This window comes from Patagioenas fasciata, unplaced genomic scaffold, assembly GCF_037038585.1.
Source record: "Patagioenas fasciata isolate bPatFas1 unplaced genomic scaffold, bPatFas1.hap1 Unplaced_13, whole genome shotgun sequence".
NCBI classification, from domain to species: domain Eukaryota; kingdom Metazoa; phylum Chordata; class Aves; order Columbiformes; family Columbidae; genus Patagioenas; species Patagioenas fasciata.
In genome coordinates, this window is record NW_027288544.1 from 3,842 (window position 1) to 292,199 (window position 288,358).

The window sequence follows — 288,358 nt, forward strand, 5'->3', positions numbered from 1 at the left end:
CTAAACCTAACTCCAAATCTAAACCTAAAATCTAAACCTAACCCCAAATCTAAACCTAACCCCAAATCTAAACCTAAAATCTAAACCTAACCCCAAATCTAAACCTAAAATCTAAACCTAACCCCAAATCTAAACCTAAAATCTAAACCTAACCCCAAATCTAAACCTAACCCCAAATCTAAACCTAAAATCTAAACCTACCCCAAATCTAAACCTAAAATCTAAACCTAACCCCAAGTCTAAACCTAACCCCAAATCTAAACCTAAAATCTAAACCTAACCCCAAATCCAAACCTAAAATCTAAACCTAACCCAAATCTAAACCTAACCCCAAATCTAACCTAAAATCTAAACCTAACCCAAATCTAAACCTAAAATCTAAACCTAACCCCAAATCTAAACCTAACCCCAAATCTAAACCTAAAATCTAAACCTAACCCCAAATCTAAACCTAACCCCAAATCTAAACCTAAAATCTAAACCTAACCCCAAATCTAAACCTAAAATCTAAACCTAACCCCAAATCTAAACCTAACCCCAAATCTAAACCTAAAATCTAAACCTAACCCCAAATCTAAACCTTACCCCAAATATAAACCTAAAATCTAAACCTAACCCCAAATATAAACCTAAATCTAAACCTAACCCCAAATCTAAACCTAAAATCTAAACCTAACCCCAAATCTAAACCTAACCCCAAATCTAAACCTTAAATCTAAACCTAACCCAAATCTAAACCTAACCCCAAATCTAAACCTAAAATCTAAACCTAACCCCAAATCTAAACCTAAAATCTAAACCTAACCCCAAATCTAAACCTAAAATCTAAACCTAACCCCAAATCTAAACCTAACCTCAAATCTAAACCTAAAATCTAAACCTAACCCCAAATCTAAACCTAAAATCTAAACCTAACCCCAAATCTAAACCTAACCCCAAATCTAAACCTAAAATCTAAACCTAACCCCAAATCTAAACCTAAAATCTAAACCTAACCCCAAATCTAAACCTAACCCCAAATCTAAACCTAAAATCTAAACCTAACCCCAAATCTAAACATAAAATCTAAACCTAACCCCAAATCTAAACCTAACCCCAAATCTAAACCTAACCCCAAATCTAAACCTAAAATCTCAACCTAACCCCAAATCTAACCTAAACTAATCTAAACCTAACCCCAAATCTAAACCTAAAATCTAAACCTAACCCCAAATCTAAACCTAACCCCAAATCAAAACCTAATATCTAAACCTAACACCAAATCAAACCTAACCCCAAATCTAAACCTAAAATCTAAACCTAACCCCAAATCTAAACCTAAAATCTAAACCTAACCCCAAATCTAAACCTAACCCCAAATCTAAACCTAAAATCTAAACCTAACCCCAAATCTAAACCTAAAATCTAAACCTAACCCCAAATCTAAACCTAACTCCAAATCTAAACCTAAAATCTAAACCTAACCCCAAATCTAAACCTAACCCCAAATCTAAACCTAAAATCTAAACCTAACCCCAAATCTAAACCTAACCCCAAATCTAAACCTAAAATCTAAACCTAACCCCAAATCTAAACCTAACCCCAAATCTAAACCTAAAATCTAAACCTAACCCCAAATCTAAACCTAAAATCTAAACCTAACCCCAAGTCTAAACCTAACCCCAAATCTAAACCTAAAATCTAAACCTAACCCCAAATCCAAACCTAAAATCTAAACCTAACCCCAAATCTAAACCTAACCCCAAATCTAAACCTAAAATCTAAACCTAACCCCAAATTTAAACCTAACCCCAAATCTAAACCTAAAATCTAAACCTAACACCAAATCTAAACCTAAAATCTAAACCTAAACCCAAATCTAAACCTAACCCCTAATCTAAACCTAAAATCTAAACCTAACCCCAAATCTAAACCTAAAATCTAAACCTAACCCCAAATCTAAACCTAAAATCTAAACCTAACCCCAAATCTAAACCTAAAATCTAAACCTAACCCCAAATCTAAACCTAAAATCTAAACCTAACCCCAAATCTAAACCTAACCCCAAATCTAAACCTAAAATCTAAACCTAACCCCAAATCTAAACCTAACCCCAAATATAAACCTAAAATCTAAACCTAACCCCAAATCTAAACCTAAAATCTAAACCTAACCCCAAGTCTAAACCTAACCCCAAATCTAAACCTAAAATCTAAACCTAACCCCAAATCCAAACCTAAAATCTAAACCTAACCCCAAATCTAAACCTAACCCCAAATCTAAACCTAAAATCTAAACCTAACCCCAAATCTAAACCTAACCCCAAATCTAAACCTAAAATCTAAACCTAACCCCAAATCTAAACCTAAAATCTAAACCTAACCCCAAATCTAAACCTAAAATCTAAACCTAACCCCAAATCTAAACCTAACCCCAAATCTAAACCTAAAATCTAAACCTAACCCCAAATCTAAACCTAAAATCTAAACCTAACCCCAAATCTAAACCTAACCCCAAATCTAAACCTAAAATCTAAACCTCACCCCAAATCTAAACCCCAAATCTAAACCTAACCCCAAATCTAAACCCCAAATCTTAACCTAAAATCTAAACCTAACCCCAAATCTAAACCTAAAATCTAAACCTAAACCAAAACTAAACCTAACTCCAAATCTAAACCTAAAATCTAAACCTAACCCCAAATCTAAACCTAACCCCAAATCTAAACCTAAAATCTAAACCTAACCCCAAATCTAAACCTAAAATCTAAACCTAACCCCAAATCTAAACCTAAAATCTAAACCTAACCCCAAATCTAAACCTAACCCCAAATCTAAACCTAAAATCTAAACCTACCCCAAATCTAAACCTAAAATCTAAACCTAACCCCAAGTCTAAACCTAACCCCAAATCTAAACCTAAAATCTAAACCTAACCCCAAATCCAAACCTAAAATCTAAACCTAACCCCAAATCTAAACCTAACCCCAAATCTAAACCTAAAATCTAAACCTAACCCCAAATCTAAACCTAAAATCTAAACCTAACCCCAAATCTAAACCTAACCCCAAATCTAAACCTAAAATCTAAACCTAACCCCAAATCTAAACCTAACCCCAAATCTAAACCTAAAATCTAAACCTAACCCCAAATCTAAACCTAAAATCTAAACCTAACCCCAAATCTAAACCTAACCCCAAATCTAAACCTAAAATCTAAACCTAACCCCAAATCTAAACCTTACCCCAAATATAAACCTAAAATCTAAACCTAACCCCAAATATAAACCTAAAATCTAAACCTAACCCCAAATCTAAACCTAAAATCTAAACCTAACCCCAAATCTAAACCTAACCCCAAATCTAAACCTTAAATCTAAACCTAACCCCAAATCAAAACCTAACCCCAAATCTAAACCTAAAATCTAAACCTAACCCCAAATCTAAACCTAAAATCTAAACCTAACCCCAAATCTAAACCTAAAATCTAAACCTAACCCCAAATCTAAACCTAACCTCAAATCTAAACCTAAAATCTAAACCTAACCCCAAATCTAAACCTAAAATCTAAACCTAACCCCAAATCTAACCTAACCCCAAATCTAAACCTAAATCTAAACCTAACCCCAAATCTAAACCTAAAATCTAAACCTAACCCCAAATCTAACCTAACCCCAAATCTAAACCTAAAATCTAAACCTAACCCCAAATCTAAACATAAAATCTAAACCTAACCCCAAATCTAAACCTAACCCCAAATCTAAACCTAACCCCAAATCTAAACCTAAAATCTCAACCTAACCCCAAATCTAAACCTAAAATCTAAACCTAACCCCAAATCTAAACCTAAAATCTAAACCTAACCCCAAATCTAAACCTAACCCCAAATCAAAACCTAATATCTAAACCTAACACCAAATACAAACCTAACCCCAAATCTAAACCTAAAATCTAAACCTAACCCCAAATCTAAACCTAAAATCTAAACCTAACCCCAAATCTAAACCTAACCCCAAATCTAAACCTAAAATCTAAACCTAACCCCAAATCTAAACCTAAAATCTAAACCTAACCCCAAATCTAAACCTAACTCCAAATCTAAACCTAAAATCTAAACCTAACCCCAAATCTAAACCTAACCCCAAATCTAAACCTAAAATCTAAACCTAACCCCAAATCTAAACCTAACCCCAAATCTAAACCTAAAATCTAAACCTAACCCCAAATCTAAACCTAAAATCTAAACCTAACCCCAAATCTAAACCTAAAATCTAAACCTAACCCAAATCTAAACCTAAAATCTAAACCTAACCCCAAATCTAAACCTAACCCCAAATCTAAACCTAAAATCTAAACCTAACCCCAAATCTAAACCTAACCCCAAATCTAAATCTAAAATCTAAACCTAACCCCAAATCTAAACCTAACCCCAAATCTAAACCTAACCCCAAATCTAAACCTAAAATCTAAACCTAACCCCAAATCTAAACCTAAAATCTAAACCTAACCCCAAATCTAAACCTAAAATCTAAACCTAACCCCAAATCTAAACCTAAAATCTAAACCTAACCCCAAATCTAAACCTAACCCAAATCTAAACCTAAAATCTAAACCTAACCCCAAATCTAAACCTAACCCCAAATATAAACCTAAAATCTAAACCTAACCCCAAATCTAAACCTAAAATCTAAACCTAACCCCAAGTCTAAACCTAACCCCAAATCTAAACCTAAAATCTAAACCTAACCCCAAATCCAAACCTAAAATCTAAACCTAACCCCAAATCTAAACCTAACCCCAAATCTAAACCTAAAATCTAAACCTAACCCCAAATCTAAACCTAACCCCAAATCTAAACCTAAAATCTAAACCTAACCCCAAATCTAAACCTAAAATCTAAACCTAACCCCAAATCTAAACCTAACCCCAAATCTAAACCTAAAATCTAAACCTAACCCAAATCTAAACCTAAAATCTAAACCTAACCCCAAATCTAAACCTAACCCCAAATCTAAACCTAAAATCTAAACCTCACCCCAAATCTAAACCTAAAATCTAAACCTAACCCCAAATCTAAACCTAAAATCTAAACCTAACCCCAAATCTAAACCTAACCCCAAATCTAAACCTAAAATCTAAACCTACCCCAAATCTAAACCTAAAATCTAAACCTAACCCCAAGTCTAAACCTAACCCCAAATCTAAACCTAAAATCTAAACCTAACCCCAAATCCAAACCTAAAATCTAAACCTAACCCCAAATCTAAACCTAACCCCAAATCTAAACCTAAAATCTAAACCTAACCCAAATCTAAACCTAAAATCTAAACCTAACCCCAAATCTAAACCTAACCCCAAATCTAAACCTAAAATCTAAACCTAACCCCAAATCTAAACCTAACCCCAAATCTAAACCTAAAATCTAAACCTAACCCCAAATCTAAACCTAAAATCTAAACCTAACCCCAAATCTAAACCTAACCCCAAATCTAAACCTAAAATCTAAACCTAACCCCAAATCTAAACCTTACCCCAAATATAAACCTAAAATCTAAACCTAACCCCAAATATAAACCTAAAATCTAAACCTAACCCCAAATCTAAACCTAAAATCTAAACCTAACCCCAAATCTAAAACTAACCCAAATCTAAACCTTAAATCTAAACCTAACCCCAAATCAAAACCTAACCCCAAATCTAAACCTAAAATCTAAACCTAACCCCAAATCTAAACCTAAAATCTAAACCTAACCCAAATCTAAACCTAAAATCTAAACCTAACCCCAAATCTAAACCTAACCTCAAATCTAAACCTAAAATCTAAACCTAACCCCAAATCTAAACCTAAAATCTAAACCTAACCCCAAATCTAAACCTAACCCCAAATCTAAACCTAAAATCTAAACCTAACCCCAAATCTAAACCTAAAATCTAAACCTAACCCCAAATCTAAACCTAACCCCAAATCTAAACCTAAAATCTAAACCTAACCCCAAATCTAAACATAAAATCTAAACCTAACCCCAAATCTAAACCTAACCCCAAATCTAAACCTAACCCCAAATCTAAACCTAAAATCTCAACCTAACCCCAAATCTAAACCTAAAATCTAAACCTAACCCCAAATCTAAACCTAAAATCTAAACCTAACCCCAAATCTAAACCTAACCCCAAATCAAAACCTAATATCTAAACCTAACACCAAATCAAACCTAACCCCAAATCTAAACCTAAAATCTAAACCTAACCCCAAATCTAAACCTAAAATCTAAACCTAACCCAAATCTAAACCTAACCCAAATCTAAACCTAAAATCTAAACCTAACCCCAAATCTAAACCTAAAATCTAAACCTAACCCCAAATCTAAACCTAACTCCAAATCTAAACCTAAAATCTAAACCTAACCCCAAATCTAAACCTAACCCCAAATCTAAACCTAAAATCTAAACCTAACCCCAAATCTAAACCTAACCCCAAATCTAAACCTAAAATCTAAACCTAACCCCAAATCTAAACCTAAAATCTAAACCTAACCCCAAATCTAAACCTAAAATCTAAACCTAACCCCAAATCTAAACCTAAAATCTAAACCTAACCCCAAATCTAAACCTAACCCCAAATCTAAACCTAAAATCTAAACCTAACCCCAAATCTAAACCTAACCCCAAATCTAAATCTAAAATCTAAACCTAACCCCAAATCTAAACCTAACCCCAAATCTAAACCTAACCCCAAATCTAAACCTAAAATCTAAACCTAACCCCAAATCTAAACCTAAAATCTAAACCTAAACCCCAAATCTAAACCTAAAATCTAAACCTAACCCAAATCTAAACCTAAAATCTAAACCTAACCCCAAATCTAAACCTAACCCCAAATCTAAACCTAAAATCTAAACCTAACCCCAAATCTAAACCTAACCCCAAATATAAACCTAAAATCTAAACCTAACCCCAAATCTAAACCTAAAATCTAAACCTAACCCCAAGTCTAAACCTAACCCCAAATCTAAACCTAAAATCTAAACCTAACCCCAAATCCAAACCTAAAATCTAAACCTAACCCCAAATCTAAACCTAACCCCAAATCTAAACCTAAAATCTAAACCTAACCCCAAATCTAAACCTAACCCCAAATCTAAACCTAAAATCTAAACCTAACCCCAAATCTAAACCTAAAATCTAAACCTAACCCCAAATCTAAACCTAAAATCTAAACCTAACCCCAAATCTAAACCTAACCCCAAATCTAAACCTAAAATCTAAACCTAACCCCAAATCTAAACCTAAAATCTAAACCTAACCCCAAATCTAAACCTAACCCCAAATCTAAACCTAAAATCTAAACCTCACCCCAAATCTAAACCCCAAATCTAAACCTAACCCCAAATCTAAACCCCAAATCTTAACCTAAAATCTAAACCTAACCCCAAATCTAAACCTAAAATCTAAACCTAAACCAAAACTAAACCTAACTCCAAATCTAAACCTAAAATCTAAACCTAACCCCAATCTAACCTAACCCCAAATCTAAACCTAAAATCTAAACCTAACCCCAAATCTAAACCTAAAATCTAAACCTAACCCCAAATCTAAACCTAAAATCTAAACCTAACCCCAAATCTAAACCTAACCCCAAATCTAAACCTAAAATCTAAACCTACCCCAAATCTAAACCTAAAATCTAAACCTAACCCCAAGTCTAAACCTAACCCCAAATCTAAACCTAAAATCTAAACCTAACCCCAAATCCAAACCTAAAATCTAAACCTAACCCCAAATCTAAACCTAACCCCAAATCTAAACCTAAAATCTAAACCTAACCCCAAATCTAAACCTAAAATCTAAACCTAACCCCAAATCTAAACCTAACCCCAAATCTAAACCTAAAATCTAAACCTAACCCCAAATCTAAACCTAACCCCAAATCTAAACCTAAAATCTAAACCTAACCCCAAATCTAAACCTAAAATCTAAACCTAACCCCAAATCTAAACCTAACCCCAAATCTAAACCTAAAATCTAAACCTAACCCCAAATCTAAACCTTACCCCAAATATAAACCTAAAATCTAAACCTAACCCCAAATATAAACCTAAAATCTAAACCTAACCCAAATCTAAACCTAAAATCTAAACCTAACCCCAAATCTAAACCTAACCCCAAATCTAAACCTTAAATCTAAACCTAACCCCAAATCTAAACCTAACCCCAAATCTAAACCTAAAATCTAAACCTAACCCCAAATCTAAACCTAAAATCTAAACCTAACCCCAAATCTAAACCTAAAATCTAAACCTAACCCCAAATCTAAACCTAACCTCAAATCTAAACCTAAAATCTAAACCTAACCCCAAATCTAAACCTAAAATCTAAACCTAACCCCAAATCTAACCTAACCCCAAATCTAAACCTAAAATCTAAACCTAACCCCAAATCTAAACCTAAAATCTAAACCTAACCCCAAATCTAAACCTACCCCAAATCTAAACCTAAAATCTAAACCTAACCCCAAATCTAAACATAAAATCTAAACCTAACCCCAAATCTAAACCTAACCCCAAATCTAAACCTAACCCCAAATCTAAACCTAAAATCTCAACCTAACCCCAAATCTAAACCTAAAATCTAAACCTAACCCCAAATCTAAACCTAAAATCTAAACCTAACCCCAAATCTAAACCTAACCCCAAATCAAAACCTAATATCTAAACCTAACACCAAATCAAACCTAACCCCAAATCTAAACCTAAAATCTAAACCTAACCCCAAATCTAAACCTAAAATCTAAACCTAACCCCAAATCTAAACCTAACCCCAAATCTAAACCTAAAATCTAAACCTAACCCCAAATCTAAACCTAATCCTAACCCCAAATCTAAACCTAACTCCAAATCTAAACCTAAAATCTAAACCTAACCCCAAATCTAAACCTAACCCCAAATCTAAACCTAAAATCTAAACCTAACCCCAAATCTAAACCTAACCCCAAATCTAAACCTAAAATCTAAACCTAACCCCAAATCTAAACCTAACCCCAAATCTAAACCTAAAATCTAAACCTAACCCCAAATCTAAACCTAAAATCTAAACCTAACCCCAAGTCTAAACCTAACCCCAAATCTAAACCTAAAATCTAAACCTAACCCCAAATCCAAACCTAAAATCTAAACCTAACCCCAAATCTAAACCTAACCCCAAATCTAAACCTAAAATCTAAACCTAACCCCAAATTTAAACCTAACCCCAAATCTAAACCTAAAATCTAAACCTAACACCAAATCTAAACCTAAAATCTAAACCTAAACCCAAATCTAAACCTAACCCCTAATCTAAACCTAAAATCTAAACCTAACCCCAAATCTAAACCTAAAATCTAAACCTAACCCCAAATCTAAACCTAAAATCTAAACCTAACCCCAAATCTAAACCTAAAATCTAAACCTAACCCCAAATCTAAACCTAAAATCTAAACCTAACCCCAAATCTAAACCTAACCCCAAATCTAAACCTAAAATCTAAACCTAACCCCAAATCTAAACCTAACCCCAAATATAAACCTAAAATCTAAACCTAACCCCAAATCTAAACCTAAAATCTAAACCTAACCCCAAGTCTAAACCTAACCCCAAATCTAAACCTAAAATCTAAACCTAACCCCAAATCCAAACCTAAAATCTAAACCTAACCCCAAATCTAAACCTAAAATCTAAACCTAACCCAAATCTAAACCTAACCCCAAATCTAAACCTAAAATCTAAACCTAACCCCAAATCTAAACCTAAAATCTAAACCTAACCCCAAATCTAAACCTAAAATCTAAACCTAACCCCAAATCTAAACCTAACCCCAAATCTAAACCTAAAATCTAAACCTAACCCCAAATCTAAACCTAAAATCTAAACCTAACCCCAAATCTAAACCTAACCCCAAATCTAAACCTAAAATCTAAACCTCACCCCAAATCTAAACCCCAAATCTAAACCTAACCCCAAATCTAAACCTAAAATCTTAACCTAAAATCTAAACCTAACCCCAAATCTAAACCTAAAATCTAAACCTAAACCAAAACTAAACCTAACTCCAAATCTAAACCTAAAATCTAAACCTAACCCCAAATCTAAACCTAACCCCAAATCTAAACCTAAAATCTAAACCTAACCCCAAATCTAAACCTAAAATCTAAACCTAACCCCAAATCTAAACCTAAAATCTAAACCTAACCCCAAATCTAAACCTAACCCCAAATCTAAACCTAAAATCTAAACCTACCCCAAATCTAAACCTAAAATCTAAACCTAACCCCAAGTCTAAACCTAACCCCAAATCTAAACCTAAAATCTAAACCTAACCCCAAATCCAAACCTAAAATCTAAACCTAACCCCAAATCTAAACCTAACCCCAAATCTAAACCTAAAATCTAAACCTAACCCCAAATCTAAACCTAAAATCTAAACCTAACCCCAAATCTAAACCTAACCCCAAATCTAAACCTAAAATCTAAACCTAACCCCAAATCTAAACCTAACCCCAAATCTAAACCTAAAATCTAAACCTAACCCCAAATCTAAACCTAAAATCTAAACCTAACCCCAAATCTAAACCTAACCCCAAATCTAAACCTAAAATCTAAACCTAACCCCAAATCTAAACCTTACCCCAAATATAAACCTAAAATCTAAACCTAACCCCAAATCTAAACCTAAAATCTAAACCTAACCCCAAATCTAAACCTAAAATCTAAACCTAACCCCAAATCTAAACCTAACCCCAAATCTAAACCTAAATCTAAACCTAACCCCAAATCAAAACCTAACCCCAAATCTAAACCTAAAATCTAAACCTAACCCCAAATCTAAACCTAAAATCTAAACCTAACCCCAAATCTAAACCTAAAATCTAAACCTAACCCCAAATCTAAACCTAACCTCAAATCTAAACCTAAAATCTAAACCTAACCCCAAATCTAAACCTAAAATCTAAACCTAACCCCAAATCTAAACCTAACCCCAAATCTAAACCTAAAATCTAAACCTAACCCCAAATCTAAACCTAAAATCTAAACCTAACCCCAAATCTAAACCTAACCCCAAATCTAAACCTAAAATCTAAACCTAACCCCAAATCTAAACATAAAATCTAAACCTAACCCCAAATCTAAACCTAACCCCAAATCTAAACCTAACCCCAAATCTAAACATAAAATCTCAACCTAACCCCAAATCTAAACCTAAAATCTAAACCTAACCCCAAATCTAAACCTAAAATCTAAACCTAACCCCAAATCTAAACCTAACCCCAAATCAAAACCTAATATCTAAACCTAACACCAAATCAAACCTAACCCCAAATCTAAACCTAAAATCTAAACCTAACCCCAAATCTAAACCTAAAATCTAAACCTAACCCCAAATCTAAACCTAACCCCAAATCTAAACCTAAAATCTAAACCTAACCCCAAATCTAAACCTAAAATCTAAACCTAACCCCAAATCTAAACCTAACTCCAAATCTAAACCTAAAATCTAAACCTAACCCCAAATCTAAACCTAACCCCAAATCTAAACCTAAAATCTAAACCTAACCCCAAATCTAAACCTAACCCCAAATCTAAACCTAAAATCTAAACCTAACCCCAAATCTAAACCTAACCCCAAATCTAAACCTAAAATCTAAACCTAACCCCAAATCTAAACCTAAAATCTAAACCTAACCCCAAGTCTAAACCTAACCCCAAATCTAAACCTAAAATCTAAACCTAACCCCAAATCCAAACCTAAAATCTAAACCTAACCCCAAATCTAAACCTAACCCCAAATCTAAACCTAAAATCTAAACCTAACCCCAAATTTAAACCTAACCCCAAATCTAAACCTAAAATCTAAACCTAACACCAAATCTAAACCTAAAATCTAAACCTAACCCCAAATCTAAACCGAAAATCTAAACCTAACCCCAAATCTAAACCTAACCCCAAATCTAAACCTAAAATCTAAACCTAACCCCAAATCTAAACCTAAAATCTAAACCTAACCCCAAATCTAAACCTAACCCCAAATCTAAACCTAACCCCAAATCTAAACCTAAAATCTAAACCTAACCCCAAATCTAAACCTAAAATCTAAACCTAACCCCAAATCTAAACCTAACCCTCTAAACCTAACCCCAAATCTAAACCTAAAATCTAAACCTAACCCCAAATCTAAACCCCAAATCTAAACCTATCCCCAAATCTAAACCCCAAATCTAACATAAAATCTAAACCTAACCCCAAATCTAAACCTAAAATCTAAACCTAACCCCAAATCTAAACCTAAAATCTAAACCTAACCCCAAATCTAAACCTAACCCAAATCTAAACCTAAAATCTAACCTACCCCAAATCTAACCTAAAATCTAAACCTAACCCCAAGTCTAAACCTAACCCCAAATCTAAACCTAAAATCTAAACCTAACCCCAAATCCAAACCTAAAATCTAAACCTAAACGCAAATCTAAACCTAAAATCTAAACCTAACCCCAAATCTAAACCTAACCCCAAATCTAAACCTAAAATCTAAACCTAACCCCAAATCTAAACCTAAAATCTAAACCTAACCCCAAATCTAAACCTAAAATCTAAACCTAACCCCAAATCTAAACCTAAAATCTAAACCTAACCCCAAATCTAAACCTAACCCCAAATCTAAACCTAAAATCTAAACCTAACCCCAAATCTAAACCTAACCCCAAATCTAAACCTAAAATCTAAACCTAACCCCAAATCTAAACCTAACCCCAAATCTAAACCTAAAATCTAAACCTAACCCCAAATCTAAACCTTACCCCAAATATAAACCTAAAATCTAAACCTAACCCCAAATCTAAACCTAAAATCTAAACCTAACCCGAAATCTAAACCTAAAATCTAAACCTAACCCCAAATCTAAACCTAACCCCAAATCTAAACCTTAAATCTAAACCTAACCCAAAATCTAAACCTAAAATCTAAACCTAACCCCAAATCAAAACCTAACCCCAAATCTAAACCTAAAATCTAAACCTAACCCCAAATCTAAACCTAACCTCAAATCTAAACCTAAAATCTAAACCTAACCCCAAATCTAAACCTAAAATCTAAACCTACCCCAAATCTAAACCTAAAATCTAAACCTAACCCCAAATCTAAACCTAAAATCTAAACCTAACCCCAAATCTAAACCTAACCCCAAATCTAAACCTAAAATCTAAACCTAACCCCAAATCTAAACCTAAAATCTAAACCTAACCCCAAATCTAAACCTAACCCCAAATCTAAACCTAAAATCTAAACCTAACCCCAAATCTAAACCCCAAATCTAAACCTAACCCCAATCTAACCCCAAATCTTAACCTAAAATCTAAACCTAACCCAAATCTAAACCTAAAATCTAAACCTAACCCCAAATCTAAACCCCAAATCTAAACCTAACCCCAAATCTAAACCCCAAATCTTAACCTAAAATCTAAACCTAACCCCAAATCTAAACCTAAAATCTAAACCTAACCCCAAATCTAAACCTAACCCCAAATCTAAACCTAAAATCTAAACCTAACCCCAAATCTAAACCTAAAATCTAAACCTAACCCCAAATCTAAACCTAAAATCTAAACCTAACCCCAAGTCTAAACCTAACCCCAAATCTAAACCTAAAATCTAAACCTAACCCCAAATCCAAACCTAAATCTAAACCTAACCCCAAATCTAAACCTAACCCCAAATCTAAACCTAAAATCTAAACCTAACCCCAAATCTAAACCTAAAATCTAAACCTAACCCCAATCTAAACCTAACCCCTAATCTAAACCTAAAATCTAAACCTAACCCCAAATCTAAACCTAACCCCAAATCTAAACCTAAAATCTAAACCTAACCCCAAATCTAAACCCCAAATCTAAACCTATCCCCAAATCTAAACCCCAAATCTTAACATAAAATCTAAACCTAACCCCAAATCTAAACCTAAAATCTAAACCTAACCCCAAATCTAAACCTAAAATCTAAACCTAACCCCAAATCTAAACCTAACCCCAAATCTAAACCTAAAATCTAACCTACCCCAAATCTAAACCTAAAATCTAAACCTAACCCCAAGTCTAAACCTAACCCCAAATCTAAACCTAAAATCTAAACCTAACCCCAAATCCAAACCTAAAATCTAAACCTAAACGCAAATCTAAACCTAAAATCTAAACCTAACCCCAAATCTAAACCTAACCCAAATCTAAACCTAAAATCTAAACCTAACCCCAAATCTAAACCTAAAATCTAAACCTAACCCCAAATCTAAACCTAAAATCTAAACCTAACCCCAAATCTAAACCTAAAATCTAAACCTAACCCCAAATCTAAACCTAAAATCTAAACCTAACCCCAAATCTAAACCTAAAATCTAAACCTAACCCCAAATCTAAACCTAAAATCTAAACCTAACCCCAAATCTAAACCTAACCCCAAATCTAAACCTAAAATCTAAACCTAACCCCAAATCTAAACCTAAAATCTAAACCTAACCCCAAATCTAAACCTAACCCCAAATCTAAACCTAAAATCTAAACCTAACCCCAAATCTAAACCTTACCCCAAATATAAACCTAAAATCTAAACCTAACCCAAATCTAAACCTAAAATCTAAACCTAACCCGAAATCTAAACCTAAAATCTAAACCTAACCCCAAATCTAAACCTAACCCCAAATCTAAACCTTAAATCTAACCTAACCCAAAATCTAAACCTAAAATCTAAACCTAACCCCAAATCAAAACCTAACCCCAAATCTAAACCTAAAATCTAAACCTAACCCCAAATCTAAACCTAACCTCAAATCTAAACCTAAAATCTAAACCTAACCCCAAATCTAAACCTAAAATCTAAACCTAACCCCAAATCTAAACCTAAATCTAAACCTAACCCCAAATCTAAACCTAACCCCAAATCTAAACCTAAAATCTAAACCTAACCCCAAATCTAAACCTAAAATCTAAACCTAACCCCAAATCTAAACCTAACCCCAAATCTAAACCTAAAATCTAACCTAACCCCAAATCTAAACCCCAAATCTAAACCTAACCCCAAATCTAAACCCCAAATCTTAACCTAAAATCTAAACCTAACCCCAAATCTAAACCTAAAATCTAAACCTAACCCCAAATCTAAACCCCAAATCTAAACCTAACCCCAAATCTAAACCCCAAATCTTAACCTAAAATCTAAACCTAACCCCAAATCTAAACCTAAAATCTAACCTAACCCCAAATCTAAACCTAACCCCAAATCTAAACCTAAAATCTAAACCTAACCCCAAATCTAAACCTAAAATCTAAACCTAACCCCAAATCTAAACCTAAAATCTAAACCTAACCCCAAGTCTAAACCTAACCCCAAATCTAAACCTAAAATCTAAACCTAACCCCAAATCCAAACCTAAAATCTAAACCTAACCCCAAATCTAAACCTAACCCCAAATCTAAACCTAAAATCTAAACCTAACCCCAAATCTAAACCTAAAATCTAAACCTAACCCCAAATCTAAACCTAACCCCTAATCTAAACCTAAAATCTAAACCTAACCCCAAATCTAAACCTAAAATCTAAACCTAACCCCAAATCTAAACCCCAAATCTAAACCTAACCCCAAATCTAAACCCCAAATCTTAACCTAAAATCTAAACCTAACCCCAAATCTAAACCTAAAATCTAAACCTAACCCCAAATCTAAACCTAAAATCTAAACCTAACCCCAAATCTAAATCTAACCCCATATCTAAACCTAAAATCTAAACCTAACCCCAAATCTAAACCTAAAATCTAAACCTAACCCCAAATCTAAACCTAACCCCAAATCTAAACCCCAAATCTAAACCTAAAATCTAAACCTAACCCCAAATGTAAACCCAAGCCCAAATCTTAACCTAAAATCTAAACCTAACCCCAAATCTAAACCTAAAATCTAAACCTAACCCCAAATCTAAACCTAAAATCTAAACCTAACCCCAAATCTAAACCTAACCCCAAATCTAGACCTAAAATCTAAACCTAACACCAAATAAAACCTAACCCCAAATCTAAACCTAAAATCTAAACCTAACCCCAAATCTAAACCTAAAATCTAAACCTAACCCCAAATCTAAACCTAACCCCATATCTAAACCTAAAATCTAAACCTAACCCCAAATCTAAACCTAAAATCTAAACCTAACCCCAAATCCAAACCTAAAATCTAAACCTAACCCCAAATCTAAACCTAACCCCAAATCTAAACCTAAAATCTAAACCTAACCCCAAATCTAAACCTAAAATCTAAGCCTAACCCCAAATCTAAACCTAACCCCAAATCTAAACCTAAAATCTAAACCTAACCCCAAATCTAAACCTAAAATCTAAACCTAACCCCAAATCTAAACCTAACCCCTAATCTAAACCTAAAATCTAAACCTAACCCCAAATCTAAACCTAAAATCTAAACCTAACCCCAAATCTAAACCTAACCCCAAATCTAAACCTAAAATCTAAACCTAACCCCAAATCTAAACCTAAAATCTAAACCTAACCCCAAATCTAAACCTAACCTCAAATCTAAACCTAAAATCTAAACCTAACCCCAAATCTAAACCTAACCCCTAATCTAAACCTAAAATCTAAACCTAACCCCAAATCTAAACCTAAAATCTAAACCTAACCCCAAATCTAAACCTAACCCCAAATCTAAACCTAAAATCTAAACCTAACCCCAAATCTAAACCTAACCCCAAATCTAAACCTAAAATCTAAACCTAACCCCAAATCTAAACCTTACCCCAAATATAAACCTAAAATCTAAACCTTACCCCAAATATAAACCTAAAATCTAAACCTAACCCCAAATCTAAACCTAAAATCTAAACCTAACCCCAAATCTAAACCTAACCCCAAATCTAAACCTTAAATCTAAACCTAACCCAAAATCTAAACCTAAAATCTAAACCTAACCCCAAATCAAAACCTAACCCCAAATCTAAACCTAAAATCTAAACCTAACCCCAAATCTAAACCTAAAATCTAAACCTAACCCCAAATCTAAACCTAACCTCAAATCTAAACCTAAAATCTAAACCTAACCCCAAATCTAAACCTAACCCCAAATCTAAACCTAACCCCAAATCTAAACCTAAAATCTAAATCTAACCCCATATCTAAACCTAAAATCTAAACCTAACCCCAAATCTAAACCTAACCCCAAATCTAAACTTAAAATCTAAACCTAACCCCAAATCTAAACCTAAAATCTAAACCTAACCCCAAATCTAAACCCCAAATCTAAACGTAACCCCAAATCTAAACCCCAAATCTTAACCTAAAATCTAAACCTAACCCCAAATCTAAACCTAAAATCTAAACCTAACCCCAAATCTAAACCTTAAATCTAAACCTAACCCCAAATCTAAACCTAAAATCTAAACCTAACCCCAAATCTAAACCTAAAATCTAAACCTAACCCCAAGTCTAAACCTAACCCCAAATCTAAACCTAAAATCTAAACCTAACCCCAAATCCAAACCTAAAATCTAAACCTAACCCCAAATCTAAACCTAACCCCAAATCTAAACCTAAAATCTAAACCTAACCCCAAATCTAAACCTAAAATCTAAACCTAACCCCAAATCTAAACCTAACCCCTAATCTAAACCTAAAATCTAAACCTAACCCCAAATCTAAACCTAAAATCTAAACCTAACCCCAAATCTAAACCTAAAATCTAAACGTAAGCCCAAATCTAAACCTAACCCCATATCTAAACCTAAAATCTAAACCTAACCCCAAATCTAAACCTAAAATCTAAACCTAACCCCAAATCTAAACCTAACCCCAAATCTAAACCTAAAATCTAAACCTAACCCCAAATCTAAACCCCAAATCTAAACCTAAAATCTAAACCTAACCCCAAATCTAAACCTAACCCCAAATCTAAACCTAAAATCTAAACCTAACCCCAAATCTAAACCTAAAATCTAAACCTAACCCCAAATCTAAACCTAACCCCAAATCTAGACCTAAAATCTAAACCTAACCCCAAATCAAACCTAACCCCAAATCTAAACCTAACCCCAAATCTAAACCTAAAATCTAGACCTAACCCCAAATCTAAACCTAACCCCAAATCTAGACCTAAAATCTAAACCTAACCCCAAATCAAACCTAACCCCAAATCTAAACCTAAAATCTAAACCTAACCCCAAATCTAAACCTAAAATCTAAACCTAACCCCAAATCTAAACCTAACCCCAAATCTAAACCTAAAATCTAAACCTAACCCCAAATCTAAACCTAAAATCTAAACCTAACCCCAAATCTAAACCTAACTCCAAATCTAAACCTAAAATCTAAACCTAACCCCAAATCTAAACCTAACCCCAAATCTAAACCTAACCCCAAATCTAAACCTAACCCCAAATCTAAACCTAAAATCTAAACCTAACCCCAAATCCAAACCTAAAATCTAAACCTAACCCCAAATCTAAACCTAACCCCAAATCTAAACCTAAAATCTAAACCTAACCCCAAATTTAAACCTAACCCCAAATCTAAACCTAAAATCTAAACCTAACACCAAATCTAAACCTAAAATCTAAACCTAAACCCAAATCTAAACCTAACCCCTAATCTAAACCTAAAATCTAAACCTAACCCCAAATCTAAACCTAAAATCTAAACCTAACCCCAAATCTAAACCTAACCCCAAATCTAAACCTAAAATCTAAACCTAACCCCAAATCTAAACCTAACCCCAAATCTAAACCTAAAATCTAAACCTAACCCCAAATCTAAACCTTACCCCAAATATAAACCTAAAATCTAAACCTAACCCCAAATGTAAACCTAAAATCTAAACCTAACCCCAAATCTAAACCTAAAATCTAAACCTAACCCCAAATCTAAACCTAACCCCAAATCTAAACCTAAAATCTAAACCTAACCCCAAATCTAAACCTAAAATCTAAACCTAACCGCAAATCAAAACCTAACCCCAAATCTAAACCTAAAATCTAAACCTAACCCCAAATCTAAACCTATAATCTAAACCTAACCCCAAATCTAAACCTAACCCCAAATCTAAACCTAAAATCTAAACCTAACCCCAAATCTAAACCTAACCCCAAATCTTAACCTAAAATCTAAACCTAACCCCAAATCTAAACCTAAAATCTAAACCTAACCCCAAATCTAAACCTAACCCCAAATCTAAACCTAAAATCTAAACCTAACCCCAAATCTAAACCTAAAATCTAAACCTAACCCGAAATCTAAACCTAACCCCAAATCTAAACCTAACCCCAAATCTAAACCTAAAATCTAAACCTAACCCCAAATCTAAACCTAAAATCTAAACCTAACCCCAAATCTAAACCTAACCCCAAATCTAAACCTAAAATCTAAACCTAACCCCAAATCTAAACCCCAAATCTAAACCTATCCCCAAATCTAAACCCCAAATCTTAACATAAAATCTAAACCTAACCCCAAATCTAAACCTAAAATCTAAACCTAACCCCAAATCTAAACCTAAAATCTAAACCTAACCCCAAATCTAAACCTAACCCCAAATCTAAACCTAAAATCTAACCTACCCCAAATCTAAACCTAAAATCTAAACCTAACCCCAAGTCTAAACCTAACCCCAAATCTAAACCTAAAATCTAAACCTAACCCCAAATCCAAACCTAAAATCTAAACCTAACCCCAAATCTAAACCTAACCCCAAATCTAAACCTAAAATCTAAACCTAACCCCAAATCTAAACCTAAAATCTAAACCTAACCCCAAATCTAAACCTAACCCCTAATCTAAACCTAAAATCTAAACCTAACCCCAAATCTAAACCTAAAATCTAAACCTAACCCCAAATCTAAACCTAAAATCTAAACGTAAGCCCAAATCTAAACCTAACCCCATATCTAAACCTAAAATCTAAACCTAACCCCAAATCTAAACCTAAAATCTAAACCTAACCCCAAATCTAAACCTAACCCCAAATCTAAACCTAAAATCTAAACCTAACCCCAAATCTAAACCCCAAATCTAAACCTAAAATCTAAACCTAACCCCAAATCTAAACCTAACCCCAAATCTAAACCTAAAATCTAAACCTAACCCCAAATCTAAACCTAAAATCTAAACCTAACCCCAAATCTAAACCTAACCCCAAATCTAGACCTAAAATCTAAACCTAACCCCAAATCAAACCTAACCCCAAATCTAAACCTAACCCCAAATCTAAACCTAAAATCTAGACCTAACCCCAAATCTAAACCTAACCCCAAATCTAGACCTAAAATCTAAACCTAACCCCAAATCAAACCTAACCCCAAATCTAAACCTAAAATCTAAACCTAACCCCAAATCTAAACCTAAAATCTAAACCTAACCCCAAATCTAAACCTAACCCCAAATCTAAACCTAAAATCTAAACCTAACCCCAAATCTAAACCTAAAATCTAAACCTAACCCCAAATCTAAACCTAACTCCAAATCTAAACCTAAAATCTAAACCTAACCCCAAATCTAAACCTAACCCCAAATCTAAACCTAACCCCAAATCTAAACCTAACCCCAAATCTAAACCTAAAATCTAAACCTAACCCCAAATCCAAACCTAAAATCTAAACCTAACCCCAAATCTAAACCTAACCCCAAATCTAAACCTAAAATCTAAACCTAACCCCAAATTTAAACCTAACCCCAAATCTAAACCTAAAATCTAAACCTAACACCAAATCTAAACCTAAAATCTAAACCTAAACCCAAATCTAAACCTAACCCCTAATCTAAACCTAAAATCTAAACCTAACCCCAAATCTAAACCTAAAATCTAAACCTAACCCCAAATCTAAACCTAACCCCAAATCTAAACCTAAAATCTAAACCTAACCCCAAATCTAAACCTAACCCCAAATCTAAACCTAAAATCTAAACCTAACCCCAAATCTAAACCTTACCCCAAATATAAACCTAAAATCTAAACCTAACCCCAAATGTAAACCTAAAATCTAAACCTAACCCCAAATCTAAACCTAAAATCTAAACCTAACCCCAAATCTAAACCTAACCCCAAATCTAAACCTAAAATCTAAACCTAACCCCAAATCTAAACCTAAAATCTAAACCTAACCGCAAATCAAAACCTAACCCCAAATCTAAACCTAAAATCTAAACCTAACCCCAAATCTAAACCTAAAATCTAAACCTAACCCCAAATCTAAACCTAACCCCAAATCTAAACCTAAAATCTAAACCTAACCCCAAATCTAAACCTAACCCCAAATCTTAACCTAAAATCTAAACCTAACCCCAAATCTAAACCTAAAATCTAAACCTAACCCCAAATCTAAACCTAACCCCAAATCTAAACCTAAAATCTAAACCTAACCCCAAATCTAAACCTAAAATCTAAACCTAACCCCAAATCTAAACCTAACCCCAAATCTAAACCTAACCCCAAATCTAAACCTAAAATCTAAACCTAACCCCAAATCTAAACCTAAAATCTAAACCTAACCCCAAATCTAAACCTAACCCCAAATCTAAACCTAAAATCTAAACCTAACCCCAAATCTAAACCCCAAATCTAAACCTATCCCCAAATCTAAACCCCAAATCTTAACATAAAATCTAAACCTAACCCCAAATCTAAACCTAAAATCTAAACCTAACCCCAAATCTAAACCTAAAATCTAAACCTAACCCCAAATCTAAACCTAACCCCAAATCTAAACCTAAAATCTAACCTACCCCAAATCTAAACCTAAAATCTAAACCTAACCCCAAGTCTAAACCTAACCCCAAATCTAAACCTAAAATCTAAACCTAACCCCAAATCCAAACCTAAAATCTAAACCTAAACGCAAATCTAAACCTAAAATCTAAACCTAACCCCAAATCTAAACCTAACCCCAAATCTAAACCTAAAATCTAAACCTAACCCCAAATCTAAACCTAAAATCTAAACCTAACCCCAAATCTAAACCTAAAATCTAAACCTAACCCCAAATCTAAACCTAACCCCTAATCTAAACCAAAAATCTAAACCTAACCCCAAATCTAAACCTAAAATCTAAACCTAACCCCAAATCTAAACCTAACCCCAAATCTAAACCTAAAATCTAAACCTAACCCCAAATCTAAACCTAACCCCAAATCTAAACCTAAAATCTAAACCTAACCCCAAATCTAAACCTTACCCCAAATATAAACCTAAAATCTAAACCTAACCCCAAATCTAAACCTAAAATCTAAACCTAACCCGAAATCTAAACCTAAAATCTAAACCTAACCCCAAATCTAAACCTAACCCCAAATCTAAACCTTAAATCTAAACCTAACCCAAAATCTAAACCTAAAATCTAAACCTAACCCCAAATCAAAACCTAACCCCAAATCTAAACCTAAAATCTAAACCTAACCCCAAATCTAAACCTAACCTCAAATCTAAACCTAAAATCTAAACCTAACCCCAAATCTAAACCTAAAATCTAAACCTAACCCCAAATCTAAACCTAAAATCTAAACCTAACCCCAAATCTAAACCTAACCCCAAATCTAAACCTAAAATCTAAACCTAACCCCAAATCTAAACCTAAAATCTAAACCTAACCCCAAATCTAAACCTAACCCCAAATCTAAACCTAAAATCTAAACCTAACCCCAAATCTAAACCCAAAATCTAAACCTAACCCCAAATCTAAACCCCAAATCTTAACCTAAAATCTAAACCTAACCCCAAATCTAAACCTAAAATCTAAACCTAACCCCAAATCTAAACCCCAAATCTAAACCTAACCCCAAATCTAAACCCCAAATCTTAACCTAAAATCTAAACCTAACCCCAAATCTAAACCTAAAATCTAAACCTAACCCCAAATCTAAACCTAAAATCTAAACCTAACCCCAAATCTAAACCTAAAATCTAAACCTAACCCCAAGTCTAAACCTAACCCCAAATCTAAACCTAAAATCTAAACCTAACCCCAAATCCAAACCTAAAATCTAAACCTAACCCCAAATCTAAACCTAACCCCAAATCTAAACCTAAAATCTAAACCTAACCCCAAATCTAAACCTAAAATCTAAACCTAACCCCAAATCTAAACCTAACCCCTAATCTAAACCTAAAATCTAAACCTAACCCCAAATCTAAACCTAACCCCAAATCTAAACCTAAAATCTAAACCTAACCCCAAATCTAAACCCCAAATCTAAACCTAACCCCAAATCTAAACCCCAAATCTTAACCTAAAATCTAAACCTAACCCCAAATCTAAACCTAAAATCTAAACCTAACCCCAAATCTAAACCTAAAATCTAAACCTAACCCCAAATCTAAATCTAACCCCATATCTAAACCTAAAATCTAAACCTAACCCCAAATCTAAACCTAAAATCTAAACCTAACCCCAAATCTAAACCTAACCCCAAATCTAAACCCCAAATCTAAACCTAAAATCTAAACCTAACCCCAAATGTAAACCCAAGCCCAAATCTTAACCTAAAATCTAAACCTAACCCCAAATCTAAACCTAAAATCTAAACCTAACCCCAAATCTAAACCTAAAATCTAAACCTAACCCCAAATCTAAACCTAACCCCAAATCTAGACCTAAAATCTAAACCTAACACCAAATCAAACCTAACCCCAAATCTAAACCTAAAATCTAAACCTAACCCCAAATCTAAACCTAAAATCTAAACCTAACCCCAAATCTAAACCTAACCCCATATCTAAACCTAAAATCTAAACCTAACCCCAAATCTAAACCTAAAATCTAAACCTAACCCCAAATCCAAACCTAAAATCTAAACCTAACCCCAAATCTAAACCTAACCCCAAATCTAAACCTAAAATCTAAACCTAACCCCAAATCTAAACCTAAAATCTAAGCCTAACCCCAAATCTAAACCTAACCCCAAATCTAAACCTAAAATCTAAACCTAACCCCAAATCTAAACCTAAAATCTAAACCTAACCCCAAATCTAAACCTAACCCCTAATCTAAACCTAAAATCTAAACCTAACCCCAAATCTAAACCTAAAATCTAAACCTAACCCCAAATCTAAACCTATCCGCTAATCTAAACCTAAAATCTAAACCTAACCCCAAATCTAAACCTAAAATCTAAACCTAACCCCAAATCTAAACCTAACCTCAAATCTAAACCTAAAATCTAAACCTAACCCCAAATCTAAACCTAACCCCTAATCTAAACCTAAAATCTAAACCTAACCCCAAATCTAAACCTAAAATCTAAACCTAACCCCAAATCTAAACCTAACCCCAAATCTAAACCTAAAATCTAAACCTAACCCCAAATCTAAACCTAACCCCAAATCTAAACCTAAAATCTAAACCTAACCCCAAATCTAAACCTTACCCCAAATATAAACCTAAAATCTAAACCTTACCCCAAATATAAACCTAAAATCTAAACCTAACCCCAAATCTAAACCTAAAATCTAAACCTAACCCCAAATCTAAACCTAACCCCAAATCTAAACCTTAAATCTAAACCTAACCCAAAATCTAAACCTAAAATCTAAACCTAACCCCAAATCAAAACCTAACCCCAAATCTAAACCTAAAATCTAAACCTAACCCCAAATCTAAACCTAAAATCTAAACCTAACCCCAAATCTAAACCTAAAATCTAAACCTAACCCCAAATCTAAACCTAACCTCAAATCTAAACCTAAAATCTAAACCTAACCCCAAATCTAAACCTAACCCCAAATCTAAACCTAACCCCAAATCTAAACCTAAAATCTAAATCTAACCCCAAATCTAAACCTAAAATCTAAACCTAACCCCAAATCTAAACCTAACACCAAATCTAAACTTAAAATCTAAACCTAACCCCAAATCTAAACCTAAAATCTAAACCTAACCCCAAATCTAAACCCCAAATCTAAACGTAACCCCAAATCTAAACCCCAAATCTTAACCTAAAATCTAAACCTAACCCCAAATCTAAACCTAAAATCTAAACCTAACCCCAAATCTAAACCTTAAATCTAAACCTAACCCCAAATCTAAACCTAAAATCTAAACCTAACCCCAAATCTAAACCTAAAATCTAAACCTAACCCCAAGTCTAAACCTAACCCCAAATCTAAACCTAAAATCTAAACCTAACCCCAAATCCAAACCTAAAATCTAAACCTAACCCCAAATCTAAACCTAACCCCAAATCTAAACCTAAAATCTAAACCTAACCCCAAATCTAAACCTAAAATCTAAACCTAACCCCAAATCTAAACCTAACCCCTAATCTAAACCTAAAATCTAAACCTAACCCCAAATCTAAACCTAAAATCTAAACCTAACCCCAAATCTAAACCTAAAATCTAAACGTAAGCCCAAATCTAAACCTAACCCCATATCTAAACCTAAAATCTAAACCTAACCCCAAATCTAAACCTAAAATCTAAACCTAACCCCAAATCTAAACCTAACCCCAAATCTAAACCTAAAATCTAAACCTAACCCCAAATCTAAACCCCAAATCTAAACCTAAAATCTAAACCTAACCCCAAATCTAAACCTAACCCCAAATCTAAACCTAAAATCTAAACCTAACCCCAAATCTAAACCTAAAATCTAAACCTAACCCCAAATCTAAACCTAACCCCAAATCTAGACCTAAAATCTAAACCTAACCCCAAATCAAACCTAACCCCAAATCTAAACCTAACCCCAAATCTAAACCTAAAATCTAGACCTAACCCCAAATCTAAACCTAACCCCAAATCTAGACCTAAAATCTAAACCTAACCCCAAATCAAACCTAACCCCAAATCTAAACCTAAAATCTAAACCTAACCCCAAATCTAAACCTAAAATCTAAACCTAACCCCAAATCTAAACCTAACCCCAAATCTAAACCTAAAATCTAAACCTAACCCCAAATCTAAACCTAAAATCTAAACCTAACCCCAAATCTAAACCTAACTCCAAATCTAAACCTAAAATCTAAACCTAACCCCAAATCTAAACCTAACCCCAAATCTAAACCTAACCCCAAATCTAAACCTAACCCCAAATCTAAACCTAAAATCTAAACCTAACCCCAAATCCAAACCTAAAATCTAAACCTAACCCCAAATCTAAACCTAACCCCAAATCTAAACCTAAAATCTAAACCTAACCCCAAATTTAAACCTAACCCCAAATCTAAACCTAAAATCTAAACCTAACACCAAATCTAAACCTAAAATCTAAACCTAAACCCAAATCTAAACCTAACCCCTAATCTAAACCTAAAATCTAAACCTAACCCCAAATCTAAACCTAAAATCTAAACCTAACCCCAAATCTAAACCTAACCCCAAATCTAAACCTAAAATCTAAACCTAACCCCAAATCTAAACCTAACCCCAAATCTAAACCTAAAATCTAAACCTAACCCCAAATCTAAACCTTACCCCAAATATAAACCTAAAATCTAAACCTAACCCCAAATGTAAACCTAAAATCTAAACCTAACCCCAAATCTAAACCTAAAATCTAAACCTAACCCCAAATCTAAACCTAACCCCAAATCTAAACCTAAAATCTAAACCTAACCCCAAATCTAAACCTAAAATCTAAACCTAACACCAAATCAAAACCTAACCCCAAATCTAAACCTAAAATCTAAACCTAACCCGAAATCTAAACCTAAAATCTAAACCTAACCCCAAATCTAAACCTAACCCCAAATCTAAACCTAAAATCTAAACCTAACCCCAAATCTAAACCTAACCCCAAATCTTAACCTAAAATCTAAACCTAACCCCAAATCTAAACCTAAAATCTAAACCTAACCCCAAATCTAAACCTAACCCCAAATCTAAACCTAAAATCTAAACCTAACCCCAAATCTAAACCTAAAATCTAAACCTAACCCCAAATCTAAACCTAACCCCAAATCTAAACCTAACCCCAAATCTAAACCTAAAATCTAAACCTAACCCCAAATCTAAACCTAAAATCTAAACCTAACCCCAAATCTAAACCTAACCCCAAATCTAAACCTAAAATCTAAACCTAACCCCAAATCTAAACCCCAAATCTAAACCTATCCCCAAATCTAAACCCCAAATCTTAACATAAAATCTAAACCTAACCCCAAATCTAAACCTAAAATCTAAACCTAACCCCAAATCTAAACCTAAAATCTAAACCTAACCCCAAATCTAAACCTAACCCCAAATCTAAACCTAAAATCTAACCTACCCCAAATCTAAACCTAAAATCTAAACCTAACCCCAAGTCTAAACCTAACCCCAAATCTAAACCTAAAATCTAAACCTAACCCCAAATCCAAACCTAAAATCTAAACCTAAACGCAAATCTAAACCTAAAATCTAAACCTAACCCCAAATCTAAACCTAACCCCAAATCTAAACCTAAAATCTAAACCTAACCCCAAATCTAAACCTAAAATCTAAACCTAACCCCAAATCTAAACCTAAAATCTAAACCTAACCCCAAATCTAAACCTAACCCCTAATCTAAACCAAAAATCTAAACCTAACCCCAAATCTAAACCTAAAATCTAAACCTAACCCCAAATCTAAACCTAACCCCAAATCTAAACCTAAAATCTAAACCTAACCCCAAATCTAAACCTAACCCCAAATCTAAACCTAAAATCTAAACCTAACCCCAAATCTAAACCTTACCCCAAATATAAACCTAAAATCTAAACCTAACCCCAAATCTAAACCTAAAATCTAAACCTAACCCGAAATCTAAACCTAAAATCTAAACCTAACCCCAAATCTAAACCTAACCCCAAATCTAAACCTTAAATCTAAACCTAACCCAAAATCTAAACCTAAAATCTAAACCTAACCCCAAATCAAAACCTAACCCCAAATCTAAACCTAAAATCTAAACCTAACCCCAAATCTAAACCTAACCTCAAATCTAAACCTAAAATCTAAACCTAACCCCAAATCTAAACCTAAAATCTAAACCTAACCCCAAATCTAAACCTAAAATCTAAACCTAACCCCAAATCTAAACCTAAAATCTAAACCTAACCCCAAATCTAAACCTAACCCCAAATCTAAACCTAAAATCTAAACCTAACCCCAAATCTAAACCTAAAATCTAAACCTAACCCCAAATCTAAACCTAACCCCAAATCTAAACCTAAAATCTAAACCTAACCCCAAATCTAAACCCCAAATCTAAACCTAACCCCAAATCTAAACCCCAAATCTTAACCTAAAATCTAAACCTAACCCCAAATCTAAACCTAAAATCTAAACCTAACCCCAAATCTAAACCCCAAATCTAAACCTAACCCCAAATCTAAACCCCAAATCTTAACCTAAAATCTAAACCTAACCCCAAATCTAAACCTAAAATCTAAACCTAACCCCAAATCTAAACCTAACCCCAAATCTAAACCTAAAATCTAAACCTAACCCCAAATCTAAACCTAAAATCTAAACCTAACCCCAAATCTAAACCTAAAATCTAAACCTAACCCCAAGTCTAAACCTAACCCCAAATCTAAACCTAAAATCTAAACCTAACCCCAAATCCAAACCTAAAATCTAAACCTAACCCCAAATCTAAACCTAACCCCAAATCTAAACCTAAAATCTAAACCTAACCCCAAATCTAAACCTAAAATCTAAACCTAACCCCAAATCTAAACCTAACCCCTAATCTAAACCTAAAATCTAAACCTAACCCCAAATCTAAACCTAACCCCAAATCTAAACCTAAAATCTAAACCTAACCCCAAATCTAAACCCCAAATCTAAACCTAACCCCAAATCTAAACCCCAAATCTTAACCTAAAATCTAAACCTAACCCCAAATCTAAACCTAAAATCTAAACCTAACCCCAAATCTAAACCTAAAATCTAAACCTAACCCCAAATCTAAATCTAACCCCATATCTAAACCTAAAATCTAAACCTAACCCCAAATCTAAACCTAAAATCTAAACCTAACCCCAAATCTAAACCTAACCCCAAATCTAAACCCCAAATCTAAACCTAAAATCTAAACCTAACCCCAAATGTAAACCCAAGCCCAAATCTTAACCTAAAATCTAAACCTAACCCCAAATCTAAACCTAAAATCTAAACCTAACCCCAAATCTAAACCTAAAATCTAAACCTAACCCCAAATCTAAACCTAACCCCAAATCTAGACCTAAAATCTAAACCTAACACCAAATCAAACCTAACCCCAAATCTAAACCTAAAATCTAAACCTAACCCCAAATCTAAACCTAAAATCTAAACCTAACCCCAAATCTAAACCTAACCCCATATCTAAACCTAAAATCTAAACCTAACCCCAAATCTAAACCTAAAATCTAAACCTAACCCCAAATCCAAACCTAAAATCTAAACCTAACCCCAAATCTAAACCTAACCCCAAATCTAAACCTAAAATCTAAACCTAACCCCAAATCTAAACCTAAAATCTAAGCCTAACCCCAAATCTAAACCTAACCCCAAATCTAAACCTAAAATCTAAACCTAACCCCAAATCTAAACCTAAAATCTAAACCTAACCCCAAATCTAAACCTAACCCCTAATCTAAACCTAAAATCTAAACCTAACCCCAAATCTAAACCTAAAATCTAAACCTAACCCCAAATCTAAACCTAACCCCAAATCTAAACCTAAAATCTAAACCTAACCCCAAATCTAAACCTAAAATCTAAACCTAACCCCAAATCTAAACCTAACCTCAAATCTAAACCTAAAATCTAAACCTAACCCCAAATCTAAACCTAACCCCTAATCTAAACCTAAAATCTAAACCTAACCCCAAATCTAAACCTAAAATCTAAACCTAACCCCAAATCTAAACCTAACCCCAAATCTAAACCTAAAATCTAAACCTAACCCCAAATCTAAACCTAACCCCAAATCTAAACCTAAAATCTAAACCTAACCCCAAATCTAAACCTTACCCCAAATATAAACCTAAAATCTAAACCTTACCCCAAATATAAACCTAAAATCTAAACCTAACCCCAAATCTAAACCTAAAATCTAAACCTAACCCCAAATCTAAACCTAACCCCAAATCTAAACCTTAAATCTAAACCTAACCCAAAATCTAAACCTAAAATCTAAACCTAACCCCAAATCAAAACCTAACCCCAAATCTAAACCTAAAATCTAAACCTAACCCCAAATCTAAACCTAAAATCTAAACCTAACCCCAAATCTAAACCTAAAATCTAAACCTAACCCCAAATCTAAACCTAACCTCAAATCTAAACCTAAAATCTAAACCTAACCCCAAATCTAAACCTAACCCCAAATCTAAACCTAACCCCAAATCTAAACCTAAAATCTAAATCTAACCCCAAATCTAAACCTAAAATCTAAACCTAACCCCAAATCTAAACCTAACCCCAAATCTAAACTTAAAATCTAAACCTAACCCCAAATCTAAACCTAAAATCTAAACCTAACCCCAAATCTAAACCCCAAATCTAAACGTAACCCCAAATCTAAACCCCAAATCTTAACCTAAAATCTAAACCTAACCCCAAATCTAAACCTAAAATCTAAACCTAACCCCAAATCTAAACCTTAAATCTAAACCTAACCCCAAATCTAAACCTAAAATCTAAACCTAACCCCAAATCTAAACCTAAAATCTAAACCTAACCCCAAGTCTAAACCTAACCCCAAATCTAAACCTAAAATCTAAACCTAACCCCAAATCCAAACCTAAAATCTAAACCTAACCCCAAATCTAAACCTAACCCCAAATCTAAACCTAAAATCTAAACCTAACCCCAAATCTAAACCTAAAATCTAAACCTAACCCCAAATCTAAACCCCCTACTACCCCCCCCCCCCCCCCCCCCCCCCCCCCCCCCCCCCCCCCCCCTCCCCCCCCCCCCCCCCCCCCCTCCCCCCCCCCCCCCCCCCCCCCCCCCCCCCCCCCCCCCCCCCCCCCCCCCCCCCCCCCCCCCCCCCCCCCCCCCCCCCCCCCCCCCTAAAATCTAAACCTAACCCCAAATCTAAACCTAAAATCTAAACCTAACCCCAAATCTAAACCTAAAATCTAAACGTAAGCCCAAATCTAAACCTAACCCCATATCTAAACCTAAAATCTAAACCTAACCCCAAATCTAAACCTAAAATCTAAACCTAACCCCAAATCTAAACCTAACCCCAAATCTAAACCTAAAATCTAAACCTAACCCCAAATCTAAACCCCAAATCTAAACCTAAAATCTAAACCTAACCCCAAATCTAAACCTAACCCCAAATCTAAACCTAAAATCTAAACCTAACCCCAAATCTAAACCTAAAATCTAAACCTAACCCCAAATCTAAACCTAACCCCAAATCTAGACCTAAAATCTAAACCTAACCCCAAATCAAACCTAACCCCAAATCTAAACCTAACCCCAAATCTAAACCTAAAATCTAGACCTAACCCCAAATCTAAACCTAACCCCAAATCTAGACCTAAAATCTAAACCTAACCCCAAATCAAACCTAACCCCAAATCTAAACCTAAAATCTAAACCTAACCCCAAATCTAAACCTAAAATCTAAACCTAACCCCAAATCTAAACCTAACCCCAAATCTAAACCTAAAATCTAAACCTAACCCCAAATCTAAACCTAAAATCTAAACCTAACCCCAAATCTAAACCTAACTCCAAATCTAAACCTAAAATCTAAACCTAACCCCAAATCTAAACCTAACCCCAAATCTAAACCTAACCCCAAATCTAAACCTAACCCCAAATCTAAACCTAAAATCTAAACCTAACCCCAAATCTAAACCTAACCCCAAATCTAAACCTAACCCCAAATCTAAACCTAACCCCAAATCTAAACCTAAAATCTAAACCTAACCCCAAATCTAAACCTAACCCCAAATCTAAACCTAACCCCAAATCTAAACCTAAAATCTAAACCTAACCCCAAATCTAAACCTAACCCCAAATCTAAACCTAAAATCTAAACCTAACCCCAAATCTAAACCCCAAATCTAAACCTAACCCCAAATCTAAACCCCAAATCTTAACCTAAAATCTAAACCTAACCCCAAATCTAAACCTAAAATCTAAACCTAACCCCAAATCTAAACCTAACCCCAAATCTAAACCTAAAATCTAAACCTAACCCCAAATCTAAACCTAAAATCTAAACCTAACCCCAAATCTAAACCTAAAATCTAAACCTAACCCCAAGTCTAAACCTAACCCCAAATCTAAACCTAAAATCTAAACCTAACCCCAAATCCAAACCTAAAATCTAAACCTAACCCCAAATCTAAACCTAACCCCAAATCTAAACCTAAAATCTAAACCTAACCCCAAATCTAAACCTAAAATCTAAACCTAACCCCAAATCTAAACCTAACCCCTAATCTAAACCTAAAATCTAAACCTAACCCCAAATCTAAACCTAACCCCAAATCTAAACCTAAAATCTAAACCTAACCCCAAATCTAAACCCCAAATCTAAACCTAACCCCAAATCTAAACCCCAAATCTTAACCTAAAATCTAAACCTAACCCCAAATCTAAACCTAAAATCTAAACCTAACCCCAAATCGAAACCTAAAATCTAAACCTAACCCCAAATCTAAATCTAACCCCATATCTAAACCTAAAATCTAAACCTAACCCCAAATCTAAACCTAAAATGTAAACCTAACCCCAAATCTAAACCTAACCCCAAATCTAAACCCCAAATCTAAACCTAAAATCTAAACCTAACCCCAAATGTAAACCCAAGCCCAAATCTTAACCTAAAATCTAAACCTAACCCCAAATCCAAACCTAAAATCTAAACCTAACACCAAATCTAAACCTAACCCCAAATCTAAACCTAAAATCTAAACCTAACCCCAAATCTAAACCTAAAATCTAAGCCTAACCCCAAATCTAAACCTAACCCCAAATCTAAACCTAAAATCTAAACCTAACCCCAAATCTAAACCTAAAATCTAAACCTAACCCCAAATCTAAACCTAACCCCTAATCTAAACCTAAAATCTAAACCTAACCCCAAATCTAAACCTAAAATCTAAACCTAACCCCAAATCTAAACCTAACCCCAAATCTAAACCTAAAATCTAAACCTAACCCCAAATCTAAACCTAAAATCTAAACCTAACCCCAAATCTAAACCTAACCTCAAATCTAAACCTAAAATCTAAACCTAACCCCAAATCTAAACCTAACCCCTAATCTAAACCTAAAATCTAAACCTAACCCCAAATCTAAACCTAAAATCTAAACCTAACCCCAAATCTAAACCTAACCCCAAATCTAAACCTAAAATCTAAACCTAACCCCAAATCTAAACCTAACCCCAAATCTAAACCTAAAATCTAAACCTAACCCCAAATCTAAACCTTACCCCAAATATAAACCTAAAATCTAAACCTTACCCCAAATATAAACCTAAAATCTAAACCTAACCCCAAATCTAAACCTAAAATCTAAACCTAACCCCAAATCTAAACCTAACCCCAAATCTAAACCTTAAATCTAAACCTAACCCAAAATCTAAACCTAAAATCTAAACCTAACCCCAAATCAAAACCTAACCCCAAATCTAAACCTAAAATCAAAACCTAACCCCAAATCTAAACCTAAAATCTAAACCTAACCCCAAATCTAAACCTAAAATCTAAACCTAACCCCAAATCTAAACCTAACCCCAAATCTAAACCTAAAATCTAAACCTAACCCCAAATCTAAACCTAAAATCTAAACCTAACCCCAAATCTAAACCTAACCCCAAAACTAAACCTAACCCCAAATCTAAACCTAAAATCTAAACCTAACCCCAAATCTAAACCTAAAATCTAAACCTAACCCCAAATCTAAACCTAACCCCAAATCTAAACTTAAAATCTAAACCTAACCCCAAATCTAAACCTAAAATCTAAACCTAACCCCAAATCTAAACCTAAAATCTAAACCTAACCCCAAATCTAAACCCCAAATCTAAACGTAACACCAAATCTAAACCCCAAATCTTAACCTAAAATCTAAACCTAACCCCAAATCTAAACCTCAAATCTATACCTAACCCCAAATCTAAACCTAACCCCAAATCTAAACCTTAAATCTAAACCTAACCCCAAATCTAAACCTAAAATCTAAACCTAACCCCAAATCTAAACCTAAAATCTAAACCTAACCCCAAGTCTAAACCTAACCCCAAATCTAAACCTAAAATCTAAACCTAACCCCAAATCCAAACCTAAAATCTAAACCTAACCCCAAATCTAAACCTAACCCCAAATCTAAACCTAAAATCTAAACCTAACCCCAAATCTAAACCTAAAATCTAAACCTAACCCCAAATCTAAACCTAACCCCTAATCTAAACCTAAAATCTAAACCTAAGCCCAAATCTAAACCTAAAATCTAAACCTAACCCCAAATCTAAACCTAAAATCTAAACGTAAGCCCAAATCTAAACCTAACCCCATATCTAAACCTAAAATCTAAACCTAACCCCAAATCTAAACCTAAAATCTAAACCTAACCCCAGATCTAAACCTAACCCCAAATCTAAACCTAAAATCTAAACCTAACCCCAAATCTAAACCCCAAATCTAAACCTAAAATCTAAACCTAACCCCAAATCTAAACCTAACCCCAAATCTAAACCTAAAATCTAAACCTAACCCCAAATCTAAACCTAAAATCTAAACCTAACCCCAAATCTAAACCTAACCCCAAATCTAGACCTAAAATCTAAACCTAACCCCAAATCAAACCTAACCCCAAATCTAAACCTAAAATCTAAACCTAACCCCAAATCTAAACCTAAAATCTAAACCTAACCCCAAATCTAAACCTAACCCCAAATCTAAACCTAAAATCTAAACCTAACCCCAAATCTAAACCTAAAATCTAAACCTAACCCCAAATCTAAACCTAACTCCAAATCTAAACCTAAAATCTAAACCTAACCCCAAATCTAAACCTAACCCCAAATCTAAACCTAAAATCTAAACCTAACCCCAAATCTAAACCTAAAATCTAAACCTAACCTCAAATCTAAACCTAAAATCTAAACCTAACCCCAAATCTAAACCCAACCACAAATCTAAACCTAAAATCTAAACCTAACCCCAAATCTAAACCTAAAATCTAAACCTAACCCCAAGTCTAAACCTAACCCCAAATCTAAACCTAAAATTTAAACCTAACCCCAAATCCAAACCTAAAATCTAAACCTAACCCCAAATCTAAACCTAAAATCTAAACCTAACCCCAAATCTAAACCTAACCCCTAATCTAAACCTAAAATCTAAACCTAACCCCAAATCTAAACCTGAAATCTAAACCTAACCCCAAATCTAAACCTAACCCCAAATCTAAACCTAAAATCTAAACCTAACCCCAAATCTAAACCTAAAATCTAAACCTAACCCCAAATCTAAACCTTACCCCAAATATAAACCTAAAATCTAAACCTAACCCCAAATCTAAACCTAAAATCTAAACCTAACCCCAAATCTAAGCCTATCCGCTAATCTAAACATAAATCTAATCCTAACCCCAAATCTAAACCTAAAATCAAAACCTAACCCCAAATCTAAACCTAACCCCTAATCTAAACCTAAAATCTAAACCTAACCCCAAATCTAAACCTAAAATCTAAACCTAACCCCAAATCTAAACCTAACCCCAAATCTAAACCTAAAATCTAAACCTAACCCCAAATCTAAACCTAACCCCAAATCTAAACCTAAAATCTAAACCTAACCCCAAATCTAAACCTTACCCCAAATATAAACCTAAAATCTAAACCTAACCCCAAATATAAACCTAAAATCCAAACCTAACCCCAAATCTAAACCTAAAATCTAAACCTAAGCCCAAATCTAAACCTAACCCCAAATCTAAACCTTAAATCTAAACCTAACCCAAAATCTAAACCTAAAATCTAAACCTAACCCCAAATCAAAACCTAACCCCAAATCTAAACCTAAAATCTAAACCTAACCCCAAATCTAAACCTAAAATCTAAACCTAACCCCAAATCTAAACCTAAAATCTAAACCTAACCCCAAATCTAAACCTAACCTCAAATCTAAACCTAAAATCTAAACCTAACCCCAAATCTAAACCTAAAATCTAAACCTAACCCCAAATCTAAACCTAACCCCAAATCTAAACCTAAAATCTAAACCTAACCCCAAATCTAAAGCTAAAATCTAAACCTAACCCCAAATCTAAACCTAACCCCAAATCTAAACCTAAAATCTAAACCTAACCCCAAATCTAAACCTAAAATCTAAACCTAAACCCAAATCTAAACCTAACCCCAAATCTAAACCTAAAATCTAAACCTAACCCCAAATCTAAACCCCAAATCTAAACCTAACCCCAAATCTAAACCCCAAATCTTAACCTAAAATCTAAACCTAACCCCAAATCTAAACCTAACTCCAAATCTAAAACTAAAATCTAAACCTAACCCCAAATCTAAACCTAACCCCAAATCTAAACCTAAAATCTAAACCTAACCCCAAATCTAAACCTAAAATCTAAACCTATCCCAAATCTAAACCTAAAATCTAAACCTAACCCCAAGTCTAAACCTAACCCCAAATCTAAACCTAAAATCTAAACCTACCCCAAATCTAAACCTAAAATCTAAACCTAACCCCAAGTCTAAACCTAACCCCAAATCTAAACCTAAAATCTAAACCTAACCCCAAATCCAAACCTAAAATCTAAACCTAACCCCAAATCTAAACCTAACCCCAAATCTAAACCTAACCCCAAATCTAAACCTAAAATCTAAACCTAACCCCAAATCTAAACCTAACCCCAAATCTAAACCTAAAATCTAAACCTAACCCCAAATCTAAACCTAACCCCAAATCTAAACCTAAAATCTAAACCTAACCCCAAATCTAAACCTAAAATCTAAACCTAACCCCAAGTCTAAACCTAACCCCAAATCTAAACCTAAAATCTAAACCTAACCCCAAATCCAAACCTAAAATCTAAACCTAACCCCAAATCTAAACCTAACCCCAAATCTAAACCTAAAATCTAAACCTAACCCCAAATTTAAACCTAACCCCAAATCTAAACCTAAAATCTAAACCTAACCCCAAATCTAAACCTAAAATCTAAACCTAAACCCAAATCTAAACCTAACCCCTAATCTAAACCTAAAATCTAAACCTAACCCCAAATCTAAACCTAAAATCTAAACCTAACCCCAAATCTAAACCTAAAATCTAAACCTAACCCCAAATCTAAACCTAACCCCAAATCTAAACCTAAAATCTAAACCTAACCCCAAATCTAAACCTTACCCCAAATATAAACCTAAAATCTAAACCTAACCCCAAATGTAAACCTAAAATCTAAACCTAACCCCAAATCTAAACCTAAAATCTAAACCTAACCCCAAATCTAAACCTAACCCCAAATCTAAACCTAGAATCTAAACCTAACCCAAAATCTAAACCTAAAATCTAAACCTAACCGCAAATCAAAATCTAACCCCAAATCTAAACCTAAAATCTAAACCTAACCCCAAATCTAAACCTAAAATCTAAACCTAACCCCAAATCTAAACCTAAAATCTAAACCTAACCCCAAATCTAAACCTAACCTCAAATCTAAACCTAAAATCTAAACCTAACCTTAAATCTAAACCTAAAATCTAAACCTAACCCCAAATCTAAACCTAACCCCAAATCTAAACCTAAAATCTAAACCGAACCCCAAATCTAAACCTAAAATCTAAACCTAACCCCAAATCTAAACCTAACCCCAAATCTAAACCTAAAATCTAAACCTAACCCCAAATCTAAACCTAAAATCTAAACCTAACCCCAAATCTAAACCTAACCCCAAATCTAAACCTAAAATCTAAACCTAACCCCAAATCTAAACCCCAAATCTAAACCTAACCCCAAATCTAAACCCCAAATCTTAACCTAAAATCTAAACCTAACCCCAAATCTAAACCTAAAATATAAACCTAACCCCAAATCTAAACCCCAAATCTAAACCTAACCCCAAATCTAAACCTAACCCCAAATCTAAACCTAAAATCTAAACCTACCCCAAATCTAAACCTAATATCTAAACCTAACCCCAAGTCTAAACCTAACCCCAAATCTAAACCTAAAATCTAAACCTAACCCCAAATCCAAACCTAAAATCTAAACCTAACCCCAAATCTAAACCTAACCCCAAATCTAAACCTAAAATCTAAACCTAACCCCAAATCTAAACCTAAAATCTAAACCTAACCCCAAATCTAAACCTAAAATCTAAACCTAACCCCAAATCTAAACCTAACCCCAAATCTAAACCTAAAATCTAAACCTAACCCCAAATCTAAAGCTAAAATCTAAACCTAACCCCAAATCTAAACCTAACCCCAAATCTAAACCTAAAATCTAAACCTAACCCCAAATCTAAACCTAAAATCTAAACCTAAACCCAAATCTAAACCTAACCCCAAATCTAAACCTAAAATCTAAACCTAACCCCAAATCTAAACCCCAAATCTAAACCTAACCCCAAATCTAAACCCCAAATCTTAACCTAAAATCTAAACCTAACCCCAAATCTAAACCTAACTCCAAATCTAAAACTAAAATCTAAACCTAACCCCAAATCTAAACCTAACCCCAAATCTAAACCTAACCCCAAATCTAAACCTAAAATCTAAACCTAACCCCAAATCTAAACCTAAAATCTAAACCTATCCCAAATCTAAACCTAAAATCTAAACCTAACCCCAAGTCTAAACCTAACCCCAAATCTAAACCTAAAATCTAAACCTACCCCAAATCTAAACCTAAAATCTAAACCTAACCCCAAGTCTAAACCTAACCCCAAATCTAAACCTAAAATCTAAACCTAACCCCAAATCCAAACCTAAAATCTAAACCTAACCCCAAATCTAAACCTAACCCCAAATCTAAACCTAACCCCAAATCTAAACCTAAAATCTAAACCTAACCCCAAATCTAAACCTAACCCCAAATCTAAACCTAAAATCTAAACCTAACCCCAAATCTAAACCTAACCCCAAATCTAAACCTAAAATCTAAACCTAACCCCAAATCTAAACCTAAAATCTAAACCTAACCCCAAGTCTAAACCTAACCCCAAATCTAAACCTAAAATCTAAACCTAACCCCAAATCCAAACCTAAAATCTAAACCTAACCCCAAATCTAAACCTAACCCCAAATCTAAACCTAAAATCTAAACCTAACCCCAAATTTAAACCTAACCCCAAATCTAAACCTAAAATCTAAACCTAACCCCAAATCTAAACCTAAAATCTAAACCTAACCCCAAATCTAAACCTAACCCCTAATCTAAACCTAAAATCTAAACCTAACCCCAAATCTAAACCTAAAATCTAAACCTAACCCCAAATCTAAACCTAAAATCTAAACCTAACCCCAAATCTAAACCTAACCCCAAATCTAAACCTAAAATCTAAACCTAACCCCAAATCTAAACCTTACCCCAAATATAAACCTAAAATCTAAACCTAACCCCAAATGTAAACCTAAAATCTAAACCTAACCCCAAATCTAAACCTAAAATCTAAACCTAACCCCAAATCTAAACCTAACCCCAAATCTAAACCTAGAATCTAAACCTAACCCAAAATCTAAACCTAAAATCTAAACCTAACCGCAAATCAAAATCTAACCCCAAATCTAAACCTAAAATCTAAACCTAACCCCAAATCTAAACCTAAAATCTAAACCTAACCCCAAATCTAAACCTAAAATCTAAACCTAACCCCAAATCTAAACCTAACCTCAAATCTAAACCTAAAATCTAAACCTAACCTTAAATCTAAACCTAAAATCTAAACCTAACCCCAAATCTAAACCTAACCCCAAATCTAAACCTAAAATCTAAACCGAACCCCAAATCTAAACCTAAAATCTAAACCTAACCCCAAATCTAAACCTAACCCCAAATCTAAACCTAAAATCTAAACCTAACCCCAAATCTAAACCTAAAATCTAAACCTAACCCCAAATCTAAACCTAACCCCAAATCTAAACCTAAAATCTAAACCTAACCCCAAATCTAAACCCCAAATCTAAACCTAACCCCAAATCTAAACCCCAAATCTTAACCTAAAATCTAAACCTAACCCCAAATCTAAACCTAAAATATAAACCTAACCCCAAATCTAAACCCCAAATCTAAACCTAACCCCAAATCTAAACCTAACCCCAAATCTAAACCTAAAATCTAAACCTACCCCAAATCTAAACCTAATATCTAAACCTAACCCCAAGTCTAAACCTAACCCCAAATCTAAACCTAAAATCTAAACCTAACCCCAAATCCAAACCTAAAATCTAAACCTAACCCCAAATCTAAACCTAACCCCAAATCTAAACCTAAAATCTAAACCTAACCCCAAATCTAAACCTAAAATCTAAACCTAACCCCAAATCTAAACCTAACCCCAAATCTAAACCTAAAATCTAAACCTAACCCCAAATCTAAACCTAAAATCTAAACCTAACCCCAAATCTAAACCTAACCCCTAATCTAAACCAAAAATCTAAACATAACCCCAAATCTAAACCTAAAATCTAAACCTAACCCCAAATCTAAACCTAACCCCAAATCTAAACCTAAAATCTAAACCTAACCCCAAATCCAAACCTAAAATCTAAACCTAACCCCAAATCTAAACCTAACCCCAAATCTAAACCTAAAATCTAAACCTAACCCCAAATCTAAACCTAAAATCTAAACCTAACCCCAAATCTAAACCTAACCCCTAATCTAAACCTAAAATCTAAACCTAACCCCAAATCTAAACCTAAAATCTAAACCTAACCCCAAATCTAAACCTAAAATCTAAACGTAAGCCCAAATCTAAACCTAACCCCATATCTAAACCTAAAATCTAAATCTAACCCCAAATCTAAACCTAAAATCTAAACCTAACCTCAAATCTAAACCTAACCCCAAATCTAAACCTAAAATCTAAACCTAACCCCAAATCTAAACCCCAAATCTAAACCTAAAATCTAAACCTAACCCCAAATCTAAACCTAAAATCTAAACCTAACCCCAAATCTAAACCTAACCCCAAATCTAGACCTAAAATCTAAACCTAACCCCAAATCAAACCTAACCCCAAATCTAAACCTAAAATCTAAACCTAACCCCAAATCTAAACCTAAAATCTAAACCTAACCCCAAATCTAAACCTAACCCCAAATCTAAACCTAAAATCTAAACCTAACCCCAAATCTAAACCTAAAATCTAAACCTAACCCCAAATCTAAACCTAACTCCAAACCTAAACCTAAAATCTAAACCTAACCCCAAATCTAAACCTAACCCCAAATCTAAACCTAAAATCTAAACCTAACCCCAAATCTAAACCTAACCCCAAATCTAAACCTAAAATCTAAACCTAACCCCAAATCTAAACCTTACCCCATATTCTAAACCTAAAATCTAAACCTAACCCCAAATCTAAACCTAACCCCAAATCTAAACCTAAAATCTAAACCTAACCCCAAATCTAAACCTTACCCCAAATATAAACCTAAAATCTAAACCTAACCCCAAATCTAAACCTAAAATCTAAACCTAACCCCAAATCTAAACCTGAAATCTAAACCTAACCCCAAATCTAAACCTAACCCCAAATCTAAACCTAAAATCTAAACTTAACCCCAAATCTAAACCTAACCCCAAATCTAAACCTAAAATCTAAACCTAACCCCAAATCTAAACCTAACCCCAAATCTAAACCTAAAATCTAAACCTAACCCCAAATCTAAACCTAAAATCTAAACCTAACCCCAAATCTAAACCTAACCCCTAATCTAAACCTAAAATCTAAACCTAACCCCAAATCTAAACCTAAAATCTAAACCTAACCCCAAATCTAAACCTAACCCCAAATCTAAACCTAAAATCTAAACCTAACCCCAAATCTAAACCTAACCCCAAATCTAAACCTAAAATCTAAACCTAACCCCAAATCTAAACCTTACCCCAAATATAAACCTAAAATCTAAACCTAACCCCAAATATAAACCTAGAATCTAAACCTAAACCCAAATCTAAACCTAAAATCTAAACCTAACCCCAAATCTAAACCTAACCCCAAATCTAAACCTAAAATCTAAACCTAATCCCAAATATAAACCTAAAATCTAAACCTAACCCCAAATCTAAACCTAACCCCAAATCTAAACCTAAAATCTAAACCTAACCCCAAATATAAACCTAAAATCTAAACCTAACCCCAAATCTAAACCTAACCCCAAATCTAAACCTAAAATCTAAACCTAACCCCAAATCTAAACCCCAAATCTAAACCTAACCCCAAATCTAAACCCCAAATCTTAACCTAAAATCTAAACCTAACCCCAAATCTAAACCTAAAATCTAAACCTAACCCCAAATCTAAACCCCAAATCTAAACCTAACCCCAAATCTAAACCTAACCCCAAATCTAAACCTAAAATCTAAACCTACCCCAAATCTAAACCTAAAATCTAAACCTAACCCCAAGTCTAAACCTAACCCCAAATCTAAACCTAAAATCTAAACCTAACCCCAAATCCAAACCTAAAATCTAAACCTAACCCCAAATCTAAACCTAACCCCAAATCTAAACCTAAAATATAAACCTAACCCCAAATCTAGACCTAAAATCTAAACCTAACCCCAAATCTAAACCTAACCCCAAATCTAAACCTAAAATCTAAACCTAACCCCAAATCTAAACCTAAAATCTAAACCTAACCCCAAATCTAAACCTAACCCCAAATCTAAACCTAAAATCTAAACCTAACCCCAAATCTAAACCTTACCCCAAATATAAACCTAAAATCTAAACCTAACCCCAAATCTAAACCTAAAATCTAAACCTAACCCCAAATCTAAACCTGAAATCTAAACCTAACCCCAAATCTAAACCTAACCCCAAATCTAAACCTAAAATCTAAACCTAACCCCAAATCTAAACCTAACCCCAAATCTAAACCTAAAATCTAAACCTAACCCCAAATCTAAACCTTACCCCAAATATAAACCTAAAATCTAAACCTAACCCCAAATCTAAACCTAAAATCTAAACCTAACCCCAAATCTAAACCTATCCGCTAATCTAAACCTAAAATCTAAACCTAACCCCAAATCTAAACCTAAAATCTAAACCTAACCCCAAATCTAAACCTAACCCCAAATCTAAACCTAAAATCTAAACCTAACCCCAAATCTAAACCTAAAATCTAAACCTAACCCCAAATCTAAACCTAACCCCTAATCTAAACCTAAAATCTAAACCTAACCCCAAATCTAAACCTAAAATCTAAACCTAACCCCAAATCTAAACCTAACCCCAAATCTAAACCTAAAATCTAAACCTAACCCCAAATCTAAACCTAACCCCAAATCTAAACCTAAAATCTAAACCTAACCCCAAATCTAAACCTTACCCCAAATATAAACCTAAAATCTAAACCTAACCCCAAATATAAACCTAGAATCTAAACCTAACCCCAAATCTAAACCTTACCCCAAATATAAACCTAAAATCTAAACCTAACCCCAAATCTAAACCTAAAATCTAAACCTAACCCCAAATCTAAACCTGAAATCTAAACCTAACCCCAAAGCTAAACCTAACCCCAAATCTAAACCTAAAATCTAAACTTAACCCCAAATCTAAACCTAACCCCAAATCTAAACCTAAAATCTAAACCTAACCCCAAATCTAAACCTAACCCCAAATCTAAACCTAAAATCTAAACCTAACCCCAAATCTAAACCTAAAATCTAAACCTAACCCCAAATCTAAACCTATCCGCTAATCTAAACCTAAAATCTAAACCTAACCCCAAATCTAAACCTAAAATCTAAACCTAACCCCAAATCTAAACCTAACCCCAAATCTAAACCTAAAATCTAAACCTAACCCCAAATCTAAACCTAAAATCTAAACCTAACCCCAAATCTAAACCTAACCCCTAATCTAAACCTAAAATCTAAACCTAACCCCAAATCTAAACCTAAAATCTAAACCTAACCCCAAATCTAAACCTAACCCCAAATCTAAACCTAAAATCTAAACCTAACCCCAAATCTAAACCTAACCCCAAATCTAAACCTAAAATCTAAACCTAACCCCAAATCTAAACCTTACCCCAAATATAAACCTAAAATCTAAACCTAACCCCAAATATAAACCTAGAATCTAAACCTAACCCCAAATCTAAACCTAAAATCTAAACCTAACCCCAAATCTAAACCTAACCCCAAATCTAAACCTAAAATCTAAACCTAACCCCAAATCTAAACCTAAAATCTAAACCTAACCCCAAATCTAAACCTAACCCCAAATCTAAACCTAAAATCTAAACCTAACCCCAAATCTAAACCTAAAATCTAAACCTAAACCCAAATCTAAACCTAACCCCAAATCTAAACCTAAAATCTAAACCTAACCCCAAATCTAAACCTAAAATCTAAACCTAACCCCAAATCTAAACCTAACCCCAAATCTAAACCTAAAATCTAAACCTAACCCCAAATCTAAACCTAAAATCTAAACCTAACCCCAAATCTAAACCTAACCCCTAATCTAAACCTAAAATCTAAACCTAACCCCAAATCTAAACCTAAAATCTAAACCTAACCCCAAATCTAAACCTAACCCCAAATCTAAACCTAAAATCTAAACCTAACCCCAAATCTAAACCTAACCCCAAATCTAAACCTAAAATCTAAACCTAACCCCAAATCTAAACCTTACCCCAAATATAAACCTAAAATCTAAACCTAACCCCAAATATAAACCTAGAATCTAAACCTAACCCCAAATCTAAACCTAAAATCTAAACCTAACCCCAAATCTAAACCTAACCCCAAATCTAAACCTAAAATCTAAACCTAACCCCAAATCTAAACCTAAAATCTAAACCTAACCCCAAATCTAAACCTAACCCCAAATCTAAACCTAAAATCTAAACCTAACCCCAAATCTAAACCTAAAATCTAAACCTAAACCCAAATCTAAACCTAACCCCAAATCTAAACCTAAAATCTAAACCTAACCCCAAATCTAAACCCCAAATCTAAACCTAACCCCAAATCTAAACCCCAAATCTTAACCTAAAATCTAAACCTAACCCCAAATCTAAACCTAAAATCTAAACCTAACCCCAAATCTAAACCTAACCCCAAATCTAAACCTAAAATCTAAACCTACCCCAAATCTAAACCTAACCCCAAATCTAAACCTAACCCCAAGTCTAAACCTAACCCCAAATCTAAACCTAAAATCTAAACCTAACCCCAAATCCAAACCTAAAATCTAAACCTAACCCCAAATCTAAACCTAACCCCAAATCTAAACCTAAAATATAAACCTAACCCCAAATCTAAACCTAAAATCTAAACCTAACCCCAAATCTAAACCTAACCCCAAATCTAAACCTAAAATCTAAACCTAACCCCAAATCTAAACCTAAAATCTAAACCTAACCCCAAATCTAAACCTAACCCCTAATCTAAACCAAAAATCTAAACCTAACCCCAAATCTAAACCTAAAATCTAAACCTAACCCCAAATCTAAACCTAACCCCAAATCTAAACCTAAAATCTAAACCTAACCCCAAATCCAAACCTAAAATCTAAACCTAACCCCAAATCTAAACCTAACCCCAAATCTAAACCTAAAATCTAAACCTAACCCCAAATCTAAACCTAAAATCTAAACCTAACCCCAAATCTAAACCTAACCCCTAATCTAAACCTAAAATCTAAACCTAACCCCAAATCTAAACCTAAAATCTAAACCTAACCCCAAATCTAAACCTAAAATCTAAACGGAAGCCCAAATCTAAACCTAACCCCATATCTAAACCTAAAATCTAAACCTAACCCCAAATCTAAACCTAAAATCTAAACCTAACCCCAAATCTAAACCTAACCCCAAATCTAAACCTAAAATCTAAACCTAACCCCAAATCTAAACCCCAAATCTAAACCTAAAATCTAAACCTAACCCCAAATCTAAACCTAACCCCAAATCTAAACCTAAAATCTAAACCTAACCCCAAATCTAAACCTAAAATCTAAACCTAACCCCAAATCTAAACCTAACCCCAAATCTAGACCTAAAATCTAAACCTAACCCCAAATCAAACCTAACCCCAAATCTAAACCTAAAATCTAAACCTAACCCCAAATCTAAACCTAAAATCTAAACCTAACCCCAAATCTAAACCTAACCCCAAATCTAAACCTAAAATCTAAACCTAACCCCAAATCTAAACCTAAAATCTAAACCTAACCCCAAATCTAAACCTAACTCCAAATCTAAACCTAAAATCTAAACCTAACCCCAAATCTAAACCTAACCCCAAATCTAAACCTAAAATCTAAACCTAACCCCAAATCTAAACCTAAAATCTAAACCTAACCCCAAATCTAAACCTAAAATCTAAACCTAACCCCAAATCTAAACCTAACCCCAAATCTAAACCTAAAATCTAAACCTAACCGCAAATCAAAATCTAACCCCAAATCTAAACCTAAAATCTAAACCTAACCCCAAATCTAAACCTAAAATCTAAACCTAACCCCAAATCTAAACCTAAAATCTAAACCTAACCCCAAATCTAAACCTAACCTCAAATCTAAACCTAAAATCTAAACCTAACCTTAAATCTAAACCTAAAATCTAAACCTAACCCCAAATCTAAACCTAACCCCAAATCTAAACCTAAAATCTAAACCGAACCCCAAATCTAAACCTAAAATCTAAACCTAACCCCAAATCTAAACCTAACCCCAAATCTAAACCTAAAATCTAAACCTAACCCCAAATCTAAACCTAAAATCTAAACCTAACCCCAAATCTAAACCTAACCCCAAATCTAAACCTAAAATCTAAACCTAACCCCAAATCTAAACCTAAAATCTAAACCTAACCCCAAATCTAAACCTAACCCCAAATCTAAACCTAAAATCTAAACCTAACCCCAAATCTAAACCTAACCCCAAATCTAAACCTAAAATCTAAACCTAACCCCAAATCTAAACCTTACCCCAAATATAAACCTAAAATCTAAACCTAACCCCAAATATAAACCTAGAATCTAAACCTAACCCCAAATCTAAACCTAAAATCTAAACCTAACCCCAAATCTAAACCTAACCCCAAATCTAAACCTTAAATCTAAACCTAACCCAAAATCTAAACCTAAAATCTAAACCTAACCCCAAATCAAAACCTAACCCCAAATCTAAACCTAAAATCTAAACCTAACCCCAAATCTAAACCTAAAATCTAAACCTAACCCCAAATCTAAACCTAAAATCTAAACCTATCCCAAATCTAAACCTAACCCCAAATCTAAACCTAAAATCTAAACCTAACCCCAAATCTAAAGCTAAAATCTAAACCTAACCCCAAATCTAAACCTAACCCCAAATCAAACCTAAAATCTAAACTTAACCCCAAATCTAAACCTAACCCCAAATCTAAACCTAAAATCTAAACCTAACCCCAAATCTAAACCTTACCCCAAATCTAAACCTAAAATCTAAACCTAACCCCAAATCTAAACCTAAAATCTAAACCTAACCCCAAATCTAAACCTATCCGCTAATCTAAACCTAAAATCTAAACCTAACCCCAAATCTAAACCTAAAATCTAAACCTAACCCCAAATCTAAACCTAACCCCAAATCTAAACCTAAAATCTAAACCTAACCCCAAATCTAAACCTAAAATCTAAACCTAACCCCAAATCTAAACCTAACCCCTAATCTAAACCTAAAATCTAAACCTAACCCCAAATCTAAACCTAAAATCTAAACCTAACCCCAAATCTAAACCTAACCCCAAATCTAAACCTAAAATCTAAACCTAACCCCAAATCTAAACCTAACCCCAAATCTAAACCTAAAATCTAAACCTAACCCCAAATCTAAACCTTACCCCAAATATAAACCTAAAATCTAAACCTAACCCCAAATATAAACCTAGAATCTAAACCTAACCCCAAATCTAAACCTAAAATCTAAACCTAACCCCAAATCTAAACCTAACCCCAAATCTAAACCTAAAATCTAAACCTAACCCCAAATCTAAACCTAAAATCTAAACCTAACCCCAAATCTAAACCTAACCCCAAATCTAAACCTAAAATCTAAACCTAACCCCAAATCTAAACCTAAAATCTAAACCTAACCCCAAATCTAAACCTAACCCCATATCTAAACCTAAAATCTAAACCTAACCCCAAATCTAAACCCCAAATCTAAACCTAACCCCAAATCTAAACCCCAAATCTTAACCTAAAATCTAAACCTAACCCCAAATCTAAACCTAAAATCTAAACCTAACCCCAAATCTAAACCTAAAATCTAAACCTAACCCCAAATCTAAACCTAACCCCAAATCTAAACCTAAAATCTAAACCTACCCCAAATCTAAACCTAAAATCTAAACCTAACCCCAAGTCTAAACCTAACCCCAAATCTAAACCTAAAATCTAAACCTAACCCCAAATCCAAACCTAAAATCTAAACCTAACCCCAAATCTAAACCTAACCCCAAATCTAAACCTAAAATCTAAACCTAACCCCAAATCTAAACCTAAAATCTAAACCTAACCCCAAATCTAAACCTAACCCCAAATCTAAACCTAAAATCTAAACCTAACCCCAAATCTAAACCTAAAATCTAAACCTAACCCCAAATCTAAACCTAACCCCTAATCTAAACCAAAAATCTAAACCTAACCCCAAATCTAAACCTAAAATCTAAACCTAACCCCAAATCTAAACCTAACCCCAAATCTAAACCTAAAATCTAAACCTAACCCCAAATCCAAACCTAAAATCTAAACCTAACCCCAAATCTAAACCTAACCCCAAATCTAAACCTAAAATCTAAACCTAACCCCAAATCTAAACCTAAAATCTAAACCTAACCCCAAATCTAAACCTAACCCCTAATCTAAACCTAAAATCTAAACCTAACCCCAAATCTAAACCTAAAATCTAAACCTAACCCCAAATCTAAACCTAAAATCTAAACGTAAGCCCAAATCTAAACCTAACCCCATATCTAAACCTAAAATCTAAACCTAACCCCAAATCTAAACCTAAAATCTAAACCTAACCCCAAATCTAAACCTAACCCCAAATCTAAACCTAAAATCTAAACCTAACCCCAAATCTAAACCCCAAATCTAAACCTAAAATCTAAACCTAACCCCAAATCTAAACCTAACCCCAAATCTAAACCTAAAATCTAAACCTAACCCCAAATCTAAACCTAAAATCTAAACCTAACCCCAAACCTAAACCTAACCCCAAATCTAGACCTAAAATCTAAACCTAACCCCAAATCAAACCTAACCCCAAATCTAAACCTAAAATCTAAACCTAACCCCAAATCTAAACCTAAAATCTAAACCTAACCCCAAATCTAAACCTAACCCAAAATCTAAACCTAAAATCTAAACCTAACCCCAAATCTAAACCTAAAATCTAAACCTAACCCCAAATCTAAACCTAACTCCAAATCTAAACCTAAAATCTAAACCTAACCCCAAATCTAAACCTAACCCCAAATCTAAACCTAAAATCTAAACCTAACCCCAAATCTAAACCTAACCCCAAATCTAAACCTAAAATCTAAACCTAACCCCAAATCTAAACCTTACCCCAAATATAAACCTAAAATCTAAACCTAACCCCAAATCTAAACCTAAAATCTAAACCTAACCCCAAATCTAAACCTGAAATCTAAACCTAACCCCAAATCTAAACCTAACCCCAAATCTAAACCTAAAATCTAAACCTAACCCCAAATCTAAACCTAACCCCAAATCTAAACCTTAAATCTAAACCTAACCCAAAATCTAAACCTAAAATCTAAACCTAACCCCAAATCAAAACCTAACCCCAAATCTAAACCTAAAATCTAAACCTAACCCCAAATCTAAACCTAAAATCTAAACCTAACCCCAAATCTAAACCTAAAATCTAAACCTAACCCCAAATCTAAACCTAACCTCAAATCTAAACCTAAAATCTAAACCTAACCCCAAATCTAAACCTAAAATCTAAACCTAACCCCAAATCTAAACCTAACCCCAAATCTAAACCTAAAATCTAAACCTAACCCCAAATCTAAACCTAACCCCAAATCTAAACCTAAAATCTAAACCTAACCCCAAATCTAAACCTAACCCCAAATCTAAACCTAAAATCTAAACCTAACCCCAAATCTAAACCTAAAATCTAAACCTAACCCCAAATCTAAACCTAACCCCAAATCTAAACCTAAAATCTAAACCTAACCCCAAATCCAAACCTAAAATCTAAACCTAACCCCAAATCTAAACCTAACCCCAAATCTAAAACTAAAATCTAAACCTAACCCCAAATTTAAACCTAACCCCAAATCTAAACCTAAAATCTAAACCTAACCCCAAATCTAAACCTAAAATCTAAACCTAAACCCAAATCTAAACCTAACCCCTAATCTAAACCTAAAATCTAAACCTAACCCCAAATCTAAACCTAAAATCTAAACCTAACCCCAAATCTAAACCTAACCACAAATCTAAACCTAAAATCTAAACCTAACCCCAAATCTAAACCTAACCCCAAATCTAAACCTAAAATCTAAACCTAACCCCAAATCTAAACCTTACCCCAAATATAAACCTAAAATCTAAACCTAACCCCAAATGTAAACCTAAAATCTAAACCTAACCACAAATCTAAACCTAAAATCTAAACCTAACCCCAAATCTAAACCTAACCCCAAATCTAAACCTAAAATCTAAACCTAACCCAAAATCTAAACCTAAAATCTAAACCTAACCGCAAATCAAAACCTAACCCCAAATCTAAACCTAAAATCTAAACCTAACCCCAAATCTAAACCTAAAATCTAAACCTAACCCCAAATCTAAACCTAAAATCTAAACCTAACCCCAAATCTAAACCTAACCTCAAATCTAAACCTAAAATCTAAACCTAACCCCAAATCTAAACCTAAAATCTAAACCTAACCCCAAATCTAAACCTAACCCCAAATCTAAACCTAAAATCTAAACCTAACCCCAAATCTAAACCTAAAATCTAAACCTAACCCCAAATCTAAAACTAACCCCAAATCTAAACCTAAAATCTAAACCTAACCCCAAATCTAAACCTAAAATCTAAACCTAACCCCAAATCTAAACCTAACCCCAAATCTAAACCTAAAATCTAAACCTAACCCCAAATCTAAACCCAAATCTAAACCTAACCCCAAATCTAAAAACCAAATCTTAACCTAAAATCTAAACCTAACCCCAAATCTAAACCTAAAATCTAAACCTAACCCCAAATCTAAACCTAAAATCTAAACCTAACCCCAAATCTAAACCTAACCCCAAATCTAAACCTAAAATCTAAACCTACCCCAAATCTAAACCTAAAATCTAAACCTAACCCCAAGTCTAAACCTAACCCCAAATCTAAACCTAAAATCTAAACCTAACCCCAAATCCAAACCTAAAATCTAAACCTAACCCCAAATCTAAACCTAACCCCAAATCTAAACCTAAAATCTAAACCTAACCCCAAATCTAAACCTAAAATCTAAACCTAACCCCAAATCTAAACCTAACCCCTAATCTAAACCTAAAATCTAAACCTAACCCCAAATCTAAACCTAAAATCTAAACCTAACCCCAAATCTAAACCTGAAATCTAAACCTAACCCCAAATCTAAACCTAACCCCAAATCTAAACCTAAAATCTAAACCTAAGCCCAAATCTAAACCTAACCCCAAATCTAAACCTTAAATCTAAACCTAACCCAAAATCTAAACCTAAAATCTAAACCTAACCCCAAATCAAAACCTAACCCCAAATCTAAACCTAAAATCTAAACCTAACCCCAAATCTAAACCTAAAATCTAAACCTAACCCCAAATCTAAACCTAAAATCTAAACCTAACCCCAAATCTAAACCTAACCTCAAATCTAAACCTAAAATCTAAACCTAACCCCAAATCTAAACCTAAAATCTAAACCTAACCCCAAATCTAAACCTAACCCCAAATCTAAACCTAAAATCTAAACCTAACCCCAAATCTAAACCTAACCCCAAATCTAAACCTAAAATCTAAACCTAACCCCAAATCTAAACCTAACCCCAAATCTAAACCTAAAATCTAAACCTAACCCCAAATCTAAACCTAAAATCTAAACCTAACCCCAAATCTAAACCTAACCCCAAATCTAAACCTAAAATCTAAACCTAACCCCAAATCCAAACCTAAAATCTAAACCTAACCCCAAATCTAAACCTAACCCCAAATCTAAAACTAAAATCTAAACCTAACCCCAAATTTAAACCTAACCCCAAATCTAAACCTAAAATCTAAACCTAACCCCAAATCTAAACCTAAAATCTAAACCTAAACCCAAATCTAAACCTAACCCCTAATCTAAACCTAAAATCTAAACCTAACCCCAAATCTAAACCTAAAATCTAAACCTAACCCCAAATCTAAACCTAACCACAAATCTAAACCTAAAATCTAAACCTAACCCCAAATCTAAACCTAACCCCAAATCTAAACCTAAAATCTAAACCTAACCCCAAATCTAAACCTTACCCCAAATATAAACCTAAAATCTAAACCTAACCCCAAATGTAAACCTAAAATCTAAACCTAACCACAAATCTAAACCTAAAATCTAAACCTAACCCCAAATCTAAACCTAACCCCAAATCTAAACCTAAAATCTAAACCTAACCCAAAATCTAAACCTAAAATCTAAACCTAACCGCAAATCAAAACCTAACCCCAAATCTAAACCTAAAATCTAAACCTAACCCCAAATCTAAACCTAAAATCTAAACCTAACCCCAAATCTAAACCTAAAATCTAAACCTAACCCCAAATCTAAACCTAACCTCAAATCTAAACCTAAAATCTAAACCTAACCCCAAATCTAAACCTAAAATCTAAACCTAACCCCAAATCTAAACCTAACCCCAAATCTAAACCTAAAATCTAAACCTAACCCCAAATCTAAACCTAAAATCTAAACCTAACCCCAAATCTAAAACTAACCCCAAATCTAAACCTAAAATCTAAACCTAACCCCAAATCTAAACCTAAAATCTAAACCTAACCCCAAATCTAAACCTAACCCCAAATCTAAACCTAAAATCTAAACCTAACCCCAAATCTAAACCCAAATCTAAACCTAACCCCAAATCTAAAAACCAAATCTTAACCTAAAATCTAAACCTAACCCCAAATCTAAACCTAAAATCTAAACCTAACCCCAAATCTAAACCTAAAATCTAAACCTAACCCCAAATCTAAACCTAACCCCAAATCTAAACCTAAAATCTAAACCTACCCCAAATCTAAACCTAAAATCTAAACCTAACCCCAAGTCTAAACCTAACCCCAAATCTAAACCTAAAATCTAAACCTAACCCCAAATCCAAACCTAAAATCTAAACCTAACCCCAAATCAAAACCTAACCCCAAATCTAAACCTAAAATCTAAACCTAACCCCAAATCTAAACCTAAAATCTAAACCTAACCCCAAATCTAAACCTAACCCCTAATCTAAACCTAAAATCTAAACCTAACCCCAAATCTAAACCTAAAATCTAAACCTAACCCCAAATCTAAACCTAACCCCAAATCTAAACCTAAAATCTAAACCTAACCCCAAATCTAAACCTAACCCCAAATCTAAACCTAAAATCTAAACCTAACCCCAAATCTAAACCTTACCCCAAATATAAACCTAAAATCTAAACCTAACCCCAAATATAAACCTAGAATCTAAACCTAACCCCAAATCTAAACCTAAAATCTAAACCTAACCCCAAATCTAAACCTAACCCCAAATCTAAACCTAAAATCTAAACCTAACCCCAAATCTAAACCTAACCCCAAATCTAAACCTAAAATCTAAACCTAACCCCAAATCTAAACCTAAAATCTAAACCTAACCCCAAATCTAAACCTAACCCCAAATCTAAACCTAAAATCTAAACCTAACCCCAAATCTAAACCCCAAATCTAAACCTAACCCCAAATCTAAACCACAAATCTTAACCTAAAATCTAAACCTAACCCCAAATCTAAACCTAAAATCTAAACCTAACCCAAAATCTAAACCTAAAATCTAAACCTAACCCCAAATCTAAACCTAACCCCAAATCTAAACCTAAAATCTAAACCTACCCCAAATCTAAACCTAAAATCTAAACCTAACCCCAAGTCTAAACCTAACCCCAAATCTAAACCTAAAATCTAAACCTAACCCCAAATCCAAACCTAAAATCTAAACCTAACCCCAAATCTAAACCTAACCCCAAATCTAAACCTAAAATCTAAACCTAACCCCAAATCTAAACCTAAAATCTAAACCTAACCCCAAATCTAAACCTAACCCCAAATCTAAACCTAAAATCTAAACCTAACCCCAAATCTAAACCTAAAATCTAAACCTAACCCCAAATCTAAACCTAACCCCTAATCTAAACCAAAAATCTAAACCTAACCCCAAATCTAAACCTAAAATCTAAACCTAACCCCAAATCTAAACCTAACCCCAAATCTAAACCTAAAATCTAAACCTAACCCCAAATCCAAACCTAAAATCTAAACCTAACCCCAAATCTAAACCTAACCCCAAATCTAAACCTAAAATCTAAACCTAACCCCAAATCTAAACCTAAAATCTAAACCTAACCCCAAACCTAAACCTAACCCCTAATCTAAACCTAAAATCTAAACCTAACCCCAAATCTAAACCTAAAATCTAAACCTAACCCCAAATCTAAACCTAAAATCTAAACCTAACCCCAAATCTAAACCTAAAATCTAAACCTAACTCCAAATCTAAACCTAAAATCTAAACCTAACACCAAATCTAAACCTAAAATCTAAACCTAACCCCAAATCTAAACCTAACCCCAAATCTAAACCTAAAATCTAAACCTAACCCCAAATCTAAACCTAACCCCAAATCTAAACCTAAAATCTAAACCTAACCCCAAATCTAAACCTTACCCCAAATATAAACCTAAAATCTAAACCTAACCCCAAATATAAACCTAGAATCTAAACCTAACCCCAAATCTAAACCTAAAATCTAAACCTAACCCCAAATCTAAACCTAACCCCAAATCTAAACCTAAAATCTAAACCTAACCCCAAATCTAAACCTAAAATCTAAACCTAACCCCAAATCTAAACCTAACCCCAAATCTAAACCTAAAATCTAAACCTAACCCCAAATCTAAACCTAAAATCTAAACCTAACCCCAAATCTAAACCTAACCCCAAATCTAAACCTAAAATCTAAACCTAACCCCAAATCTAAACCCCAAATCTAAACCTAACCCCAAATCTAAACCACAAATCTTAACCTAAAATCTAAACCTAACCCCAAATCTAAACCTAAAATCTAAACCTAACCCCAAATCTAAACCTAAAATCTAAACCTAACCCCAAATCTAAACCTAACCCCAAATCTAAACCTAAAATCTAAACCTACCCCAAATCTAAACCTAAAATCTAAACCTAACCCCAAGTCTAAACCTAACCCCAAATCTAAACCTAAAATCTAAACCTAACCCCAAATCCAAACCTAAAATCTAAACCTAACCCCAAATCTAAACCTAACCCCAAATCTAAACCTAAAATCTAAACCTAACCCCAAATCTAAACCTAAAATCTAAACCTAACCCCAAATCTAAACCTAACCCCAAATCTAAACCTAAAATCTAAACCTAACCCCAAATCTAAACCTAAAATCTAAACCTAACCCCAAATCTAAACCTAACCCCTAATCTAAACCAAAAATCTAAACCTAACCCCAAATCTAAACCTAAAATCTAAACCTAACCCCAAATCTAAACCTAACCCCAAATCTAAACCTAAAATCTAAACCTAACCCCAAATCCAAACCTAAAATCTAAACCTAACCCCAAATCTAAACCTAACCCCAAATCTAAACCTAAAATCTAAACCTAACCCCAAATCTAAACCTAAAATCTAAACCTAACCCCAAACCTAAACCTAACCCCTAATCTAAACCTAAAATCTAAACCTAACCCCAAATCTAAACCTAAAATCTAAACCTAACCCCAAATCTAAACCTAAAATCTAAACGTAAGCCCAAATCTAAACCTAACCCCATATCTAAACCTAAAATCTAAACCTAACCCCAAATCTAAACCTAAAATCTAAACCTAACCCCAAATCTAAACCTAACCCCAAATCTAAACCTAAAATCTAAACCTAACCCCAAATCTAAACCCCAAATCTAAACCTAAAATCTAAACCTAACCCCAAATCTAAACCTAACCCCAAATCTAAACCTAAAATCTAAACCTAACCCCAAATCTAAACCTAAAATCTAAACCTAACCCCAAATCTAGACCTAAAATCTAAACCTAACCCCAAATCAAACCTAACCCCAAATCTAAACATAAAATCTAAACCTAACCCCAAATCTAAACCTAAAATCTAAACCTAACCCCAAATCTAAACCTAACCCAAAATCTAAACCTAAAATCTAAACCTAACCCCAAATCTAAACCTAAAATCTAAACCTAACCCCAAATCTAAACCTAACTCCAAATCTAAACCTAACCCCAAATCTAAACCTAACCCCAAATCTAAACCTAAAATCTAAACCTAACCCCAAATCTAAACCTAAAATCTAAACCTAAACCCAAATCTAAACCTAAAATCTAAACCTAACCCCAAATCTAAACCTAAAATCTAAACCTAACCCCAAATCTAAACCTGAAATCTAAACCTAACCCCAAATCTAAACCTAACCCCAAATCTAAACCTAAAATCTAAACCTAACCCCAAATCTAAACCTAAAATCTAAACCTAACCCCAAATCTAAACCTGAAATCTAAACCTAACCCCAAATCTAAACCTTACCCCAAATATAAACCTAAAATCTAAACCTAACCCCAAATCTAAACCTAAAATCTAAACCTAACCCCAAATCTAAACCTGAAATCTAAACCTAACCCCAAATCTAAACCTAACCCCAAATCTAAACCTAAAATCTAAACCTAACCCCAAATCTAAACCTAACCCCAAATCTAAACCTAAAATCTAAACCTAACCCCAAATCTAAACCTTACCCCAAATATAAACCTAAAATCTAAACCTAACCCCAAATCTAAACCTAAAATCTAAACCTAACCCCAAATCTAAACCTATCCGCTAATCTAAACCTAAAATCTAAACCTAACCCCAAATCTAAACCTAAAATCTAAACCTAACCCCAAATCTAAACCTAACCCCAAATCTAAACCTAAAATCTAAACCTAACCCCAAATCTAAACCTAAAATCTAAACCTAACCCCAAATCTAAACCTAACCCCTAATCTAAACCTAAAATCTAAACCTAACCCCAAATCTAAACCTAAAATCTAAACCTAACCCCAAATATAAACCTAGAATCTAAACCTAACCCCAAATCTAAACCTAAAATCTAAACCTAACCCCAAATCTAAACCTAACCCCAAATCTAAACCTTAAATCTAAACCTAACCCAAAATCTAAACCTAAAATCTAAACCTAACCCCAAATCAAAACCTAACCCCAAATCTAAACCTAAAATCTAAACCTAACCCCAAATCTAAACCTAAAATCTAAACCTAACCCCAAATCTAAACCTAAAATCTAAACCTAACCCCAAATCTAAACCTAACCTCAAATCTAAACCTAAAATCTAAACCTAACCCCAAATCTAAACCTAAAATCTAAACCTAACCCCAAATCTAAACCTAACCCCAAATCTAAACCTAAAATCTAAACCTAACCCCAAATCTAAACCTAAAATCTAAACCTAACCCCAAATCTAAACCTAACCCCAAATCTAAACCTAAAATCTAAACCTAACCCCAAATCTAAAGCTAAAATCTAAACCTAACCCCAAATCTAAACCTAACCCCAAATCTAAACCTAAAATCTAAAACTAACCCCAAATCTAAACCCCAAATCTAAACCTAACCCCAAATCTAAACCCCAAATCTAAACCTAAAATCTAAACCTAACCCCAAATCTAAACCTAAAATCTAAACCTAACCCCAAATCTAAACCTAAAATCTAAACCTAACCCCAAATCTAAACCTAACTCCAAATCTAAAACTAAAATCTAAACCTAACCCCAAATCTAAACCTAACCCCAAATCTAAACCTAAAATCTAAACCTATCCCAAATCTAAACCTAAAATCTAAACCTAACCCCAAGTCTAAACCTAACCCCAAATCTAAACCTAAAATCTAAACCTACCCCAAATCTAAACCTAAAATCTAAACCTAACCCCAAGTCTAAACCTAACCCCAAATCTAAACCTAAAATCTAAACCTAACCCCAAATCCAAACCTAAAATCTAAACCTAACCCCAAATCTAAACCTAACCCCAAATCTAAACCTAACCCCAAATCTAAACCTAAAATCTAAACCTAACCCCAAATCTAAACCTAACCCCAAATCTAAACCTAAAATCTAAACCTAACCCCAAATCTAAACCTAACCCCAAATCTAAACCTAAAATCTAAACCTAACCCCAAATCTAAACCTAACCCCAAATCTAAACCTAAAATCTAAACCTAACCCCAAATCCAAACCTAAAATCTAAACCTAACCCCAAATCTAAACCTAACCCCAAATCTAAACCTAAAATCTAAACCTAACCCCAAATTTAAACCTAACCCCAAATCTAAACCTAAAATCTAAACCTAACCCCAAATCTAAACCTAAAATCTAAACCTAAACCCAAATCTAAACCTAACCCCTAATCTAAACCTAAAATCTAAACCTAACCCCAAATCTAAACCTAAAATCTAAACCTAACCCCAAATCTAAACCTAACCCCAAATCTAAACCTAAAATCTAAAACTAACCCCAAATCTAAACCTAACCCCAAATCTAAACCTAAAATCTAAACCTAACCCCAAATCTAAACCTTACCCCAAATATAAACCTAAAATCTAAACCTAACCCCAAATGTAAACCTAAAATCTAAACCTAACCACAAATCTAAACCTAAAATCTAAACCTAACCCCAAATCTAAACCTAACCCCAAATCTAAACCTAAAATCTAAACCTAACCCCAAATCTAAACCTAAAATCTAAACCTAACCGCAAATCAAAACCTAACCCCAAATCTAAACCTAAAATCTAAACCTAACCCCAAATCTAAACCTAAAATCTAAACCTAACCCCAAATCTAAACCTAAAATCTAAACCTAACCCCAAATCTAAACCTAACCTCAAATCTAAACCTAAAATCTAAACCTAACCCCAAATCTAAACCTAAAATCTAAACCTAACCCCAAATCTAAACCTAACCCCAAATCTAAACCTAAAATCTAAACCTAACCCCAAATCTAAACCTAAAATCTAAACCTAACCCCAAATCTAAAACTAACCCCAAATCTAAACCTAAAATCTAAACCTAACCCCAAATCTAAACCTAAAATCTAAACCTAACCCCAAATCTAAACCTAACCCCAAATCTAAACCTAAAATCTAAACCTAACCCCAAATCTAAACCCAAATCTAAACCTAACCCCAAATCTAAACCCCAAATCTTAACCTAAAATCTAAACCTAACCCCAAATCTAAACCTAAAATCTAAACCTAACCCCAAATCTAAACCTAACCCCAAATCTAAACCTAAAATCTAAACCTACCCCAAATCTAAACCTAAAATCTAAACCTAACCCCAAGTCTAAACCTAACCCCAAATCTAAACCTAAAATCTAAACCTAACCCCAAATCCAAACCTAAAATCTAAACCTAACCCCAAATCTAAACCTAACCCCAAATCTAAACCTAAAATCTAAACCTAACCCCAAATCTAAACCTAAAATCTAAACCTAACCCCAAATCTAAACCTAAAATCTAAACCTAACCCCAAATCTAAACCTAAAATCTAAACCTAACCCCAAATCTAAACCCCAAATCTAAACCTAAAATCTAAACCTAACCCCAAATCTAAACCTAACCCCAAATCTAAACCTAAAATCTAAACCTAACCCCAAATCTAAACCTAAAATCTAAACCTAACCCCAAATCTAAACCTAACCCCAAATCTAGACCTAAAATCTAAACCTAACCCCAAATCAAACCTAACCCCAAATCTAAACCTAAAATCTAAACCTAACCCCAAATCTAAACCTAAAATCTAAACCTAACCCCAAATCTAAACCTAACCCCAAATCTAAACCTAAAATCTAAACCTAACCCCAAATCTAAACCTAAAATCTAAACCTAACCCCAAATCTAAACCTAACTCCAAATCTAAACCTAAAATCTAAACCTAACCCCAAATCTAAACCTAACCCCAAATCTAAACCTAAAATCTAAACCTAACCCCAAATCTAAACCTAAAATCTAAACCTAACCCCAAATCTAAACCTAAAATCTAAACCTAACCCCAAATCTAAACCTAACCCCAAATCTAAACCTAAAATCTAAACCTAACCCCAAATCTAAACCATACCCCAAATATAAACCTAAAATCTAAACCTAACCCCAAATCTAAACCTAAAATCTAAACCTAACCCCAAATCTAAACCTGAAATCCAAACCTAACCCCAAATCTAAACCTAACCCCAAATATAAACCTAAAATCTAAACCTAACCCCAAATCTAAACCTAACCCCAAATCTAAACCTAAAATCTAAACCTAACCCCAAATCTAAACCTTACCCCAAATATAAACCTAAAATCTAAACCTAACCCCAAATCTAAACCTAAAATCTAAACCTAACCCCAAATCTAAACCTATCCGCTAATCTAAACTTAAAATCTAAACCTAACCCCAAATCTAAACCTAAAATCTAAACCTAACCCCAAATCTAAACCTAACCCCAAATCTAAACCTAAAATCTAAACCTAACCCCAAATCTAAACCTAAAATCTAAACCTAACCCCAAATCTAAACCTAACCCCAAATCTAAACCTAAAATCTAAACCTAACCCCAAATCTAAACCTAAAATCTAAACCTAACCCCAAATCTAAACCTAACCCCAAATCTAAACCTAAAATCTAAACCTAACCCCAAATCTAAACCTAACCCCAAATCTAAACCTAAAATCTAAACCTAACCCCAAATCTAAACCTTACCCCAAATATAAACCTAAAATCTAAACCTAACCCCAAATATAAACCTAGAATCTAAACCTAACCCCAAATCTAAACCTAAAATCTAAACCTAACCCCAAATCTAAACCTAACCCCAAATCTAAACCTTAAATCTAAACCTAACCCAAAATCTAAACCTAAAATCTAAACCTAACCCCAAATCAAAACCTAACCCCAAATCTAAACCTAAAATCTAAACCTAACCCCAAATCTAAACCTAACCTCAAATCTAAACCTAAAATCTAAACCTAACCCCAAATCTAAACCTAAAATCTAAACCTAACCCCAAATCTAAACCTAAAATCTAAACCTAACCCCAAATCTAAACCTAACCCCAAATCTAAACCTAAAATCTAAACCTAACCCCAAATCTAAAGCTAAAATCTAAACCTAACCCCAAATCTAAACCTAACCCCAAATCTAAACCTAAAATCTAAACCTAACCCCAAATCTAAAGCTAAAATCTAAACCTAACCCCAAATCTAAACCTAACCCCAAATCTAAACCTAAAATCTAAAACTAACCCCAAATCTAAACCCCAAATCTAAACCTAACCCCAAATCTAAACCCCAAATCTAAACCTAAAATCTAAACCTAACCCCAAATCTAAACCTAACTCCAAATCTAAAACTAAAATCTAAACCTAACCCCAAATCTAAACCTAACCCCAAATCTAAACCTAAAATCTAAACCTAACCCCAAATCTAAACCTAAAATCTAAACCTATCCCAAATCTAAACCTAAAATCTAAACCTAACCCCAAGTCTAAACCTAACCCCAAATCTAAACCTAAAATCTAAACCTACCCCAAATCTAAACCTAAAATCTAAACCTAAACCCAAGTCTAAACCTAAACCCAAATCTAAACCTAAAATCTAAACCTAACCCCAAATCCAAACCTAAAATCTAAACCTAACCCCAAATCTAAACCTAACCCCAAATCTAAACCTAACCCCAAATCTAAACCTAAAATCTAAACCTAACCCCAAATCTAAACCTAACCCCAAATCTAAACCTAAAATCTAAACCTAACCCCAAATCTAAACCTAACCCCAAATCTAAACCTAAAATCTAAACCTAACCCCAAATCTAAACCTAAAATCTAAACCTAACCCCAAGTCTAAACCTAACCCCAAATCTAAACCTAAAATCTAAACCTAACCCCAAATCCAAACCTAAAATCTAAACCTAACCCCAAATCTAAACCTAACCCCAAATCTAAACCTAAAATCTAAACCTAACCCCAAATTTAAACCTAACCCCAAATCTAAACCTAAAATCTAAACCTAACCCCAAATCTAAACGTAAAATCTAAACCTAAACCCAAATCTAAACCTAACCCCTAATCTAAACCTAAAATCTAAACCTAACCCCAAATCTAAACCTAAAATCTAAACCTAACCCCAAATCTAAACCTAACCCCAAATCTAAACCTAAAATCTAAACCTAACCCCAAATCTAAACCTAACCCCAAATCTAAAACTAAAATCTAAACCTAACCCCAAATCTAAACCTTACCCCAAATATAAACCTAAAATCTAAACCTAACCCGAAATGTAAACCTAAAATCTAAACCTAACCCCAAATCTAAACCTAAAATCTAAACCTAACCCCAAATCTAAACCTAACCCCAAATCTAAACCTAAAATCTAAACCTAACCCAAAATCTAAACCTAAAATCTAAACCTAACCGCAAATCAAAACCTAACCCCAAATCTAAACCTAAAATCTAAACCTAACCCCAAATCTAAACCTAAAATCTAAACCTAACCCCAAATCTAAACCTAAAATCTAAACCTAACCCCAAATCTAAACCTAACCTCAAATCTAAACCTAAAATCTAAACCTAACCCCAAATCTAAACCTAAAATCTAAACCTAACCCCAAATCTAAACCTAACCCCAAATCTAAACCTAAAATCTAAACCTAACCCCAAATCTAAACCTAAAATCTAAACCTAACCCCAAATCTAAACCTAACCCCAAATCTAAACCTAAAATCTAAACCTAACCCCAAATCTAAACCTAAAATCTAAACCTAACCCCAAATCTAAACCTAACCCCAAATCTAAACCTAAAATCTAAACCTAACCCCAAATCTAAACCCAAATCTAAACCTAACCCCAAATCTAAACCCCAAATCTTAACCTAAAATCTAAACCTAACCCCAAATCTAAACCTAAAATCTAAACCTAACCCCAAATCTAAACCTAAAATCTAAACCTAACCCCAAATCTAAACCTAACCCCAAATCTAAACCTAAAATCTAAACCTACCCCAAATCTAAACCTAAAATCTAAACCTAACCCCAAGTCTAAACCTAACCCCAAATCTAAACCTAAAATCTAAACCTAACCCCAAATCCAAACCTAAAATATAAACCTAACCCCAAATCTAAACCTAACCCCAAATCTAAACCTAAAATCTAAACCTAACCCCAAATCTAAACCTAAAATCTAAACCTAACCCCAAATCTAAACCTAACCCCAAATCTAAACCTAAAATCTAAACCTAACCCCAAATCTAAACCTAAAATCTAAACCTAACCCCAAATCTAAACCTAACCCCTAATCTAAACCAAAAATCTAAACCTAACCCCAAATCTAAACCTAAAATCTAAACCTAACCCCAAATCTAAACCTAACCCCAAATCTAAACCTAAAATCTAAACCTAACCCCAAATCTAAACCTAACCCCAAATCTAAACCTAAAATCTAAACCTAACCCCAAATCTAAACCTTACCCCAAATATAAACCTAAAATCTAAACCTAACCCCAAATCTAAACCATACCCCAAATATAAACCTAAAATCTAAACCTAACCCCAAATCTAAACCTAAAATCTAAACCTAACCCCAAATCTAAACCTGAAATCCAAACCTAACCCCAAATCTAAACCTAACCCCAAATATAAACCTAAAATCTAAACCTAACCCCAAATCTAAACCTAACCCCAAATCTAAACCTAAAATCTAAACCTAACCCCAAATCTAAACCTTACCCCAAATATAAACCTAAAATCTAAACCTAACCCCAAATCTAAACCTAAAATCTAAACCTAACCCCAAATCTAAACCTATCCGCTAATCTAAACTTAAAATCTAAACCTAACCCCAAATCTAAACCTAAAATCTAAACCTAACCCCAAATCTAAACCTAACCCCAAATCTAAACCTAAAATCTAAACCTAACCCCAAATCTAAACCTAAAATCTAAACCTAACCCCAAATCTAAACCTAACCCCAAATCTAAACCTAAAATCTAAACCTAACCCCAAATCTAAACCTAAAATCTAAACCTAACCCCAAATCTAAACCTAACCCCAAATCTAAACCTAAAATCTAAACCTAACCCCAAATCTAAACCTAACCCCAAATCTAAACCTAAAATCTAAACCTAACCCCAAATCTAAACCTTACCCCAAATATAAACCTAAAATCTAAACCTAACCCCAAATATAAACCTAGAATCTAAACCTAACCCCAAATCTAAACCTAAAATCTAAACCTAACCCCAAATCTAAACCTAACCCCAAATCTAAACCTTAAATCTAAACCTAACCCAAAATCTAAACCTAAAATCTAAACCTAACCCCAAATCAAAACCTAACCCCAAATCTAAACCTAAAATCTAAACCTAACCCCAAATCTAAACCTAACCTCAAATCTAAACCTAAAATCTAAACCTAACCCCAAATCTAAACCTAAAATCTAAACCTAACCCCAAATCTAAACCTAACCCCAAATCTAAACCTAAAATCTAAACCTAACCCCAAATCTAAAGCTAAAATCTAAACCTAACCCCAAATCTAAACCTAACCCCAAATCTAAACCTAAAATCTAAACCTAACCCCAAATCTAAAGCTAAAATCTAAACCTAACCCCAAATCTAAACCTAACCCCAAATCTAAACCTAAAATCTAAAACTAACCCCAAATCTAAACCCCAAATCTAAACCTAACCCCAAATCTAAACCCCAAATCTAAACCTAAAATCTAAACCTAACCCCAAATCTAAACCTAACTCCAAATCTAAAACTAAAATCTAAACCTAACCCCAAATCTAAACCTAACCCCAAATCTAAACCTAAAATCTAAACCTAACCCCAAATCTAAACCTAAAATCTAAACCTATCCCAAATCTAAACCTAAAATCTAAACCTAACCCCAAGTCTAAACCTAACCCCAAATCTAAACCTAAAATCTAAACCTACCCCAAATCTAAACCTAAAATCTAAACCTAAACCCAAGTCTAAACCTAAACCCAAATCTAAACCTAAAATCTAAACCTAACCCCAAATCCAAACCTAAAATCTAAACCTAACCCCAAATCTAAACCTAACCCCAAATCTAAACCTAACCCCAAATCTAAACCTAAAATCTAAACCTAACCCCAAATCTAAACCTAAAATCTAAACCTAACCCCAAATCTAAACCTAACCCCAAATCTAAACCTAAAATCTAAACCTAACCCCAAATCTAAACCTAAAATCTAAACCTAACCCCAAGTCTAAACCTAACCCCAAATCTAAACCTAAAATCTAAACCTAACCCCAAATCCAAACCTAAAATCTAAACCTAACCCCAAATCTAAACCTAACCCCAAATCTAAACCTAAAATCTAAACCTAACCCCAAATTTAAACCTAACCCCAAATCTAAACCTAAAATCTAAACCTAACCCCAAATCTAAACGTAAAATCTAAACCTAAACCCAAATCTAAACCTAACCCCTAATCTAAACCTAAAATCTAAACCTAACCCCAAATCTAAACCTAAAATCTAAACCTAACCCCAAATCTAAACCTAACCCCAAATCTAAACCTAAAATCTAAACCTAACCCCAAATCTAAACCTAACCCCAAATCTAAAACTAAAATCTAAACCTAACCCCAAATCTAAACCTTACCCCAAATATAAACCTAAAATCTAAACCTAACCCGAAATGTAAACCTAAAATCTAAACCTAACCCCAAATCTAAACCTAAAATCTAAACCTAACCCCAAATCTAAACCTAACCCCAAATCTAAACCTAAAATCTAAACCTAACCCAAAATCTAAACCTAAAATCTAAACCTAACCGCAAATCAAAACCTAACCCCAAATCTAAACCTAAAATCTAAACCTAACCCCAAATCTAAACCTAAAATCTAAACCTAACCCCAAATCTAAACCTAAAATCTAAACCTAACCCCAAATCTAAACCTAACCTCAAATCTAAACCTAAAATCTAAACCTAACCCCAAATCTAAACCTAAAATCTAAACCTAACCCCAAATCTAAACCTAACCCCAAATCTAAACCTAAAATCTAAACCTAACCCCAAATCTAAACCTAAAATCTAAACCTAACCCCAAATCTAAACCTAACCCCAAATCTAAACCTAAAATCTAAACCTAACCCCAAATCTAAACCTAAAATCTAAACCTAACCCCAAATCTAAACCTAACCCCAAATCTAAACCTAAAATCTAAACCTAACCCCAAATCTAAACCCAAATCTAAACCTAACCCCAAATCTAAACCCCAAATCTTAACCTAAAATCTAAACCTAACCCCAAATCTAAACCTAAAATCTAAACCTAACCCCAAATCTAAACCTAAAATCTAAACCTAACCCCAAATCTAAACCTAACCCCAAATCTAAACCTAAAATCTAAACCTACCCCAAATCTAAACCTAAAATCTAAACCTAACCCCAAGTCTAAACCTAACCCCAAATCTAAACCTAAAATCTAAACCTAACCCCAAATCCAAACCTAAAATATAAACCTAACCCCAAATCTAAACCTAACCCCAAATCTAAACCTAAAATCTAAACCTAACCCCAAATCTAAACCTAAAATCTAAACCTAACCCCAAATCTAAACCTAACCCCAAATCTAAACCTAAAATCTAAACCTAACCCCAAATCTAAACCTAAAATCTAAACCTAACCCCAAATCTAAACCTAACCCCTAATCTAAACCAAAAATCTAAACCTAACCCCAAATCTAAACCTAAAATCTAAACCTAACCCCAAATCTAAACCTAACCCCAAATCTAAACCTAAAATCTAAACCTAACCCCAAATCTAAACCTAACCCCAAATCTAAACCTAAAATCTAAACCTAACCCCAAATCTAAACCTTACCCCAAATATAAACCTAAAATCTAAACCTAACCCCAAATCTAAACCTAAAATCTAAACCTAACCCGAAATCTAAACCTAAAATCTAAACCTAACCCCAAATCTAAACCTAACCCCAAATCTAAACCTAAAATCTAAACCTAACCCAAAATCTAAACCTAAAATCTAAACCTAACTCCAAATCAAAACCTAACCCCAAATCTAAACCTAAAATCTAAACCTAACCCCAAATCTAAACCTAAAATCTAAACCTAACCCCAAATCTAAACCTAACCTCAAATCTAAACCTAAAATCTAAACCTAACCCCAAATCTAAACCTAAAATCTAAACCTAACCCCAAATCTAAACCTAACCCCAAATCTAAACCTAAAATCTAAACCTAACCCCAAATCTAAACCTAAAATCTAAACCTAACCCCAAATCTAAACCTAACCCCAAATCTAAACCTAAAATCTAAACCTAACCCCAAATCTAAACCCCAAATCTAAACCTAACCCCAAATCTAAACCCCAAATCTTAACCTAAAATCTAAACCTAACCCCAAATCTAAACCTAAAATCTAAACCTAACCCCAAATCTAAACCTAACCCCAAATCTAAACCTGAAATCTAAACCTAACCCCAAATCTAAACCTAAAATCTAAACCTAACCCCAAATCTAAACCTAAAATCTAAACCTAACCCCAAGTCTAAACCTAACCCCAAATCTAAACCTAAAATCTAAACCTAACCCCAAATCCAAACCTAAAATCTAAACCTAACCCCAAATCTAAACCTAACCCCAAATCTAAACCTAAAATCTAAACCTAACCCCAAATCTAAACCTAAAATCTAAACCTAACCCCAAATCTAAACCTAACCCCTAATCTAAACCTAAAATCTAAACCTAACCCCAAATCTAAACCTAACCCCAAATCTAAACCTAAAATCTAAACCTAACCCCAAATCTAAACCTAAAATCTAAACCTAACCCCAAATCTAAACCCCAAATCTAAACCTAACCCCAAATCTAAACCCCAAATCTTAACCTAAAATCTAAACCTAACCCCAAATCTTAACCTAAAATCTAAACCTAACCCCAAATCTAAACCTAAAATCTAAACCGAACCCCAAATCTAAATCTAACCCCATATCTAAACCTAAAATCTAAACCTAACCCCAAATCTAAACCTAAAATCTAAACCTAACCCCAAATCTAAACCTAACCCCAAATCTAAACCCCAAATCTAAACCTAAAATCTAAACCTAACCCCAAATGTAAACCCAAGCCCAAATCTTAACCTAAAATCTAAACCTAACCCCAAATCTAAACCTAAAATCTAAACCTAACCCCAAATCTAAACCTAAAATCTAAACCTAACCCCAAATCTAAACCTAACCCCAAATCTAGACCTAAAATCTAAACCTAACACCAAATCAAACCTAACCCCAAATCTAAACCTAAAATCTAAACCTAACCCCAAATCTAAACCTAAAATCTAAACCTAACCCCAAATCTAAACCTAACCTCAAATCTAAACCTAAAATCTAAACCTAACCCCAAATCCAAACCTAAAATCTAAACCTAACCCCAAATCTAAACCTAACCCCAAATCTAAACCTAAAATCTAAACCTAACCCCAAATCTAAACCTAAAATCTAAACCTAACCCCAAATCTAAACCTAACCCCAAATCTAAACCTAAAATCTAAACCTAACCCCAAATCTAAACCTAAAATCTAAACCTAACCCCAAATCTAAACCTAAAATCTAAACCTAACCCCAAATCTAAACCTAACCCCAAATCTGAACCTAAAATCTAAACCTAACCCCAAATCTAAACCTAAAATCTAAACCTAATCCCAAGTCTAAACCTAACCCCAAATCTAAACCTAAAATCTAAACCTAACCCCAAATCCAAACCTAAAATCTAAACCTAACCCCAAATCTAAACCTAACCCCAAATCTAAACCTAAAATCTAAACCTAACCCCAAATCTAAACCTAAAATCTAAACCTAAGCCCAAATCTAAACCTAAAATCTAAACCTAACCCCAAATCTAAACCTAACCCCTAATCTAAACCTAAAATCTAAACCTAACCCCAAATCTAAACCTAAAATCTAAACCTAACCCCAAATCTAAACCTAACCCCAAATCTAAACCTAAAATCTAAACCTAACCCCAAATCTAAACCTAACCCCAAATCTAAACCTAAAATCTAAACCTAACCCCAAATCTAAACCTAAAATCTAAACCTAACCCCAAATCTAAACCTAACCTCAAATCTAAACCTAAAATCTAAACCTAACCCCAAATCTAAACCTAAAATCTAAACCTAACCCCAAATCTAAACCTAACCCCAAATCTAAACCTAACCCCAAATCTAAACCTAAAATCTAAACCTAACCCCAAATCTAAACCTAAAATCTAAACCTAACCCCAAATCTAAACCTAAAATCTAAACCTAACCCCAAATCTAAACCCCAAATCTAAACGTAACCCCAAATCTAAACCTAAAATCTTAACCTAAAATCTAAACCTAACCCCAAATCTAAACCTAACCCCAAATCTAAACCTGAAATCTAAACCTAACCCAAAATCTAAACCTAAAATCTAAACCTAACCCCAAATGTAAACCTAACCCCAAATCTTAACCTAAAATCTAAACCTAACCCCAAATCTAAACCTAAAATCTAAACCTAACCCCAAATCTAAACCTAAAATCTAAACCTAACCCCAAATCTAAACCTAACCCCAAATCTAAACCTGAAATCTAAACCTAACCCCAAATCTAAACCTAAAATCTAAACCTAACCCCAAATGTAAACCTAACCCCAAATCTTAACCTAAAATCTAAACCTAACCCCAAATCTAAACCTAAAATCTAAACCTAACCCCAAATCTAAACCTAAAATCTAAACCTAACCCCAAATCTAAACCTAACCCCAAATCTAAACCTAAAATCTAAACCTAACCCCAAATCTAAACCTAACCCCTAATCTAAACCTAAAATCTAAACCTAACCCCAAATCTAAACCTAAAATCTAAACCTAACCCCAAATCTAAACCTAAAATCTAAACCTAACCCCAAATCTAAACCTAAAATCTAAACCTAACCCCAAATCTAAACCTAACCCCAAATCTAAACCTAAAATCTAAACCTAACCCCAAATCTAAACCTAAAATCTAAACCTAACCCCAAATCTAAACCTAACCCCTAATCTAAACCAAAAATCTAAACCTAACCCCAAATCTAAACCTAAAATCTAAACCTAACCCCAAATCTAAACCTAACCCCAAATCTAAACCTAAAATCTAAACCTAACTCCAAATCTAAACCTAACCCCAAATCTAAACCTAAAATCTAAACCTAACCCCAAATCTAAACCTTACCCCAAATATAAACCTAAAATCTAAACCTAACCCCAAATCTAAACCTAAAATCTAAACCTAACCCGAAATCTAAGCCTAAAATCTAAACCTAACCCCAAATCTAAACCTAACCCCAAATCTAAACCTTAAATCTAAACCTAACCCAAAATCTAAACCTAAAATCTAAACCTAACCCCAAATCAAAACCTAACCCCAAATCTAAACCTAAAATCTAAACCTAACCCCAAATCTAAACCTAAAATCTAAACCTAACCCCAAATCTAAACCTAAAATCTGAACCTAACCCCAAATCTAAACCTAACCTCAAATCTAAACCTAAAATCTAAACCTAACCCCAAATCTAAACCTAAAATCTAAACCTAACCCCAAATCTAAACCTAACCCCAAATCTAAACCTAAAATCTAAACCTAACCCCAAATCTAAACCTAAAATCTAAACCTAACCCCAAATCTAAACCTAACCCCAAATCTAAACCTAAAATCTAAACCTAACCCCAAATCTAAACCCCAAATCTAAACCTAACCCCAAATCTAAACCCCAAATCTTAACCTAAAATCTAAACCTAACCCCAAATCTAAACCTAAAATCTAAACCTAACCCCAAATCTAAACCTAACCCCAAATCTAAACCTGAAATCTAAACCTAACCCCAAATCTAAACCTAAAATCTAAACCTAACCCCAAATCTAAACCTAAAATCTAAACCTAACCCCAAGTCTAAACCTAACCCCAAATCTAAACCTAAAATCTAAACCTAACCCCAAATCCAAACCTAAAATCTAAACCTAACCCCAAATCTAAACCTAACCCCAAATCTAAACCTAAAATCTAAACCTAACCCCAAATCTAAACCTAAAATCTAAACCTAACCCCAAATCTAAACCTAACCCCTAATCTAAACCTAAAATCTAAACCTAACCCCAAATCTAAACCTAACCCCAAATCTAAACCTAAAATCTAAACCTAACCCCAAATCTAAACCTAAAATCTAAACCTAACCCCAAATCTAAACCCCAAATCTAAACCTAACCCCAAATCTAAACCCCAAATCTTAACCTAAAATCTAAACCTAACCCCAAATCTAAACCTAAAATCTAAACCTAACCCCAAATCTAAACCTAAAATCTAAACCGAACCCCAAATCTAAATCTAACCCCATATCTAAACCTAAAATCTAAACCTAACCCCAAATCTAAACCTAAAATCTAAACCTAACCCCAAATCTAAACCTAACCCCAAATCTAAACCCCAAATCTAAACCTAAAATCTAAACCTAACCCCAAATGTAAACCCAAGCCCAAATCTTAACCTAAAATCTAAACCTAACCCCAAATCTAAACCTAAAATCTAAACCTAACCCCAAATCTAAACCTAAAATCTAAACCTAACCCCAAATCTAAACCTAACCCCAAATCTAGACCTAAAATCTAAACCTAACACCAAATCAAACCTAACCCCAAATCTAAACCTAAAATCTAAACCTAACCCCAAATCTAAACCTAAAATCTAAACCTAACCCCAAATCTAAACCTAACCTCAAATCTAAACCTAAAATCTAAACCTAACCCCAAATCCAAACCTAAAATCTAAACCTAACCCCAAATCTAAACCTAACCCCAAATCTAAACCTAAAATCTAAACCTAACCCCAAATCTAAACCTAAAATCTAAACCTAACCCCAAATCTAAACCTAACCCCAAATCTAAACCTAAAATCTAAACCTAACCCCAAATCTAAACCTAAAATCTAAACCTAACCCCAAATCTAAACCTAACCCCTAATCTAAACCTAAAATCTAAACCTAACCCCAAATCTAAACCTAAAATCTAAACCTAACCCCAAATCTAAACCTAACCCCAAATCTAAACCTAAAATCTAAACCTAACCCCAAATCTAAACCTAAAATCTAAACCTAACCCCAAATCTAAACCTAACCTCAAATCTAAACCTAAAATCTAAACCTAACCCCAAATCCAAACCTAAAATCTAAACCTAACCCCAAATCTAAACCTAAAATCTAAACCTAACCCCAAATCTAAACCTAACTCCAAATCTAAACCTAAAATCTAAACCTAACCCCAAATCTAAACCTAACCCCAAATCTAAACCTAACCCCAAATCTAAACCTAAAATCTAAACCTAACCCCAAATCTAAAACTAAAATCTAAACCTAACTCCAAATCTAAACCTAAAATCTAAACCTAACCCCAAATCTAAACCTAACCCCAAATCTAAACCTAAAATCTAAACCTACCCCAAATCTAAACCTAAAATCTAAACCTAATCCCAAGTCTAAACCTAACCCCAAATCTAAACCTAAAATCTAAACCTAACCCCAAATCCAAACCTAAAATCTAAACCTAACCCCAAATCTAAACCTAACCCCAAATCTAAACCTAAAATCTAAACCTAACCCCAAATCTAAACCTAAAATCTAAACCTAAGCCCAAATCTAAACCTAAAATCTAAACCTAACCCCAAATCTAAACCTAACCCCTAATCTAAACCTAAAATCTAAACCTAACCCCAAATCTAAACCTAAAATCTAAACCTAACCCCAAATCTAAACCTAACCCCAAATCTAAACCTAAAATCTAAACCTAACCCCAAATCTAAACCTAAAATCTAAACCTAACCCCAAATCTAAACCTTACCCCAAATATAAACCTAAAATCTAAACCTTACCCCAAATATAAACCTAAAATCTAAACCTAACCCCAAATCTAAACCTAAAATCTAAACCTAACCCCAAATCTAAACCTAACCCCAAATCTAAACCTTAAATCTAAACCTAACCCAAAATCTAAACCTAAAATCTAAACCTAACCCCAAATCAAAACCTAACCCCAAATCTAAACCTAAAATCTAAACCTAAACCCAAATCTAAACCAAAAATCTAAACCTAACCCCAAATCTAAACCTAAAATCTAAACCTAACCCCAAATCTAAACCTAACCTCAAATCTAAACCTAAAATCTAAACCTAACCCCAAATCTAAACCTAAAATCTAAACCTAACCCCAAATCTAAACCTAACCCCAAATCTAAACCTAAAATCTAAACCTAACCCCAAATCTAAACCAAAAATCTAAACCTAACCCCAAATCTAAACCTAACCCCAAATCTAAACCTAAAATCTAAACCTAACCCCAAATCTAAACCTAAAATCTAAACCTAACCCCAAATCTAAACCCCAAATCTAAACGTAAACCCAAATCTAAACCCCAAATCTTAACCTAAAATCTAAACCTAACCCCAAATCTAAACCTAAAATCTAAACCTAACCCCAAATCTAAACCAAACCCCAAATCTAAACCTAAAATATAAACCTAACCCCAAATCTAAACCTAACCCCAAATCTAAACCTGAAATCTAAACCTAACCCCAAATCTAAACCTAAAATCTAAACCTAACCCCAAATCTAAACCTAAAATCTAAACCTAAACCCAAGTCTAAACCTAACCCCAAATCTAAACCTAAAATCTAAACCTAACCCCAAATCCAAACCTAAAATCTAAACCTAACCCCAAATCTAAACCTAACCCCAAATCTAAACCTAAAATCTAAACCTAACCCCAAATCTAAACCTAAAATCTAAACCTAACCCCAAATCTAAACCTAACCCCTAATCTAAACCTAAAATCTAAACCTAACCCCAAATCTAAACCTAAAATCTAAACCTAACCCCAAATCTAAACCTAACCCCAAATCTAAACCTAAAATCTAAACCTAACCCCAAATCCAAACCTAACCCCAAATCTGAACCTAAAATCTAAACCTAACCCCAAATCTAAACCCCAAATCTAAACCTAAAATCTAAACCTAACCCCAAATCTAAACCTAACCCCAAATCTAAACCTAAAATCTAAACCTAACCCCAAATCTAAACCTAAAATCTAAACCTAACCCCAAATCTAAACTTAACCCCAAATCTAGACCTAAAATCTAAACCTAACCCCAAATCAAACCTAACCCCAAATCTAAACCTAACATCTAAACCTAACCCCAAATCTAAACCTAAAATCTAAACCTAACCCCAAATCTAAACCTAACCCCAAATCTAAACCTAAAATCTAAACCTAACCCCAAATCTAAACCTAAAATCTAAACCTAACCCCAAATCTAAACCTAACTCCAAATCTAAACCTAAAATCTAAACCTAACCCCAAATCTAAACCTAAAATCTAAACCTAACCCCAAATCTAAACCTAAAATCTAAACCTAACCCCAAATCTAAACCTAAAATCTAAACCTAACCCCAAATCTAAACCTAACCCCAAATCTAAACCTAAAATCTAAACCTAACCCCAAATCTAAACCTAAAATCTAAACCTAACCCCAAGTCTAAACCTAACCCCAAATCTAAACCCCAAATCTTAACCTAAAATCTAAACCTAACCCCAAATCTAAATCTAAAATCTAAACCTAACCCCAAATCTAAACCTAACCCCTAATCTAAACCTAAAATCTAAACCTAACCCCAAATCTAAACCTGAAATCTAAACCTAACCCCAAATCTAAACCTAACCCCAAATCTAAACCTAAAATCTAAACCTAACCCCAAATCTAAACCTAACCCCAAATCTAAACCTAAAATCTAAACCTAACCCCAAATCTAAACCTTACCCCAAATATAATCCTAAAATCTAAACCTAACCCCAAATCTAAACCTAAAATCTAAACCTAACCCCAAATCTAAACCTATCCGCTAATCTAAAACTAAAATCTAAACCTAACCCCAAATCTAAACCTAAAATCTAAACCTAACCCCAAATCTAAACCTAACCCCAAATCTAAACCTAAAATCTAAACCTAACCCCAAATCTAAACCTAAAATCTAAACCTAAACCCAAATCTAAACCTAACCCCTAATCTAAACCTAAAATCTAAACCTAACCCCAAATCTAAACCTAAAATCTAAACCTAACCCCAAATCTAAACCTAACCCCAAATCTAAACCTAAAATCTAAACCTAACCCCAAATCTAAACCTAACCCCAAATCTAAACCTAAAATCTAAACCTAACCCCAAATCTAAACCTTACCCCAAATATAAACCTAAAATCTAAACCTAACCCCAAATATAAACCTAAAATCTAAACCTAACCCCAAATCTAAACCTAAAATCTAAACCTAACCCCAAATCTAAACCTAACCCCAAATCTAAACCTAAAATCTAAACCTAACCCCAAATCTAAACCTAAAATCTAAACCTAACCCCAAATCTAAACCTAAAATCTAAACCTAACCCCAAATCTAAACCTAACCTCAAATCTAAACCTAAAATCTAAACCTAACCCCAAATCTAAACCTAAAATCTAAACCTAACCCCAAATCTAAACCTAACCCCAAATCTAAACCTAAAATCTAAACCTAACCCCAAATCTAAAGCTAAAATCTAAACCTAACCCCAAATCTAAACCTAACCCCAAATCTAAACCTAAAATCTAAACCTAACCCCAAATCTAAACCTAAAATCTAAACCTAACCCCAAATCTAAACCTAAAATCTAAAACTAACCCCAAATCTAAACCCCAAATCTAAACCTAACCCCAAATCTAAACCCCAAATCTAAACCTAAAATCTAAACCTAACCCCAAATCTAAACCTAAAATCTAAACCTAACCCCAAATCTAAACCTAACTCCAAATCTAAAACTAAAATCTAAACCTAACCCCAAATCTAAACCTAACCCCAAATCTAAACCTAAACCCAAATCTAAACCTAAAATCTAAACCTAACCCCAAATCTAAACCTAAAATCTAAACCTATCCCAAATCTAAACCTAAAATCTAAACCTAACCCCAAGTCTAAACCTAACCCCAAATCTAAACCTAAAATCTAAACCTACCCCAAATCTAAACCTAAAATCTAAACCTAACCCCAAGTCTAAACCTAAGCCCAAATCTAAACCTAAAATCTAAACCTAACCCCAAATCCAAACCTAAAATCTAAACCTAACCCCAAATCTAAACCTAACCCCAAATCTAAACCTAAAATCTAAACCTAACCCCAAATCTAAACCTAAAATCTAAACCTAACCCCAAATCTAAACCCCAAATCTAAACCTAAAATCTAAACCTAACCCCAAATCTAAACCTAAAATCTAAACCTAACCCCAAATCTAAACCTAACCTCAAATCTAAACCTAAAATCTAAACCTAACCCCAAATCTAAACCTAAAATCTAAACCTAACCCCAAATCTAAACCTTAAATCTAAACCTAACCCCAAATCTAAACCTAAAATCTAAACCTAACCCCAAATCTAAACCTAACCTCAAATCTAAACCTAAAATCTAAACCTAACCCCAAATCTAAACCTAAAATCTAAACCTAACCCCAAATCTAAACCTAACCCCAAATCTAAACCTAAAATCTAAACCTAACCCCAAATCTAAACCTAAAATCTAAACCTAACCCCAAATCTAAACCTAACCCCAAATCTAAACCTAAAATCTAAACCTAACCCCAAATCTAAACCCCAAATCTAAACCTAACCCCAAATATAAACCCCAAATCTTAACCTAAAATCTAAACCTAACCCCAAATTTAAACCTAAAATCTAAACATAACCCCAAATCTAAACCTAACCCCAAATCTAAACCTAAAATCTAAACCTAACCCCAAATCTAAACCTAACCCCAAATCTAAACCTAAAATCTAAACCTAACCACAAATCTAAACCTAAAATCTAAACCTAACCCCAAATCTAAACCTAAAATCTAAACCTAACCCCAAGTCTAAACCTAACCCCAAATCTAAACCTAAAATCTAAACCTAACCCCAAATCCAAACCTAAAATCTAAACCTAACCACAAATCTAAACCTAACCCCAAATCTAAACCTAAAATCTAAACCTAACCACAAATCTAAACCTAAAATCTAAACCTAACCCCAAATCTAAACCTAACCCCTAATCTAAACCTAAAATCTAAACCTAACCCCAAATCTAAACCTAAAATCTAAACCTAACCCCAAATCTAAACCTAAAATCTAAACCTAACCCCAAATCTAAACCTAACCCCATATCTAAACCTAAAATCTAAACCTAACCCCAAATCTAAACCTAAAATCTAAAACTAACCCCAAATCTAAACCTAACCCCAAATCTAAACCTAAAGTCTAAACCTAACCCCAAATCTAAACCTTACCCCAAATATAAACCTAAAATCTAAACCTAACCCCAAATCTAAACCTAAAATCTAAACCTAACCCCAAATCTAAACCTAAAATCTAAACCTAACCCCAAATCTAAAACTAAAATCTAAACCTAACTCCAAGTCTAAACCTAACCCCAAATCTAAACCTAAAATCTAAACCTAACCCCAAATCCAAACCTAAAATCTAAACCTAACCCCAAATCTAAACCTAACCCCAAATCTAAAACTAAAATCTAAACCTAACCCCAAATCTAAACCTAAAATCTAAACCTAACCCCAAATCTAAACCTAACCCCAAATCTAAACCTAAAATCTAAACCTAACCCCAAATCTAAACCTAAAATCTAAACCTAACTCCAAATCTAAACCTAAAATCTAAACCTAACCCCAAATCTAAACCTAAAATCTAAACCTAACCCCAAATCTAAACCTAACCCCAAATCTAAACCTAAAATCTAAACCTAACCCCAAATATAAACCGAACCCCAAATCTAAACCTAAAATCTAAACCTAACCCCAAATCCAAACCTAAAATCTAAACCTAACCCCAAATCTATACCTAACCCCAAATCTAAAACTAAAATCTAAACCTAACCCCAAATCTAAACCTAAAACCTAAACCTAACCCCAAATCTAAACCTAAAATCTAAACCTAACCCCAAATCTAAACCTAAAATCTAAACCTAACTCCAAATCTAAACCTAAAATCTAAACCTAACCCCAAATCTAAACCTAAAATCTAAACCTAACCCCAAATCTAAACCTAACCCCAAATCTAAACCTAAAATCTAAACCTAACCCCAAATATAAACCGAACCCCAAATCTAAACCTAAAATCTAAACCTAACCCCAAATCTAAACCTTACCCCAAATATAAACCTAAAATCTAAACCTAACCCCAAATCTAAACCTAAAATCTAAACCTAACCCCAAATATAAACCTAAAATCTAAACCTAACCCCAAATCTAAACCTAAAATCTAAACCTAACCCCAAATCTAAACCTAACCCCAAATCTAAACCTTAAATCTAAACCAAACCCAAAATCTAAACCTGAAATCTAAACCTAACCCCAAATCTAAACCTAAAATCTAAACCTAACCCCAACTCTAAACCTAAAATCTAAACCTAACCCCAAATCTAAACCTAACCCCAAATCTAAACCTAAAATCTAAACCTAACCCCAAATCTAAACCCCAAATCTAAACCTAACCCCAAATCTAAACCCCAAATCTTAACCTAAAATCTAAACCTAACCCCAAATCTAAACCTAAAATCTAAACCTAACCCCAAATCTGAACCTAAAATCTAAACCTAACCCGAAATCTGAACCTAAAATCTAAACCTAACCCCAAATCTAAACCTAAAATCTAAACCTAACCCCAAATCTAAACCTAAAATGTAAACCTAACCCCAAATCTAAACCTAAAATCTAAACCTAACCCCAAATCTAAACCTAACCCCAAATCTAAACCTAACCCCAAATCTAAACCTAAAATCTAAACCTAACCCCAAATCTAAACCTAAAATCTAAACCTAACCCAAATCTAAACCTAACCCCAAATCTAAACCTAAAATCTAAACCTAACCCCAAATCAAAACCTAAAATCTAAACCTAACCCCAAATCTAAACCTAAAATCTAAACCTAACCCCAAATCTAAACCTAAAATCTAAACCTAACCCCAAATCTAAACCGAACCCCAAATCTAGACCTAAAATCTAAACCTAACACCAAATCAAACCTAACCCCAAATCTAAACCTAAAATCTAAACCTAACCCCAAATCTAAACCTAAAATCTAAACCTAACCCCAAATCTAAACCTAACCCCAAATCTAAACCTAAAATCTAAACCTAACCCCAAATCTAAACCTAAAATCTAAACCTAACCCCAAATCTAAACCTAACCCCAAATCTAAACATAAAATCGAAACCTAACCCCAAATCTAAACCTAACCCCAAATCTAAACCTAACCCCAAATCTAAACCTAAAATCTAAACCTAACCCCAAATCTAAACCTAAAATCTAAACCTAACCCCAAATCTAAACCAAAAATCTAAACCTAACCCCAAATCTAAACCTAAAATCTAAACCTAACCCCAAATCTTAACCTAAAATCTAAACCTAACCCCAAATCTAAACCTAAAATCTAAACCTAACCCCAAATCTAAACCTAACCCCAAATCTAAACCTAAAATCTAAACCTAACCCCAAATCTAAACCTAAAATATAAACCTAACCCCAAATCTAAACCCCAAATCTAAACCTAAAATCTAAACCTAACCCCAAATCTAAACCTAAAATCTAAACCTAACCCCAAATCTGAACCTAAAATCTAAACCTAACCCGAAATCTGAACCTAAAATCTAAACCTAACCCCAAATCTAAACCTAAAATCTAAACCTAACCCCAAATCTAAACCCCAAATCTAAACCTAACCCCAAATCTAAACCTAAAATCTAAACCTAACCCCAAATCTAAACCTAAAATCTAAACCTAACCCCAAATCTGAACCTAAAATCTAAACCTAACCCGAAATCTGAACTTAAAATCTAAACCTAACCCCAAATCTAAACCTAAAATCTAAACCTAACCCCAAATCTAAACCTAACCCCAAATCTAAACCTAAAATCTAAACCTAACCCCAAATCTAAACCTAAAATCTAAACCTAACCCCAAATCTAAACCTAACCCCAAATCTAAACCTAAAATCTAAACCTAACCCCAAATCTAAACCTAACCCCAAATCTAAACCTAAAATCTAAACCTAACCCCAAATCTAAACCTAAAATCTAAACCTAACCCCAAATCTAAACCTAACCCCAAATCTAAACCTAAAATCTAAACCTAACCGCAAATCTAAACCCCAAATCTAAACCTAACCCCAAATCTAAACCCCAAATCTTAACCTAAAATCTAAACCTAACCCCAAATCTAAACCTAAAATCTAAACCTAACCCCAAATCTGAACCTAAAATCTAAACCTAACCCGAAATCTGAACCTAAAATCTAAACCTAACCCCAAATCTAAACCTAAAATCTAAACCTAACCCCAAATCTAAACCTAAAATTTAAACCTAACCCCAAATCTAAACCGAACCCCAAATCTAGACCTAAAATCTAAACCTAACACCAAATCAAACCTAACCCCAAATCTAAACCTAAAATCTAAACCTAACCCCAAATCTAAACCTAAAATCTAAACCTAACCCCAAATCTAAACCTAAAATCTAAACCTAACCCCAAATCTAAACCTAAAATCTAAACCTAACCCCAAATGTAAACCTAACCCCAAATCTTAACCTAAAATCTAAACCTAACCCCAAATCTAAACCTAAAATCTAAACCTAACCCCAAATCTAAACCTAACCCCAAATCTAAACCTAAAATCTAAACCTAACCCCAAATCTAAACCTAACCCCAAATCTAAACCCCAAATCTAAACCTAAAATCTAAACCTAACCCCAAATCTAAACCTAAAATCTAAACCTAACCCCAAATCTGAACCTAAAATCTAAACTAACCCGAAATCTGAACCTAAAATCTAAACCTAACCCCAAATCTAAACCTAAAATCTAAACATAACCCCAAATCTAAACCCCAAATCTAAACCTAACCCCAAATCTAAACCCCAAATCTAAACCTAAAATCTAAACCTAACCCCAAATCTAAACCTAAAATCTAAACCTAACCCCAAATCTGAAGCTAAAATCTAAACCTAACCAGAAATCTGAACCTAAAATCTAAACCTAACCCCAAATCTAAACCTAAAATCTAAACCTAACCCCAAATCTAAACCTAACCCCAAATCTAAACCTAAAATCTAAACCTAACCCCAAATCTAAACCTAACCCCAAATCTAAACCTAAAATCTAAACCTAACCCCAAATCTAAACCTAAAATCTAAACCTAACCCCAAATCTAAACCTAACCCCAAATCTAAACCTAAAATCTAAACCTAACCCCAAATCTAAACCTAAAATCTAAACCTAACCCCAAATCTTAACCTAAAATCTAAACCTAACCCCAAATCTAAACCTAAAATCTAAACCTAACCCCAAATCTAAACCTAAAATCTAAACCTAACCCCAAATCTAAACCCCAAATCTAAACCTAACCCCAAATCTAAACCCCAAATCTAAACCTAAAATCTAAACCTAACCCCAAATCTAAACCTAAAATCTAAACCTAACCCCAAATCTGAACCTAAAATCTAAACCTAACCCCAAATCTGAACCTAAAATCTAAACCTAACCCCAAATCTAAACCTAAAATCTAAACCTAACCCCAAATCTAAACCCCAAATCTAAACCTAACCCCAAATCTAAACCCCAAATCTAAACCTAAAATCTAAACCTAACCCCAAATCTAAACCTAAAATCTAAACCTAACCCCAAATCTGAACCTAAAATCTAAACCTAACCCGAAATCTGAACCTAAAATCTAAACCTAACCCCAAATCTAAACCTAAAATCTAAACCTAACCCCAAATCTAAACCTAAAATCTAAACCTAACCCCAAATCTAAACCTAAAATCTAAACCTAACCCCAAATCTAAACCTAAAATCTAAACCTAACCCCAAATCTAAACCTAACCCCAAATCTAAACCTAAAATCTAAACCTAACCCCAAATCTAAACCTAACCCCAAATCTAAACCTAAAATCTAAACCTAACCCCAAATCTAAACCTAAAATCTAAACCTAACCCCAAATCTAAACCTAACCCCAAATCTAAACCTAAAATCTAAACCTAACCGCAAATCTAAACCCCAAATCTAAACCTAACCCCAAATCTAAACCCCAAATCTTAACCTAAAATCTAAACCTAACCCCAAATCTAAACCTAAAATCTAAACCTAACCCCAAATCTGAACCTAAAATCTAAACCTAACCCGAAATCTGAACCTAAAATCTAAACCTAACCCCAAATCTAAACCTAAAATCTAAACCTAACCCCAAATCTAAACCTAAAATTTAAACCTAACCCCAAATCTAAACCGAACCCCAAATCTAGACCTAAAATCTAAACCTAACACCAAATCAAACCTAACCCCAAATCTAAACCTAAAATCTAAACCTAACCCCAAATCTAAACCTAAAATCTAAACCTAACCCCAAATCTAAACCTAAAATCTAAATCTAACCCCAAATCTAAACCTAAAATCTAAACCTAACCCCAAATGTAAACCTAACCCCAAATCTTAACCTAAAATCTAAACCTAACCCCAAATCTAAACCTAAAATCTAAACCTAACCCCAAATCTAAACCTAACCCCAAATCTAAACCTAAAATCTAAACCTAACCCCAAATCTAAACCCCAAATCTAAACCTAACCCCAAATCTAAACCCCAAATCTAAACCTAAAATCTAAACCTAACCCCAAATCTAAACCTAAAATCTAAACCTAACCCCAAATCTGAACCTAAAATCTAAACTAACCCGAAATCTGAACCTAAAATCTAAACCTAACCCCAAATCTAAACCTAAAATCTAAACATAACCCCAAATCTAAACCCCAAATCTAAACCTAACCCCAAATCTAAACCCCAAATCTAAACCTAAAATCTAAACCTAACCCCAAATCTAAACCTAAAATCTAAACCTAACCCCAAATCTGAACCTAAAATATAAACCTAACCCGAAATCTGAACCTAAAATCTAAACCTAACCCCAAATCTAAACCTAAAATCTAAACCTAACCCCAAATCTAAACCTAACCCCAAATCTAAACCTAAAATCTAAACCTAACCCCAAATCTAAACCTAACCCCAAATCTAAACCTAAAATCTAAACCTAACCCCAAATCTAAACCTAAAATCTAAACCTAACCCCAAGTCTAAACCTAACCCCAAATCTAAACCTAAAATCTAAACCTAACCCCAAATCTAAACCTAAAATCTAAACCTAACCCCAAATCTAAACCTAACCCCAAATCTAAACCTAAAATCTAAACCTAACCGCAAATCTAAACCCCAAATCTAAACCTAACCCCAAATCTAAACCCCAAATCTTAACCTAAAATCTAAACCTAACCCCAAATCTAAACCTAAAATCTAAACCTAACCCCAAATCTGAACCTAAAATCTAAACCTAACCCGAAATCTGAACCTAAAATCTAAACCTAACCCCAAATCTAAACCTAACCCCAAATCTAAACCTAAAATCTAAACCTAACCCCAAATCTAAACCTAAAATCTAAACCTAACCCCAAATCTAAACCTAACTCCAAATCTAAACCTAAAATCTAAACCTAACCCCAAATCTAAACCTAACCCCAAATCTAAACCTAACCCCAAATCTAAACCTAAAATCTAAACCTAACCCCAAATCTAAACCTAAAATCTAAACCTAACCCCAAATCTAAACGTAAAATCTAAACCTAAAATCTAAACCTAACCCCAAATCTAAACCTAACCCCAAATCTAAACCTAAAATCTAAACCTAACCCCAAATCTAAACCTAAAATCTAAACCTAACCCCAAATCTAAACCTAACCCCAAATCTAAACCTAAAATCTAAACCTAACCCCAAATCTAAACCTAACCCCAAATCTAAACCTAAAATCTAAACCTAACCCCAAATCTAAACCTAAAATCTAAACCTAACCCCAAATCTAAACCTAACCCCAAATCTAAACCTAAAATCTAAACCTAACCGCAAATCTAAACCCCAAATCTAAACCTAACCCCAAATCTAAACCCCAAATCTTAACCTAAAATCTAAACCTAACCCCAAATCTAAACCTAAAATCTAAACCTAACCCCAAATCTGAACCTAAAATCTAAACCTAACCCGAAATCTGAACCTAAAATCTAAACCTAACCCCAAATCTAAACCTAAAATCTAAACCTAACCCCAAATCTAAACCTAAAATCTAAACCTAACCCCAAATCTAAACCGAACCCCAAATCTAGACCTAAAATCTAAACCTAACACCAAATCAAACCTAACCCCAAATCTAAACCTAAAATCTAAACCTAACCCCAAATCTAAACCTAAAATCTAAACCTAACCCCAAATCTAAACCTAAAATCTAAACCTAACCCCAAATGTAAACCTAACCCCAAATCTTAACCTAAAATCTAAACCTAACCCCAAATCTAAACCTAAAATCTAAACCTAACCCCAAATCTAAACCTAACCCCAAATCTAAACCTAAAATCTAAACCTAACCCCAAATCTAAACCCCAAATCTAAACCTAACCCCAAATCTAAACCCCAAATCTAAACCTAAAATCTAAACCTAACCCCAAATCTAAACCTAAAATCTAAACCTAACCCCAAATCTGAACCTAAAATCTAAACTAAACCGAAATCTGAACCTAAAATCTAAAACTAACCCCAAATCTAAACCTAAAATCTAAACCTAACCCCAAATCTAAACCCCAAATCTAAACCTAACCCCAAATCTAAACCCCAAATCTAAACCTAAAATCTAAACCTAACCCCAAATCTAAACCTAAAATCTAAACCTAACCCCAAATCTGAACCTAAAATCTAAACCTAACCCGAAATCTGAACCTAAAATCTAAACCTAACCCCAAATCTAAACCTAAAATCTAAACCTAACCCCAAATCTAAACCTAACCCCAAATCTAAACCTAAAATCTAAACCTAACCCCAAATCTAAACCTAACCCCAAATCTAAACCTAAAATCTAAACCTAACCCCAAATCTAAACCTAAAATCTAAACCTAACCCCAAATCTAAACCTAACCCCAAATCTAAACCTAAAATCTAAACCTAACCCCAAATCTAAACCTAAAATCTAAACCTAACCCCAAATCTAAACCTAACCCCAAATCTAAACCTAAAATCTAAACCTAACCGCAAATCTAAACCCCAAATCTAAACCTAACCCCAAATCTAAACCCCAAATCTTAACCTAAAATCTAAACCTAACCCCAAATCTAAACCTAAAATCTAAACCTAACCCCAAATCTGAACCTAAAATCTAAACCTAACCCGAAATCAGAACCTAAAATCTAAACCTAACCCCAAATCTAAACCTAACCCCAAATCTAAACCTAAAATCTAAACCTAACCCCAAATCTAAACCTAAAATCTAAACGTAACCCCAAATGTAAACCTAACCCCAAATCTTAACCTAAAATCTAAACCTAACCCCAAATCTAAACCTAAAATCTAAACCTAACCCCAAATCTAAACCTAACCCCAAATCTAAACCTAAAATCTAAACCTAACCCCAAATCTAAACCCCAAATCTAAACCTAACCCCAAATCTAAACCCCAAATCTAAACCTAAAATCTAAACCTAACCCCAAATCTAAACCTAAAATCTAAACCTAACCCCAAATCTGAACCTAAAATCTAAACCTAACCCGAAATCTGAACCTAAAATCTAAACCTAACCCCAAATCTAAACCTAAAATCTAAACCTAACCCCAAATCTAAACCTAACCCCAAATCTAAACCTAAAATCTAAACCTAACCCCAAATCTAAACCTAACCCCAAATCTAAACCTAAAATCTAAACCTAACCCCAAATCTAAACCTAAAATCTAAACCTAACCCCAAATCTAAACCTAACCCCAAATCTAAACCTAAAATCTAAACCTAACCCCAAATCTAAACCTAACCCCAAATCTAAACCTAAAATCTAAACCTAACCCCAAATCTAAACCCCAAATCTAAACCTAACCCCAAATCTAAACCCCACATCTAAACCTAAAATCTAAACCTAACCCCAAATCTAAACCTAAAATCTAAACCTAACCCCAAATCTGAACCTAAAATCTAAACCTAACCCGAAATCTGAACCTAAAATCTAAACCTAACCCCAAATCTAAACCTAAAATCTAAACCTAACCCCAAATCTAAACCTAACCCCAAATCTAAACCTAAAATCTAAACCTAACCCCAAATCTAAACCTAACCCCAAATCTAAACCTAAAATCTAAACCTAACCCCAAATCTAAACCTAAAATCTAAACCTAACCCCAAATCTAAACCTAACCCCAAATCTAAACCTAAAATCTAAACCTAACCCCAAATCTAAACCTAAAATCTAAACCTAACCCCAAATCTAAACCTAACCCCAAATCTAAACCTAAAATCTAAACCTAACCGCAAATCTAAACCCCAAATCTAAACCTAACCCCAAATCTAAACCCCAAATCTTAACCTAAAATCTAAACCTAACCCCAAATCTAAACCTAAAATCTAAACCTAACCCCAAATCTGAACCTAAAATCTAAACCTAACCCGAAATCTGAACCTAAAATCTAAACCTAACCCCAAATCTAAACCTAACCCCAAATCTAAACCTAAAATCTAAACCTAACCCCAAATCTAAACCTAAAATCTAAACCTAACCCCAAATCTAAACCTAACTCCAAATCTAAACCTAAAATCTAAACCTAACCCCAAATCTAAACCTAACCCCAAATCTAAACCTAACCCCAAATCTAAACCTAAAATCTAAACCTAACCCCAAATCTAAACCTAAAATCTAAACCTAACCCCAAATCTAAACGTAAAATCTAAACCTAAAATCTAAACCTAACCCCAAATCTAAACCTAACCCCAAATCTAAACCTAAAATCTAAACCTAACCCCAAATCTAAAACTAAAATCTAAACCTAACTCCAAGTCTAAACCTAACCCCAAATCCAAACCTAAAATCTAAACCTAACCCCAAATCTAAACCTAACCCCAAATCTAAAACTAAAATCTAAACCTAACCCCAAATCTAAACCTAAAATCTAAACCTATCCCCAAATCTAAACCTAACCCCAAATCTAAACCTAAAATCTAAACCTAACCCCAAATCTAAACCTAAAATCTAAACCTAACTCCAAATCTAAACCTAAAATCTAAACCTAACCCCAAATCTAAACCTAAAATCTAAACCTAACCCCAAATCTAAACCTAACCCCAAATCTAAACCTAAAATCTAAACCTAACCCCAAATCTAAACCTAAAATCTAAACCTAACCCCAAATCTAAACCTAAAATCTAAACCTAACCCCAAATCTAAACCCCAAATCTAAACCTAAAATCTAAACCTAACCCCAAATCAAAACCTAAAATCTAAACCTAACCCCAAATCTAAACCTAAAATCTAAACCTAACCCCAAATCTAAACCTAAAATCTAAACCTAACCCCAAATCTAAACCGAACCCCAAATCTAGACCTAAAATCTAAACCTAACACCAAATCAAACCTAACCCCAAATCTAAACCTAAAATCTAAACCTAACCCCAAATCTAAACCTAAAATCTAAACCTAACCCCAAATCTAAACCTAACCCCAAATCTAAACCTAAAATCTAAACCTAACCCCAAATCTAAACCTAACCCCAAATCTAAACCTAACCCCAATTCTAAACCTAAAATCTAAACCTAACCCCATATCTAAACCTAAAATCTAAACCTAACCGCAAATCTAAACCAAAAATCTAAACCTAACCCCAAATCTAAACCTAAAATCTAAACCTAACCCCAAATCTAAACCTAAAATCTAAACCTAACCCCAAATCTAAACCTAAAATCTAAACCTAACCCCAAATCTAAACCTAACCCCAAATCTTAACCTAAAATCTAAACCTAACCCCAAATCTAAACCTAACCCCAAATCTTAACCTAAAATCTAAACCTAACCCCAAATCTAAACCTAAAATCTAAACCTAACCCCAAATCTAAACCTAACCCCAAATCTAAACCTAAAATCTAAACCTAACCCCAAATCTAAACCCCAAATCTAAACCTAACCCCAAATCTAAACCCCAAATCTAAACCTAAAATCTAAACCTAACCCCAAATCTAAACCTAAAATCTAAACCTAACCCCAAATCTAAACCTAACCCCAAATCTAAACCCCAAATCTAAACCTAAAATCTAAACCTAACCCCAAATCTAAACCTAAAATCTAAACCTAACCCCAAATCTGAACCTAAAATCTAAACCTAACCCGAAATCTGAACCTAAAATCTAAACCTAACCCCAAATCTAAACCTAAAATCTAAACCTAACCCCAAATCTAAACCTAACCCCAAATCTAAACCTAAAATCTAAACCTAACCCCAAATCTAAACCTAAAATCTAAACCTAACCCCAAATCTAAACCTAACCCCAAATCTAAACCTAAAATCTAAACCTAACCCCAAATATAAACCTAACCCCAAATCTAAACCTAAAATCTAAACCTAACCCCAAATCTAAACCTAAAATCTAAACCTAACCCCAAATCTAAACCTAACCCCAAATCTAAACCTAAAATCTAAACCTAACCGCAAATCTAAACCCCAAATCTAAACCTAACCCCAAATCTAAACCCCAAATCTTAACCTAAAATCTAAACCTAACCCCAAATCTAAACCTAAAATCTAAACCTAACCCCGAATCTGAACCTAAAATCTAAACCTAACCCGAAATCTGAACCTAAAATCTAAACCTAACCCCAAATCTAAACCTAAAATCTAAACCTAACCCCAAATCTAAACCTAAAATCTAAACCTAACCCCAAATCTAAACCGAACCCCAAATCTAGACCTAAAATCTAAACCTAACACCAAATCAAACCTAACCCCAAATCTAAACCAAAAATCTAAACCTAACCCCAAATCTAAACCTAAAATCTAAACCTAATCCCAAATCTAAACCTAAAATCTAAACCTAACCCCAAATCTAAACCTAAAATCTAAACCTAACCCCAAATGTAAACCTAACCCCAAATCTTAACCTAAAATCTAAACCTAACCCCAAATCTAAACCTAAAATCTAAACCTAACCCCAAATCTAAACCTAACCCCAAATCTAAACCTAAAATCTAAACCTAACCCCAAATCTAAACCCCAAATCTAAACCTAACCCCAAATCTAAACCCCAAATCTAAACCTAAAATCTAAACCTAACCCCAAATCTAAACCTAAAATCTAAACCTAACCCCAAATCTGAACCTAAAATCTAAACCTAACCCGAAATCTGAACCTATAATCTAAACCTAACCCCAAATCTAAACCTAAAATCTAAACCTAACCCCAAATCTAAACCTAACCCCAAATCTAAACCTAAAATCTAAACCTAACCCCAAATCTAAACCTAAAATCTAAACCTAACCCCAAATCTAAACCTAACCCCAAATCTAAACCTAAAATCTAAACCTAACCCCAAATCTAAACCTAAAATCTAAACCTAACCCCAAATCTAAACCTAACCCCAAATCTAAACCTAAAATCTAAACCTAACCCCAAATCTAAACCTTAAATCTAAACCTAACCCCAAATCTAAACCTAACCCCAAATCTAAACCTAAAATCTAAACCTAACCCCAAATCTAAACCCCAAATCTAAACCTAACCCCAAATCTAAACCACAAATCTTAACCCCAAGTCTAAACCTAACCCCAAATCTAAACCTAAAATCTAAACCTAACCCCAAATCTGAACCTAAAATCTAAACCTAACCCGAAATCTGAACCTAAAATCTAAACCTAACCCCAAATCTAAACCTAACCCCAAATCTAAACCTAAAATCTAAACCTAACCCCAAATCTAAACCTAAAATCTAAACCTAACCCCAAATCTAAACCTAACTCCAAATCTAAACCTAAAATCTAAACCTAAAATCTAAACCTAACCCCAAATCTAAACCTAACCCCAAATCTAAACCTAAAATCTAAACCTAACCCCAAATCTAAAACTAAAATCTAAACCTAACTCCAAGTCTAAACCTAACCCCAAATCTAAACCTAAAATCTAAACCTAACCCCAAATCCAAACCTAAAATCTAAACCTAACCCCAAATCTAAACCTAACCCCAAATCTAAAACTAAAATCTAAACCTAACCCCAAATCTAAACCTAAAATCTAAACCTAACCCCAAATCTAAACCTAACCCCAAATCTAAACCTAAAATCTAAACCTAACCCCAAATCTAAACCTAAAATCTAAACCTAACTCCAAATCTAAACCTAACCTCAAATCTAAACCTAACCCCAAATCTAAAACTAAAATCTAAACCTAACCCCAAATCTAAACCTAAAATCTAAACCTAACCCCAAATCTAAACCTAACCCCAAATCTAAACCTTAAATCTAAACTTAACCCCAAATCTAAACCTAACCCCAAATCTAAACCTAAAATCTAAACCTAACCCCAAATCTAAACCCCAAATCTAAACCTAACCCCAAATCTAAACCCCAAATCTTAACCTAAAATCTAAACCTAACCCCAAATCTAAACCTAAAATCTAAACCTAACCCCAAATCTGAACCTAAAATCTAAACCTAACCCGAAATCTGAACCTAAAATCTAAACCTAACCCCAAATCTAAACCTAACCCCAAATCTAAACCTAAAATCTAAACCTAACCCCAAATCTAAACCTAAAATCTAAACCTAACCCCAAATCTAAACCTAACTCCAAATCTAAACCTAAAATCTAAACCTAACCCCAAATCTAAACCTAACCCCAAATCTAAACCTAACCCCAAATCTAAACCTAAAATCTAAACCTAACCCAAATCTAAACCTAAAATCTAAACCTAACCCCAAATCTAAACCTAAAATCTAAACCTAAAATCTAAACCTAACCCCAAATCTAAACCTAACCCCAAATCTAAACCTAAAATCTAAACCTAACCCCAAATCTAAAACTAAAATCTAAACCTAACTCCAAGTCTAAACCTAACCCCAAATCTAAACCTAAAATCTAAACCTAACCCCAAATCCAAACCTAAAATCTAAACCTAACCCCAAATCTAAACCTAACCCCAAATCTAAACCTAAAATCTAAACCTAACCCCAAATCTAAACCTAAAATCTAAACCTAACCCCAAATCTAAACCTAACCCCAAATCTAAACCTAAAATCTAAACCTAACCCCAAATCTAAACCTAAAATCTAAACCTAACTCCAAATCTAAACCTAAAATCTAAACCTAACCCCAAATCTAAACCTAAAATCTAAACCTAACCCCAAATCTAAACCTAACCCCAAATCTAAACCTAAAATCTAAACCTAACCCCAAATCTAAACCTAACCCCAAATCTAAACCTAAAATCTAAACCTAACCCCAAATCTAAACCTTACCCCAAATATAAACCTAAAATCTAAACCTAACCCCAAATCTAAACCTAAAATCTAAACCTAACCCCAAATATAAACCTAAAATCTAAACCTAACCCCAAATCTAAACCTAAAATCTAAACCTAACCCCAAATCTAAACCTAACCCCGAATCTAAACCTTAAATCTAAACCAAACCCAAAATCTAAACCTAAAATCTAAACCTAACCCCAAATCAAAACCTAACCCCAAATCTAAACCTAAAATCTAAACCTAACCCCAAATCTAAACCTAAAATCTAAACCTAACCCCAAATCTAAACCTAACCCCAAATCTAAACCTAAAATCTAAACCTAACCCCAAATCTAAACCCCAAATCTAAACCTAACCCCAAATCTAAACCCCAAATCTTAACCTAAAATCTAAACCTAACCCCAAATCTAAACCTAAAATCTAAACCTAACCCCAAATCTAAACCTAACCCCAAATCTAAACCTAAAATCTAAACCTAACCCCAAATCTAAACCCCAAATCTAAACCTAACCCCAAATCTAAACCCCAAATCTAAACCTAAAATCTAAACCTAACCCCAAATCTAAACCTAAAATCTAAACCTAACCCCAAATCTGAACCTAAAATCTAAACCTAACCCGAAATCTGAACCTAAAATCTAAACCTAACCCCAAATCTAAACCTAAAATCTAAACCTAACCCCAAATCTAAACCTAACCCCAAATCTAAACCTAAAATCTAAACCTAACCCCAAATCTAAACCTAAAATCTAAACCTAACCCCAAATCTAAACCTAACCCCAAATCTAAACCTAAAATCTAAACCTAACCCCAAATCTAAACCCCAAATCTAAACCTAACCCCAAATCTAAACCCCAAATCTAAACCTAAAATCTAAACCTAACCCCAAATCTAAACCTAAAATCTAAACCTAACCCCAAATCTGAACCTAAAATCTAAACCTAACCCGAAATCTGAACCTAAAATCTAAACCTAACCCCAAATCTAAACCTAAAATCTAAACCTAACCCCAAATCTAAACCTAACCCCAAATCTAAACCTAAAATCTAAACCTAACCCCAAATCAAAACCTAAAATCTAAACCTAACCCCAAATCTAAACCTAAAATCTAAACCTAACCCCAAATCTAAACCTAAAATCTAAACCTAACCCCAAATCTAAACCGAACCCCAAATCTAGACCTAAAATCTAAACCTAACACCAAATCAAACCTAACCCCAAATCTAAACCTAAAATCTAAACCTAACCCCAAATCTAAACCTAAAATCTAAACCTAACCCCAAATCTAAACCTAACCCCAAATCTAAACCTAAAATCTAAACCTAACCCCAAATCTAAACCTAACCCCAAATCTAAACCTAACCCCAATTCTAAACCTAAAATCTAAACCTAACCCCAAATCTAAACCAAAAATCTAAACCTAACCCCAAATCTAAACCAAAAATCTAAACCTAACCCCAAATCTAAACCTAAAATCTAAACCTAACCCCAAATCTAAACCTAAAATCTAAACCTAACCCCAAATCTAAACCTAAAATCTAAACCTAACCCCAAATCTAAACCTAACCCCAAATCTTAACCTAAAATCTAAACCTAACCCCAAATCTAAACCTAACCCCAAATCTTAACCTAAAATCTAAACCTAACCCCAAATCTAAACCTAAAATCTAAACCTAACCCCAAATCTAAACCTAACCCCAAATCTAAACCTAAAATCTAAACCTAACCCCAAATCTAAACCTAAAATCTAAACGTAACCCCAAATGTAAACCTAACCCCAAATCTTAACCTAAAATCTAAACCTAACCCCAAATCTAAACCTAAAATCTAAACCTAACCCCAAATCTAAACCTAACCCCAAATCTAAACCTAAAATCTAAACCTAACCCCAAATCTAAACCCCAAATCTAAACCTAACCCCAAATCTAAACCCCAAATCTAAACCTAAAATCTAAACCTAACCCCAAATCTAAACCTAAAATCTAAACCTAACCCCAAATCTGAACCTAAAATCTAAACCTAACCCGAAATCTGAACCTAAAATCTAAACCTAACCCCAAATCTAAACCTAAAATCTAAACCTAACCCCAAATCTAAACCTAACCCCAAATCTAAACCTAAAATCTAAACCTAACCCCAAATCTAAACCTAACCCCAAATCTAAACCTAAAATCTAAACCTAACCCCAAATCTAAACCTAAAATCTAAACCTAACCCCAAATCTAAACCTAACCCCAAATCTAAACCTAAAATCTAAACCTAACCCCAAATCTAAACCTAAAATCTAAACCTAACCCCAAATCTAAACCTAACCCCAAATCTAAACCTAAAATCTAAACCTAACCGCAAATCTAAACCCCAAATCTAAACCTAACCCCAAATCTAAACCCCAAATCTTAACCTAAAATCTAAACCTAACCCCAAATCTAAACCTAAAATCTAAACCTAACCCCAAATCTGAACCTAAAATCTAAACCTAACCCGAAATCTGAACCTAAAATCTAAACCTAACCCCAAATCTAAACCTAACCCCAAATCTAAACCTAAAATCTAAACCTAACCCCAAATCTAAACCTAAAATCTAAACCTAACCCCAAATCTAAACCTAACTCCAAATCTAAACCTAAAATCTAAACCTAACCCCAAATCTAAACCTAACCCCAAATCTAAACCTAACCCCAAATCTAAACCTAAAATCTAAACCTAACCCCAAATCTAAACCTAAAATCTAAACCTAACCCCAAATCTAAACGTAAAATCTAAACCTAAAATCTAAACCTAACCCCAAATCTAAACCTAACCCCAAATCTAAACCTAAAATCTAAACCTAACCCCAAATCTAAAACTAAAATCTAAACCTAACTCCAAGTCTAAACCTAACCCCAAATCCAAACCTAAAATCTAAACCTAACCCCAAATCTAAACCTAACCCCAAATCTAAAACTAAAATCTAAACCTAACCCCAAATCTAAACCTAAAATCTAAACCTATCCCCAAATCTAAACCTAACCCCAAATCTAAACCTAAAATCTAAACCTAACCCCAAATCTAAACCTAAAATCTAAACCTAACTCCAAATCTAAACCTAAAATCTAAACCTAACCCCAAATCTAAACCTAAAATCTAAACCTAACCCCAAATCTAAACCTAACCCCAAATCTAAACCTAAAATCTAAACCTAACCCCAAATCTAAACCTAAAATCTAAACCTAACCCCAAATCTAAACCTAAAATCTAAACCTAACCCCAAATCTAAACCCCAAATCTAAACCTAAAATCTAAACCTAACCCCAAATCTAAACCTAAAATCTAAACCTAACCCCAAATCTAAACCTAAAATCTAAACCTAACCCCAAATCTAAACCTAACCCCAAATCTAAACCTAAAATCTAAACCTAACCCCAAATCAAAACCTAAAATCTAAACCTAACCCCAAATCTAAACCTAAAATCTAAACCTAACCCCAAATCTAAACCTAAAATCTAAACCTAACCCCAAATCTAAACCGAACCCCAAATCTAGACCTAAAATCTAAACCTAACACCAAATCAAACCTAACCCCAAATCTAAACCTAAAATCTAAACCTAACCCCAAATCTAAACCTAAAATCTAAACCTAACCCCAAATCTAAACCTAACCCCAAATCTAAACCTAAAATCTAAACCTAACCCCAAATCTAAACCTAACCCCAAATCTAAACCTAACCCCAATTCTAAACCTAAAATCTAAACCTAACCCCAAATCTAAACCTAAAATCTAAACCTAACCCCAAATCTAAACCAAAAATCTAAACCTAACCCCAAATCTAAACCTAAAATCTAAACCTAACCCCAAATCTAAACCTAAAATCTAAACCTAACCCGAAATCTGAACCTAAAATCTAAACCTAACCCCAAATCTAAACCTAACCCCAAATCTTAACCTAAAATCTAAACCTAACCCCAAATCTAAACCTAACCCCAAATCTTAACCTAAAATCTAAACCTAACCCCAAATCTAAACCTAAAATCTAAACCTAACCCCAAATCTAAACCCCAAATCTAAACCTAACCCCAAATCTAAACCCCAAATCTAAACCTAAAATCTAAACCTAACCCCAAATCTAAACCTAAAATCTAAACCTAACCCCAAATCTAAACCTAACCCCAAATCTAAACCCCAAATCTAAACCTAAAATCTAAACCTAACCCCAAATCTAAACCTAAAATCTAAACCTAACCCCAAATCTGAACCTAAAATCTAAACCTAACCCGAAATCTGAACCTAAAATCTAAACCTAACCCCAAATCTAAACCTAAAATCTAAACCTAACCCCAAATCTAAACCTAACCCCAAATCTAAACCTAAAATCTAAACCTAACCCCAAATCTAAACCTAAAATCTAAACCTAACCCCAAATCTAAACCTAACCCCAAATCTAAACCTAAAATCTAAACCTAACCCCAAATATAAACCTAACCCCAAATCTAAACCTAAAATCTAAACCTAACCCCAAATCTAAACCTAAAATCTAAACCTAACCCCAAATCTAAACCTAACCCCAAATCTAAACCTAAAATCTAAACCTAACCGCAAATCTAAACCCCAAATCTAAACCTAACCCCAAATCTAAACCCCAAATCTTAACCTAAAATCTAAACCTAACCCCAAATCTAAACCTAAAATCTAAACCTAACCCCGAATCTGAACCTAAAATCTAAACCTAACCCGAAATCTGAACCTAAAATCTAAACCTAACCCCAAATCTAAACCTAAAATCTAAACCTAACCCCAAATCTAAACCTAAAATCTAAACCTAACCCCAAATCTAAACCGAACCCCAAATCTAGACCTAAAATCTAAACCTAACACCAAATCAAACCTAACCCCAAATCTAAACCAAAAATCTAAACCTAACCCCAAATCTAAACCTAAAATCTAAACCTAACCCCAAATCTAAACCTAAAATCTAAACCTAACCCCAAATCTAAACCTAAAATCTAAACCTAACCCCAAATGTAAACCTAACCCCAAATCTTAACCTAAAATCTAAACCTAACCCCAAATCTAAACCTAAAATCTAAACCTAACCCCAAATCTAAACCTAACCCCAAATCTAAACCTAAAATCTAAACCTAACCCCAAATCTAAACCCCAAATCTAAACCTAACCCCAAATCTAAACCCCAAATCTAAACCTAAAATCTAAACCTAACCCCAAATCTAAACCTAAAATCTAAACCTAACCCCAAATCTGAACCTAAAATCTAAACCTAACCCGAAATCTGAACCTAAAATCTAAACCTAACCCCAAATCTAAACCTAAAATCTAAACCTAACCCCAAATCTAAACCTAACCCCAAATCTAAACCTAAAATCTAAACCTAACCCCAAATCTAAACCTAAAATCTAAACCTAACCCCAAATCTAAACCTAACCCCAAATCTAAACCTAAAATCTAAACCTAACCCCAAATCTAAACCTAAAATCTAAACCTAACCCCAAATCTAAACCTAACCCCAAATCTAAACCTAAAATCTAAACCTAACCCCAAATCTAAACCCCAAATCTAAACCTAACCCCAAATCTAAACCACAAATCTTAACCCCAAATCTAAACCTAACCCCAAATCTAAACCTAAAATCTAAACCTAACCCCAAATCTAAACCTAACCCCAAATCTAAACCTAAAATCTAAACCTAACCCCAAATCTAAACCTTAAATCTAAACCTAACCCCAAATCTAAACCTAACCCCAAATCTAAACCTAAAATCTAAACCTAACCCCAAATCTAAACCCCAAATCTAAACCTAACCCCAAATCTAAACCACAAATCTTAACCCCAAATCTAAACCTAACCCCAAATCTAAACCTAAAATCTAAACCTAACCCCAAATCTGAACCTAAAATCTAAACCTAACCCGAAATCTGAACCTAAAATCTAAACCTAACCCCAAATCTAAACCTAACCCCAAATCTAAACCTAAAATCTAAACCTAACCCCAAATCTAAACCTAAAATCTAAACCTAACCCCAAATCTAAACCTAACTCCAAATCTAAACCTAAAATCTAAACCTAACCCCAAATCTAAACCTAACCCCAAATCTAAACCTAACCCCAAATCTAAACCTAAAATCTAAACCTAACCCAAATCTAAACCTAAAATCTAAACCTAACCCCAAATCTAAACCTAAAATCTAAACCTAAAATCTAAACCTAACCCCAAATCTAAACCTAACCCCAAATCTAAACCTAAAATCTAAACCTAACCCCAAATCTAAAACTAAAATCTAAACCTAACTCCAAGTCTAAACCTAACCCCAAATCTAAACCTAAAATCTAAACCTAACCCCAAATCCAAACCTAAAATCTAAACCTAACCCCAAATCTAAACCTAACCCCAAATCTAAAACTAAAATCTAAACCTAACCCCAAATCTAAACCTAAAATCTAAACCTAACCCCAAATCTAAACCTAACCCCAAATCTAAACCTAAAATCTAAACCTAACCCCAAATCTAAACCTAAAATCTAAACCTAACTCCAAATCTAAACCTAACCTCAAATCTAAACCTAACCCCAAATCTAAAACTAAAATCTAAACCTAACCCCAAATCTAAACCTAAAATCTAAACCTAACCCCAAATCTAAACCTAACCCCAAATCTAAACCTTAAATCTAAACTTAACCCCAAATCTAAACCTAACCCCAAATCTAAACCTAAAATCTAAACCTAACCCCAAATCTAAACCCCAAATCTAAACCTAACCCCCAATCTAAACCCCAAATCTAAACCTAAAATCTAAACCTAACCCCAAATCTAAACCTAAAATCTAAACCTAACCCCAAATCTGAACCTAAAATCTAAACCTAACCCGAAATCTGAACCTAAAATCTAAACCTAACCCCAAATCTAAACCTAACCCCAAATCTAAACCTAAAATCTAAACCTAACCCCAAATCTAAACCTAAAATCTAAACCTAACCCCAAATCTAAACCTAACTCCAAATCTAAACCTAAAATCTAAACCTAACCCCAAATCTAAACCTAACCCCAAATCTAAACCTAAAATCTAAACCTAACCCAAATCTAAACCTAAAATCTAAACCTAACCCCAAATCTAAACCTAAAATCTAAACCTAAAATCTAAACCTAACCCCAAATCTAAACCTAACCCCAAATCTAAACCTAAAATCTAAACCTAACCCCAAATCTAAAACTAAAATCTAAACCTAACTCCAAGTCTAAACCTAACCCCAAATCTAAACCTAAAATCTAAACCTAACCCCAAATCCAAACCTAAAATCTAAACCTAACCCCAAATCTAAACCTAACCCCAAATCTAAAACTAAAATCTAAACCTAACCCCAAATCTAAACCTAAAATCTAAACCTAACCCCAAATCTAAACCTAACCCCAAATCTAAACCTAAAATCTAAACCTAACCCCAAATCTAAACCTAAAATCTAAACCTAACTCCAAATCTAAACCTAAAATCTAAACCTAACCCCAAATCTAAACCTAAAATCTAAACCTAACCCCAAATCTAAACCTAACCCCAAATCTAAACCTAAAATCTAAACCTAACCCCAAATATAAACCTAACCCCAAATCTAAACCTAAAATCTAAACCTAACCCCAAATCTAAACCTTACCCCAAATATAAACCTAAAATCTAAACCTAACCCCAAATCTAAACCTAAAATCTAAACCTAACCCCAAATATAAACCTAAAATCTAAACCTAACCCCAAATCTAAACCTAAAATCTAAACCTAACCCCAAATCTAAACCTAACCCCAAATCTAATCCTAACCCCGAATCTAAACCTTAAATCTAAACCAAACCCAAAATCTAAACCTAAAATCTAAACCTAACCCCAAATCAAAACCTAACCCCAAATCTAAACCTAAAATCTAAACCTAACCCCAAATCTAAACCTAAAATCTAAACCTAACCCCAAATCTAAACCTAACCCCAAATCTAAACCTAAAATCTAAACCTAACCCCAAATCTAAACCCCAAATCTAAACCTAACCCCAAATCTAAACCCCAAATCTTAACCTAAAATCTAAACCTAACCCCAAATCTAAACCTAAAATCTAAACCTAACCCCAAATCTAAACCTAACCCCAAATCTAAACCTAAAATCTAAACCTAACCCCAAATCTAAACCCCAAATCTAAACCTAACCCCAAATCTAAACCCCAAATCTAAACCTAAAATCTAAACCTAACCCCAAATCTAAACCTAAAATCTAAACCTAACCCCAAATCTGAACCTAAAATCTAAACCTAACCCGAAATCTGAACCTAAAATCTAAACCTAACCCCAAATCTAAACCTAAAATCTAAACCTAACCCCAAATCTAAACCTAACCCCAAATCTAAACCTAACCCCAAATCTAAACCTAAAATCTAAACCTAACCCCAAATCTAAACCTAAAATCTAAACCTAACCCCAAATCTAAACCTAACCCCAAATCTAAACCTAAAATCTAAACCTAACCCCAAATCTAAACCTAAAATCTAAACCTAACCCCAAATCTAAACCTAACCCCAAATCTAAACCTAAAATCTAAACCTAACCCCAAATCTAAACCTTAAATCTAAACCTAACCCCAAATCTAAACCTAACCCCAAATCTAAACCTAAAATCTAAACCTAACCGCAAATCTAAACCCCAAATCTAAACCTAACCCCAAATCTAAACCTAAAATCTTAACCTAAAATCTAAACCTAACCCCAAATCTAAACCTAAAATCTAAACCTAACCCCAAATCTGAACCTAAAATCTAAACCTAACCCGAAATCTGAACCTAAAATCTAAACCTAACCCCAAATCTAAACCTAACCCCAAATCTAAACCTAAAATCTAAACCTAACCCCAAATCTAAACCTAAAATCTAAACCTAACCCCAAATCTAAACCTAACTCCAAATCTAAACCTAAAATCTAAACCTAACCCCAAATCTAAACCTAACCCCAAATCTAAACCTAACCCCAAATCTAAACCTAAAATCTAAACCTAACCCAAATCTAAACCTAAAATCTAAACCTAACCCCAAATCTAAACCTAAAATCTAAACCTAAAATCTAAACCTAACCCCAAATCTAAACCTAACCCCAAATCTAAACCTAAAATCTAAACCTAACCCCAAATCTAAAACTAAAATCTAAACCTAGCTCCAAGTCTAAACCTAACCCCAAATCTAAACCTAAAATCTAAACCTAACCCCAAATCCAAACCTAAAATCTAAACCTAACCCCAAATCTAAACCTAACCCCAAATCTAAACCTAAAATCTAAACCTAACCCCAAATCTAAACCTAAAATCTAAACCTAACTCCAAATCTAAACCTAAAATCTAAACCTAACCCCAAATCTAAACCTAAAATCTAAACCTAACCCCAAATCTAAACCTAAAATCTAAACCTAACTCCAAATCTAAACCTAAAATCTAAACCTAACCCCAAATCTAAACCTAAAATCTAAACCTAACCCCAAATCTAAACCTAACCCCAAATCTAAACCTAAAATCTAAACCTAACCCCAAATCTAAACCTAAAATCTAAACCTAACCCCAAATCTAAACCTAAAATCTAAACCTAACCCCAAATCTAAACCCCAAATCTAAACCTAAAATCTAAACCTAACCCCAAATCTAAACCTAAAATCTAAACCTAACCCCAAATCTAAACCTAAAATCTAAACCTAACCCCAAATCAAAACCTAAAATCTAAACCTAACCCCAAATCTAAACCTAAAATCTAAACCTAACCCCAAATCTAAACCTAAAATCTAAACCTAACCCCAAATCTAAACCGAACCCCAAATCTAGACCTAAAATCTAAACCTAACACCAAATCAAACCTAACCCCAAATCTAAACCTAAAATCTAAACCTAACCCCAAATCTAAACCTAAAATCTAAACCTAACCCCAAATCTAAACCTAACCCCAAATCTAAACCTAAAATCTAAACCTAACCCCAAATCTAAACCTAACCCCAAATCTAAACCTAACCCCAATTCTAAACCTAAAATCTAAACCTAACCCCAAATCTAAACCTAAAATCTAAACCTAACCCCAAATCTAAACCAAAAATCTAAACCTAACCCCAAATCTAAACCTAAAATCTAAACCTAACCCCAAATCTAAACCTAAAATCTAAACCTAACCCCAAATCTAAACCTAAAATCTAAACCTAACCCCAAATCTAAACCTAACCCCAAAACTTAACCTAAAATCTAAACCTAACCCCAAATCTAAACCTAACCCCAAATCTTAACCTAAAATCTAAACCTAACCCCAAATCTAAACCTAAAATCTAAACCTAACCCCAAATCTAAACCTAACCCCAAATCTAAACCTAAAATCTAAACCTAACCCCAAATCTAAACCCCAAATCTAAACCTAACCCCAAATCTAAACCCCAAATCTAAACCTAAAATCTAAACCTAACCCCAAATCTAAACCTAAAATCTAAACCTAACCCCAAATCTAAACCTAACCCCAAATCTAAACCCCAAATCTAAACCTAAAATCTAAACCTAACCCCAAATCTAAACCTAAAATCTAAACCTAACCCCAAATCTGAACCTAAAATCTAAACCTAACCCGAAATCTGAACCTAAAATCTAAACCTAACCCCAAATCTAAACCTAAAATCTAAACCTAACCCCAAATCTAAACCTAACCCCAAATCTAAACCTAAAATCTAAACCTAACCCCAAATCTAAACCTAAAATCTAAACCTAACCCCAAATCTAAACCTAACCCCAAATCTAAACCTAAAATCTAAACCTAACCCCAAATATAAACCTAACCCCAAATCTAAACCTAAAATCTAAACCTAACCCCAAATCTAAACCTAAAATCTAAACCTAACCCCAAATCTAAACCTAACCCCAAATCTAAACCTAAAATCTAAACCTAACCGCAAATCTAAACCCCAAATCTAAACCTAACCCCAAATCTAAACCCCAAATCTTAACCTAAAATCTAAACCTAACCCCAAATCTAAACCTAAAATCTAAACCTAACCCCGAATCTGAACCTAAAATCTAAACCTAACCCGAAATCTGAACCTAAAATCTAAACCTAACCCCAAATCTAAACCTAAAATCTAAACCTAACCCCAAATCTAAACCTAAAATCTAAACCTAACCCCAAATCTAAACCGAACCCCAAATCTAGACCTAAAATCTAAACCTAACCCCAAATCTAAACCTAACCCCAAATCTAAACCAAAAATCTATACCTAACCCCAAATCTAAACCTAAAATCTAAACCTAACCCCAAATCTAAACCTAAAATCTAAACCTAACCCCAAATCTAAACCTAAAATCTAAACCTAACCCCAAATGTAAACCTAACCCCAAATCTTAACCTAAAATCTAAACCTAACCCCAAATCTAAACCTAAAATCTAAACCTAACCCCAAATCTAAACCTAACCCCAAATCTAAACCTAAAATCTAAACCTAACCCCAAATCTAAACCCCAAATCTAAACCTAACCCCAAATCTAAACCCCAAATCTAAACCTAAAATCTAAACCTAACCCCAAATCTAAACCTAAAATCTAAACCTAACCCCAAATCTGAACCTAAAATCTAAACCTAACCCGAAATCTGAACCTAAAATCTAAACCTAACCCCAAATCTAAACCTAAAATCTAAACCTAACCCCAAATCTAAACCTAACCCCAAATCTAAACCTAAAATCTAAACCTAACCCCAAATCTAAACCTAAAATCTAAACCTAACCCCAAATCTAAACCTAACCCCAAATCTAAACCTAAAATCTAAACCTAACCCCAAATCTAAACCTAAAATCTAAACCTAACCCCAAATCTAAACCTAACCCCAAATCTAAACCTAAAATCTAAACCTAACCCCAAATCTAAACCCCAAATCTAAACCTAACCCCAAATCTAAACCACAAATCTTAACCTAAAATCTAAACCTAACCCCAAATCTAAACCTAAAATCTAAACCTAACCCCAAATCTGAACCTAAAATCTAAACCTAACCCGAAATCTGAACCTAAAATCTAAACCTAACCCCAAATCTAAACCTAACCCCAAATCTAAACCTAAAATCTAAACCTAACCCCAAATCTAAACCTAAAATCTAAACCTAACCCCAAATCTAAACCTAACTCCAAATCTAAACCTAAAATCTAAACCTAACCCCAAATCTAAACCTAACCCCAAATCTAAACCTAACCCCAAATCTAAACCTAAAATCTAAACCTAACCCAAATCTAAACCTAAAATCTAAACCTAACCCCAAATCTAAACCTAAAATCTAAACCTAAAATCTAAACCTAACCCCAAATCTAAACCTAACCCCAAATCTAAACCTAAAATCTAAACCTAACCCCAAATCTAAAACTAAAATCTAAACCTAACTCCAAGTCTAAACCTAACCCCAAATCTAAACCTAAAATTTAAACCTAACCCCAAATCCAAACCTAAAATCTAAACCTAACCCCAAATCTAAACCTAACCCCAAATCTAAAACTAAAATCTAAACCTAACCCCAAATCTAAACCTAAAATCTAAACCTAACCCCAAATCTAAACCTAACCCCAAATCTAAACCTAAAATCTAAACCTAACCCCAAATCTAAACCTAAAATCTAAACCTAACTCCAAATCTAAACCTAACCTCAAATCTAAACCTAACCCCAAATCTAAAACTAAAATCTAAACCTAACCCCAAATCTAAACCTAAAATCTAAACCTAACCCCAAATCTAAACCTAACCCCAAATCTAAACCTTAAATCTAAACCTAACCCCAAATCTAAACCTAACCCCAAATCTAAACCTAAAATCTAAACCTAACCGCAAATCTAAACCCCAAATCTAAACCTAACCCCAAATCTAAACCCCAAATCTTAACCTAAAATCTAAACCTAACCCCAAATCTAAACCTAAAATCTAAACCTAACCCCAAATCTGAACCTAAAATCTAAACCTAACCCGAAATCTGAACCTAAAATCTAAACCTAACCCCAAATCTAAACCTAACCCCAAATCTAAACCTAAAATCTAAACCTAACCCCAAATCTAAACCTAAAATCTAAACCTAACCCCAAATCTAAACCTAACTCCAAATCTAAACCTAAAATCTAAACCTAACCCCAAATCTAAACCTAACCCCAAATCTAAACCTAACCCCAAATCTAAACCTAAAATCTAAACCTAACCCAAATCTAAACCTAAAATCTAAACCTAACCCCAAATCTAAACCTAAAATCTAAACCTAAAATCTAAACCTAACCCCAAATCTAAACCTAACCCCAAATCTAAACCTAAAATCTAAACCTAACCCCAAATCTAAAACTAAAATCTAAACCTAACTCCAAGTCTAAACCTAACCCCAAATCTAAACCTAAAATCTAAACCTAACCCCAAATCCAAACCTAAAATCTAAACCTAACCCCAAATCTAAACCTAACCCCAAATCTAAAACTAAAATCTAAACCTAACCCCAAATCTAAACCTAAAATCTAAACCTAACCCCAAATCTAAACCTAACCCCAAATCTAAACCTAAAATCTAAACCTAACCCCAAATCTAAACCTAAAATCTAAACCTAACTCCAAATCTAAACCTAAAATCTAAACCTAACCCCAAATCTAAACCTAAAATCTAAACCTAACCCCAAATCTAAACCTAACCCCAAATCTAAACCTAAAATCTAAACCTAACCCCAAATCTAAACCTAAACCCAAATCTAAACCTAAAATCTAAACCTAACCCCAAATCTAAACCTTACCCCAAATATAAACCTAAAATCTAAACCTAACCCCAAATCTAAACCTAAAATCTAAACCTAACCCCAAATATAAACCTAAAATCTAAACCTAACCCCAAATCTAAACCTAAAATCTAAACCTAACCCCAAATCTAAACCTAACCCCGAATCTAAACCTTAAATCTAAACCAAACCCAAAATCTAAACCTAAAATCTAAACCTAACCCCAAATCAAAACCTAACCCCAAATCTAAACCTAAAATCTAAACCTAACCCCAAATCTAAACCTAAAATCTAAACCTAACCCCAAATCTAAACCTAACCCCAAATCTAAACCTAAAATCTAAACCTAACCCCAAGTCTAAACCCCAAATCTAAACCTAACCCCAAATCTAAACCCCAAATCTTAACCTAAAATCTAAACCTAACCCCAAATCTAAACCTAAAATCTAAACCTAACCCCAAATCTAAACCTAACCCCAAATCTAAACCTAAAATCTAAACCTAACCCCAAATCTAAACCCCAAATCTAAACCTAACCCCAAATCTAAACCCCAAATCTAAACCTAAAATCTAAACCTAACCCCAAATCTAAACCTAAAATCTAAACCTAACCCCAAATCTGAACCTAAAATCTAAACCTAACCCGAAATCTGAACCTAAAATCTAAACCTAACCCCAAATCTAAACCTAAAATCTAAACCTAACCCCAAATCTAAACCTAACCCCAAATCTAAACCTAAAATCTAAACCTAACCCCAAATCTAAACCTAAAATCTAAACCTAACCCCAAATCTAAACCTAACCCCAAATCTAAACCTAAAATCTAAACCTAACCCCAAATCTAAACCTAAAATCTAAACCTAACCCCAAATCTAAACCTAACCCCAAATCTAAACATAAAATCTAAACCTAACCCCAAATCTAAACCTTAAATCTAAACCTAACCCCAAATCTAAACCTAACCCCAAATCTAAACCTAAAATCTAAACCTAACCGCAAATCTAAACCCCAAATCTAAACCTAACCCCAAATCTAAACCTAAAATCTTAACCTAAAATCTAAACCTAACCCCAAATCTAAACCTAAAATCTAAACCTAACCCCAAATCTGAACCTAAAATCTAAACCTAACCCGAAATCTGAACCTAAAATCTAAACCTAACCCCAAATCTAAACCTAACCCCAAATCTAAACCTAAAATCTAAACCTAACCCCAAATCTAAACCTAAAATCTAAACCTAACCCCAAATCTAAACCTAACTCCAAATCTAAACCTAAAATCTAAACCTAACCCCAAATCTAAACCTAACCCCAAATCTAAACCTAACCCCAAATCTAAACCTAAAATCTAAACCTAACCCAAATCTAAACCTAAAATCTAAACCTAACCCCAAATCTAAACCTAAAATCTAAACCTAAAATCTAAACCTAACCCCAAATCTAAACCTAACCCCAAATCTAAACCTAAAATCTAAACCTAACCCCAAATCTAAAACTAAAATCTAAACCTAACTCCAAGTCTAAACCTAACCCCAAATCTAAACCTAAAATCTAAACCTAACCCCAAATCCAAACCTAAAATCTAAACCTAACCCCAAATCTAAACCTAACCCCAAATCTAAAACTAAAATCTAAACCTAACCCCAAATCTAAACCTAAAATCTAAACCTAACCCCAAATCTAAACCTAACCCCAAATCTAAACCTAAAATCTAAACATAACCCCAAATCTAAACCTAAAATCTAAACCTAACTCCAAATCTAAACCTAAAATCTAAACCTAACCCCAAATCTAAACCTAAAATCTAAACCTAACCCCAAATCTAAACCTAACCCCAAATCTAAACCTAAAATCTAAACCTAACCCCAAATCTAAACCTAACCCCAAATCTAAACCTAACCCCAATTCTAAACCTAAAATCTAAACCTAACCCCAAATCTAAACCTAAAATTTAAACCTAACCCAAATCTAAACCTAACCCCAAATCTAAACCTAAAATCTAAACCTAACCCCAAATCTAAACCTAACCCCAAATCTAAACCTAACCCCAATTCTAAACCTAAAATCTAAACCTAACCCCAAATCTAAACCTAAAATCTAAACCTAACCCCAAATCTAAACCAAAAATCTAAACCTAACCCCAAATCTAAACCTAAAATCTAAACCTAACCCCAAATCTAAACCTAAAATCTAAACCTAACCCCAAATCTAAACCTAAAATCTAAACCTAACCCCAAATCTAAACCTAACCCCAAAACTTAACCTAAAATCTAAACCTAACCCCAAATCTAAACCTAACCCCAAATCTTAACCTAAAATCTAAACCTAACCCCAAATCTAAACCTAAAATCTAAACCTAACCCCAAATCTAAACCTAACCCCAAATCTAAACCTAAAATCTAAACCTAACCCCAAATCTAAACCCCAAATCTAAACCTAACCCCAAATCTAAACCCCAAATCTAAACCTAAAATCTAAACCTAACCCCAAATCTAAACCTAAAATCTAAACCTAACCCCAAATCTAAACCTAACCCCAAATCTAAACCCCAAATCTAAACCTAAAATCTAAACCTAACCCCAAATCTAAACCTAAAATCTAAACCTAACCCCAAATCTGAACCTAAAATCTAAACCTAACCCGAAATCTGAACCTAAAATCTAAACCTAACCCCAAATCTAAACCTAAAATCTAAACCTAACCCCAAATCTAAACCTAACCCCAAATCTAAACCTAAAATCTAAACCTAACCCCAAATCTAAACCTAAAATCTAAACCTAACCCCAAATCTAAACCTAACCCCAAATCTAAACCTAAAATCTAAACCTAACCCCAAATATAAACCTAACCCCAAATCTAAACCTAAAATCTAAACCTAACCCCAAATCTAAACCTAAAATCTAAACCTAACCCCAAATCTAAACCTAACCCCAAATCTAAACCTAAAATCTAAACCTAACCGCAAATCTAAACCCCAAATCTAAACCTAACCCCAAATCTAAACCCCAAATCTTAACCTAAAATCTAAACCTAACCCCAAATCTAAACCTAAAATCTAAACCTAACCCCGAATCTGAACCTAAAATCTAAACCTAACCCGAAATCTGAACCTAAAATCTAAACCTAACCCCAAATCTAAACCTAAAATCTAAACCTAACCCCAAATCTAAACCTAAAATCTAAACCTAACCCCAAATCTAAACCGAACCCCAAATCTAGACCTAAAATCTAAACCTAACACCAAATCAAACCTAACCCCAAATCTAAACCAAAAATCTATACCTAACCCCAAATCTAAACCTAAAATCTAAACCTAACCCCAAATCTAAACCTAAAATCTAAACCTAACCCCAAATCTAAACCTAAAATCTAAACCTAACCCCAAATGTAAACCTAACCCCAAATCTTAACCTAAAATCTAAACCTAACCCCAAATCTAAACCTAAAATCTAAACCTAACCCCAAATCTAAACCTAACCCCAAATCTAAACCTAAAATCTAAACCTAACCCCAAATCTAAACCCCAAATCTAAACCTAACCCCAAATCTAAACCCCAAATCTAAACCTAAAATCTAAACCTAACCCCAAATCTAAACCTAAAATCTAAACCTAACCCCAAATCTGAACCTAAAATCTAAACCTAACCCGAAATCTGAACCTAAAATCTAAACCTAACCCCAAATCTAAACCTAAAATCTAAACCTAACCCCAAATCTAAACCTAACCCCAAATCTAAACCTAAAATCTAAACCTAACCCCAAATCTAAACCTAAAATCTAAACCTAACCCCAAATCTAAACCTAACCCCAAATCTAAACCTAAAATCTAAACCTAACCCCAAATCTAAACCTAAAATCTAAACCTAACCCCAAATCTAAACCTAACCCCAAATCTAAACCTAAAATCTAAACCTAACCCCAAATCTAAACCCCAAATCTAAACCTAACCCCAAATCTAAACCACAAATCTTAACCTAAAATCTAAACCTAACCCCAAATCTAAACCTAAAATCTAAACCTAACCCCAAATCTGAACCTAAAATCTAAACCTAACCCGAAATCTGAACCTAAAATCTAAACCTAACCCCAAATCTAAACCTAACCCCAAATCTAAACCTAAAATCTAAACCTAACCCCAAATCTAAACCTAAAATCTAAACCTAACCCCAAATCTAAACCTAACTCCAAATCTAAACCTAAAATCTAAACCTAACCCCAAATCTAAACCTAACCCCAAATCTAAACCTAACCCCAAATCTAAACCTAAAATCTAAACCTAACCCAAATCTAAACCTAAAATCTAAACCTAACCCCAAATCTAAACCTAAAATCTAAACCTAAAATCTAAACCTAACCCCAAATCTAAACCTAACCCCAAATCTAAACCTAAAATCTAAACCTAACCCCAAATCTAAAACTAAAATCTAAACCTAACTCCAAGTCTAAACCTAACCCCAAATCTAAACCTAAAATCTAAACCTAACCCCAAATCCAAACCTAAAATCTAAACCTAACCCCAAATCTAAACCTAACCCCAAATCTAAAACTAAAATCTAAACCTAACCCCAAATCTAAACCTAAAATCTAAACCTAACCCCAAATCTAAACCTAACCCCAAATCTAAACCTAAAATCTAAACCTAACCCCAAATCTAAACCTAAAATCTAAACCTAACTCCAAATCTAAACCTAACCTCAAATCTAAACCTAACCCCAAATCTAAACCTAAAATCTAAACCTAACCCCAAATCTAAACCTAAAATCTAAACCTAACCCCAAATCTAAACCTAACCCCAAATCTAAACCTTAAATCTAAACCTAACCCCAAATCTAAACCTAACCCCAAATCTAAACCTAAAATCTAAACCTAACCGCAAATCTAAACCCCAAATCTAAACCTAACCCCAAATCTAAACCCCAAATCTTAACCTAAAATCTAAACCTAACCCCAAATCTAAACCTAAAATCTAAACCTAACCCCAAATCTGAACCTAAAATCTAAACCTAACCCGAAATCTGAACCTAAAATCTAAACCTAACCCCAAATCTAAACCTAACCCCAAATCTAAACCTAAAATCTAAACCTAACCCCAAATCTAAACCTAAAATCTAAACCTAACCCCAAATCTAAACCTAACTCCAAATCTAAACCTAAAATCTAAACCTAACCCCAAATCTAAACCTAACCCCAAATCTAAACCTAACCCCAAATCTAAACCTAAAATCTAAACCTAACCCAAATCTAAACCTAAAATCTAAACCTAACCCCAAATCTAAACCTAAAATCTAAACCTAACCCCAAATCTAAACCTAACCCCAAATCTAAACCTAAAATCTAAACCTAACCCCAAATCTAAAACTAAAATCTAAACCTAACTCCAAGTCTAAACCTAACCCCAAATCTAAACCTAAAATCTAAACCTAACCCCAAATCCAAACCTAAAATCTAAACCTAACCCCAAATCTAAACCTAACCCCAAATCTAAAACTAAAATCTAAACCTAACCCCAAATCTAAACCTAAAATCTAAACCTAACCCCAAATCTAAACCTAACCCCAAATCTAAACCTAAAATCTAAACCTAACCCCAAATCTAAACCTAAAATCTAAACCTAACTCCAAATCTAAACCTAAAATCTAAACCTAACCCCAAATCTAAACCTAAAATCTAAACCTAACCCCAAATCTAAACCTAACCCCAAATCTAAACCTAAAATCTAAACCTAACCCCAAATCTAAACCTAAACCCAAATCTAAACCTAAAATCTAAACCTAACCCCAAATCTAAACCTTACCCCAAATATAAACCTAAAATCTAAACCTAACCCCAAATCTAAACCTAAAATCTAAACCTAACCCCAAATATAAACCTAAAATCTAAACCTAACCCCAAATCTAAACCTAAAATCTAAACCTAACCCCAAATCTAAACCTAACCCCGAATCTAAACCTTAAATCTAAACCAAACCCAAAATCTAAACCTAAAATCTAAACCTAACCCCAAATCAAAACCTAACCCCAAATCTAAACCTAAAATCTAAACCTAACCCCAAATCTAAACCTAAAATCTAAACCTAACCCCAAATCTAAACCTAACCCCAAATCTAAACCTAAAATCTAAACCTAACCCCAAGTCTAAACCCCAAATCTAAACCTAACCCCAAATCTAAACCCCAAATCTTAACCTAAAATCTAAACCTAACCCCAAATCTAAACCTAAAATCTAAACCTAACCCCAAATCTAAACCTAACCCCAAATCTAAACCTAAAATCTAAACCTAACCCCAAATCTAAACCACAAATCTAAACCTAACCCCAAATCTAAACCCCAAATCTAAACCTAAAATCTAAACCTAACCCCAAATCTAAACCTAAAATCTAAACCTAACCCCAAATCTGAACCTAAAATCTAAACCTAACCCGAAATCTGAACCTAAAATCTAAACCTAACCCCAAATCTAAACCTAAAATCTAAACCTAACCCCAAATCTAAACCTAACCCCAAATCTAAACCTAAAATCTAAACCTAACCCCAAATCTAAACCTAAAATCTAAACCTAACCCCAAATCTAAACCTAACCCCAAATCTAAACCTAAAATCTAAACCTAACCCCAAATCTAAACCTAAAATCTAAACCTAACCCCAAATCTAAACCTAACCCCAAATCTAAACCTAAAATCTAAACCTAACCCCAAATCTAAACCTTAAATCTAAACCTAACCCCAAATCTAAACCTAACCCCAAATCTAAACCTAAAATCTAAACCTAACCGCAAATCTAAACCCCAAATCTAAACCTAACCCCAAATCTAAACCTAAAATCTTAACCTAAAATCTAAACCTAACCCCAAATCTAAACCTAAAATCTAAACCTAACCCCAAATCTGAACCTAAAATCTAAACCTAACCCGAAATCTGAACCTAAAATCTAAACCTAACCCCAAATCTAAACCTAACCCCAAATCTAAACCTAAAATCTAAACCTAACCCCAAATCTAAACCTAAAATCTAAACCTAATCCCAAATCTAAACCTAACTCCAAATCTAAACCTAAAATCTAAACCTAACCCCAAATCTAAACCTAACCCCAAATCTAAACCTAACCCCAAATCTAAACCTAAAATCTAAACCTAACCCAAATCTAAACCTAAAATCTAAACCTAACCCCAAATCTAAACCTAAAATCTAAACCTAAAATCTAAACCTAACCCCAAATCTAAACCTAACCCCAAATCTAAACCTAAAATCTAAACCTAACCCCAAATCTAAAACTAAAATCTAAACCTAACTCCAAGTCTAAACCTAACCCCAAATCTAAACCTAAAATCTAAACCTAACCCCAAATCCAAACCTAAAATCTAAACCTAACCCCAAATCTAAACCTAACCCCAAATCTAAAACTAAAATCTAAACCTAACCCCAAATCTAAACCTAAAATCTAAACCTAACCCCAAATCTAAACCTAACCCCAAATCTAAACCTAAAATCTAAACATAACCCCAAATCTAAACCTAAAATCTAAACCTAACTCCAAATCTAAACCTAAAATCTAAACCTAACCCCAAATCTAAACCTAAAATCTAAACCTAACCCCAAATCTAAACCTAACCCCAAATCTAAACCTAAAATCTAAACCTAACCCCAAATCTAAACCTAACCCCAAATCTAAACCTAACCCCAATTCTAAACCTAAAATCTAAACCTAACCCCAAATCTAAACCTAAAATCTAAACCTAACCCCAAATCTAAACCAAAAATCTAAACCTAACCCCAAATCTAAACCTAAAATCTAAACCTAACCCCAAATCTAAACCTAAAATCTAAACCTAACCCCAAATCTAAACCTAAAATCTAAACCTAACCCCAAATCTAAACCTAACCCCAAATCTTAACCTAAAATCTAAACCTAACCCCAAATCTAAACCTAACCCCAAATCTTAACCTAAAATCTAAACCTAACCCCAAATCTAAACCTAAAATCTAAACCTAACCCCAAATCTAAACCTAACCCCAAATCTAAACCTAAAATCTAAACCTAACCCCAAATCTAAACCCCAAATCTAAACCTAACCCCAAATCTAAACCCCAAATCTAAACCTAAAATCTAAACCTAACCCCAAATCTAAACCTAAAATCTAAACCTAACCCCAAATCTAAACCTAACCCCAAATCTAAACCCCAAATCTAAACCTAAAATCTAAACCTAACCCCAAATCTAAACCTAAAATCTAAACCTAACCCCAAATCTGAACCTAAAATCTAAACCTAACCCGAAATCTGAACCTAAAATCTAAACCTAACCCCAAATCTAAACCTAAAATCTAAACCTAACCCCAAATCTAAACCTAACCCCAAATCTAAACCTAAAATCTAAACCTAACCCCAAATCTAAACCTAAAATCTAAACCTAACCCCAAATCTAAACCTAACCCCAAATCTAAACCTAAAATCTAAACCTAACCCCAAATATAAACCTAACCCCAAATCTAAACCTAAAATCTAAACCTAACCCCAAATCTAAACCTAAAATCTAAACCTAACCCCAAATCTAAACCTAACCCCAAATCTAAACCTAAAATCTAAACCTAACCGCAAATCTAAACCCCAAATCTAAACCTAACCCCAAATCTAAACCCCAAATCTTAACCTAAAATCTAAACCTAACCCCAAATCTAAACCTAAAATCTAAACCTAACCCCGAATCTGAACCTAAAATCTAAACCTAACCCGAAATCTGAACCTAAAATCTAAACCTAACCCCAAATCTAAACCTAAAATCTAAACCTAACCCCAAATCTAAACCTAAAATCTAAACCTAACCCCAAATCTAAACCGAACCCCAAATCTAGACCTAAAATCTAAACCTAACACCAAATCAAACCTAACCCCAAATCTAAACCAAAAATCTATACCTAACCCCAAATCTAAACCTAAAATCTAAACCTAACCCCAAATCTAAACCTAAAATCTAAACCTAACCCCAAATCTAAACCTAAAATCTAAACCTAACCCCAAATGTAAACCTAACCCCAAATCTTAACCTAAAATCTAAACCTAACCCCAAATCTAAACCTAAAATCTAAACCTAACCCCAAATCTAAACCTAACCCCAAATCTAAACCTAAAATCTAAACCTAACCCCAAATCTAAACCTCAAATCTAAACCTAACCCCAAATCTAAACCCCAAATCTAAACCTAAAATCTAAACCTAACCCCAAATCTAAACCTAAAATCTAAACCTAACCCCAAATCTGAACCTAAAATCTAAACCTAACCCGAAATCTGAACCTAAAATCTAAACCTAACCCCAAATCTAAACCTAAAATCTAAACCTAACCCCAAATCTAAACCTAACCCCAAATCTAAACCTAAAATCTAAACCTAACCCCAAATCTAAACCTAAAATCTAAACCTAACCCCAAATCTAAACCTAACCCCAAATCTAAACCTAAAATCTAAACCTAACCCCAAATCTAAACCTAAAATCTAAACCTAACCCCAAATCTAAACCTAACCCCAAATCTAAACCTAAAATCTAAACCTAACCCCAAATCTAAACCTAACCCCAAATCTAAACCTAACCCCAAATCTAAACCTAAAATCTAAACCTAACCCAAATCTAAACCTAAAATCTAAACCTAACCCCAAATCTAAACCTAAAATCTAAACCTAAAATCTAAACCTAACCCCAAATCTAAACCTAACCCCAAATCTAAACCTAAAATCTAAACCTAACCCCAAATCTAAAACTAAAATCTAAACCTAACTCCAAGTCTAAACCTAACCCCAAATCTAAACCTAAAATCTAAACCTAACCCCAAATCCAAACCTAAAATCTAAACCTAACCCCAAATCTAAACCTAACCCCAAATCTAAAACTAAAATCTAAACCTAACCCCAAATCTAAACCTAAAATCTAAACCTAACCCCAAATCTAAACCTAACCCCAAATCTAAACCTAAAATCTAAACCTAACCCCAAATCTAAACCTAAAATCTAAACCTAACTCCAAATCTAAACCTAAAATCTAAACCTAACCCCAAATCTAAACCTAAAATCTAAACCTAACCCCAAATCTAAACCTAACCCCAAATCTAAACCTAAAATCTAAACCTAACCCCAAATCTAAACCTAACCCCAAATCTAAACCTAACCCCAATTCTAAACCTAAAATCTAAACCTAACCCCAAATCTAAACCTAAAATCTAAACCTAACCCCAAATCTAAACCAAAAATCTAAACCTAACCCCAAATCTAAACCTAAAATCTAAACCTAACCCCAAATCTAAACCTAAAATCTAAACCTAACCCCAAATCTAAACCTAAAATCTAAACCTAACCCCAAATCTAAACCTAACCCCAAATCTTAACCTAAAATCTAAACCTAACCCCAAATCTAAACCTAACCCCAAATCTTAACCTAAAATCTAAACCTAACCCCAAATCTAAACCTAAAATCTAAACCTAACCCCAAATCTAAACCTAACCCCAAATCTAAACCTAAAATCTAAACCTAACCCCAAATCTAAACCCCAAATCTAAACCTAACCCCAAATCTAAACCCCAAATCTAAACCTAAAATCTAAACCTAACCCCAAATCTAAACCTAAAATCTAAACCTAACCCCAAATCTAAACCTAACCCCAAATCTAAACCCCAAATCTAAACCTAAAATCTAAACCTAACCCCAAATCTAAACCTAAAATCTAAACCTAACCCCAAATCTGAACCTAAAATCTAAACCTAACCCGAAATCTGAACCTAAAATCTAAACCTAACCCCAAATCTAAACCTAAAATCTAAACCTAACCCCAAATCTAAACCTAACCCCAAATCTAAACCTAAAATCTAAACCTAACCCCAAATCTAAACCTAAAATCTAAACCTAACCCCAAATCTAAACCTAACCCCAAATCTAAACCTAAAATCTAAACCTAACCCCAAATATAAACCTAACCCCAAATCTAAACCTAAAATCTAAACCTAACCCCAAATCTAAACCTAAAATCTAAACCTAACCCCAAATCTAAACCTAACCCCAAATCTAAACCTAAAATCTAAACCTAACCGCAAATCTAAACCCCAAATCTAAACCTAACCCCAAATCTAAACCCCAAATCTTAACCTAAAATCTAAACCTAACCCCAAATCTAAACCTAAAATCTAAACCTAACCCCGAATCTGAACCTAAAATCTAAACCTAACCCGAAATCTGAACCTAAAATCTAAACCTAACCCCAAATCTAAACCTAAAATCTAAACCTAACCCCAAATCTAAACCTAAAATCTAAACCTAACCCCAAATCTAAACCGAACCCCAAATCTAGACCTAAAATCTAAACCTAACACCAAATCAAACCTAACCCCAAATCTAAACCAAAAATCTATACCTAACCCCAAATCTAAACCTAAAATCTAAACCTAACCCCAAATCTAAACCTAAAATCTAAACCTAACCCCAAATCTAAACCTAAAATCTAAACCTAACCCCAAATGTAAACCTAACCCCAAATCTTAACCTAAAATCTAAACCTAACCCCAAATCTAAACCTAAAATCTAAACCTAACCCCAAATCTAAACCTAACCCCAAATCTAAACCTAAAATCTAAACCTAACCCCAAATCTAAACCTCAAATCTAAACCTAACCCCAAATCTAAACCCCAAATCTAAACCTAAAATCTAAACCTAACCCCAAATCTAAACCTAAAATCTAAACCTAACCCCAAATCTGAACCTAAAATCTAAACCTAACCCGAAATCTGAACCTAAAATCTAAACCTAACCCCAAATCTAAACCTAAAATCTAAACCTAACCCCAAATCTAAACCTAACCCCAAATCTAAACCTAAAATCTAAACCTAACCCCAAATCTAAACCTAAAATCTAAACCTAACCCCAAATCTAAACCTAACCCCAAATCTAAACCTAAAATCTAAACCTAACCCCAAATCTAAACCTAAAATCTAAACCTAACCCCAAATCTAAACCTAACCCCAAATCTAAACCTAAAATCTAAACCTCACCCCAAATCTAAACCCCAAATCTAAACCTAACCCCAAATCTAAACCACAAATCTTAACCTAAAATCTAAACCTAACCCCAAATCTAAACCTAAAATCTAAACCTAACCCCAAATCTGAACCTAAAATCTAAACCTAACCCGAAATCTGAACCTAAAATCTAAACCTAACCCCAAATCTAAACCTAACCCCAAATCTAAACCTAAAATCTAAACCTAACCCCAAATCTAAACCTAAAATCTAAACCTAACCCCAAATCTAAACCTAACTCCAAATCTAAACCTAAAATCTAAACCTAACCCCAAATCTAAACCTAACCCCAAATCTAAACCTAACCCCAAATCTAAACCTAAAATCTAAACCTAACCCAAATCTAAACCTAAAATCTAAACCTAACCCCAAATCTAAACCTAAAATCTAAACCTAAAATCTAAACCTAACCCCAAATCTAAACCTAACCCCAAATCTAAACCTAAAATCTAAACCTAACCCCAAATCTAAAACTAAAATCTAAACCTAACTCCAAGTCTAAACCTAACCCCAAATCTAAACCTAAAATCTAAACCTAACCCCAAATCCAAACCTAAAATCTAAACCTAACCCCAAATCTAAACCTAACCCCAAATCTAAAACTAAAATCTAAACCTAACCCCAAATCTAAACCTAAAATCTAAACCTAACCCCAAATCTAAACCTAACCCCAAATCTAAACCTAAAATCTAAACCTAACCCCAAATCTAAACCTAAAATCTAAACCTAACTCCAAATCTAAACCTAACCTCAAATCTAAACCTAACCCCAAATCTAAAACTAAAATCTAAACCTAACCCCAAATCTAAACCTAAAATCTAAACCTAACCCCAAATCTAAACCTAACCCCAAATCTAAACCTTAAATCTAAACCTAACCCCAAATCTAAACCTAACCCCAAATCTAAACCTAAAATCTAAACCTAACCGCAAATCTAAACCCCAAATCTAAACCTAACCCCAAATCTATACCCCAAATCTTAACCTAAAATCTAAACCTAACCCCAAATCTAAACCTAAAATCTAAACCTAACCCCAAATCTGAACCTAAAATCTAAACCTAACCCGAAATCTGAACCTAAAATCTAAACCTAACCCCAAATCTAAACCTAACCCCAAATCTAAACCTAAAATCTAAACCTAACCCCAAATCTAAACCTAAAATCTAAACCTAACCCCAAATCTAAACCCAGCTCCAAATCTAAACCTAAAATCTAAACCTAACCCCAAATCTAAACCTAACCCCAAATCTAAACCTAACCCCAAATCTAAACCTAAAATCTAAACCTAACCCAAATCTAAACCTAAAATCTAAACCTAACCCCAAATCTAAACCTAAAATCTAAACCTAAAATCTAAACCTAACCCCAAATCTAAACCTAACCCCAAATCTAAACCTAAAATCTAAACCTAACCCCAAATCTAAAACTAAAATCTAAACCTAACTCCAAGTCTAAACCTAACCCCAAATCTAAACCTAAAATCTAAACCTAACCCCAAATCCAAACCTAAAATCTAAACCTAACCCCAAATCTAAACCTAACCCCAAATCTAAAACTAAAATCTAAACCTAACCCCAAATCTAAACCTAAAATCTAAACCTAACCCCAAATCTAAACCTAACCCCAAATCTAAACCTAAAATCTAAACCTAACCCCAAATCTAAACCTAAAATCTAAACCTAACTCCAAATCTAAACCTAAAATCTAAACCTAACCCCAAATCTAAACCTAAAATCTAAACCTAACCCCAAATCTAAACCTAACCCCAAATCTAAACCTAAAATCTAAACCTAACCCCAAATCTAAACCTAAACCCAAATCTAAACCTAAAATCTAAACCTAACCCCAAATCTAAACCTAACCCCAAATATAAACCTAAAATCTAAACCTAACCCCAAATCTAAACCTAAAATCTAAACCTAACCCCAAATCTAAACCTAACCCCGAATCTAAACCTTAAATCTAAACCAAACCCAAAATCTAAACCTAAAATCTAAACCTAACCCCAAATCAAAACCTAACCCCAAATCTAAACCTAAAATCTAAACCTAACCCCAAATCTAAACCTAAAATCTAAACCTAACCCCAAATCTAAACCTAACCCCAAATCTAAACCTAAAATCTAAACCTAACCCCAAGTCTAAACCCCAAATCTAAACCTAACCCCAAATATAAACCCCAAATCTTAACCTAAAATCTAAACCTAACCCCAAATCTAAACCTAAAATCTAAACCTAACCCCAAATCTAAACCTAACCCCAAATCTAAACCTAAAATCTAAACCTAACCCCAAATCTAAACCCCAAATCTAAACCTAACCCCAAATCTAAACCCCAAATCTAAACCTAAAATCTAAACCTAACCCCAAATCTAAACCTAAAATCTAAACCTAACCCCAAATCTGAACCTAAAATCTAAACCTAACCCGAAATCTGAACCTAAAATCTAAACCTAACCCCAAATCTAAACCTAAAATCTAAACCTAACCCCAAATCTAAACCTAACCCCAAATCTAAACCTAAAATCTAAACCTAACCCCAAATCTAAACCTAAAATCTAAACCTAACCCCAAATCTAAACCTAACCCCAAATCTAAACCTAAAATCTAAACCTAACCCCAAATCTAAACCTAAAATCTAAACCTAACCCCAAATCTAAACCTAACCCCAAATCTAAACCTAAAATCTAAACCTAACCCCAAATCTAAACCTTAAATCTAAACCTAACCCCAAATCTAAACCTAACCCCAAATCTAAACCTAAAATCTAAACCTAACCGCAAATCTAAACCCCAAATCTAAACCTAACCCCAAATCTAAACCTAAAATCTTAACCTAAAATCTAAACCTAACCCCAAATCTAAACCTAAAATCTAAACCTAACCCCAAATCTGAACCTAAAATCTAAACCTAACCCGAAATCTGAACCTAAAATCTAAACCTAACCCCAAATCTAAACCTAACCCCAAATCTAAACCTAAAATCTAAACCTAACCCCAAATCTAAACCTAAAATCTAAACCTAACCCCAAATCTAAACCTAACTCCAAATCTAAACCTAAAATCTAAACCTAACCCCAAATCTAAACCTAACCCCAAATCTAAACCTAACCCCAAATCTAAACCTAAAATCTAAACCTAACCCAAATCTAAACCTAAAATCTAAACCTAACCCCAAATCTAAACCTAAAATCTAAACCTAAAATCTAAACCTAACCCCAAATCTAAACCTAACCCCAAATCTAAACCTAAAATCTAAACCTAACCCCAAATCTAAAACTAAAATCTAAACCTAACTCCAAGTCTAAACCTAACCCCAAATCTAAACCTAAAATCTAAACCTAACCCCAAATCCAAACCTAAAATCTAAACCTAACCCCAAATCTAAACCTAACCCCAAATCTAAAACTAAAATCTAAACCTAACCCCAAATCTAAACCTAAAATCTAAACCTAACCCCAAATCTAAACCTAACCCCAAATCTAAACCTAAAATCTAAACATAACCCCAAATCTAAACCTAAAATCTAAACCTAACTCCAAATCTAAACCTAAAATCTAAACCTAACCCCAAATCTAAACCTAAAATCTAAACCTAACCCCAAATCTAAACCTAACCCCAAATCTAAACCTTACCCCAAATATAAACCTAAAATCTAAACCTAACCCCAAATCTAAACCTAAAATCTAAACCTAACCCCAAATATAAACCTAAAATCTAAACCTAACCCCAAATCTAAACCTAAAATCTAAACCTAACCCCAAATCTAAACCTAACCCCGAATCTAAACCTTAAATCTAAACCAAACCCAAAATCTAAACCTAAAATCTAAACCTAACCCCAAATCAAAACCTAACCCCAAATCTAAACCTAAAATCTAAACCTAACCCCAAATCTAAACCTAAAATCTAAACCTAACCCCAAATCTAAACCTAACCCCAAATCTAAACCTAAAATCTAAACCTAACCCCAAATCTAAACCCCAAATCTAAACCTAACCCCAAATCTAAACCCCAAATCTTAACCTAAAATCTAAACCTAACCCCAAATCTAAACCTAAAATCTAAACCTAACCCCAAATCTGAACCTAAAATCTAAACCTAACCCGAAATCTGAACCTAAAATCTAAACCTAACCCCGAATCTAAACCTAAAATCTAAACCTAACCCCAAATCTAAACCTAAAATCTAAACCTAACCCCAAATCTAAGCCTAAAATCTAAACCTAACCCCAAATCTAAACCCCAAATCTAAACCTAAAATCTAAAAGTAACCCCAAATCTAAACCTAAAATCTAAACCTAACCCCAAATCTAAACCTAAAATCTAAACCTAACCCCAAATCTAAACCTAAAATCTAAACCTAACCCCAAATCTAAACCTAACCCCAAATCTAAACCTAAAATCTAAACCTAACCCCAAATCTAAACCTAAAATCTAAACCTAACCCCAAATCTAAACCTAACCCCAAATCTAAACCTAAAATCTAAACCTAACCCCAAATCTAAACCTAACCCCAAATCTAAACCTAACCCCAAATCTAAACCTAAAATCTAAACCTAACCCCAAATCTAAACCTAAAATCTAAACCTAACCCCAAATCTAAACCAAAAATCTAAACCTAACCCCAAATCTAAACCTAAAATCTAAACCTAACCCCAAATCTAAACCTAAAATCTAAACCTAACCCCAAATCTAAACCTAAAATCTAAACCTAACCCCAAATCTAAACCTAACCCCAAATCTTAACCTAAAATCTAAACCTAACCCCAAATCTAAACCTAAAATCTAAACCTAACCCCAAATCTAAACCTAACCCCAAATCTAAACCTAAAATCTAAACCTAACCCCAAATCTAAACCCCAAATCTAAACCTAACCCCAAATCTAAACCCCAAATCTAAACCTAAAATCTAAACCTAACCCCAAATCTAAACCTAAAATCTAAACCTAACCCCAAATCTGAACCTAAAATCTAAACCTATCCCGAAATCTGAACCTAAAATCTAAACCTAACCCCAAATCTAAACCTAAAATCTAAACCTAACCCCAAATCTAAACCCCAAATCTAAACCTAACCCCAAATCTAAACCCCAAATCTAAACCTAAAATCTAAACCTAACCCCAAATCTAAACCTAAAATCTAAACCTAACCCCAAATCTGAACCTAAAATCTAAACCTAACCCCAAATCTAAACCCCAAATATAAACCTAACCCCAAATCTAAACCTAAAATCTAAACCTAACCCCAAATCTAAACCTAACCCCAAATCTAAACCTAAAATCTAAACCTAACCCCAAATCTAAACCTAAAATCTAAACCTAACCCCAAATCTAAACCTAACCCCAAATCTAAACCTAAAATCTAAACCTAACCCCAAATCTAAACCTAACCCCAAATCTAAACCTAAAATCTAAACCTAACCCCAAATCTAAACCTAAAATCTAAACCTAACCCCAAATCTAAACCTAACCCCAAATCTAAACCTAAAATCTAAACCTAACCGCAAATCTAAACCCCAAATCTAAAACTAACCCCAAATCTAAAGCCCAAATCTTAACCTAAAATCTAAACCTAACCCCAAATCTAAACCTAAAATCTAAACCTAACCCCAAATCTGAACCTAAAATCTAAACCTAACCCGAAATCTGAACCTAAAATCTAAACCTAACCCCAAATCTAAACCTAACCCCAAATCTAAAACTAAAATCTAAACCTAACTCCAAGTCTAAACCTAACCCCAAATCTAAACCTAAAATCTAAACCTAACCCCAAATCTAAACCTAAAATCTAAACCTAACCCCAAATCTAAACCTAACCCCAAATCGAAACCTAAAATCTAAACCTAACTCCAAATCTAAACCTAAAATCTAAACCTAACACCAAATCTAAACCTAAAATCTAAACCTAACCCCAAATCTAAACCTAACCCCAAATCTAAACCCCAAATCTAAACCTAACCCCAAATCTAAACCTAACCCCAAATCTAAACCTAAAATCTAAACCTAACCCCAAATCTAAACCAAAAATCTAAACCTAACCCCAAATCTAAACCTAAAATCTAAACCTAACCCCAAATCTAAACCTAACCCCAAATCTAAACCTAAAATCTAAACCTAACCCCAAATCTAAACCTAAAATCTAAACCTAACCCCAAATCTAAACCTAACCCCAAATCTAAACCTAAAATCTAAACCTAACCCCAAATCTAAACCTAACCCCAAATCTAAACCTAACCCCAAATCTAAACCTAAAATCTAAACCTAACCCCAAATCTAAACCTAAAATCTAAACCTAACCCCAAATCTAAACCAAAAATCTAAACCTAACCCCAAATCTAAACCTAAAATCTAAACCAAACCCCAAATCTAAACCTAAAATCTAAACCTAACCCCAAATCTAAACCTAAAATCTAAACCTGACCCCAAATCTAAACCTAACCCCAAATCTAAACCTAAAATCTAAACCTAACCCCAAATCTAAACCTAAAATCTAAACCTAACCCCAAATCTAAACCTAACCCCAAATCTAAACCTAAAATCTAAACCTAACCCCAAATCTAAACCCCAAATCTAAACCTAACCCCAAATCTAAACCCCAAATCTAAACCTAAAATCTAAACCTAACCCCAAATCTAAACCTAAAATCTAAACCTAACCCCAAATCTGAACCTAAAATCTAAACCTAACCCGAAATCTGAACCTAAAATCTAAACCTAACCCCAAATCTAAACCTAAAATCTAAACCTAACCCCAAATCTAAACCCCAAATCTAAACCTAACCCCAAATCTAAACCCCAAATCTAAACCTAAAATCTAAACCTAACCCCAAATCTAAACCTAAAATCTAAACCTAACCCCAAATCTGAACCTAAAATCTAAACCTAACCCCAAATCTAAACCCCAAATATAAACCTAACCCCAAATCTAAACCTAAAATCTAAACCTAACCCCAAATCTAAACCTAACCCCAAATCTAAACCTAAAATCTAAACCTAACCCCAAATCTAAACCTAAAATCTAAACCTAACCCCAAATCTAAACCTAACCCCAAATCTAAACCTAAAATCTAAACCTAACCCCAAATCTAAACCTAAAATCTAAACCTAACCCCAAATCTAAACCTAACCCCAAATCTAAACCTAAAATCTAAACCTAACCCCAAATCTAAACCTAAAATCTAAACCTAACCCCAAATCTAAACCTAACCCCAAATCTAAACCTAAAATCTAAACCTAACCGCAAATCTAAACCCCAAATCTAAAACTAACCCCAAATCTAAACCCCAAATCTTAACCTAAAATCTAAACCTAACCCCAAATCTGAACCTAAAATCTAAACCTAACCCGAAATCTGAACCTAAAATCTAAACCTAACCCCAAATCTAAACCTAACCCCAAATCTAAACCTAAAATCTAAACCTAACCCCAAATCTAAACCTAAAATCTAAACCTAACCCCAAATCTAAACCTAACTCCAAATCTAAACCTAACCCCAAATCTAAACCTAACCCCAAATCTAAACCTAAAATCTAAACCTAACCCCAAATCTAAACCTAAAATCTAAACCTAACCCCAAATCTAAACCTAAAATCTAAACCTAACCCCAAATCTAAACCTAACCCCAAATCTAAACCTAAAATCTAAACCTAACCCCAAATCTAAAACTAAAATCTAAACCTAACTCCAAGTCTAAACCTAACCCCAAATCTAAACCTAAAATCTAAACCTAACCCCAAATCCAAACCTAAAATCTAAACCTAACCCCAAATCTAAACCTAACCCCAAATCTAAAACTAAAATCTAAACCTAACCCCAAATCTAAACCTAAAATCTAAACCTAACCCCAAATCTAAACCTAACCCCAAATCTAAACCTAAAATCTAAACCTAACCCCAAATCTAAACCTAAAATCTAAACCTAACTCCAAATCTAAACCTAAAATCTAAACCTAACCCCAAATCTAAACCTAACCCCAAATCTAAACCTAAAATCTAAACCTAACCCCAAATCTAAACCTAAAATCTAAACCTAACCCCAAATCTAAACCTAACCCCAAATCTAAACCTAAAATCTAAACCTAACCCCAAATCTAAACCTTACCCCAAATATAAACCTAAAATCTAAACCTAACCCCAAATCTAAACCTAAAATCTAAACCTAACCCCAAATATAAACCTAAAATCTAAACCTAACCCCAAATCTAAACCTAAAATCTAAACCTAACCCCAAATCTAAACCTAACCCCAAATCTAAACCTTAAATCTAAACCTAACCCCAAATCTAAACCTAAAATCTAAACCTAACCCCAAATCAAAACCTAACCCCAAATCTAAACCTAAAATCTAAACCTAACCCCAAATCTAAACCTAAAATCTAAACCTAACCCCAAATCTAAACCTAAAATCTAAACCTAACCCCAAATCTAAACCTAACCCCAAATCTAAACCTAAAATCTAAACCTAACCCCAAATCTAAACCCCAAATCTAAACCTAACCCCAAATCTAAACCCCAAATCTTAACCTAAAATCTAAACCTAACCCCAAATCTAAACCTAAAATCTAAACCTAACCCCAAATCTGAACCTAAAATCTAAACCTAACCCGAAATCTGAACCTAAAATCTAAACCTAACCCCAAATCTAAACCTAAAATCTAAACCTAACCCCAAATCTAAACCTAAAATCTAAACCTAACCCCAAATCTAAACCTAAAATCTAAACCTAACCCCAAATCTAAACCCCAAATCTAAACCTAAAATCTAAAAGTAACCCCAAATCTAAACCTAAAATCTAAACCTAACCCCAAATCTAAACCTAACCCCAAATCTAAACCTAAAATCTAAACCTAACCCCAAATCTAAACCTAACCCCAAATCTAAACCTAACCCCAAATCTAAACCTAAAATCTAAACCTAACCCCAAATCTAAACCTAAAATCTAAACCTAACCCCAAATCTAAACCAAAAATCTAAACCTAACCCCAAATCTAAACCTAAAATCTAAACCTAACCCCAAATCTAAACCTAAAATCTAAACCTAACCCCAAATCTAAACCTAAAATCTAAACCTAACCCCAAATCTAAACCTAACCCCAAATCTTAACCTAAAATCTAAACCTAACCCCAAATCTAAACCTAAAATCTAAACCTAACCCCAAATCTAAACCTAACCCCAAATCTAAACCTAAAATCTAAACCTAACCCCAAATCTAAACCCCAAATCTAAACCTAACCCCAAATCTAAACCCCAAATCTAAACCTAAAATCTAAACCTAACCCCAAATCTAAACCTAAAATCTAAACCTAACCCCAAATCTGAACCTAAAATCTAAACCTATCCCGAAATCTGAACCTAAAATCTAAACCTAACCCCAAATCTAAACCTAAAATCTAAACCTAACCCCAAATCTAAACCCCAAATCTAAACCTAACCCCAAATCTAAACCCCAAATCTAAACCTAAAATCTAAACCTAACCCCAAATCTAAACCTAAAATCTAAACCTAACCCCAAATCTGAACCTAAAATCTAAACCTAACCCCAAATCTAAACCCCAAATATAAACCTAACCCCAAATCTAAACCTAAAATCTAAACCTAACCCCAAATCTAAACCTAACCCCAAATCTAAACCTAAAATCTAAACCTAACCCCAAATCTAAACCTAAAATCTAAACCTAACCCCAAATCTAAACCTAACCCCAAATCTAAACCTAAAATCTAAACCTAACCCCAAATCTAAACCTAACCCCAAATCTAAACCTAAAATCTAAACCTAACCCCAAATCTAAACCTAAAATCTAAACCTAACCCCAAATCTAAACCTAACCCCAAATCTAAACCTAAAATCTAAACCTAACCGCAAATCTAAACCCCAAATCTAAAACTAACCCCAAATCTAAAGCCCAAATCTTAACCTAAAATCTAAACCTAACCCCAAATCTAAACCTAAAATCTAAACCTAACCCCAAATCTGAACCTAAAATCTAAACCTAACCCGAAATCTGAACCTAAAATCTAAACCTAACCCCAAATCTAAACCTAACCCCAAATCTAAAACTAAAATCTAAACCTAACTCCAAGTCTAAACCTAACCCCAAATCTAAACCTAAAATCTAAACCTAACCCCAAATCTAAACCTAAAATCTAAACCTAACCCCAAATCTAAACCTAACCCCAAATCTAAACCTAAAATCTAAACCTAACTCCAAATCTAAACCTAAAATCTAAACCTAACACCAAATCTAAACCTAAAATCTAAACCTAACCCCAAATCTAAACCTAACCCCAAATCTAAACCTAAAATCTAAACCTAACCCCAAATCTAAACCTAACCCCAAATCTAAACCTAAAATCTAAACCTAACCCCAAATCTAAACCAAAAATCTAAACCTAACCCCAAATCTAAACCTAAAATCTAAACCTAACCCCAAATCTAAACCTAACCCCAAATCTAAACCTAAAATCTAAACCTAACCCCAAATCTAAACCTAAAATCTAAACCTAACCCCAAATCTAAACCTAACCCCAAATCTAAACCTAAAATCTAAACCTAACCCCAAATCTAAACCTAACCCCAAATCTAAACCTAACCCCAAATCTAAACCTAAAATCTAAACCTAACCCCAAATCTAAACCTAAAATCTAAACCTAACCCCAAATCTAAACCAAAAATCTAAACCTAACCCCAAATCTAAACCTAAAATCTAAACCTAACCCCAAATCTAAACCTAAAATCTAAACCTAACCCCAAATCTAAACCTAAAATCTAAACCTGACCCCAAATCTAAACCTAACCCCAAATCTAAACCTAAAATCTAAACCTAACCCCAAATCTAAACCTAAAATCTAAACCTAACCCCAAATCTAAACCTAACCCCAAATCTAAACCTAAAATCTAAACCTAACCCCAAATCTAAACCCCAAATCTAAACCTAACCCCAAATCTAAACCCCAAATCTAAACCTAAAATCTAAACCTAACCCCAAATCTAAACCTAAAATCTAAACCTAACCCCAAATCTGAACCTAAAATCTAAACCTAACCCGAAATCTGAACCTAAAATCTAAACCTAACCCCAAATCTAAACCTAAAATCTAAACCTAACCCCAAATCTAAACCCCAAATCTAAACCTAACCCCAAATCTAAACCCCAAATCTAAACCTAAAATCTAAACCTAACCCCAAATCTAAACCTAAAATCTAAACCTAACCCCAAATCTGAACCTAAAATCTAAACCTAACCCCAAATCTAAACCCCAAATATAAACCTAACCCCAAATCTAAACCTAAAATCTAAACCTAACCCCAAATCTAAACCTAACCCCAAATCTAAACCTAAAATCTAAACCTAACCCCAAATCTAAACCTAAAATCTAAACCTAACCCCAAATCTAAACCTAACCCCAAATCTAAACCTAAAATCTAAACCTAACCCCAAATCTAAACCTAAAATCTAAACCTAACCCCAAATCTAAACCTAACCCCAAATCTAAACCTAAAATCTAAACCTAACCCCAAATCTAAACCTAAAATCTAAACCTAACCCCAAATCTAAACCTAACCCCAAATCTAAACCTAAAATCTAAACCTAACCGCAAATCTAAACCCCAAATCTAAAACTAACCCCAAATCTAAACCCCAAATCTTAACCTAAAATCTAAACCTAACCCCAAATCTGAACCTAAAATCTAAACCTAACCCGAAATCTGAACCTAAAATCTAAACCTAACCCCAAATCTAAACCTAACCCCAAATCTAAACCTAAAATCTAAACCTAACCCCAAATCTAAACCTAAAATCTAAACCTAACCCCAAATCTAAACCTAACTCCAAATCTAAACCTAACCCCAAATCTAAACCTAACCCCAAATCTAAACCTAAAATCTAAACCTAACCCCAAATCTAAACCTAAAATCTAAACCTAACCCCAAATCTAAACCTAAAATCTAAACCTAACCCCAAATCTAAACCTAACCCCAAATCTAAAGCTAAAATCTAAACCTAACCCCAAATCTAAAACTAAAATCTAAACCTAACTCCAAGTCTAAACCTAACCCCAAATCTAAACCTAAAATCTAAACCTAACCCCAAATCCAAACCTAAAATCTAAACCTAACCCCAAATCTAAACCTAACCCCAAATCTAAAACTAAAATCTAAACCTAACCCCAAATCTAAACCTAAAATCTAAACCTAACCCCAAATCTAAACCTAACCCCAAATCTAAACCTAAAATCTAAACCTAACCCCAAATCTAAACCTAAAATCTAAACCTAACTCCAAATCTAAACCTAAAATCTAAACCTAACCCCAAATCTAAACCTAACCCCAAATCTAAACCTAAAATCTAAACCTAACCCCAAATCTAAACCTAAAATCTAAACCTAACCCCAAATCTAAACCTAACCCCAAATCTAAACCTAAAATCTAAACCTAACCCCAAATCTAAACCTTACCCCAAATATAAACCTAAAATCTAAACCTAACCCCAAATCTAAACCTAAAATCTAAACCTAACCCCAAATATAAACCTAAAATCTAAACCTAACCCCAAATCTAAACCTAAAATCTAAACCTAACCCCAAATCTAAACCTAACCCCAAATCTAAACCTTAAATCTAAACCTAACCCCAAATCTAAACCTAAAATCTAAACCTAACCCCAAATCAAAACCTAACCCCAAATCTAAACCTAAAATCTAAACCTAACCCCAAATCTAAACCTAAAATCTAAACCTAACCCCAAATCTAAACCTAAAATCTAAACCTAACCCCAAATCTAAACCTAACCCCAAATCTAAACCTAAAATCTAAACCTAACCCCAAATCTAAACCCCAAATCTAAACCTAACCCCAAATCTAAACCCCAAATCTTAACCTAAAATCTAAACCTAACCCCAAATCTAAACCTAAAATCTAAACCTAACCCCAAATCTGAACCTAAAATCTAAACCTAACCCGAAATCTGAACCTAAAATCTAAACCTAACCCCAAATCTAAACCTAAAATCTAAACCTAACCCCAAATCTAAACCTAAAATCTAAACCTAACCCCAAATCTAAACCTAAAATCTAAACCTAACCCCAAATCTAAACCCCAAATCTAAACCTAAAATCTAAAAGTAACCCCAAATCTAAACCTAAAATCTAAACCTAACCCCAAATCTAAACCTAAAATCTAAACCTAACCCCAAATCTAAACCTAACCCCAAATCTAAACCTAAAATCTAAACCTAACCCCAAATCTAAACCTAAAATCTAAACCTAACCCCAAATCTAAACCTAAAATCTAAACCTAACCCCAAATCTAAACCTAACCCCAAATCTTAACCTAAAATCTAAACCTAACCCCAAATCTAAACCTAAAATCTAAACCTAACCCCAAATCTAAACCTAACCCCAAATCTAAACCTAAAATCTAAACCTAACCCCAAATCTAAACCCCAAATCTAAACCTAACCCCAAATCTAAACCCCAAATCTAAACCTAAAATCTAAACCTAACCCCAAATCTAAACCTAAAATCTAAACCTAACCCCAAATCTGAACCTAAAATCTAAACCTAACCCGAAATCTGAACCTAAAATCTAAACCTAACCCCAAATCTAAACCTAAAATCTAAACCTAACCCCAAATCTAAACCCCAAATCTAAACCTAACCCCAAATCTAAACCCCAAATCTAAACCTAAAATCTAAACCTAACCCCAAATCTAAACCTAAAATCTAAACCTAACCCCAAATCTGAACCTAAAATCTAAACCTAACCCCAAATCTAAACCCCAAATATAAACCTAACCCCAAATCTAAACCTAAAATCTAAACCTAACCCCAAATCAAAACCTAACCCCAAATCTAAACCTAAAATCTAAACCTAACCCCAAATCTAAACCTAAAATCTAAACCTAACCCCAAATCTAAACCTAACCCCAAATCTAAACCTAAAATCTAAACCTAACCCCAAATCTAAACCTAAAATCTAAACCTAACCCCAAATCTAAACCTAACCCCAAATCTAAACCTAAAATCTAAACCTAACCCCAAATCTAAACCTAAAATCTAAACCTAACCCCAAATCTAAACCTAACCCCAAAATTAAACCTAAAATCTAAACCTAACCGCAAATCTAAACCCCAAATCTAAAACTAACCCCAAATCTAAACCCCAAATCTTAACCTAAAATCTAAACCTAACCCCAAATCTAAACCTAAAATCTAAACCTAACCCCAAATCTGAACCTAAAATCTAAACCTAACCCGAAATCTGAACCTAAAATCTAAACCTAACCCCAAATCTAAACCTAACCCCAAATCTAAACCTAAAATCTAAACCTAACCCCAAATCTAAACCTAAAATCTAAACCTAACCCCAAATCTAAACCTAACTCCAAATCTAAACCTAACCCCAAATCTAAACCTAACCCCAAATCTAAACCTAAAATCTAAACCTAACCCCAAATCTAAACCTAAAATCTAAACCTAACCCCAAATCTAAACCTAAAATCTAAACCTAAAATCTAAACCTAACCCCAAATCTAAACCTAACCCCAAATCTAAACCTAAAATCTAAACCTAACCCCAAATCTAAAACTAAAATCTAAACCTAACTCCAAGTCTAAACCTAACCCCAAATCTAAACCTAAAATCTAAACCTAACCCCAAATCTAAACCTAAAATCTAAACCTAACCCCAAATCTAAACCTAACCCCAAATCTAAACCTAAAATCTAAACCTAACTCCAAATCTAAACCTAAAACCTAAACCTAACACCAAATCTAAACCTAAAATCTAAACCTAACCCCAAATCTAAACCTAACCCCAAATCTAAACCTAAAATCTAAACCTAACCCCAAATCTAAACCTAACCCCAAATCTAAACCTAAAATCTAAACCTAACCCCAAATCTAAACCAAAAATCTAAACCTAACCCCAAATCTAAACCCCAAATCTAAACCTAAAATCTAAACCTAACCCCAAATCTAAACCTAAAATCTAAACCTAACCCCAAATCTAAACCTAAAATCTAAACCTAACCCCAAATCTAAACCTAACCCCAAATCTAAACCTAAAATCTAAACCTAACCCCAAATCTAAACCTAACCCCAAATCTAAACCTAAAATCTAAACCTAACCCCAAATCTAAACCTAAAATCTAAACCTAACCCCAAATCTAAACCTAAAATCTAAACCTAACCCCAAATCTAAACCTAAAATCTAAACCTAACCCCAAATCTAAACCTAACCCCAAATCTTAACCTAAAATCTAAACCTAACCCCAAATCTAAACCTAAAATCTAAACCTAACCCCAAATCTAAACCTAACCCCAAATCTAAACCTAAAATCTAAACCTAACCCCAAATCTAAACCCCAAATCTAAACCTAACCCCAAATCTAAACCCCAAATCTAAACCTAAAATCTAAACCTAACCCCAAATCTAAACCTAAAATTTAAACCTAACCCCAAATCTGAACCTAAAATCTAAACCTAACCCGAAATCTGAACCTAAAATCTAAACCTAACCCCAAATCTAAACCTAAAATCTAAACCTAACCCCAAATCTAAACCTAACCCCAAATCTAAACCTAAAATCTAAACCTAACCCCAAATCTAAACCTAAAATCTAAACCTAACCCCAAATCTAAACCTAACTCCAAATCTAAACCTAACCCCAAATCTAAACCTAACCCCAAATCTAAACCTAAAATCTAAACCTAACCCCAAATCTAAACCTAAAATCTAAACCTAACCCCAAATCTAAACCTAAAATCTAAACCTAACCCCAAATCTAAACCTAACCCCAAATCTAAACCTAAAATCTAAACCTAACCCCAAATCTAAAACTAAAATCTAAACCTAACTCCAAGTCTAAACCTAACCCCAAATCTAAACCTAAAATCTAAACCTAACCCCAAATCCAAACCTAAAATCTAAACCTAACCCCAAATCTAAACCTAACCCCAAATCTAAAACTAAAATCTAAACCTAACCCCAAATCTAAACCTAAAATCTAAACCTAACCCCAAATCTAAACCTAACCCCAAATCTAAACCTAAAATCTAAACCTAACCCCAAATCTAAACCTAAAATCTAAACCTAACTCCAAATCTAAACCTAAAATCTAAACCTAACCCCAAATCTAAACCTAACCCCAAATCTAAACCTAAAATCTAAACCTAACCCCAAATCTAAACCTAAAATCTAAACCTAACCCCAAATCTAAACCTAACCCCAAATCTAAACCTAAAATCTAAACCTAACCCCAAATCTAAACCTTACCCCAAATATAAACCTAAAATCTAAACCTAACCCCAAATCTAAACCTAAAATCTAAACCTAACCCCAAATATAAACCTAAAATCTAAACCTAACCCCAAATCTAAACCTAAAATCTAAACCTAACCCCAAATCTAAACCTAACCCCAAATCTAAACCTTAAATCTAAACCTAACCCCAAATCTAAACCTAAAATCTAAACCTAACCCCAAATCAAAACCTAACCCCAAATCTAAACCTAAAATCTAAACCTAACCCCAAATCTAAACCTAAAATCTAAACCTAACCCCAAATCTAAACCTAAAATCTAAACCTAACCCCAAATCTAAACCTAACCCCAAATCTAAACCTAAAATCTAAACCTAACCCCAAATCTAAACCCCAAATCTAAACCTAACCCCAAATCTAAACCCCAAATCTTAACCTAAAATCTAAACCTAACCCCAAATCTAAACCTAAAATCTAAACCTAACCCCAAATCTGAACCTAAAATCTAAACCTAACCCGAAATCTGAACCTAAAATCTAAACCTAACCCCAAATCTAAACCTAAAATCTAAACCTAACCCCAAATCTAAACCTAAAATCTAAACCTAACCCCAAATCTAAACCTAAAATCTAAACCTAACCCCAAATCTAAACCCCAAATCTAAACCTAAAATCTAAAAGTAACCCCAAATCTAAACCTAAAATCTAAACCTAACCCCAAATCTAAACCTAAAATCTAAACCTAACCCCAAATCTAAACCTAACCCCAAATCTAAACCTAAAATCTAAACCTAACCCCAAATCTAAACCTAAAATCTAAACCTAACCCCAAATCTAAACCTAAAATCTAAACCTAACCCCAAATCTAAACCTAACCCCAAATCTTAATTTAAAATCTAAACCTAACCCCAAATCTAAACCTAAAATCTAAACCTAACCCCAAATCTAAACCTAACCCCAAATCTAAACCTAAAATCTAAACCTAACCCCAAATCTAAACCCCAAATCTAAACCTAACCCCAAATCTAAACCCCAAATCTAAACCTAAAATCTAAACCTAACCCCAAATCTAAACCTAAAATCTAAACCTAACCCCAAATCTAAACCTAACCCCAAATCTGAACCTAAAATCTAAACCTAACCCGAAATCTGAACCTAAAATCTAAACCTAACCCCAAATCTAAACCTAAAATCTAAACCTAACCCCAAATCTAAACCCCAAATCTAAACCTAACCCCAAATCTAAACCCCAAATCTAAACCTAAAATCTAAACCTAACCCCAAATCTAAACCTAAAATCTAAACCTAACCCCAAATCTGAACCTAAAATCTAAACCTAACCCCAAATCTAAACCCCAAATATAAACCTAACCCCAAATCTAAACCTAAAATCTAAACCTAACCCCAAATCAAAACCTAACCCCAAATCTAAACCTAAAATCTAAACCTAACCCCAAATCTAAACCTAAAATCTAAACCTAACCCCAAATCTAAACCTAACCCCAAATCTAAACCTAAAATCTAAACCTAACCCCAAATCTAAACCTAAAATCTAAACCTAACCCCAAATCTAAACCTAACCCCAAATCTAAACCTAAAATCTAAACCTAACCCCAAATCTAAACCTAAAATCTAAACCTAACCCCAAATCTAAACCTAACCCCAAAATTAAACCTAAAATCTAAACCTAACCGCAAATCTAAACCCCAAATCTAAAACTAACCCCAAATCTAAACCCCAAATCTTAACCTAAAATCTAAACCTAACCCCAAATCTAAACCTAAAATCTAAACCTAACCCCAAATCTGAACCTAAAATCTAAACCTAACCCGAAATCTGAACCTAAAATCTAAACCTAACCCCAAATCTAAACCTAACCCCAAATCTAAACCTAAAATCTAAACCTAACCCCAAATCTAAACCTAAAATCTAAACCTAACCCCAAATCTAAACCTAACTCCAAATCTAAACCTAACCCCAAATCTAAACCTAACCCCAAATCTAAACCTAAAATCTAAACCTAACCCCAAATCTAAACCTAAAATCTAAACCTAACCCCAAATCTAAACCTAAAATCTAAACCTAAAATCTAAACCTAACCCCAAATCTAAACCTAACCCCAAATCTAAACCTAAAATCTAAACCTAACCCCAAATCTAAAACTAAAATCTAAACCTAACTCCAAGTCTAAACCTAACCCCAAATCTAAACCTAAAATCTAAACCTAACCCCAAATCTAAACCTAAAATCTAAACCTAACCCCAAATCTAAACCTAACCCCAAATCTAAACCTAAAATCTAAACCTAACTCCAAATCTAAACCTAAAATCTAAACCTAACACCAAATCTAAACCTAAAATCTAAACCTAACCCCAAATCTAAACCTAACCCCAAATCTAAACCTAAAATCTAAACCTAACCCCAAATCTAAACCTAACCCCAAATCTAAACCTAAAATCTAAACCTAACCCCAAATCTAAACCAAAAATCTAAACCTAACCCCAATTCTAAACCCCAAATCTAAACCTAAAATCTAAACCTAACCCCAAATCTAAACCTAAAATCTAAACCTAACCCCAAATCTAAACCTAAAATCTAAACCTAACCCCAAATCTAAACCTAACCCCAAATCTAAACCTAAAATCTAAACCTAACCCCAAATCTAAACCTAACCCCAAATCTAAACCTAAAATCTAAACCTAACCCCAAATCTAAACCTAAAATCTAAACCTAACCCCAAATCTAAACCTAAAATCTAAACCTAACCCCAAATCTAAACCTAAAATCTAAACCTAACCCCAAATCTAAACCTAAAATCTAAACCTAACCCCAAATCTAAACCTAACCCCAAATCTTAACCTAAAATCTAAACCTAACCCCAAATCTAAACCTAAAATCTAAACCTAACCCCAAATCTAAACCTAACCCCAAATCTAAACCTAAAATCTAAACCTAACCCCAAATCTAAACCCCAAATCTAAACCTAACCCCAAATCTAAACCCCAAATCTAAACCTAAAATCTAAACCTAACCCCAAATCTAAACCTAAAATTTAAACCTAACCCCAAATCTGAACCTAAAATCTAAACCTAACCCCAAATCTGAACCTAAAATCTAAACCTAACCCCAAATCTAAACCTAAAATCTAAACCTAACCCCAAATCTAAACCCCAAATCTAAACCTAACCCCAAATCTAAACCCCAAATCTAAACCTAAAATCTAAACCTAACCCCAAATCTAAACCAAAAATCTAAACCTAACCCCAAATCTGAACCTAAAATCTAAACCTAACCCCAAATCTAAACCCCAAATATAAACCTAACCCCAAATCTAAACCTAAAATCTAAACCTAACCCCAAATCTAAACCTAACCCCAAATCTAAACCTAAAATCTAAACCTAACCCCAAATCTAAACCTAAAATCTAAACCTAACCCCAAATCTAAACCTAACCCCAAATCTAAACCTAAAATCTAAACCTAACCCCAAATCTAAACCTAAAATCTAAACCTAACCCCAAATCTAAACCTAACCCCAAATCTAAACCTAAAATCTAAACCTAACCCCAAATCTAAACCTAAAATCTAAACCTAACCGCAAATCTAAACCCCAAATCTAAAACTAACCCCAAATCTAAACCCCAAATCTTAACCTAAAATCTAAACCTAACCCCAAATCTAAACCTAAAATCTAAACCTAACCCCAAATCTGAACCTAAAATCTAAACCTAACCCGAAATCTGAACCTAAAATCTAAACCTAACCCCAAATCTAAACCTAACCCCAAATCTAAACCTAAAATCTAAACCTAACCCCAAATCTAAACCTAAAATCTAAACCTAACCCCAAATCTAAACCTAACTCCAAATCTAAACCTAACCCCAAATCTAAACCTAACCCCAAATCTAAACCTAAAATCTAAACCTAACCCCAAATCTAAACCTAAAATCTAAACCTAACCCCAAATCTAAACCTAAAATCTAAACCTAAAATCTAAACCTAACCCCAAATCTAAAAATAACCCCAAATCTAAACCTAAAATCTAAACCTAACCCCAAATCTAAAACTAAAATCTAAACCTAACTCCAAATCTAAACCTAAAATCTAAACCTAACCCCAAATCTAAACCTAACCCCAAATCTAAACCTAAAATCTAAACCTAACCCCAAATCTAAACCTAAAATCTAAACCTAACCCCAAATCTAAACCTAACCCCAAATCTAAACCTAAAATCTAAACCTAACCCCAAATCTAAACCTTACCCCAAATATAAACCTAAAATCTAAACCTAACCCCAAATCTAAACCTAAAATCTAAACCTAACCCCAAATATAAACCTAAAATCTAAACCTAACCCCAAATCTAAACCTAAAATCTAAACCTAACCCCAAATCTAAACCTTAAATCTAAACCTAACCCCAAATCTAAACCTAAAATCTAAACCTAACCCCAAATCAAAACCTAACCCCAAATCTAAACCTAAAATCTAAACCTAACCCCAAATCTAAACCTAAAATCTAAACCTAACCCCAAATCTAAACCTAAAATCTAAACCTAACCCCAAATCTAAACCTAACCCCAAATCTAAACCTAAAATCTAAACCTAACCCCAAATCTAAACCCCAAATCTAAACCTAACCCCAAATCTAAACCCCAAATCTTAACCTAAAATCTAAACCTAACCCCAAATCTAAACCTAAAATCTAAACCTAACCCCAAATCTGAACCTAAAATCTAAACCTAACCCGAAATCTGAACCTAAAATCTAAACCTAACCCCAAATCTAAACCTAAAATCTAAACCTAACCCCAAATCTAAACCTAAAATCTAAACCTAACCCCAAATCTAAACCTAAAATCTAAACCTAACCCCAAATCTAAACCCCAAATCTAAACCTAAAATCTAAAAGTAACCCCAAATCTAAACCTAAAATCTAAACCTAACCCCAAATCTAAACCTAACCCCAAATCTAAACCTAAAATCTAAACCTAACCCCAAATCAAAACCTAAAATCTAAACCTAACCCCAAATCTAAACCTAAAATCTAAACCTAACCCCAAATCTAAACCTAAAATCTAAACCTAACCCCAAATCTAAACCTAAAATCTAAACCTAACCCCAAATCTAAACCGAACCCCAAATCTAGACCTAAAATCTAAACCTAACACCAAATCAAACCTAACCCCAAATCTAAACCTAAAATCTAAACCTAACCCCAAATCTAAACCTAAAATCTAAACCTAACCCCAAATCTAAACCTAACCCCAAATCTAAACCTAAAATCTAAACCTAACCCCAAATCTAAACCTAAAATCTAAACCTAACCCCAAATCTAAACCTAACCCCAAATCTAAACCTAAAATCTAAACCTAACCCCAAATCTAAACCTAACCCCAAATCTAAACCTAAAATATAAACCTAACCCCAAATCTAAACCTAAAATCTAAACCTAACCCCAAACCTAAACCAAAAATCTAAACCTAACCCCAAATCTAAACCTAAAATCTAAACCTAACCCCAAATCTAAACCTAAAATCTAAACCTAACCCCAAATCTAAACCTAAAATCTAAACCTAACCCCAAATCTAAACCTAACCCCAAATCTAAACCTAAAATCTAAACCTAACCCCAAATCTAAACCTAAAATCTAAACCTAACCCCAAATCTAAACCTAACCCCAAATCTAAACCTAAAATCTAAACCTAACCCCAAATCTAAACCCCAAATCTAAACCTAACCCCAAATCTAAACCCCAAATCTAAACCTAAAATCTAAACCTAACCCCAAATCTAAACCTAAAATCTAAACCTAACCCCAAATCTGAACCTAAAATCTAAACCTAACCCGAAATCTGAACCTAAAATCTAAACCTAACCCCAAATCTAAACCTAAAATCTAAACCTAACCCCAAATCTAAACCCCAAATCTAAACCTAACCCCAAATCTAAACCCCAAATCTAAACCTAAAATCTAAACCTAACCCCAAATCTAAACCTAAAATCTAAACCTAACCCCAAATCTGAACCTAAAATCTAAACCTAACCCGAAATCTGAACCTAAAATCTAAACCTAACCCCAAATCTAAACCTAAAATCTAAACCTAACCCCAAATCTAAACCTAACCCCAAATCTAAACCTAAAATCTAAACCTAACCCCAAATCTAAACCTAAAATCTAAACCTAACCCCAAATATAAACCTAACCCCAAATCAAAACCTAAAATCTAAACCTAACCCCAAATCTAAACCTAAAATCTAAACCTAACCCCAAATATAAACCTAACCCCAAATCTAAACCTAAAATCTAAACCTAACCCCAAATCTAAACCTAAAATCTAAACCTAACCCCAAATCTAAACCTAACCCCAAATCTAAACCTAAAATCTAAACCTAACCGCAAATCTAAACCCCAAATCTAAACCTGACCCCAAATCTAAACCCCAAATCTTAACCTAAAATCTAAACCTAACCCCAAATCTAAACCTAAAATCTAAACCTAAGCCCAAATCTGAACCTAAAATCTAAACCTAACCCGAAATCTGAACCTAAAATCTAAACCTAACCCCAAATCTAAACCTAAAATCTAAACCTAACCCCAAATCTAAACCTAAAATCTAAACCTAACCCCAAATCTAAACCGAACCCCAAATCTAGACCTAAAATCTAAACCTAACACCAAATCAAACCTAACCCCAAATCTAAACCAAAAATCTAAACCTAACCCCAAATCTAAACCAAAAATCTAAACCTAACCCCAAATCTAAACCTAAAATCTAAACCTAACCCCAAATCTAAACCTTACCCCAAATCTTAACCTAAAATCTAAACCTAACCCCAAATCTAAACCTATAATCTAAACCTAACCCCAAATCTAAACCTAACCCCAAATCTAAACCTAAAATCTAAACCTAACCCCAAATCTAAACCCCAAATCTAAACCTAACCCCAAATCTAAACCCCAAATCTAAACCTAAAATCTAAACCTAACCCCAAATCTAAACCTAAAATCTAAACCTAACCCCAAATCTGAACCTAAAATCTAAACCTAACCGGAAATCCGAACCTAAAATCTAAACCTAACCCCAAATCTAAACCTAAAATCTAAACCTAACCCCAAATCTAAACCTAAAATCTAAACCTAACCCCAAATCTAAACCCCAAATCTAAACCTAAAATCTAAACCTAACCCCAAATCTAAACCTAAAATCTAAACCTAACCCCAAATCTGAACCTAAAATCTAAACCTAACCCGAAATCTGAACCTAAAATCTAAACCTAACCCCAAATCTAAACCTAAAATCTAAACCTAACCCCAAATCTGAACCTAAAATATAAACCTAACCCGAAATCTGAACCTAAAATCTAAACCTAACCCCAAATCTAAACCTAAAATCTAAACCTAACCCCAAATCTAAACCTAACCCCAAATCTAAACCTAAAATCTAAACCTAACCCCAAATCTAAACCTAACCCCAAATCTAAACCTAAAATCTAAACCTAACCCCAAATCTAAACCTAAAATCTAAACCTAACCCCAAGTCTAAACCTAACCCCAAATCTAAACCTAAAATCTAAACCTAACCCCAAATCTAAACCTAAAATCTAAACCTAACCCCAAATCTAAACCTAACCCCAAATCTAAACCTAAAATCTAAACCTAACCGCAAATCTAAACCCCAAATCTAAACCTAACCCCAAATCTAAACCCCAAATCTTAACCTAAAATCTAAACCTAACCCCAAATCTAAACCTAAAATCTAAACCTAACCCCAAATCTGAACCTAAAATCTAAACCTAACCCGAAATCTGAACCTAAAATCTAAACCTAACCCCAAATCTAAACCTAACCCCAAATGTAAACCTAAAATCTAAACCTAACCCCAAATCTAAACCTAAAATCTAAACCTAACCCCAAATCTAAACCTAACTCCAAATCTAAACCTAAAATCTAAACCTAACCCCAAATCTAAACCTAACCCCAAATCTAAACCTAACCCCAAATCTAAACCTAAAATCTAAACCTAACCCCAAATCTAAACCTAAAATCTAAACCTAACCCCAAATCTAAACCTGAAATCTAAACCTAACCCCAAATCCAAACCTAAAATCTAAACCTAACCCCAAATCTAAACCTAACCCCAAATCTAAAACTAAAATCTAAACCTAACCCCAAATCTAAACCTAAAATCTAAACCAAACCCCAAATCTAAACCTAACCCCAAATCTAAACTTAAAATCTAAACCTAACCCCAAATCTAAACCTAAAATCTAAACCTAACTCCAAATCTAAACCTAAAATCTAAACCTAACCCCAAATCTAAACCTAAAATCTAAACCTAACCCCAAATCTAAACCTAACCCCAAATCTAAACCTAAAATCTAAACCTAACCCCAAATCTAAACCTAACCCCACATCTAAACCTAAAATCTAAACCTAACCCCAAATCTAAACCTAACCCCAAATCTAAACCTAAAATCTAAACCTAACCCCAAATCTAAACCTAAAATCTAAACCTAACCCCAAATATAAACCTAAAATCTAAACCTAACCCCAAATCTAAACCCCAAATCTAAACCTAACCCCAAATCTAAACCCCAAATCTAAACCTAAAATCTAAACCTAACCCCAAATCTAAACCTAAAATCTAAACCTAACCCCAAATCTGAACCTAAAATCTAAACCTAACCCCAAATCTAAACCCCAAATATAAACCTAACCCCAAATCTAAACCTAAAATCTAAACCTAACCCCAAATCTAAACCTAACCCCAAATCTAAACCTAAAATCTAAACCTAACCCCAAATCTAAACCTAAAATCTAAACCTAACCCCAAATCTAAACCTAACCCCAAATCTAAACCTAAAATCTAAACCTAACCCCAAATCTAAACCTAACCCCAAATCTAAACCTAAAATCTAAACCTAACCCCAAATCTAAACCTAAAATCTAAACCTAACCCCAAATCTAAACCTAACCCCAAATCTAAACCTAAAATCTAAACCTAACCGCAAATCTAAACCCCAAATCTAAAACTAACCCCAAATCTAAAGCCCAAATCTTAACCTAAAATCTAAACCTAACCCCAAATCTAAACCTAAAATCTAAACCTAACCCCAAATCTGAACCTAAAATCTAAACCTAACCCGAAATCTGAACCTAAAATCTAAACCTAACCCCAAATCTAAACCTAACCCCAAATCTAAAACTAAAATCTAAACCTAACTCCAAGTCTAAACCTAACCCCAAATCTAAACCTAAAATCTAAACCTAACCCCAAATCTAAACCTAAAATCTAAACCTAACCCCAAATCTAAACCTAAAATCTAAACCTAACTCCAAATCTAAACCTAAAATCTAAACCTAACACCAAATCTAAACCTAAAATCTAAACCTAACCCCAAATCTAAACCTAACCCCAAATCTAAACCTAAAATCTAAACCTAACCCCAAATCTAAACCTAACCCCAAATCTAAACCTAAAATCTAAACCTAACCCCAAATCTAAACCAAAAATCTAAACCTAACCCCAAATCTAAACCTAAAATCTAAACCTAACCCCAAATCTAAACCTAACCCCAAATCTAAACCTAAAATCTAAACCTAACCCCAAATCTAAACCTAAAATCTAAACCTAACCCCAAATCTAAACCTAACCCCAAATCTAAACCTTAAATCTAAACCTAACCCCAAATCTAAACCTAACCCCAAATCTAAACCTAACCCCAAATCTAAACCTAAAATCTAAACCTAACCCCAAATCTAAACCTAAAATCTAAACCTAACCCCAAATCTAAACCAAAAATCTAAACCTAACCCCAAATCTAAACCTAAAATCTAAACCTAACCCCAAATCTAAACCTAAAATCTAAACCTAACCCCAAATCTAAACCTAAAATCTAAACCTAACCCCAAATCTAAACCTAACCCCAAATCTAAACCTAAAATCTAAACCTAACCCCAAATCTAAACCTAAAATCTAAACCTAACCCCAAATCTAAACCTAACCCCAAATCTAAACCTAAAATCTAAACCTAACCCCAAATCTAAACCCCAAATCTAAACCTAACCCCAAATCTAAACCCCAAATCTAAACCTAAAATCTAAACCTAACCCCAAATCTAAACCTAAAATCTAAACCTAACCCCAAATCTGAACCTAAAATCTAAACCTAACCCGAAATCTGAACCTAAAATCTAAACCTAACCCCAAATCTAAACCTAAAATCTAAACCTAACCCCAAATCTAAACCCCAAATCTAAACCTAACCCCAAATCTAAACCCCAAATCTAAACCTAAAATCTAAACCTAACCCCAAATCTAAACCTAAAATCTAAACCTAACCCCAAATCTGAACCTAAAATCTAAACCTAACCCCAAATCTAAACCCCAAATATAAACCTAACCCCAAATCTAAACCTAAAATCTAAACCTAACCCCAAATCTAAACCTAACCCCAAATCTAAACCTAAAATCTAAACCTAACCCCAAATCTAAACCTAAAATCTAAACCTAACCCCAAATCTAAACCTAACCCCAAATCTAAACCTAAAATCTAAACCTAACCCCAAATCTAAACCTAAAATCTAAACCTAACCCCAAATCTAAACCTAACCCCAAATCTAAACCTAAAATCTAAACCTAACCCCAAATCTAAACCTAAAATCTAAACCTAACCCCAAATCTAAACCTAACCCCAAATCTAAACCTAAAATCTAAACCTAACCGCAAATCTAAACCCCAAATCTAAAACTAACCCCAAATCTAAACCCCAAATCTTAACCTAAAATCTAAACCTAACCCCAAATCTGAACCTAAAATCTAAACCTAACCCGAAATCTGAACCTAAAATCTAAACCTAACCCCAAATCTAAACCTAACCCCAAATCTAAACCTAAAATCTAAACCTAACCCCAAATCTAAACCTAAAATCTAAACCTAACCCCAAATCTAAACCTAACTCCAAATCTAAACCTAACCCCAAATCTAAACCTAACCCCAAATCTAAACCTAAAATCTAAACCTAACCCCAAATCTAAACCTAAAATCTAAACCTAACCCCAAATCTAAACCTAAAATCTAAACCTAACCCCAAATCTAAACCTAACCCCAAATCTAAACCTAAAATCTAAACCTAACCCCAAATCTAAAACTAAAATCTAAACCTAACTCCAAGTCTAAACCTAACCCCAAATCTAAACCTAAAATCTAAACCTAACCCCAAATCCAAACCTAAAATCTAAACCTAACCCCAAATCTAAACCTAACCCCAAATCTAAAACTAAAATCTAAACCTAACCCCAAATCTAAACCTAAAATCTAAACCTAACCCCAAATCTAAACCTAACCCCAAATCTAAACCTAAAATCTAAACCTAACCCCAAATCTAAACCTAAAATCTAAACCTAACTCCAAATCTAAACCTAAAATCTAAACCTAACCCCAAATCTAAACCTAACCCCAAATCTAAACCTAAAATCTAAACCTAACCCCAAATCTAAACCTAAAATCTAAACCTAACCCCAAATCTAAACCTAACCCCAAATCTAAACCTAAAATCTAAACCTAACCCCAAATCTAAACCTTACCCCAAATATAAACCTAAAATCTAAACCTAACCCCAAATCTAAACCTAAAATCTAAACCTAACCCCAAATATAAACCTAAAATCTAAACCTAACCCCAAATCTAAACCTAAAATCTAAACCTAACCCCAAATCTAAACCTACCCCAAATCTAAACCTTAAATCTAAACCTAACCCCAAATCTAAACCTAAAATCTAAACCTAACCCCAAATCAAAACCTAACCCCAAATCTAAACCTAAAATCTAAACCTAACCCCAAATCTAAACCTAAAATCTAAACCTAACCCCAAATCTAAACCTAAAATCTAAACCTAACCCCAAATCTAAACCTAACCCCAAATCTAAACCTAAAATCTAAACCTAACCCCAAATCTAAACCCCAAATCTAAACCTAACCCCAAATCTAAACCCCAAATCTTAACCTAAAATCTAAACCTAACCCCAAATCTAAACCTAAAATCTAAACCTAACCCCAAATCTGAACCTAAAATCTAAACCTAACCCGAAATCTGAACCTAAAATCTAAACCTAACCCCAAATCTAAACCTAAAATCTAAACCTAACCCCAAATCTAAACCTAAAATCTAAACCTAACCCCAAATCTAAACCTAAAATCTAAACCTAACCCCAAATCTAAACCCCAAATCTAAACCTAAAATCTAAAAGTAACCCCAAATCTAAACCTAAAATCTAAACCTAACCCCAAATCTAAACCTAAAATCTAAACCTAACCCCAAATCTAAACCTAACCCCAAATCTAAACCTAAAATCTAAACCTAACCCCAAATCTAAACCTAAAATCTAAACCTAACCCCAAATCTAAACCTAAAATCTAAACCTAACCCCAAATCTAAACCTAACCCCAAATCTTAACCTAAAATCTAAACCTAACCCCAAATCTAAACCTAAAATCTAAACCTAACCCCAAATCTAAACCTAACCCCAAATCTAAACCTAAAATCTAAACCTAACCCCAAATCTAAACCCCAAATCTAAACCTAACCCCAAATCTAAACCCCAAATCTAAACCTAAAATCTAAACCTAACCCCAAATCTAAACCTAAAATCTAAACCTAACCCCAAATCTGAACCTAAAATCTAAACCTAACCCGAAATCTGAACCTAAAATCTAAACCTAACCCCAAACCTAAACCTAAAATCTAAACCTAACCCCAAATCTAAACCCCAAATCTAAACCTAACCCCAAATCTAAACCCCAAATCTAAACCTAAAATCTAAACCTAACCCCAAATCTAAACCTAAAATCTAAACCTAACCCCAAATCTGAACCTAAAATCTAAACCTAACCCCAAATCTAAACCCCAAATATAAACCTAACCCCAAATTTAAACCTAAAATCTAAACCTAACCCCAAATCAAAACCTAACCCCAAATCTAAACCTAAAATCTAAACCTAACCCCAAATCTAAACCTAAAATCTAAACCTAACCCCAAATCTAAACCTAACCCCAAATCTAAACCTAAAATCTAAACCTAACCCCAAATCTAAACCTAAAATCTAAACCTAACCCCAAATCTAAACCTAACCCCAAATCTAAACCTAAAATCTAAACCTAACCCCAAATCTAAACCTAAAATCTAAACCTAACCCCAAATCTAAACCTAACCCCAAAATTAAACCTAAAATCTAAACCTAACCGCAAATCTAAACCCCAAATCTAAAACTAACCCCAAATCTAAACCCCAAATCTTAACCTAAAATCTAAACCTAACCCCAAATCTAAACCTAAAATCTAAACCTAACCCCAAATCTGAACCTAAAATCTAAACCTAACCCGAAATCTGAACCTAAAATCTAAACATAACCCCAAATCTAAACCTAACCCCAAATCTAAACCTAAAATCTAAACCTAACCCCAAATCTAAACCTAAAATCTAAACCTAACCCCAAATCTAAACCTAACTCCAAATCTAAACCTAACCCCAAATCTAAACCTAACCCCAAATCTAAACCTAAAATCTAAACCTAACCCCAAATCTAAACCTAAAATCTAAACCTAAAATCTAAACCTAACCCCAAATCTAAACCTAACCCCAAATCTAAACCTAAAATCTAAACCTAACCCCAAATCTAAAACTAAAATCTAAACCTAACTCCAAGTCTAAACCTAACCCCAAATCTAAACCTAAAATCTAAACCTAACCCCAAATCTAAACCTAAAATCTAAACCTAACCCCAAATCTAAACCTAACCCCAAATCTAAACCTAAAATCTAAACCTAACTCCAAATCTAAACCTAAAATCTAAACCTAACACCAAATCTAAACCTAAAATCTAAACCTAACCCCAAATCTAAACCTAACCCCAAATCTAAACCTAAAATCTAAACCTAACCCCAAATCTAAACCTAACCCCAAATCTAAACCTAAAATCTAAACCTAACCCCAAATCTAAACCAAAAATCTAAACCTAACCCCAAATCTAAACCCCAAATCTAAACCTAAAATCTAAACCTAACCCCAAATCTAAACCTAAAATCTAAACCTAACCCCAAATCTAAACCTAAAATCTAAACCTAACCCCAAATCTAAACCTAACCCCAAATCTAAACCTAAAATCTAAACCTAACCCCAAATCTAAACCTAACCCCAAATCTAAACCTAAAATCTAAACCTAACCCCAAATCTAAACCTAAAATCTAAACCTAACCCCAAATCTAAACCTAAAATCTAAACCTAACCCCAAATCTAAACCTAAAATCTAAACCTAACCCCAAATCTAAACCTAAAATCTAAACCTAACCCCAAATCTAAACCTAACCCCAAATCTTAACCTAAAATCTAAACCTAACCCCAAATCTAAACCTAAAATCTAAACCTAACCCCAAATCTAAACCTAACCCCAAATCTAAACCTAAAATCTAAACCTAAAATCTAAACCTAACCCCAAATCTAAACCTAAAATTTAAACCTAACCCCAAATCTGAACCTAAAATCTAAACCTAACCCGAAATCTGAACCTAAAATCTAAACCTAACCCCAAATCTAAACCTAAAATCTAAACCTAACCCCAAATCTAAACCCCAAATCTAAACCTAACCCCAAATCTAAACCCCAAATCTAAACCTAAAATCTAAACCTAACCCCAAATCTAAACCTAAAATCTAAACCTAACCCCAAATCTGAACCTAAAATCTAAACCTAACCCCAAATCTAAACCCCAAATATAAACCTAACCCCAAATCTAAACCTAAAATCTAAACCTAACCCCAAATCTAAACCTAACCCCAAATCTAAACCTAAAATCTAAACCTAACCCCAAATCTAAACCTAACCCCAAATCTAAACCTAAAATCTAAACCTAACCCCAAATCTAAACCTAAAATCTAAACCTAACCCCAAATCTAAACCTAACCCCAAATCTAAACCTAAAATCTAAACCTAACCCCAAATCTAAACCTAAAATCTAAACCTAACCCCAAATCTAAACCTAACCCCAAATCTGAACCTAAAATCTAAACCTAACCCGAAATCTGAACCTAAAATCTAAACCTAACCCCAAATCTAAACCTAACCCCAAATCTAAAACTAAAATCTAAACCTAACTCCAAGTCTAAACCTAACCCCAAATCTAAACCTAAAATCTAAACCTAACCCCAAATCTAAACCTAAAATCTAAACCTAACCCCAAATCTAAACCTAAAATCTAAACCTAACTCCAAATCTAAACCTAAAATCTAAACCTAACACCAAATCTAAACCTAAAATCTAAACCTAACCCCAAATCTAAACCTAACCCCAAATCTAAACCTAAAATCTAAACCTAACCCCAAATCTAAACCTAACCCCAAATCTAAACCTAAAATCTAAACCTAACCCCAAATCTAAACCAAAAATCTAAACCTAACCCCAAATCTAAACCTAAAATCTAAACCTAACCCCAAATCTAAACCTAACCCCAAATCTAAACCTAAAATCTAAACCTAACCCCAAATCTAAACCTAAAATCTAAACCTAACCCCAAATCTAAACCTAACCCCAAATCTAAACCTTAAATCTAAACCTAACCCCAAATCTAAACCTAACCCCAAATCTAAACCTAACCCCAAATCTAAACCTAAAATCTAAACCTAACCCCAAATCTAAACCTAAAATCTAAACCTAACCCCAAATCTAAACCAAAAATCTAAACCTAACCCCAAATCTAAACCTAAAATCTAAACCTAACCCCAAATCTAAACCTAAAATCTAAACCTAACCCCAAATCTAAACCTAACCCCAAATCTTAACCTAAAATCTAAACCTAACCCCAAATCTAAACCTAAAATCTAAACCTAACCCCAAATCTAAACCTAACCCCAAATCTAAACCTAAAATCTAAACCTAACCCCAAATCTAAACCCCAAATCTAAACCTAACCCCAAATCTAAACCCCAAATCTAAACCTAAAATCTAAACCTAACCCCAAATCTAAACCTAAAATCTAAACCTAACCCCAAATCTGAACCTAAAATCTAAACCTAACCCGAAATCTGAACCTAAAATCTAAACCTAACCCCAAATCTAAACCTAAAATCTAAACCTAACCCCAAATCTAAACCCCAAATCTAAACCTAACCCCAAATCTAAACCCCAAATCTAAACCTAAAATCTAAACCTAACCCCAAATCTAAACCTAAAATCTAAACCTAACCCCAAATCTGAACCTAAAATCTAAACCTAACCCCAAATCTAAACCCCAAATATAAACCTAACCCCAAATCTAAACCTAAAATCTAAACCTAACCCCAAATCTAAACCTAACCCCAAATCTAAACCTAAAATCTAAACCTAACCCCAAATCTAAACCTAAAATCTAAACCTAACCCCAAATCTAAACCTAACCCCAAATCTAAACCTAAAATCTAAACCTAACCCCAAATCTAAACCTAAAATCTAAACCTAACCCCAAATCTAAACCTAACCCCAAATCTAAACCTAAAATCTAAACCTAACCCCAAATCTAAACCTAAAATCTAAACCTAACCCCAAATCTAAACCTAACCCCAAATCTAAACCTAAAATCTAAACCTAACCGCAAATCTAAACCCCAAATCTAAAACTAACCCCAAATCTAAACCCCAAATCTTAACCTAAAATCTAAACCTAACCCCAAATCTGAACCTAAAATCTAAACCTAACCCGAAATCTGAACCTAAAATCTAAACCTAACCCCAAATCTAAACCTAACCCCAAATCTAAACCTAAAATCTAAACCTAACCCCAAATCTAAACCTAAAATCTAAACCTAACCCCAAATCTAAACCTAACTCCAAATCTAAACCTAACCCCAAATCTAAACCCCAAATCTAAACCTAAAATCTAAACCTAACCCCAAATCTAAACCTAAAATCTAAACCTAACCCCAAATCTGAACCTAAAATCTAAACCTAACCCGAAATCTGAACCTAAAATCTAAACCTAACCCCAAACCTAAACCTAAAATCTAAACCTAACCCCAAATCTAAACCCCAAATCTAAACCTAACCCCAAATCTAAACCCCAAATCTAAACCTAAAATCTAAACCTAACCCCAAATCTAAACCTAAAATCTAAACCTAACCCCAAATCTGAACCTAAAATCTAAACCTAACCCCAAATCTAAACCCCAAATATAAACCTAACCCCAAATTTAAACCTAAAATCTAAACCTAACCCCAAATCAAAACCTAACCCCAAATCTAAACCTAAAATCTAAACCTAACCCCAAATCTAAACCTAAAATCTAAACCTAACCCCAAATCTAAACCTAACCCCAAATCTAAACCTAAAATCTAAACCTAACCCCAAATCTAAACCTAAAATCTAAACCTAACCCCAAATCTAAACCTAACCCCAAATCTAAACCTAAAATCTAAACCTAACCCCAAATCTAAACCTAAAATCTAAACCTAACCCCAAATCTAAACCTAACCCCAAAATTAAACCTAAAATCTAAACCTAACCGCAAATCTAAACCCCAAATCTAAAACTAACCCCAAATCTAAACCCCAAATCTTAACCTAAAATCTAAACCTAACCCCAAATCTAAACCTAAAATCTAAACCTAACCCCAAATCTGAACCTAAAATCTAAACCTAACCCGAAATCTGAACCTAAAATCTAAACATAACCCCAAATCTAAACCTAACCCCAAATCTAAACCTAAAATCTAAACCTAACCCCAAATCTAAACCTAAAATCTAAACCTAACCCCAAATCTAAACCTAACTCCAAATCTAAACCTAACCCCAAATCTAAACCTAACCCCAAATCTAAACCTAAAATCTAAACCTAACCCCAAATCTAAACCTAAAATCTAAACCTAACCCCAAATCTAAACCTAAAATCTAAACCTAAAATCTAAACCTAACCCCAAATCTAAACCTAACCCCAAATCTAAACCTAAAATCTAAACCTAACCCCAAATCTAAAACTAAAATCTAAACCTAACTCCAAGTCTAAACCTAACCCCAAATCTAAACCTAAAATCTAAACCTAACCCCAAATCTAAACCTAAAATCTAAACCTAACCCCAAATCTAAACCTAACCCCAAATCTAAACCTAAAATCTAAACCTAACTCCAAATCTAAACCTAAAATCTAAACCTAACACCAAATCTAAACCTAAAATCTAAACCTAACCCCAAATCTAAACCTAACCCCAAATCTAAACCTAAAATCTAAACCTAACCCCAAATCTAAACCTAACCCCAAATCTAAACCTAAAATCTAAACCTAACCCCAAATCTAAACCAAAAATCTAAACCTAACCCCAAATCTAAACCCCAAATCTAAACCTAAAATCTAAACCTAACCCCAAATCTAAACCTAAAATCTAAACCTAACCCCAAATCTAAACCTAAAATCTAAACCTAACCCCAAATCTAAACCTAACCCCAAATCTAAACCTAAAATCTAAACCTAACCCCAAATCTAAACCTAACCCCAAATCTAAACCTAAAATCTAAACCTAACCCCAAATCTAAACCTAAAATCTAAACCTAACCCCAAATCTAAACCTAAAATCTAAACCTAACCCCAAATCTAAACCTAAAATCTAAACCTAACCCCAAATCTAAACCTAAAATCTAAACCTAACCCCAAATCTAAACCTAACCCCAAATCTTAACCTAAAATCTAAACCTAACCCCAAATCTAAACCTAAAATCTAAACCTAACCCCAAATCTAAACCTAACCCCAAATCTAAACCTAAAATCTAAACCTAAAATCTAAACCTAACCCCAAATCTAAACCTAAAATTTAAACCTAACCCCAAATCTGAACCTAAAATCTAAACCTAACCCGAAATCTGAACCTAAAATCTAAACCTAACCCCAAATCTAAACCTAAAATCTAAACCTAACCCCAAATCTAAACCCCAAATCTAAACCTAACCCCAAATCTAAACCCCAAATCTAAACCTAAAATCTAAACCTAACCCCAAATCTAAACCTAAAATCTAAACCTAACCCCAAATCTGAACCTAAAATCTAAACCTAACCCCAAATCTAAACCCCAAATATAAACCTAACCCCAAATCTAAACCTAAAATCTAAACCTAACCCCAAATCTAAACCTAACCCCAAATCTAAACCTAAAATCTAAACCTAACCCCAAATCTAAACCTAACCCCAAATCTAAACCTAAAATCTAAACCTAACCCCAAATCTAAACCTAAAATCTAAACCTAACCCCAAATCTAAACCTAACCCCAAATCTAAACCTAAAATCTAAACCTAACCCCAAATCTAAACCTAAAATCTAAACCTAACCCCAAATCTAAACCTAACCCCAAATCTGAACCTAAAATCTAAACCTAACCCGAAATCTGAACCTAAAATCTAAACCTAACCCCAAATCTAAACCTAACCCCAAATCTAAAACTAAAATCTAAACCTAACTCCAAGTCTAAACCTAACCCCAAATCTAAACCTAAAATCTAAACCTAACCCCAAATCTAAACCTAAAATCTAAACCTAACCCCAAATCTAAACCTAAAATCTAAACCTAACTCCAAATCTAAACCTAAAATCTAAACCTAACACCAAATCTAAACCTAAAATCTAAACCTAACCCCAAATCTAAACCTAACCCCAAATCTAAACCTAAAATCTAAACCTAACCCCAAATCTAAACCTAACCCCAAATCTAAACCTAAAATCTAAACCTAACCCCAAATCTAAACCAAAAATCTAAACCTAACCCCAAATCTAAACCTAAAATCTAAACCTAACCCCAAATCTAAACCTAACCCCAAATCTAAACCTAAAATCTAAACCTAACCCCAAATCTAAACCTAAAATCTAAACCTAACCCCAAATCTAAACCTAACCCCAAATCTAAACCTTAAATCTAAACCTAACCCCAAATCTAAACCTAACCCCAAATCTAAACCTAACCCCAAATCTAAACCTAAAATCTAAACCTAACCCCAAATCTAAACCTAAAATCTAAACCTAACCCCAAATCTAAACCAAAAATCTAAACCTAACCCCAAATCTAAACCTAAAATCTAAACCTAACCCCAAATCTAAACCTAAAATCTAAACCTAACCCCAAATCTAAACCTAACCCCAAATCTTAACCTAAAATCTAAACCTAACCCCAAATCTAAACCTAAAATCTAAACCTAACCCCAAATCTAAACCTAACCCCAAATCTAAACCTAAAATCTAAACCTAACCCCAAATCTAAACCCCAAATCTAAACCTAACCCCAAATCTAAACCCCAAATCTAAACCTAAAATCTAAACCTAACCCCAAATCTAAACCTAAAATCTAAACCTAACCCCAAATCTGAACCTAAAATCTAAACCTAACCCGAAATCTGAACCTAAAATCTAAACCTAACCCCAAATCTAAACCTAAAATCTAAACCTAACCCCAAATCTAAACCCCAAATCTAAACCTAACCCCAAATCTAAACCCCAAATCTAAACCTAAAATCTAAACCTAACCCCAAATCTAAACCTAAAATCTAAACCTAACCCCAAATCTGAACCTAAAATCTAAACCTAACCCCAAATCTAAACCCCAAATATAAACCTAACCCCAAATCTAAACCTAAAATCTAAACCTAACCCCAAATCTAAACCTAACCCCAAATCTAAACCTAAAATCTAAACCTAACCCCAAATCTAAACCTAAAATCTAAACCTAACCCCAAATCTAAACCTAACCCCAAATCTAAACCTAAAATCTAAACCTAACCCCAAATCTAAACCTAAAATCTAAACCTAACCCCAAATCTAAACCTAACCCCAAATCTAAACCTAAAATCTAAACCTAACCCCAAATCTAAACCTAAAATCTAAACCTAACCCCAAATCTAAACCTAACCCCAAATCTAAACCTAAAATCTAAACCTAACCGCAAATCTAAACCCCAAATCTAAAACTAACCCCAAATCTAAACCCCAAATCTTAACCTAAAATCTAAACCTAACCCCAAATCTGAACCTAAAATCTAAACCTAACCCGAAATCTGAACCTAAAATCTAAACCTAACCCCAAATCTAAACCTAACCCCAAATCTAAACCTAAAATCTAAACCTAACCCCAAATCTAAACCTAAAATCTAAACCTAACCCCAAATCTAAACCTAACTCCAAATCTAAACCTAACCCCAAATCTAAACCTAACCCCAAATCTAAACCTAAAATCTAAACCTAACCCCAAATCTAAACCTAAAATCTAAACCTAACCCCAAATCTAAACCTAAAATCTAAACCTAACCCCAAATCTAAACCTAACCCCAAATCTAAACCTAAAATCTAAACCTAACCCCAAATCTAAAACTAAAATCTAAACCTAACTCCAAGTCTAAACCTAACCCCAAATCTAAACCTAAAATCTAAACCTAACCCCAAATCCAAACCTAAAATCTAAACCTAACCCCAAATCTAAACCTAACCCCAAATCTAAAACTAAAATCTAAACCTAACCCCAAATCTAAACCTAAAATCTAAACCTAACCCCAAATCTAAACCTAACCCCAAATCTAAACCTAAAATCTAAACCTAACCCCAAATCTAAACCTAAAATCTAAACCTAACTCCAAATCTAAACCTAAAATCTAAACCTAACCCCAAATCTAAACCTAACCCCAAATCTAAACCTAAAATCTAAACCTAACCCCAAATCTAAACCTAAAATCTAAACCTAACCCCAAATCTAAACCTAACCCCAAATCTAAACCTAAAATCTAAACCTAACCCCAAATCTAAACCTAAAATCTAAACCTAACCCCAAATATAAACCTAAAATCTAAACCTAACCCCAAATCTAAACCTAAAATCTAAACCTAACCCCAAATCTAAACCTAACCCCAAATCTAAACCTTAAATCTAAACCTAACCCCAAATCTAAACCTAAAATCTAAACCTAACCCCAAATCAAAACCTAACCCCAAATCTAAACCTAAAATCTAAACCTAACCCCAAATCTAAACCTAAAATCTAAACCTAACCCCAAATCTAAACCTAAAATCTAAACCTAACCCCAAATCTAAACCTAACCCCAAATCTAAACCTAAAATCTAAACCTAACCCCAAATCTAAACCCCAAATCTAAACCTAACCCCAAATCTAAACCCCAAATCTTAACCTAAAATCTAAACCTAACCCCAAATCTAAACCTAAAATCTAAACCTAAGCCCAAATCTGAACCTAAAATCTAAACCTAACCCGAAATCTGAACCTAAAATCTAAACCTAACCCCAAATCTAAACCTAAAATCTAAACCTAACCCCAAATCTAAACCTAAAATCTAAACCTAACCCCAAATCTAAACCTAAAATCTAAACCTAACCCCAAATCTAAACCCCAAATCTAAACCTAAAATCTAAAAGTAACCCCAAATCTAAACCTAAAATCTAAACCTAACCCCAAATCTAAACCTAAAATCTAAACCTAACCCCAAATCTAAACCTAACCCCAAATCTAAACCTAAAATCTAAACCTAACCCCAAATCTAAACCTAAAATCTAAACCTAACCCCAAATCTAAACCTAAAATCTAAACCTAACCCCAAATCTAAACCTAACCCCAAATCTTAACCTAAAATCTAAACCTAACCCCAAATCTAAACCTAAAATCTAAACCTAACCCCAAATCTAAACCTAACCCCAAATCTAAACCTAAAATCTAAACCTAACCCCAAATCTAAACCCCAAATCTAAACCTAACCCCAAATCTAAACCCCAAATCTAAACCTAAAATCTAAACCTAACCCCAAATCTAAACCTAAAATCTAAACCTAACCCCAAATCTGAACCTAAAATCTAAACCTAACCCGAAATCTGAACCTAAAATCTAAACCTAACCCCAAACCTAAACCTAAAATCTAAACCTAACCCCAAATCTAAACCCCAAATCTAAACCTAACCCCAAATCTAAACCCCAAATCTAAACCTAAAATCTAAACCTAACCCCAAATCTAAACCTAAAATCTAAACCTAACCCCAAATCTGAACCTAAAATCTAAACCTAACCCCAAATCTAAACCCCAAATATAAACCTAACCCCAAATTTAAACCTAAAATCTAAACCTAACCCCAAATCAAAACCTAACCCCAAATCTAAACCTAAAATCTAAACCTAACCCCAAATCTAAACCTAAAATCTAAACCTAACCCCAAATCTAAACCTAACCCCAAATCTAAACCTAAAATCTAAACCTAACCCCAAATCTAAACCTAAAATCTAAACCTAACCCCAAATCTAAACCTAACCCCAAATCTAAACCTAAAATCTAAACCTAACCCCAAATCTAAACCTAAAATCTAAACCTAACCCCAAATCTAAACCTAACCCCAAAATTAAACCTAAAATCTAAACCTAACCGCAAATCTAAACCCCAAATCTAAAACTAACCCCAAATCTAAACCCCAAATCTTAACCTAAAATCTAAACCTAACCCCAAATCTAAACCTAAAATCTAAACCTAACCCCAAATCTGAACCTAAAATCTAAACCTAACCCGAAATCTGAACCTAAAATCTAAACATAACCCCAAATCTAAACCTAACCCCAAATCTAAACCTAAAATCTAAACCTAACCCCAAATCTAAACCTAAAATCTAAACCTAACCCCAAATCTAAACCTAACTCCAAATCTAAACCTAACCCCAAATCTAAACCTAACCCCAAATCTAAACCTAAAATCTAAACCTAACCCCAAATCTAAACCTAAAATCTAAACCTAACCCCAAATCTAAACCTAAAATCTAAACCTAAAATCTAAACCTAACCCCAAATCTAAACCTAACCCCAAATCTAAACCTAAAATCTAAACCTAACCCCAAATCTAAAACTAAAATCTAAACCTAACTCCAAGTCTAAACCTAACCCCAAATCTAAACCTAAAATCTAAACCTAACCCCAAATCTAAACCTAAAATCTAAACCTAACCCCAAATCTAAACCTAACCCCAAATCTAAACCTAAAATCTAAACCTAACTCCAAATCTAAACCTAAAATCTAAACCTAACACCAAATCTAAACCTAAAATCTAAACCTAACCCCAAATCTAAACCTAACCCCAAATCTAAACCTAAAATCTAAACCTAACCCCAAATCTAAACCTAACCCCAAATCTAAACCTAAAATCTAAACCTAACCCCAAATCTAAACCAAAAATCTAAACCTAACCCCAAATCTAAACCCCAAATCTAAACCTAAAATCTAAACCTAACCCCAAATCTAAACCTAAAATCTAAACCTAACCCCAAATCTAAACCTAAAATCTAAACCTAACCCCAAATCTAAACCTAACCCCAAATCTAAACCTAAAATCTAAACCTAACCCCAAATCTAAACCTAACCCCAAATCTAAACCTAAAATCTAAACCTAACCCCAAATCTAAACCTAAAATCTAAACCTAACCCCAAATCTAAACCTAAAATCTAAACCTAACCCCAAATCTAAACCTAAAATCTAAACCTAACCCCAAATCTAAACCTAAAATCTAAACCTAACCCCAAATCTAAACCTAACCCCAAATCTTAACCTAAAATCTAAACCTAACCCCAAATCTAAACCTAAAATCTAAACCTAACCCCAAATCTAAACCTAACCCCAAATCTAAACCTAAAATCTAAACCTAAAATTTAAACCTAACCCCAAATCTGAACCTAAAATCTAAACCTAACCCGAAATCTGAACCTAAAATCTAAACCTAACCCCAAATCTAAACCTAAAATCTAAACCTAACCCCAAATCTAAACCCCAAATCTAAACCTAACCCCAAATCTAAACCCCAAATCTAAACCTAAAATCTAAACCTAACCCCAAATCTAAACCTAAAATCTAAACCTAACCCCAAATCTGAACCTAAAATCTAAACCTAACCCCAAATCTAAACCCCAAATATAAACCTAACCCCAAATCTAAACCTAAAATCTAAACCTAACCCCAAATCTAAACCTAACCCCAAATCTAAACCTAAAATCTAAACCTAACCCCAAATCTAAACCTAACCCCAAATCTAAACCTAAAATCTAAACCTAACCCCAAATCTAAACCTAAAATCTAAACCTAACCCCAAATCTAAACCTAACCCCAAATCTAAACCTAAAATCTAAACCTAACCCCAAATCTAAACCTAAAATCTAAACCTAACCCCAAATCTAAACCTAACCCCAAATCTGAACCTAAAATCTAAACCTAACCCGAAATCTGAACCTAAAATCTAAACCTAACCCCAAATCTAAACCTAACCCCAAATCTAAAACTAAAATCTAAACCTAACTCCAAGTCTAAACCTAACCCCAAATCTAAACCTAAAATCTAAACCTAACCCCAAATCTAAACCTAAAATCTAAACCTAACCCCAAATCTAAACCTAAAATCTAAACCTAACTCCAAATCTAAACCTAAAATCTAAACCTAACACCAAATCTAAACCTAAAATCTAAACCTAACCCCAAATCTAAACCTAAAATCTAAACCTAACCCCAAATCTAAACCTAACCCCAAATCTAAACCTAAAATCTAAACCTAACCCCAAATCTAAACCAAAAATCTAAACCTAACCCCAAATCTAAACCTAAAATCTAAACCTAACCCCAAATCTAAACCTAACCCCAAATCTAAACCTAAAATCTAAACCTAACCCCAAATCTAAACCTAAAATCTAAACCTAACCCCAAATCTAAACCTAACCCCAAATCTAAACCTTAAATCTAAACCTAACCCCAAATCTAAACCTAACCCCAAATCTAAACCTAACCCCAAATCTAAACCTAAAATCTAAACCTAACCCCAAATCTAAACCTAAAATCTAAACCTAACCCCAAATCTAAACCAAAAATCTAAACCTAACCCCAAATCTAAACCTAAAATCTAAACCTAACCCCAAATCTAAACCTAAAATCTAAACCTAACCCCAAATCTAAACCTAAAATCTAAACCTAACCCCAAATCTAAACCTAACCCCAAATCTTAACCTAAAATCTAAACCTAACCCCAAATCTAAACCTAAAATCTAAACCTAACCCCAAATCTAAACCTAACCCCAAATCTAAACCTAAAATCTAAACCTAACCCCAAATCTAAACCCCAAATCTAAACCTAACCCCAAATCTAAACCCCAAATCTAAACCTAAAATCTAAACCTAACCCCAAATCTAAACCTAAAATCTAAACCTAACCCCAAATCTGAACCTAAAATCTAAACCTAACCCGAAATCTGAACCTAAAATCTAAACCTAACCCCAAATCTAAACCTAAAATCTAAACCTAACCCCAAATCTAAACCCCAAATCTAAACCTAACCCCAAATCTAAACCCCAAATCTAAACCTAAAATCTAAACCTAACCCCAAATCTAAACCTAAAATCTAAACCTAACCCCAAATCTGAACCTAAAATCTAAACCTAACCCCAAATCTAAACCCCAAATATAAACCTAACCCCAAATCTAAACCTAAAATCTAAACCTAACCCCAAATCTAAACCTAACCCCAAATCTAAACCTAAAATCTAAACCTAACCCCAAATCTAAACCTAAAATCTAAACCTAACCCCAAATCTAAACCTAACCCCAAATCTAAACCTAAAATCTAAACCTAACCCCAAATCTAAACCTAAAATCTAAACCTAACCCCAAATCTAAACCTAACCCCAAATCTAAACCTAAAATCTAAACCTAACCCCAAATCTAAACCTAAAATCTAAACCTAACCCCAAATCTAAACCTAACCCCAAATCTAAACCTAAAATCTAAACCTAACCGCAAATCTAAACCCCAAATCTAAAACTAACCCCAAATCTAAACCCCAAATCTTAACCTAAAATCTAAACCTAACCCCAAATCTGAACCTAAAATCTAAACCTAACCCGAAATCTGAACCTAAAATCTAAACCTAACCCCAAATCTAAACCTAACCCCAAATCTAAACCTAAAATCTAAACCTAACCCCAAATCTAAACCTAAAATCTAAACCTAACCCCAAATCTAAACCTAACTCCAAATCTAAACCTAACCCCAAATCTAAACCTAACCCCAAATCTAAACCTAAAATCTAAACCTAACCCCAAATCTAAACCTAAAATCTAAACCTAACCCCAAATCTAAACCTAAAATCTAAACCTAACCCCAAATCTAAACCTAACCCCAAATCTAAACCTAAAATCTAAACCTAACCCCAAATCTAAAACTAAAATCTAAACCTAACTCCAAGTCTAAACCTAACCCCAAATCTAAACCTAAAATCTAAACCTAACCCCAAATCCAAACCTAAAATCTAAACCTAACCCCAAATCTAAACCTAACCCCAAATCTAAAACTAAAATCTAAACCTAACCCCAAATCTAAACCTAAAATCTAAACCTAACCCCAAATCTAAACCTAACCCCAAATCTAAACCTAAAATCTAAACCTAACCCCAAATCTAAACCTAAAATCTAAACCTAACTCCAAATCTAAACCTAAAATCTAAACCTAACCCCAAATCTAAACCTAACCCCAAATCTAAACCTAAAATCTAAACCTAACCCCAAATCTAAACCTAAAATCTAAACCTAACCCCAAATCTAAACCTAACCCCAAATCTAAACCTAAAATCTAAACCTAACCCCAAATCTAAACCTTACCCCAAATATAAACCTAAAATCTAAACCTAACCCCAAATCTAAACCTAAAATCTAAACCTAACCCCAAATATAAACCTAAAATCTAAACCTAACCCCAAATCTAAACCTAAAATCTAAACCTAACCCCAAATCTAAACCTAACCCCAAATCTAAACCTTAAATCTAAACCTAACCCCAAATCTAAACCTAAAATCTAAACCTAACCCCAAATCAAAACCTAACCCCAAATCTAAACCTAAAATCTAAACCTAACCCCAAATCTAAACCTAAAATCTAAACCTAACCCCAAATCTAAACCTAAAATCTAAACCTAACCCCAAATCTAAACCTAACCCCAAATCTAAACCTAAAATCTAAACCTAACCCCAAATCTAAACCCCAAATCTAAACCTAACCCCAAATCTAAACCCCAAATCTTAACCTAAAATCTAAACCTAACCCCAAATCTAAACCTAAAATCTAAACCTAACCCCAAATCTGAACCTAAAATCTAAACCTAACCCGAAATCTGAACCTAAAATCTAAACCTAACCCCAAATCTAAACCTAAAATCTAAACCTAACCCCAAATCTAAACCTAAAATCTAAACCTAACCCCAAATCTAAACCTAAAATCTAAACCTAACCCCAAATCTAAACCCCAAATCTAAACCTAAAATCTAAAAGTAACCCCAAATCTAAACCTAAAATCTAAACCTAACCCCAAATCTAAACCTAAAATCTAAACCTAACCCCAAATCTAAACCTAACCCCAAATCTAAACCTAAAATCTAAACCTAACCCCAAATCTAAACCTAAAATCTAAACCTAACCCCAAATCTAAACCTAACCCCAAATCTTAACCTAAAATCTAAACCTAACCCCAAATCTAAACCTAAAATCTAAACCTAACCCCAAATCTAAACCTAACCCCAAATCTAAACCTAAAATCTAAACCTAACCCCAAATCTAAACCCCAAATCTAAACCTAACCCCAAATCTAAACCCCAAATCTAAACCTAAAATCTAAACCTAACCCCAAATCTAAACCTAAAATCTAAACCTAACCCCAAATCTGAACCTAAAATCTAAACCTAACCCGAAATCTGAACCTAAAATCTAAACCTAACCCCAAACCTAAACCTAAAATCTAAACCTAACCCCAAATCTAAACCTAAAATCTAAACCTAACCCCAAATCTAAACCTAAAATCTAAACCTAACCCCAAATCTAAACCTAACTCCAAATCTAAACCTAACCCCAAATCTAAACCTAACCCCAAATCTAAACCTAAAATCTAAACCTAACCCCAAATCTAAACCTAAAATCTAAACCTAACCCCAAATCTAAACCTAAAATCTAAACCTAACCCCAAATCTAAACCTAACACCAAATCTAAACCTAAAATCTAAACCTAACCCCAAATCTAAAACTAAAATCTAAACCTAACTCCAAGTCTAAACCTAACCCCAAATCTAAACCTAAAATCTAAACCTAACCCCAAATCCAAACCTAAAATCTAAACCTAACCCCAAATCTAAACCTAACCCCAAATCTAAAACTAAAATCTAAACCTAACCCCAAATCTAAACCTAAAATCTAAACCTAACCCCAAATCTAAACCTAACCCCAAAATTAAACCTAAAATCTAAACCTAACCGCAAATCTAAACCCCAAATCTAAAACTAACCCCAAATCTAAACCCCAAATCTTAACCTAAAATCTAAACCTAACCCCAAATCTAAACCTAAAATCTAAACCTAACCCCAAATCTGAACCTAAAATCTAAACCTAACCCGAAATCTGAACCTAAAATCTAAACATAACCCCAAATCTAAACCTAACCCCAAATCTAAACCTAAAATCTAAACCTAACCCCAAATCTAAACCTAAAATCTAAACCTAACCCCAAATCTAAACCTAACTCCAAATCTAAACCTAACCCCAAATCTAAACCTAACCCCAAATCTAAACCTAAAATCTAAACCTAACCCCAAATCTAAACCTAAAATCTAAACCTAACCCCAAATCTAAACCTAAAATCTAAACCTAAAATCTAAACCTAACCCCAAATCTAAACCTAACCCCAAATCTAAACCTAAAATCTAAACCTAACCCCAAATCTAAAACTAAAATCTAAACCTAACTCCAAGTCTAAACCTAACCCCAAATCTAAACCTAAAATCTAAACCTAACCCCAAATCTAAACCTAAAATCTAAACCTAACCCCAAATCTAAACCTAACCCCAAATCTAAACCTAAAATCTAAACCTAACTCCAAATCTAAACCTAAAATCTAAACCTAACACCAAATCTAAACCTAAAATCTAAACCTAACCCCAAATCTAAACCTAACCCCAAATCTAAACCTAAAATCTAAACCTAACCCCAAATCTAAACCTAACCCCAAATCTAAACCTAAAATCTAAACCTAACCCCAAATCTAAACCAAAAATCTAAACCTAACCCCAAATCTAAACCCCAAATCTAAACCTAAAATTTAAACCTAACCCCAAATCTAAACCTAAAATCTAAACCTAACCCCAAATCTAAACCTAAAATCTAAACCTAACCCCAAATCTAAACCTAACCCCAAATCTAAACCTAAAATCTAAACCTAACCCCAAATCTAAACCTAACCCCAAATCTAAACCTAAAATCTAAACCTAACCCCAAATCTAAACCTAAAATCTAAACCTAACCCCAAATCTAAAACTAAAATCTAAACCTAACCCCAAATCTAAACCTAAAATCTAAACCTAACCCCAAATCTAAACCTAACCCCAAATCTTAACCTAAAATCTAAACCTAACCCCAAATCTAAACCTAAAATCTAAACCTAACCCCAAATCTAAACCTAACCCCAAATCTAAACCCCAAATCTAAACCTAAAATCTAAACCTAACCCCAAATCTAAACCTAAAATTTAAACCTAACCCCAAATCTGAACCTAAAATCTAAACCTAACCCGAAATCTGAACCTAAAATCTAAACCTAACCCCAAATCTAAACCTAAAATCTAAACCTAACCCCAAATCTAAACCCCAAATCTAAACCTAACCCCAAATCTAAACCCCAAATCTAAACCTAAAATCTAAACCTAACCCCAAATCTAAACCTAAAATCTAAACCTAACCCCAAATCTGAACCTAAAATCTAAACCTAACCCCAAATCTAAACCCCAAATATAAACCTAACCCCAAATCTAAACCTAAAATCTAAACCTAACCCCAAATCTAAACCTAACCCCAAATCTAAACCTAAAATCTAAACCTAACCCCAAATCTAAACCTAACCCCAAATCTAAACCTAAAATCTAAACCTAACCCCAAATCTAAACCTAAAATCTAAACCTAACCCCAAATCTAAACCTAACCCCAAATCTAAACCTAAAATCTAAACCTAACCCCAAATCTAAACCTAAAATCTAAACCTAACCCCAAATCTAAACCTAACCTAAAATCTAAACCTAAAATCTAAACCTAACCGCAAATCTAAACCCCAAATCTAAAACTAACCCCAAATCTAAACCCCAAATCTTAACCTAAAATCTAAACCTAACCCCAAATCTAAACCTAAAATCTAAACCTAACCCCAAATCTGAACCTAAAATCTAAACCTAACCCGAAATCTGAACCTAAAATCTAAACCTAACCCCAAATCTAAACCTAACCCCAAATCTAAACCTAAAATCTAAACCTAACCCCAAATCTAAACCTAAAATCTAAACCTAACCCCAAATCTAAACCTAACTCCAAATCTAAACCTAACCCCAAATCTAAACCTAACCCCAAATCTAAACCTAAAATCTAAACCTAACCCCAAATCTAAACCTAAAATCTAAACCTAACCCCAAATCTAAACCTAAAATCTAAACCTAAAATCTAAACCTAACCCCAAATCTAAAAATAACCCCAAATCTAAACCTAAAATCTAAACCTAACCCCAAATCTAAAACTAAAATCTAAACCTAACTCCAAGTCTAAACCTAACCCCAAATCTAAACCTAAAATCTAAACCTAACCCCAAATCCAAACCTAAAATCTAAACCTAACCCCAAATCTAAACCTAACCCCAAATCTAAAACTAAAATCTAAACGTAACCCCAAATCTAAACCTAAAATCTAAACCTAACCCCAAATCTAAACCTAACCCCAAATCTAAACCTAAAATCTAAACCTAACCCCAAATCTAAACCTAAAATCTAAACCTAACTCCAAATCTAAACCTAAAATCTAAACCTAACCCCAAATCTAAACCTAACCCCAAATCTAAACCTAAAATCTAAACCTAACCCCAAATCTAAACCTAAAATCTAAACCTAACCCCAAATCTAAACCTAACCCCAAATCTAAACCTAAAATCTAAACCTAACCCCAAATCTAAACCTTACCCCAAATATAAACCTAAAATCTAAACCTAACCCCAAATCTAAACCTAAAATCTAAACCTAACCCCAAATATAAACCTAAAATCTAAACCTAACCCCAAATCTAAACCTAAAATCTAAACCTAACCCCAAATCTAAACCTTAAATCTAAACCTAACCCCAAATCTAAACCTAAAATCTAAACCTAACCCCAAATCAAAACCTAACCCCAAATCTAAACCTAAAATCTAAACCTAACCCCAAATCTAAACCTAAAATCTAAACCTAACCCCAAATCTAAACCTAAAATCTAAACCTAACCCCAAATCTAAACCTAACCCCAAATCTAAACCTAAAATCTAAACCTAACCCCAAATCTAAACCCCAAATCTAAACCTAACCCCAAATCTAAACCCCAAATCTTAACCTAAAATCTAAACCTAACCCCAAATCTAAACCTAAAATCTAAACCTAACCCCAAATCTGAACCTAAAATCTAAACCTAACCCGAAATCTGAACCTAAAATCTAAACCTAACCCCAAATCTAAACCTAAAATCTAAACCTAACCCCAAATCTAAACCTAAAATCTAAACCTAACCCCAAATCTAAACCTAAAATCTAAACCTAACCCCAAATCTAAACCCCAAATCTAAACCTAAAATCTAAAAGTAACCCCAAATCTAAACCTAAAATCTAAACCTAACCCCAAATCTAAACCTAAAATCTAAACCTAACCCCAAATCTAAACCTAACCCCAAATCTAAACCTAAAATCTAAACCTAACCCCAAATCAAAACCTAAAATCTAAACCTAACCCCAAATCTAAACCTAAAATCTAAACCTAACCCCAAATCTAAACCTAAAATCTAAACCTAACCCCAAATCTAAACCTAAAATCTAAACCTAACCCCAAATCTAAACCGAACCCCAAATCTAGACCTAAAATCTAAACCTAACACCAAATCAAACCTAACCCCAAATCTAAACCTAAAATCTAAACCTAACCCCAAATCTAAACCTAAAATCTAAACCTAACCCCAAATCTAAACCTAACCCCAAATCTAAACCTAAAATCTAAACCTAACCCCAAATCTAAACCTAAAATCTAAACCTAACCCCAAATCTAAACCTAACCCCAAATCTAAACCTAAAATCTAAACCTAACCCCAAATCTAAACCTAACCCCAAATCTAAACCTAAAATATAAACCTAACCTCAAATCTAAACCTAAAATCTAAACCTAACCCCAAATCTAAACCAAAAATCTAAACCTAACCCCAAATCTAAACCTAAAATCTAAACCTAACCCCAAATCTAAACCTAAAATCTAAACCTAACCCCAAATCTAAACCTAAAATCTAAACCTAACCCCAAATCTAAACCTAACCCCAAATCTTAACCTAAAATCTAAACCTAACCCCAAATCTAAACCTAAAATCTAAACCTAACCCCAAATCTAAACCTAACCCCAAATCTAAACCTAAAATCTAAACCTAACCCCAAATCTAAACCCCAAATCTAAACCTAACCCCAAATCTAAACCCCAAATCTAAACCTAAAATCTAAACCTAACCCCAAATCTAAACCTAAAATCTAAACCTAACCCCAAATCTGAACCTAAAATCTAAACCTAACCCGAAATCTGAACCTAAAATCTAAACCTAACCCCAAATCTAAACCCCAAATCTAAACCTAACCCCAAATCTAAACCCCAAATCTAAACCTAAAATCTAAAACTAACCCCAAATCTAAACCTAAAATCTAAACCTAACCCCAAATCTGAACCTAAAATCTAAACCTAACCCGAAATCTGACCTAAAATCTAAACCTAACCCCAAATCTAAACCTAAAATCTAAACCTAACCCCAAATCTAAACCTAACCCCAAATCTAAACCTAAAATCTAAACCTAACCCCAAATCTAAACCTAAAATCTAAACCTAACCCCAAATATAAACCTAACCCCAAATCTAAACCTAAAATCTAAACCTAACCCCAAATCTAAACCTAAAATCTAAACCTAACCCCAAATATAAACCTAACCCCAAATCTAAACCTAAAATCTAAACCTAACCCCAAATCTAAACCTAAAATCTAAACCTAACCCCAAATCTAAACCTAACCCCAAATCTAAACCTAAAATCTAAACCTAACCGCAAATCTAAACCCCAAATCTAAACCTGACCCCAAATCTAAACCCCAAATCTTAACCTAAAATCTAAACCTAACCCCAAATCTAAACCTAAAATCTAAACCTAAGCCCAAATCTGAACCTAAAATCTAAACCTAACCCGAAATCTGAACCTAAAATCTAAACCTAACCCCAAATCTAAACCTAAAATCTAAACCTAACCCCAAATCTAAACCTAAAATCTAAACCTAACCCCAAATCTAAACCGAACCCCAAATCTAGACCTAAAATCTAAACCTAACACCAAATCAAACCTAACCCCAAATCTAAACCAAAAATCTAAACCTAACCCCAAATCTAAACCTAAAATCTAAACCTAACCCCAAATCTAAACCTAAAATCTAAACCTAACCCCAAATGTAAACCTAACCCCAAATCTTAACCTAAAATCTAAACCTAACCCCAAATCTAAACCTATAATCTAAACCTAACCCCAAATCTAAACCTAACCCCAAATCTAAACCTAAAATCTAAACCTAACCCCAAATCTAAACCTAACCCCAAATCTAAACCTAAAATCTAAACCTAACCCCAAATCTAAACCTTACCCCAAATATAAACCTAAAATCTAAACCTAACCCCAAATCTAAACCAAAAATCTAAACCTAACCCCAAATCTAAACCTAAAATCTAAACCTAACCCCAAATCTAAACCTAAAATCTAAACCTAACCCCAAATCTAAACCTAAAATCTAAACCTAACCCCAAATCTAAACCTAACCCCAAATCTTAACCTAAAATCTAAACCTAACCCCAAATCTAAACCTAAAATCTAAACCTAACCCCAAATCTAAACCTAACCCCAAATCTAAACCTAAAATCTAAACCTAACCCCAAATCTAAACCCCAAATCTAAACCTAACCCCAAATCTAAACCCCAAATCTAAACCTAAAATCTAAACCTAACCCCAAATCTAAACCTAAAATCTAAACCTAACCCCAAATCTGAACCTAAAATCTAAACCTAACCCGAAATCTGAACCTAAAATCTAAACCTAACCCCAAATCTAAACCCCAAATCTAAACCTAACCCCAAATCTAAACCCCAAATCTAAACCTAAAATCTAAAACTAACCCCAAATCTAAACCTAAAATCTAAACCTAACCCCAAATCTGAACCTAAAATCTAAACCTAACCCGAAATCTGACCTAAAATCTAAACCTAACCCCAAATCTAAACCTAAAATCTAAACCTAACCCCAAATCTAAACCTAACCCCAAATCTAAACCTAAAATCTAAACCTAACCCCAAATCTAAACCTAAAATCTAAACCTAACCCCAAATATAAACCTAACCCCAAATCTAAACCTAAAATCTAAACCTAACCCCAAATCTAAACCTAAAATCTAAACCTAACCCCAAATATAAACCTAACCCCAAATCTAAACCTAAAATCTAAACCTAACCCCAAATCTAAACCTAAAATCTAAACCTAACCCCAAATCTAAACCTAACCCCAAATCTAAACCTAAAATCTAAACCTAACCGCAAATCTAAACCCCAAATCTAAACCTGACCCCAAATCTAAACCCCAAATCTTAACCTAAAATCTAAACCTAACCCCAAATCTAAACCTAAAATCTAAACCTAAGCCCAAATCTGAACCTAAAATCTAAACCTAACCCGAAATCTGAACCTAAAATCTAAACCTAACCCCAAATCTAAACCTAAAATCTAAACCTAACCCCAAATCTAAACCTAAAATCTAAACCTAACCCCAAATCTAAACCGAACCCCAAATCTAGACCTAAAATCTAAACCTAACACCAAATCAAACCTAACCCCAAATCTAAACCAAAAATCTAAACCTAACCCCAAATCTAAACCTAAAATCTAAACCTAACCCCAAATCTAAACCTAAAATCTAAACCTAACCCCAAATGTAAACCTAACCCCAAATCTTAACCTAAAATCTAAACCTAACCCCAAATCTAAACCTATAATCTAAACCTAACCCCAAATCTAAACCTAACCCCAAATCTAAACCTAAAATCTAAACCTAACCCCAAATCTAAACCCCAAATCTAAACCTAACCCCAAATCTAAACCCCAAATCTAAACCTAAAATCTAAACCTAACCCCAAATCTAAACCTAAAATCTAAACCTAACCCCAAATCTGAACCTAAAATCTAAACCTAACCCGAAATCTGAACCTAAAATCTAAACCTAACCCCAAATCTAAACCTAAAATCTAAACCTAACCCCAAATCTAAACCTAAAATCTAAACCTAACCCCAAATCTAAACCCCAAATCTAAACCTAAAATCTAAACCTAACCCCAAATCTAAACCTAAAATCTAAACCTAACCCCAAATCTGAACCTAAAATCTAAACCTAACCCGAAATCTGAACCTAAAATCTAAACCTAACCTTAAATCTAAACCTAAAATCTAAACCTAACCCCAAATCTAAACCTAACCCCAAATCTAAACCTAAAATCTAAACCTAACCCCAAATCTAAACCTAAAATCTAAACCTAACCCCAAATCTAAACCTAACCCCAAATCTAAACCTAAAATCTAAACCTAACCCCAAATCTAAACCTAAAATCTAAACCTAACCCCAAATCTAAACCTAACCCCAAATCTAAACCTAAAATCTAAACCTAACCCCAAATCTAAACCTAAAATCTAAACCTAACCTAAAATCTAAACCTAACCCCAAATCTAAACCTAAAATCTAAACCTAACCGCAAATCTAAACCCCAAATCTAAACCTAACCCCAAATCTAAACCCCAAATCTTAACCTAAAATCTAAACCTAACCCCAAATCTAAACCTAAAATCTAAACCTAACCCCAAATCTGAACCTAAAATCTAAACCTAACCCGAAATCTGAACCTAAAATCTAAACCTAACCCCAAATCTAAACCTAACCCCAAATGTAAACCTAAAATCTAAACCTAACCCCAAATCTAAACCTAAAATCTAAACCTAACCCCAAATCTAAACCTAACTCCAAATCTAAACCTAAAATCTAAACCTAACCCCAAATCTAAACCTAACCCCAAATCTAAACCTAACCCCAAATCTAAACCTAAAATCTAAACCTAACCCCAAATCTAAACCTAAAATCTAAACCTAACCCCAAATCTAAACCTGAAATCTAAACCTAACCCCAAATCCAAACCTAAAATCTAAACCTAACCCCAAATCTAAACCTAACCCCAAATCTAAAACTAAAATCTAAACCTAACCCCAAATCTAAACCTAAAATCTAAACCTAACCCCAAATCTAAACCTAACCCCACATCTAAACCTAAAATCTAAACCTAACCCCAAATCTAAACCTTACCCCAAATATAAACCTAAAATCTAAACCTAACCCCAAATCTAAACCTAAAATCTAAACCTAACCCCAAATCTAAACCTAACCCCAAATCTAAACCTAAAATCTAAACCTAACCCCAAATCTAAACCTTACCCCAAATATAAACCTAAAATCTAAACCTAACCCCAAATCTAAACCTAAAATCTAAACCTAACCCCAAATCTAAACCTAACCCCAAATCTAAACCTAACTCCAAATCTAAACCTAAAATCTAAACCTAACCCCAAATCTAAACCTAAAATCTAAACCTAACCCCAAATCTAAACCTAACCCCAAATCTAAACCTAAAATCTAAACCTAACCCCAAATCTAAACCTAACCCCAAATGTAAACCTAAAATCTAAACCTAACCCCAAATCTAAACCTTACCCCAAATATAAACCTAAAATCTAAACCTAACCCCAAATCTAAACCTAAAATCTAAACCTAACCCCAAATATAAACCTAAAATCTAAACCTAACCCCAAATCTAAACCTAAAATATAAACCTAACCCCAAATCTAAACCTAAAATCTAAACCTAACCCCAAATCTAAACCTAACCCCAAATCTAAACCTAAAATCTAAACCTAACCCCAAATCTAAACCCCAAATCTAAACCTAACCCCAAATCTAAACCCCAAATCTAAACCTAAAATCTAAACCTAACCCCAAATCTAAACCTAACCCCAAATCTGAACCTAAAATCTAAACCTAACCCGAAATCTGAACCTAAAATCTAAACCTAACCCCAAATCTAAACCTAAAATCTAAACCTAACCCCAAATCTAAACCCCAAATCTAAACCTAACCCCAAATCTAAACCCCAAATCTAAACCTAAAATCTAAACCTAACCCCAAATCTAAACCTAAAATCTAAACCTAACCCCAAATCTGAACCTAAAATCTAAACCTAACCCGAAATCTGAACCTAAAATCTAAACCTAACCCCAAATCTAAACCTAAAATCTAAACCTAACCCCAAATCTAAACCTAACCCCAAATCTAAACCTAAAATCTAAACCTAACCCCAAATATAAACCTAAAATCTAAACCTAACCCCAAATCTAAACCTAACCCCAAATCTAAACCTAAAATCTAAACCTAACCCCAAATCTAAACCTAAAATCTAAACCTAACCCCAAATCTAAACCTAAAATCTAAACCTAACCCCAAATCTAAACCTAAAATCTAAACCTAACCCCAAATCTAAACCTAACCCCAAATCTAAACCTAAAATCTAAACCTAACCCCAAATCTAAACCTATAATCTAAACCTAACCTAAAATCTAAACCTAACCCCAAATCTAAACCTAAAATCTAAACCTAACCGCAAATCTAAACCCCAAATCTAAACCTAACCCCAAATCTAAACCCCAAATCTTAACCTAAAATCTAAACCTAACCCCAAATCTAAACCTAAAATCTAAACCTAACCCCAAATCTGAACCTAAAATCTAAACCTAACCCGAAATCTGAACCTAAAATCTAAACCTAACCCCAAATCTAAACCTAACCCCAAATGTAAACCTAAAATCTAAACCTAACCCCAAATCTAAACCTAAAATCTAAACCTAACCCCAAATCTAAACCTAACTCCAAATCTAAACCTAAAATCTAAACCTAACCCCAAATCTAAACCTAACCCCAAATCTAAACCTAACCCCAAATCTAAACCTAAAATCTAAACCTAACCGCAAATCTAAAACTAAAATCTAAACCTAACCCGAAATCTAAACCTAAAATCTAAACCTAACCCCAAATCCAAACCTAAAATCTAAACCTAACCCCAAATCTAAACCTAACCCCAAATCTAAAACTAAAATCTAAACCTAACCCCAAATCTAAACCTAAAATCTAAACCTAACCCCAAATCTAAACCTAACCCCAAATCTAAACCTAAAATCTAAACCTAACCCCAAATCTAAACCTAAAATCTAAACCTAACCCCAAATCTAAACCTAAAATCTAAACCTAACCCCAAATCTAAACCTAAAATCTAAACCTAACCCCAAATCTAAACCTAACCCCAAATCTAAACCTAAAATCTAAACCTAACCCCAAATCTAAACCTAACCCCAAATGTAAACCTAAAATCTAAACCTAACCCCAAATCTAAACCTTACCCCAAATATAAACCTAAAATCTAAACCTAACCCCAAATCTAAACCTAAAATCTAAACCTAACCCCAAATATAAACCTAAAATCTAAACCTAACCCCAAATCTAAACCTAAAATCTAAACCTAACCCCAAATCTAAACCTAACCCCAAATCTAAAACTTAAATCTAAACCAAACCCAAAATCTAAACCTAAAATCTAAACCTAACCCCAAATCAAAACCTAACCCCAAATCTAAACCTAAAATCTAAACCTAACCCCAAATCTAAACCTAAAATCTAAACCTAACCCCAAATCTAAACCTAAAATCTAAACCTAACCCCAAATCTAAACCTAACCCCAAATCTAAACCTAAAATCTAAACCTAACCCCAAATCTAAACCCCAAATCTAAACCTAACCCCAAATCTAAACCCCAAATCTTAACCTAAAATCTAAACCTAACCCCAAATCTAAACCTAAAATCTAAACCTAACCCCAAATCTGAACCTAAAATCTAAACCTAACCCGAAATCTGAACCTAAAATCTAAACCTAACCCCAAATCTAAACCTAAAATCTAAACCTAACCCCAAATCTAAACCTAAAATCTAAACCTAACCCCAAATCTAAACCTAAAATCTAAACCTAACCCCAAATCTAAACCCCAAATCTAAACCCCAAATCTAAACCTAACCCCAAATCTAAACCTAAAATCTAAACCTAACCCCAAATCTAAACCCCAAATCTAAACCTAACCCCAAATCTAAACCCCAAATCTAAACCTAAAATCTAAACCTAACCCCAAATCTAAACCTAAAATCTAAACCTAACCCCAAATCTAAACCCCAAATCTAAACCTAACCCCAAATCTAAACCCCAAATCTAAACCTAAAATCTAAACCTAACCCCAAATCTAAACCTAAAATCTAAACCTAACCCCAAATCTGAACCTAAAATCTAAACCTAACCCCAAATCTAAACCCCAAATATAAACCTAACCCCAAATCTAAACCTAAAATCTAAACCTAACCCCAAATCTAAACCTAACCCCAAATCTAAACCTAAAATCTAAACCTAACCCCAAATCTAAACCTAACCCCAAATCTAAACCTAAAATCTAAACCTAACCCCAAATCTAAACCTAAAATCTAAACCTAACCCCAAATCTAAACCTAACCCCAAATCTAAACCTAAAATCTAAACCTAACCCCAAATCTAAACCTAAAATCTAAACCTAACCCCAAATCTAAACCTAACCCCAAATCTAAACCTAAAATCTAAACCTAACCGCAAATCTAAACCCCAAATCTAAAACTAACCCCAAATCTAAACCCCAAATCTTAACCTAAAATCTAAACCTAACCCCAAATCTAAACCTAAAATCTAAACCTAACCCCAAATCTGAACCTAAAATCTAAACCTAACCCGAAATCTGAACCTAAAATCTAAACCTAACCCCAAATCTGAACCTAAAATCTAAACCTAACCCGAAATCTGAACCTAAAATCTAAACCTAACCCCAAATCTAAACCTAACCCCAAATCTAAACCTAAAATCTAAACCTAACCCCAAATCTAAACCTAAAATCTAAACCTAACCCCAAATCTAAACCTAACTCCAAATCTAAACCTAACCCCAAATCTAAACCTAACCCCAAATCTAAACCTAAAATCTAAACCTAACCCCAAATCTAAACCTAAAATCTAAACCTAACCCCAAATCTAAACCTAAAATCTAAACCTAAAATCTAAACCTAACCCCAAATCTAAAAATAACCCCAAATCTAAACCTAAAATCTAAACCTAACCCCAAATCTAAAACTAAAATCTAAACCTAACTCCAAGTCTAAACCTAACCCCAAATCTAAACCTAAAATCTAAACCTAACCCCAAATCCAAACCTAAAATCTAAACCTAACCCCAAATCTAAACCTAACCCCAAATCTAAAACTAAAATCTAAACGTAACCCCAAATCTAAACCTAAAATCTAAACCTAACCCCAAATCTAAACCTAACCCCAAATCTAAACCTAAAATCTAAACCTAACCCCAAATCTAAACCTAAAATCTAAACCTAACTCCAAATCTAAACCTAAAATCTAAACCTAACCCCAAGTCTAAACCTAACCCCAAATCTAAACCTAAAATCTAAACCTAACCCCAAATCTAAACCTAAAATCTAAACCTAACCCCAAATCTAAACCTAACCCCAAATCTAAACCTAAAATCTAAACCTAACCCCAAATCTAAACCTTACCCCAAATATAAACCTAAAATCTAAACCTAACCCCAAATCTAAACCTAAAATCTAAACCTAACCCCAAATATAAACCTAAAATCTAAACCTAACCCCAAATCTAAACCTAAAATCTAAACCTAACCCCAAATCTAAACCTTAAATCTAAACCTAACCCCAAATCTAAACCTAAAATCTAAACCTAACCCCAAATCAAAACCTAACCCCAAATCTAAACCTAAAATCTAAACCTAACCCCAAATCTAAACCTAAAATCTAAACCTAACCCCAAATCTAAACCTAAAATCTAAACCTAACCCCAAATCTAAACCTAACCCCAAATCTAAACCTAAAATCTAAACCTAACCCCAAATCTAAACCCCAAATCTAAACCTAACCCCAAATCTAAACCCCAAATCTTAACCTAAAATCTAAACCTAACCCCAAATCTAAACCTAAAATCTAAACCTAACCCCAAATCTAAACCTAAAATCTAAACCTAACCCCAAATCTAAACCCCAAATCTAAACCTAAAATCTAAAAGTAACCCCAAATCTAAACCTAAAATCTAAACCTAACCCCAAATCTAAACCTAAAATCTAAACCTAACCCCAAATCTAAACCTAACCCCAAATCTAAACCTAAAATCTAAACCTAACCCCAAATCAAAACCTAAAATCTAAACCTAACCCCAAATCTAAACCTAAAATCTAAACCTAACCCCAAATCTAAACCTAAAATCTAAACCTAACCCCAAATCTAAACCTAAAATCTAAACCTAACCCCAAATCTAAACCGAACCCCAAATCTAGACCTAAAATCTAAACCTAACACCAAATCAAACCTAACCCCAAATCTAAACCTAAAATCTAAACCTAACCCCAAATCTAAACCTAAAATCTAAACCTAACCCCAAATCTAAACCTAACCCCAAATCTAAACCTAAAATCTAAACCTAACCCCAAATCTAAACCTAAAATCTAAACCTAACCCCAAATCTAAACCTAACCCCAAATCTAAACCTAAAATCTAAACCTAACCCCAAATCTGAACCTAAAATCTAAACCTAACCCGAAATCTGAACCTAAAATCTAAACCTAACCCCAAATCTAAACCTAACCCCAAATCTAAACCTAAAATATAAACCTAACCTCAAATCTAAACCTAAAATCTAAACCTAACCCCAAATCTAAACCAAAAATCTAAACCTAACCCCAAATCTAAACCTAAAATCTAAACCTAACCCCAAATCTAAACCTAAAATCTAAACCTAACCCCAAATCTAAACCTAAAATCTAAACCTAACCCCAAATCTAAACCTAACCCCAAATCTTAACCTAAAATCTAAACCTAACCCCAAATCTAAACCTAAAATCTAAACCTAACCCCAAATCTAAACCTAACCCCAAATCTAAACCTAAAATCTAAACCTAACCCCAAATCTAAACCCCAAATCTAAACCTAACCCCAAATCTAAACCCCAAATCTAAACCTAAAATCTAAACCTAACCCCAAATCTAAACCTAAAATCTAAACCTAACCCCAAATCTGAACCTAAAATCTAAACCTAACCCGAAATCTGAACCTAAAATCTAAACCTAACCCCAAATCTAAACCCCAAATCTAAACCTAACCCCAAATCTAAACCCAAATCTAAACCTAAAATCTAAAACTAACCCCAAATCTAAACCTAAAATCTAAACCTAACCCCAAATCTGAACCTAAAATCTAAACCTAACCCGAAATCTGACCTAAAATCTAAACCTAACCCCAAATCTAAACCTAAAATCTAAACCTAACCCCAAATCTAAACCTAACCCCAAATCTAAACCTAAAATCTAAACCTAACCCCAAATCTAAACCTAAAATCTAAACCTAACCCCAAATATAAACCTAACCCCAAATCTAAACCTAAAATCTAAACCTAACCGCAAATCTAAACCCCAAATCTAAAACTAACCCCAAATATAAACCTAACCCCAAATCTAAACCTAAAATCTAAACCTAACCCCAAATCTAAACCTAAAATCTAAACCTAACCCCAAATCTAAACCTAACCCCAAATCTAAACCTAAAATCTAAACCTAACCGCAAATCTAAACCCCAAATCTAAACCTGACCCCAAATCTAAACCCCAAATCTTAACCTAAAATCTAAACCTAACCCCAAATCTAAACCTAAAATCTAAACCTAAGCCCAAATCTGAACCTAAAATCTAAACCTAACCCGAAATCTGAACCTAAAATCTAAACCTAACCCCAAATCTAAACCTAAAATCTAAACCTAACCCCAAATCTAAACCTAAAATCTAAACCTAACCCCAAATCTAAACCGAACCCCAAATCTAGACCTAAAATCTAAACCTAACACCAAATCAAACCTAACCCCAAATCTAAACCAAAAATCTAAACCTAACCCCAAATCTAAACCTAAAATCTAAACCTAACCCCAAATCTAAACCTAAAATCTAAACCTAACCCCAAATGTAAACCTAACCCCAAATCTTAACCTAAAATCTAAACCTAACCCCAAATCTAAACCTATAATCTAAACCTAACCCCAAATCTAAACCTAACCCCAAATCTAAACCTAAAATCTAAACCTAACCCCAAATCTAAACCTAACCCCAAATCTAAACCTAAAATCTAAACCTAACCCCAAATCTAAACCTTACCCCAAATATAAACCTAAAATCTAAACCTAACCCGAAATCTGAACCTAAAATCTAAACCTAACCCCAAATCTAAACCTAAAATCTAAACCTAACCCCAAATCTAAACCTAAAATCTAAACCTAACCCCAAATCTAAACCTAAAATCTAAACCTAACCCCAAATCTAAACCTAACCCCAAATCTTAACCTAAAATCTAAACCTAACCCCAAATCTAAACCTAAAATCTAAACCTAACCCCAAATCTAAACCTAACCCCAAATCTAAACCTAAAATCTAAACCTAACCCCAAATCTAAACCCCAAATCTAAACCTAACCCCAAATCTAAACCCCAAATCTAAACCTAAAATCTAAACCTAACCCCAAATCTAAACCTAAAATCTAAACCTAACCCCAAATCTGAACCTAAAATCTAAACCTAACCCGAAATCTGAACCTAAAATCTAAACCTAACCCCAAATCTAAACCCCAAATCTAAACCTAACCCCAAATCTAAACCCCAAATCTAAACCTAAAATCTAAAACTAACCCCAAATCTAAACCTAAAATCTAAACCTAACCCCAAATCTGAACCTAAAATCTAAACCTAACCCGAAATCTGACCTAAAATCTAAACCTAACCCCAAATCTAAACCTAAAATCTAAACCTAACCCCAAATCTAAACCTAACCCCAAATCTAAACCTAAAATCTAAACCTAACCCCAAATCTAAACCTAAAATCTAAACCTAACCCCAAATATAAACCTAACCCCAAATCTAAACCTAAAATCTAAACCTAACCCCAAATCTAAACCTAAAATCTAAACCTAACCCCAAATATAAACCTAACCCCAAATCTAAACCTAAAATCTAAACCTAACCCCAAATCTAAACCTAAAATCTAAACCTAACCCCAAATCTAAACCTAACCCCAAATCTAAACCTAAAATCTAAACCTAACCGCAAATCTAAACCCCAAATCTAAACCTGACCCCAAATCTAAACCCCAAATCTTAACCTAAAATCTAAACCTAACCCCAAATCTAAACCTAAAATCTAAACCTAAGCCCAAATCTGAACCTAAAATCTAAACCTAACCCGAAATCTGAACCTAAAATCTAAACCTAACCCCAAATCTAAACCTAAAATCTAAACCTAACCCCAAATCTAAACCTAAAATCTAAACCTAACCCCAAATCTAAACCGAACCCCAAATCTAGACCTAAAATCTAAACCTAACACCAAATCAAACCTAACCCCAAATCTAAACCAAAAATCTAAACCTAACCCCAAATCTAAACCTAAAATCTAAACCTAACCCCAAATCTAAACCTAAAATCTAAACCTAACCCCAAATGTAAACCTAACCCCAAATCTTAACCTAAAATCTAAACCTAACCCCAAATCTAAACCTATAATCTAAACCTAACCCCAAATCTAAACCTAACCCCAAATCTAAACCTAAAATCTAAACCTAACCCCAAATCTAAACCCCAAATCTAAACCTAACCCCAAATCTAAACCCCAAATCTAAACCTAAAATCTAAACCTAACCCCAAATCTAAACCTAAAATCTAAACCTAACCCCAAATCTGAACCTAAAATCTAAACCTAACCCGAAATCTGAACCTAAAATCTAAACCTAACCCCAAATCTAAACCTAAAATCTAAACCTAACCCCAAATCTAAACCTAAAATCTAAACCTAACCCCAAATCTAAACCCCAAATCTAAACCTAAAATCTAAACCTAACCCCAAATCTAAACCTAAAATCTAAACCTAACCCCAAATCTGAACCTAAAATCTAAACCTAACCCGAAATCTGAACCTAAAATCTAAACCTAACCTTAAATCTAAACCTAAAATCTAAACCTAACCCCAAATCTAAACCTAACCCCAAATCTAAACCTAAAATCTAAACCTAACCCCAAATCTAAACCTAAAATCTAAACCTAACCCCAAATCTAAACCTAACCCCAAATCTAAACCTAAAATCTAAACCTAACCCCAAATCTAAACCTAAAATCTAAACCTAACCCCAAATCTAAACCTAACCCCAAATCTAAACCTAAAATCTAAACCTAACCCCAAATCTAAACCTAAAATCTAAACCTAACCTAAAATCTAAACCTAACCCCAAATCTAAACCTAAAATCTAAACCTAACCGCAAATCTAAACCCCAAATCTAAACCTAACCCCAAATCTAAACCCCAAATCTTAACCTAAAATCTAAACCTAACCCCAAATCTAAACCTAAAATCTAAACCTAACCCCAAATCTGAACCTAAAATCTAAACCTAACCCGAAATCTGAACCTAAAATCTAAACCTAACCCCAAATCTAAACCTAACCCCAAATGTAAACCTAAAATCTAAACCTAACCCCAAATCTAAACCTAAAATCTAAACCTAACCCCAAATCTAAACCTAACTCCAAATCTAAACCTAAAATCTAAACCTAACCCCAAATCTAAACCTAACCCCAAATCTAAACCTAACCCCAAATCTAAACCTAAAATCTAAACCTAACCCCAAATCTAAACCTAAAATCTAAACCTAACCCCAAATCTAAACCTGAAATCTAAACCTAACCCCAAATCCAAACCTAAAATCTAAACCTAACCCCAAATCTAAACCTAACCCCAAATCTAAAACTAAAATCTAAACCTAACCCCAAATCTAAACCTAAAATCTAAACCTAACCCCAAATCTAAACCTAACCCCAAATCTAAACTTAAAATCTAAACCTAACCCCAAATCTAAACCTAAAATCTAAACCTAACTCCAAATCTAAACCTAAAATCTAAACCTAACCCCAAATCTAAACCTAAAATCTAAACCTAACCCCAAATCTAAACCTAACCCCAAATCTAAACCTAAAATCTAAACCTAACCCCAAATCTAAACCTAACCCCACATCTAAACCTAAAATCTAAACCTAACCCCAAATCTAAACCTTACCCCAAATATAAACCTAAAATCTAAACCTAACCCCAAATCTAAACCTAAAATCTAAACCTAACCCCAAATATAAACCTAAAATCTAAACCTAACCCCAAATCTAAACCTAAAATCTAAACCTAACCCCAAATCTAAACCTAACCCCAAATCTAAACCTAAAATCTAAACCTAACCCCAAATCTAAACCTTACCCCAAATATAAACCTAAAATCTAAACCTAACCCCAAATCTAAACCTAAAATCTAAACCTAACCCCAAATCTAAACCTAACCCCAAATCTAAACCTAACTCCAAATCTAAACCTAAAATCTAAACCTAACCCCAAATCTAAACCTAAAATCTAAACCTAACCCCAAATCTAAACCTAACCCCAAATCTAAACCTAAAATCTAAACCTAACCCCAAATCTAAACCTAACCCCAAATGTAAACCTAAAATCTAAACCTAACCCCAAATCTAAACCTTACCCCAAATATAAACCTAAAATCTAAACCTAACCCCAAATCTAAACCTAAAATCTAAACCTAACCCCAAATATAAACCTAAAATCTAAACCTAACCCCAAATCTAAACCTAAAATATAAACCTAACCCCAAATCTAAACCTAAAATCTAAACCTAACCCCAAATCTAAACCTAACCCCAAATCTAAACCTAAAATCTAAACCTAACCCCAAATCTAAACCCCAAATCTAAACCTAACCCCAAATCTAAACCCCAAATCTAAACCTAAAATCTAAACCTAACCCCAAATCTAAACCTAACCCCAAATCTGAACCTAAAATCTAAACCTAACCCGAAATCTGAACCTAAAATCTAAACCTAACCCCAAATCTAAACCTAAAATCTAAACCTAACCCCAAATCTAAACCCCAAATCTAAACCTAACCCCAAATCTAAACCCCAAATCTAAACCTAAAATCTAAACCTAACCCCAAATCTAAACCTAAAATCTAAACCTAACCCCAAATCTGAACCTAAAATCTAAACCTAACCCGAAATCTGAACCTAAAATCTAAACCTAACCCCAAATCTAAACCTAAAATCTAAACCTAACCCCAAATCTAAACCTAACCCCAAATCTAAACCTAAAATCTAAACCTAACCCCAAATATAAACCTAAAATCTAAACCTAACCCCAAATCTAAACCTAACCCCAAATCTAAACCTAAAATCTAAACCTAACCCCAAATCTAAACCTAAAATCTAAACCTAACCCCAAATCTAAACCTAAAATCTAAACCTAACCCCAAATCTAAACCTAAAATCTAAACCTAACCCCAAATCTAAACCTAACCCCAAATCTAAACCTAAAATCTAAACCTAACCCCAAATCTAAACCTATAATCTAAACCTAACCTAAAATCTAAACCTAACCCCAAATCTAAACCTAAAATCTAAACCTAACCGCAAATCTAAACCCCAAATCTAAACCTAACCCCAAATCTAAACCCCAAATCTTAACCTAAAATCTAAACCTAACCCCAAATCTAAACCTAAAATCTAAACCTAACCCCAAATCTGAACCTAAAATCTAAACCTAACCCGAAATCTGAACCTAAAATCTAAACCTAACCCCAAATCTAAACCTAACCCCAAATGTAAACCTAAAATCTAAACCTAACCCCAAATCTAAACCTAAAATCTAAACCTAACCCCAAATCTAAACCTAACTCCAAATCTAAACCTAAAATCTAAACCTAACCCCAAATCTAAACCTAACCCCAAATCTAAACCTAACCCCAAATCTAAACCTAAAATCTAAACCTAACCGCAAATCTAAAACTAAAATCTAAACCTAACCCGAAATCTAAACCTAAAATCTAAACCTAACCCCAAATCCAAACCTAAAATCTAAACCTAACCCCAAATCTAAACCTAACCCCAAATCTAAAACTAAAATCTAAACCTAACCCCAAATCTAAACCTAAAATCTAAACCTAACCCCAAATCTAAACCTAACCCCAAATCTAAACCTAAAATCTAAACCTAACCCCAAATCTAAACCTAAAATCTAAACCTAACTCCAAATCTAAACCTAAAATCTAAACCTAACCCCAAATCTAAACCTAAAATCTAAACCTAACCCCAAATCTAAACCTAACCCCAAATCTAAACCTAAAATCTAAACCTAACCCCAAATCTAAACCTAACCCCAAATGTAAACCTAAAATCTAAACCTAACCCCAAATCTAAACCTTACCCCAAATATAAACCTAAAATCTAAACCTAACCCCAAATCTAAACCTAAAATCTAAACCTAACCCCAAATATAAACCTAAAATCTAAACCTAACCCCAAATCTAAACCTAAAATCTAAACCTAACCCCAAATCTAAACCTAACCCCAAATCTAAACCTTAAATCTAAACCAAACCCAAAATCTAAACCTAAAATCTAAACCTAACCCCAAATCAAAACCTAACCCCAAATCTAAACCTAAAATCTAAACCTAACCCCAAATCTAAACCTAAAATCTAAACCTAACCCCAAATCTAAACCTAAAATCTAAACCTAACCCCAAATCTAAACCTAACCCCAAATCTAAACCTAAAATCTAAACCTAACCCCAAATCTAAACCCCAAATCTAAACCTAACCCCAAATCTAAACCCCAAATCTTAACCTAAAATCTAAACCTAACCCCAAATCTAAACCTAAAATCTAAACCTAACCCCAAATCTGAACCTAAAATCTAAACCTAACCCGAAATCTGAACCTAAAATCTAAACCTAACCCCAAATCTAAACCTAAAATCTAAACCTAACCCCAAATCTAAACCTAAAATCTAAACCTAACCCCAAATCTAAACCTAAAATCTAAACCTAACCCCAAATCTAAACCCCAAATCTAAACCTAAAATCTAAACCTAACCCCAAATATAAACCTAAAATCTAAACCTAACCCCAAATCTAAACCTAAAATCTAAACCTAACCCCAAATCTAAACCTAACCCCAAATCTAAACCTAAAATCTAAACCTAACCCCAAATCAAAACCTAAAATCTAAACCTAACCCCAAATCTAAACCTAAAATCTAAACCTAACCCCAAATCTAAACCTAAAATCTAAACCTAACCCCAAATCTAAACCTAAAATCTAAACCTAACCCCAAATCTAAACCTGAAATCTAAACCTAACCCCAAATCCAAACCTAAAATCTAAACCTAACCCCAAATCTAAACCTAACCCCAAATCTAAAACTAAAATCTAAACCTAACCCCAAATCTAAACCTAAAATCTAAACCTAACCCCAAATCTAAACCTAACCCCAAATCTAAACTTAAAATCTAAACCTAACCCCAAATCTAAACCTAAAATCTAAACCTAACTCCAAATCTAAACCTAAAATCTAAAGCTAACCCCAAATCTAAACCTAAAATCTAAACCTAACCCCAAATCTAAACCTAACCCCAAATCTAAACCTAAAATCTAAACCTAACCCCAAATCTAAACCTAACCCCACATCTAAACCTAAAATCTAAACCTAACCCCAAATCTAAACCTTACCCCAAATATAAACCTAAAATCTAAACCTAACCCCAAATCTAAACCTAAAATCTAAACCTAACCCCAAATATAAACCTAAAATCTAAACCTAACCCCAAATCTAAACCTAAAATCTAAACCTAACCCCAAATCTAAACCTAACCCCAAATCTAAACCTAAAATCTAAACCTAACCCCAAATCTAAACCTTACCCCAAATATAAACCTAAAATCTAAACCTAACCCCAAATCTAAACCTAAAATCTAAACCTAACCCCAAATCTAAACCTAACCCCAAATCTAAACCTAACTCCAAATCTAAACCTAAAATCTAAACCTAACCCCAAATCTAAACCTAAAATCTAAACCTAACCCCAAATCTAAACCTAACCCCAAATCTAAACCTAAAATCTAAACCTAACCCCAAATCTAAACCTAACCCCAAATCTAAACCTAAAATCTAAACCTAACCCCAAATCTAAACCTTACCCCAAATATAAACCTAAAATCTAAACCTAACCCCAAATCTAAACCTAAAATCTAAACCTAACCCCAAATATAAACCTAAAATCTAAACCTAACCCCAAATCTAAACCTAAAATATAAACCTAACCCCAAATCTAAACCTAAAATCTAAACCTAACCCCAAATCTAAACCTAACCCCAAATCTAAACCTAAAATCTAAACCTAACCCCAAATCTAAACCCCAAATCTAAACCTAACCCCAAATCTAAACCCCAAATCTAAACCTAAAATCTAAACCTAACCCCAAATCTAAACCTAAAATCTAAACCTAACCCCAAATCTGAACCTAAAATCTAAACCTAACCCGAAATCTGAACCTAAAATCTAAACCTAACCCCAAATCTAAACCTAAAATCTAAACCTAACCCCAAATCTAAACCCCAAATCTAAACCTAACCCCAAATCTAAACCCCAAATCTAAACCTAAAATCTAAACCTAACCCCAAATCTAAACCTAAAATCTAAACCTAACCCCAAATCTGAACCTAAAATCTAAACCTAACCCGAAATCTGAACCTAAAATCTAAACCTAACCCCAAATCTAAACCTAAAATCTAAACCTAACCCCAAATCTAAACCTAACCCCAAATCTAAACCTAAAATCTAAACCTAACCCCAAATCTAAACCTAAAATCTAAACCTAACCCCAAATCTAAACCTAACCCCAAATCTAAACCTAAAATCTAAACCTAACCCCAAATCTAAACCTAAAATCTAAACCTAACCCCAAATCTAAACCTAAAATCTAAACCTAACCCCAAATCTAAACCTAAAATCTAAACCTAACCCCAAATCTAAACCTAACCCCAAATCTAAACCTAAAATCTAAACCTAACCCCAAATCTAAACCTATAATCTAAACCTAACCTAAAATCTAAACCTAACCCCAAATCTAAACCTAAAATCTAAACCTAACCGCAAATCTAAACCCCAAATCTAAACCTAACCCCAAATCTAAACCCCAAATCTTAACCTAAAATCTAAACCTAACCCCAAATCTAAACCTAAAATCTAAACCTAACCCCAAATCTGAACCTAAAATCTAAACCTAACCCGAAATCTGAACCTAAAATCTAAACCTAACCCCAAATCTAAACCTAACCCCAAATGTAAACCTAAAATCTAAACCTAACCCCAAATCTAAACCTAAAATCTAAACCTAACCCCAAATCTAAACCTAACTCCAAATCTAAACCTAAAATCTAAACCTAACCCCAAATCTAAACCTAACCCCAAATCTAAACCTAACCCCAAATCTAAACCTAAAATCTAAACCTAACCACAAATCTAAACCTAAAATCTAAACCTAACCCCAAATCTAAACCTAAAATCTAAACCTAACCCCAAATCCAAACCTAAAATCTAAACCTAACCCCAAATCTAAACCTAACCCCAAATCTAAAACTAAAATCTAAACCTAACCCCAAATCTAAACCTAAAATCTAAACCTAACCCCAAATCTAAACCTAACCCCAAATCTAAACCTAAAATCTAAACCTAACCCCAAATCTAAACCTAAAATCTAAACCTAACTCCAAATCTAAACCTAAAATCTAAACCTAACCCCAAATCTAAACCTAAAATCTAAACCTAACCCCAAATCTAAACCTAACCCCAAATCTAAACCTAAAATCTAAACCTAACCCCAAATATAAACCTAACCCCAAATGTAAACCTAAAATCTAAACCTAACCCCAAATCTAAACCTTACCCCAAATATAAACCTAAAATCTAAACCTAACCCCAAATCTAAACCTAAAATCTAAACCTAACCCCAAATATAAACCTAAAATCTAAACCTAACCCCAAATCTAAACCTAAAATCTAAACCTAACCCCAAATCTAAACCTAACCCCAAATCTAAACCTTAAATCTAAACCAAACCCAAAATCTAAACCTAAAATCTAAACCTAACCCCAAATCAAAACCTAACCCCAAATCTAAACCTAAAATCTAAACCTAACCCCAAATCTAAACCTAAAATCTAAACCTAACCCCAAATCTAAACCTAAAATCTAAACCTAACCCCAAATCTAAACCTAACCCCAAATCTAAACCTAAAATCTAAACCTAACCCCAAATCTAAACCCCAAATCTAAACCTAACCCCAAATCTAAACCCCAAATCTTAACCTAAAATCTAAACCTAACCCCAAATCTAAACCTAAAATCTAAACCTAACCCCAAATCTGAACCTAAAATCTAAACCTAACCCGAAATCTGAACCTAAAATCTAAACCTAACCCCAAATCTAAACCTAAAATCTAAACCTAACCCCAAATCTAAACCTAAAATCTAAACCTAACCCCAAATCTAAACCCCAAATCTAAACCTAAAATCTAAACCTAACCCCAAATCTAAACCTAAAATCTAAACCTAACCCCAAATCTAAACCTAAAATCTAAACCTAACCCCAAATCTAAACCTAACCCCAAATCTAAACCTAAAATCTAAACCTAACCCCAAATCAAAACCTAAAATCTAAACCTAACCCCAAATCTAAACCTAAAATCTAAACCTAACCCCAAATCTAAACCTAAAATCTAAACCTAACCCCAAATCTAAACCTAAAATCTAAACCTAACCCCAAATCTAAACCGAACCCCAAATCTAGACCTAAAATCTAAACCTAACACCAAATCAAACCTAACCCCAAATCTAAACCTAAAATCTAAACCTAACCCCAAATCTAAACCTAAAATCTAAACCCAACCCCAAATCTAAACCTAACCCCAAATCTAAACCTAAAATCTAAACCTAACCCCAAATCTAAACCTAAAATCTAAACCTAACCCCAAATCTAAACCTAACCCCAAATCTAAACCTAAAATCTAAACCTAACCCCAAATCTAAACCTGAAATCTAAACCTAACCCCAAATCTAAACCTAAAATCTAAACCTAACCCCAAATCTAAACCTAAAATCTAAACCTAACCCCAAATCTAAACCAAAAATCTAAACCTAACCCCAAATCTAAACCTAAAATCTAAACCTAACCCCAAATCTAATCCTAAAATCTAAACCTAACCCCAAATCTAAACCTAAAATCTAAACCTAACCCCAAATGTAAACCTAACCCCAAATCTTAACCTAAAATCTAAACCTAACCCCAAATCTAAACCTAAAATCTAAACCTAACCCCAAATCTAAACCTAACCCCAAATCTAAACCTAAAATCTAAACCTAACCCCAAATCTAAACCCCAAATCTAAACCTAACCCCAAATCAAAACCCCAAATCTAAACCTAAAATCTAAACCTAACCCCAAATCTAAACCTAAAATCTAAACCTAACCCCAAATCTGAACCTAAAATCTAAACCTAACCCCAAATCTAAACCTAAAATCTAAACCTAACCCCAAATCTAAACCCCAAATCTAAACCTAACCCCAAATCTAAACCCCAAATCTAAACCTAAAATCTAAACCTAACCCCAAATCTAAACCTAAAATCTAAACCTAACCCCAAATCTGAACCTAAAATCTAAACCTAACCCGAAATCTGAACCTAAAATCTAAACCTAACCCGAAATCTGAACCTAAAATCTAAACCTAACCCCAAATCTAAACCTAAAATCTAAACCTAACCCCAAATCTAAACCTAACCCCAAATCTAAACCTAAAATCTAAACCTAACCCCAAATCTAAACCTAAAATCTAAACCTAACCTAAAATCTAAACCTAACCCCAAATCTAAACCTAAAATCTAAACCTAACCCCAAATCTAAACCTAACCCCAAATCTAAACCTAAAATCTAAACCTAACCCCAAATCTAAACCTAACCCCAAATCTAAACCTAAAATCTAAACCTAACCCCAAATCTAAACCTAAAATCTAAACCTAACCCCAAATCTAAACCTAACCCCAAATCTAAACCTAAAATCTAAACCTAACCCCAAATCTAAACCTAAAATCTAAACCTAACCCCAAATCTAAACCTAACCCCAAATCTAAACCTAAAATCTAAACCTAACCCCAAATCTAAACCTAACCCCAAATCTAAACCTAAAATCTAAACCTAACCCCAAATCTAAACCTAAAATCTAAACCTAACCCCAAATCTAAACCTAACCCCAAATCTAAACCTAAAATCTAAACCTAACCCCAAATCTAAACCAAAAATATAAACCTAACCCCAAATCTAAACCTAACCCCAAATCTAAACCTAAAATCTAAACCTAACCGCAAATCTAAACCCCAAATCTAAACCTAACCCCAAATCTAAACCCCAAATCTTAACCTAAAATCTAAACCTAACCCCAAATCTAAACCTAAAATCTAAACCTAAGCCCAAATCTGAACCTAAAATCTAAACCTAACCCGAAATCTGAACCTAAAATCTAAACCTAACCCCAAATCTAAACCTAAAATCTAAACCTAACCCCAAATCTAAACCTAAAATCTAAACCTAACCCCAAATCTAAACCGAACCCCAAATCTAGACCTAAAATCTAAACCTAACACCAAATCAAACCTAACCCCAAATCTAAACCAAAAATCTAAACCTAACCCCAAATCTAAACCTAAAATCTAAACCTAACCCCAAATCTAAACCTAAAATCTAAACCTAACCCCAAATCTAAACCTAAAATCTAAACCTAACCCCAAATGTAAACCTAACCCCAAATCTTAACCTAAAATCTAAACCTAACCCCAAATCTAAACCTAAAATCTAAACCTAACCCCAAATCTAAACCTAACCCCAAATCTAAACCTAAAATCTAAACCTAACCCCAAATCTAAACCCCAAATCTAAACCTAACCCCAAATCTAAACCCCAAATCTAGACCTAAAATCTAAACCTAACCCCAAATCTAAACCTAAAATCTAAACCTAACCCCAAATCTGAACCTAAAATCTAAACCTAACCCGAAATCTGAACCTAAAATCTAAACCTAACCCCAAATCTAAACCTAAAATCTAAACCTAACCCCAAATCTAAACCCCAAATCTAAACCTAACCCCAAATCTAAACCCCAAATCTAAACCTAAAATCTAAACCTAACCCCAAATCTAAACCTAAAATCTAAACCTAACCCCAAATCTGAACCTAAAATCTAAACCTAACCCGAAATCTGAACCTAAAATCTAAACCTAACCCCAAATCTAAACCTAAAATCTAAACCTAACCCCAAATCTAAACCTAACCCCAAATCTAAACCTAAAATCTAAACCTAACCCCAAATCTAAACCTAAAATCTAAACCTAACCCCAAATCTAAACCTAACCCCAAATCTAAACCTAAAATCCAAACCTAACCCCAAATCTAAACCTAAAATCTAAACCTAACCCCAAATCTAAACCTAACCCCAACCCCTAACCCCAAATCTAAACCTAACCCCAAATCTAAACCTAACCCCAAATCTAAACCTAACCCCAACCCCTAACCCCAAAACTAAACCTAACCCCTAATCTAAACCTAACCCCAAATCTAAACCTAAAATCTAAACCTAACCCCAAATCTAAACCTAACCCTAACACCTAACCCCAAATCTAAACGTAACCCCAAATCTAAACCTAACCCCTAATCTAAACCTAACCCCAAATCTAAACCTAAAATCTAAACCTAACCCCAAATCTAAACCTAACCCTAACCCCTAACCCCAAATCTAAACCTAACCCCAAATATAAACCTAACCTCAACCCCTAACCCCAAATCTAAAACTAACCCCAAATCTAAACCTAACCCCAACACCTAACTCCAAATCTAAACCTAACCCCAAATCTAAAACTAAACCCAAATCTAAATCTAACCCCGAACCCTAACCCCAAATCTAAACCTAACCCCATCACCTAACTCCAAATCTAAACCTAACCCCAAATCTAAAACTAAACCCAAATCTAAATCTAACCCCGAACCCTAACCCCAAATCTAAACCTAACCCCAAATCTAAACCTAACCCCAAATCTAAACCCCAAATCTAAACCTAACCCCAACCCCTAAACCCAAATCTAAACCCAACCCCAAATCTAAACCTAACCCCAACCCCTAACCCCAAATCTAAACCTAACCCCAATTCCTAACCCCAACCCCTAACCCCAAATCTAAACCTAACCCCAACCCCTAACCCAACCCCTAACCCCAAATCTAAACCTAACCCCAAATCTAAACCTAACCCCAACCCCTAACCACAAATCTAAACCTAAGCCCAAATCTAAACCTAACCCCAACCCCTAACCCCAACTCCTAACCCCAACCCCTAACCCCAACCCCTAACCCCAAATCTAATCCTAACCTCAACCCCTAACCCCAAATCTAAACCTAACCCCAGATCTAAACCTAACCCCAAATCTAAACCTAAAATCTAAACCTAACCCCAAATCTAAACCTAACCCCAAATCTAAACCTAAAATATAAACCTAACCCCAAATCTAAACCTAACCCCAAATCTAAACCTAAAATCTAAACCTAACCCCAAATCTAAACCTGAAATCTAAACCTAACCCCAAATCTAAACCTAAAATCTAAACCTAACCCCAAATCTAAACCTAAAATCTAAACCTAACCCCAAATCTAAACCTAAAATCTAAACCTAACCCCAAATCTAAACCTAACCCCAAATCTAAACCTAAAATCTAAACCTAACCGCAAATCTAAACCCCAAATCTAAACCTGACCCCAAATCTAAACCCCAAATCTTAACCTAAAATCTAAACCTAACCCCAAATCTAAACCTAAAATCTAAACCTAAGCCCAAATCTGAACCTAAAATCTAAACCTAACCCGAAATCTGAACCTAAAATCTAAACCTAACCCCAAATCTAAACCTAAAATCTAAACCTAACCCCAAATCTAAACCTAAAATCTAAACCTAACCCCAAATCTAAACCGAACCCCAAATCTAGACCTAAAATCTAAACCTAACACCAAATCAAACCTAACCCCAAATCTAAACCAAAAATCTAAACCTAACCCCAAATCTAAACCTAAAATCTAAACCTAACCCCAAATCTAAACCTAAAATCTAAACCTAACCCCAAATGTAAACCTAACCCCAAATCTTAACCTAAAATCTAAACCTAACCCCAAATCTAAACCTATAATCTAAACCTAACCCCAAATCTAAACCTAACCCCAAATCTAAACCTAAAATCTAAACCTAACCCCAAATCTAAACCTAACCCCAAATCTAAACCTAAAATCTAAACCTAACCCCAAATCTAAACCTTACCCCAAATATAAACCTAAAATCTAAACCTAACCCCAAATCTAAACCAAAAATCTAAACCTAACCCCAAATCTAAACCTAAAATCTAAACCTAACCCCAAATCTAAACCTAAAATCTAAACCTAACCCCAAATCTAAACCTAAAATCTAAACCTAACCCCAAATCTAAACCTAACCCCAAATCTTAACCTAAAATCTAAACCTAACCCCAAATCTAAACCTAAAATCTAAACCTAACCCCAAATCTAAACCTAACCCCAAATCTAAACCTAAAATCTAAACCTAACCCCAAATCTAAACCCCAAATCTAAACCTAACCCCAAATCTAAACCCCAAATCTAAACCTAAAATCTAAACCTAACCCCAAATCTAAACCTAAAATCTAAACCTAACCCCAAATCTGAACCTAAAATCTAAACCTAACCCGAAATCTGAACCTAAAATCTAAACCTAACCCCAAATCTAAACCCCAAATCTAAACCTAACCCCAAATCTAAACCCCAAATCTAAACCTAAAATCTAAAACTAACCCCAAATCTAAACCTAAAATCTAAACCTAACCCCAAATCTGAACCTAAAATCTAAACCTAACCCGAAATCTGACCTAAAATCTAAACCTAACCCCAAATCTAAACCTAAAATCTAAACCTAACCCCAAATCTAAACCTAACCCCAAATCTAAACCTAAAATCTAAACCTAACCCCAAATCTAAACCTAAAATCTAAACCTAACCCCAAATATAAACCTAACCCCAAATCTAAACCTAAAATCTAAACCTAACCCCAAATCTAAACCTAAAATCTAAACCTAACCCCAAATATAAACCTAACCCCAAATCTAAACCTAAAATCTAAACCTAACCCCAAATCTAAACCTAAAATCTAAACCTAACCCCAAATCTAAACCTAACCCCAAATCTAAACCTAAAATCTAAACCTAACCGCAAATCTAAACCCCAAATCTAAACCTGACCCCAAATCTAAACCCCAAATCTTAACCTAAAATCTAAACCTAACCCCAAATCTAAACCTAAAATCTAAACCTAAGCCCAAATCTGAACCTAAAATCTAAACCTAACCCGAAATCTGAACCTAAAATCTAAACCTAACCCCAAATCTAAACCTAAAATCTAAACCTAACCCCAAATCTAAACCTAAAATCTAAACCTAACCCCAAATCTAAACCGAACCCCAAATCTAGACCTAAAATCTAAACCTAACACCAAATCAAACCTAACCCCAAATCTAAACCAAAAATCTAAACCTAACCCCAAATCTAAACCTAAAATCTAAACCTAACCCCAAATCTAAACCTAAAATCTAAACCTAACCCCAAATGTAAACCTAACCCCAAATCTTAACCTAAAATCTAAACCTAACCCCAAATCTAAACCTATAATCTAAACCTAACCCCAAATCTAAACCTAACCCCAAATCTAAACCTAAAATCTAAACCTAACCCCAAATCTAAACCCCAAATCTAAACCTAACCCCAAATCTAAACCCCAAATCTAAACCTAAAATCTAAACCTAACCCCAAATCTAAACCTAAAATCTAAACCTAACCCCAAATCTGAACCTAAAATCTAAACCTAACCCGAAATCTGAACCTAAAATCTAAACCTAACCCCAAATCTAAACCTAAAATCTAAACCTAACCCCAAATCTAAACCTAAAATCTAAACCTAACCCCAAATCTAAACCCCAAATCTAAACCTAAAATCTAAACCTAACCCCAAATCTAAACCTAAAATCTAAACCTAACCCCAAATCTGAACCTAAAATCTAAACCTAACCCGAAATCTGAACCTAAAATCTAAACCTAACCTTAAATCTAAACCTAAAATCTAAACCTAACCCCAAATCTAAACCTAACCCCAAATCTAAACCTAAAATCTAAACCTAACCCCAAATCTAAACCTAAAATCTAAACCTAACCCCAAATCTAAACCTAACCCCAAATCTAAACCTAAAATCTAAACCTAACCCCAAATCTAAACCTAAAATCTAAACCTAACCCCAAATCTAAACCTAACCCCAAATCTAAACCTAAAATCTAAACCTAACCCCAAATCTAAACCTAAAATCTAAACCTAACCTAAAATCTAAACCTAACCCCAAATCTAAACCTAAAATCTAAACCTAACCGCAAATCTAAACCCCAAATCTAAACCTAACCCCAAATCTAAACCCCAAATCTTAACCTAAAATCTAAACCTAACCCCAAATCTAAACCTAAAATCTAAACCTAACCCCAAATCTGAACCTAAAATCTAAACCTAACCCGAAATCTGAACCTAAAATCTAAACCTAACCCCAAATCTAAACCTAACCCCAAATGTAAACCTAAAATCTAAACCTAACCCCAAATCTAAACCTAAAATCTAAACCTAACCCCAAATCTAAACCTAACTCCAAATCTAAACCTAAAATCTAAACCTAACCCCAAATCTAAACCTAACCCCAAATCTAAACCTAACCCCAAATCTAAACCTAAAATCTAAACCTAACCCCAAATCTAAACCTAAAATCTAAACCTAACCCCAAATCTAAACCTGAAATCTAAACCTAACCCCAAATCCAAACCTAAAATCTAAACCTAACCCCAAATCTAAACCTAACCCCAAATCTAAAACTAAAATCTAAACCTAACCCCAAATCTAAACCTAAAATCTAAACCTAACCCCAAATCTAAACCTAACCCCAAATCTAAACTTAAAATCTAAACCTAACCCCAAATCTAAACCTAAAATCTAAACCTAACTCCAAATCTAAACCTAAAATCTAAACCTAACCCCAAATCTAAACCTAAAATCTAAACCTAACCCCAAATCTAAACCTAACCCCAAATCTAAACCTAAAATCTAAACCTAACCCCAAATCTAAACCTAACCCCACATCTAAACCTAAAATCTAAACCTAACCCCAAATCTAAACCTTACCCCAAATATAAACCTAAAATCTAAACCTAACCCCAAATCTAAACCTAAAATCTAAACCTAACCCCAAATATAAACCTAAAATCTAAACCTAACCCCAAATCTAAACCTAAAATCTAAACCTAACCCCAAATCTAAACCTAACCCCAAATCTAAACCTAAAATCTAAACCTAACCCCAAATCTAAACCTTACCCCAAATATAAACCTAAAATCTAAACCTAACCCCAAATCTAAACCTAAAATCTAAACCTAACCCCAAATCTAAACCTAACCCCAAATCTAAACCTAACTCCAAATCTAAACCTAAAATCTAAACCTAACCCCAAATCTAAACCTAAAATCTAAACCTAACCCCAAATCTAAACCTAACCCCAAATCTAAACCTAAAATCTAAACCTAACCCCAAATCTAAACCTAACCCCAAATGTAAACCTAAAATCTAAACCTAACCCCAAATCTAAACCTTACCCCAAATATAAACCTAAAATCTAAACCTAACCCCAAATCTAAACCTAAAATCTAAACCTAACCCCAAATATAAACCTAAAATCTAAACCTAACCCCAAATCTAAACCTAAAATATAAACCTAACCCCAAATCTAAACCTAAAATCTAAACCTAACCCCAAATCTAAACCTAACCCCAAATCTAAACCTAAAATCTAAACCTAACCCCAAATCTAAACCCCAAATCTAAACCTAACCCCAAATCTAAACCCCAAATCTAAACCTAAAATCTAAACCTAACCCCAAATCTAAACCTAACCCCAAATCTGAACCTAAAATCTAAACCTAACCCGAAATCTGAACCTAAAATCTAAACCTAACCCCAAATCTAAACCTAAAATCTAAACCTAACCCCAAATCTAAACCCCAAATCTAAACCTAACCCCAAATCTAAACCCCAAATCTAAACCTAAAATCTAAACCTAACCCCAAATCTAAACCTAAAATCTAAACCTAACCCCAAATCTGAACCTAAAATCTAAACCTAACCCGAAATCTGAACCTAAAATCTAAACCTAACCCCAAATCTAAACCTAAAATCTAAACCTAACCCCAAATCTAAACCTAACCCCAAATCTAAACCTAAAATCTAAACCTAACCCCAAATATAAACCTAAAATCTAAACCTAACCCCAAATCTAAACCTAACCCCAAATCTAAACCTAAAATCTAAACCTAACCCCAAATCTAAACCTAAAATCTAAACCTAACCCCAAATCTAAACCTAAAATCTAAACCTAACCCCAAATCTAAACCTAAAATCTAAACCTAACCCCAAATCTAAACCTAACCCCAAATCTAAACCTAAAATCTAAACCTAACCCCAAATCTAAACCTATAATCTAAACCTAACCTAAAATCTAAACCTAACCCCAAATCTAAACCTAAAATCTAAACCTAACCGCAAATCTAAACCCCAAATCTAAACCTAACCCCAAATCTAAACCCCAAATCTTAACCTAAAATCTAAACCTAACCCCAAATCTAAACCTAAAATCTAAACCTAACCCCAAATCTGAACCTAAAATCTAAACCTAACCCGAAATCTGAACCTAAAATCTAAACCTAACCCCAAATCTAAACCTAACCCCAAATGTAAACCTAAAATCTAAACCTAACCCCAAATCTAAACCTAAAATCTAAACCTAACCCCAAATCTAAACCTAACTCCAAATCTAAACCTAAAATCTAAACCTAACCCCAAATCTAAACCTAACCCCAAATCTAAACCTAACCCCAAATCTAAACCTAAAATCTAAACCTAACCGCAAATCTAAAACTAAAATCTAAACCTAACCCGAAATCTAAACCTAAAATCTAAACCTAACCCCAAATCCAAACCTAAAATCTAAACCTAACCCCAAATCTAAACCTAACCCCAAATCTAAAACTAAAATCTAAACCTAACCCCAAATCTAAACCTAAAATCTAAACCTAACCCCAAATCTAAACCTAACCCCAAATCTAAACCTAAAATCTAAACCTAACCCCAAATCTAAACCTAAAATCTAAACCTAACTCCAAATCTAAACCTAAAATCTAAACCTAACCCCAAATCTAAACCTAAAATCTAAACCTAACCCCAAATCTAAACCTAACCCCAAATCTAAACCTAAAATCTAAACCTAACCCCAAATCTAAACCTAACCCCAAATGTAAACCTAAAATCTAAACCTAACCCCAAATCTAAACCTTACCCCAAATATAAACCTAAAATCTAAACCTAACCCCAAATCTAAACCTAAAATCTAAACCTAACCCCAAATATAAACCTAAAATCTAAACCTAACCCCAAATCTAAACCTAAAATCTAAACCTAACCCCAAATCTAAACCTAACCCCAAATCTAAACCTTAAATCTAAACCAAACCCAAAATCTAAACCTAAAATCTAAACCTAACCCCAAATCAAAACCTAACCCCAAATCTAAACCTAAAATCTAAACCTAACCCCAAATCTAAACCTAAAATCTAAACCTAACCCCAAATCTAAACCTAAAATCTAAACCTAACCCCAAATCTAAACCTAACCCCAAATCTAAACCTAAAATCTAAACCTAACCCCAAATCTAAACCCCAAATCTAAACCTAACCCCAAATCTAAACCCCAAATCTTAACCTAAAATCTAAACCTAACCCCAAATCTAAACCTAAAATCTAAACCTAACCCCAAATCTGAACCTAAAATCTAAACCTAACCCGAAATCTGAACCTAAAATCTAAACCTAACCCCAAATCTAAACCTAAAATCTAAACCTAACCCCAAATCTAAACCTAAAATCTAAACCTAACCCCAAATCTAAACCTAAAATCTAAACCTAACCCCAAATCTAAACCCCAAATCTAAACCTAAAATCTAAACCTAACCCCAAATATAAACCTAAAATCTAAACCTAACCCCAAATCTAAACCTAAAATCTAAACCTAACCCCAAATCTAAACCTAACCCCAAATCTAAACCTAAAATCTAAACCTAACCCCAAATCAAAACCTAAAATCTAAACCTAACCCCAAATCTAAACCTAAAATCTAAACCTAACCCCAAATCTAAACCTAAAATCTAAACCTAACCCCAAATCTAAACCTAAAATCTAAACCTAACCCCAAATCTAAACCTGAAATCTAAACCTAACCCCAAATCCAAACCTAAAATCTAAACCTAACCCCAAATCTAAACCTAACCCCAAATCTAAAACTAAAATCTAAACCTAACCCCAAATCTAAACCTAAAATCTAAACCTAACCCCAAATCTAAACCTAACCCCAAATCTAAACTTAAAATCTAAACCTAACCCCAAATCTAAACCTAAAATCTAAACCTAACTCCAAATCTAAACCTAAAATCTAAACCTAACCCCAAATCTAAACCTAAAATCTAAACCTAACCCCAAATCTAAACCTAACCCCAAATCTAAACCTAAAATCTAAACCTAACCCCAAATCTAAACCTAACCCCACATCTAAACCTAAAATCTAAACCTAACCCCAAATCTAAACCTTACCCCAAATATAAACCTAAAATCTAAACCTAACCCCAAATCTAAACCTAAAATCTAAACCTAACCCCAAATATAAACCTAAAATCTAAACCTAACCCCAAATCTAAACCTAAAATCTAAACCTAACCCCAAATCTAAACCTAACCCCAAATCTAAACCTAAAATCTAAACCTAACCCCAAATCTAAACCTTACCCCAAATATAAACCTAAAATCTAAACCTAACCCCAAATCTAAACCTAAAATCTAAACCTAACCCCAAATCTAAACCTAACCCCAAATCTAAACCTAACTCCAAATCTAAACCTAAAATCTAAACCTAACCCCAAATCTAAACCTAAAATCTAAACCTAACCCCAAATCTAAACCTAACCCCAAATCTAAACCTAAAATCTAAACCTAACCCCAAATCTAAACCTAACCCCAAATCTAAACCTAAAATCTAAACCTAACCCCAAATCTAAACCTTACCCCAAATATAAACCTAAAATCTAAACCTAACCCCAAATCTAAACCTAAAATCTAAACCTAACCCCAAATATAAACCTAAAATCTAAACCTAACCCCAAATCTAAACCTAAAATATAAACCTAACCCCAAATCTAAACCTAAAATCTAAACCTAACCCCAAATCTAAACCTAACCCCAAATCTAAACCTAAAATCTAAACCTAACCCCAAATCTAAACCCCAAATCTAAACCTAACCCCAAATCTAAACCCCAAATCTAAACCTAAAATCTAAACCTAACCCCAAATCTAAACCTAAAATCTAAACCTAACCCCAAATCTGAACCTAAAATCTAAACCTAACCCGAAATCTGAACCTAAAATCTAAACCTAACCCCAAATCTAAACCTAAAATCTAAACCTAACCCCAAATCTAAACCCCAAATCTAAACCTAACCCCAAATCTAAACCCCAAATCTAAACCTAAAATCTAAACCTAACCCCAAATCTAAACCTAAAATCTAAACCTAACCCCAAATCTGAACCTAAAATCTAAACCTAACCCGAAATCTGAACCTAAAATCTAAACCTAACCCCAAATCTAAACCTAAAATCTAAACCTAACCCCAAATCTAAACCTAACCCCAAATCTAAACCTAAAATCTAAACCTAACCCCAAATCTAAACCTAAAATCTAAACCTAACCCCAAATCTAAACCTAACCCCAAATCTAAACCTAAAATCTAAACCTAACCCCAAATCTAAACCTAAAATCTAAACCTAACCCCAAATCTAAACCTAAAATCTAAACCTAACCCCAAATCTAAACCTAACCCCAAATCTAAACCTAAAATCTAAACCTAACCCCAAATCTAAACCTAAAATCTAAACCTAACCCCAAATCTAAACCCCAAATCTAAACCTAACCCCAAATCTAAACCCCAAATCTTAACCTAAAATCTAAACCTAACCCCAAATCTAAACCTAAAATCTAAACCTAACCCCAAATCTGAACCTAAAATCTAAACCTAACCCGAAATCTGAACCTAAAATCTAAACCTAACCCCAAATCTAAACCTAACCCCAAATGTAAACCTAAAATCTAAACCTAACCCCAAATCTAAACCTAAAATCTAAACCTAACCCCAAATCTAAACCTAACTCCAAATCTAAACCTAAAATCTAAACCTAACCCCAAATCTAAACCTAACCCCAAATCTAAACCTAACCCCAAATCTAAACCTAAAATCTAAACCTAACCACAAATCTAAACCTAAAATCTAAACCTAACCCCAAATCTAAACCTAAAATCTAAACCTAACCCCAAATCCAAACCTAAAATCTAAACCTAACCCCAAATCTAAACCTAACCCCAAATCTAAAACTAAAATCTAAACCTAACCCCAAATCTAAACCTAAAATCTAAACCTAACCCCAAATCTAAACCTAACCCCAAATCTAAACCTAAAATCTAAACCTAACCCCAAATCTAAACCTAAAATCTAAACCTAACTCCAAATCTAAACCTAAAATCTAAACCTAACCCCAAATCTAAACCTAAAATCTAAACCTAACCCCAAATCTAAACCTAACCCCAAATCTAAACCTAAAATCTAAACCTAACCCCAAATATAAACCTAACCCCAAATGTAAACCTAAAATCTAAACCTAACCCCAAATCTAAACCTTACCCCAAATATAAACCTAAAATCTAAACCTAACCCCAAATCTAAACCTAAAATCTAAACCTAACCCCAAATATAAACCTAAAATCTAAACCTAACCCCAAATCTAAACCTAAAATCTAAACCTAACCCCAAATCTAAACCTAACCCCAAATCTAAACCTTAAATCTAAACCAAACCCAAAATCTAAACCTAAAATCTAAACCTAACCCCAAATCAAAACCTAACCCCAAATCTAAACCTAAAATCTAAACCTAACCCCAAATCTAAACCTAAAATCTAAACCTAACCCCAAATCTAAACCTAAAATCTAAACCTAACCCCAAATCTAAACCTAACCCCAAATCTAAACCTAAAATCTAAACCTAACCCCAAATCTAAACCCCAAATCTAAACCTAACCCCAAATCTAAACCCCAAATCTTAACCTAAAATCTAAACCTAACCCCAAATCTAAACCTAAAATCTAAACCTAACCCCAAATCTGAACCTAAAATCTAAACCTAACCCGAAATCTGAACCTAAAATCTAAACCTAACCCCAAATCTAAACCTAAAATCTAAACCTAACCCCAAATCTAAACCTAAAATCTAAACCTAACCCCAAATCTAAACCCCAAATCTAAACCTAAAATCTAAACCTAACCCCAAATCTAAACCTAAAATCTAAACCTAACCCCAAATCTAAACCTAAAATCTAAACCTAACCCCAAATCTAAACCTAACCCCAAATCTAAACCTAAAATCTAAACCTAACCCCAAATCAAAACCTAAAATCTAAACCTAACCCCAAATCTAAACCTAAAATCTAAACCTAACCCCAAATCTAAACCTAAAATCTAAACCTAACCCCAAATCTAAACCTAAAATCTAAACCTAACCCCAAATCTAAACCGAACCCCAAATCTAGACCTAAAATCTAAACCTAACACCAAATCAAACCTAACCCCAAATCTAAACCTAAAATCTAAACCTAACCCCAAATCTAAACCTAAAATCTAAACCCAACCCCAAATCTAAACCTAACCCCAAATCTAAACCTAAAATCTAAACCTAACCCCAAATCTAAACCTAAAATCTAAACCTAACCCCAAATCTAAACCTAACCCCAAATCTAAACCTAAAATCTAAACCTAACCCCAAATCTAAACCTGAAATCTAAACCTAACCCCAAATCTAAACCTAAAATCTAAACCTAACCCCAAATCTAAACCTAAAATCTAAACCTAACCCCAAATCTAAACCAAAAATCTAAACCTAACCCCAAATCTAAACCTAAAATCTAAACCTAACCCCAAATCTAATCCTAAAATCTAAACCTAACCCCAAATCTAAACCTAAAATCTAAACCTAACCCCAAATGTAAACCTAACCCCAAATCTTAACCTAAAATCTAAACCTAACCCCAAATCTAAACCTAAAATCTAAACCTAACCCCAAATCTAAACCTAACCCCAAATCTAAACCTAAAATCTAAACCTAACCCCAAATCTAAACCCCAAATCTAAACCTAACCCCAAATCAAAACCCCAAATCTAAACCTAAAATCTAAACCTAACCCCAAATCTAAACCTAAAATCTAAACCTAACCCCAAATCTGAACCTAAAATCTAAACCTAACCCCAAATCTAAACCTAAAATCTAAACCTAACCCCAAATCTAAACCCCAAATCTAAACCTAACCCCAAATCTAAACCCCAAATCTAAACCTAAAATCTAAACCTAACCCCAAATCTAAACCTAAAATCTAAACCTAACCCCAAATCTGAACCTAAAATCTAAACCTAACCCGAAATCTGAACCTAAAATCTAAACCTAACCCGAAATCTGAACCTAAAATCTAAACCTAACCCCAAATCTAAACCTAAAATCTAAACCTAACCCCAAATCTAAACCTAACCCCAAATCTAAACCTAAAATCTAAACCTAACCCCAAATCTAAACCTAAAATCTAAACCTAACCTAAAATCTAAACCTAACCCCAAATCTAAACCTAAAATCTAAACCTAACCCCAAATCTAAACCTAACCCCAAATCTAAACCTAAAATCTAAACCTAACCCCAAATCTAAACCTAACCCCAAATCTAAACCTAAAATCTAAACCTAACCCCAAATCTAAACCTAAAATCTAAACCTAACCCCAAATCTAAACCTAACCCCAAATCTAAACCTAAAATCTAAACCTAACCCCAAATCTAAACCTAAAATCTAAACCTAACCCCAAATCTAAACCTAACCCCAAATCTAAACCTAAAATCTAAACCTAACCCCAAATCTAAACCTAACCCCAAATCTAAACCTAAAATCTAAACCTAACCCCAAATCTAAACCTAAAATCTAAACCTAACCCCAAATCTAAACCTAACCCCAAATCTAAACCTAAAATCTAAACCTAACCCCAAATCTAAACCAAAAATCTAAACCTAACCCCAAATCTAAACCTAACCCCAAATCTAAACCTAAAATCTAAACCTAACCGCAAATCTAAACCCCAAATCTAAACCTAACCCCAAATCTAAACCCCAAATCTTAACCTAAAATCTAAACCTAACCCCAAATCTAAACCTAAAATCTAAACCTAAGCCCAAATCTGAACCTAAAATCTAAACCTAACCCGAAATCTGAACCTAAAATCTAAACCTAACCCCAAATCTAAACCTAAAATCTAAACCTAACCCCAAATCTAAACCTAAAATCTAAACCTAACCCCAAATCTAAACCGAACCCCAAATCTAGACCTAAAATCTAAACCTAACACCAAATCAAACCTAACCCCAAATCTAAACCAAAAATCTAAACCTAACCCCAAATCTAAACCTAAAATCTAAACCTAACCCCAAATCTAAACCTAAAATCTAAACCTAACCCCAAATCTAAACCTAAAATCTAAACCTAACCCCAAATGTAAACCTAACCCCAAATCTTAACCTAAAATCTAAACCTAACCCCAAATCTAAACCTAAAATCTAAACCTAACCCCAAATCTAAACCTAACCCCAAATCTAAACCTAAAATCTAAACCTAACCCCAAATCTAAACCCCAAATCTAAACCTAACCCCAAATCTAAACCCCAAATCTAGACCTAAAATCTAAACCTAACCCCAAATCTAAACCTAAAATCTAAACCTAACCCCAAATCTGAACCTAAAATCTAAACCTAACCCGAAATCTGAACCTAAAATCTAAACCTAACCCCAAATCTAAACCTAAAATCTAAACCTAACCCCAAATCTAAACCCCAAATCTAAACCTAACCCCAAATCTAAACCCCAAATCTAAACCTAAAATCTAAACCTAACCCCAAATCTAAACCTAAAATCTAAACCTAACCCCAAATCTGAACCTAAAATCTAAACCTAACCCGAAATCTGAACCTAAAATCTAAACCTAACCCCAAATCTAAACCTAAAATCTAAACCTAACCCCAAATCTAAACCTAACCCCAAATCTAAACCTAAAATCTAAACCTAACCCCAAATCTAAACCTAAAATCTAAACCTAACCCCAAATCTAAACCTAACCCCAAATCTAAACCTAAAATCCAAACCTAACCCCAAATCTAAACCTAAAATCTAAACCTAACCCCAAATCTAAACCTAACCCCAACCCCTAACCCCAAATCTAAACCTAACCCCAAATCTAAACCTAACCCCAAATCTAAACCTAACCCCAACCCCTAACCCCAAAACTAAACCTAACCCCTAATCTAAACCTAACCCCAAATCTAAACCTAAAATCTAAACCTAACCCCAAATCTAAACCTAACCCTAACACCTAACCCCAAATCTAAACGTAACCCCAAATCTAAACCTAACCCCTAATCTAAACCTAACCCCAAATCTAAACCTAAAATCTAAACCTAACCCCAAATCTAAACCTAACCCTAACCCCTAACCCCAAATCTAAACCTAACCCCAAATATAAACCTAACCTCAACCCCTAACCCCAAATCTAAAACTAACCCCAAATCTAAACCTAACCCCAACACCTAACTCCAAATCTAAACCTAACCCCAAATCTAAAACTAAACCCAAATCTAAATCTAACCCCGAACCCTAACCCCAAATCTAAACCTAACCCCATCACCTAACTCCAAATCTAAACCTAACCCCAAATCTAAAACTAAACCCAAATCTAAATCTAACCCCGAACCCTAACCCCAAATCTAAACCTAACCCCAAATCTAAACCTAACCCCAAATCTAAACCCCAAATCTAAACCTAACCCCAACCCCTAAACCCAAATCTAAACCCAACCCCAAATCTAAACCTAACCCCAACCCCTAACCCCAAATCTAAACCTAACCCCAATTCCTAACCCCAACCCCTAACCCCAAATCTAAACCTAACCCCAACCCCTAACCCAACCCCTAACCCCAAATCTAAACCTAACCCCAAATCTAAACCTAACCCCAACCCCTAACCACAAATCTAAACCTAAGCCCAAATCTAAACCTAACCCCAACCCCTAACCCCAACTCCTAACCCCAACCCCTAACCCCAACCCCTAACCCCAAATCTAATCCTAACCTCAACCCCTAACCCCAAATCTAAACCTAACCCCAGATCTAAACCTAACCCCAAATCTAAACCTAAAATCTAAACCTAACCCCAAATCTAAACCTAACCCCAAATCTAAACCTAAAATTTAAACCTAACCCCAAATCTAAACCGAACCCCAAATCTAAACCTAAAATCCAAACCTAACCCCAAATCTAAACCTAAAATCTAAACCTAACCCCAAATCTAAACCGAACCCCAAATCTAAACCTAAAATCCAAACCTAACCCCAAATCTAAACCTAAAATCTAAACCTAACCCCAAATCTAAACCTAACCCCAACCCCTAACCCCAAATCTAAACCTAACCCCAAATCTAAACCTAACCCCAACCCCTAAGCCCAAATCTAAACCTAACCCCAAATCTAAACCTAAAATCTAAACCTAACCCCAAATCTAAACCTAACCCTAACACCTAACATCAAATCTAAACCTAAACCGAAATCTAAACCTAACCCCTAATCTAAACCTAACCCCAAATCTAAACCTAAAATCTAAACCTAACCCCAAATCTAAACCTAACCCTAACCCCTAACCCCAAATCTAAACCTAACCCCAAATCTAAACCTAACCCCAACCCCTAACTCCAAATCTAAACCTAACCCGAAATCTAAACCTAACCCCAACCCCTAACACCAAATCTACACCTAACCACAAATCTAAACCTAACCTCAACCCCTAAGCCCAAATCTAAAACTAACCCCAAATCTAAACCTAACCCCAACACCTAACTCCAAATCTAAACCTAACCCCAAATCTAAAACTAAACCCAAATCTAAATCTAACCCCGACCCCTAACCCCAAATCTAAACCTAACCCCAAATCTAAACCTAACCCCAAATCTAAACCCCAAATCTAAACCTAACCCAAACGCCTAAACCCAAATCTAAACCTAACCCCAAATCTAAACCTAACCCAAACACCTAACTCCAAATCTAAACCTAACCCCAAATCTAAACCGCAAATCTAAACCTAACCCCAAATCTAAACCTAACCCCAACCCCTAAACCCAAATCTAAACCTAACCACAACAACTAACCCCAAATCTAAACCTAACCCCAAATCTAAACCTAAACCCAACCCCTAACCCCAAATCTAAACCTAACCCCAACTCCTAACCCCAACCCCTAACCCCAAATCTAAACCTAACCCCAACCCCTAACCCAACCCCTAACCCCAAATCTAAACCTAACCCCAAATCTAAACCTAACCCCAACCCCTAACCACAAATCTAAACCTAACCCCAAATCTAAACCTAACCCCAACCCCTCACCCCAAATCTAAACCTAAACCCAAATCTAAACCTAACCCCAAACCCTAACCCCAACCCCTAACGCCAACCCCTAACCTCAAATCTAATCCTAACCCCAACCCCTAACCCCAAATGTAAACCTAACCCCAAATCTAAACCTAACCCCAACCCCTAGCCCCAAATCTAAACCTAACCCCAAATCTAAACCTAACCCTAACCCCTAACCCCAAATCTAAACCTAACCCCAAATCTAAACCTAACCCCAACCCCTAACCCCAAATCGAAACCTAACCCCAAATCTAAACCTAAACCCAACCCCTAACCCCAACCCCTAACCTCGATCTAAACCTAACCCCAACCCCTAACTCCAACCCATAACCCCAAATCTAAACCTAACCCCAACCCCTAACCCCAACCCCTAACCCCAAATCCAAACCTAACCCCAAATCTAAACCTAAGCCCAACCCCTAACCACAAATATAAACCTAATCGCCAATTTAAACCTAACCTCAATCCCTGACCCCAATTCTAAACCTAAGCCCAAATCTAAACCTAACCCCAACCCCTAATCCCAAATCTAAACCTAACCCCATATCTAAACGTAACCCCAACCCCTAACCCCAAATATAAACCTAACCCCAAATCTTAACCTAAACACAACCCCTAACCCCAAATCTAAACCTAAGCCCAAATCTAAACCTAACCCCAACCCCTAACCCCAACCCCTAACCCCAAATCTAAACCTAACCCCAAATCTAAACCTAACCCCAAATCTAAACCCCAAATCTAAACCTAACCCCAAATCTAAACCTAACCCCAAACCCTGACCCCAAATCTAAACCTAACCCGAAATCTAAACCTAACCCCAACCCCTAACCCCAAATCTAAACCTATCCCCAACCCCTAACCCCAACCCCTAACCCCAAATCTAAACCTAACCCCAAATCTAAACCCCAAATCTAAACCTAACCCCAAATCTAAACCTAACCCCAACCCCTAACCCCAAATCTAAACCTAACCCCAAATCTAAACCTAACCCCAACCCCTAACCCCAAATCTAAAACTAACCCCAAATCTAAACCTAAACCCGACCCCTAACCCCAAATCTAAACCTAACCCCAAATCTAAAGCTAACCCCAACCCCTAGCCCCAAATCTAAACCTAACCCCAAATCTAAACCTAACCCCAAATCTAAACCCCAAATCTACACCTAACCCCAAATCTAAACCTAACCCCAACCCCTAACCCCGAATCTAAACCTAACCCGAAATCTAAACCTAACCCCAACCCCTAAACCCCAAATCTAAACCTAACCCCATATCTAAACGTAACCCCATCCCCTAACCCCAAATATAAACCTAACCCCAAATCTTAACCTAAACCCCAATCCCTGAGCCCAAATCTAAACCTAACCCCAACCCCTAACCCCAACCCCTAACCCCAAATCTAAACCTAACCCCAAATCTAAACCTAACGCCAAATCTAAATCCCAAATCTAAACCTAACCCCAAATCTAAACCTAACCCCAACCCCTAACCCCGAATCTAAACCTAACCCCAAATCTAAACCTAACCCCAACCCCTAACCCCAAATCTAAACCTAACCCCAAACCCTAACACCAAATCTAAACCTAACCCCAAATGTAAACCTAACCCCAACCCCTAACCCCAAATCTAAACCTAACCCCAAATCTAAAACTAAACCCAAATCTAAATCTAACCCCGAACCCTAACCCCAAATCTAAACCTAACCCCAAATCTAAACCTAACCCCAAATCTAAACCCCAAATCTAAACCTAACCCCAACCCCTAAACCCAAATCTAAACCCAACCCCAAATCTAAACCTAACCCCAACCCCTAACCCCAAATCTAAACCTAACCCCAATTCCTAACCCCAACCCCTAACCCCAAATCTAAACCTAACCCCAACCCCTAACCCAACCCCTAACCCCAAATCTAAACCTAACCCCAAATCTAAACCTAACCCCAACCCCTAACCACAAATCTAAACCTAAGCCCAAATCTAAACCTAACCCCAACCCCTAACCCCAACCCCTAACCCCAACCCCTAACCCCAACCCCTAACCCCAAATCTAATCCTAACCTCAACCCCTAACCCCAAATCTAAACCTAACCCCAGATCTAAACCTAACCCCAAATCTAAACCTAAAATCTAAACCTAACCCCAAATCTAAACCTAACCCCAAATCTAAACCTAAAATTTAAACCTAACCCCAAATCTAAACCGAACCCCAAATATAAACCTAAAATCTAAACCTTAGCCTAAATCTAAACCTAAAATCTAAACCTAACCCCAAATCTAAACCGAACCCCAAATCTAAACCTAAAATCCAAACCTAACCCCAAATCTAAACCTAAAATCTAAACCTAACCCCAACCCCTAACCCCAAATCTAAACCTAACCCCAAATCTAAACCTAACCCCAACCCCTAACCCCAAATCTAAACCTAACCCCAAATCTAAACCTAAAATCTAAACCTAACCGCAAATCTAAACCTAACCCTAACACCTAACATCAAATCTAAACCTAAACCGAAATCTAAACCTAACCCCTAATCTAAACCTAACCCCAAATCTAAACCTAAAATCTAAACCTAACCCCAAATCTAAACCTAACCCTAACCCCTAACCCCAAATCTAAACCTAACCCCAAATCTAAACCTAACCCCAACCCCTAACTCCAAATCTAAACCTAACCCGAAATCTAAACCTAACCCCAACCCCTAACACCAAATCTACACCTAACCACAAATCTAAACCTAACCTCAACCCCTAAGCCCAAATCTAAAACTAACCCCAAATCTAAACCTAACCCCAACACCTAACTCCAAATCTAAACCTAACCCCAAATCTAAAACTAAACCCAAATCTAAATCTAACCCCGACCCCTAACCCCAAATCTAAACCTAACCCCAAATCTAAACCTAACCCCAAATCTAAACCCCAAATCTAAACCTAACCCCAACCCCTAAACCCAAATCTAAACCTAACCCCAAATCTAAACCTAACCCAAACACCTAACTCCAAATCTAAACCTAACCCCAAATCTAAACCGCAAATCTAAACCTAACCCCAAATCTAAACCTAACCCCAACCCCTAAACCCAAATCTAAACCTAACCACAACAACTAACCCCAAATCTAAACCTAACCCCAAATCTAAACCTAAACCCAACCCCTAACCCCAAATCTAAACCTAACCCCAACTCCTAACCCCAACCCCTAACCCCAAATCTAAACCTAACCCCAACCCCTAACCCAACCCCTAACCCCAAATCTAAACCTAACCCCAAATCTAAACCTAACCCCAACCCCTAACCACAAATCTAAACCTAACCCCAAATCTAAACCTAACCCCAACCCCTCACCCCAAATCTAAACCTAAACCCAAATCTAAACCTAACCCCAAACCCTAACCCCAACCCCTAACGCCAACCCCTAACCTCAAATCTAATCCTAACCCCAACCCCTAACCCCAAATGTAAACCTAACCCCAAATCTAAACCTAACCCCAACCCCTAGCCCCAAATCTAAACCTAACCCCAAATCTAAACCTAACCCTAACCCCTAACCCCAAATCTAAACCTAACCCCAAATCTAAACCTAACCCCAACCCCTAACCCCAAATCGAAACCTAACCCCAAATCTAAACCTAAACCCAACCCCTAACCCCAACCCCTAACCTCGATCTAAACCTAACCCCAACCCCTAACTCCAACCCATAACCCCAAATCTAAACCTAACCCCAACCCCTAACCCCAACCCCTAACCCCAAATCCAAACCTAACCCCAAATCTAAACCTAAGCCCAACCCCTAACCACAAATATAAACCTAATCGCCAATTTAAACCTAACCTCAATCCCTGACCCCAATTCTAAACCTAACCCCAAATCTAAACCTAACCCCAACCCCTAACCCCAAATCTAAACCTAACCCCATATCTAAACGTAACCCCAACCCCTAACCCCAAATATAAACCTAACCCCAAATCTTAACCTAAACACAACCCCTAACCCCAAATCTAAACCTAAGCCCAAATCTAAACCTAACCCCAACCCCTAACCCCAACCCCTAACCCCAAATCTAAACCTAACCCCAAATCTAAACCTAACCCCAAATCTAAACCCCAAATCTAAACCTAACCCCAAATCTAAACCTAACCCCAAACCCTGACCCCAAATCTAAACCTAACCCCAAATCTAAACCTAACCCCAACCCCTAACCCCAAATCTAAACCTATCCCCAACCCCTAACCCCAACCCCTAACCCCAAATCTAAACCTAACCCCAAATCTAAACCCCAAATCTAAACCTAACCCCAAATCTAAACCTAACCCCAACCCCTAACCCCAAATCTAAACCTAACCCCAAATCTAAACCTAACCCCAACCCCTAACCCCAAATCTAAAACTAACCCCAAATCTAAACCTAAACCCGACCCCTAACCCCAAATCTAAACCTAACCCCAAATCTAAAGCTAACCCCAACCCCTAGCCCCAAATCTAAACCTAACCCCAAATCTAAACCTAACCCCAAATCTAAACCCCAAATCTACACCTAACCCCAAATCTAAACCAAACCCCAACCCCTAACCCCGAATCTAAACCTAACCCGAAATCTAAACCTAACCCCAACCCCTAAACCCCAAATCTAAACCTAACCCCATATCTAAACGTAACCCCATCCCCTAACCCCAAATATAAACCTAACCCCAAATCTTAACCTAAACCCCAATCCCTGAGCCCAAATCTAAACCTAACCCCAAATCTAAACCTAACCCCAAATCTAAATCCCAAATCTAAACCTAACCCCAAATCTAAACCTAACCCCAACCCCTAACCCCGAATCTAAACCTAACCCCAAATCTAAACCTAACCCCAACCCCTAACCCCAAATCTAAACCTAACCCCAAACCCTAACACCAAATCTAAACCAAACCCCAAATGTAAACCTAACCCCAACCCCTAACCCCAAATCTAAACCTAACCCCAACCCCTAACCCCAAATCTAAACCCAACCCCAACCCCTAACCCCAAATCTAAACCTAACCCCAACCCCTAACACCAAATCTAAACCTAACCCCAAATCTAAACCTAACCCCAACCCCTAACCCCAAATCTAAACCTAACCTCAACCCCTAACCCCAAATCTAAACTTAACCCCAAATCTAAACCTTACCCCAACCCCTAACCCGAAATCTAAACCTAACCCCAACCCCTAACCCCAACCCCTAACCCCAAATCCAAACCTAACCCCAAATCTAAACCTTACCCCAACCCCTAACCCGAAATCTAAACCTAACCCCAACCCCTAACCCTAAATCTAAACCTAACCCCAAATCTAAACCTAACCCCAACCCCTAACCACAACCCCTAACCCCAACCCCTAACCCCAAATCTAATCCTAACCTCAACCCCTAACCCCAAATCTAAACCTAACCCCAGATCTAAACCTAACCCTAAATCTAAACCTAAAATCTAAACCTAACCCCAAATCTAAACCTAAAATCTAAACCTAACCCCAAATCTAAACCTAACCCCAAATCTAAACCTAAAATCTAAACCTAACCCCAAATCTAAACCTAACCCCAAATATAAACCTAAAATCTAAACCTTACCCCAAATCTAAACCTAAAATCTAAACCTAACCCCAAATCTAAACCTAACCCCAAATCTAAACCTAAAATCCAAACCTAACCCCAAATCTAAACCTAAAATCTAAACCTTACCCCAAATCTAAACCTAACCCCAACCCCTAACCCCAAATCTAAACCTAACCCCAAATCTAAACCTAACCCCAAATCTAAACCTAACCCCAACCCCTAACCCCAAATCTAAACCTAACCCCTAATCTAAACCTAACCCCAAATCTAAACCTAAAATCTAAACCTAACCCCAAATCTAAACCTAACCCTAACACCTAACCCCAAATCTAAACCTAACCCCAAATCTAAACCTAACCCCTAATCTAAACCTAACCCCAAATCTAAACCTAAAATCTAAACCTAACCCCAAAACTAAACCTAACCCTAACCCCTAACCCCAAATCTAAACCTAACCCCAAATATAAACCTAACCTCAACCCCTAACCCCAAATCTAAAACTAACACCAAATCTAAACCTAACCCCAACACCTAACTCCAAATCTAAACCCAACCCCAAATCTAAAACTAAACCCAAATCTAAATCTAACCCCGAACCCTAACCCCAAATCTAAACCTAACCCCATCACCTAACTCCAAATCTAAACCTAACCCCAAATCTAAAACTAAACCCAAATCTAAATCTAACCCCGAACCCTAACCCCAAATCTAAACCTAACCCCAAATCTAAACCTAACCCCAAATCTAAACCCCAAATCTAAACCTAACCCCAACCCCTAAACCCAAATCTAAACCCAACCCCAAATCTAAACCTAACCCCAACCCCTAACCCCAAATCTAAACCTAACCCCAATTCCTAACCCCAACCCCTAACCCCAAATCTAAACCTAACCCCAACCCCTAACCCAACCCCTAACCCCAAATCTAAACCTAACCCCAAATCTAAACCTAACCCCAACCCCCAACCACAAATCTAAACCTAAGCCCAAATCTAAACCTAACCCCAACCCCTAACCCCAACCCCTAACCCCAAATCTAATCCTAACCTCAACCCCTAACCCCAAATCTAAACCTAACCCCAGATCTAAACCTAACCCCAAATCTAAACCTAAAATCTAAACCTAACCCCAAATCTAAACCTAACCCCAAATCTAAACCTAAAATTTAAACCTAACCCCAAATCTAAACCTAACCCCAAATATAAACCTAAAATCTAAACCTTAGCCTAAATCTAAACCTAAAATCTAAACCTAACCCCAAATCTAAACCGAACCCCAAATCTAAACCTAAAATCCAAACCTAACCCCAAATCTAAACCTAAAATCTAAACCTAACCCCAAATCTAAACCTAACCCCAACCCCTAACCCCAAATCTAAACCTAACCCCAAATCTAAACCTAACCCCAACCCCTAACACCAAATCTACACCTAACCACAAATCTAAACCTAACCTCAACCCCTAAGCCCAAATCTAAAACTAACCCCAAATCTAAACCTAACCCCAACACCTAACTCCAAATCTAAACCTAACCCCAAATCTAAAACTAAACCCAAATCTAAATCTAACCCCGACCCCTAACCCCAAATCTAAACCTAACCCCAAATCTAAACCTAACCCCAAATCTAAACCCCAAATCTAAACCTAACCCCAACCCCTAAACCCAAATCTAAACCTAACCCCAAATCTAAACCTAACCCAAACACCTAACTCCAAATCTAAACCTAACCCCAAATCTAAACCGCAAATCTAAACCTAACCCCAAATCTAAACCTAACCCCAACCCCTAAACCCAAATCTAAACCTAACCACAACAACTAACCCCAAATCTAAACCTAACCCCAAATCTAAACCTAAACCCAACCCCTAACCCCAAATCTAAACCTAACCCCAACTCCTAACCCCAACCCCTAACCCCAAATCTAAACCTAACCCCAACCCCTAACCCAACCCCTAACCCCAAATCTAAACCTAACCCTAAATCTAAACCTAACCCCAACCCCTAACCACAAATCTAAACCTAACCCCAAATCTAAACCTAACCCCAACCCCTCACCCCAAATCTAAACCTAAACCCAAATCTAAACCTAACCCCAAACCCTAACCCCAACCCCTAATGCCAACCCCTAACCTCAAATCTAATCCTAACCCCAACCCCTAACCCCAAATGTAAACCTAACCCCAAATCTAAACCTAACCCCAACCCCTAGCCCCAAATCTAAACCTAACCCCAAATCTAAACCTAACCCTAACCCCTAACCCCAAATCTAAACCTAGCCCCTTATCTAAACCTAACCCCAACCCCTAACCCCAAATCGAAACCTAACCCCAAATCTAAACCTAAACCCAACCCCTAACCCCAACCCCTAACCTCGATCTAAACCTAACCCCAACCCCTAACTCCAACCCATAACCCCAAATCTAAACCTAACCCCAACCCCTAACCCCAACCCCTAACCCCAAATCCAAACCTAACCCCAAATCTAAACCTAAGCCCAACCCCTAACCACAAATATAAACCTAATCGCCAATTTAAACCTAACCTCAATCCATGACCCCAATTCTAAACCTAACCCCAAATCTAAACCTAACCCCAACCCCTAACCCCAAATCTAAACCTAACCCCATATCTAAACGTAACCCCAACCCCTAACCCCAAATATAAACCTAACCCCAAATCTTAACCTAAACACAACCCCTAACCCCAAATCTAAACCTAAGCCCAAATCTAAACCTAACCCCAACCCCTAACCCCAACCCCTAACCCCAAATCTAAACCTAACCCCAAATCTAAACCTAACCCCAAATCTAAACCCCAAATCTAAACCTAACCCCAAATCTAAACCTAACCCCAAACCTTGACCCCAAATCTAAACCTAACCCCAAATCTAAACCTAACCCCAACCCCTAACCCCAAATCTAAACCTATCCCCAACCCCTAACCCCAACCCCTAACCCCAAATCTAAACCTAACCCCAAATCTAAACCCCAAATCTAAACCTAACCCCAAATCTAAACCTAACCCCAACCCCTAACCCCAAATCTAAACCTAACCCCAAATCTAAACCTAACCCCAACCCCTAACCCCAAATCTAAAACTAACCCCAAATCTAAACCTAAACCCGACCCCTAACCCCAAATCTAAACCTAACCCCAAATCTAAAGCTAACCCCAACCCCTAGCCCCAAATCTAAACCTAACCTCAAATCTAAACCTAACCCCAAATCTAAACCCCAAATCTAAACCTAACCCCAAATCTAAACCTAACCCCAACCCCTAACCCCGAATCTAAACCTAACCCGAAATCTAAACCTAACCCCAACCCCTAAACCCCAAATCTAAACCTAACCCCATATCTAAACGTAACCCCATCCCCTAACCCCAAATATAAACCTAACCCCAAATCTTAACCTAAACCCCAATCCCTGAGCCCAAATCTAAACCTAACCCCAAATCTAAACCTAACCCCAAATCTAAATCCCAAATCTAAACCTAACCCCAAATCTAAACCTAACCCCAACCCCTAACCCCGAATCTAAACCTAACCCCAAATCTAAACCTAACCCCAACCCCTAACCCCAAATCTAAACCTAACCCCAAACCCTAACACCAAATCTAAACCTAACCCCAAATGTAAACCTAACCCCAACCCCTAACCCCAAATCTAAACCTAACCCCAACCCCTAACCCCAAATCTAAACCCAACCCCAACCCCTAACCCCAAATCTAAACCTAACCCCAACCCCTAACACCAAATCTAAACCTAACCCCAAATCTAAACCTAACCCCAACCCCTAACCCCAAATCTAAACCTAACCTCAACCCCTAACCCCAAATCTAAACTTAACCCCAAATCTAAACCTTACCCCAACCCCTAACCCGAAATCTAAACCTAACCCCAACCCCTAACCCCAACCCCTAACCCCAAATCCAAACCTAACCCCAAATCTAAACCTAAGCCCAACCCCTAACCACAAATATAAACCTAATCGCAAATTTAAACCTAACCTCAATCCCTGACCCCAATACTAAACCTAACCCCAAATCTAAACCTAACCCCAACCCCTAACCCCAAATCTAAACCTATCCCATATCTAAACATAACCCCAACCCCTAACCCCAAATATAAACCTAACCCCAAATCTTAACATAAACACAACCCCTAACCCCAAATCTAAACCTAAGCCCAAATCTAAACCTAACCCCAACCCCTAACCCCAACCCCTAACGCCAAATCTAAACCTAACCCCAAATCTAAACCTAACCCCAAATCTAAACCCCAAATCTAAACCTAACCCCAAATCTAAACCTAACCCCAAACCCTGACCCCAAATCTAAACCTAACCCCAAATCTAAACCTAACCCCAACACCTAACCCCAAATCTAAACCTATCCCCAACCCCTAACCCCAACCCCTAACCCCAAATCTAAACCTAACCCCAAATCTAAACCCCAAATCTAAACCTAACCCCAAATCTAAACCTAACCCCAAACCCTAACCCCAAATCTAAACCTAACCCCAAATCTAAACCTAACCCCAACCCCTAACCCCAAATCTAAAACTAACCCCAAATCTAAACCTAAACCCGACCCCTAACCCCAAATCTAAACCTAACCCCAAATCTAAAGCTAACCCCAACCCCTAACCCCAAATCTAAACCTAACCCCAAATCTAAACCCCAAATCTAAACCTAACCCCAAATCTAAACCTAACCCCAACCCCTAACCCCGAATCTAAACCTAACCCGAAATCTAAACCTAACCCCAACCCCTAAACCCCAAATCTAAACCTAACCCCATATCTAAACGTAACCCCATCCCCTAACCCCAAATATAAACCTAACCCCAAATCTTAACCTAAACCCCAATCCCTAAGCCCAAATCTAAACCTAACCCCAACCCCTAACCCCAACCCCTAACCCCAAATTTAAACCTAACCCCAAATCTAAACCTAACCCCAAATCTAAACCCCAAATCTAAACCTAACCCCAAATCTAAACCTAACCCCAACCCCTAACCCCGAATCTAAACCTAACCCCAAATCTAAACCTAACCCCAACCCCTAACACCAAATCTAAACCTAACCCCAAACCCTAACACCAAATCTAAACCTAACCCCAAATCTAAACCTAACCCCAACCCCTAACCCCAAATCTAAACCTAACCCCAACCCCTAGTCCCAAATCTAAACCCAACCCCAACCCCTAACCCCAAATCTAAACCTAACCCCAACCCCTAACACCAAATCTAAACCTAACCCCAAATCTAAACCTAACCCCAACCCCTAACCCCAACCCCTAACCCCAACCCCTAACCCCAAATCTAAACCTAACCTCAACCCCTAACCCCAAATCTAAACTTAACCCCAAATCTAAACCTTACCCCAACCCCTAACCCGAAATCTAAACCTAACCCCAACCCCTAACCCTAAATCTAAACCTAACCCCAAATCTAAACCTAACCCCAACCCCTAACCCCAAATCTAATCCTAACCTCAACCCCTAACCCCAAATCTAAACCTATCCCCAACCCCTAACTCCAACCCCTAACCCCAAATCTAAACATAACACCAAATCTAAACCTAACCCCAAATCTAAACCTAACCCCAAATCTAAACCCCAAATCTAAACCTAACCCCAAATCTAAACCTAACCCCAACCCCTAACCCCAAATCTAAACCTAAACAAAATCTAAACCTAACCCCAACCCCTAACCCCAAATCTAAACCCAACCCCAACCCCTAACCCCAAATCTAAACCTAACCCCAAATCTAAACCTAACCCCAACCCCTAACTCCAAATCTAAACCTAACCCCAAATCTAAACCTAACCCAAACCCCTAACACCAAATCTAAACCTAACCGCAAATCTAAACCTAACCTCAAATCTAAACCTAACCCAAAATATAAACCTAACCCCAACCCCTAACCCCAAATCTAAAACTAAACCCAAATCTAAATCTAACCCCGACCCCTAACCCCAAATCTAAGCCTAACCCCAAAACTAAACCTAACCCCAAATCTAAACCCCAAATCTAAACCTAACCCCAACCCCTAAACCCAAATCTAAACCTAACCCCAAATCTAAACCTAACCCCAAATCTAAACCCCAAATCTAAAAATAACCCCAAATCTAAACCTAACCGCAAATCTAAACCCCAAATCTAAACCTAACCCCAAATCTAAACCTAACCCCAACTCCTAAACCCAAATCTAAACCTAACCACAATAACTAACCCCAAATCTAAACCTAACCCCAAATCTAAACCTAACCCCAACCCCTAACCCCAAATCTAAACCTAACCACATTAACTAACCCCAAATCTAAACCTAACCCCAAATCTAAACCTAACCCCAACCCCTAACCACAAATCTAAACCTAACCCCAACCCCTAACCCCAAATCCAAACCTAACCCCAAATCTAAACCTAACCCCAATCCCTAACCCCAAATCTAAACCTAACCCCAATCCCTAACCCCAACCCCTAAGCCCACATCTAAACCTAACCCCAATTCCTAACCCCAAATCTAAATCTAACCCCAACCCCTAACCCAACCCCTAACCTCAAATCTAAACCTAACCCCAACCCCTAACCCCAAATCTAAACCTAACCCCAAATCTAAACCTAACCCCAACCTCTAACCCCAAATCTAAACCTTAACCCCAACCCCTAACCCCAAATCTAAACCTAACCCCAAATCTAAACCTAAGCCCAATCCCTAACCCCAACCCCTAACGCCAACCCCTAAGCCCAAATCTAAACCTAACCCCAACCCCTAACCCCAAATCTAAACCTAACCCCAAGCACTAACCCCAAAACTAAACCTAACCCCAAATCTAATCCTAACCCCAACCCCTAAATCCAAATCTAAACCTAACCCCAAATCTAAACCTAACCCCAACCCCTAGCCCCAAATCTAAACCTAACCCCAAATCTAAACCTAACCCTAACCCCTAACCCCAAATCTAAACCTAACCCCATATCTAAACCTAACCCCAACCCCTAACCCCAAATCTAAACCTAACCCCAAATCTAAACCTAAACCCAACCCCTAATCCCAACCCCTAACCCCAAAACTAAACCTAACCCCAACCCCTAACTGCAACCCATAACCCCAAATCTAAACCTAACCACAACCCCTAACCCCAACCCCTAACCCCAAATCTAAAACTAACCCCAAATCTAAACCTAACCCCAACCGCTAACTCACACTCATAACTTCAAATCTAAACCTAACCCCAACCCCTATCCCCAACCCCTAACCCCAAATCTAAACCTAACCCCAAATCTAAACCTAACCCCAACCCCTAACCACAAATATAAACCTAACCGCAAATTTAAACCTAACCTCAATCCCTGACCCCAATTCTAAACCTAACCCCAAATCTAAACCTAACGCCAACCCCTAACCCCAAATCTAAACCTAACCCCATATCTAAACGTAACCCCAACCACTAACCCCAAATATAAAACTAACCCCAAATCTTAACCTAACCCCAACCCCTAACCCCAACCCCTAACCCCAAATTTAAACCTAACCCCAAATCTATAACCTAACCCCAACCCCTAACCCCAACCCCTAACCCCAAATCTAAACCTAACCCCAAATCTAAACCTAACCCCAAATCTAAACCCCAAATCTAAACCTAACCCCAAATCTAAACCTAACCCCAACCCCTAACCCCGAATCTAAACCTAACCCCAAATCTAAACCTAACCCCAACCCCTAACCCCAAATCTAAACCTAAACAAAATCTAAACCCAACCCCAACAACTAACCCCAAATCTAGACCTAACCCCAACCCCTAAGACCAAATCTAAACCTAACCCCAAATCTAAACCTAAGCCCAACCCCTAACCCTAACCCCTAACCCCAACCCCTAACCCCAAATCTAAACCTAACCTCAACCCCTAACCCCAAATCTAAACCTAACCCCAAATCTAAACCTAACCCTAACCCCTAACCCCAAATCTAAACCTAACCCCAAATCTATACCTAACCCTAACCCCTAACCCCAAATCTAAACCTAACCCCAAATCTAAACCTAACCCCAACCACTAGCCCCAAATCTAAACCTAACCCCAAATCTAAACCTAACCCTAACCCCTAACCCCAAATCTAAACCTAACCCCATATCTAAACCTAACCCCAACCCCTAACCCCAAATCTAAACCTAACCCCAAATCTAAACCTAAACCCAACCCCTAACCCCAAACCCTAACCCCAAATCTAAACCTAACCCCAACCCCTAACTGCAACCCATAACCCCAAATCTAAACCTAACCCCAACCCCTAACCCCAACCCCTAACCCCAAATCTAAAACTAACCCCAAATCTAAACCTAACCCCAACCCCTAACTCACACTCATAACTTCAAATCTAAACCTAACCCCAACCCCTAACCCCAACCCCTAACCCCAAATCTAAACCTAATCCCAAATCTAAACCTAACGCCAACCCCTAACCCCAAATCTAAACCTAACCCCATATCTAAACGTAACCCCAACCACTAACCCCAAATATAAACCTAACCCCAAATCTTAACCTAAACCCAACCCCTAAGCCCAAATCTAAACCTAACCCCAACCCCTAACCCCAACCCCTAACCCCAAATCTAAACCTAACCCCAAATCTAAACCCCAAATCTAAACCTAACCCCAAATCTAAACCTAACCCCAACCCCTAACCCCGAATCTAAACCTAACCCCAAATCTAAACCTAACCCCAACCCCTAACCCCAAATCTAAACCTAAACAAAATCTAAACCCAACCCCAACAACTAACCCCAAATCTAGACCTAACCCCAACCCCTAAGACCAAATCTAAACCTAACCCCTAATCTAAACCTAAGCCCAACCCCTAACCCTAACCCCTAACCCCAACCCCTAACCCCAAATCTAAACCTAACCTCAACCCCTAACCCCAAATCTAAACCTAACCCCAAATCTAAACCTAACCCTAACCCCTAACCCCAAATCTAAACCTAACCCCAAATCTATACCTAACCCTAACCCCTAACCCCAAATCTAAACCTAACCCCAAATCTAAACCTAACCCCAACCACTAGCCCCAAATCTAAACCTAACCCCAAATCTAAACCTAACCCTAACCCCTAACCCCAAATCTAAACCTAACCCCATATCTAAACCTAACCCCAACCCCTAACCCCAAATCTAAACCTAACCCCAAATCTAAACCTAAACCCAACCCCTAACCCCAAACCCTAACCCCAAATCTAAACCTAACCCCAACCCCTAACTGCAACCCATAACCCCAAATCTAAACCTAACCCCAACCCCTAACCCCAACCCCTAACCCCAAATCTAAAACTAACCCCAAATCTAAACCTAACCCCAACCCCTAACTCACACTCATAACTTCAAATCTAAACCTAACCCCAACCCCTAACCCCAACCCCTAACCCCAAATCTAAACCTAATCCCAAATCTAAACCTAACGCCAACCCCTAACCCCAAATCTAAACCTAACCCCAAATCTAAACCTAAACCCAACCCCTAACCCCAAATATAAACCTAACCCCAACCCCTAACCCCAACCCCTAACCCCAAATCTAAACCTAACCCCAAATCTAAACCCCAAATCTAAACCTAACCCCAAATCTAAACCTAACCCCAACCCCTAACCCCGAATCTAAACCTAACCCCAAATCTAAACCTAACGCCAACCCCTAACCCCAAATCTAAACCTAACCCCATATCTAAACCTAAACCCAACCCCTAAGCCCAAATCTAAACCTAACCCCAACCCCTAACCCCAACCCCTAACCCCAAATCTAAACCTAACCCCAAATCTAAACCCCAAATCTAAACCTAACCCCAAATCTAAACCTAACCCCAAAACCTAACCCCGAATCTAAACCTAACCCCAAATCTAAACCTAACCACAACCCATAACCCCAAATCTAAACCTAAACAAAATCTAAACCCAACCCCAACCCCTAACCCCAAATCTAAACCTAACCCCAACCCCTAAGACCAAATCTAAACCTAACCCCAAATCTAAACCTAACCCCAACCCCTAACCCCAACCCCTAACCCCAACCCCTAACCCCAAATCTAAACCTAACCCCAACCCCTAACCCTAAATCTAAACCTAACCCCAAATCTAAACCTAACCCCAACCCCTAACCACAACCCCTAACCCCAACCCCTAACCCCAAATCTAATCCTAACCTCAACCCCTAACCCCAAATCTAAACCTAACCCCAGATCTAAACCTAACCCTAAATCTAAACCTAAAATCTAAACCTAACCCCAAATCTAAATCTAAAATCTAAACCTAACCCCAAATCTAAACCTAACCCCAAATCTAAACCTAAAATCTAAACCTAACCCCAAATCTAAACCTAACCCTAACCCCTAACCCCAAATCTAAACCTAACCCCAAATCTAAACCTAACCCCGACCCCTAACTCCAAATCTAAACCTAACCCGAAATGTAAACCTAACCCCAACCCCTAACACCAAATCTACACCTAACCACAAATCTAAACCTAACCTCAAACCCTAAGCCCAAATCTAAAACTAACCCCAAATCTAAAACTAAACCCAAATCTAAATCTAACCCTGACCCCTAACCCCAAATCTAAACCTAACCCCAAATCTAAACCTAACCCCAAATCTAAACCCCAAATCCAAACCTAACCCCAACCCCTAACCCCAAATCTAAACCTAACCCCAAATCTAAACCTAACCCAAACACCTAACTCCAAATCTAAACCTAACCCCAAATCTAAACCGCAAATCTAAACCTAACCCCAAATCTAAACTTAACCCCAACCCCTAAACCCAAATCTAAACCTAACCACAACAACTAACCCCAAATCTAAACCTAACCCCAAATCTAAACCTAAACCCAACCCCTAACCCCAAATCTAAACCTAACCCCAACTCCTAACCCCAACCCCTAACCCCAAATCTAAACCTAACCCCAACCCCTAACCCAACCCCTAACCCCAAATCTAAACCTAACCCCAAATCTAAACCTAACCCCAACCCCTAACCACAAATCTAAACCTAACCCCAAATCTAAACCTAACCCCAACCTCTAACCGCAAATCTAAACCTAACCCCAAATCTAAACCTAACCCCAACCCCTCACCCCAAATCTAAACCTAACCCCAAATCTAAACCTAACCCCAAACCCTAACCCCAACCCCTAACGCCAACCCCTAACCTCAAATCTAATCCTAACCCCAACCCCTAACCCCAAATGTAAACCTAACCCCAAATCTAAACCTAACCCCAACCCCTAGCCCCAAATCTAAACCTAACCCCAAATCTAAACCTAACCCTAACCCCTAACCCCAAATCTAAACCTAACCCCTTATCTAAACCTAAACCCGACCCCTAACCCCAAATCGAAACCTAACCCCAAATCTAAACCTAAACCCAACCCCTAACCCCAACCCCTAACCTGGATCTAAACCTAACCCCAACCCCTAACTCCAACCCATAACCCCAAATATAAACCTAACCCCAACCCCTAACCCCAACCCCTAACCCCAAATCCAAACCTAACCCCAAATCTAAATCTAAGCCCAACCCCTAACCACAAATATAAACCTAATCGCAAATTTAAACCTAACCTCAATCCCTGACCCCAATTCTAAACCTAACCCCAAATCTAAACCTAACCCCAACCCCTAACCCCAAATCTAAACCTAACCCCATATCTAAACGTAACCCCATCCCCTAACCCCAAATATAAACCTAACCCCAAATCTTAACCTAAACCCCAATCCCTAAGCCCAAATCTAAAGCTAACCCCAACCCCTAACCCCAACCCCTAATCCCAAATCTAAACTTAACCCCAAATCTAAACCTTACCCCAACCCCTAACCCGAAATCTAAACCTAACCCCAACCCCTAACCCCAACCCCTATCCCCAAATCCAAACCTAACCCCAAATCTAAACCTAAGCCCAACCCCTAACCACAAATATAAACCTAATCGCAAATTTAAACCTAACCTCAATCCCTGACCCCAAATCTAAACCTAACCCCAACCCCTAACCCCAACCCCTAACCCCAAATCTAAACCTAACCCCAAATCTAAACCTAACCCCAAATCTAAACCCCAAATCTAAACCTAACCCCAAATCTAAACCTAACCCCAAACCCTGACCCCAAATCTAAACCTAACCCCAAATCTAAACCTAACCCCAACCCCTAACCCCAAATCTAAAACTAACCCCAAATCTAAAACTAAACCCGACCCCTTATCCCAAATCTAAACCTAACCCCAAATCTAAAGCTAACCCCAACCCCTAACCCCAAATCTAAACCTAACCCCAAAGCTAAACCCCAAATCTAAACCTAACCCCAAATCTAAACCTAAGCCCAACCCCTAACCCCGAATCTAAACCTAACCCGAAATCTAAACCTAACCCCAACCCCTAAACCCCAAATCTAAACCTAACCCCATATCTAAACGTAACCCCATCCCCTAACCCCAAATATAAACCTAACCCCAAATCTTAACCTAAACCCCAATCCCTAAGCCCAAATCTAAACCTAACCCCAACCCCTAACCCCAACCCCTAACCCCAAATCTAAACCTAACCCCAAATCTAAACCTAAACCCAAATCTAAACCCCAAATCTAAACCTAACCCCAACCCCTAACCCCGAATCTAAACCTAACCCCAAATCTAAACCTAACCCCAACCCCTAACACCAAATCTAAACCTAACCCCAACCCCTAACACCAAATCTAAACCTAACCCCAAATCTAAACCTAACCCCAACCCCTAACCCCAAATCTAAACCTAACCCCAACCCCTAACCCCAAATCTAAACCCAACCCCAACCCCTAACCCCAAATCTAAACCTAACCCCAACCCCTAACACCAAATCTAAACCTAACCCCAAATCTAAACCTAACCCCAACCCCTAACCCCAACCCCATAACCCCAACCCCTAACCCCAAATCTAAACCTAACCTCAACCCCTAACCCCAAATCTAAACTTAACCCCAAATCTAAACCTTACCCCAACCCCTAACCCGAAATCTAAACCTAACCCCAACCCCTTACCCTAAATCTAAACCTAACCCCAAATCTAAACCTAACCCCAACCCCTAACCCCAAATCTAATCCTAACCTCAACCCCTAACCCCAAATCTAAACCTATCCCCAACCCCTAACCCCAACCCCTAACCCCAAATCTAAACATAACCCCAAATCTAAACCTAACCCCAAATCTAAACCCCAAATCTAAACCTAACCCCAAATCTAAACCTAACCCCAACCCCTAACCCCAAATCTAAACCTAAACAAAATCTAAACCTAACCCCAACCCCTAACCCCAAATCTAAACCCAACCCCAACCCCTAACCCCAAATCTAAACCTAACCCCAACCCCTAACCCTAAATCTAAACCTAACCCCAAATCTAAACCTAACCCCAACCCCTAACCCCAAATCTAAACCTAACGCCAAATCTAAACCTTACCCCAACCCCTAACCCAAAATCTAAACCTAACCCCAACACCTAACCCTAAATCTAAACCTAACCCCAAATCTAAACCTAACCCCAACCCCTAACCCCAACCCCTAATCCCAACCCCTAACCCCAAATCTAATCCTAACCTCAACCCTTAAACCCAAATCTAAACCTAACCCCAGATCTAAACTTAACCCCAACCCCTAACCCCAATTTTAAACCTAACACCAAATCTAAACCTAAAATCTAAACCTAACCCCAAATCTAAACCTAAAATCTAAACCTAACCCCAAATCTAAACCTAAAATCTAAACCTAACCCCAAATCTAAACCTAACCCCAAATCTAAACCTAAAATCTAAACCTAACCCCAAATCTAAACCTAAAATCTAAACCTAACCCCAAATCTAAACCTAACCCCAAATCTAAAGCTAACCCCAACCCCTAACCCCAAATCTAAACCTAACCCCAAATCTAAACCTAAAATCTAAACCTAACCCCAAATCTAAACCTAAACCCAAATCTAAACCTAAAATCTAAACCTAACCCCAAATCTAAACCTAACCCCAAATCTAAACCTAAAATCTAAACCTAACCCCAAATCTAAACCTAACCCCAACCCCTAACCCCAAATCTAAACCCCAAATCTAAACCTAACCCCAACCCCTAACTCCAAATCTAAACCTAACCCCAAATCTAAACCTAACCTTAACCCCTAACCCCAAATCTAAACCTAACCCCAAATCTAAACCTAACCCCAACACCTAACTCCAAATCTAAACCTAACCCCAAATCTAAACCTAACCCCAACCCCTAACCCCAAATCTAAAACTAAGCCCAAATCTAAACCTAACCCCAACCCCTAACCCCAACCCCTAATCCCAACCCCTAACCCCAAATCTAATCCTAACCTCAACCCTTAACCCCAAATCTAAACCTAACCCCAGATCTAAACTTAACCCCAACCCCTAACCCCAATTTTAAACCTAACACCAAATCTAAACCTAAAATCTAAACCTAACCCCAAATCTAAACCTAAAATCTAAACCTAACCCGAAATCTAAACCTAACCCCAACCCCTAACCCCAACCCCTAACCCCAAATCTAAACCTAACCCCAAATCTAAACCCCAAATCTAAACCTAACCCCAAATCTAAACCTAACCCCAACCCCTAACCCCGAATCTAAACCTAACCCCAAATCTAAACCTAACCCCAACCCCTAACCCCAAATCTAAACCTAACCCCAACCCCTAACACCAAATCTAAACCTAACCCCAAATCTAAACCTAACCCCAACCCCTAACCCCAAATCTAAACCTAACCCCAACCCCTAACCCCAAATCTAAACCCAACCCCAACAACTAACCCCAAATCTAAACCTAACCCCAACCCCTAACACCAAATCTAATCCTAACCCCAAATCTAAACCTAACCCCAACCCCTAACCCCAAATCTAAACCTAACCTCAACCCCTAACCCCAAATCTAAACTTAACCCCAAATCTAAACCTTACCCCAACCCCTAACCCGAAATCTAAACCTAACACCAACCCCTAACCCTAAATCTAAACCTAACCCCAAATCTAAACCTAACCCCAACCCCTAACCCCAAATCTAATCCTAACCTCAACCCCTAACCCCAAATCTAAACCTATCCCCAACCCATAACCCCAACCCCTAACCCCAAATCTAAACATAACCCCAAATCTAAACCTAACCCCAAATCTAAACCCCAAATCTAAACCTAACCCCAAATCTAAACCTAACCCCAACCCCTAACCCCAAATCTAAACCTAAACAAAATCTAAACCTAACCCCAACCCCTAACCCCAAATCTAAACCCAACCCCAACCCCTAAGCCCAAATCTAAACCTAACCCCAACCCCTAACCCCAAATCTAAACCTAACGCCAAATCTAAACCTTACCCCAACCCCTTACCCAAAATCTAAACCTAACCCCAACACCTAACCCTAAATCTAAACCTAACCCCAAATCTAAACCTAACCCCAACCCCTAACCCCAACCCCTAATCCCAACCCCTAACCCAAATCTAATCCTAACCTCAACCCTTAACCCCAAATCTAAACCTAACCCCAGATCTAAACTTAACCCCAACCCCTAACCCCAATTTTAAACCTAACACCAAATCTAAACCTAAAATCTAAACCTAACCCCAAATCTAAACCTAAAATCTAAACCTAACCCCAAATCTAAACCTAAAATCTAAACCTAACCCCAAATCTAAACCTAACCCCAAATCTAAACCTAAAATCTAAACCTAACCCCAAATCTAAACCTAAAATCTAAACCTAACCCCAAATCTAAACCTAACCCCAAATCTAAAGCTAACCCCAACCCCTAACCCCAAATCTAAACCTAACCCCAAATCTAAACCTAAAATCTAAACCTAACCCCAAATCTAAACCTAAACCCAAATCTAAACCTAAAATCTAAACCTAACCCCAAATCTAAACCTAACCCCAAATCTAAACCTAAAATCTAAACCTAACCCCAAATCTAAACCTAACCCCAACCCCTAACCCCAAATCTAAACCCCAAATCTAAACCTAACCCCAACCCCTAACTCCAAATCTAAACCTAACCCCAAATCTAAACCTAACCTTAACCCCTAACCCCAAATCTAAACCTAACCCCAAATCTAAACCTAACCCCAACACCTAACTCCAAATCTAAACCTAACCCCAAATCTAAACCTAACCCCAACCCCTAACCCCAAATCTAAAACTAAGCCCAAATCTAAACCTAACCCCAACCCCTAACCCCAACCCCTAATCCCAACCCCTAACCCCAAATCTAATCCTAACCTCAACCCTTAACCCCAAATCTAAACCTAACCCCAGATCTAAACTTAACCCCAACCCCTAACCCCAATTTTAAACCTAACACCAAATCTAAACCTAAAATCTAAACCTAACCCCAAATCTAAACCTAAAATCTAAACCTAACCCCAAATCTAAACCTAAAATCTAAACCTAACCCCAAATCTAAACCTAACCCCAAATCTAAACCTAAAATCTAAACCTAACCCCAAATCTAAACCTAAAATCTAAACCTAACCCCAAATCTAAACCTAACCCCAAATCTAAAGCTAACCCCAACCCCTAACCCCAAATCTAAACCTAACCCCAAATCTAAACCTAAAATCTAAACCTAACCCCAAATCTAAACCTAAACCCAAATCTAAACCTAAAATCTAAACCTAACCCCAAATCTAAACCTAACCCCAAATCTAAACCTAAAATCTAAACCTAACCCCAAATCTAAACCTAACCCCAACTCCTAACCCCAAATCTAAACCCCAAATCTAAACCTAACCCCAACCCCTAACTCCAAATCTAAACCTAACCCCAAATCTAAACCTAACCTTAACCCCTAACCCCAAATCTAAACCTAACCCAAATCGAAACCTAACCCCAACACCTAACTCCAAATCTAAACCTAACCCCAAATCTAAACCTAACCCCAACCCCTAACCCCGAATCTAAACCTAACCCGAAATCTAAACCTAACCCCAACCCCTAACCCCAACCCCTAACCCCAAATCTAAACCTAACCCCAAATCTAAACCCCAAATCTAAACCTAACCCCAAATCTAAACCTAACCCCAACCCCTAACCCCGAATCTAAACCTAAACCCAAATCTAAACCTAACCCCAACCCCTAACCCCAAATCTAAACCTAACCCCAACCCCTAACACCAAATCTAAACCTAACCCCAAATCTAAACCTAACCCCAACCCCTAACCCCAAATCTAAACCTAACCCCAACCCCTAACCCCAAATCTAAACCCAACCCCAACCACTAACCCCAAATCTAAACCTAACCCGAACCCCTAACACCAAATCTAAACCTAACCCCAAATCTAAACCGAACCCCAACCCCTAACCCCAAATCTAAACCTAACCTCAACCCCTAACCCCAAATCTAAACTTAACCCCAAATCTAAACCTTACCCCAACCCCTAACCCGAAATCTAAACCTAACCCCAACCCCTAACCTTAAATCTAAACCTAACCCCAAATCTAAACCTAACCCCAACCCCTAACCCCAAATCTAATCCTAACCTCAACCCCTAACCCCAAATCTAAACCTATCCCGAACCCCTAACCCCAACCCCTAACCCCAAATCTAAACATAACCCCAAATCTAAACCTAACCCCAAATCTAAACCCCAAATCTAAACCTAACCCCAAATCTAAACCTAACCCCAACCCCTAACCCCAAATCTAAACCTAAACAAAATCTAAACCTAACCCCAACCCCTAACCCTAAATCTAAACCTAACCCCAAATCTAAACCTAACCCCAACCCCTAACCCCAAATCTAAACCTAACGCCAAATCTAAACCTTACCCCAACCCCTAACCCAAAATCTAAACCTAACTCCAACACCTAACCCTAAATCTAAACCTAACCCCAAATCTAAACCTAACCCCAACCACTAACCCCAACCCCTAATCCCAACCCCTAACCCCAAATCTAATCCTAACCTCAACCCTTAACCCCAAATCTAAACCTAACCCCAGATCTAAACTTAACCCCAACCCCTAACCCCAATTTTAAAACTAACACCAAATCTAAACCTAAAATCTAAACCTAACCCCAAATCTAAACCTAAAATCTAAACCTAACCCCAAATCTAAACCTAAAATCTAAACCTAACCCCAAATCTAAACCTAACCCCAAATCTAAACCTAAAATCTAAACCTAACCCCAAATCTAAACCTAAAATCTAAACCTAACCCCAAATCAAAACCTAACCCCAAATCTAAAGCTAACCCCAACCCCTAACCCCAAATCTAAACCTAACCCCAAATCTAAACCTAAAATATAATCCTAACCCCAAATCTAAACCTAACCCCAAATCTAAACCTAAAATCTAAACCTAACCCCAAATCTAAACCTAACCCCAAATCTAAACCTAAAATCTAAACCTAACCCCAAATCTAAACCTAACCCCAAATCTAAACCTAAAATCTAAACCTACTCCCAAATCTAAAACTAACCTTAAAACTAAACCTAAAATCTAAACCTAACCCCAAATCTAAACCTAAAATCTAAACCTAACCCCAAATCTAAACCTAAAATCTAAACCTAACCCCAAATCTAAACCTAAACCCAAATCTAAACCTAAAATCTAAACCTAACCCCAAATCTAAACCTAAACCCAAATCTAAACCTAAAATCTAAACCTAACCCCAAATCTAAACCTAACCCCAACCCCTAACCCCAAATCTAAACCCCAAATCTAAACCTAACCCCAACCCCTAACTCCAAATCTAAACATAACCCCAAATCTAAACCTAACCTTAACCCCTAACCCCAAATCTAAACCTAACCCCAAATCTAAACCTAACCACAACACCTAACTCCAAATCTAAACCTAACCCCAAATCTAAACCTAACCCCAACCCCTAACCCCAAATCTAAAACTAAGCCCAAATCTAAACCTAACCCCGACCCCTAACCCCAAATCTAAACCTAACCCCAAATCTAAAGCTAACCCCAACCCCTAACCCCAAATCTAAACCTAACCCCAAATCAAAAACTAACCCCAAATCTAAACCCCAAATCTAAACCTAACCCCAAATCTAAACCTAACCCCAACCCCTAACGCCGAATCTAAACCTAACCCCAAATCTAAACCTAACCCCAACCCCTAACCCCAAATCTAAACCTAACCCCATATCTAAACGTAACCCCATCCCCTAACCCCAAATATAAACCTAACCCCAAATCTTAACCTAAACCCAACACCTAAGCCCAAATCTAAACCTAACCCCAACCCCTAACCCCAACCCCTAACCCCAAATCTAAACCTAACCCCAAATCTAAACCCCAAATCTAAACCTAACCCCAAATCTAAACCTAACCCCAACCCCTAACCCAGAATCTAAACTTAACCCCAAATCTAAACCTAACCCCAACCCCTAACCCCAAACCTAAACCTAAACAAAATCTAAACCTAACCCCAAACCCTAACCCCAAATCTAAACCTAACCCCATATCTAAACGTAACCCGAACCCCTAACCCCAAACCTAAACCTAACCCCATATCTAAACGTAACCCCAACCCCTAACCCCAAATATAAACCTAACCCCAAATCTTAACCTAAACACAACCCCTAACCCCAAATCTAAACCTAAGCCCAAATCTAAACCTAACCCCAACCCCTAACCCCAACCCCTAACCCCAAATCTAAACCTAACCCCAAATCTAAACCTAACCCCAAATCTAAACCCCAAATCTAAACCTAACCCCAAATCAAAAACTAACCCCAAACCATGACCCCAAATCTAAACCTAACCCCAAATCTAAACCTAACCCCAACCCCTAACCCCAAATCTAAACCTATCCCCAACCCCTAACCCCAACCCCTAACCCCAAATCTAAACCTAATCCCAAATCTAAACCCCAAATCTAAAGCTAACCCCAAATCTAAACCTAACCCCAAACCCTAACCCCAAATCTAAACCTAACCCCAAATCTAAACCTAACCCCAACCCCTAAACCCAAATCTAAAACTAACCCCAAATCTAAACCTAAACCCGACCCCTAACCCCAAATCTAAACCTAACCCCAAATCTAAAGCTAACCCCAACCCCTAACCCCAAATCTAAACCTAACCGCAAATCTAAACCTAACCCCAAATCTAAACCCCAAATCTAAACCTAACCCCAAATCTAAACCTAACCCCAACCCCTAACCCCGAATCTAAACCTAACCCGAAATCTAAACCTAACCCCAACCCCTAACCCCAACCCCTATCCCCAAATCTAAAACTAACCCCAAAACTAAACCCCAAATCTAAACCTAACCCCAAATCTAAACCTAACCCCAACCCCTAACCTCGAATCTAAACCTAACCCCAAATCTAAACCTAACCCCAACCCCTAACCCCAAATCTAAACCTAACCCCAACCCCTAACACCAAATCTAAACCTAACCCCAAATCTAAACCTAACCCCAACCCCTAACCCCAAATCTAAACCTAACCCCAACCCCTAACCCCAAATCTAAACCCAACCCCAACCACTAACCCCAAATCTAAACCTAACCCCAACCCCTAACACCAAATCTAATCCTAACCCCAAATCTAAACCTAACCCCAACCCCTAACCCCAAATCTAAACCTAACCTCAACCCCTAACCCCAAATCTAAACTTAACCCCAAATCTAAACCTTACCCCAACCCCTAACCCGAAATCTAAACCTAACACCAACCCCTAACCCTAAATCTAAACCTAACCCCAAATCTAAACCTAACCCCAACCCCTAACCCCAAATCTAATCCTAACCTCAACCCCTAACCCCAAATCTAAACCTATCCCCAACCCCTAACCCCAACCCCTAACCCCAAATCTAAACATAACCCCAAATCTAAACCTAACCCCAAATCTAAACCCCAAATCTAAACCTAACCCCAACCCCTAACCCCAAATCTAAACCTAAACAAAATCTAAACCTAACCCCAACCCCTAACCCCAAATCTAAACCCAACCCCAACCCCTAAGCCCAAATCTAAACCTAACCCCAACCCCTAACCCCAAATCTAAACCTAACGCCAAATCTAAACCTTACCCCAACCCCTAACCCAAAATCTAAACCTAACCCCAACACCTAACCCTAAATCTAAACCTAACCCCAAATCTAAACCTAACCCCAACCCCTAACCCCAACCCCTAATCCCAACCCCTAACCCAAATCTAATCCTAACCTCAACCCTTAACCCCAAATCTAAACCTAACCCCATATCTAAACTTAACCCCAACCCCTAACCCCAATTTTAAACCTAACACCAAATCTAAACCTAAAATCTAAACCTAACCCCAAATCTAAACCTAAAATCTAAACCTAACCCCAAATCTAAACCTAAAATCTAAACCTAACCCCAAATCTAAACCTAACCCCAAATCTAAACCTAAAATCTAAACCTAACCCCAAATCTAAACCTAAAATCTAAACCTAACCCCAAATCTAAACCTAACCCCAAATCTAAAGCTAACCCCAACCCCTAACCCCAAATCTAAACCTAACCCCAAATCTAAACCTAAAATCTAAACCTAACCCCAAATCTAAACCTAAACCCAAATCTAAACCTAAAATCTAAACCTAACCCCAAATCTAAACCTAAAATCTAAACCTAACCCCAAATCTAAACCTAACCCCAACCCCTAACCCCAAATCTAAACCCCAAATCTAAACCTAACCCCAACCCCTAACTCCAAATCTAAACCTAACCCCAAATCTAAACCTAACCTTAACCCCTAACCCCAAATCTAAACCTAACCCCAAATCTAAACCTAACCCCAACCCCTAACCCCAACCCCTAATCCCAACCCCTAACCCAAATCTAATCCTAACCTCAACCCTTAACCCCAAATCTAAACCTAACCCCAGATCTAAACTTAACCCCAACCCCTAACCCCAATTTTAAACCTAACACCAAATCTAAACCTAAAATCTAAACCTAACCCCAAATCTAAACCTAAAATCTAAACCTAACCCCAAATCTAAACCTAAAATCTAAACCTAACCCCAAATCTAAACCTAACCCCAAATCTAAACCTAAAATCTAAACCTAACCCCAAATCTAAACCTAAAATCTAAACCTAACCCCAAATCTAAACCTAACCCCAAATCTAAAGCTAACCCCAACCCCTAACCCCAAATCTAAACCTAACCCCAAATCTAAACCTAAAATCTAAACCTAACCCCAAATCTAAACCTAAACCCAAATCTAAACCTAAAATCTAAACCTAACCCCAAATCTAAACCTAACCCCAAATCTAAACCTAAAATCTAAACCTAACCCCAAATCTAAACCTAACCCCAACCCCTAACCCCAAATCTAAACCCCAAATCTAAACCTAACCCCAACCCCTAACTCCAAATCTAAACCTAACCCCAAATCTAAACCTAACCTTAACCCCTAACCCAAAATCTAAACCTAACCCCAAATCTAAACCTAACCCCAACACCTAACTCCAAATCTAAACCTAACCCCAAATCTAAACCTAACCCCAACCCCTAACCCCAAATCTAAAACTAAGCCCAAATCTAAACCTAACCCCAACCCCTAACCCCAACCCCTAATCCCAACCCCTAACCCCAAATCTAATCCTAACCTCAACCCTTAACCCCAAATCTAAACCTAACCCCAGATCTAAACTTAACCCCAACCCCTAACCCCAATTTTAAACCTAACACCAAATCTAAACCTAAAATCTAAACCGAACCCCAAATCTAAACCTAAAATCTAAACCTAACCCCAAATCTAAACCTAAAATCTAAACCTAACCCCAAATCTAAACCTAACCCCAAATCTAAACCTAAAATCTAAACCTAACCCCAAATCTAAACCTAAAATCTAAACCTAACCCCAAATCTAAACCTAACCCCAAATCTAAAGCTAACCCCAACCCCTAACCCCAAATCTAAACCTAACCCCAAATCTAAACCTAAAATCTAAACCTAACCCCAAATCTAAACCTAAACTCAAATCTAAACCTAAAATCTAAACCTAACCCCAAATCTAAACCTAACCCCAAATCTAAACCTAAAATCTAAACCTAACCCCAAATCTAAACCTAACCCCAACTCCTAACCCCAAATCTAAACCCCAAATCTAAACCTAACCCAAACCCCTAACTCCAAATCTAAACCTAACCCCAAATCTAAACCTAACCTTAACCCCTAACCCCAAATCTAAACCTAACCCAAATCTAAACCTAACCCCAACACCTAACTCCAAATCTAAACCTAACCCCAAATCTAAACCTAACCCCAACCCCTAACCCCGAATCTAAACCTAACCCGAAATCTAAACCTAACCCCAACCCCTAACCCCAACCCCTAACCCCAAATCTAAACCTAACCCCAAATCTAAACCCCAAATCTAAACCTAACCCCAAATCTAAACCTAACCCCAACCCCTAACCCCGAATCTAAACCTAACCCCAAATCTAAACCTAACCCCAACCCCTAACCCCAAATCTAAACCTAACCCCAACCCCTAACCCAAAATCTAAACCTAACCCCAAATCTAAACCTAACCCCAACACCTAACTCCAAATCTAAACCTAACCCCAAATCTAAACCTAACCCCAACCCCTAACCCCAAATCTAAAACTAAGCCCAAATCTAAACCTAACCCCAACCCCTAACCCCAACCCCTAATCCCAACCCCTAACCCCAAATCTAATCCTAACCTCAACCCTTAACCCCAAATCTAAACCTAACCCCAGATCTAAACTTAACCCCAACCCCTAACCCCAATTTTAAACCTAACACCAAATCTAAACCTAAAATCTAAACCGAACCCCAAATCTAAACCTAAAATCTAAACCTAACCCCAAATCTAAACCTAAAATCTAAACCTAACCCCAAATCTAAACCTAACCCCAAATCTAAACCTAAAATCTAAACCTAACCCCAAATCTAAACCTAAAATCTAAACCTAACCCCAAATCTAAACCTAACCCCAAATCTAAAGCTAACCCCAACCCCTAACCCCAAATCTAAACCTAACCCCAAATCTAAACCTAAAATCTAAACCTAACCCCAAATCTAAACCTAAACTCAAATCTAAACCTAAAATCTAAACCTAACCCCAAATCTAAACCTAACCCCAAATCTAAACCTAAAATCTAAACCTAACCCCAAATCTAAACCTAACCCCAACTCCTAACCCCAAATCTAAACCCCAAATCTAAACCTAACCCCAACCCCTAACTCCAAATCTAAACCTAACCCCAAATCTAAACCTAACCTTAACCCCTAACCCCAAATCTAAACCTAACCCAAATCTAAACCTAACCCCAACACCTAACTCCAAATCTAAACCTAACCCCAAATCTAAACCTAACCCCAAATCTAAACCTAACCCCAACCCCTAACCCCGAATCTAAACCTAACCCGAAATCTAAACCTAACCCCAACCCCTAACCCCAACCCCTAACCCCAAATCTAAACCTAACCCCAAATCTAAACCCCAAATCTAAACCTAACCCCAAATCTAAACCTAACCCCAACCCCTAACCCCGAATCTAAACCTAACCCCAAATCTAAACCTAACCCCAACCCCTAACCCCAAATCTAAACCTAACCCCAACCCCTAACACCAAATCTAAACCTAACCCCAAATCTAAACCTAACCCCAACCCCTAACCCCAAATCTAAACCTAACGCCAAATCTAAACCTTACCCCAACCCCTAACCCAAAATCTAAACCTAACTCCAACACCTAACCCTAAATCTAAACCTAACCCCAAATCTAAACCTAACCCCAACCACTAACCCCAACCCCTAATCCCAACCCCTAACCCCAAATCTAATCCTAACCTCAACCCTTAACCCCAAATCTAAACCTAACCCCAGATCTAAACTTAACCCCAACCCCTAACCCCAATTTTAAAACTAACACCAAATCTAAACCTAAAATCTAAACCTAACCCCAAATCTAAACCTAAAATCTAAACCTAACCCCAAATCTAAACCTAAAATCTAAACCTAACCCCAAATCTAAACCTAACCCCAAATCTAAACCTAAAATCTAAACCTAACCCCAAATCTAAACCTAAAATCTAAACCTAACCCCAAATCTAAACCTAACCCCAAATCTAAAGCTAACCCCAACCCCTAACCCCAAATCTAAACCTAACCCCAAATCTAAACCTAAAATCTAATCCTAACCCCAAATCTAAACCTAAACCCAAATCTAAACCTAAAATCTAAACCTAACCCCAAATCTAAACCTAACCCCAAATCTAAACCTAAAATCTAAACCTAACCCCAAATCTAAACCTAACCCCAACCCCTAACCCCAAATTTAAACACCAAATCTAAACCTAACCCCAACCCCTAACTCCAAATCTAAACCTAACCCCAAATCTAAACCTAACCTTAACCCCTAACCCCAAATCTAAACCTAACCCCAAATCTAAACCTAACCCCAACACCTAACTCCAAATCTAAACCTAAACCCAAATCTAAACCTAACCCCAACCCCTAACCCCAAATCTAAAACTAAGCCCAAATCTAAACCTAACCCCGACCCCTAACCCCAAATCTAAACCTAACCCCAAATCTAAAGCTAACCCCAACCCCTAACACCAAATCTAAAGCTAACCCCAAATCTAAACCTAACCCCAAATCTAAACCCAAAATCTAAACCTAACCCCAAATCTAAAGCTAACCCCAACCCCTAACCCCGAATCTAAACCTAACCCCAAATCTAAACCTAACCCCAACCCCTAAACCCAAATCTAAACCTAACCCCATATCTAAACGTAACCCCATCCCCTAACCCCAAATATAAACCTAACCCCAAATCTTAACCTAAACCCAACACGTAAGCCCAAATCTAAACCTAACCCCAACCCCTAACCCCAACCCCTAACCCCAAATCTAAACCTAACCCCAAATCTAAACCCCAAATCTAAACCTAACCCCAAATCTAAACCTAACCCCAACCCCTAACCCCGAATCTAAACCTAACCCCAAATCTAAACCTAACCCCAACCCCTAACCCCAAATCTAAACCTAACCCCAAATCTAAACCCCAAATCTAAACCTAACCCCAAATCTAAACCTAACCCCAAACCCTAACCCCGAATCTAAACCTAACCCCAAATCTAAACCCAACCCCAACACCTAACCCCAAATCTAAACCTAACCCCAACCCCTAACACCAAATCTAAACCTAACCCCAAATCTAAACCTAACCCCAACCCCTAACCCCGAATCTAAACCTAACCCGAAATCTAAACCTAACCCCAACCCCTAACCCCAACCCCTAACCCCAAATCTAAACCTAACCCCAAATCTAAACCCCAAATCTAAACCTAACCCCAAATCTAAACCTAACCCCAACCCCTAACCCCGAATCTAAACCTAACCCCAAATCTAAACCTAAACCCAACCCCTAACCCCAAATCTAAACCTAACCCCAACCCCTAACACCAAATCTAAACCTAACCCCAAATCTAAACCTAACCCCAACCCCTAACCCCAAATCTAAACCTAACCCCAACCCCTAACCCCAAATCTAAACCCAACCCCAACCACTAACCCCAAATCTAAACCTAACCCGAACCCCTAACACCAAATCTAAACCTAACCCCAAATCTAAACCTAACCCCAACCCCTAACCCCAAATCTAAACCTAACCTCAACCCCTAACCCCAAATCTAAACTTAACCCCAAATCTAAACCTTACCCCAACCCCTAACCCGAAATCTAAACCTAACCCCAACCCCTAACCTTAAATCTAAACCTAACCCCAAATCTAAACCTAACCCCAACCCCTAACCCCAAATCTAATCCTAACCTCAACCCCTAACCCCAAATCTAAACCTATCCCCAACCCCTAACCCCAACCCCTAACCCCAAATCTAAACATAACCCCAAATCTAAACCTAACCCCAAATCTAAACCCCAAATCTAAACCTAACCCCAAATCTAAACCTAACCCCAACCCCTAACCCCAAATCTAAACCTAAACAAAATCTAAACCTAACCCCAACCCCTAACCCCAAATCTAAACCCAACCCCAACCCCTAAGCCCAAATCTAAACCTAACCCCAACCCCTAACCCTAAATCTAAACCTAACCCCAAATCTAAACCTAACCCCAACCCCTAACCCCAAATCTAAACCTAACGCCAAATCTAAACCTTACCCCAACCCCTAACCCAAAATCTAAACCTAACTCCAACACCTAACCCTAAATCTAAACCTAACCCCAAATCTAAACCTAACCCCAACCACTAACCCCAACCCCTAATCCCAACCCCTAACCCCAAATCTAATCCTAACCTCAACCCTTAACCCCAAATCTAAACCTAACCCAAGATCTAAACTTAACCCCAACCCCTAACCCCAATTTTAAAACTAACACCAAATCTAAACCTAAAATCTAAACCTAACCCCAAATCTAAACCTAAAATCTAAACCTAACCCCAAATCTAAACCTAAAATCTAAACCTAACCCCAAATCTAAACCTAACCCCAAATCTAAACCTAAAATCTAAACCTAACCCCAAATCTAAACCTAAAATCTAAACCTAACCCCAAATCTAAACCTAACCCCAAATCTAAAGCTAACCCCAACCCCTAACCCCAAATCTAAACCTAACCCCAAATCTAAACCTAAAATCTAATCCTAACCCCAAATCTAAACCTAAACCCAAATCTAAACCTAAAATCTAAACCTAACCCCAAATCTAAACCTAACCCCAAATCTAAACCTAAAATCTAAACCTAACCCCAAATCTAAACCTAACCCCAACCCCTAACCCCAAATTTAAACACCAAATCTAAACCTAACCCCAACCCCTAACTCCAAATCTAAACCTAACCCCAAATCTAAACCTAACCTTAACCCCTAACCCCAAATCTAAACCTAACCCCAAATCTAAACCTAACCCCAACATCTAACTCCAAATCTAAACCTAACCCCAAATCTAAACCTAACCCCAACCCCTAACCCCAAATCTAAAACTAAGCCCAAATCTAAACCTAACCCCGACCCCTAACCCCAAATCTAAACCTAACCCCAAATCTAAAGCTAACCCCAACACCTAACACCAAATCTAAAGCTAACCCCAAATCTAAACCTAACCCCAAATCTAAACCCAAAATCTAAACCTAACCCCAAATCTAAAGCTAACCCCAACCCCTAACCCCGAATCTAAACCTAACCCCAAATCTTAACCTAAACCCAACACCTAAGCCCAAATCTAAACCTAACCCCAACCCCTAACCCCAACCCCTAACCCCAAATCTAAACCTAACCCCAAATCTAAACCCCAAATCTAAACCTAACCCCAAATCTAAACCTAACCCCAACCCCTAACCCCGAATCTAAACCTAACCCCAAATCTAAACCTAACCCCAACCCCTAACCCCAAATCTAAACCTAACCCCAAATCTAAACCCCAAATCTAAACCTAACCCCAAATCTAAACCTAACCCCAACCCCTAACCCCGAATCTAAACCTAACCCCAAATCTAAACCCAACCCCAACCCCTAACCCCAAATCTAAACCTAACCCCAACCCCTAACACCAAATCTAAACCTAACCCCAAATCTAAACCTAACCCCAACCCCTAACCCCAACCCCTAACCCCAACCCCTAACCCCAAATCTAAACCTAACCTCAACCCCTAACCCCAAATCTAAACTTAACCCCAAATCTAAACCTTACCACAACCCCTAACCCGAAATCTAAACCTAACCCCAACCCCTAACCCTAAATCTAAACCTAACCCGAAATCTAAACCTAACCCCAACCCCTAACCCCAAATCTAATCCTAACCTCAACCCCTAACCCCAAATCTAAACCTAACCCCATATCTAAACCTAACCCCAAATCTAAACCTAAAATATAAACCTAACCCCAAATCTAAACCTAAAATCTAAACCTAACCACAAATCTAAACCTAACCGCAAATCTAAACCTAAAATCTAAACCTAACCCCAGTTCTAAATCTAACACCAAATCTAAACCTAAAATCTAAACCTAACCCCAAATCTAAACCTAAAATCTAAACCTAACCCCAAATCTAAACCTAAAATCTAAACCTAACCCCAAATCTAAACCTAACCCCAAATCTAAACCTAAAATCCAAACCTAACCCCAAATCTAAACCTAAAATCTAAACCTAACCCCAAATCTAAACCTAACCCTAACCCCTAACCCCAAATCTAAACCTAACCCCAAATCTAAACCTAACCCCAACCCCTAAATCCAAATCTAAACCTAACCCCAAATCTAAACCTAACCCCAACCCCTAACACCAAATCTAAACCTAAACCCAACCCCTAACACCAAATCTAAACCTAACCCCAAATCTAAACCTAACCTCAACCCCTAACCCCAAATCTAAACCTAACCCCAACCCCTAAATCCAAATCTAAACCTAACCCCAAATCTAAAACTAAACCCAAATCTAAATCTAACCCCGACCCCTAACCCCAAATCTAAACCTAACCCCAAATCTAAACCTAACCCCAAATCTAAACCCCAAATCTAAACCTAACCCAACCCCTAAACCCAAATCTAAACCTAACCCCAAATATAAACCTTACCTCAAATCTAAACCCCAAATCTAAAAATAACCCCAAATCTAAACCTAACCCCAAATCTAAACCCCAAATCTAAACCTAACCCCAACCCCTAAACCCAAATCTAAACCTAACCACAACAACTAACCCCAAATCTAAACCTAACCCCAAATCTAAACCTAACCCCAACCCCTAACCCCAAATCTAAACCTAACCCCAACCCCTAACCCCAACCCCTAACCCCAAATCTAAACCTAACCCCAATTCCTAACCTCAACCCCTAACCCCAAATCTAAACCTAACCCCAACCGCTAACCCCAAATCTAAACCTAACCCCAAGTCTAAACCTAACCCCAACCCCTAACCCCAACCCCTAACGCCAACCCCTAACCCCAAATCTAAACCTAACCCCAACCCCTAACCCCAAATCTAAACCTGACTCCAAACCCTAACCCCAAAACTAAACCTAACCCCAAATCTAATCCTAACCCCAACCCCTAACCTCAAATCTAAACCTAACCCCAAATCTAAACCTAACCCCAACCCCTAGCCCCAAATCTAAACCTAACCCCAAATCTAAACCTAACCCTAACCACTAACCCCAAATCTAAACCTAACCCCTTATCTAAACCTAACCCCAACCCCTAACCCCAAATCGAAACCTAACCCCAAATCTAAACCTAAACCCAACCCCTAACCCCAACCCCTAACCTTAAATCTAAACCTAACCCCAACCCCTAACTCCAACCCATAACCCCAAATCTGAACCTAACCCGAACGCCTAACCCGAACCCCTAACACCAAATCTAAACCTAACCGCAAATCTAAAACTAAGCCCAACCCCTAACCCCAAATCTAAACCTAACCCCAAATATAAACCCCAAATCTAAACCTAACCCCAAATCTAAACCTAACCCCAACCCCTAACCCGAATCTAAACCTAACCCCAAATCTAAACCCAACCCCAACCCCTAACCCCAAATCTAAACCTAACCCCAACCCCTAACACCAAATCTAAACCTAACCCCAAATCTAAACCTAACCCCAACCCCTAACCCCAACCCCTAACCCCAACTCCTAACCCCAAATCTAAACCTAACCTCAACCCCTAACCCCAAATCTAAACTTAACCCCAAATCTAAACCTTACCCCAACCCCTAACCCGAAATCTAAACCTAACCCCAACCCCTAACCCTAAATCTAAACCTAACCCCAAATCTAAACCGACCCCAACCCCTAACCCCAAATCTAAACCTAACCTCAACCCCTAACCCCAAATCTAAACTTAACCCCAAATCTAAACCTTACCCCAACAACTAACCCGAAATCTAAACCTAACCTAAAATCTAAACCTAAAATCTAAACCTAACCCCAAATCTAAACCTAAAATCTAAACCTAACCCCAAATCTAAACCTAACCCCAAATCTAAACCTAAAATCTAAACCTAACCCCAAATCTAAACCTAACCCCAAATCTAAACCTAAAATCTAAACCTAACCCCAAATCTAAAACTAAAATCTAAACCTAACCCCAAATCTAAACCTAAAATCTAAACCTAACCCCAAATCTAAACCTAACCCCAAATCTAAACCTAAAATCCAAACCTAACCCCAAATCTAAACCTAAAATCTAAACCTAACCCCAAATCTAAACCTAAACCCAAATCTAAACCTAACCCTAACCCCTAACCCCAAATCTAAACCTAACCCCAAATCTAAACCTAACCCCAACCCCTAAATCGAAATCTAAACCTAACCCCAAATCTAAACCTAACCCCAACCTTTAACACCAAATCTAAACCTAAACCCAACCCCTAACACCAAATCTAAACCTAACCCCAAATCTAAACCTAACCTCAACCCCTAACCCCAAATCTAAACCTAAGCCCAACACCTAAATCCAAATCTAAACCTAACCCCAAATCTAAAACTAAACCCAAATCTAAATCTAACCCCGACCCCTAACCCCAAATCTAAACCTAACCCCAAATCTAAACCTAACCCCAAATCTAAACCCCAAATCTAAACCCCAAATCTAAACCTAACCCCAACCCCTAAACCCAAATCTAAACCTAACCCCAAATCTAAACCTAACCCCAAATCTAAACCCCAAATCTAAAAATAACCCCAAATCTAAACCTAACCCCAAATCTAAACCCCAAATCTAAACCTAACCCCAAATCTAAACCTAACCCCAACCCCTAAACCCAAATCTAAACCTAACCACAACAACTAACCCCAAATCTAAACCTAACCCCAAATCTAAACCTAACCCCAACCCCTAACCCCAAATCTAAACCTAACCCCAACCCCTAACCCCAAATCCAAACCTAACCCCAAATCTAAACCTAACCCCAACCCCTAACCCCAAATCTAAACCTAACCTCAACCCCTAACCCCAAATCTAAACTTAACCCCAAATCTAAACCTTACCCCAACCCCTAACCCGAAATCTAAACCTAACCCCAACCCCTAACCCTAAATCTAAACCTAACCCCAAATCTAAACCTAACCCCAACCCCTAACCCCAAATCTAATCCTAACCTCAACCCCTAACCCCAAATCTAAACCTATCCCCAACCCCTAACCCCAACCCCTAACCCCAAATCTAAACATAACCCCAAATCTAAACCTAACCCCAAATCTAACCCCCAAATCTAAACCTAACCCCAAATGTAAACCTAACCCCAACCCCTAACCCCAAATCTAAACCTAAACAAAATCTAAACCTAACCCCAACCCCTAACCCCAAATCTAAACCCAACCCCAACCCCTAAGCCCAAATCTAAACCTAACCCCAACCCCTAACCCTAAATCTAAACCTAACCCCAAATCTAAACCTAACCCCAACCCCTAACCCCAAATCTAAACCTAACGCCAAATCTAAACCTTACCCCAACCCCTAACCCAAAATCTAAACCTAACCCCAACACCTAACCCTAAATCTAAACCTAACCCCAAATCTAAACCTAACCCCAACCACTAACCCCAACCCCTAATCCCAACCCCTAACCCCAAATCTAATCCTAACCTCAACCCTTAACCCCAAATCTAAACCTAACCCCAGATCTAAACTTAACCCCAACCGCTAACCCCAATTTTAAACCTAACACCAAATCTAAACCTAAAATCTAAACCTAACCCCAAATCTAAACCTAAAATCTAAACCTAACCCCAAATCTAAACCTAAAATCTAAACCTAACCCCAAATCTAAACCTAACCCCAAATCTAAACCTAAAATCTAAACCTAACCCCAAATCTAAACCTAAAATCTAAACCTAACCCCAAATCTAAACCTAACCCCAAATCTAAAGCTAACCCCAACCCCTAACCGCAAATCTAAACCTAACCCCAAATCTAAACCTAAAATCTAATCCTAACCCCAAATCTAAACCTAAACCCAAATCTAAACCTAAAATCTAAACCTAACCCCAAATCTAAACCTAACCCCAAATCTAAACCTAAAATCTAAACCTAACCCCAAATCTAAACCTAACCCCAACCCCTAACCCCAAATCTAAACCCCAAATCTAAACCTAACCCCAACCCCTAACTCCAAATCTAAACCTAACCCCAAATCTAAACCTAACCTTAAGCCCTAACCCCAAATCTAAACATAACCCCAAATCTAAACCTAACCCCAACACCTAACTCCAAATCTAAACCTAACCCCAAATCTAAACCTAACCCCAACCCCTAACCCCAAATCTAAAACTAAGCCCAAATCTAAACCTAACCCCGACCCCTAACCCCAAATCTAAACCTAACCCCAAATCTAAAGCTAACCCCAACCCCTAACACCAAATCTAAAGCTAACCCCAAATCTAAACCTAACCCCAAATCTAAACCCAAAATCTAAACCTAACCCCAAATCTAAAGCTAACCCCAACCCCTAACCCCGAATCTAAACCTAACCCCAAATCTAAACCTAACCCCATATCTAAACGTAACCCCATCCCCTAACCCCAAATATAAACCTAACCCCAAATCTTAACCTAAACCCAACAGGTAAGCCCAAATCTAAACCTAACCCCAACCCCTAACCCCAACCCCTAACCCCAAATCTAAACCTAACCCCAAATCTAAACCCCAAATCTAAACCTAACCCCAAATCTAAACCTAACCCCAACCCCTAACCCCGAATCTAAACCTAACCCCAAATCTAAACCCAACCCCAACCCCTAACCCCAAATCTAAACCTAACCCCAACCCCTAACACCAAATCTAAACCTAACCCCAAATCTAAACCTAACCCCAACCCCTAACCCCAACCCCTAACCCCAACCCCTAACCCCAAATCTAAACCTAACCTCAACCCCTAACCCCAAATCTAAACTTAACCCCAAATCTAAACCTTACCCCAACCCCTAACCCGAAATCTAAACCTAACCCCAACCCCTAACCCTAAATCTAAACCTAACCCCAAATCTAAACCTAACCCCGACCCCTAACCCCAAATCTAAACCTAACCCCAAATCTAAAGCTAACCCCAACCCCTAACACCAAATCTAAAGCTAACCCCAAATCTAAACCTAACCCCAAATCTAAACCTAAAATCCAAACCTAACCCCAAATCTAAACCTAAAATCTAAACCTAACCCCAAATCTAAACCTAACCCTAACCCCTAACCCCAAATCTAAACCTAACCCCAAATCTAAACCTAACCCCAACCCCTAAATCCAAATCTAAACCTAACCCCAAATCTAAACCTAACCCCAACCCCTAACACCAAATCTAAACCTAAACCCAACCCCTAACACCAAATCTAAACCTAACCCCAAATCTAAACCTAACCTCAACCCCTAACCCCAAATCTAAACCTAACCCCAACCCCTAAATCCAAATCTAAACCTAACCCCAAATCTAAAACTAAACCCAAATCTAAATCTAACCCCGACCCCTAACCCCAAATCTAAACCTAACCCCAAATCTAAACCTAACCCCAAATCTAAACCCCAAATCTAAACCTAACCCAACCCCTAAACCCAAATCTAAACCTAACCCCAAATATAAACCTTACCTCAAATCTAAACCCCAAATCTAAAAATAACCCCAAATCTAAACCTAACCCCAAATCTAAACCCCAAATCTAAACCTAACCCCAACCCCTAAGCCCAAATCTAAACCTAACCACAACAACTAACCCCAAATCTAAACCTAACCCCAAATCTAAACCTAACCCCAACCCCTAACCCCAAATCTAAACCTAACCCCAACCCCTAACCCCAACCCCTAACCCCAAATCTAAACCTAACCCCAATTCCTAACCTCAACCCCTAACCCCAAATCTAAACCTAACCCCAACCCCTAACCCCAAATCTAAACCTAACCCCAAGTCTAAACCTAACCCCAACCCCTAACCCCAACCCCTAACGCCAACCCCTAACCCCAAATCTAAACCTAACCCCAACCCCTAACCCCAAATCTAAACCTGACTCCAAACCCTAACCCCAAAACTAAACCTAACCCCAAATCTAATCCTAACCCCAACCCCTAACCTCAAATCTAAACCTAACCCCAAATCTAAACCTAACCCCAACCCCTAGCCCCAAATCTAAACCTAACCCCAAATCTAAACCTAACCCTAACCACTAACCCCAAATCTAAACCTAACCCCTTATCTAAACCTAACCCCAACCCCTAACCCCAAATCGAAACCTAACCCCAAATCTAAACCTAAACCCAACCCCTAAACCCAACCCCTAACCTTAAATCTAAACCTAACCCCAACCCCTAACTCCAAACCATAACCCCAAATCTGAACCTAACCCGAACGCCTAACCCGAACCCCTAACACCAAATTTAAACCTAACCGCAAATCTAAAACTAAGCCCAACCCCTAACCCCAAATCTAAACCTAACCCCAAATATAAACCCCAAATCTAAACCTAACCCCAAATCTAAACCTAACCCCAACCCCTAACCCCGAATCTAAACCTAACCCCAAATCTAAACCCAACCCCAACCCCTAACCCCAAATCTAAACCTAACCCCAACCCCTAACAGCAAATCTAAACCTAACCCCAAATCTAAACCTAACCCCAACCCCTAACCCCAACCCCTAACCCCAACCCCTAACCCCAAATCTAAACCTAACCTCAACCCCTAACCCCAAATCTAAACTTAACCCCAAATCTAAACCTTACCCCAACCCCTAACCCGAAATCTAAACCTAACCCCAACCCCTAACCCTAAATCTAAACCTAACCCCAAATCTAAACCGAACCCCAACCCCTAACCCCAAATCTAATCCTAACCTCAACCCCTAACCCCAAATCTAAACCTAACCCCAGATCTAAACCTAACCCCAAATCTAAACCTAAAATCTAAACCTAACCCCAAATCTAAACCTAAAATCTAAACCTAAAATCTAAACCTAACCCCAAATCTAAACCTAAAATCTAAACCTACCCCCAAATCTAAACCTAAACCCAAATCTAAACCTAAAATCTAAACCTAACCCCAAATCTAAAACTAAAATCTAAACCTAACCCCAAATCTAAACCTAAAATCTAAACCTAACCCCAAATCTAAACCTAACCCCAAATCTAAACCTAAAATCCAAACCTAACCCCAAATCTAAACCTAAAATCTAAACCTAACCCCAAATCTAAACCTAACCCCAACCCCTAACCCCAAATCTAAACCTAAACCCAAATCTAAACCTAACCCTAACCCCTAACCCCAAATCTAAACCTAACCCCAAATCTAAACCTAACCCCAACCCCTAAATCGAAATCTAAACCTAACCCCAAATCTAAACCTAACCCCAACCCCTAACACCAAATCTAAACCTAATCCCAACCCCTAACACCAAATCTAAACCTAACTCCAAATCTAAACCTAACCTCAACCCCTAACCCCAAATCTAAACCTAACCCCAACACCTAAATCCAAATCTAAACCTAACCCCAAATCTAAAACTAAACCCAAATCTAAATCTAACCCCGACCCCTAACCCCAAATCTAAACCTAACCCCAAATCTAAACCTAACCCCAAATCTAAACCCCAAATCTAAACCCCAAATCTAAACCTAACCCCAACCCCTAAACCCAAATCTAAACCTAACCCCAAATCTAAACCTAACCCCAAATCTAAACCCCAAATCTAAAAATAACCCCAAATCTAAACCTAACCGCAAATCTAAACCCCAAATCTAAACCTAACCCCAAATCTAAACCTAACCCCAACCCCTAAACCCAAATCTAAACCTAACCACAACAACTAACCCCAAATCTAAACCTAACCCCAAATCTAAACCTAACCCCAACCCCTAACCCCAAACCTAAACCTAACCCCAACCCCTAACCCCAAATCCAAACCTAACCCCAAATCAAAACCTAACCCCAACCCCTAACCCCAACCCCTAACCCCAAATCTAAACCTAACCCCAATTCCTAACCTCAACCCCTAACCCCAAATCTAAACCTAACCTCAACCCCTAACCCCAAATCTAAACCTAACCCCAAGTCTAAACCTAAACCCAACCCCTAACCCCAACCCCTAACGCCAACCCCTAACCCCAAATCTAAACCTAACCCCAAATCTAATCCTAACCCCAACCCCTAACCTCAAATCTAAACCTAACACCAAATCTAAACCTAACCCCAACCCCTAGCCCCAAATCTAAACCTAACCCCAAATCTAAACCTAACCCTAACCCCTAACCCCAAATCTAAACCTAACCCCAAATCTAAACCTAACCCCAATCCCTAACTCCAAATCTAAACCTAACCCCAAATCTAAACCTAACCCCAACCCCTAACACCAAATCTAAACCTAACCCCAGCCCCTAACACCAAATCTAAACCTAACCCCAAATCTAAACCTAACCTCAACCCCTAACCCCAAATCTAAACTTAACCCCAAATCTAAACCTTACCCCAACCCCTAACCCGAAATCTAAACCTAACCCCAACCCCTAACCCTAAATCTAAACCTAACCCCAAATCTAAACCGAACCCCAACCCCTAACCCCAAATCTAATCCTAACCTCAACCCCTAACCCCAAATCTAAACCTAACCCCAGATCTAAACCTAACCCCAAATCTAAACCTAAAATCTAAACCTAACCCCAAATCTAAACCTAAAATCTAAACCTAACCCCAAATCTAAACCTAACCCCAAATCTAAACCTAAAATCTAAACCTAACCCCAAATCTAAACCTAACCCCAAATCTAAACCTAAAATCTAAACCTAACCCCAAATCTAAAACTAAAATCTAAACCTAACCCCAAATCTAAACCTAAAATCTAAACCTAACCCCAAATCTAAACCTAACCCCAAATCTAAACCTAAAATCCAAACCTAACCCCAAATCTAAACCTAAAATCTAAACCTAACCCCAAATGTAAACCTAACCCCAACCCCTAACCCCAAATCTAAACCTAAACCCAAATCTAAAGCTAACCCTAACCCCTAACCCCAAATCTAAACCTAACCCCAACCCCTAAATCGAAATCTAAACCTAACCCCAAATCTAAACCTAACCCCAACCCCTAACACCAAATCTAAACCTAAACCCAACCCCTAACACCAAATCTAAACCTAACCCCAAATCTAAACCTAACCTCAACCCCTAACCCCAAATCTAAACCTAACCCCAACACCTAAATCCAAATCTAAACCTAACCCCAAATCTAAAACTAAACCCAAATCTAAATCTAAACCTAACCCCTAACCCCAAATCTAAACCTAACCCCAAATCTAAACCTAACCCCAAATCTAAACACCAAATCTAAACCCCAAATCTAAACCTAACCCCAACCCCTAAACCCAAATCTAAACCTAACCCCAAATCTAAACCTAACCCCAAATCTAAACCCCAAATCTAAAAATAACCCCAAATCTAAACCTAACCCCAAATCTAAACCCCAAATCTAAACCTAACCCCAAATATAAACCTAACCCCAACCCCTAAACCCAAATCTAAACCTAACCACAACAACTAACCCCAAATCTAAACCTAACCCCAAATCTAAACCTAACCCCAACCCCTAACCCCAAATCTAAACCTAACCCCAACCCCTAACCCCAAATACAAACCTAACCCCAAATCAAAACCTAACCCCAACCCCTAACCCCAACCCCTAACCCCAAATCTAAACCTAACCCCAATTCCTAACCTCAACCCCTAACCCCAAATCTAAACCTAACCCCAACCCCTAACCCCAAATCTAAACCTAACCCCAAGTCTAAACCTAACCCCAACCCCTAACGCCAACCCCTAACCCCAAATCTAAACCTAACCCCAACCCCTAACCCCAAATCTAAACCTGACTCCAAACCCTAACCCCAAAACTAAACCTAACCCCAAATCTAATCCTAACCCCAACCCCTAACCTCAAATCTAAACCTAACACCAAATCTAAACCTAACCCCAACCCCTAGCCCCAAATCTAAACCTAACCCCAAATCTAAACCTAACCCTAACCACTAACCCCAAATCTAAACCTAACCCCTTATCTAAACCTAACCTCAACCCCTAACCCCAAATCGAAACCTAACCCCAAATCTAAACCTAAACCCAACCCCTAACCCCAACCCCTAACCTTAAATCTAAACCTAACCCCAACCCCTAACTCCAACCCATAACCCCAAATCTGAACCTAACCCCAACGCCTAACCCCAAACCCTAACACCAAATCTAAACCTAACCGCAAATCTAAAACTAACCCCAACCCCTAACCACCAATATAAACCTAACCGCAAATTTAAACCTAACCTCAATCCCTGACCCCAATTCTAAACCTAACCCCAAATCTAAACCTAACCCCAACCCCTAACCCCAAATCTAAACCTAACCCCATATATAAACGTAACCCCAACCCCTAACCCCAAATATAAACCTAACCCCAAATCTAAACCTAACCCCAACCCCTAACCCTAAATCTAAACCTAACCCCAAATCTAAACCTACCCCCAACCCCTAACCCCAAATCTAAACCTAACCTCAACCCCTAACACCAAATCTAAACCTAACCTCAAATCTAAGCCTTACCCCAACCCCTAACCCGAAATCTAAACCTAACCCCAACACCTAACCCGAAATCTAAACCTAACCCCAAATCTAAACCTAACCCCAAACCCTAACCCCAACCCCTAATCCCAACCCCTAACCCCAAATCTAATCCTAACCTCAACCCGTAACCCCAAATCTAAACCTAACCCCAGATCTAAACCTAACCCCAACCCCTAACCCCAATTCTAAATCTAACCCCAAATCTAAACCTAAAATCTAAACCTAACCCCAAATCTAAACCTAACCCCAACCCCTAACTCCAAATCTAAACCTAACCCCAAATCTAAACCTAACCTTAACCCCTAACAGCAAATCTAAACCTAACCCCAAATCTAAACCTAACCCCAACCCCTAACCCCAAATCTAAACCTAACCCCAAATCTAAAGCTAACCCCAACCCCTAACCACAAATCTAAACATAACCCCAAATCTAAACCTAACCCCAAATCTAAACCCCAAATCTAAACCTAACCCCAAATCTAAACCTAACCCCAACCCCTAACCCCGAATCTAAACCTAACCCCAAATCTAAACCTAACACCAACCCCTAACCCCAAATCTAAACCTAACCCCATATCTAAACGTAACCCCATCCCCTAACCCCAAATATAAACCTAACTCCAAATCTTAACCTAAACCCAACCCCTAAGCCCAAATATAAACCTAACCCCAACCCCTAACCCCAACCCCTAACCCCAAATCTAAACCTAACACCAAATCTATACCTAACCCCAAATCTAAACCCAACCCCAACCCCTAACCCCGAATCTAAACCTAACCCCAAATCTAAACCTAACCCCAACCCCTAACCCCAAATCTAAACCCAACCCCAACCCCTAACCCCAAATCTAAACCTAACCACAACCCCTAACACCAAATCTAAACCTAACCCCAAATCTAAACCTAACCCCAACCCCTAACCCCAAATCTAAACCTAACCCCAACCCCTAACCCCAAATCTAAACCTAACCTCAACCCCTAACCCCAAATCTAAACTTAACCCCAAATCTAAATTTAACCCCAAATCTAAGCCTTACCCCAACCCCTAACCCGAAATCTAAACCTAACCCCAACCCCTAACCCTAAATCTAAACCTAACCCCAAATCTAAACCTAACCCCAACCCCTAAACCCAAATCTAATCCTAACCTCAACCCCTAACCCCAAATCTAAACCTAACCCCAGATCTAAACCTAACCCCAAATCTAAACCTAAAATCTAAACCTAACCCCAAATCTAAACCTAAAATCTAAACCTAACCCCAAATCTAAACCTAACCGCAAATCTAAACCTAAAATCTAAACCTAACTCCAAATCTAAACCTAACCCCAAATCTAAACCTAAAATCTAAACCTAACCCCAAATCTAAACCTAAAATCTAAACCTAACCCCAAATCAAACCTAACGCCAAATCAAACCTAAAATCCAAACCTAACCCCAAATCTAAACCTAAAATCTAAACCTAACCCCTAATCTAAACCTAACCCCAACCCCTAACCCCAAATCTAAACCTAACCCCAAATCTAAACCTAACCCCAACCCCTAAACCCAAATCTAAACCTAACCCCTAAACAAAACCTAACCGCAAATCTAAACCTAAAATCTAAACCTAACCCCAAATCTAAACCTAACCCTAACCCCTAACCCCAAATCTAAACCTAACCCCAAATCTAAACCTAACCCCAATCCCTAACTCCAAATCTAAACCTAACCCCAAATCTAAACCTAACCCCAACCCCTAACACCAAATCTAAACCTAACCCCAACCCCTAACACCAAATCTAAACCTAACCCCAAATCTAAACCTAACCCCAACCCCTAACCCCAACCCCTAACCCCAACCCCTAACCCCAAATCTAAACCTAACCCCAAATCTAAACCTAACCTCAACCCCTAACCCCAAATCTAAACCTAACCCCAAATCTAAACCTAACCCCAACACCTAACTCCAAATCTAAACCTAACCCCAAATCTAAAACTAAACCCAAATCTAAATCTAACCCCGACCCCTAACCCCAAATCTAAACCTAACCCCAAATCTAAACCTAACCCCAAATCTAAACCCCAAATCTAAACCTAACCCCAACCCCTAAACCCAAATCTAAACCTAACCCCAAATCTAAACCTAACCCCAAATCTAAACCCCAAATCTAAAAATAACCCCAAATCTAAACCTAACCCCAAATCTAAACCCCAAATCTAAAACTAACCCCAAATCTAAACCTAACCCCAACCCCTAAACCCAAATCTAAACCTAACCACAACAACTAACCCCAAATCTAAACCTAACCCCAAATCTAAACCTAACCCCAACCCCTAACCCCAAATCTAAACCTAACCCCAACCCCTAACCCCAAATCCAAACCTAACCCCAAATCAAAACCTAACCCCAACCCCTAACCCCAACTCCTAACCCCAAATCTATACCTAACCCCAATTCCTAACCCCAACCCCTAACCCCAAATCTAAACCTACCCCCAACCCCTAACCCCAACCACTAACCGCAACCCCTAACCCCAAATCTAAACCTAACCTCAACCCCTAACCCCAAATCTAAACCTATCCCCAAATCTAAACCTTACCCCAACCCCTAACCCGAAATCTAAAGCTAACCCCAACACCTAACCCTAAATCTAAACCTAACCCCAAATCTAAACCTAACCCCAAACCCTAACCCCAACCCCTAATCCCAACCCCTAACCCCAAATCTAATCCTAACCTCAACCCTTAACCCCAAATCTAAACCTAACCCCAGATCTAACCCTAACCCCAACCCCTAACCCCAATTCTAAACCTAACCCCAAATCTAAACCTAAAATCTAAACCTAACCCCAAATCTAAACCTAAAATCTAAACCTAACCCCAAATCTAAACCTAACCCCAAATCTAAACCTAAAATCTAAACCTAACCCCAAATCTAAACCTAAAATCTAAACCTAACCCCAAATCTAAACCTAACCCCAAATCTAAAGCTAACCCCAACCCCTAACCCCAAATCTAAACCTAACCCCAAATCTAAACCTAACCCCAACCCCTAACCCCAAATCTAAACCTAACCCCAAATCTAAACCTAACCCCAAATCTAAACCCCAAATCTAAACCTAACCCCAACCCCTAACCCCAAATCTAAACCTAACCCCAAATCTAAACCCCAAATCTAAAACTAACCCCAAATCGAAACCTAACCCCAAATGTAAACCTAACCCCAACCCCTAACCCCAAATCTAAACCTAACCCCAAATCTAAACCTAACCCCAACCCCTAAACCCAAATCTAAACCTAACCCCTAAAGTAAACCTAACCGCAAATCTAAACCTAAAATCTAAACCTAACCCCAAATCTAAACCTAACCCTAACCCCTAACCCCAAATCTAAACCTAACCCCAAATCTAAACCTAACCCCAACCCCTAACTCCAAATCTAAACCTAACCCCAAATCTAAACCTAACCCCAACCCCTAACACCAAATCTAAACCTAACCCCAACCCCTAACACCAAATCTAAACCTAACCCCAAATCTAAACCTAACCTCAACCCCTAACCCCAAATCTAAACCTAACCCCAAATCTAAACCTAACCCCAACACCTAACTCCAAATCTAAACCTAACCCCAAATCTAAAACTAAACCCAAATCTAAATCTAACCCCGACCCCTAACCCCAAATCTAAACCTAACCCCAAATCTAAACCTAACCCCAAATCTAAACCCCAAATCTAAACCTAACCCCAACCCCTAAACCCAAATCTAAACCTAACCCCAAATCTAAACCTAACCCCAAATCTAAACCCCAAATCTAAAAATAACCCCAAATCTAAACCTAACCTCAAATCTAAACCCCAAATCTAAACCTAACCCCAAATCTAAACCTAACCCCAACCCCTAAACCCAAATCTAAACCTAACCACAACAACTAACCCCAAATCTAAACCTAACCCCAAATCTAAACCTAACCCCAACCCCTAACCCCAAATCTAAACCTAACCCCAACCCCTAACCCCAAATCCAAACCTAACCCCAAATCAAAACCTAACCCCAACCCCTAACCCCAACCCCTAACCCCAAATCTATACCTAACCCCAATTCCTAACCCCAACCCCTAACCCCAAATCTAAACCTACCCCCAACCCTTAACCCCAACCACTAACCCCAACCCCTAACCCCAAATCTAAACCTAACCTCAACCCCTAACCCCAAATCTAAACCTATCCCCAAATCTAAACCTTACCCCAACCCCTAACCCGAAATCTAAACCTAACCCCAACACCTAACCCTAAATCTAAACCTAACCCCAAATCTAAACCTTAACCCCAAACCCTAACCCCAACCCCTAATCCCAACCCCTAACCCCAAATCTAATCCTAACCTCAACCCTTAACCCCAAATCTAAACCTAACCCCAGATCTAAACCTAACCCCAACCCCTAACCCCAATTCTAAACCTAACCCCAAATCTAAACCTAAAATCTAAACCTAACCCCAAACCTAAACCTAAAATCTAAACCTAACCCCAAATCTAAACCTAACCCCAAATCTAAACCTAAAATCTAAACCTAACCCCAAATCTAAACCTAAAATCTAAACCTAACCCCAAATCTAAACCTAACCCCAAATCTAAAGCTAACCCCAACCCCTAACCCCAAATCTAAACCTAACCCCAAATCTAAACCTAACCCCAACCCCTAACCCCAAGTCTAAACCTAACCCCAAATCTAAACCTAACTCCAAATCTAAACCCCAAATCTAAACCTAACCCCAACCCCTAACCCCAAATCTAAACCTAACACCAAATCTAAACCCCAAATCTAAAACTAACCCCAAATCGAAACCTAACCCCAAATCTAAACCTAAACCCAACCCCTAACCCCAACCCCTAACCCCAAATCTAAACCTAACCCCAACCCCTAACTCCAACCCATAACCCCAAATCTAAACCTAACCCCAAATCTAAACCCCAAATCTAAACCTAACCCCAACCCCTAACCCCAAATCTAAACCTAACCCCAAATCTAAACCCCAAATCTAAAACTAACCCCAAATCGAAACCTAACCCCAAATCTAAACCTAAACCCAACCCCTAACCCCAACCCGTAACCCCAAATCTAAACCTAACCCCAACCCCTAACTCCAACCCATAACCCCAAATCTAAACCTAACCCCAACCCCTAACCCCAACCCCTAATCCCAAATCTAAACCTAACCCCACATCTAAATCTAACCCCAACCCCTAACCATAAATATAAACCTAACCGCAAATTTAAACCTAACCTCAATCCCTGACCCCAATTCTAAACCTAACCCCAAATCTAAACCTAACCCCAACCGCTAACCCCAAATCTAAACCTAACCCCATATCTAAATGTAATCCCAACCCCTAACCCCAAATATAAACCTAACCCCAAATCTTAACCTAAACCCAACCCCTAGCCCCAAATCTAAACCTAAGCCTAAATCTAAACCTAACCCCAACCTCTAACCCCAACCCCTAACCCCAAATCTAAACCTAACCCCAAATCTAAACCTAACCCAAAATCTAAACCTAACCCCAACCCCTAACCCCAAATCTAAACCTAAACAGAGCAGGATCGAGACACGAGCCGTCTCAGCAATGCCCGCGAGGTCCCATCTTGGTTGCCAAAATGTTAGCAATCAGGACACATAACCACGGGCGTAGTTATATGCGGTGCTTTATTTCAGTGCTGGGAAACCAGGGGTTCGCACCCAAAACTGGCTTCCATCGTCAGTTTAGGTTACACAGTATTTATGCAGTCCATTCACATACATATTCATATATTCATTAGGATCATTAGAATATGTAACAGTTGCTCAACATTTATTGCAACATCGATTGCAACACCTTGGAACTACTTTGATCATGCGCAGTGTCCTCTGGTGGTCTTTCAGGGGGTCTTCAGGATGAAGTAAGTAGTCTTCATCGCCTCTGTCCTTTTCACCTTTTGATGCGGCACATGCGCACTACTCTATAATTGCACAACTGCTGACTAGCTTAATTTCCAGAGGTACTGTACATATTTCTCCTCATTCTAAGCATATTTGGGCTAAGATAAACGCTAGGTTGATAAGATAAAGGTATGCTCAATTCCCTTATTAGGTAAAACACGGTATGCAAAGGTTGAATCAGCCTGGTACCCATCCCAGAAAAGAACATCTTGTAAAATTGATCCTGTTAGTCTCCTATTAAGATTGACTGTATTGACTGTATTAGTATAATCCCCTATAAAATTGATTCTGTCTCTAACATGTCCCCCCTTTGAGAATGCTTTTCTATTCTTAGACAATGCATTCTCACCTTAATCAACTATTTTGATTATTCTTCATAAGCTGGAGGGTTTTCGAATACAGGATTATCATAATTCCTGCTCAAGACACTAAAAATGCGATCACTTGTTTGACTAAGTACACGCCTAATAATTACATACAATAAGCAAAGAAGCACAATCACAATTTCAAGTACCACTACACTTTCTAGTAGTGAATGTACCCATCCTCCCAAGTTTAAGCCAAATGTATTCAACAGAGCGCCTATCCAGCTCTGTTCTGCATCCTGCTTTTCTTTTTGCAGCTCCATCTCTGTTTGGGTCAGTTGGGAAATGTCCTTCTCAACTTCTGAAGTTACGTTTGGAATATGGATGCAGCAATGATCAATTCTGTCTTTCAAATATCCACAGACACCATTTTCTTTCAGTAACATTATGTCGAGTGCCATTCTATTCTGCAAGGTCATTTTAGTCGTAGCCTGTAATTGTATATTAAGTTCCCGAAAACCCTTTTTAGTTATTCTAGCCAATCGATCCATTTGCCCAATCAATTTATCAATCATTTCTCTATTTCTCTAGGCCGCAATTGGTGCAAAGAAAGATTCTAGTGCCCAGCCAAATTGAACACTGCTTGATGGTTCGTGCCACACATCTTCATCTACCTCTCGTTTGTGCCTAACCTGTAGAAGTTCTTGCCTATTTTTCAAGGGTGACTTTTTCCAAATAGGACATAGGGTCGGCAGTCCCAGAGTAATTTCCCTTACTGGTCCTCCTATTGGTAGGTGAGTTGTCCAGGTCCCATCACCTAAGGCCCAAACCAGATGTCCCACACTACCTATAACGCCTCTACAATCAATTCTATCTCCATCAATGCCTATTTTGGTTGCTTCCTTTGGATCCAATTGTTTCTGACAAATGCAACCTGCAATTGTTGCAACTTGAATGATGGACAGAGGTATTTCTTTTACATCTGTCTGGCAGGTTATTACTTGTGAACAATTCCACCATGGTACTGTTGTTCCTCCTGTTACATTGGACCACCGTACACACCATGGAAATGCTTCACTATATTGGTATTGTTGTACAATACTCAGTGTCCACATGTTATTCCATGATTCAGTTCTATTTTTGCTATTTTGATCTTTGCATTCCCAGTAAGTCCGTTCAACCTTTTCATTTACCGTCTCTTTGGTCCAGCTTTCATAGGTGCACTTGGTTTTCCACCCAGCACCTGAACCAAGTTTTCCTCTGAGTCTCATACAATCTTCTATTGTCATTACTTCTGTCTGGGGTCCGCTTTTTACCCATCGCTCAGTTGGGACTTCTTCTATTCTAGTGTGAGATTCACATGCTATTTTACTAGTTTTATTTACTTCTGGTAAGGTGGTAGATATTATTCCCCACTGTATTGGATCTTCAGCCGATTTTGGAATTGGAAGGCAAGCAGTGATGCTACTGGTATTCTGGGTCAATGCAAAATCTCGAATTAGCCCTATCATCAGATTCTCTGCCTGATTCTGTACGCTTTGTACTACCTGTGGCACCTGGGTACTTTCATTATTGTTTACTGCTCTTCCTGGCCTAATTTGCAATCCCATTTGAATTGTCCCATTTTCCCACCGTTTATCAGAGGCCTTGTGGAATAGAGTGGCACTTCCCCCTCCAATTTTCAAAAAGTACAAACGCTCTAACCAAAATCACAATTCGGTAATGAAAACCAGACATTATTGCGATGTAATCCTGAGCGTGGTAGGACCCACTATCTGCGATTTCCACAGTCTTGGAACTCTTTTCACTCGGGTATAATGTATCCAGGAGTCTACTCCAGCAACTTTGACTGCGGTGAATGTAGTCAGGAGTACTTGATAGGGTCCGTCCCAGCGCTCTTTTAAGGGTTCTTCATTCCGGGTTCTTATATACACCATGTCTCCAGGCTCTATATCATGTACCGGATTCTCGAGCGCTAGTGGGCGATTCCACACTAGTGCGGATCTGAGTCGATTCAATGTCCTGCCAAGAGACAACACATAATTGTGCAAGTCCTGATTACCTTTCACGTGTACCTCTGGGTTTGGGTCTGGTGCTTCATATGGTTTGCCATACAAAATCTCGTATGAACTTACTGACATCCCACTCCTAGGTTTAATCCTAATGCGCAGCAATGCTATTGGCAAGGCCTGAGGCCATTGAATTTTTGCTTCCTGACAGATCTTGCTAAGTTGCCTTTTTAGAGTTTGATTCATTTTCTCCACTTGCCCACTAGACTGGGGTCTCCATGGGGTATGTAACTCCCATTTAATTCCCAAACATCTGCTGATTTCTTTTACTAATTGTGCCACAAAGTGTGGTCCCCTATCGGAAGATATCCCCAGTGGTACCCCAAATCTAGGGATTATTTCCTTTAGTAACCATTTTACAGTTTCTTTTGCTTGGTTGGTGCGACAAGGGAAAGCTTCTGGCCATCCTGAAAAGGTATCTACCCCAACTAGTATATACCTGAATCCTCGGGTTCTGGGGAGCTCTACATAATCTATTTGCCAATAATCCCCAGGTTGTACACCTGTCTTAATTTTCCCCATTTCTGTTTTTCTTCTTACTAAAGGATTATTTTTCAAGCAAATTTCACACTTAGCTGTAATAGACTTTGCCATTGTTAACATCTGGACCGAGATAATTTGTTTTCTTAGGTAAGCTACCAATGCTTCTGCACCCCAGTGACACTTCTGTTGTTCCGTCTGAAGTATTCCTCTCATAATAGTGGTTGGTACCACAACTTGTCCGTTGGTGGTTACATACCACCCAGAATTATTTTTGCTGGCTCTTACTAGACTTGCCAATTTTTCATCTTCTGTAGAATATTTAGGTGGTTCTGAAGGTAATAAATCAATTGCTCTTACCTTCTGGGAGACAAGGCCCACCATTGTTCTTACTTGCCGTGCTACTGACCGAGCTGTTTGATCAGCAAGCCGATTTCCCTCGATGATTTTTGATGTTCCACCTTGATGAGCTTTACAGTGCATTACAGCAACTTGTGATGGCTTTTGAATGGTCTTAAGCAGGTTCAGTATCTCCTCCTGGTTCTTGTGAAGAGAGCAGTCCCCGCTCTTTCCAAAGGGCTCCATGCACATGAACAACTCCAAAAGCATATTTTGAATCAGTCCATATATTAACTTTCTTGTTTTCGCTGAGTTCCAATGCTCTGGTTAAGGCGATTAACTCCGCTTTTTGAGCTGAGGTGTTTGATGGTAAGGGCTTAGCCTCAATTACTGTCTTGGCAGTAGTGATGGCATATCCTGCATACCGCATTCCATTCTCCACAAAGCTACTGCCATCAGTAAAGAGTTCCCAGTCAGTTTCTGCCAGCGCAGTGTCTTTCAAATCAGGGCGACTTGCGTGGGTATATTCGATGACTTCCACGCAATCATGTTCCAGGTCTCCTTCTTCAGTACCTGCACCCAAAAACTCAGCAGGGTTCATTAGGTTAGTAGTTTTTAGAAGAACATCATCTTGTTCTGTCAGAATTACCTGGTATTTCATCATTCTGCTTGCGGAAAGCCAATGGCCCCCCTTTTGTTCCAGTACTGTTGTCACCATATGGGATACAAACACTTCTATCCTTTTTCCCATAGTTAGTTTTCGGACCTCCTGGATCAGTATTACTGTAGCAGCTACCGCCCGTAAGCACACCGGCCACCCAGCACTTACCGGATCTAGCTGTTTAGAAAAATAGCCGACAGGTCTTTTCCAAGATCCCAGTCGCTGGGTTAATACCCCCAAGGCAAGTCTTTGTCGCTCATGTACAAACAACTGAAAATCTTTGCTCAAGTCTGGCAGACCCAAGGCAGGTGCCTGCATCAAAGCTGGTTTCAATTTCTGGAAAGCCTCTCGTTGTGGCTTTCCCCACACTAAGGTCTTATTCTTCTGTGCCTCATATAAAGGTTTGGCAATAAGTCCATAGTCCATGATCCAGAGCCTGCACCATCCTGTCATTCCTAAAAAGGATCTTAATTCATGTAAGTTTCGTGGATCTGAAATAGCACAGATAGCATGCACACGGTTTGTGTTTTCTGCTGTCCTTGAGAAAGCTCGCATCCTAAATAAATCACAGTCTCGGATACAATTTGAGCTTTATTTTTCGATACTTTGTACCCATTCATTCCCAATTGGTTCAGTATTTCAATCGTTACCTGGATGCAGAGTTCTCGCGTCTCAGTCGCGATCAAAATGTCGTCTACGTATTGTAGCAACAGGTACCGTTGTCGAGGGATTATGATGTGGCCTTTCGTAGTCCATTCCTCGAGTTCCTTAGCCAACTGATTTCCAAAAATAGTTGGGCTATTCTTGAATCCTTGCGGAAGACGTGTCCAGGTTAACTGAGTTTTCCTTCCATTGTGTGGATTTTGCCATTCAAAGGCAAACAATTTTTTGCTTTCCTGGTCGAGGGGTATGCAGAAGAAGGCATCTTTTAAATCAAGTACAGTAAACCATTTATATTTCTCCTTCACAGATGTTAACAAGGTATATGGGTTTACAAATACCGGATAAATGTCCTTAGTGATCTGGTTTACAGCCCGCAAATCTTGGACTAATCGGTAACTACCATCAGGCTTCTTTACTGGAAAAACTGGAGTATTATATTCTGATTCACATTCCTCTAGAATTCCATACCTCAAAAATTTTTCCATTAGAGGCACTATTCCTAACCTAGCTTCTAGTTTCAGTGGGTACTGCCTCAACTGTACTGGCTTGGCATCTTCCTTCAGTTCCACTTTAACGGGCTGGGCCGTTTTCGATTTCCCAGGTATGTCAGTCGCCCATACCGTGGGGATCACTGCCTCCTCCACAGCTTGTGGTACCTCTGCTACTGGGTTTTCTTTTAACAGCAAAACTTGTCCTACCTTAGATTCTGGAATTTTCATTACCAGGTTTCCATTCTCGAATGTTATTACAGCATCCAATTTGGTCAATAAGTCCCGTCCTAAAAGGGAAACTGGACAATCTGGAACATATAAGAACTCATGGGTTAACTCCTTTTCTCCAAAACACAGATCTAAGGGTTGTAGGAATGGCTGTACTTCTTCCTTCCCTGTGGCACCAACAATTGTTGTCTTTTTATTACTTACTGTTCCCTGTAAAGAATTTAGCACAGAATAAGTAGTCCCTGTGTCCACCAAAAAATCTCACATCCTGATCCCCCACTTGTATCGTCACCAGGGGTTCCTTACTCTGGGTATCTGTTTCTGTGCTGCCGTATAGTCAGCTGTTGTTATTATACTCCCCCAACACCAGAGTTTGTATTGCATTCCCTGCTGCGCGTGGTACCCGACCCGTAGGGCCCGGACGATTCGGGCATTCATTTTTCCAGTGTCCTCCCTCCTTACAATAAGCACATTGATTTATACTAAGCTTTACAACAGGCCTCAGAGGAGTTCCCTGAACATTCCGAAAACCGCGCCCTCGGCCGCCTCTAGCTCCCCTGCCGCGGGCTTCCATTCCTATTCCCCTGCCTTGCCCTTGGACCAGAGCCAACAAGTCTTGCTGAGAACGCCTCGACTGTTCCTTTTCTCTATTATTATAAACTTTCCAGGCTGTTTCTAACATAACATCCAGATCTCGCAATTGTGCCCCCTCCAGTTTCTGTAATTTCTCCTGAATATCATCCTGAGACTCCCCCAAAAAGATCAAAGCCAACTGGACCCTTGCTTGTTCCGTTTCAATATCTAAATCCATATATCTTTTTGCAGTTTCCTTCAATCTTTCTAAAAAGGCTGAAGGGGATTCATTCTTTTCCTGCCTAACATTATACAATTTTGACCAATTCATTTGTTTTGGCATAGCAGTCTGAACACCAATTAATAACCAGTCCTGATACCTCCGGAGGCGAAGCTGACCAGCCCCAGTATTATAATCCCACCGGGGTTCCTCTTGTGGGAAATTCTCATCAACATTACCGCCCACAGCCCCATTCCGAATATCCTCTCTTACTTTATCTCTTGCTACCCGTATAACCATATCTTTTTCTGTAGAATCCATTAATGTGTCAAGAATCACCTGCAAATCATCCCAATCGGGATTCTGCGTTTTAATTATCATCTTAATTATGCTTGCAACCTTGTCTGGGTTTTCCCGGTGAGGACCAGCTGATTGTTTCCAAATCATTAGATCTCCTGGTGAAAATGGGACTTTTACATAAACTGGTTCTCCCCCGACTCCTACCGCCTGTCTCAAGGGTGCTATTACATTTGACGGTTCACCCGCCTGTCTCAAGGGTGCTATTACATTTGACGGTTCACCCCCCTTTTGGGCTTCCTTTTCTCTGTTCCTAGTTCTGTGGGATATTGGTGTAGTTGTTACTCCTTTTACTCCGGTTGCTCCCCCCTCATCCCCACTGGAATCGATATCACTTTCAGTAAGACGCACAGGTGCCGAGGGTTTAAGGGGTTTAGGTGCAGAGGGTTCAATTTCTGAAGGCGCAACGTCTAAACACGGCAGATCTGAAGCGTTGCCGCGGCTGCTCTCTACTGCCAAACACGTTATGCATTTCTTTTCCACCGTATAGCCCGTACATTTATCATTAATACCGTTCCTCTGGACTAACATTAACCCACATTCCTTCGTCCAGTCCTGTTTTTGTTCAAGATAGAAAAAGAGATCCACATACTGTACTTCATCCCATTTACCTTCCCTTTGACAAAACCTCATTAATTCAACAATAGCTCCATGTTCTAAAGTACCCTCCGGTGGCCAACGTATTTCATTAGGCAAGTCATATTCAGGCCACCAGTGAGTACAATATTCAATTAATTTCTTTTTACTCATAGATTGTCCAAATCCAGCCTCCTTCCAATGTTTCAACAAACAGTCTAATGGTGACATCTTTGTACCACACATACCAACACAAAAGAGTAACGCAGAGACGGGTTAATACAGAAAGATAACACACGGATAACTTTGAAATCACCAGTCTCAACAGCGAACACAGGTCAAATTACCAGAACGATGATCTGTATTCACTGTTGAAACCGGCGACCCCAGACAACCAGATAAATAACCGGACCAAGTGGTGAGCCTGAATAACACAAATAACAGACCAGGTGTGTGCACAAATAACCAGACCCTAGGTGCACGCAGATAACCAGACAGGCAAAACCAGAACCAGATAACCAGATACCAGATGCCGAACCTGCAGAGGTTTCCCTCTGTCTAACGGACGGCTGCCTAGGCAATACCTCGGGAGCTCCCTGCCCAACCGAGCGTGTCTTTCGCCGCATCTGACCGGCAGGCTACCGGATGCCTGACCAGCAGGCTACAGGACCAGAACAGAACCAGACCAGATGGGTACCCAATAATCCAGGTAAAACAACAGATAAAGCACCTTCTTACCAATCAGAGGTCCGTCGTGAGCAGCAGAGAGCCGGTTGCGTCCGACGCACTCCCCAAGAATACCTCGGTGCTAGCCAGAGCAGGATCGAGACGCGAGCCGTCTCAGCAATGCCCGCGAGGTCCCATCTGGGTTGCCAAAATGTTAACAATCAGGACACATAACCACGGGCGTAGTTATATGCGGTGCTTTATTTCAGCGCTGGGAAACCAGGGGTTCGCACCCAAAACTGGCTTCCATCGTCAGTTTAGGTTACACAGTATTTATGCAGTCCATTCACATACATATTCATATATTCATTAGGATCATTAGAATATGTAACAGTTGCTCAACATTTATTGCAACATCGATTGCAACACCTTGGAACTACTTTGATCATGCGCAGTGTCCTCTGGTGGTCTTTCAGGGGGTCTTCAGGATGAAGTAAGTAGTCTTCATCGCCTCTGTCCTTTTCACCTTTTGATGCGGCACATGCGCACTACTCTATAATTGCACAACTGCTGACTAGCTTAATTTCCAGAGGTACTGTATATATTTCTCCTCATTCTAAGCATATTTGGGCTAAGATAAACGCTAGGTTGATAAGATAAAGGTATGCTCAATTCCCTTATTAGGTAAAACACGGTATGCAAAGGTTGAATCAGCCTGGTACCCATCCCAGAAAAGAACATCTTGTAAAATTGATCCTGTTAGTCTCCTATTAAGATTGACTGTATTGATTGTACTAGTATAATCCCCTATAAAATTGATTCTATCTCTAACACCTGGACCGTGAGTAACTGCCCCCTGACCCATCTCTGGCGTCGAGTGACACATGGGGTGCCACCTGCCAGGCACTGAGCACCCCGTGTCCTGTCCCACAGGGAGCGGACGGGCGCGTGCAGGTACCCCACTGTTCCGCGGAGCTGCGGGGGCCCACACACCCTCAAGCCCCCGCGCTTCCAGCCCCAACTGCCCAGCACCCCACGGCCGTCCCCATCCGGCGCCCGCAGCCCCAACAAGGTAGGGATGACGGAGGTGGGGAGGGGGATGCTGAGCCTGCGGGGGGATCCATCCGTGCCTCAGTTTCTCCAGGGAGAGCTGGCTGGGGAGGGTTGCTGGGGGATGCGGAGTGGGGCCCCGTGTTTGGGTCACACGCTCTCCCCTTCCCAGAAGGACGCGATGCAGCTTTCGGGCCAGGACGGCACTGATGGGAACCGGCAGGACGAGCAGCTCTCCATGATGGGGGGCTCTCAGCTGCCCACAACGCCAAGGGCCACCCCAGACACCACGACCTCGAAGAGCCGGCCAGGTATGGCCCTGTCAGGGCACTGGGGGGCAGAGGACACCCTGCTGTCTGGGGGGACGGGTCTGTGCCTGCAGCTGGGCAGGGCGAGACGGGGGTCTGGGGTCTGGGCTGGGATGTGGGGGTAGCACGGGCTGCTGGGGCAGCCGCTCCTCGTGGTGGAGCTGGAGGGAGCTGGGGGGACATGGGGGGTGGTGCTGGCAGTGTGGGACAACAGCCTGTGTGCTTCAGGGTGGGGGAAGGACCCTGTTTGTGGGTGTCTGTGGCTGACCCTGCCCCTCGCCCCCAGGCACCCCCTCCTCGCTGCTCTCGGCCGTGCTGCTGCACCAACCAGTCCCGTCTCCCAGGCGCTTCACCCTGGCACCGAGTCTGCTGCCGCCCATCCAGCCTCCCCGCAGTGAATCACTCCCTGACAGCCGGGCAGGACAGGGGTCCCGGCCCCGGTCCCAACGCCCCGGGCGCTGAGCAGGCAGCGGCTCCAATAAATGGCGATGGGCAACCAAGCGCTGGTGTGATCTGAGTGGGGGTCCCTGGGGCAGGATGGCAGAAAGCCCCGCTGTGTTTGCTTTTCAGGAGAAAAATAAGCGCTAAAAAGGCACTTTGGGGGTGCCCAGGTGGATCCGGTGGTACCCAGGGCGCCCCCAGAGGGAGCACTGGCAGCAAACCGGTGGGCACCAGGGCAGAGCCAGCAAAGGCCCATCCTGCACCCCGGGTGGGGCTGAGGTGTCCACGGGCTTCAGAAACACCCGCTGGGACTAACTGGGGGCACGGGGTGAGGGGGTAACCAGGGGGCTGTGCAAGAAGCCGGGCTGACTGTCGGCAGCCGGAGGAGGGGAGCGTTTTGCTCTGGGTCGGGGGACCCAGAACTGGGGGGACGCAGCAGCTCCGCGCCCCGCCCTGGCGTGCCCACAGCCCCATGTCGCAGGACTTTGCAGCCGCAGGAAAGCGCCCAGCACTTCCGGTTGATGGGCGCTCTGGTCACGCCCACAGCCCTCGGCTGACAGACGGGGCCCTCGTTTAATGAAACACCTGGGAGCAGAGAAGCTTCTGGAGCACTGACCGTATGCGGGCCCAGCTCGGATTCCCTTGGGATTGACAAGGAGGCTGTGGGACCTTCCGGCGGTTTCGGTGCGGGGCTGTGGGCGGAGCGTTGTCCTCAGACTGCGGACCCTGCGGGAGCTCCCCGGGCAGAGCCCCCCCTGCCCCGCCAGCCGGTGGTTGTGTCTGCTGGGGACCCTGCGGAGCCACCAGCTTTCGTGAGTGGGGATGTGCCTTTGGAATTGTCATTCAAAGGGTAGATGAGCACAGCTCGGCTTCAGCCAGGACGCCTCTGTGCCTTTAGTTTTTGTTTTTCCCTCACCTTCCCTTTCGTGCGGAGCGGCCCGGCCCGGGACGGGGGGGTGTGGGTGTGTGTGCTGAGGGAACACCTCGTACCCAGCAGCCTGCTCCGTGCCGCTGCTCCTTGTCTCTGCATTTATATACGATACACAAATGAAAAGCAAACGGGGGGGGGTGCGTGGGAGCAGGAGTGGCTGGGGGCTCCTGGGCCGGGCCTGACGCCTGCAGCACCTCACGCTTTCCCGCTCCCGTCGCACCGCCATCTTCGGCGCGGGCAATGAAGCCACCGCACTGAGGCCGTGCCTCGTACCGCCGGGGAGGAGGGGAGCTGGTCGCTCTGGGAGCCGCTCTTGGGAAGCGGGCGGCGTACCCCGCCGAGGAGGGGGAGTTAACGTTCTTCAAGTCCTCCTCCTCGGGTACCGGCGCCGTTCGGGCAGTGGCTGATGAGGTGTCTGTCGCGGGGCGGGGAGAGCGCGGCCGCTGTGCCCTCACGGTCTCTCACACAGACAGGACGGTGGCCGCATGGAGCGGCGCTCCAGCCCCTGGCGGAGCTCGCGTGGCTGGGTGAGGGGACGGGACCCCCCCTGCAGCCTCGCTGCCTGCCAGGGAACCCCCTTCCCCTTTTCCAAACCTCCCGTTCCCCCTCAGCTCAATCCCCCTTTCCCAGACAGAGGGAACCCGTTCTCTGCCCGGCCACCCCCATCTTGGGGTCACTTGTCCCTGGTTCCTGAGGTTCCGCCGAGAGGGCGTGGGGCGGGTTTGGGTCGGGCTGAGCCGAGGCCCGGCTCCCGGGGGGATGCTCTGCAGGGAACACCCCCGGCCCCAGGAGCACTGCTGCTCCGGTTTATTTTCATATTTCCCGCCCCTAGCACTGCGCCCCAGCAGTGAACCAGCAGACTGCAGGTACCGAAGGGATCTCCTCCTCCTCCCCACCCCTTAAGGGGCGGTAATCACTGCAGGAGTAAGAAAAGGATACTGCAGGAGTAAGAAAAGGATGCTGCAGGAGTAAGAAAAGGATGCTGCAGGAGCTGGGGTTGCCTTCTACATCTGTTCAGAGCTGCGCCGGGGCTGCAGGACTCTCTGGCTGTGATGGTGAGTGGAAACAACTTTACAATCTGTCAAGTCATAAAACTTCCCAACTCACAAGGTTATAAAGCAGGTATGTTCATTTCGACGTCGGGCGCAAGGGGGATCGTTCCACCGTTCATGCGCAACTTCTAACAATATGAGGTGTGTTTAAATACAGTAAGGTGTTACGTATTCATAATGACCCCAGGAACACCTCTACATATTCGTAACTTTTCCCGCTTCTTATTAAAATGAGTCCCAGGTGATCATTTCCATAGTCTCCTCCTTGACCCCTCCCTGTTGCACCTGCACAGTGCTATCTGCTGGTCTTGAGGAGGGGTCTTTGGATGAAGGCTCCTTCAGCCTCGTCACAGTGACCTCTTTACCTTTGGCTCATTATGTTGAATGGACTGGAACCCAAGCTGCCAAGTCGATTGAAATCAGACTGGTTCCCCCCTTTTGCTGTAAATCTTCGTTATCTCATCTTCTCAAGTTTACATCTAGGTGCTGTAAAACCTCTTACCTTGGCATTCGACGAGGTTCTGTTTTTTCTTAACATAATGGGTTAGTTAGTTAGTTAGTTCCCTCTATCAGTTCCCCCTTTTTCGGGAAGGTTAGTAAATTCTTGTACTAACATGATGATTTCCTATTTAACCTTTTCTCGGACCACAAGTAAGAAGACTGCTTCGACAGGAAAAGACTTACCTTTCTCCCTCAAAGAACAAACAAATTCTCATGTTGAACAAAACATTCGTGTTGCTCTTCTGGGGCAGCTGATGACCGGGTGGCTGGTGCCCCGGCAGCAATGGCATCTGTTGGGCTGCAGCGGGAGCTCGCGCTCTTTGGCGTGGTGACCCCGCTCACTGCAGTTCCTAGCACTTTCCTTTTGGGTTTCTTCTTCCCAGTGCGATGGCCAGGTCCAGTTTGGTGTTATCTTTTAAAATCATTTAAAATCATTCTGCAAGTTTTCTACGATTCATTTGTTATCAACTAATTCTCTCTCTGCTTGCTGAAGTTTACTCCATTGTGCTTGTAAATCTGTGTAAGGTGATTTAATGACCTCTTGCTCAGTTTGCTTGTTGTTTGTGGCAGCTATCAATGCTGCTTCCAAAACAGCAGAGATCTCAAATCTGCTTTCTTTTGCCAAGTCCCTTGTTTGCTCAGTTACAATATCTGGAGCCGACCAATGTCCAGAAGCCCTCCTAAGACCCTCAGGAGTCCGGCAAGCCTTATAATCTTTCAGTAAACTCAACATCAGGGAGCAGTCCAGGCCTGGCTTGACCCGGGATGCCATGACCCACTGCCGGAGAACGCGGCACAGACCGATCAGTCCTCCTTTAGAGCCTCTGGCTCCTATCCCGCCCGAACCGCTTCTCACAGAATATCCCACTTCTGACACCCAATAAACTGTCCCGTCCCAACAGGTGGGATGAGGGATGAGTTAACTCTTGGTTTCTCCTTAGCTCTTTGAGTTTTTCTAGTTTCTTTCTTATATCTCCCCAGGACTTTGTTACAAACTGGGGGGTCCACTCCAGGAGCCTGTTTATCCTTTGCTTTTTCCTTGGGTGAACTTCTCTTCATCCCAGAATTGTAGCATGATCCTCCCCAAGAGACTGTTGGGGGGTCCAAAATTCTCACGTGACCCCCTCACCAAGGGACTGTCAGGGGGTACCTCTGGCAGGTCACTCCCCTTCGACCTCTTGTGAGGATCAAACCCACAAAACCTGGCTCACAACGTGGGGCTCAAACCCACGACACAGAGTTCTTCACTCACTTTGTCCCTTCAGTGGCCAAGGCCCTCGCGGGGTGTTGGAAGCGCACTTAGAAGGACTCCACGCTCCCTTCGCAACCAGGTTGCGTCTCAGCCAACACCAGTCACACAGTCAAACTGCCCGACCCGGCGGTACTTACAGTCCACTTTTCCTGTCGGGACCGTCGTGCACTCTGGATTATGGGTAAACTGCAGTATTCAGGGGGAGTGAGCTTCTTTCTTTTGCTTTTGCTTTAATTTTGAATAACGTTGGTAGCTCTCCGCACACCCGAGTGCAAGGGCCACTGTTAATGTGGGGCGCCTCCCTTGAACCTGAGGTAACGCAGAGCCATCCAAGGTTGTCACGTCGGGGTCACCAATTGAAATAAATAGCTTACACTTTTTCTATGGATAAACAACGTTTAATCCAATTCCTTAGTTGTATTCCTTAAATACGTGTTCATTAGAGCATAAGCAAAACAGCGCTGTGTGCGCGGGGGATTCACTCTGCCCAACACATACATCTTTTAACAATGGGAAGTGTGCTTAAATATAGTAAGGTGTTACATATTCATAATGACCCCAGAAACCCCTCTACATATTCATAACCTTTCCCCACTTCTTATTAAAATGAGTCTCAGATAACCATTTCCATAGTCTCCTCGTTGACCCTCCCCAGTTACACCTGCGCAGTGCCATGAAGATTGGAGAGCCGCGGGTCAAAGATGAGTCCTCATGGAGGGATGATTAATGCTCGTTTTATTACAATTCTGATTCTATTCTATAGGGTTAATCCAAGGTTCACGTGGTATATGACACAAGGTAATTAGTTACAACGTAATGTTCACCCGTTACAGCAATAGCACGTCTTTGTTCTACAAAATAGCACGTCTTTGTTCTACAAGACAGCATACCTTTGTTCTACATCCTCTTTTCGTGTTTTACTTCTTAATAAGTTTCTTTCTATTGATTACCCAAGGACAAATCCTTGCTGTCCGACACGTATGCTGGGTTGTGCAAGTGGGACTGGAAAAGTACCAAGTGCCCTGTTTCTTCAAGCATATTCTCTACAGTGTCACTTGGTGATTTTGAGGAGGGGTCTTTGGATGAAGGCTCCTTCAGCTTCGTCACAGTGAACTTCTTACCCGCGGCTCATTATGATGAATTGGCTGGAACCCAAGCTGCCAAGTCGATCGAAATCAGACTGGCGCCCCCTTTTGCTGTAAATCTCGGCTGTCTTGTCTCCTGAAGGTTACAGCTGGGGCTGTAAAACTTCTTATCTAGGCATTCGATGAGGTTCTGTTTTTTTTTTTTTTTTTAACACAATTGGTTACATACAGCTCTAAACTGTAAAATTCATTATGTGGCTTAAAGTGTTAGTTTGTTAGTAGGCCCTTATAATGGGGTTGGGTAACCCTTAAAATGTTAGTTCCCTCTATCAATATAACTTCATAAACAAGTTTCATACCTTGTTACATAGAACTTAACCAGCTTTTCCTTTTTCCAGGTTCAGAGCCTGTGCCTCATTTGGTTATATCTGTAAACACTGAACATCTCCTCAGCAGGAATCACAACTGCATTTCTCACAGATCCAACTTTCTGCTATGCCCAAATTCACCACTTTATCCTACCTGGCCTCTCTCAGCTCTCAGTCGTACTCTAAATGCTCGTGAGGAGTGTTTGCAATACGAAGTGATGCAATTAACTCTTTGAGATACTTCCCACTGCTTAACTGAGAGGATGTAATTCACTAGGGGGGCCTTAAGAACAATCCTGCCAACGCTTTGCTAAGCTGGAGCAGAATGGAGACGCTGCTGCTGTGATACATTATCAGGTCTTGTCGGTCTCCCAACTCTCCTGAAATACGAAGCATGACACTAATGGGATGGTATAGTCTTCTTAATCAATCCAGCTGTCAGTCAAGTTCTGCCCCTTCCATGCCCCCCTTCCTTGGTGCCTTCCAAATAATGAGCGTGCTAGCTGTGATAAAGAAAGGTTTCTAACTGCAGGAAAGAAATAAACTCGTTTTCAGCCAGAGCTGTACAGCCACAGCAGACAAGGACACACAGGGCTCCACAGCTCTGCTTGTGTGGAAAAGCATCCCACTGCTGCTTCGCAGACAGACTTGGCTGAGCTGACACCAAGTCCTGCTGTGTCCCTGTCACCCGCAGAGTGCCCACATCCTCACCACACTAGCGGGCATTGTGACAAAGGTTCTATATCAGCTGGGTGTGGCAGCCGAGCGCCCCCTAGGCGAGGGGGAGCCTGTCAGCCCCGGGCCTGTCACTGCCTGCTGTCCCCCCTGTCACCAGCGAGGCCTCTGAAAAGTTTCCAAAACATCCCCAGACTTGGGTCCAGCGTGGCCAAAAGTCTCCAAGAGACAAGTCGGAAAGAAGGATATGGAACAAAGGGAGAAAGTGAAGGGAGCAAGCCAAAGGGAGGGAAGAGGAAAATCTAGTGCCGGGCTGCAGGACTGAAATGGAGGAATGGAAAGACAAAAGCCAGGAAGCAGGAGAGTTTGAGAAAAGGAGAGAGGAAAGAAGAGACATGCAGCCAGACGAGGGCTTAGTGAGAGAGGCTGGGACAGAGAACAGGATGAGAAGGAAATAAGGCAAGGCAAGGCTAGGCCAAAGGACGTTTCCTTGCTTTATATTTTCTACCACATTCATCTGGAGACGAGGAGGAAAGCCATCAGACCTGATGGATTAGGCCCAAACAAAAACCCCGGCTACTTGAGACACTTAGACTAAGCCTAAAATGCAAAGATCTCTCCATAAGGATGGTTTTTATACTCTACTTCCACAATCTGCTGGCAGTACAAAAGAATAAGCGGCAGATCTCCTTAGGCTGAGTCACGGTGGTTTGATCCTAAGACCTTGCATACCACGGGAATATTTCAGCATTTCTGCTCTGGTTTTCAGTGTATTACACCAAAACACCCACCTGATGACATCATTTCAAGAGCAACAGCAGCAATTTGCAGAATTCAGCTTCTTTGGGGAACTGAGAACTTGCTGAGCTGACACCAAGTCCTGCTGTGTCCCTGTCACCCGCAGAGTGCCCGCATCCTCACCACGGTAGCGGGCATTGTGACAAAGGTTCTATGTCAGCTGGGTGTGGCAGCCGAGTGCCCCCTAGGCGAGGGGGAGCCTGTCAGCCCCGGGCCTGTCACTGCCTGCTGTCCCCCCTGTCAGCAGTGAGGCCTCTGAAAAGTTTCCAAAACTTCCCCAGACTTGGGTCCAGCGTGGCCAAAAGTCTCCAAGAGACAAGTCGGAAAGAAGGATATGGAACAAAGGGAGAAAGCGAAGGGAGCAAGCCAAAGGGAGGGAAGAGGAAAATCTAGTGCCGGCCTGCAGGACTGAAATGGAGGAATGGAAAGACGAAAGCCAGGAAGCAGGAGAGTTTGAGAAAAGGAGAGAGGAAAGAAGAGAGATGCAGCCAGATGAGGGGTTAGTGCGAGAGGCTGGTACAGAGAACAGGATGAGAAGGAAATAAGGCAAGGCAAGGCTAGGCCAAAGGACGTTTCTTTGCTTTATATTTTCTACCACATTCATCTGGAGATGAGCAGGAAAGCCATCAGACCTGATGGATTAGGCCCAAGCAAAAACCCCGGCTACTTGAGACACTTAGACTAAGCCTAAAATGCAAAGATCTCTCCATCAGGATGGTTTTTATACTCTACTTCCAAAATCTGCTGGCAGTACAAAAGAATAAGTGGCAGATCTCCTTAGGCTGAGTCATGGTGCTTTGCTCCTAAGACCATGCATACCATGGGAACATTTCAGCATTTCTGCTCTGGTTTTCAGTGTATTACACCAAAACACCCACCTGATGACATCATTTCAAGAGCAACAGCAGCAATTTGCAGAATTCAGCTTCTTTGGGTGTAGTGGCAGAGCCCCCCCCCGCCCCAGGGGGATGGGTTTGTCACCAGCCTGGCTGAGAGGTGAAGCCAGAGTCAAAAGAAACTAAAGGAGCACCATTAGAAGGTTATAACGAGTGAGCAATCGCCGGACACGTGTGCAGAGCGCGTGGACAGCACATGCAGCCTATCATGTTATTGTATAGCACGAGTTACAACCAATCACGTTGTTTTAAGGCGCGTGGACAGGGCAGCTTTGCTATAAAGCTAGCCCGGACCGACAATAAAGCGAACTCTGTGAACATCCCATTGGTGTGTCAGGTTCCGTGGCTCGCATGGATAAAGCAACACTTTGGTGACCCCGACGTGATACTTCGTATCGAAGCAAGATCGCCGGAAGTGAAGACGCGAGGACGCCACCTGGGGGCGACACCAGCCCAGCGCTCAATCATAGCGGAAAGTAGGTCTACGAAGAAGCAGGTGGCATGGGAAACACGGCATCCGTGGAAGAAAAAATAATAGTGAGAAGTATTCTGCAGCTGGCTGCAAGAACAGGAAGAATTTTGGAAAAAGACGCGGTGGAGCGCCTTTTACTATTCGCCCAGCGTAAGGGCTGTGTTCGTTCGACGGACGAATTTTTTTCTCCCGGTACATGGGAGGACATAGGGACCGAACTATGGGAAGCGGCTACAAGGGGGAACTGCGAGGCTTGCGATCTCACCGGACCCTGGTGGGAGGTCAGGCAGCTAATGCAGGAAGTCTCAGAGGAGCCGGAGCTGCGTACCGTCCCCTCGGAGCCGCCCGCTGCGAGCTGCCCATCCTCCAAGAACTCCGAGGAATCAACACCACTGGTATGTCCCGTATCAGATCTGGAGTTCTGGGGCGGAGAGCAAATTATACCCTCTGCGCCCGTTGAGCCATTGCCTGGCTCCGACGACGAATGGCAGCAACCGGCAAGTTTCAACAAGCCAGGACAAGTTAATCCAGCCGACGTGCCTTTGCCGGAGGACCCGATGGAACACCAGGACGGAGCATCGCAGAATCGCCCTGACCTCCAGGAGGAGAGCCACGTGCAGAGCCTGAAGGACTTACTGAGACGGCAGGAGAGCCAGATGCAAGAAGTTCCAGAAACTATGAAACGACTAGATGGCGGTAACAGTAAAACTTCGCGGTTAATAGCATATAAAAAGGCGTCAGATGCAATTAAGGACGGGCTGGAGGCAATTGGCAGGGAATGTGAAAAACGGGGAAAACAGGAAAGGGAGGGGGCGAAATTAGACCTCACTCCGGAGGAGCTCCGTATCAAAAGGGAGCGAATACAAAAATGGGCTAGACAATGTGTTGAAGATGGGATGTGGTCTGTAAGAGAAGCAGATGAATATTTGAGAGCACGATATGGAAAAGGGCTGGAGACTGGGTTAGCAGATCGGTTTGCAAATATGCGTCGACTTACTGATCCACAGGGAAACACAAGGGAATTGTATAGCAGTGATAATAATGATAATTTGGGTGCTGCCCCTGTGCATCAGGGTAGAGATATTCCTCGAGATCATTCTTATAATGCAGGGCAACGTTGGCAAGGGGTAATCAGAGATGCAACTATTGAAGGGATCATGTCACCTGGTAGTATTACAGCAATGCCAGTGCACATAGATAATAGAGGACAAAGGCAGTGGTCGCCTTTTGATTGGAAAACGGTTAAGCAATTGCAAAGTGCAGTTATGCAATATGGTATGGATAATAAGCATGTGATGCAGCTAATCAATTCATTTTTCAAGGGGCAAGTACTAACTCCAACAGATATTAGGGCATTGATGGAGTTATTGCTTCCTCCAACGGGGTATTTGCTGTTCTTGGACAAGTGGCAGGGGAAAGTGGAATTGGCAGTATTAGAAAATGTTCGTTTACCAGCTGATGATCCGTTGCGGTTAGCTAGCATGGACCAGTTACTGGGTCGTGGGCAATATGCGGATGGTGCTACTCAGGCAGCACTCCATCCAAGGATTTTGCAGCAAACGCAAGGGCTTGCCTTGGCGGCAGTGAAAGAATTGCCAAATAGAGGTAACCCTGTGCCACCCTATTCTACAATAGAGTGGGATCCTGGGGAACCATATATGACATTCGTGGATCATTTAAAAGAAGTGATAGATGCCTCTCCTAACGTGACTCCAGAGGCAAAAGCTGCTGTGGGGAAAGATTTGGCTATGATGAATGCAAACACCCAATGCCAACAGATATTAGCCGGTTTGGGAAAAACTGCTTCTTTAGCAGAGATGGTGGAAGCTTGCACACAGGTACCAATTATGCAGCAGGAGGTAGAAAAAGCAAAAATACATGCTCAAGCCCACGCTGCGGCCTTGGCTGCAGCACGTAAGCCTGCAATGAAAGGTGGAAGCCCTTCTTGTGGCCTAGCATGTTTTACTTGCAAACAGACAGGACATATTAAAAGAAACTGCCCTCAATATGCTTAGCAGCATTGCAAAAATGGCATAACTCTCCAGTTAATCTGGTAACAGATTCTATTTATGTTGTGGGAATTGTACAAAGAATACATAGAGCGCTTTTGCAGCGAGTTTCCAATTCCTTGTTGTTTGAAGCATTGTTAGATTTGTGGAACGTATTAGATTATAGGACAGCACCAGTATTTATCATGCATATAAAAAGCCATACTAACGTACCAGGTGGTCTAGTAGAGGGAAACAGCATCATAGACAAACTTGTGGCAGTAGCAGATATATCCCCTTTTGAACAAGCCAGACAGGCTCACAAATTCTTTCATCAATCCTCAGCAGCACTCCGAAAGCAGTTTACAATTACAAAGGAACAAGCTCGAGCCATTATTGCAGCTTGTCCTGATTGTGCCCGCATAGTACCTCTCCAACAAAAGGGAGTAAATCCTCGGGGCTTGCAGCCAGGTCAGTTATGGCAAACTGATATTACTGAATTTGCACCATTTGGCAGACAAAAGTACATTCATGTCTCCATAGATACCTGTTCAGGACTGCTGTGGGCTACAGCCTTGACCTCAGCAAATACAAAGGCAGTAAAACATCATTTACTACAAGCTTTTGCTGTCATGGGTGTCCCTACACAAATCAAAACAGATAATGGTCCTGCATACCACTCTGACAGACTTGCAGCCTTCCTCACCCAGTGGAAGGTACAACACCTGTTTGGAATCCCTTATAATTCTACTGGCCAAGCAATTATTGAGCGTGCACACCGTGCATTAAAAAATCTTTTGTCTGTTTTGAAAAAACAAGGGGGAATTGGTGTGAGCCCAGAAGAGGTATTGATGAAGGCATTGTATGTGCTGAACTGGCTTAATCCTAAAAGTGAAACTGAAATGGAACCGGTTGTTATGCACCATATCAAAAATGTCAAAGATTTTCCCGAAAATGTGCCTAAGGTTAGCGTGTTTAATCCGACAACACAACAATGGGAAGGTCCTATGTCACTAATAACCTGGGGAAGGGGATATGCTTGTGTTTCTACAGGTAACCACAAAAATTCATGGATCCCAGCAAAGTGGGTGAGACCTTGGCTAGCTAACAGAGAAGAAACCGATTGCAGTGATGACAACCCTTAACCTCAGACATGTTATCGCTTTAAGCAACGAATGTAGCCAATGCTGAGAATACAACTTTGTAAAACAGAGCAGCAATTAATTTTTTCTTATTGGACATGTTCACAGTTATGAAGAATTCGATTGCATGTGTTGTTTGAACTTAAAAAGATAGAAGATTTGCAGAACAAGAAAATAACAGAAGATATTGGGTTTTTTGGGGTGAATGCCTTGTTTGGTTAAAAGGAATATTGAAAACAGGTTTGTTCTTGTTAATTGTAATTGTATTAGCCTTAATGTTCTTACCCTGTATTTCACACTGTATTTAAAGCAAGATATGGTGTATTGATAATATTAAATAAAAGAGGGTGAGATGTAGTTGCAGAGCCCACCCCCCCGCCCCAGGGGGATGGGGTTGTCGCCAGCCTGGCTGAGAGGTGAAGCCAGAGGCAAAAGAAACTAAAGGAGCACCATTAGAAGGTAATAATGAGTGAGCAATCGCCAGACACATGCGTGCAGAGCGCGTGGACAGCACATGCAGCCTATCGTGTTATTGTATAACACGAGTTACAACCAATCACGTTGTTGTAAGGCGCGTGGACAGGGCAGTTTTGCTATAAAGCTAGCCCGGTCCGACGATAAAGCGAGCTCTGTGAATATCATATTGGTGTGTCAGGTTCCGTGGCTCGCATGGATAAAGCAACAATGGAACAAAGGGAGAAAGCAAAGGGAGCAAGCCAAAGGGAGGGAAGAGGAAAATGTAGTGCCGGGCTGCAGGACTGAAATGGAGGAATGGAAAGACAAAAGCCAGAAAGCAGGAGAGTTTGAGAAAAGGAGAGAGGAAAGAAGAGACATGCAGCCAGACGAGGGCTTAGTGCGAGAGGCTGGGACAGAGAACAGGATGAGAAGGAAATAAGGCAAGGCAAGGCAAGGCTAAACCGAAGGACGTTTCCTTGCTTTACATTATCTACCACATTCATCTGGAGACGAGCAGGAAAGCCATCAGACCTGATGGATTAGGCCCAAGCAAACACCCTGGCTACCTAAGACACTTAGACTAAGCCTAAAATGCAAAGATCTCTCCATAAGGATGGTTTTTATACTCTACTTCCACAATCTGCTGGCAGTACAAAAGAATAAGCGGCAGATCTACTCAGGCTGAGTCACGGTGCTTTGCTCCTAAGACCATGCATACCATGGGAATATTTCAGCATTTCTGCTCTGGTTTTCAGTGTATTACACCAAAACACCCACCTGATGACATCATTTCAAGAGCAAAAGCAGCAATTTGCAGAATTCAGCTTCTTTGGGGAACTGAGCAACTGTTGAGCTGACAGCAAGTCCTGCTGGGTCCCTGTCACCTGCAGAGTGCCCGCATCCTCACCACGGTAGCGGGCATTGTGACAAAGGTTCTATGTCAGCTGGGTGTGGCAGCCGAGCGCCCCCTAGAGGAGGGGGAGCCTGTCAGCCCCGGGCCTGTCACTGCCTGCTGTCCCCCCTGTCAGCAGCGAGGCCTCTGAAAAGTTTCCAAAACATCCCCAGACTTGGGTCCAGCGTGGCCAAAACTCTCCAAGAGACAAGTCGGAAAGAAGGATATGGAACAGAGGGAGAAAGCCAAGGGAGCAGGCCAAAGGGAGGCAAGAGGAAAATCTAGTGCTGAGCTGCAGGACTGAAATAGAGGAATGGAAAGACAAAAGCCAGGAAGCAGGAGAGTTTGAGAAAAGGAGAGAGGAAAGAAGAGACATGCAGCCAGACGAGGGCTTAGTGCGAGAGGCTGGGACAGAGAACAGGATGAGAAGGAAATAAGGCAAGGCAAGGCTGGGCCAAAGGACGTTTCCTTGCTTTATATTTTCTACCACATTCATCTGGAGACGAGGAGGAAAGCCATCAGACCTGATGGATTAGGCCCAAGCAAAAACCCCGGCTACTTGAGACACCTAGACTAAGCCTAAAATGCAAAGATCTCTCCATCAGGATAGTTTTTATACTCTACTTCCACAATCTGTTGGCAGGACAAAAGAATAAGCGGCAGATCTACTTAGGCTGAGTCACGGTGCTTTGCTCCTGAGACCATGCATAGCATGGGAATATTTCAGCATTTCTGCTCTGGTTTTCAGTGTATTACACCAAAACACCCACCTGATGACATCATTTCAAGAGCAAAAGCAGCAATTTGCAGAATTCAGCTTCTTTGGGGAACTGAGTAATTGCTGAGCTGACACCAAGTCCTGCTGGGTCCCTGTCACGCACACAGAGTGCCCACATCGTCACCACGGTAGCGGGCATTGTGACAAAGGTTCTATGTCAGCTGTTGCTCTTCCGACCGGCAAGAGAGCTACAACGAAGCATGCCGAACGGAGAATATAGCAGCAGCTCATCTGTTCACACCTTGTTTCTGACTTGTGCTTGAACTCCAATACGTTTGTGCTTCTGTGAGATGAAAGACGTCCTTCTTCATATGTGGTTGCTCACACCGGTCCACTTGTTTGTGTATCCATTCAGTGCTGGGCTGGGGGGCATTCAGAAGTGTCTCTGTGGAGACGTCTGCATAGAGGCAGCTGTCAGAACACGCACACTCGATTTTTCACCAAAACATATGCAGACGCGTCCTTACCCTGTAGATTTGGATGGACCTAGTTCCCTGTGTTCGCAAGAGACAAGGGAATCGCATCTGTACGCACAGAAGCAATAGCGGACCGTTTCCCTTGGAGTGAACACGAAAGAGCCGTCTATACACTCGCAGACACGGGAACGTGCCTCAATGCGGTCACAGAGGCAGCAGCTTTTGAACAGAGGCTCTGGTGATTCTGGCACACTCCTGAAAGTCGCGCACACTGCTGTTTACTCGCTAAACTACCTCTTCGGAAACACGTCTCCGGTCCATGTACCGCTCAGATTTCTTCTCGTGTAACTGTGAACTGTGTCAGTGCGGGGAATCCGTCTCTGTTGAGCAGATGTCAATCCTGCCTCGCTTTTGCTTTGTTGCCTCTACCAAGATGATTTCCCGTTTCTCTCTTCACTGGAGCAGGCAGACACAGCCAATGCACAGCAAGTGTCAAGAGACACACTCCATCCGCTGAGCTCAACGCTTGTGCAGATGCACGTGTGCGACGAAGTCAACACACGTGCTTGTGGAGAGAAAGAAAGGGACTCCCAGGCGTGTGGAGCGACGGGGAGAAAGAGCGGGCGCTAAGGAACACAGAGTTTCAGGCAGACTGTCTCCACACAAACAGGTACCTGTCTGCAGGTATCCTAGATCTTGATTCTTGAACTTGAGGAAACACGCGTCTGAGCAAAACTCCCAAACGCTTCCAGGAAAGACACAGGCTCTCCCACAAGCACACAAGTGTTTGCCCTCAGCTATAGATCAGCGACAAGCTTGTGAAGAGATGCCCTGCTATTCTTTCGCCTTATGGCATCATGTGTTTCGTTTCTCTTGGAGATCGATTGCTAAGCGTCTTTCCTCGGGCGACTGTGAAGCATTTGCCACCGGAGGAGAAGTAGCACGGAGCAGCATTCAGTACTGTCTACGTCACGGCCCCTTATAAGACGGCGGCACTGGCGCACACACACACAGAGGAGACGGCGGCACTGGCGCGCACACACACAGAGGAGACGGCGGCACTGGCGCGCACACACACAGAGGAGACGGCGGCACTGGCGCACACACACACAGAGGAGACGGCGGCACTACTTAAAAACTTCAAGATGCTGGGAAGAAGTGCCAGTCCCTTAGACTGGAGGGGTACAGAGCACAGCTGCCGATGCAGCCCAGAACTACACCATAAAACACAACTGCGCAGAAACATCCAAAATGCAAAAACCATCCACGCTTTCAGCTGCTGATACAAGAAAACCAGGACCCGATTGGCGCTACGCCAACTGGTACCGGCGTTCCGGATCCCGGGATGGCGCCCGGGATGCCTGTCGGGTCCCTCAAGTGCGACGAGACCCCGGGACCGTCTGACAGGCACAATGCAAGCCTCCTGACCTGCAATACAACACTGACACTAGGCTGGAGCTGCCCTGCCCGGGACACGCTGGCATCGCACTGTGAAGTTCCCTGGACCCTTCGCCTGCCCAAAAGGGACTGTTCCTGGATCACCCTTGCCCCAAAGAGAACTTTACCGCCCTCCCTGCAGTTCCCAACCCCTTCCCAGCCCCCCAGCCTCCACTTATCTTTCAGAGGGCCAAGAGACTGAATCCATCTTCAACAGAGGAAAACACCACATGTGCTGATAGAGATCGTCCTGCATCACCAAGTTCCTCCTTGTCCTGGTTTTGTTAAAAAACAAGTTTCTCTTTTAGTGAATTTTTGCCTGTCAGCTAAAGCCTTCATCTTAGCTGTATTTTCCTGGAGAACCCAACACATGTTTTGGTTAAACCCAGCAATGGAATGCAAACTTATTGATAAGCACAGATGGACATCTCGCGAGAGGGGCAACGAGAAACTGATGATCGAGAGACTGACCAACGGTGTATAACATTCCATTCACGTGAATACTTCATATAAAAGTGGGAGATCACGAGGATCTCGGCCCCTTTTTTCCCTTTTTGCCCTTTTTCCCTTTTTCCTCATGGCTGACATTAGGAGAGGACCTTGCTGGTCGTCCCTGTGAACTGAGGCCAGTGAGAGACTGAATCCAGCTCCAGTTGGCTACAGAGTCTAATCCAGGACTTTGGGTGCTGGCTCTGCAGTTGCTGAGACTTACAAGATTGGTTTTGTATATTTTGTATTATTTTCTCTATTCTTATTAGTAGCATTAGTAAAACATCTTTAACTTTTCCAACTCTCTTCTTTCTGTCCTTCTTTCCCTCCCAATCGCCTGTCCTGAGTGGGAAGGGGGGAGAGGGAGGGGCAAAAGGGGGAAGTGGGGGGGAGAGGAGGTTAACAATACATCTGCCAGGGTTTGATTGTCACCCCGCAATCCTAACCCTCGACAGATAATTGGCGCCCAACGTGGGGCAAGAGAAAGGAGTAAATTTGGAGATTTTTGGCTTTTCTACTGCTCTGACGTACCTTTCAATTTTCTTGGCACGGTGCCAACTCATAGAATTGTGATACTCACGCGTCTGTTTGCTTTGGATATTATTTAGTGGTATTAAGGCAAAGTGAATTACATTGATTTAAAGATGTTATGGCAAAAGTTGTATCAGTTATTTTCTACATTGTGCTCGCTGATCCCATATCTGTGTGGGTGTTTCTTTCTGAATCGACGTATTCATTATATAACAACAAGAAACTGGACAGCGGTCATGATGATGCTGTGTGGTATGGCACTGGTTTATTTCATTATACTGCAGCCGCTAATGAATTTCTACTCGCTTCTGCTTTACCTTGAAAAACCTCCAGGAGAGATTAAAGAGCAGAATGGCTCTATATTTGCTAATTGGTCAAGCGAATCTTTAGAAAGGCTGACTAACAATACTTTTGTGTTTTCGCTAGGACAGTTTGCAAATGTTTTAGAGAACTTTGAATATCCTTGGAGCTTTGATAGAACTGTGATGGTGTTATCTGGTTTGCTGAATGTGTGTCAGTTTGTGTTACTGTTAAGAGAAATGAGGTTCAATAGGAGGTTTGCGTCTCTTTTTAGTCCTGAGATTTGCGGTGCGTCTTCAGAAGCTTTAGCAAAAAGCACTCCTAGCCGCTCGAGAAAAGGCAAAACAGCCAAAGCTGCTGCTGCAGCCACTGCTCCCCCAACCGCGGCTTCACGAGCTGAAGCTACAGCTCCTCCGCAGAGCTCCTCTGCCAAGGTCGCTGCAGATAACGTTACCTCTCCAGCCTCAAAGGCTAACAAGGCAGCCCCTCCATCTTCACACACTGGGCACTGTTGCTGCTGTAACCACAGCAATCACTGTGACAGTCATTCAGACTCTGAAAATGAATCAAATGATGGTGAACCCATATCAGCATCAGTTGCTGGTTGTAAGAAAGTCACTAGAAAGACCACCCGTGCAGCAGGTGATGGCACAGGGCCAACATCAACCCAAGGGGCATCATCAGGACAGGGAGGAGATGAAGTGACCACCACTCGGTCCTTTTCTCCAGGTGAGCTGAGAGATCTGCGAAAAGACTTCAGTCGTCGTGAAGGCGACAATATTTTAACCTGGCTGCTGCGATGCTGGGACAACGGGGCAGAAACAATTGAATTAGAAGGTGGTGAAGCCAGGCAGCTGGGATCTCTGTCAAAAGATTCCACCATTGATAGGGCAATTTCAAGAGAGTCTAATGCCGCTACTCTCTGGACCCGACTCCTGCAGCTATGAAAGTCAGATTTCCCTACAAGGAAGACTGTATATCCAAGTTAGGGAAATGGAATACTATGGAGAGAGGTATCCAGTTCCTGAGAGAATTAGCTGTGTGAGAGATCATCTATCTAGGACCAAACAGACAAGGGGGGACACACCCAGATAGAATCAATTGTACAAAATCTATGTGGCGCAGATTTGTACAAAGTGCACCACCTGCATATGCTAAGTCATTGGCAGGAATGGTCTGGTCAGCTAGAGGTGCACAAGAAATTAATGAAGTGATTGAGCAGCTCCGGTACTTTGAGGACAGCCTTGCTGGTTCTCTACGGGCTTGTGTCTCCGCTGTGGAGAAACTGTGTGAAAAATCTGATGACCGGTTTGAAAAGCTGTTGCAAGAAATCCAAGAGCTCAGAGCAGACTCGTACTGTTCACGACCTGCACAAACCTATGTTTCAGCTGTTAGGAGAAGGCGTTTCCAATCTCGAGAGAGAGGGCAGAGGCAGCCCACAAAAAGAGGTTCACTGTGGTTCTTCCTACATGAGCAGGGAGAAAACATGAATAAGTGGCATGGAAGGCCTACCTCAGAACTTCAGGAACGAGTACGTGAGATAAAAGGAAAAACTCCTAGGAAGGTGGCTGCTCCAGTTTACAAAAGGAGCAGAAGAGATTCTGATGCTCTTGAAGGAACCTCTAATTCACACCCAGAGACTGTGCAAAACAGGAATTAGAGGTGCCCTGCCTCCAACCAGGTGGAGGAAAGGGATAACAGAGTTTATTGGACTGTACAAATACTATGGCCTGGTACAACACAACCCCAGGAGTACAAAGCTTTAGTGGACACTGGTGCTCAGTGCACAATAATTCCTTCTGATTATAAAGGAACGCAATCCATCAATATTGTTGGAGTGACTGGGGGATCCCAGGAGCTGACTGTTGTAGAGGCTGAAATGAGCTTAACTGGAAAAAACTGGCAAAAGCATCCCATTGTGACTGGTCCAGATGCTCCGTGCATCCTTGGCATAGACCACCTCAGGAGAGGGTATTTTAAGGACCCAAAAGGGTATAGGTGGGCATTTGGTATAGCAGCTGTGGACACTGAAAAAATTGAACAGCTGTCTGATTTGCCTGGTCTTTCAGATGACCCCTCTGTTGTAGGACTGCTGATGGTTGACGATCAGCAGGTGCCAACTGCTACCACGACGGTGCATCGCTGGCAATATCGCAGCAATCGAGACTCTTTGATTCCTATCCAGAAGCCGATCCGTCAATTGGAAAGCCAGGGTGTGATCAGTAAGACCCGCTCACCTTTTAACAGCCCAATCTGGCCAGTGCGTTAGTTTAGTGACGAGTGGAGACTAACTGTAGGCTATCGTGGCCTGAATGAAGTTACACCACCACTGAGTGCTGCTGTGCCTGACATGCTAGAACTGCAATTTGAACTGCAGTCAAAGGCAGTGAAGTGCGATGCTACAATTGACATTGCTCATGCATTTTTCTCTATTCCTGTAGCAGCAGAGTGCAGGCCGCAGTTTGCTTTCACCTGGAGGGGCATCCAGTATACATGGAATCGCTTGCCCCAGGGGTGGAAACACAGCCCTACCATCTGCCATGGACTGATCCAGACCACGCTGGAGCAAGGTGAAGCTCCAGAACACTTGCAATATATTGATGACATCATCGTATGGGGCGACACAGCGAAAGAAGTCTTCGAGAAAGGTGAGAGAATAATTCATATTCTTTTGGATGCTGGTTTTGATATAAAACGAAGCAAGGTCAAGGGACCTGCACGAGAGATCCAGTTTTTAGGAATAAAATGGCAAGATGGCCGTCGTCAGATCCCAATGGATGTGATCAACAAAATTGCAGCAATGGCTCCACCTCCTAATAAAAAGGAGACACACACTTTCTTGGGCGTTGTAGGTTTTTGGCGAATGCATATTCCTGACTACAGCCACATTGTGAGCCTCTCTATCAAGTGACTCGTAAAAAGAACCAATTTGAGTGGGGCCCTGAACAACGACAAGCCTTTGAACAAATTAAGCGTGAGATAACTCATGCGGTGGCCCTTGGACCAGTCCAAACTGGACTAGATGTTAAAAATGTGCTCTACATCGCAGCCGGAGATAATGGACTTACCTGGAGCCTCTGGCAGAAAGCACCAGGAGAAACCCGAGGTCGACCCGTAGGTTTTTGGAGTCGAGGATACAAAGGATCTGAGGCCAACTGTACTCCAACTGAAAAGGAGATACTGGCAGCATATGAAGGAGTTCGAGCTGCTTCAGCAGTGATGGGCACTGAAGCACAGCTCCTCCTGCACCTCGACTGCCGGTGCTGAGCTGGGTGTTCAAAGGGACGGTTCCCTCTCCACATCATGCAACCGAAGTTACATGGAGTAAATGGATTGCACTGATCACACAACGAGCTCGAATTGGAAGTCCCAACCGTCCAGGGATATTAGAAGTGATTACACACTGGCCAGAAAGCAAAGACTTTGGGATGTCTCCAGATGAGAAGGAAGTAAAACGTGCTGAAGAAGCACCACCACATAATGCGCTTTCAGAGACTGATAAGCAGTATGCACTGTTCACAGACGGATCCTGTCATCTTGTAGGAAAACATCGAAGGTGAAAGCTGCTGTGTGGAGTCCCACACGACAAGTTACAGAAGCCACTGAAGGACAAGGTGAATCCAGTCAGTTTGCAGCAGTGAAAGCCATCCAGCTGGCTTTGGACATTGCTGAACGAGAGAAGTGGCCAATGCTTTGTCTCTATACTGACTCATGGATGGTAGCAAATGCCTTGTGGGGGTGGCTACAGCAATGGAAGAAAAGCAACTGGCAGCGCAGAGGTGAAACCATTTGGGCTGCCACACTGTGGCAAGACATTGCTGCTCGGCTCGAGAGCCTGCCTGTGAAAGTTCGTCATGTAGATGCTCATGTGCCTAAAAGTCGAGCCACCAAGGAACATCGAAACAACCAACAAGCGGATCAAGCTGCTAAGATTAAAGTAGCTGAGATGGACTTGGACTGGCAACATAAAGGTGAACTTTTCCTAGCTCGGTGGGCCCATGACGCTTCAGGGCATCAAGGTAGAGATGCAACATACAAATGGGCTCGTGATCGAGGGGTAGATTTAACTATGGACACTATTTCACAGGTTATTCATGAATGTGAAACTTGCGCCGAAATCAAACAAGCAAAACGGTTAAAACCTGTATGGTATGGGGGGCGATGGTTAAAGTATAAGTATGGAGAAGCTTGGCAGATTGATTATATCACACTTCCACAGACACGCCAAGGTAAGCGTTATGTACTTACAATGGTGGAAGCAACCACCGGATGGTTGGAAACATCTGCT